At 47.5% G+C, this 286,833-nt stretch overlaps 5 protein-coding genes and 1 pseudogene across 10 annotated transcripts; 3 read left to right on the plus strand and 3 right to left on the minus strand.

Annotated features, from left to right (window-relative positions):
* Positions 1 to 33,156: 33,156 nt before the first annotated feature.
* On the minus strand, positions 33,157 to 33,937 carry LOC104846370 (sterile alpha motif domain-containing protein 1-like). Its single transcript, XM_010595338.1, has 2 exons — positions 33,505 to 33,937; positions 33,157 to 33,398 (listed from the first exon to the last, which is right to left on the minus strand). Exons 1-2 carry the CDS (start codon positions 33,935 to 33,937, stop codon positions 33,157 to 33,159), a joined length of 675 nt encoding a protein of 224 aa, XP_010593640.1.
* Positions 33,938 to 34,459: 522 nt separating this feature from the next.
* On the plus strand, positions 34,460 to 209,303 carry MAN1C1 (mannosidase alpha class 1C member 1). 3 transcript variants are annotated; one of them, XM_064281496.1, is made up of 12 exons: positions 34,460 to 35,254; positions 102,814 to 102,910; positions 161,275 to 161,390; positions 164,390 to 164,470; positions 173,689 to 173,783; positions 182,447 to 182,573; positions 186,308 to 186,401; positions 196,591 to 196,706; positions 202,210 to 202,429; positions 203,495 to 203,667; positions 204,913 to 205,043; positions 206,110 to 209,303. In XM_064281496.1, exons 1-12 carry the CDS (start codon positions 34,715 to 34,717, stop codon positions 206,234 to 206,236), a joined length of 1,917 nt encoding a protein of 638 aa, XP_064137566.1. In that variant the 5' UTR covers positions 34,460 to 34,714; the 3' UTR covers positions 206,237 to 209,303. The 3 variants fall into 3 exon arrangements, with proteins under 3 accessions (XP_064137566.1, XP_064137567.1, XP_003415448.1); XM_003415400.4 differs by having other exon boundaries at positions 34,462 to 35,254; positions 204,928 to 205,043; positions 206,110 to 209,301; XM_064281497.1 differs by lacking the exon at positions 203,495 to 203,667 and having other exon boundaries at positions 34,461 to 35,254; positions 204,928 to 205,043; positions 206,110 to 206,238.
* Positions 45,275 to 46,432, minus strand: LOC100671866 (adenosine 5'-monophosphoramidase HINT2-like; annotated as a pseudogene).
* A 22,160-nt stretch (positions 209,304 to 231,463) lies between the features above and the next one.
* On the plus strand, positions 231,464 to 249,531 carry SELENON (selenoprotein N). Of its 2 annotated transcripts, XM_064281498.1 has the most exons (12): positions 231,464 to 231,655; positions 232,594 to 232,711; positions 236,413 to 236,546; positions 239,477 to 239,689; positions 239,895 to 240,019; positions 240,586 to 240,723; positions 242,942 to 243,023; positions 243,421 to 243,609; positions 243,899 to 244,004; positions 245,008 to 245,120; positions 245,212 to 245,313; positions 247,098 to 249,531. In XM_064281498.1, exons 1-12 carry the CDS (start codon positions 231,464 to 231,466, stop codon positions 247,266 to 247,268), a joined length of 1,683 nt encoding a protein of 560 aa, XP_064137568.1. In that variant the 3' UTR covers positions 247,269 to 249,531. The 2 variants fall into 2 exon arrangements, with proteins under 2 accessions (XP_064137568.1, XP_064137569.1); XM_064281499.1 differs by lacking the exons at positions 231,464 to 231,655; positions 232,594 to 232,711 and adding an exon at positions 232,740 to 234,025.
* Positions 249,532 to 252,252: 2,721 nt separating this feature from the next.
* MTFR1L (mitochondrial fission regulator 1 like) lies at positions 252,253 to 264,673 on the plus strand. Of its 3 annotated transcripts, none has more exons than XM_003415401.4 (7): positions 252,253 to 252,359; positions 255,374 to 255,514; positions 256,010 to 256,114; positions 258,927 to 259,036; positions 259,301 to 259,512; positions 260,713 to 261,034; positions 263,664 to 264,673. In XM_003415401.4, the coding sequence occupies exons 2-7, from the start codon at positions 255,500 to 255,502 to the stop codon at positions 263,767 to 263,769; spliced, it is 870 nt and encodes a 289-aa protein (XP_003415449.1). In that variant the 5' UTR covers positions 252,253 to 252,359; positions 255,374 to 255,499; the 3' UTR covers positions 263,770 to 264,673. The 3 variants fall into 3 exon arrangements, with proteins under 3 accessions (XP_003415449.1, XP_010593398.1, XP_023410149.1); XM_010595096.3 differs by having other exon boundaries at positions 260,749 to 261,034; XM_023554381.2 differs by lacking the exon at positions 252,253 to 252,359 and adding an exon at positions 252,376 to 252,393.
* Positions 264,674 to 265,412: 739 nt separating this feature from the next.
* AUNIP (aurora kinase A and ninein interacting protein) lies at positions 265,413 to 273,241 on the minus strand. Its single transcript, XM_023554380.2, has 2 exons — positions 272,753 to 273,241; positions 265,413 to 267,254 (listed from the first exon to the last, which is right to left on the minus strand). The coding sequence occupies exons 1-2, from the start codon at positions 272,865 to 272,867 to the stop codon at positions 266,398 to 266,400; spliced, it is 972 nt and encodes a 323-aa protein (XP_023410148.1). The 5' UTR covers positions 272,868 to 273,241; the 3' UTR covers positions 265,413 to 266,397.
* Between the last annotated feature and the right edge of the window lie 13,592 nt (positions 273,242 to 286,833).

A 286,833-nucleotide genomic window follows, 5' to 3' on the forward strand; every position in this document is an offset into this window, starting at 1 on the left:
GGACTTGGAGTGGTGTGTGTGTGTGTGTGTGTGTGTGTGTGTGTGTGTGTGTGTGTGTGTTGGGGGTGGGGTGGCTGACTCCAGCATCTTTGGGGTACATATCCTGGTGCTGGGATACCTTTCCCCTCCATTTTTTAATAACAGCTTTATTGAGATATAATTCACATCTCATATAATTTACCAATTTGAGGTGTACAGTTGAGTGGTTTTTAGTATATTCATAGAGTTGTGCAACCATCACCACAATCAATTTTAAAACATTTTCATCACTCTTCCCCAGCCCCCATGCCCGTTAGTCACTTCGCCTCGTCCACCCTCCACCCTGTTGTTGTTGTTGTTAGCTGCCATTGAGTCAATTCCGACTCATGGCCATCCCATGTGTTACAGAGTAGAACTGCTTCATAGGGTTTTCTTGACTAAACTGTTAAGGGAAGCAGATCACCATGCCTTTTCTTCCATAGTACTGCTAGGTAGATTGAAACCACCAACCTGTAGAGTAGCAGCTGAGTGCAAACCATTTGTGCCATCCAGGGATCTCCCTCCATCCTAGGCAACCACTAATGTACTTTCTCTCTATAGATTTCCCTGTATGGACCAAAACCCAACCCTTTGCCATTGAGTCGATTCTAACTCACAGTGACCCTACAGGACAGAGTAGGACTGCCCCATAGGGTTTCCAAGGAGTGACTGGTGGATTTGAACTAGTGACCTTTTGTTTAGCAGCCAAGCTCTTAACCACTGTGCCACCAGGGCTCCCCTGTATGGACATTTCTTATAAATGGAATCATATAACATGTGGCCTTTTGACTGGCTTCTTTCAGTGAGCATCCTGTTTCCAAGGATCATGCCTGTTAAGGCAGGTATCAGGACTTCGTTGCTCCCCTCCGTCTTTAAGCTCTAGCTTCTCTGGTTGGGGGCTGAGGGAATAGAGGCTTGTAGGCAGCATCTCCATTCTTACTGTTCCTCTCTGGGTTACTCCTGCCGGCTGCCAATGCCCTCAGCACGGCAGGTGTCCCAACGCTGGTTCTCTGCTGGGTGTGTGTGTGCTCTTTGGGGTCTTGCGGGTTCCCTGATGTGGGTGATGTGGCTCCTCTGTAACCTCTTCCACCTCCCCACCAGCCCTGCCCAGAGCAATCTGCCCACGTTGTTTCTGTTGCTGGGCCCCCTTGGGTGGCAGGTGCCTTCTTGGGTGAGTACCAGAAGTTGGGTGGATACCGGAAAATACGAAGTAACACACAACAATGGCAGGCCTGAGGCTGCTTACTGCCGGCCCCCTCCCACCTGCCATCTCTTTCCACTTCTCTCCTCCTCCCCTTGCAGGAGCCCAAGTCCCCGGGAGGGAAATGCCAGCCTGGACTCCTAGCAGAGTGCCCCTCACACCCAGCATATAACAAGGGGTCTCTGGGGGAAAAGGGGGGATGAAATCCACCTTCCAAATGAAACTGAACAGGGACTCCTGTCTGACCCAATTCTTCTGGAAGAATCACTGTGGTTGGGCCAGCGAGTGAGCCCTAAAGGGAGTATCTGCCCCAGCTGCTGGAGCTTCTCTTCAGAATGTGAGATGTTCTGCTTTCTTGACCTCCACTTTGCACCCAGTTGTCAAATCTGGGGCCCTTGGAGAAGATCCTCCCAATATCCCGTGACACGTACAGTCTTGACAAGCTGTACAAGGGGAAGTGTAGAGAGTGTCCTGACCTTATCTGGGCTTGTCTTGAGGAAGCGACTTTTAAAGGGAAGACCAGTCCATGAGAACAGCATGTCCTGAGGTCCTGAAGCAGGAAGGAGTTGGCATGTTGGCAACACAGAGGGGCGGGTGTGTTAGTGACAGTGAGAGTGAGGGGCGGGTGGTAGGAGATGAGGCTGGGCTGCTGCCAGGCCTGCAACTGTGACAGCAGCACCAACGTTTGTAGATAATTTACCCTTTACAGCACTTCTTCTCCGATACAGATAGTCCCCGACTTACAACAGGGTTCCGTTCCCACGACAAAATTCGGTTCTGGCATAAATCGAATACCTCTTTTTTTTTTTTTTTTTTTTAGTTTTCATTATTATTGCCGTTTATTATCAGTATTTTTATAAAGCTGGTCTTTGAACACCTGAGAGTGAACATCTGAGAATGGTTACACTAGCAAATTACATGGTGCAAAATGGTATGTAGTTGTTGTTGTTGTTAGGTGCCATTGAGTCGGTTCCAACTCATAGTGACCCTATGTACAGCAGAATGAAACACTGCCAGGTACTGTGCCATCCTCACAGTCGTTGCTATGCTTGAGCCCATCGTTGCAGCCACTGTGTCAATCCATCTCATTGAGGGTCTTCCTGTTTTTGCTGACCCTCTACTTTACCAAGCATGATGTCCTTCTCCAGGGACTGATCCTTCCTGACAACATGTCCAAAGTATGTGAGACACAGTCTCGCCATCTTTGCATCTAAGGAGCATTTTGGGTCTACTTCTTCCAAGACAGATTTGTTCATTCTTTTGGTAGTTCATTCATATTCAATATTCTTTGCCAACACCATAATTCAAAGGCATCAGTTTGTCTTTGGTCTTCCTTTATTCATTGTCCAGCTTTCACATGCATATGAGGTGATTGAAAACACCAAGGCTTGGGTCAGAGGCACCTTAGTCTTCAAGATGACAGCTCTGCTTTTTAACACTTGAAAGAGTCTTTTGCAGCAGATTTGCCCAATGCAATGTGTCATTTGATTTCATGACTGCTGCTTTCATGGGCGTTGATTGTGGATCCAAGTAAAATGAAATCCTTGACAACTTCAATCTTTTCTCCATTTATCATGATGTTGCTTATTGGTCCACTTGTGAGGATTTTTGTTTTCTTTATGTTGAGATGTAATCCATATTGAAGGCTGTAGTCTTTGATCTTCATCAGTAAGTGCTTCAAGCTGTCCTCACTTTCAGAAAGCAAGGTTGTGGTATCTGCATAACCCAGGTTGTTAATGAATCTCCCTCCAATCCTGATGCTGTGTTCTTTTTCATGTAGTCCAACTTCTCAGATTATTTGCTTAGCATACAGATTGAACAAGTATGGTGAAAGGATACAACCCTGATGCACACGTGTCCTGACTTTAAACCACTCAATATCCCCTTGTTCTGTCCTTCTTCCTAGTCTGTCTTAGTCTGGAAGCTCAGCTGAAACCTATCCACCACGGGTGACTCTGCTGGTATTTGAATACTGGTGGCATTCAGTATTCAAATACCCCAGCATCCCCCACAGTATGACAAAGTGACAGACACGTAGGGGTTGTATGTAGTATATATTAGTAATGATACAATATTAAAAAAAAAAAAAGTGATAAATGGGGTTTGTTGTAACTTGAATATGTCATAAGTCAGGGACTACCTCACAAAAGCGGAAGTGACTCTGATTATCCCCCTTTTGTAGATGGAGGTTTCTATTTTGCTCAGAGAGATGAGGTGACTTGCCTGAGGCCACACAACAGTTTGCAGGAAAGGTGGGATTTGAACTTGGGCCTGTCTGGCTCTGGAACTGGAGCCTTCGCCAGGCCATGACAGGTATGGCTTCCGGGCCCATTTGACTCTGCTGGGCTCCATGATCCCAGAAGGACCAAGAGGGGGCCTATCCTGCCCCCTACCCACCCCTTTTTCTCTTCTACTCCCTGCGTGGGGGTGGGGGTTGTGCAGGGTGTAGTCAGCCTTGGAAACAAAGGAGAGCTGATGGGCAAGAGAAGGAGGGGCTTTGGAGTCAGCAGGCCTGGGTTCTAGACCCCACTCTGGCCCCCTCTGTCCTGCCAAGCTGTGTGACTGTAGGTTATTCTCTTCCCTTTCTGGTTGCCAGTTTCCTCATTTGTCAAATATCCATCCCTTTTAACTTATTTTATTCCAATTTTACAGATGGCCCAGAGACAGGAAGCAAGGCAGTGGTGCCCAGGCCCCTGGCACCTAGCCCAGGGCTCTTTCCACCTGGCCATCATTCTCCCAGGGACCCAGGCAGTGCCCAGGGGACCAGTGGTGGGCAGCGTGGGTAGTTGTTGCTGAGACTCAGGTTTCTGATGACTGTTGTTACCAGGGCTCTCACGACAGGCAGGGTGCAGGGGCTGCAGCCTGAGCCACCCTCCCTGCCGGCACTCATCTCTGGGCTGCCTGGGAGCTGCTCTGATTTCCCTGGAGCCCCACCTGATCTGGGCAGACTGCTCCCTGCAGACACCAGACGCCAACACTGCCACAGCATTCCCAAGGGCCTTATACCCTGAGCCCTGCTTCCCTTACACTGTGTGGGTGTGGGTGTGCTGGGCAAAGGAGGGGGGAGGGAGGGGGTTGAGTTAGGGGACCTGGAGCACAACTCCACAGTCGGGGTCTTGCTGGGTCTGGAGAGTGGGGTGTGTCTCTCTGTCCTCACTGAGCGCTGCCCCACTGCCACCCTTGGCTCTGCTCAGACCCCAGGACTGAGGGGCTGAGAGCCCAGAGCTCTGATGATCCTCAATCCAGTCATGAGTGTAGGTTCACATCCCAGGGCCCCAGCCCAAGGCTGAACCCGGGTTCTGGTTCGAGGCTGAGACTCAAACCAGGCCCTTGGCTGAGCTTTGATCCAGCACCATGCTAAGCCCTAATTATAGTCCCCAAGTGAGCCCTCATGCTTGTTCTCTGCTGAGCTTACCTCCAGTTCCAGGCTGGGTCTGGCCCTGGTTCCAGGCTGAGACCTGACCTAGTTCCAGGCTGAGTTCTGACTCTGATTCTAGGCTGAGCCCTGATACAAGTTTCAGGCTGAGCCTTGACTATACACTGAGGCCTAAACCTGGCCCTCAACTAACCCTCGACTGGCCAGAGATTTAGTTGTGATCTAGATTCAACTTCTGTTCTGACCTGAGTCTCCTGGCTGAACCCTGACCCTGGCCACAGTCCGATCCCTAATTTCCCAACAAACCTAACCCTTGAACCTCAAACCTAACCCAAATGGGAACCCAGGACCCCTTTGAACGTCAGCCTGTGTGCCGGAACTAGAAGGAATATTAGTGTTTCATTGGGCAGAGTTGCAGAAACTGTACGCACAAAGGCACGGAGGGGGAAAGTGGAAAATGAAAATGGCCAGTCGTCCCCCAAAAGAGGAGAGTCACCAGGGCCTGGAATCCAAATTGCGAGTGGGTTATGGTGGGAGCATTTTGAATTCAGAGTCTGCAGCTGTGGCTCAAATCTCAGCCTCATCATTTATTGATAATCTTACTGTGGATGAGTCAGTTGGCCTGACTGAGGTTCAGTTCCCTCAGTTAAAATGGACCCACCCTGCTTTCGTCTTGGATTGTATCAGCTCCTTGAAAGTACTGTTTTCTACCTTGCCTTTAGGTCAGTAAGCACTATCTTGTCTTGACCACCCCGCATTCGCAAGATGAAATGTCCCTTCCTCTAGGAAGTCTTTGCAAAGCTCCCTCTTGTGGACATAAAATTGGCCGCCCAGATGCCCCTTTGGTGGAAGACTGACCTCTGGGAGTGCTGTCGGCAGGCAGCCTTCAGTCTCCAGCCATCACCCTGTTCAGGGCCACCTTTATACCCTCGGGGTGAGGGCATAAAGACCCAGCCATCTCCGACCAACTTAGGACAACTCAGAAAGGCTGTACTAGCCCCAGAGCTCCCCACAGGACCAGCTGAGGATGTCACTGGGCCCGTATCACAGCTCAGTTCCCCCTTCCCCATTCCCTAGCTTTCTGCCCTTTCTTTGACAGGTGTTAATCCAAGGATAACCAGTTGCCATGGAGTTGGTTCTGACTCATGGTGACCCCATGTGTATTCGAGTAGAACTGTGTTCCATAAGGTTTTCAATGGCTGATTTTTCAAAAGTAGATCACGAGGCCTTTCTTCTGAAGCTCCTCTGGATGGCCTTGAACCTCTACTTTTTGGTTAGAAGCCAAGCGTGTTAACTGTTTATACCAGCCAGAGACTCCTGATCTGCGGATACTCCCTCATAAATACCCTGGCACCAATGGTTAAGCACTCAACTGCTAAGCAAAAGTAGATTGAGCCTACCCAGAGGCACCTCCGAAGACAGGCCTGACAATCTGCTTCTGAAAGGTCACAGTCTTGAAAGTCCTATGGAGTGGTCCTACTCTGCACACGTGGGGTCGCCTTGAGTCAGAATCGCCTCAACAGCAACTGACAGCAACAACATGCTGACCTCCTTTTCAGATTCTGCTTCTAGAGACCCTAGCCTGTGACACCCTCTGGCCAAGTTCAAAGTTACTCCCATGGCACGTGGCCATCTCCTTTGTAATACTCATAATAACTTAGGGTATTTGCTTGTTTCTTGTCTACTTTCGCTAGAATTGTCATGCTAGGGGGACATATATAGGCACGCAGCACTAGCATCTCTCAGTGCAAATAGGGTTTACTGGGAGAAAACTTAGAGGCAGAGAAGTAGCAGAGTGTCCACAGCCCCTGAACTCTCATCATCCGCAGTGTGCAATCTGCGTGTACACAGCCAGTGTTCCCAGCAGAGAGAGGCCTGGAGCTGCCAGCAGGATGGACTTGCAGCAGTCGCCAGGATAAAGGACCCTGCCCCATTCCGCTAGCCTAAGGGGAGGGAGGGAACGTGCAGTTGCTCTCAGTAGCAAGAAATATATTGGGATGTCCAGGAATGTCCAACACGGGGGAGTACATGTGCCGAGGCCCAGGTCTGCACGCCCAGGACTCTGCAAGAACTTGGAGAGTCTCAGCGCAGCGAGAACTCTGATATCCACCATGGCAGACATCCTTTGTCCCTCCGCTGACTGGCCCAGTCCAGCTGAGCCAGCTGTCTGCTAAGCTACCAAGTGCGGGAAGAAGGCGAGTCTCCAGGCCCTCCAGATTTCCCTCTCATCCAGAATGTATGCTTCATGAGGGCAGGGCTCAGTCTGTCTTGTTTCCCTGCTCAGTGAATATTATGTGTGCTGTGGATAGAGGCCAGATCAGAGGTAAGGGATGAAAAAGCATCATGCAAGGCAAAGGATAACTGGGGAGACATGCTTCTTCTAGAAGTTATTCCTTAGGAAAGGGGAAAAAAAGGAGTCTATTAATAGACCCAGTTAATAAACATCAGCCAAGGTAAATGTTAACAGGAAGGACCTAGGCAAACATTGGCGGTCTCTCAGGCAGGGCTCAGGGAAGCTGGTGCGCGACTGGAGAAGGCAGCCTCCCCTTGTCTGCTCAGAGCACATTCTCAGTCCAAAGGGAGCCTCCTCCCTGAACCCCAACTCACTCTACTCCAGCTACTCCGGCACCCTAAAAAATCCCAAAACCAAACCAGTTACTGTCGAGTGGATTCCAACTCATATCGACCCCATATGTTACAGAGTAGAACTGCGCTCCATAGAGTTTTCAGTGGCTGATTTTTCGGAAGTAGGTCGCTGGGACTTTTTTCTCAGGCACCTCTGGCTGGACTTGAACTGCCAACCTTTCAGTTAGCAGCCGAGAGGGTTAACCGTTTACACCACCCAGCTACTTCTCTTTGGCCTCCTAGGGGTTGTGTAAACCTGCCAAGTTTGTCAGGGTCTTCATCCTTGCTATTCCTGTAATCTAGAACCCTCTTCTCACTTCGTTCAGGTCTCTGTACAAATGTCATCTTCTCAGAGAGGGCTTTTCTGACGCTCAACCTGAAATAGCAGCCACTGGCCCCCATTGCCACCCATCTTTTTCTCCTCCAGCGCAAGGTCATCATGAGTTAGAGCCAACTCAAAGACAAGTAGCAACAACAACACTATTTTTAAAAGCAAACATGTCACTTTGATGACTAAGGTGAGCCTGATCTGATCGCCTTTTCAATTGCCTCATATGCATGCGAAAGCTGGGCAGGGAAAAGGAAGACAGAAGAATTGATGCATTCAACCTGTGGTGTTGGAAAAGAATACTGAACATACCATGGACTGCCAGAAGAATAAACAGACCGGTCTTAGAAAAAATACAACTGGAATGCTCGTTAGAAGGAAGAATGGTGAAATTTGGTCTTGTGTACTTAGAACAGGTCATCAGGAAAGACCCTTGTTATTGTTGTTAGGTGCTGTCGGGTTGGCCCCAACTCCTAGCGACCCTATGCACAACAGAATAAAACACTGCCCAGTCCTGTGCCATCCTTACAATCGTTGTTATGCTTGAGTCCATCATTGCGGCCACTGTGTCAGTCTACCTTGTTGAGGGTCTTCCTCTTTTCCGCTGACCCTGTACTTTATCAAGCAGAATGTCCTTTTCCAGGGACCGATTCCTCCTGGCAACATGTCCAAAGTATGTAAGACGCAGTCTTGCCATCCTTGCTTCTAAGGAGCATTCTGGTTGTACTTCCTCCAAGACAGATTTATTCACTCTTTTGGCGGTCCATGGTATGTTCAATATTCTTCGCCAACACCACAGTTCAAAGGCGTCAATTCTTCTTCGGTCTTCCTTATTCATTGTCCAGCTTTCACATGCATATGATGCAATTGAAAATACCATGGCTTGGGTTAGATGCGCCCTAGTCTTCAAAGTGACATCTTTGCAGGAAAGACTGGTCACTAGAAAAGGACATCATGGTTGGTAGAGGGTCAGTGAAAATGAGGGTAACCCTCAGTGAGGTGGATTGACACAATAGTCACAACAGATTCAAACAGACCAACAATTATGAAGACGGTGCAGAACCAGGCAATGTTTCTTTCTGTTATACAGAAGGCTGACGTGAGTTGGAGCTCACTCCACAGCAACTAACGGCAACAACAGCAACCCTGTTTTAATTTCTGGAAATGATTTATCACAACCTGAGATTGTATATATAATATATATGCATTTTTCTAATCTATGAATTTTCCTTTATTCAACTCCAGTACTTGAGGGCTTTCTTTACCAAGGAATAAAAAAGTTTCAACTGTTAAAAATACAAAGCAAGGGCCAAGTAAACCAGGGAATACATCAGCCTGAGACCAGAAGAGCTAGATGGTGCCCAGCTACAACCTATGACTGACTGCCCTGACAGGGAACACAACAGAGAACCCCTGAGGAAGCAGAGAGCAGTGGGATGCAGACCTCAAATTCTTGTAAAAAGACCAGACTTAATGGTCTGACTGAGACTAGAAGAATCCCGGCGGTCATGGTCCCCAGACCTTCTGTTAGCGCAAGACAGGAACCATTCCCAAAGCCGGCTTTTCAGACAGGGATTGGACTGGACTATGAGATAGAAAATGATACTGGTGAAGGGTGAGCTTATTGGCTCAAGTAGACACATGAGACTATGTGGGCAGCTGCTGTCTGGATGGGAGATGAGAAGGCAGAGGGGGTCAGAAGTTGGCCGAATGGACGCGAAAATAGAGAGTGGAGAGAAGGAGTGTGCTGTCTCATTAGGGAGAGAGCAACTGGAAATATAGCAAGGTGTATATAAATTTTTGTATGAGAGACTGACTTGATTTGTAAACTTTAGCTTAAAGCTCAATAAAAATTTAAAAAAAGAAAAAAAAAAAAAAACAAAGCAAGCCTCCATCAGACTGAGTTCATCACAACTAGGTGGTGCCCGACTACCACCACAGACTGCTCAGACAGGGATCACAATAGATCCTGAACAGAGTTGCAGAAAAATGTAGAACAAAATTCTAACTCACACAAAAAAAATAAAAGACCCGACTTAGTGGTCTGACAGAGAGTATGGCTCTTAGACACCCTTTTAGCTCAGTACTGAAGTCACTTCTGAGGTTCACTCTTCAGCCAAAGATTAGACAGGACCATAAAGCAAAATGAGACTAAATGGGCACACCAGCCCAGAGGCAAGGACGAGAAGGCAGGAGGGGACAGGAAAGCTGGTAAAGGGGAACCCGAGGTCGAGAATGGGAGAGTATTGATGTGCCGTGGGGTTGGCAAGCAATGTCACAAAACAATATGTGTATTAATTGTTTAATGAGAAAATAATTTGCTCTGTGAACATTCATCTAAAGTACAATTGAAAAAAAAAAAAGATTCCCCAAGAGCCTGGAGAATACTGGACTGAGGCACTAAAAAAATAAAATAAAATAAAGATAGAAAGCAGTTTTATTTTCATGCAACACAATTTCCCTCCTGCTATCTTATAAGGCTATCTTATAGTCTGTGGATGTTAAATTATAGACTGCAATTTAATTTTATGACTTTGAGGGTTCTTTACATTTTAGGGTTGTTGGGACATCATTTTGGGTAACCTGGTGGGGGGGCTCTACACAAAGGCATTTACATTCGGAAAAAGAATTGGTCTACAAATTAAAATAAAATAAAAAGCCACTCAAATTACGTGCACATCTTGTGACCTCAATTTGACAAAATAGAAGCGGTCAGTGGTCCCTCCATCTGCAGATGCAGTTTTGAATCATATTTACCAGTGACTCACTCTGTCATGCCTTGTTTTATCCTACCTAGTATTCATTTAAGTTAATTTCATTTTTTTTCTTTTGGACCAGAATCTTTGACTTCTTTTTTCCTCAATATTAACTAAATCTATATGCTTCTCTGCCCCCCCCTTTTAATTGTAAAATACATTGTTGTTGTTAGTTGCTGTCAAGTTGGCTCCAACTCATGGTGACCCCATTTATAACAGAACGAAACATTACCTGATCTTGTACCATCTTCTTGATCTTTGATATGGTTGAGCTCATTGTTAGGACTATTGTGTCAGTCCATCTCAATGAGGGTTTCCCTCGTTTTTGCTGACCCTCTACATTATCAAACACGATGTCCTTTTCTAGTGATTGGTCTTTCCTGATGATGTGGCCAAAGTAAGCAAGATGAAGTTTTACCATTCTTGCTTCTAAGGAGCATTCTGGTTGTATTTCTTCTGATTGATTTGTTCATTCTTCTGGCAGTCCATGCTATATTTAATATTCTTGGCCAATGCCACAGTTCATGTTGGAAACAAAAAAGAAGGATCAGTATTTGGAAAACACAACCTTGGTGATAGAAATGATGCCAGGGATTCCACGGTAGAATTCTGAAAGACCAATGATTTATTCATTGGAAACACTTTTTTAACAACAGAAATGACCACACATGGACCTTGCCAGATGGATTACATAAGAATCAAATTGACTACATCTACAGAAAAAGGTGATGAGGAAGTTCAATATCATCAGTCAAGACAAAACCAGGGGCCAACTGTGGAACAGACTATCAATTGCTCATGTACAAATTCAAATTGAAGATGAAGAAAATTAAAGCAAGTCCACGCAAGCCAATGTACAACCTTGAATATATCCCATCTGAATTCAGAGACCATCCGAAGAATAGATTTGATGTGCTGAACACTAATGACTGGAGATCAGAAGAGTTGTGGTATGTCATCAAGGACATCATATATGAAGAAAGTGAAAGGTCATTAAAAAGATAGCAAAGAAGGAAAATACCAAAATGGGTATCAAAAAGAAACTCTGAAACTTGCCCTTAAGTGCAGAGTAGCTACTGTAAACCAAAGAAATGAAGTAAAAGAGCTGAACAGACGATTCCAAAGGGCAGCTCAAGAAGACAAGGTAAAGTATTACAATGAAATGTGCAAAGTAAAATATATACAACATAAAATTTTCCATTCTAACCATTTTTAAGTGTACAGGTAGTCTCCTACTTACAACAGGATTCCACTCCAACGACTCTGTCCTAAGTTGATTCTGATGTGACCCAAATATGTCATTTTTTTTAGTTTTCATTATTATTGCCTTTTATTATCAGTACCTTTATAAATCTGATCTTTATTTGTCTTTGGGGGTTGGAAACATTACATACAAATTTACAGATATATATAAAGTACATTAAAAATACATATGTCCATAAAAAGTGGACAATGTTGGTGTTTTGTCAGTTGTGGTAATAACCCCACCTGTGAAAGGTTCTGGATCATCTGGATTATTCCTGGGAAAGTCAGAAAATTAGACAGTTGCCTGTATGGTCCTTTTATGCACGGTAACATTGAATGTAGTACATATTACTAACAATGAGGTATACAAAAGCAAAAACAAAAACAAAAAAACACCAGAGGGTCGTAAGTGGTGCTGTTCGTTGTAACTTGAATATGTTGTAAATGGGGGACTACCTGCACAATCCTCTGGCATTAATCACACTCACAATGTTATGCAACCCTCGCCACTGTTTGTCTCCATAACTTTTTCATCACCTCAAATAGAAACTCTGTACCCATTAAGCAATAATTCCCCATTTCCACTCCCCCCAGCCCATGGTAACCACTAATCTACTTTTTGTTTCTACGCCTTTGTCTGTTCTATAGACTTCATATAAATGGGGTCATTTAATATTTGTGCTGTTAGATCTGGCTTTTTTCACACAGCGTAATGTTTTCAAGGTTCATCCAAGTCATAGCATGTATCAGAACTTTATTTCTTAATATTCCATTGTATGGATATACCACATTTTGTTTATCCATTCATCTGTTGATGGACACTTGGGTTGTTCCCACCTTTTCCCTATTGTGAATAATGCTGCAATGAATACTGGTATACAAATATCTGTTTTAGTCCTTGCTTTCAAATCTTTGGGGTATATACCTAGGAGTGGAATTGCTGATTCATACAGTAATTTTCTGTTTAACTTTTTGAGGGACTGCCAAACTTTTCCTCAGCGGCTGTACCATGTTACATCTCCATCAGCAGTGGATGAGGGCTCCAGTTTCTCCACAACCTCGCCAACACTTGTTATTTTCCTTTTTTTAAATAATCGCCGTCCTAATGGATATAAAGTGGTATCTCACTGTGGTTATATATGTATTTTCATTTTATTACTTTTTGTCTGCCTCCCCTTCTAGGATGAAGATAGGGACTTTTTCTGTCCCGTTTACTGTTATTTCCCCAGCACCTAGAACAGTGTCTGGAATGTAAGCAGACATTCAGTAAAACTGTGCCAAATGAATAAGTGAGGGCTGAGCTGGACAGAGGCCCTTCCTCAACAAGGCCCCCTCTAGTAGACAATGCAGGCAGGTAAGTGAGCAGTGATGTGAGGGAGGCATGCAGGACACTCTGGAAACCTGAGGAAAGGCATATAACCCTGCCTGGGATGGGGGGAGAGGATTGAGGGAAGGCTACCTGGAGGAGGCCACATCTAAACAAAGATCTGAGGAAAACCAAACCCACTGCTGTGGAGTGGATTCCAACTCATAGACTGAGTAGGAATTCTCCAAGTAAAGAGGGAGCAGGAGAGAATTCCGGGCAGAGATGTACAGATGCAAAGATCTGAAGGCAAGAAAGATCCTGGGAAGTTGGTAGAACATAAAGAAGTTTTGTATGACTTGATCAGAGTGGGGAGGAGGGAAGGGGCATGGAGGCGTCTGGACTACTTGGCTTAGCAGGGGTTGGCTCATGAAGGATCAGGAGTGGACGTGAAGCTAGCAGTGACATGACATACCCACTGCCGTCAAGTGGATTCCGACTCATAGCAACCCTGTAGGACAGAATAGAACTACCCCATAGGGTTTCCAAGGCTGTAATCTTCACGGGAGCAGGCTGCAACATCTTTCTTCCTCAGAGCGGGCTGGTGGGTTGAAACTGCCGACCTTTCAGTTAGCAACTAAACACTTTAACCACTGCACCACCAGGGCTTCTAGGGCAGTGACATGAGCAGAGCATATTTCTTCTGCATGCTGGTATAAGTTTGCTGTGAGTTGAAATTGACTCGATGGCAATGGGTTTTGGCTTCTTCTTTTTTTTTTTTTTTGTATTTTCTAAAGGAACCCTGGTGGTGCAATGGTTAAAGTGATAAACTGCTAACCAAAACGTTGGCGGTTCGAAACCACCAGTGGCTCCGAGGGAGAAGGATGTGGCAGTCTGCTTCCATAGAGATTTACTGCCTTGGAAACCCTATGGGGTTGCTATGAGTCGGAACTGACTCTACGGCAGTGGGATTGGTTTTTTGGGTGGGTGTTTTCTAAACATTCAGTCTTCAGGAATTATGTCATATCCTGTTGTGTTAGTCATCTAGTGCTTCTATAACAGAAATACCACAAGTGGATGGTTTTAACAAAGAGAAATTTATTTCTTCACAGTAAAGTAGGGTAAAAGTCCAAATTCAGGTTGTCAGCTCCAGGGGAAGGCTTTTTCTCTCTGTCAGCCTTCTCATCAATCTTCCTCCGGATTAGGAGCTTCTTTGTGCAGGAACCCTGGGTCCAAAGGATGCGCTCAGCTCCTGGTGCTGCTTTCTTGGTGGTATGAGGTCCCCCAGCTCTCTGCTTGCTTCCCTTTCCTTTTATCTCTTGAGAGATAAAAGGTGGTGCAGGCCACACCCCAGGGAAATTGCCTTTACCTTGGATCAGGGAGGTGACTTGAGTAAGGATGTTGTTACAATCCCATCCTAATTCTCTCAACATAAAATTACAATCACAAAATGGAGGACAACCACACATAGCCTAACCAAGTTGATACATACACTTTTGGGGGGACATAATTCAATCCATGATACCTGTCCTCTCTTGTCCCAGTGATAAATACCATTCACTCAATATTTTACTTTTAACTGACTCACTTGACTTAAATAAGTTCACTTAAAAGGGAAACTCTTCATATCACTATCCTACTTTGTGTCACGTACACAAGATAGCAGTAAAACTAAACCTAGCAAAAACAAAATAATGCTATAGTCCATCTGGATTCGTACCTGCCTAAGGCTCTGAGTGCAAAGTTTACTATCTCTTTTTAAAAAGGGAGATTAACAAGTGACAGAGAGGTGTAGAACATAAGACAGCACCAAATGGGACTTTCCCTTGACATAATCATCAGAAAGATTGAAAGAGGATTCTCAAGGGAATATCTTTCTTGTTATATGATTCGATGTTACTTAAAGCTGTGTCTGGATTCCTTCTAAGATTATTTAAGTAACTGCATAAAATAATCTTATATATCACCAGTGGTATAATTTCCACATGTTGGGAAACTCACTCTAAATCTTCCAGGTGTCTTTGACTGAATGGAAGTAGAATATGGAAAAGGGAGGCTAGATGGCCAAAAAAAAAAACCAAAACAAGCAAATTAATTTTACATCAGGGATTTTATCCTCTCAGTCCCCTTACATTGTAAAGCCTACTCATCAGCTCATCCACCCATCCAACCCTCTGGGCATCCACCTGCCCGCTCATATGCCCAGCCACCTTTTTGTTCGTCTGCCTTCCCGTCTGAAAATCCATTTACTTCCTCACTTGCTGAACTGTCTGCCCATCTACCCAAACATCTGCCAGCCCATCAAATATATATCTATCCCCTCCACCCACATATTCTTTTGAACATTCCATTCATTCCATTTATCCACCCACCCACCCATCCACCCATCCATCCATCCACCCACCCACCCACCCATCCATCCTTCCATCCTTCCTTCCATCCATCCAACCCATCCATCCATCCATCTACCCATCCATCCCACATATGTCCTGACCCCTAGTTCTCCTCTTCTTGCTAAAACAGAAACCATGGCTGTGACCTCTTTAACTGAATTCTGTCTTGGGGCTTGTTGCCTCTTACAAGCTTTAGTCCTGTTGGGCTGCCTTTGGGTTCTCCCTGAATGAAATCTCTGAAAATCTCATTCTTGCTGTCCCTCCCATTACCCTTCCTCACCATGGGTCTTAACCTTGCCAGGGCAGAGCCCTAGATCGTCAGAGCTGGAAGAGACTACAGAGACCACCATGCCCAAAGGTTTCATTTTATAGACAGAAAAATTGAAGCCCAGAGTGGGCAAGGCACTTCAGCGAGGTCGCAGGGCGAGCCATTTGCAATATTGGAAGCCTTTTCTTTCCCAGGCTAAATCTCTCATCCATCCACTATTCATGGATCTCTAAAATGGTAGGGTTCGAAGCAGCCTTGGACATCATCTCATTGAGTAGTTTTCCACTGGGATCCTTGGGACCAGGGGCCTCTGGAGTGCGAGTGGTCTAGTCTGAGTCCTACATACCTATTCAGCCAGAGCATAGGTACCATATAAAATTTGTTTGAACAGAGGGTTTTGCTGCTACAAAAAGTGTTTAAACACTTTGTCCTCATCCAGTGCCTCATTTTATAAACAGGGATGTATGTGTGCTCAGAGAGGAGAAGGTTCTTGTCCAAGGTCACACAGCAGGTAAGTGGCAGAGCTAGGCTGCAAACCCAGGTTTCCTGGTCTTGTCTTTTTTCTTTGCTGAGCATCTGCTGGCTTCAGAGGGACTGAGTTGGGGTGGGCAGGCAAGAGGGAGTGCTGTTCTTCCATGCCAGTGATTCCCAGACCTAGCTTGGGGAGGGCAGGAGATTCCATTTGTTGGTTATGAACAGAGTCCATCAGAAAGGAGATATTACATTAAAAACACATCAGATGTGGTCCTCTGGGTTTCTGGGCTCCCTTCACAGGGTACTGGCTGCTGCGGGGAGGCAGGCAGGGGCAAAATTTAAACCCCAAGTTCCTCTTTTATGATGGCTCCCTCTCCTTAAATAGCTTTCTTTTGCCTTACAACATTCTGCCTGTTAAAGTTATGAGAACTCAGCACATATGTTCACTCTGATCATGGGTTTTGCCACCAAAGTTGGTAATCCTGGTTGGGAAAGACAGGAGATACGTTTCCTCCCCTGACACACAGTGTAAATTGTTAAACAGTACAAACTGCTTTCCGCTCCTTGAGTGGAGGGCAGCAGTATCGGGGCTCTGTGGACTCCTCTAGCTAGTATTTGAAACTCAGCCTATCAATGCTCTCTGTGAGACAGGCCAACCTCCACAGCATCCACCCTGTACTGAGACCTCCCACCTGCACCTCCTCCACTCCCAGAGTTTTCTGGGCTCTTTCACCTTTGCTGAGCTGCCATCCCTGTTTATTTGCAGGACAGCTTTATGCCCTGCCCTTGGCCTTTTAACACAGGTGAACTCACCTTTGCATAACATAATGTGGCTGTGGCTCCAGAGCCAAGCTGCTTGTGTTCAAGTCCCAGCTGCATTGCTTACTGGCCCTATAATCTTGGACAAATTATATAACCTCTCTGGGCCTCCATTTCCTGATCTGTAAAATGGAGATATTAGGAGTCTCTAGGCGGCATAAACAGTTAAGGACCTGGCTACTAACAAAAAAAATTGGTAGTTCAAATCCACCCTGAGGCACCTTGGAAGAAAGGCCTGGCAATCTACTTCTGAAAGATAACAGCCATTGAAAACCCTATGGAGTGCAGTTGTACTCTGTACACATGGGGTAACCATGAGTCGGAATTGACTCGATGGCAACTGGTTTGGTTTTTGGAGAATGGAGATATAAAATAATAGGAAGATGAGAGAAGATTTCCCTGAGGAAGTGACACGTGCTGGGATCTGAAGGAAGAATTTCCCACCCCAGATGTGTTGAGTCAGAATCTACACTTTAACGAAATCCCCAGGTGATTCTTAAATAAGAGTCAGTATATCTGGGGTGGAAACAGGGAGCCCTGATGGTGCAGTGGTTAAAGTGCTTGGCTGCTTGAACCCACCACTTGCTCCACAGGAGAAAGATGTGGCAGTCTACTTCCGTAAAGATTACAGCCTTGGAAACCCTACGGGGCAGTGCTATGCTGTCCCATAGGGTCACCATGAGTAGCGGAATTGACTCTACGGCAGTGGGTTTGGTTTTGGGTGGAAAGGCAAGTTCTCAGCAGAGGGTTGAACCGGAACCAACTGTTTCCAAGCCCTAGAAGGAAGAGGAAGAAGAGGAGAGGGAAGAGGACTGCAGAAAAAAGGGAACAGCAGGTGCACAGGCCCTGCAGCAGGAGGAAGCAGAACAATTACTAGGGATGGAAAGGCCCAGGACTGCGAAGATACTGAAGCTTGGCTCACTCAGCATCCTTTCTAACCCCTTTGTAGTGTGTCAGCCTGTACTACAGAGACTAGGAAGCTGGACTTTTCTGAAGGCAGGCTAAGCTCTGATTTAGGCTCTAGCAGCCACAGGCACTGTGGATTTTAACAGTGTGAGGCAGAGGCCATGCTTCTCTGGTTTGCGGCAAGTGGAGTTATGGGGGTATCTGTTTCTGCAGCATTGTAGCAGAGGCCTCGGTGTCCAGACCCGAGTTTTGCAACTGTAGGGGAAGGGCTCGGAGGACTCATTCTGCTGGCACAGCCAGGGCAGAGAGATCTGTCCCTGGAGCCAGGAGCAGTGATGGTGGCATCCTGATTCTCCAGCTTCTTGACCATGACAGAGGCTGAAGCTCCCATGGCAGGCCCATTCTGCAGTGTTACTCTGGGAATTGTTTCTGGAAGCTCAGCCTGGAGTCAGCTCCTCCAGTCCTCCCACTGGTGTGGTAAGCACCCCTTTCCCTGTATTAAATTCCTTTCTGCTTATATGAGCTGGGGTGGTTTCTGTGGTCCAAAACTCTGACTGACTGTGGTGGGTTAACCCAACCTGACCCAACCCACTGACATTGAGTCAATTCCAACTCATGGTGACCCCACATGTTACAGAGTAGAACTGCTCCATAGGATTTTCTTGGCTATAATTCTTATGGAAACAGATCACCAGGCCTTTCTTCCATGGTGCTGCTGGATGGGTTCAAACTGCCAACCTTTAGGTTAGTAGTTGAGCACAAATTATTTGTATCACCCCGGTACCAAGAGAGCCGCAAATTCATTATCATTCTCCTTATAGAGAAATGGAGTATATTTCTCCTTTCCTTCAATCTGGGCTGTCCCTATGATTTCTCAACCTAAAGAAAGTGGCGGAAATGATGCTGTAATAATTCTAGGCACAGTCAGCATCAACACTGGACACATCAGCCATCTTGGAACCCCAGACCAGTCAAGCCTCCAGAGGACTACAGTCCTAGCCAACATCGCATAGAACAGAAGAACCACTCAGCTGAGCCTGGCCAGTCCCCAGAATCATGAGAGGCAATGTAACAGTTGTTGTTTTAAGGCACTATATTTTGGTTTAATTGTTATGTGGCATTAGATAACCAAAAGGATGACTGATACAAGGCAGAGGGAGTAAGAGGATATGAGATGAAGCTGGAGAAGTTAGCAGGGGCAGACCATATAGAACCTGGTAGGCCATGGTTAGGAGTTTGGTTGTTATCCGAAGAGCAGTCGAAAGCTGTGCAAAGGTTTTAAGTAGGAAGATGACATGATTCCATTTACCTCTTATATCTGCCTGCTGAGTGCAGAACAGACTGGAGGGGAGCCAGAGAGATGGGCCAACCTGTTCAGGCAAGAGATGAGGGTGGCTTGGGATAGGGAATCCAACCTTAGTGGTATAGTGGTTAAGAGCTACAGCTGCTGACTAAAAGGTTGGCAGTTCGAATTCACCAGGGACTCCTTGGAAGCCCTATGGGACAGTTCTACTCTGTCCTGTAGAGTTGCTATGAGTTGAAATCAACTTGACTGCAAACGGTTTAGTTTAGTTTTGGTTTTTGGAATAGGAGGGTGGTGGTTGAGAGGGAACAAAGTGGATGGATCTGAGATATTTAGGAGATAAAATGATAATACTGGGTGGTGGCTGGGGGACTACAGGCTCTCTGTGTGGACCCTACCTGACTAGTTCTTTCCACTCTCTTGTGTTTATAGCTGTGTTATTCCAATCTCTGCCTCCATCCTCACATGGGCTTCCTTTCTGTGTGTCTCTGTGTGTTCTCCAGTCACTGGTATCTGTGACTGTTAATGTTATGTGTCACCCTGGCTAGGCTGATTCTCAGTGGTTTGGCAGATACTGGACTGGTTGCTCTTCCATAATGTGATATAATGTAATCATTTTTCATGATGAAATCTGATGTGATCAGCCAATCAGTCAGAAGGGGAGTTTCCTTGGGGGTGTGGCCTGCCTCTTGTATATAAAGGGATGTTCTAGCAAAGTTCGTTCTCTCTTGACCCTGCACTCCTCTCATCACCTGACCTGCGGTTCCTGGGATGTAAGCCTGCAGAAGTCTCCAGCCTGCTGCCTGACTAGAAGATTTAGAATTCACCTGCCCCTGCAATCCCATGAGCCAGTATAGATCTCCAGCCTGCCACCTGACCTACGGATTTGGGACTTGCCAGCCCCCACGATTGCGTGAGCCATTTCCTTGAAGTAAACATCTCTATCTCTGTCTGTAGATATATCTATAAGTCTCGCTGGTTTTGCTCCTCCAGAGAACCCAGCCACCCCTTGTCTGTCAATTTATCATACTGTGGTGACTTACATGTTACTGTGATGCTAGAAGCTATGCTACTGTTATTTCAAATACCAGTAGGGTCACCCATGGTAGACAGGTTTCAGTGGAGCTTCCAGATTAAGACAGACTAGGAAGAAGGAGCTGGTGATGTACTTCCGGAAAAAAAAAATGGCCAGTGAAGATCTTATCGGGAGCAGTGAAACATTGTCTGATATGGTGTTGGAAGATGAGACCCTCAGGTTGGAAGGCACTCAAAATAGGACTGAGGAAGAGCTCTCTCCTCAAAGTAGGGTCAGCCTTAATGACATAGATGGAGTAAAGCTTTAGGGACCTTCATTTGATTTCATTTTACTTGGATCCACAATCAACGCAGCAGTTGAGAAATCAAATGATGTACACAGTGGCGGTAATGATAGACTCAAATATAGCAACGATTGTGAGGATGGCACAGGACTGGGCAGTGTTTCATTCTGTTGTACATCATGTTGCTATGAGTTGGAACCAATTCGATAGCACGTAACACCAACGACAGCAGAGAGCCCAGACTAAGGCAGTACCATTACTCAGAGTGCTTTGTACCACTACAGAGGCACACAGTGGAAAAAGCAAGGGCTTAGGTGTTACAAACATTTGGGTGTGAATCCTAGATCCACCGCCTACCTGTTGTGTTACCTTGGGCAAGTCATCTAACCTCTCAGAACCTCAGCTTTCCTCTTCACTCAAATGAGTGACAATAGGAAGAATGATCGTTGTTAATTTTATTGGTTTCTAGAACCAAGCCTGACACACAGTAGGTACTACTCAGTAAATACTGGCTGAATGAATGGATTGAATAGACTGGGATTGATGAGACGTAAGGAGAAAAATGCTTTATTTTTCTCCTCCACCTGCAAACTTTTTCTGCCAAGGGCAGGTTTCCCTTCCTTGCCTCTTGATGGTATAATTCAGGCAGACCCGTGACTTTCTAGTCCCTTTTGGTCAAAATAATACTTTCATTTGGTAATTAAAACTGACTTTCAGGAACTAGAAAGTCTACTCAGACCCGTGAAAGGTAGAACTTTAATTTCACATCCAGTTCAAGGCTCGAGCAAATCCCTCCTTCAGTGAGTGCCTGGTATGTGCCAGAGCCAGTGCTGGGGGCAGATAGGGGTACCAGATAAAATAGAGGAAGTCCAGTTAAATCTGAATTTCAGATACATGATGAAAAATTCACTAGTATATGTATGTCCCAAATATTTTATGGGCCATACACATAGCAGAAATTATTTGTTTATCTGGAATTCAAATTTAACTGGGCTTCCCACATTTTTCTTTGGTAAATCTGGTGACCTTAGGGACAGAGGACACGACAACTAAACTGACTTGGCCCTTGTCCTATGGGAGTTTGAGCCTTAGAGTCCTTTCCCTCTGCCTCTGCCAAAGGCATTTGACTCCAGGTGGGCAAACAGGTCCAGAATATCTGTTCCCCTGTTTTCCCCTTAGTGCAATTGACAGGTAAGATTTTCACCATTATAGCTACAGAGCCCTGATAGCACAGTGTTTAAGACCAATGGCTGCTAACTGAAAGGTCAGCAGTTCAAATTCACCAGCTGATCCTTGGAAACCCTATGGGGCAGTTCTACTCTGTCCTTATAGGATCAACGTGAGTCAGAATCAACTAAATGGCAGTGTGTATAGATAGCTACAGTCGTTTGGTCTTTGGAAGCTTGTTTCTTTTCAGATGATTGGGAAGTGCTTTTGCCTCTGGGAGGGTGAAACTACATCAGCTGGGACTTTATATGACAGCCAGGTGGGGGCAGGAGTTTCTGAGAAGAGGATTCAGTTTTGATTTCCTAGAAATGGGTGCCGTGCTGCCCAGGAGTGGGGGGAGTGGCCTGACAGAGGAGTAGGGGGGGTCCAAACTGGGGATCCTGGGCCTGGCTACCAGCTGAGTAGGACACTCGCTGTATGTCCCTGTCCCAAGCATGGGATGAAGAGGAAGGAACTGGAGCAGGGGCCTGGAGGAGGCCATTGTCCACCTGGGGGAAGAATGGGGGCCTCAGAGACAGCTGGGGATGGGGAGATGGGCAGAGGCAGGCTAAACGGTGAGGATTTGGAGAGAAGCCCCTTCTCAGACCTTAGAGTCCAACTCTGCGTTAGTTCCCGAGGGCTTCTGAGTGGATAGTAAGCAAAGCCAATTTTTCTGACACGAGTTAGGAGGGTGTGACAAATCTCCACTTTCCATTTTTCTGTTCGGTTCTGACACCAGCTGCTCACCCTTCTGCCTTTGACTCTAACCACCAGGAGCCGGGGCAGAGCTCAGAAGTTAAAGGACACAGACCTCCAAATCGCCAAGATGGCACAAGACTTTAGATGCCAGCTGCAAGACTGGTAGTCCCCAGGGCTCCCCTGACTTCTGACCTGCTGGCTATAAATTTGGGGGTTCCCTCTACCCCCTCAGGATGCCAGCTGTAAGCTCTGGGGTTCCCAGTCCATCTCACTTCTGACCTGCTTGCTGGCTTCCATGACTCCCTCAGATTTGGTAGTTTGCTGGAACAACTCACAGAACCCACAGCTTTATTGTAGCAAAAGGGATACTAATAAGACACGTAGGATGAGGCCAGGAAGGGTTCCCATCACAGACCTTCAGTGTCCTGGGAGATGTCCTACCCTCCCACCGCATCCATGTCTTTCACCAACCAGGAAGCCCATGGAGACCGAGCATCGAGAGCTTTCACTGGAGGTCTCCTTACATAATACCAACTCCAGCCTCTCTTCCCTGAGGTCAGTTGCTATCACGAAGTGCTCACAGGTATTACATAATGCGTCTTTTTGGACTGGACAGCCCTCACCCCAGAATCACCTCATCACCTCACCTAACCTGTTAGTTATTTGTAGTCTGGAGTCCTTATTGAAGACACCTAAATTCGATAAGTTCTTTTTTTTTTTTTTTTAAGATTATCTCTCAGGGACTGAGGACAAAGACCAAATTCTTTGAGTAAAGTTAATGTTAACCCCACAGCTCCCATAACAAATGACCTTGGGTAGCTTAAAATAACAGAATTTATTCACTCACATTTCTGGAGGCTAGAAGTCCAAAATCAAGGTATGGGCAGTGCCACACGCCTTCTGAAGGCTCTAGGGAAGGATCCTGTCTCTCCTCCTCCTCGCTTCTGGTGGCTCTCAGCAATCCTTGGAGTTCCTTGGTTTATAGCTACATTATGCCAGTCCCTGTCTCTGCTTCATATGGCCACCTTCTCTCTGTGCCTGTGTGCCCTCCCGTCACTGGGTTTAAGCCCACCCACATCCAGCATGACCTCATTTTAACTTAACTAATTATATCTGCAAAGACCCTTGTATTAGTCATCTAGTAAAGCTATAAACAGAAATATCACAAGTGGATGGCTTCAACAAACAGAAGTTTATTCTCTCACAGTCTAGGAGGCTAGAAGTCTGAATTCAGGGTGCCAGCTCCAGAGGAAGGCTTTCTCTCTCTGTCAGCTCTGGAGAAAGGTCCTTGTCATCAGTCTTCCCCTGGTCCAGGAGCTTCTCAGTGCAGGGACCCCAGGTTCAAAAGATGCACTATTCTCTCTGGCCCTTGGTGGGATGAGGTCCCCATGTCTCTTTTATATCTCAAAAGAGATTGATTTAAGACACAACCTAATCTTGTAGATTGAGTCCTGCCTCATTAACATAACTGTGGCTAATCCCGTCTCATTAACATCATACAGGCAGGATGTACAACATGTAGAAATATCACATCAGATGACAAAGTGGTAGGCAGTCACACAATACTGGGGATCATGGCCTAGCAAAGGCGACACACGTTTTTGGACGACACAATTAATCCATAACAACCCTGTTTCCAAATAAGGTCATATTCTGCGGCTCCAGTAAGACATGAATTTGGGGGGAACACAATTCACCCACTACACCATCTTAAAGGGGGCAGATAGAACACATGTCCTGGGTGAGACAGCCCCCAGACCTCCCCACCCAGACCCCCTTTGCTGATCATCTCTAACTCAGCATGGCAGGTTGCCCTTTCTTCTGGGCCTGGCAGAGTCTCACCTCCTAGGAGAGCCTACTTCTGCTGTGTTTCTGTGTCATCTCCTCACTCCCACCCCACACACCTGTGGCCCATCAAAGTGCCCAGCACAGAGCAGGCTGCATGTACCCACGGAGGAGCCAGCCTCTCTCACACCTGTCCTTCAGATCCTGGCCAGTGTTTTCCACCCAAAACAGGAACTGGATTCAGAGAAAGCCAAGGAAGAGGAGGGAACCGCTCCGCTGTGTGTAGCTCCATCTCACCTTGGCCTCTGTAGATAATTCCTGTTAGCAATTCCTGAGCCTTTTGGGGGTTCTGCAGTATAAATCAGGCTCCTCTCAGCTTTCTTCCCCATTGGCAGTTTAAGATTTGGGGTTCTTGGTTCCACTAAGTCAGTAACTATATTTTGATCTGCTTTTCTGCTTTCTGGAAACCCTGGTGGCATAGTGGTTAAGTGCTACGGCTGCTAACCAAAGGGTTGGCAGTTCAAATCCGCCAGGCCGTCCTCCGAAACTCTATGGGGCAGTTCGACTCTGTCCTATAGGGTCGCTATGAGTTGGAATCAACGCAACAGCACTGGGTTTGGTTTAGTTTTGGTTTTCTGCTTTCTAAATTTTCTTAATGTCATCTTCTCTTCTATGCTCGTTATATTTGCGGTTTTATGCCTTTAAAAAAGTCTCTTTTGTGTTAGTGAAGCTTCCGGAGGAGCAGAGCTCTACGTGTGTGCTCAGTGTCTTACTTAACCAGACATTATAGTCTAATTTAATCTTTACAATAATACCCCAAACCTGTTGCCATCAAGTTGATTCCGACTCATAGCAACCCTACAGGACAGAGTAGAACTGCCCCATAGGGTTTCCAAGGAGTGATTGGTGGATTTGAACTGCTGGTGACCTTTTGGTTAGCAGCCAAGAACTCAACCACTGTGCCACCAGGGCTCCTCAACAATACCAAGAGGTAGGTATTATTATCCTCATTTCCCAAATAAGGAAGCTGGGGCTCAGAAAGAATATCCACAGAACCAGTAAGTGGCAAGACCTAGCACCACCCAGCCCTCTGTCTCCAGCACTCTTCACAACTTTACGTGGCCCTCCTGGTAGTGCTTGGAAAAGGCTGTGCCCCTCACCTCCGTGAGACTTGGTGTCTTATGTGTACAACCTCAGTTTGCCAGAAGGATGCCTTGGGTGATCACCCCTTGGCCCTCTCTCCATCTGAATTTATCCCTTGACTGCCCATTCTGTCAAAAATGAGGCATTATGAGGATGATAATTTGTTTGTCAAATGCAATTGGCGAGTAGAAACTACCTAAATGCCCAGTGATAGGGGATTGGATAAATAAATTACGATATACCCATTCAAAAAAATACTGATCAGCTGTTCCAACTGATAAAGTTGAAGAATATTGAATTTCATGGGAAAATGCCCCTGAGGTATTGGTAAATTAAAGGAGCAGATTTCCTAAACAGTAGGCACAGTATAATCCCATTTTAATAATAACATGCACATAAGCCAGTTGCCATGGAGTCGATTCCAACTTATGGTGCCCCCATGTGTGTCAGAGTGGAATTGTACTCCATAGAGTTTTCAATGGCTGATTTTTTGGAAGTAGATCTCCAGGCCTTTCTTCCAAGGTGCCTCTGGTTGGACTCGAATGGTCAACCTATTAGTTAGCAGCTGAGTGCCCTAACCCTTTGTACCACCCAGGGACTCCAACACACGCATATATAATAGCAAATTAATTAAAATGTACCTGCAACTCCTGATCCTGGATGTACAGGCCCTAAGCTCACATTCAAAGTCAAAGGGAATTCGATCTACCCCAGGGGAATGAGATCAAGCTCTAACGCCTTAGTCTCCCCCGCCAACCCCCCACCCCAGTCCCTAATAATCATGAAGCCCACAGTTTATATTCTCTGGAGAAGAAAGTCCATCATGTGCCTCCCCCGACCCTACCGTAGTCTGGAGACTCTGCTCCTGGAACGCTGTGGGTGCCAAGTACATTTCAAATAGAGTTTCTCTTTACTTTCTATCTGAGTCTCTTGAAAGTCCGATTTCTCTTGTCTTTGGGGGAGGGCGGGGTGAGTGGATTTTCGCTGTTATTAGGTGCCATCTAGTCGATTTTCAACTCACAGCGACCTCACGTGACACCAGGGATGCCTAGAACATAGTAGATGCTTTATACACCCTTGTTGAATGAATGAATGAGTTCATGTAAGCTCTTCCCTACGAGCCTATGAAGGCAAATGCTCTCCTGCTCTGACCTTCCAAGCCACGTTCTGTCACTGCCATTACAAGATGGAGAACAGTTGATTCTGAACAACACAGAGGGCTCTGAGCCTGACCAAATGGGCTCAAGTCCCCCTCTCTATCACTTCCCAACTTATGACATTGAGCAAGTTCCTTAACATCTCTGTGCTTCAGTTTCCACTTCTGTAAAATGTCAGTAATAATAGTACCTGTCTCATGGGGTGTCTGCGAGGACCAAATAAGTTAGCTTCTATGTTATTATGATACATAGTACAGGTTTCCCTTGCTATCCGAAAGTAGCGTGTTCCTACGAAACCTTTCATAAGCTGAAATGGTATAAAGCAAGAAGCAATTACCATTAATTTATATGGGAAATTTTTTTGAGCATTCCCAGACAAAAAAAATAACCTACCAAATAACACATAAAACCTAAAATAGCAGTAACATAGTAAAAGCAGGAATGATATGATGCTCACAGACAGTTCAAAGCTATGGCGGCTTGATGCTGAGATGTTGAGCATAGTTCCTGGGGACGGAGCTTGGTGACACTACTCTTGCTGCTTGGGGTGCATGCTGCCTCTTTAAAACTCTTTCATGACCCTAATATTTTTGCTTTAAATTTTTGGTTGATAAAACGTTTTTTCATTAATTGAATGCAGGCTGAATCATTGAGTGTCTAAATTGAGTTTGTCCCTCTGGACTCTGTGCAGCGGGGGCATAGGATTGGTGGGACACATATGTAACTATGGACTCTGGGATAGGATTAGTGGGATGCATATGTCCCTGTGGACTCTGTGGGATTGGGTTGGCGGGATGCATATGTCCCTATGGCCTCTGGGACACACCTTTCCCTGTGGATTTGGTTTGAGGATTGTTGGGACACACATGTCCCCACAGGATGCACCACCTCATACAATACCTGTAACAAGGGTAATTTTTGGCACACTCCCATTTCTTCCGTTTCAAACAGTGATAGAGGTCTTCTCCAGACAGCAGCATGTACTGTCAGTAGGAAAGTAACTTCCCAGTGAACCCCAGAGGGAGAAGATCTATCTGAGAGCTGTATGCCCCTTGGGTCAAGAGAGCTTAATAGCTTGCTGCAAAACCAAAGCTGAACGCTATTTTCACCTTTTTTTTTTTTTTTTTGTAAAAGTGAGACTCCTCTTTGGGTTTCTTTCAGTTAGTGAAAAAAGGTATTAATGTAGGTCTTTCACCATACTTAATGGTCTGACTGAGACTAGAGGAATCCTGGCGGTCATGGTCCCCAAACCTTCTGTTGACCCAGGACAGGAACCATTCCCGAAGATAACTCATCAGACATGGAAGGGACTGGACAGTGGGTGGGAGAGAGACGCTGATGAAGAGTGAGCTAATTATATCAGGTGGACACTTGAGACTGTGTTGGCATCTCCTGTCTGGAGGGGGGATGGGAGCATAGAGAGAGTTGGAAGCTGGCAAAATTGTCATGAAAGGAGAGACTGGAAGGGCTGACTCATTAGGGGGAGAGCAAGTGGGAGTATGGAGTGAGGTGTATATAAACTTATATGTGACAGTTTGACTTGATTTATAAACGTTCACTTGAAGCTCAATAAAAGTTAATAAAAAAAATGTAGGTCTTTCATAAAACTGAAGTGGCATAAAGCGAACTTTTGAAAAACGGGGAATACCTATAACTACTCGATTAATCTTTATTGTTGTTAGCTGCAGTCAAGTCAGCCCCTAGCTCATGGTAACCCCATGTACAGCAGAACAAAAGGCTGCCCGGTCCTGCGCCATCCGCATGATCAGTTTTGGATCGGACTGTTGTGATCCACAGGGTTTCTATTGGCTGGTCTTTTTTTTCTCAGGAGTAGATCGTCAGGCCTTTCTTGCTGGTCCGTCTTAGTCTGTAGGCTCCTCTGAAACCTGTTCAGCATCATAGCAACATGCAGTCCTCCACTGATGGAGAAGTGGTAGCAGTGCATGAGGTGCATTGGTCAGGAATCGAACCTGGGTCTCCCTGCTGGAAGGCAAGGATTCTACCACAATTAACCTTAGTTATTTTTCCCTCTGTGGCTTTGAACAAATGACGTCAACCACCCCGACCTTCAGTTTTCCCATCTGTTAAATTGGAATCTCAAGCCCTCCTCAGAGAGAGTGGTGGGGAAGGTTGGCTAGGATGTGAGTGAAGCGTTGAGCAAAGTGCCTGATGCCTGGCGGTTCCCTTCCTGATGGGCTGAACCAGTCCATGTTGCCTTTTAGACAAGAAGCTCCCTGAAGGTGGGCTCCATGCAGGGGCGGATTACCCAATAAGCAAGGTGAGGCCAAGTAAGGCCATGCTTACCTCGCTTATTAGGTAATCCACCCCTGGCTCCATACCTGCCTCATTCACTGCTGTACCCCAGCCCTTCCATGCATGTTCAATAAATGATTCTTTACTGAATGAGTCAATGAGGACAGGGACCGTGCTTTACTCATCTTTGTGTCCAGTCGAAGACTAGTGTAGTAATCCCAAAAAATGTTTACTGGCAGAATTGTTTTTTTTTAAATGGCTGGGTCATTCCCAGTTCCACATAAGTTTCTAAGTTAAACTGAGAAAGATAATTATTAACTTATCCCAAATCAATCTGAGCCTTAGTATTCTTATCTGTAAGATGGGGCTATTAATAATATCTACCTCATCGTATTGTACTGAAAAATAAATGAGACAATGTTTTTGGCACACGCAAGCAAAAGGTCATTAAAAAGACAGGAAAGAAAGAAAAGATCTAAGTGGATGTCAGAAGAGACTCTGAAACTTGCTCTTGAATGTAGAGTAGCTAAGGTGAATGGAAGAAATGATGAAGTAAAAGAGCTGAACAGATTTCGAAGGGTGGCTCGAGAAGACAAAATAATGTATTATAATGAAATAAACAAAGACCTGAAGTTAGGAAACCAAAAGGGAAGAATATGTTTGATATTTCTCAAGCTGAAAGAACTAAAGAAAAAATTCAAGCCTCAAGTTGCAATATTGAAGGATTCTAGGGGGCTAAATATTGAACAATGCAGGAAGCATCAGAAGAAGATGGAAGGAATAGAGTTACAGTACCAAAAATAAGTGATTGACATTCACCCATTTCAAGAGGTTTATGATCAAGAACCAACGACATTGAAGGAAGAATTCCAAGCTGCACTGAAGGCACTGGCGAAAAATAAGGCCCCAGGAATGGAGAGAGTACCAACTGAGATGTTTCAACAAACAGATGCAGCACTGGGAGCACTTACTTGTCTATGCCAAGAAATGTGGAAAACAGCTACCTGGCCAAATGACTGGAAGAGATCAATATTTGTGCCCATTCCAAAGAAAGGTGATCCAACGGAATGTGGAAATTATTGAACAGTATCCCACATAAGCAAAATTTTGCTGAAGATAATTCAAAAATAGCTTCAGCAGCACATAGTCAGGGAACTGCCAGAAATTCAAGCTAGATTCAGAAGCAGAGGTGAAACAAGGGGTTTCATTGCTGATGTCAGATGGATCTTGTCTGAAAGCAGAGAATATCAGAAAAAATGTTTACCTGTGTTTTGTTGACTATGCAAAGGCATTTGACTGTGTGAATCATAAGAAATTATGGGTAATATTTTGAAGAATAGGAATTCCAGAACACTTAGTTATACTCATATGGAACCCGCATATAGACCAAAACGCAGTCATTCAAACAGAACAAGGAGATACTGCGTGGTTTAAAATCAGGAAAGGTGTGTGTCAGGGTTGTATCCTTTCACCATAGTTATTCAATCTGTATGCTGAGCAAAGAATCCGAGAAGCTGGACTGTATGAAGAAGAACGTGCCATCAGGATTGGAGGAAGATTCATTAACAACCCGGGATGTACAGAGGACACGCCTTGCTTGCTGAAAGTGAGGAGGACTTGAAGCACTTACTGATAAAGACCAAAGACCACAGCCTTCAGTATGGATTGTACTCAGCATAAAGAAAACAAAAATCCTCGCAACTGGACCAATAAGCAACATCATGATAAAGAGAGAAAAGATTGAAGTTGTCAAGGATTTCGTTTTATTTGGATCCACAATCAATGCCCATGGAAGCAGCAGTCAAGAAATCAAAAGACACATTGCTTTGGGCAAATCTGCTGCAAAGGACCTCTTTAAAGTGTGGAAGACTAAGGCGCGCCTGACCCCAGAATTGGTATTTTCAGCCACCTCATATGCATGTGAAAGCTGGACAATGAATAAAGATGACCAAAGAAGAATTGAAGAATTATGGTGTTGGTGAAGAACATTAATATACCATGGACTGCCAGAAAAAGGAGCAAATTGTCTTGGAAAAAGTACAGCCAGAATGCTCTTTAGAAGCAAGGATAGTGAGACTCCATCTTACGTACTTTGGATATGTTATCAGGAGAGACCAGTCCCTGGAGAAGGACATCATGTTTGGTAAGGCAGAGGGTCAGCGAAGAAGAGGAAGACCCTCAGTGAGATGGACTGGCACAGTAGCTGCACCAGTGGACTCAAACGTTAATGATTGTGAGGATGGCACAGGACCGGGCAATGTTTTGTTCTGTTGTACGTAGGGTCACTATGAGTCGGAACCCACTCAGAGGCACCTAACAACAATAACAACCTCATCGTTTTGTACTGAAAAATAAATGAGGCAATGTTTTTGGCACATAGAAAAAATGTTAGGTCATTATTGTTCCCTTCCCAGACCCTCAGTTTCTTCATCTGTGAAATGGGCATCCTCTCACTCATTTATGCATTCATTTACTCAACAAACACAATGCCTGGGTGCAAGGCTTTGTGGTTAAGACCTAGGGCAATTAAAGAGTTGATTAAGCCACGTCCCTGCCATGAGGAACTGTCTGCTCTTAGACAGCACGTTAATAGTAAAAATCCAGCAGAAGAAGAGCCACAGAATGTGTGAGGTCTATGGGGGTCCTGAGGTGTGACGGTGAGGAGCTCTCCTAGGGTTTCTGTGAGCTCGCTAGGGAGGTTGTAAAAGGTTATATGGTATCACCAATTCTGTGTAATCACATTCACCAACACTACATCAGTTTGAAATAAAGTTGCTCCCTGTGGGCTCTGGTTTTTATAGTCGGGGCCTGTGAAATGCATGTCAGTTCTGCTGCAGCCAGACTTTCTACCCTGGCTCACCAAGCATGCCAGAGACTGGCTGGAGTGTTGGAATCATGGTGCTAATCCAGTTCAGATAGGCATTTTGTCCTGAGACCCAGCCTTGCCTTCCTCCCCTTCTCCTGGGTCTTCCATTCCCAGGGGACTAAACAGTGATTCCCTTACAGTCTCAATGTAGAATAACATGGACAGTGCCTCCAATGAATGGTAGGTCCCTGCCTAGTTTCCAAACACAAGCCTGCTCCTTCCCCAGGTGGGAACCAATGAAGAAACACTTGGGCATTGGGGGACTCAGGAGAGGCCAGGTCTCTGGGCTCCTGCATCCGAGTGGGTCACATGCTTTTCTCTGATGTTCACAGTTGGCTCCAGGGAAATGACTCCTGCCAACCAAACTCATGAGAGACTGAAACTCCTGCCTTAGAACTTTTCATTTAAATTGGGTGTATTTATGGGATTTAAAGAGAACCCTGGTGAAACAGTGATTAAGAGCTTGGCTGCTAAATAAAAAGGTCAGCAGTTCGAATCTACTGGCCATTCATTGGAAGCCCTATGGGGCAGTTCTACTCTGTCCTGTAGGGTCTCAATGAGTCTGAATTGACTCAACAGCAATAGGGTATTCATATCCAGTGAGTAAGGTATTTACACCTAGTGCAGTCTTTTGCCTTTTGTTTTTAATTGAAAGAAATTTACAGGCCAGGGCTATTTAAATACCAGGGGAGGGTCTGCTATCAGTGCTCTGGCCAGGGAAGGAGGGCAGCCTGAGTCCCAGTGGCCCATCTGCAGTAGGCCTCAGGGAAGAATCAAGATTTACGAGGTGAGAGCCTGGCTGGGCCGCTTCTTCTGTCGGGAAAGGGCTCCCTGCAGTATCTTCTGTCTCCTCAACGCTGCATTTCATTTTAAATTGCAGCTGAAAGCAGATATTTTCCCTCATGCCTATTACACCTCTTAATTTGTCTCTCCCTCTGCTGTTATTTGTCTCTATAAAGTATTTTGCATGAAAGACCCACACAGCACAATGTTGCTTTGCCCTGGGATAGGTTTAACAGGATGAGAAGACGCCGGGAGGCTTAGGTTCAACGAGGAAGGTGTGGGGGCCTTGGGTGGAGACACACGTGTCCGAGAACATATACCTGCCAGTGTGTACATGTGTATGCTTTGGATGGTATCTGTTGTCTGACAGTGTCTGTGGGTATGTGTGTGCACATGTCAGTATTTGTACACATATATATACGTGTCTGTATATTTCTGTATAATCACTTCGGTATCCATACCTGAAGTATTTTTGTGCAAGCACAGAGCCTCACACCACTTTGTGTGCATGTCTACCTATGCACAGGAGTACAAGCATGCACACAGGCATGGAGGCGCATAAGCGCCAGGTGATGTGTGCGTTCCTCCGTGCCCACGCCCAAGGTTCCCTCTCTCTCCTTGCCCTCTCAAGGCTGGGGTTACCCTGTCCCTGCCCCCGTCCCCCAGCTGCCCTGGCCCATTTTGGGGTTATGGGAAACGGAAGGCAGAGCACTGGTCTGCGGGAGACCATGGAAACACTGTCTTAGCCCGGCCCAGCGGCGGCCACAGCTCCCTGGCTTGGCTCCAGCCACACCCCTCCCTCACGGTCCCCTATAGAAGCCCCCTCCCACCCCCGTGGCTCCCACGGAAGCTCTGGAGACCCCTGGACAGCCCCCAGGAGCGCGGCCCACAGCTATCTATACCGGGCAGGCCCTGAAGGGGTAAGAGAGGTCACCCAACGATTGGCAGAGACCTCCTGGCGAGCCCTGTCCCCTGCCCCCTCTGAGTGACCAACAAGCAGAGCTGGGCAGGCGGTGGTGGGAGGGGGGTCTTGGTCGCTCCCAGTCCAGCGAACGCGGGGCAGTAACCAATGGGCGACTGCGGCCCAACGGGGATCCCTTGTAGGCAGCCAATGACCTCGCTCCGCTCTCCCCCCCCACCCTCGCCAGCCCCGCGCAGCTGGACCATTGGTGCTGGTGGAATGGGGGGGAGTGTGCGCAGCGCTGGCCCTTTGGGGTGGGGCGTGGCTTGAAGTGCCGTCCCCCCTCCCCACCCTCGCTCATCCTCCGCACCCCCTACCCTCCCGCACGAGGCCATTGGCCTGGCTGCGGCGCCGCGGGGTGGGCGTGGCCGGAGGGCGTGGCCCGGTGGGAGGCGGGGCCGTCCGAGCTGTCGCAGTGATAGCCCGAGCGGGCGGCCGCGGCGGAGGCGTCCAGGCGGGTGTGCGCGCGTGTGGGGCGCAGGCTCGGCGGCGGCGGCGGCGGCTCAGCCTGCAGCGGCGGCGGCGGCCCGTCTGGAGTGGCCGTTGCGAGGGGGCCAGCTGCGGCGGGGGAGGCGCAGTCCGGGCTGCGCGCTCCGCAGAGCCGGCGGGGGCCGGGAACAGGTGATCCCAGCGGGAGCCCCGAGCCCCGCCGAGTTGGCGGGGCGGCAGCCGGCGCTCCCGGGCGCAGCTGCCGCCGTCAGCCGCGGCTCGAAGCGGACGGCGTCCGGCTCCGGACTTGGGCTCGGGCATCCCTCAGCTCCGGGGGGGCCCGGCAAGCCCCCTGCCCCGCGGGCTCGGCAGCGCCTGCTCCCGCTCCCCGGCGCCCGCCCCGCGCCGGAGCAAAGTTGTGGAGCAAACGGGTCCCGATAGCCGAGCCCGGGCGCTGTCGCGACCCGGCCGGGGCGGCGCGCTCTCGGAGCGGGGGGACACGCTAGCCCCGCCACCGCCTGGCCCCGAGCCGGCCTCCTCTGGAAACTGCTTCTGAGGCTGAAACTTTGGAAGCCGCCGAGCGCGGGAGGGAGGCCGAGGGGCTGAGGACAGCTCGGCGCGGGGGACTAGGACACTGCCCGGCCCGGGCCTGCGGGCGCCCCTCCGCGCCGACAGCCTGGGCGCTGCGGACGGCATGTGACGGCCCCGGCGGTGGCCGCAGCGCGGGAAGGCGCGGGCCTCGCAGGCCGGCCGTGTGGGGAGGGGCTGCGCGGCGGCCGGCAGAGAGGCTGCAGCGCGCGGCCGGCCGTTGCGGGCCCGGGCCCCGAGCCGTGCCGCCCGGCTCGCCCGGGCCCCGCTGAGGCCGCTGCGCCCCTGCCTCTTCGCAGGAGGACTCGTTGCAAACTCCGGGAACTTCGGGGGGCAGTCCGAGAAGCGGCGAAACTCTCCGGCTTGGCAGCTCTGCTCGCGGGCCCCCACCCCGGGCGGCGCCCCCCAGCGCCCTCCACTCGCCCAGCCTCTGCTTGCACGTGCCTGAGCTCTGAGGACCACAGAGGCCCTGGACGGAGCTGACTGCCTTCAGGCCCGTGCCAGGCCACGATGCTCATGAGGAAAGTGCCCGGCTTCGTCCCAGCCTCTTCGTGGGGGCTGCGGCTGCCGCAGAAGTTCCTTTTCCTTCTCTTCCTTTCTGGCCTGGTCACCCTGTGCTTCGGGGCCCTTTTCCTGCTGCCCCATTCCTCTCGCCTCAAGCGCCTCTTCTTGGCCCCGCGGACGAAGCAGCCCGGCCTGGAGGTGGTGCCTGATGTCGCTGGCCACCCTCCGGTCCAAGAGCAGGAGCCGCCTCCCAACCCGGCCCCTGCCGCGCCGGCCGCGGGAGAGGACGACCCCAGCAACCGTGCCAATCAACTCCGCAGGAATGGGTGGCCGCGGCGCACCCGCCCCACCAGGCCCCGGGAGGAGGCCACAGCGGCTCGGGGCAACAGCATCGCAGCCCTCAGGCCCCGGGAGAGGAGCGTCCCGTTTAGCTTTGACTTCAATGCTTTCCAGAGTCGTCTCCACCACCCGGTGCTGGGGACGAGACCCGACGAAAGTAAGGAGCACCAGAGCCGAGTGCATGCCCAGAAGGAGAAAATTAAGGAGGTAAGGATACCCCCTCCAAAAACAAACCAAAAAAAAAAAAAAAAAAACCCTCCAAAACCCATAACACCGACAACAAAAACTAACCCCTTGTGTTTCCACCCATTTCTACCGGCCCTAGTCATACCTGGACCCTGGTCCACCCTAGCCCTCCAGGCACAGTCTACACGCTCTTTCTTTTCCCAAACTTTGCACCTTCTCATCTTCCCTGTGCACTTTCTCAGCACCCAGTTCAGTTAATCATCCCCAGTCCTGACCATGGCAGCCCAGACCCTGGACCAGCTTCCCTCTACGCCCTGACTCTGGTCTTTCCTGCCCAGTCCCCAGCTCCCTGGTGGGCTCCAGTCTCCATTCCTTTTTGTCCTGGAGGTCCTGGTGAGACTGGAGTTCTGGTCCCTTAATCCGCACCATCTCTACTTGCATTTGTATACTGGGAGTCACTGGCCACATTCCTTCTCACTGCTTGTCCTTGTGTCCTAACTCCTGAAACCCCTTAGGACCTGCTACCTAGAAACCCAGGGTTTGGGGGGTATTTGGTGTCCTGCAAGTATTTTGTCATCTAGCCGGCAACCTACACACCAGAGGATATTGTGCATTCTTGCTGTTTCTATTAAGGTTTGGAACACTTGTACATAATTGCATGTGATGCAGGAAGCAGTGATCAATAAAGCGGTGGTAAAGAACACTGGTGGCGCAGTGGTTAAAGTACTTGGCTGCTAACCAGAAGGTCAGCAGTTCAAACCCACCAGCCGCTCCACAGGAGAAAGACATGGCAGTCTGCTTCCATAAAGATTTACAGCCTTAGAAACCCTATGGGGCAGTTCTACTCTGTCCTATAGGGTCACTATGAGTCAGAAATGACTCAACGGCAGTGGGTTTGGTGTTTTGGTTTAATGTTACAGAAGCTCTGAGGTTATTGGGTTAATGAAGCAGGCCTTGGGCTTGTTCCCTGTAGCGACTGGACCAGGGAGGGGTTTAGAAGAATGACTTTGAGTCTGAGTCTTAGTTTAAGAAAACGGAAACAAAGGCATCCTAGCCATGGCTTGAAGACCATTGCCAGGTCGCCACCGGTGACTAAATATTCTGCCTGACCACTGTGAGAGCTGCCTGTGTGAGGTTTGTGCCTAGCAATGCAGAGGGGGCTGCAGTGACACCCCCAGGCCACAAGGGGGCTGTGGGCAAGCAGTGGGCTGGGGTCTCCTCCCTAGAAAAGAGATGAGGCTCCCCCTTCTCCACAGACCCAGAAAGGGCTGGTTCTGTCTGTACTTCTTGGTTTACTGAAAAGGAGTCAGCAGATCTGCCTTGATTTCTAGGGAGAACAGCAGCAAGGGTTAGGACCCACCCTGCCAAGACCTTCTTGGAGCTGGTGTAGAATTTGGCTGTCCCTTTTTCCTTGTCCAGGCTGTGTTCCAGGACATGGCCTCTACTTCTTATTTCTGCTGTTACTGAGCCCTTCTGTGCTAAGCCCTGTTTAGAGACTCTTAACTAGCGATCACAGGGCAAGTCAAGAAGGAAGTCACAAAGAAGCCGAGTCCTTCTTATCCGTGTGTGTCTGTGTGTGTGAGCACGCAAGTGTACATGTTCTCAGGTTCCAGATTCTTGTTGAAATCTCAGAGGTTAATTGAAGGCTGAAACTTGCAATAGCTAGGGGGAGGGGACCTGTTTTCCCCTTTCTGTTAAGGAACTTTGTTATTTAATACTCATCTGGACCACCTGCAGCTCCCCTTCTCAAAGCCACCTTGAGCACAGTAGCCCATTCAGCCATTCTGGACCTCCTAGGAGGGCAGTAACTCTCACTGAAATTACATATAAATTATATGCATCGGTTTTTCATGGGCTGTCCGGAGCTGCCATCAGATATTCAGGAGGATCTCTGGAAGGCTTAAGAATTAGCTCCTGTCCTCCTCAGAAGAGGTGCCTTGTGACCCGTTTCTGAAAGCCTTGGGCTGGAAGCAGTGGCAGGGAGGGTGGACTGGCTACTAGGAACTTGGCTTTGCCCATCTGTGTAAGGACAACCTCCTTTGCCAGCAGAGGCTGCAGGTGGTGACTTGCAGCAGTGGCTGGGGGTTGGTGAGTGGTATGGAGGCTCAGTGCTTTGCAGGAGACTCTGCTTAACATGGCCGGTGGAGGTCTATGTTGGTTGCCAGGTGTCTGGATCTTTCTAACTGGCGTTCCCTTGTACCTATGTTAGTAGATAGAAGCATTCTTTTATACATCTGCAGTTGGTGTTCAGTGTCTGAAGCCCCCACCTGGAAGACCGTTGTTGTTGTCGTTAGCTGCAGTCAGGTCAGCCCCTAACTTGCAGCAACCCCATGCATAGCGGAATGAAATGCTAACTGGTCTTGCACCACCCTCACGATTGGTTGCGGAGAGTACCCTTTTGATCCATAGGATTTTCAATGACTAATTTTCAGAAGCAGATCACCGGACCTTTCTTCCTAGTCTGCTGAAACCTGCTCAGCCTCGTAGCAATACACAAGCCTCCAGTGACAGATGGGTGGTAGCCGAACATGAGGTACAGTGGCCAGGAATCGAACCCAGGTCTCCCACATGGAAGGTGAGAATTCTACCAGTGAACCCTCACTGTCCCTGATTTTAAGCTCTTTAGAATGGAGGGGTGCTGGGACATATACACTATTGTGTTTTAAAGCTTCTCATCTCCTTAGACTTCTTGAGCTTGACCTTCTCCCAGATAACGTGAAAAATGTGGGGCAGATTTTTTAGTTTAGCCGTTAATGCAGAGTTACCTTCCCGGGTGGCCCACCTGATGAGGAATGCCCCGACTGCTGCTGGAGGATGTTGTTCCGTTCTTCTCATGTAAACTCCTATCTGTGTCCTGCCCAGGAGTGGAACGTTTTAGAGTGGTGCCTGTTTTCACAAAAATGACTGTTGTTTTCCTCTCTGGTTTATTTCCAGACGTGGATTGATTAGGCCCAGGGAGCAGAGGGGAGTTAACATCAGATAAAACAGGCCCAGCACTTGTAAGATGAGGTTTTTAAAGTGAAAGTAAACATCAAGAGAGAATCAGAGAGGGTGATAAATGAGAGTGTATGAAGACTGGACACTCGGGCTCTAGGTCAGCGAAGTATGTTTATGAACATTCTAGTTTGAGAGATGGACATGGCACAAGACCTGTGCTGATAAGATGGGCTGGAGGGGTGTGTTCTGGGTGTACGCGTATCAGGAAACAATCTAGAACCAACTTTTTCTCCTCACTTCAGGACTTTGGAACCTTGGAGGAGGCAGTGTGTTAGAAAGCGGAGACCCAGAACATGAGTGCAAATCTCCGCTCAGCCATCAACTGGCTGACTGTAGACAGCCACTTCCTCTCCCTCCTGGACCCTCATTTTTTTCTTCTGAAAAATGAGATGAAGGAGGGAGAGAATAGAGTAGGGGCTATGGCCAGGTTTTAGAACTCAGCAGCTTCATGACCTGAGAGGCTTTTAAAAGTTGCAGTAATTTTCCAATTGCAGGTCTGCTTTGAAGGGAGCAGGGAGGTGGCACCCACGGGTAAAATCTTTTATGCCTGGGTAGCAGGCATCTGGAAGTTGGTGGCACAGTGGTTAAGAGCTTGGCTGCTAATCAAAAGGTCAGCAGTTCAAATCCACCAGCCACTCCTTGGAAACCCTATGGGGCAGCTCTACTCTGTCCTATAGGTTTGATAGCATTGGGTTTGGGTATTTTTGGAGGTTGCCCTGTGACTTGGCAGGAAGGGCCCAGCTCTTGCCCTCTGTGCCTGCTGCCTTAAGCCTCCAGGATATCGCTGGTTATGATATGTGACCATGTCTGAATAAGTCATCTTGGCAAATGATCTTTGCTCTCCATTAATGGCCTGGTTCGTTAGTCAAGTGTGGTTTCTCTGTATGTCTGATTTATTGTCGCTGGTGCCAGGGACAGGTATGAAAATTAAAAGGTGTTGTGTTCCTTGTAGCATGTGAATCTGAGCCGGTGAGTTGTTCAGGATAATTAATATTAGGAACACCTCAGATTTAAGTAGATTTCAATAGCTCTGTTCGAGTTGCAAATCCTTTGAAGAGCTTTCTTCTACCCTGTCCTTCAGCTTCTTTGCTTCAGTTTCCCTCTTGCCCTGCTCTACAATACCTTTCATGTAAATGGGAAGACAAACCTATCATGACTGTACAGGTTCTTTGGGAGACCTTTATATCCTAAGCCCAGCCACAAACCTCATTCTTCTTCCTTAGAACTGAGTGCTGCAGGTAGGGAGAAGCTTGGAACTTGTCCCCACCCGGGGATACAACTTAGCCCCCACACAGTTGGTTGGGCTTCTCTGTTTTCATCTTGAGTTGTACCATCATTTGGGGGAATTACGGTAGGTATTTTATAGGCATTCCAGGAGCAATTGCTTTTCAGGCCTCACGTTCTTAACTCTATCTTTAATGTTAGGGCTAGAAACAAATAGAACGATGACTTTTAAAAGTCAGCTGCTTATTTCACAGTAAAGTTAGCAGGGGGGCAAGAATATAGATTCCCTGGCAGTTTCTAGAGGACTGATTTACACCTGAGCAAGAGAAATGCCTTTTCTCTAGCTTTCCCCGAAGACTGATCCATTACTCTACCAAAAATAAATATTGTGATATATATCAAGCATACTTTGCTCAAAGAGACTTACATCTTTTCTCTTATTGAAAAAAATAAATCAGGCTAACGGGTTGTAAAGCCCTGTGCAGGGAACCTGTTCGGTAATCTTGGTGGGTGCCCAGTCTCATGGGTATGGACTCTGGCTTGGGGAAGGTTCTGGCTTCTGCATCCTAAGTGGAGTCTGTTTGGGGAGGTGTTGGGAGCTTTCAGAAATTCTCCCGTCCTGCCTTGCTTTTGTTGGCCTGGGAATGATGGACACAGGATTCAGGAGAGTGCCTTCGGTGAGTTCATGCATATTTATTACTTTACTTTAAAACAGGGCTACACGTGGAGCAGGGATGAGTATCCTGAACCAAGGATAAATAACCAATTATTATGATTCCAGTTCTGTGCACCTGTGATCTAGAAACACCAGACTCATCTAAACAATAAGCCCTGGTTGTTGATTTCCCACCACCCTGAGATCAAAGCCTGAAGTACAGGTGTTTGTATAATTTTGGAAAAAGATACAGCAGACTTTGTTAACCCTGTTTTTCCATGCCAGATGATGGTAAGAAACCATATTGGAGATCCCTCAAGGAATTCTGAAGACTCAGGGATAGAAGTCTAGATAGTTCCCTCTCTCCTTCCTTCCTTCATTGCCCCCTACACTCCCTCCCACTCAGGGGGGCTGGCCCATAGCCAAGGGCTATGCATCCCAGAGTTGATGCAGCCAAGATTGCTGTAGGTCAGACCTGCTTTGGTGTCTCCACACCCAAAGACAAGAGGAGGGCCAAGGCCACAGTCACAGTGTGTGGTCTCAGTGTGGTGGCCCAGTCAAAGGCGTGTTCTCCCTTAATAGGACTGGATTCTGAGATTTGGGGTGATAGCTCCCCAGGTTAGGTAGGCGGAGTTGCAACAGCTCTTACTCTCACAGGGGCTGAGTTTGTCTCTTAGCTTTGGATCTTCATTAATTAAAGGCAGTTGTCCATTTATCTCAGTGCAGTACCTTTAGTGGTAACCTTTACAGAAGAAACTTTGGCATATCGATTAGCACGCTCTTTAATAGATGAGTAATAGTTGTGCTTTTATGTGGACGTTCAGAGTCAGCTGCTCCACAGGTGAGTCTTCTAGGCAAACAGTTTTCGCCTAATAGCACCTGTTTTCAGTGGCTGAATAATGTGAGATTTTGCCCTCTCCCCCTACCGCTGGCTCCTTCTCTCTCTTTTTTTTTTAATTGTGGTTTAAATGAAAGTTTACAATTCAAATCAGTTTCTCATACAAAAACTTACACACACATTGTTATATGACCCTAGTTTCTCTCTCTACAATGTGACAGCACACTCCTTCTCTCTACCCTGTATTTCCAGTGTCCATTCAACCAGCTCCTGTTCCCCTCTGCCTTCTCATCTCACCTCCAGACAGGAGATGCCCACATAGTCTCATGTGTCTACTTGAGCTAAGAAGCACACTCCTTAACAGTATCATTTTATGTCTTATAGTCCAGCTTAATCTTTGTCTGAAGAGTTGGCTTTGGGAATAGTTTTAGTTTGGGACTAACAAAGAGTCCGGGGGCCATGATTTCCAGTCTCAGTCAGACCATTAAGTCTGGTCTTTGTACTAGAATTTGAGGTCTGCACCCCACTTTTCTCCTGCACCATCAGGGATTCTCTGTTTATTCCTTGTCAGGGCAGTCATTGGTGGTAGCCAGGCACCATCTAGTTCTTCTGGTCTCAGGCTGATGGAGTCTCTGGTTTATGTGGACTTTTCTTTCTCTTGGGCTCATATTTTCCTTGTATCTTTGGTGTTCTTCATTCTCCTTTGCTCCAGGTGGGTTGAGACCAACTGATGCATCTTAGATGGCCACGTACTTGCTAGCTTTTAAGACCCCAGATGCCCCTGGCTCCTTCTTAAGCATCATTTGTTGTCATATGCCATGGAGCTGATTTTGACTCAAAACCTGTTGCCACTGAGTCTATTCTGACTCATAGCGGCCCTATAGAACAGGATAGAACTGCCTTATAGGGTTTCCAAGGCTCTAATCTTTATGGCCCCCATGCGTCTATCAGTTTGTCATACTGTGGGGGCTCGTATGTTGCTATGATGCTGGAAGCTATGCCACCAGTATTCAGATACCAACAGGGTCACCCATGGTGGACAGGTTTCAGCTGAGCTTCCAGACAAGACAGTCTAGGAAGAAAAGACTCGGCAGTCTACTTATGAAAAGAATTAGCCAGCAAAAACCTTATGAATCGCAGCAGAACACTGTCTGATATAGTGCTGGAAAATGAGCCTCCCAGGTTGGAAGACACTCAAAAGACGACTGGGAGAGAGCTGCCTCCTCAAAGTAGAATCGACCTTAATGATGTGGATGGAGGCAAGCTTTTGGGACCTTCATTTGCTGATGCGGCAAGACTCAAAATGAGAAGAAACAGCTGCAAACAGCCGTTAATAATTGGAACCTAGAATGTATGAAGTATGAATCTAGGAAAATTGGAAATCATAAAAAATGAAATGTAACACGTAAACATTGATATCCTAGGCATTAGTGAGCTAAAATGGACTGGTATTCACCACTTTGAATCAGACAATCATATTGTCTGCTATGCTGGGAATGACAACTTGAAGAGGAATGGTATTGCATTCATCAACAAAAAGAACATTTCAAGATCTATCCTGAAGTACAGTGCTGTCAGTGATAGGATAATATCCGTACACCTATAAGGAAGACCAGTTAATACAACTATGATGCAAATTTACACACCAGCCACTAAGGCCAAAGATGAAGAAATTGATTTTTACCAGCATCTGCAGTCTGGAATTGATCAAACATGCAATCAGGATGCATTGATAATTACCGATGATTGGAATGTGAAAGTTGGAAAGAAAGAAGAAGGGTCGGTAGTTGGAAAATATGGTCTTGGTGATAGAAATCATGTCGGAGATCGCACGATAGAATTTTGCAAGCCCAACAACTTCTTCATTGCAAATACCTTTTTTCACCAGCATAAACGGTGACTACACAATGGACCTTCCCAGATGGAATACAAAGGAATCAAATCGACTACATCTGTGGACAGAGACGATGGAAAAGCTCAATATCATCAGTCAGGACAAGGCCAGGGGCTGACTGTGGAACAGACCATCAGTTGCTCATATGAAAGGTTGTAGAAACTGAAGAAATCTAGAACAAGTCCACAAGAGCCAAAGTAGGACCTTGAGTATATCCCACCTGAATTTAGAGGCCGTCTCAAAAATAGATTTGACGCCTTGAACACCAGTGACCGAAGACCAGAAGAGTTGTGGAATGACATCAAGGACATCGTGCATGAAAAAAGCAAGAGGTCACTAAAAAGACAAGGAAGAAAGAAAAGACCAAAATGGATGTCAGAAGAGACTCTGAAACTTGCTCTTAAACACTGACCAGTGAAAGCAAAGAGAAGAAGTAATGAAATAAAGAAGATTTCAAAGGATGGCCTGAGAAGACAAAATATTATAATGACATGTGCAAAGAGCTGGAGACAGAAAACCAAAAGGGAAGAGCACGCTGTGCATTTCTCAGGCTAAAAGAACTGAAGAAAAAATTCAAGCCTGAAGTTGTAATAGTGAAGGATTCTATGGGGAAAATATTAAATGACGCAGGAAGCATCAAAAGAAGGTGGAAGGGAATACACAGAGTTATTATACAAAAAAGACTTGGTGGAGATTCAGCCATTTCAAGAGGTAGCATATGATCAGGAACTGATGGTACTGAAGGAAGAATCCCAGGCTGCACTGAAGGTATTGGTGAGAAACAAGGCTCTGGGAATTGATGGAATATCAACTGAGATGTTTCAACAAACGGATACAGTGCTGGAAGTGCTCACTTGTCTAAGCCCAGAAATTTGGAAGACAGCTACCTGGCCAACCGAGTGGAAGAGATTCACATTTATGCCTATTCCCAAGAAAGACGATCCAACCGAATGCGGAAATTATCAAGCAATATCATTAATGTCACACTCAAGCAAATTTTTGCTGAGGATCATTCAAAAGCGGCTGCAGCAATATATCAACAGAGAGCTGCCAGAAATTCAGGCCGGATTCAGAAGAGGATGTAGAACCAGGGATATCATTGCTGATGTCAGATGGATCCTGGCTGAAAGCAGAGAATACCAGAAAGATGTTTACCTGTGTTTTATTGATTATGCAAAGGCATTCGACTGTGTGGATCATAACAAATTATGAATAACACTGGGAAGGATGGGAATTCCAGAACACTTAACTGTGCTCATGAGGGAACTGTACATACATGAAGAAGCAGTTGTTCCTACAGAACAAGGGGATACTGCATGGTTTAAAGTCAGGAAAAGTGTGAGTCAGGGTTGTGTTCTTTCACCATACCTATTCAGTCTGTATGCTGAGCAAATAATACAAGAAGCTGGACTATATGAAGAAGAGTGGGCATCAGGACTGGAGGAAGACTCATTAACAACCTGCGTTATGCAGATGACACAACTTCGCTTGCTGAAAGTGAGGAGGATTTGAAGCACTCACTGATGAAGATCAAAGACTACAGCCTTCCGTATGGATTACACCTCAACAGAAGAAAAACAAAAATCCTCACAACTGGACCAATAAGCAACATCATGATAAATGGAGAAAGGATTGAAGTTGTCAAGGATTTCATTTTACTTGGATCCACAATCAACAGCCATGGAAGCAGCAGTCAAGAAATCAAAAGACACATTGCATTGGGCAAATCTGCTGCAAAGGACCCCTTTTAAGTGTTGAAAAGTGAAGAAGTCACCTTGAAGACTACAGTGCACCTGACCCAAGCCATGGTGTTTTCAATCTCCCCATATGCATGCGAAGCCGGACAATGAATGAGGAAGGCCGAAGAATTGACACCTTTGAATTGTGATGTTGGCAAAGAATATTGAATATACCATGGACTGCCAAAAGAACAAGCAAATCTGCCTTGGAAGAAGTACAACCACAATGCTCCTTAGAAGCAGGAATGACGAGACTGCATCTTACATACTTGGGATATATTGTCAGGAGGGATCAGTCCCTGGAGGAGGACATTATGCTTGGTAAAGTACAGGGTCAGGGGAAAAGAGGAAGACCCTCAACAAGATGAATTGGCACAGTGGCTGCAACAGTGGGCTCAAGCATAACAATGATTGTGAGCATGGCACAGGACCAGGCAGTGTTTCATTCTGTGGTGCATAGGGTCACTATGAGTTGGAATTGAGTCGTCCATCGTCGGCACCTAACAACAACAAGGATGCATAAAGCTGCTGTGAACATCTTATATATACATGTTTGTTTAGGCATATGTTTTCATTTCTTTTGTGTAAATACCTAGGAGTAGATAGAATCGCTGGCTCATAGCATAGGCATGTGTTTAACTTTATAAGAAACTGCACACACTTTTCCCAAGTAGTTAGAACATATATTCCTATTAGCAATGTGTGAGAGTTCCATGTCCTTGACAACTCTTGCTATTTGTCAAGCTTTTGCGTTTTAGCCATTCTGTGCAGTGTGTAGTAATATATCATTGTGGTTTTAATTTGTATTTCTCTGTCAACTAATGATATTGAGCATCTTTCTTGTGCTTGTTTACCATTTGTATATCTTCTTTTGAAATGTCTGTTCAAATCTTTTGTCCTCCCCTTTTTAAAATTGGGCTGTTTATTGTCATCCTGTTGAATTGTAGGAATCATCATATATTCTGGATATAAGTTTTATCAGAGATATATATCTATATCTATCTCAAATACTTGCCCCCAGTCCGTGGCTTGCCTTTTCAATTTCTTACTGGTGTTGTTTAAAGAGAAGTTTTTAATTTTTATGAAGTTCAGTGCATCAGTATTTTCTTTTGTGGTTAGTACTTTCTGTGTCCATTCTAAAATATCTTTGCCTGCCCCCCATGATCATGAAGATAGTTTCCTTTTTATTTTTATTTTATTGCTTTTCAAAGCTGTAGGAGAGGTTTACTGACATCACAGGGTCCTTTTTCCTCTTCCCCATCCAAACATTCAGGCCTGACATCCTTGGTCAGTGGTTTCAACCTGGAGGCCACAGGAGCTGTTGGCCCCCAAGTATGCGAATGTACAGGTAATATACAGATTGTGCTTCCAGCTTCCCATCATTGATCACAAGGCAGTATCCATCTGCCAGGCCCTCATCCTGTGCTATTTTCTTGGCCACAAGGAGGAGGTATCCTAGAAGCTGCTGATCTTCCTCTTCAGACTGGCTAATCCAAGGAATGGGTTTCTTAGGAATAACCAGGATGTGCACAGGAGCCTGAGGGGCCACATCATGGAACACAAGACACTGATGGTCCTCATATAGAATGTCACCTGGGAGGCTTCAGTCTAGGATTCGGGAGAAGATGGTTGGGGCTGCTCCCCCAGGGGCTGCCTGCTGAGCCTTGGCCACTTCATTCCCATCAGTCACACCTGCACCTCCTCAGACCTGCACCCCCCGCGACCCGCCATCTGCCACAATCCTGCCCGGGGCACGCAGCCCCGCAGCCAGCACAGTGGCCACCGCCATCTTCCCCCAGCCACTGCGGGAACTTTTGGATAATTTCCTTTTTAATTTCAGAAGATCTATAGTTTTAGTTTTTACGTTTAAATCTATCATCTACTTCAAATTAATTTTTATGTATGATGTGAGGTAAGGAGCGAGGTTCATTATTTTCCACATCTATATCCAATTGCTTACCACTACTTGTTCAATAGATTTTCCTTTCCCTCACTGAATTGCTTTGATGCTTTTGTCAAATTAATTGACCATATATATGTGGTTCTATTTCTGGACCCTATTCTGTTCTATAGATTTATCCTTATGCTAATGCCACACTGTCTTGATTACTGTATCTTTATAATACGTCTTGAAAACAGGGTGATTCCTTCATCTTTGAAACTATTTTTCAAAATCGCTTTGGCTATCATAGGTCCTTTGTGTTGGTCTGTGTTTGAGGTCAATCTTGTCAGTTTCTATAAAAAATCCTACTGTGATTTTTTTTTGATTTGCCTTAATCTATAAATCAAATTGAAGAGAATTGACATTTTAACGATTTTGAGTCTTTCAGTCTACGTATGCGGTATCTCACTCCATTTATTTTTTAATTTCTCCTGACCGTGTTTTAGAGTTTTTGATGCAGAGGGCTTGAACACCTTTTATTAAATATATCTCTAACTATGTTTTTATGCTGTCATAATGGCATTATTTAAATTTTTATTTTCCAGTTGTTGTTAGTACATAGAAATGCAGTAGATTTTTGCATATTGACTCTATACCAAGTGGCCTTGTCAAATTCATTTATTATATTTTTTGTAAACTAGTTAGGATCCAGTATGTATATAATCATGTTGTCTAGAAATAAAGACAGCTTTACTTTTTCCTTTCTAATTGGTATGCCTTTTATTTCTTTTTCCTGTTTCATGACACTGGCTAGGACTTCCAGTACCCTGTTGAGTAGAAGCAGAGAGATCTGACATATTTGCGTTGTTTCTGATCTCAAGTGAAAAGTATTCAGCCTTTCACCATTAAGTATGATCTTAGCTGTAGGGTTTTTGTAAATGCCTTTTATTATTGACGAAGTTCCCATCTTTTCATAATCTGCTGAGAGTTTTTATTGGGAATGGGATTGGATTTTGTCAAATGCTTTTTCTGTGTCTATGGAGATAATCATATGGTTTTCCTCTTTAATTCTGTTAATGTGGTAAATCATATTTATTTTTTTAAGGTAAATCAAATGTGCATTTGATTTGCTAATATTGTGTTAAGAATTTTCGTGTCTATATTCATGAGAGATACTGTCCTGTAGTTTTTTTTTTGTGTGTGTGTGTGTGTGTGTGTGTGTGTGTGTGTGTGTGTGTGTGGAACCGTCGTCTGGTTTTTGGTATCAGGGTTATGCTGGTCTCATAAAATGAGCTGAAAAAGTTCCCTTTTCTATTTTCTGAGAGTTTATGTGACACTGATATTGTCTCTTTCTTAAATGTTTAATAGAATCCTATGTCTCTAGGTAGAGAGGATATTTTTTGTGTATGAGTTTTAAATTAAGAATTCAATTACCCTAACAGGTACGGAGCCCTGGTGGCATAGTGGTAAAGAGCTTGGCTGCTAATCCAAAGGTCAGCAGTTTGAATCCACTGACCACTCTTTGGAAACTTTATGGGGCAGTTCTACTCTGTTCTATAGGATCACTGTGAGTCAGAATTGACGCCATGGCAGTATTTTTTTTTTTTAGTCATATGACCTTTGTCCTTGATTCCTGAGAGATGAATCTAAACCATTGGAATTTTCTTGGTAATTAAAGTGACTTTGTTCTCTCAACTTCTAGAACACACCTGGGGGGTTATGGTAATGGGTAGAAGCTGGCCTGGCCAAAAAGACCACCATGTGGCCTGATATCAGCCAGGGCTTCAAACCAGTTAGTCTCAGTTCAAACCTTTGCCGAGAATTTGCATTTCCACTCCCGATATACTGAATCAGAATCTATATTTTAATAAGATGTCCAGGTGATTCTTATGTACGCACAAGAGTTCTTGTAGACCCCCAAGTGATTCTTATGTACACATAAGAATTCTGATGGATCCCCAGGCGATTCTTATGTACGCATAAGTATTCTAATAGATTCCAAATGATTCATATGTACACATGAGAATTCTTACAGATCCCCAGGCAATTCTTTTGTATGCATTAGAATTCTTATAGATCCCAGATGATTCTTATGTACACATAAAAATTCTTACAAATCCTCAGGTGATTCTCATATATGCATAAGAATATCACCTGGGTATCTTGTTAAAATGTAGATTCTGATCCAGTATATATGGGGCAGAAATGCAAATTCTCAGCAGAGGTTTGAACCAGAACAAATTGGTTCAAAGCCCTAATATCAGGTGACCTCAGGGAAGGGAAGAAGGTTGATCTAATCAATCAACTATGTAATGAAACCAATAAGGCTGTGTTGATGCACGTGGGAGGGTAGTGTGCCATTTGGCACATGGGAGCTCCATGCTGGGAACCCTCCTAGACCCCATCCTATGCATTTCTTCATTTGTATCCTTTTTTTCCTACAATAAGCCTGTAATTGTACATATTGCACCTTCTGTGAGTTTTGTGAGTTGTTCCAGCGAATTATCAAACCAAAAGGAGTAGGGGGAGCCAGCAGATCAGAAGTGAGGGAGTCAAGGGGAACTCTTGAACTTGTGACTGACATCCTAAAGGAATAGAAGGAAACCCCAAATTTGTAGCCAGCAGGTCAAAAGTGAGGGTGTCCTGTGGACTTCCAAACTTGTGGCTGTCATCTGCCTATTTGGCAGTGTGAAGGACAGTGACTTTTTAACTTGAAATCTGACCTAGCTCTCGGTGCTAGGGTCAGAGAAGTGCCGCACGGGAAGCTGGTGTCAGAGCTGAACAGAGAAGTAAAAAATGGAGATTTGTTATATCCTCATAGTTGAGAACAGAATAGCAGGACTCTGAGATTTCCACATGATGCACCTATCTTCAAGTTCACTCATCTTTTCTTCTTTAGTGTCTGTCTTAGGCTGCGTTCTCTAGAGAAGCAAAACCAATGAAGAATATACATACATATATATACACACACGTATGTATGTGTGTGTATATATGTGTGTGTGTATATATGTGTACACACACATACATATGTATATATAGAGAGAGAAAGATTTATTTCAAGGAAATGGCTCATGTGGTTGCAGAGTCTGGCAGTTCCTAAGTCTGTGGGTCAGGCATCAGGCTAGAGGCTTCTTCTGACTCATGTAGCTGATGAACCCAAGATCGGCAGGTCAGAGGGCAGGCTGCTGGCTCACAGGCTGCAGATGCTGACAGATCCCAAGATCAACAGGCAATATGGCAGGCTGCTGGTTCAAGTCCTAAGAACCAAAGGTCGGATGATAACAAGCTGGATGCAGGATTCAGAGCGAGCAAAAGCCAGCAAGTTTTGCCAGAACATCCATATATATTGGATGTAGGCCACACCTCTGAGGACACTCCTCTTACAATTGATTGTCTGATCACATCATGGAGGTGATTACATTATATCACAAACTGGAGGATAGCTGCATCATTCCATAACTGCCAAACTACATCATCACATAACTGCCAAACTATATTATTATATAACTGCCAAACCACTGAGAATCATGGCCCAACCAAGTTGACATACAACCTTAACCATCACAGTGTCCAATATAATGTTAAGCCCGACCAGTGATTTTTTTAATTTCATGTATTTTTTTTTTTTTATCTCTAGAATTTAGACCTTTTAAATTGTTATTGTTTCTCTGGTATTTCCCATCTATTTGCTTGTTTTCATCTTTTCCTTCTCCTAAAACCCTTATAGTAGTTTTTAAAAAGTCTTTGTTTGCTATTTCCAACGTCTGTGTCATCATTGGGTCTGTCTGTATTGACTTTTTTCTCCTGATTGTGTTGTCGTTGTTGTTAGGTGCCGTAAAGTCTGTTCCAATTCATAGTCACCCTGTGTACAACAGAACAAAACACTGCCCAGTCCTGCTCCATCCTCATGATCATTGTTATGCTTGAGCCCATTGTTGCAGCCACTTTTCTCAACCCATCTTGTTGAGGGTCTTCCTCTTTTTCACTGACCCTCTACCTTACCAAGCATGATGACCTTCTCCCAGGACTGGTCCTTCCTGCTAACATGTCCAAAGTATGTAAGGCAAAGTCTCGCCATCCTCCCTTCTAAGGAGCGTTCTCGCTGTACTTCTTCCAGGACAGATTTGTTTGTTCTTCTGGTTATGGGTCACAATTTCTTATGCTGAACATTATAGATCCTGCTTTTTCGAGATACGGGATTCATTTGCTTTGTCTATTAGGCTGTTAGCTGTGGCTTCTTATAGCTTTCAGGATACCTGTGTCTGGCTGCTTTATTCTCCAGTTGTCATATCTTGCTCTTTTCTAACTTGCAGTTGGTTAGGAAACCATTTAATCTAGCTTGTTAACATTATATGTAAATGACAAAGAAGCAGCTTCGAATAGGTCTCTAAAGACTCCTGAATCAAATACATGAACTTTAATGTACAGATTTTAGCTTAGTTTAGCTATTTAAAGACTCTTACTTATTTTTTGTAATTGGCATTGGATGAGTAAAACGTAACTATGTTGAAACAGTGTCGAGGATAGAGAAAACATTTCTCAAAAGGGCTCCTAATTTCTGATTGATATCATCTTAAATTATTTGTGCATTGTTGCTCACCTGCTTTTAGGTATTAGAGGAAGGAACCTTTCTTGGTATTTGTGATGTTCCAGCAGCCTCTATTAGAGCTACTTTCCTCTCAGGATTTTATAATCTGTCAAATATTTCCTCTTGGCTCTTTACCTTAAGTCTAATGACTACTTTTTAAAACTTGCTTTGTAAATCCCCACATTAAGAAAGAATGAAGTGCTTATGTAGGCCAGATTGCTGAATTACTGATAATCTAAACCAAACCTGTTGCCACTGAGTCAATTCTGACTCACAGCAACCCTATAGGACAGAAAAGAACTGTCCCATTGGGTTTCCAAGGCTGTAATCTTTACAGAAGCAAACTGCTGCATCTTTCTTCCATGGAGCGGCTGGCGGGTTTATACTCAGACCTTTTAGTTAGCAGCCAAGTGCTTTCACCACTGCGCCACCAGGGCTCCCTTTACTGATCATAAAAGGGGGAAAAAAAAAACCAAACCCATTGCCACTGAGGTGATCCCAACTCATAGTGATCCGGTAGGACGGAGTAGAACTGCCCCATAGAGTTTCCAAGGAGCAGCTGGTGGATTTGAACTGCTGACCTTTATAGCAGCCGTAGCCCTTAACCACTGCGCCACCAGGGCTCCTTGCTGATCATAGGGAGGCTTAATATACATGACTGAAGGAATCTCCAAGGTGCATTCTGTGAGATGTAATCTCTTATCTCCCCTCATTCGGGGAAGCTGGAAGTGAAGTAAATGTTGTATCTCTTTGTAATGGCTGTCTTTAGTTTCATTTGTCTCCTTTTGGGTGGTGGAGGCTGTTGAATAAAATCTTATTTAAGACCCCTCCCTCCCACTCCCACCCCTGGAATGAGCTCTTCAGAAGTTAAACCTAAACTTTGCCAAGTAGATGCTGATCTCAAGGGAAGACATCCCAGCACCTTTTTTGTTTTTCTGCACTTGTGTTCTTGACCTAAATCAGCAAATCTTCCTCCTTTTCAACTCTCCCAGAAGCCATTCTCCGCCTCTGTCACATACCTTGCAGAGCTCTGGAGTAGTCTTGGTTTTTAATTATAAGACTCAGTGGAGAAAGAAGGCTTTAGTTTCTTGTTTTTAGAACTGGACCTTTTAGAAAACAGCCTATAAAAAATATAATCAATTTTGCTACTTCGGAGTATAAAGAAACCTTTTATAGAGAAAGCTTCGTGTTTTGGCAGAAAAAGAGCAGCTCAGTCTAGAGACTTCTAGCAGTCGTGATGCAGGCCTTCTTGGGTGTATAATTATGTGAGGGGTAGAGACCTCCCTGATCCATTCTCCCAGGTGGTCTTGCGTAGTAGCCTCCCTAGAAGCATGCAGGAATGTCTGTGTCTGATTATTGATCCTTGAGTAGCTACAGATGGTACCAGAGTGGCGTCAGTCCAGGTGGGGCTAAGGCAGACAAACAGCATTAGACATTTCCTGTGATTAGGCGCTGTATTGGATTAAAGTGTAATAAGATTTTCTCTGGTCTGAGTAAAGTGCTCTTAAACTTGGCACCAGTGGGAGCAGGACTCCAGCTTGTCAGCCCTGTAATTTGAAGTCTACTCGCTTGTTAGAAAAGGAGTTTCTGGCTCTCTGGCCTCTGTATCACCCGTTGTTGCTTGTTTTTTAAAATAATTTTATTGTGGTAAGATATATATTGGAAACCCTGGTGGCATACTGGTTAAGTGCTATGGCTAACCAAAGGGTCGGCAGTTCGAATCCAACAGGTGCTCCTTGGAAACTCTATGGGGCAGTTCTACTCTGTCCTATAGTGTCGCTATGAGTTGGAATCGACTCAACGGCACTGGGTTTGGTTTTTTGATTGGTTTAAGATATGTATAACAAAAAAATTGCCATTTTAATCATCATTAAGGGTACAATTCAGTGACATTAAATATATTTGCCATATTGTGCAACCCTTACCACTATCTATGGCTGAAAGTTTTTCATCACCCGTGAAAGAAACTCGGTGCCCCATAAGCCATAACTCCCCATTTCTTTCTCTTATCCGCCCTTGGTAGCCACTGTTTAAATTTTGTCTCTAGGCGTTTGCCTATTTTGGATATTTCATGTAAGTGGGATCATATAATATTTGTCTTTTTGTGTCTGACTTATTTCACTTGTTAGCTGCTGTCGAATTAGCCCCGTGACTTATGGTGACCCCGTGCATGATGGGATCAGACCATTGTGATCCATAGGGCTTTCATTGGCTGATTTTTTTGTGAGTAGATTGACAGACCTTTCTTCCTATTCTGCTTTAGCTGAAAGCTCAACTGAAATTTGTTCAGCATCATAACAACACACGAGCCTCCACTGACAGGTGGCTGTGCTGAGGGGCACTGGCTGGGAACTGAACCCCTGGGTCTCCTGCGTGGGAGGGGAGAACTCTACCACTGAACCACCACTGCTCTCGTTATTTCACCTAGTGTAATGTTTGGAAGGTTCCTTCATGTCCTACCATGATCAGAACTTCATTTCTCTTTATGGTTGACTAGTATTCCTTTGTATGGATTCACCATACTTTGTTAATCCATTCATTTGCTGACACTTGGATTGTTTCCACCTTTTAGCTACTGGGAGTAATTCTGCAATGAACATGAGTGTGCAAGTATGTCTGAGTCCTTGCGTGCAAGTCTTTTGGGTACATACCAGGGTGGACTTGCTGGTTACATGGTAGTTGTATGTTTAACTTACTGAGGAACCACAGACTGTTTTCCACAGCAGCCGCACCGATTTACTTTCCTGCCACCAATGGATGAGTGTTCCAATTTCTCCACATCCTTGCCAACACTCATTATTTTCCATGCGCCCCCCTGCCCCAACGATAATAGCCTTCCTAGTGGGTGTGAATCGCCTGTTGTTTTTTAAATGTAAGAGTTTCCAAGGAGTCTGCTTTGAAGGAGGGTGGAGTGGGGCTCAGTTGGGCCAATGCCTGTACCCTTCGGTACAGATCAGATTAAAAATTCCTTGTGCATATGGCATTCTTAGTAGAGCCCTAGCACCCCGTTAGTAGTTTAGCTGATCCCCACAATAGCCTTGCAGTGCACAGGGCATGGGCTATAGTCCCATTTTATAGATGAGAGAATGAAGACCCTGAAAAGAGAAGTGACCTACTCACAATCCCTCCCTGGTGGCTCAGTGGTTAAGAGTCCCTTCAAAAGGTCAGCGATTCAAATCCACCAGCCACTCCTTGGAAACCCTATAGGACAGTTCTACTCCGTCCTGTAGGGTCTCTATGAGTTGGAATCAACTCGACAGCAATGGACTTAAAGCTCCTCTTGACTTCTAGGTGGAAGTTCTTTCTGTTATATTATCTGAAGGCTGAGAGGTGATAATTTAGGAGAAGCCTTTTCACCTTGGGATGGAATAAAGTGGAAATTGTCATAGTCTTGGTAGGTGTTCAAAAGAGCTGGTCTTGTGAATCTTTAGAACGGGTTTCTAACCTTTCTTGCAGTCTGCAATCGCCTGGGGCATCTTAGTAAATACTGATGCCTGAGTTCCTCCTCCAGAGATTCTGATTTAATTGGTCTGCGGTCCAGCCTGGGTGAGGGGATTTTTAAACACTTCCCGGGTGGTTCTGATGTGCAGCCATGCTTTAGGACTTACCGTGGTTGTATTGCCTTTCTGGCTATATTTCCCTTTTGCCCACTTCCTCTAAATTATCTTTTCTGCTTATTAGGACCTAGACTATGCTTGGCTGCTAACTGAAAGTTCAGCCATTCGAACCCACCAGCCGCTCTGTGGGAAAAAGATGTGGTAGTCTGCCTCTGCAGCGATTGTTGTTGTTGTTGTTAGGTGCCGTCCAGTCGGTTCCGACTCATATCGACCCTGTGCACAACAGAACGAAACACTGCCCAGTCCTGCACCATCCTTACAATCGTTGTTATGCTTGAGCTCATTGTTGAAGCCACCGTGTCAGTCCACCTCGTTGAGGGTCTTCCTCTTTTCCGCTGACCCTGTACTCTGCCAAGCATGATGTCCTTCTCCAGGGATTGATCCCTTCTGACAACACGTCCAAAGTATGTAAGACGCAGTCTCGCCATCCTTGCCTCTAAGGAGCATTCTGGCCGCACTTCTTCCAAGACAGATTTGTTCATTCTTTTGGCGGTCCATGGTATGTTCAATATTCTTCGCCAACACCACAATTCAAAGGTGTCAACTCTTCTTCGGTCTTCCTTATTCATTGTCCAGCTTTCACATACATATAATGCGATTGAAAATACCATGGCTTGGGTCAGGCGCACCTTAGTCTTCAGGGTGACATCTTTGCTCTTCAACACTTTAAAGAGGTCCTTTGCAGCAGATTTGCCCAATGCAATGTGTCTTTTGATTTCCTGACTGCTGCTTCCATGGCTGCTGATTGTGGATCCAAGTAAAATGAAATCCTTGACAACTTCAATCCTTTCTCCATTTATCATGATGTTGCTTATTGATCCAGTTGTGAGAATTTTTGTTTTCTTTATGTTGAGGTGTAATCCATACGGAAGGCTGTAGTCTTTGATCTTCATCAGTGAGTGCTTCAAATCCTCTTCACTTTCAGCAAGCGAAGTTGTGTCATCTGCATAACGCAGGTTGTTAATGAGTCTTCCTCCAGTCCTGATGCCCCATTCTTCTTCATATGGTCCAGCTTCTCGTATTATTTGCTCAGCATACAGATTGAATAGGTATGGTGAAAGGATACAACCCTGACACACACCTTTCCTGACTTTAAACCGATCAGTATCCCCTTGTTCTGTAGGAAAAACTGCCTCTTGATATAAGTAGTTTCCTCATGAGCACAGTTAAGTGTTCTGGAATTCCCATTCTTCGCAGTGTTATCCATAGTTTGTTATGATCCACACAGTTGAATGCCTTTGCATGGTCAATGAAACACAGGTAAACATCCTTCTGGTATTCTCTGCTTTCAGCCAGGATCCATCTGACATCAGCAGTGATATCCCTGGTTCCACGTCCTCTTCTGAAACTGGCCTGAATTTCTGGCAGTTCCCTGTCGATAGACTGCTGCAGCCGTTTTTGAATGATCTTCAGCAAAATTTTGCTTGCGTGTGATATTAATGATATTGTTCTATAATTTCCACATTCGGTTGGATCATCTTTCTTGGGAATAGGCATAAATATGGATCTCTTCCAGTGAGTTGGCCAGGAAGCTGTCTCCATATTTCTTGGCCTAGACGAGTGAGCACCTCCAGTGCTGCATCTATTTGTTGAAACATCTCAACTGATATTCCATCAATTCCTGGAGCCTTGTTTTTCACCAATGCTTTCAGAGCAGCTTGGACTTCTTCCTTCAGTACCATCGGTTCCTGATCATATGCTACCTCTTGAAATGGTTGAACATCGACTAATTCTTTTTAGTATAATGACTCTGTGTATTCTTTCCATCTTCTTTTGATGCTTTCTGCGTCGTTTAATATTTTCCCCATGGAATCCTTCACTATTGCAACTTGAGGCTTGAGTTTTTTCTTCAGTTCTTTCAGCTTGAGAAACGCCGAGTGTGTTCTTCCCTTTTGGTTTTCTATCTCCAGCTTTTTGCACATGTCATTATAATACTTCTTTGTCTTCTCGAGAGGCCCTTTGAAATGTTCTCTTCCGTTCTTTTACTTCATCAAGTCTTCCTTTTGCTTTAGCTGCTCGTCGCTAAAGAGCAAGTTTCAGAGTCTTCTCTGACATCCGTCTTGGTCTTTTCTTTCTCTTCTGTCTTTTCAGGGACCTTTTGCTTTCTTCATGGATGGATGATGTCCTTGATGTCATTCCACAACTCGTCTGGTCTTCGGTCACTAGTATTCAATGCGTCAAATCTATTCTTCAGATGGTCTCTAAATTCAGGTGGGATATACTCAAGGTCGTATTTTGGCTCTCGTGGACTTGCTCTGATTTTCTTCAGTTTCAGCTTGAACTTGAATATGAACAATTGATGGTCTGTTCCACAGACGGCACCGGTCTTGTTCTGACTGATGTTATTGAGCTTTTCCACTGTCTCTTTCCACAGATGTAGTCAATTTGATTTCTGTGTGTTCCATCTGGCGAGGTTCATGAATATAGTTGCTGTTTACATTGGTGAAAGAAGGTATTTGCAATGAAGAAGTCGTTGGTCTTGCAAAATTCTATCATTCGATCTCTGGCATTGTTTCTATTACCAAGGCCATATTTTCCAATTACTGATCCTTCTTTGTTTCCAACTTTCTCATTCCAATCACCAGTAATTATCAATGCATCTTGATTGCATGTTCGATCAATTTCAGACTGCAGCAGCTGATAAAAATCTTCTATTTGTTCATCTTTGGCCCTAGTGGTTGGCGCGTAGCTTTGAATAATAGTTGTATTAACTGGTCTTCCTTGTAGTCATATGGATATTATCCTATCACTGACAGCGTTGTACTTCAGGATAGATCTTGAAACGTTCTTTTTGATGATGAATGCAACACCATTCCTCTTTGAGTTGTCATTCCCAGCATAGTAGACTATATGATTGTCTGATTCAAAATGGCCAATACTAGTCCATTTTAGCTCACTAATGCCTAGGATATCGATGTTTATGTGTTCCATTTCATTTTTGATGATTTCCAATTTTCCTAGATTCATACTTCCTACATTCCAGATTGTAATTATTAATGGATGTTTGCAGCTGTTTCTTTTCATTTTGAGTCATGCCACATCAGCAAATGAAGGTCCCGAAAGCTTTACTCCGTCCACATCATTAAGGTCGACTCTACTTTAAGGAGGCAGCTCTTCCCCAGTCATCTTTTGAGTGCCTTCCAACCTGGGGGGCTCATCTTCCAGCACTATATCAGACAATGTTCCACTGCTATTCATAAGGTTTTCACTGGCTAATGCTTTTCAGAAGTAGACTGCTGGGTCCTTCTTCCTAGTCTGTCTTAGTCTGGAAGCTCAGCTGAAATCTGTCCTCCATGGGTGACCCTGCTGGTATCTGAATACCGGTGGCATAGCTTCCAGCATTACAGCAACACACAAGCTCCCAGAGTACGAAAAACTGACAGACACATGGGGGCTGTAAAGATTACACCCTTGGAAGCCCTATGGTTCTCTGTCCTACAGGGTTGTTATGAGTCAGAATGGACTTGACAGCAATGATTTAGACCAGGATTGGATTAAAAGGCGGGGGGTGGGGGGTTGCCAAAAAGACTCAACTGAAACTAAGTTTTCCAGACTTCCAGTTAACATTATCAAGAGAAGCCATGAATATATTAAAACTTTAAGAAAAATATTGAAAACACGGTAATCTATTGATCCTCAGTTACACAAAATGTACTGAAGGGAAGGACGCAAAGGTGAATCTCCAGCTCTACGGAATTTTGTAGAGTAATATTGTTACGTGCCTGAGCCACTTCCTACCACATTCAGATGCATTACCTGTTTACCTGTTGTCATCAAATCGATTCTGACTCATAGGGACCCTACAGGACAGAGTAGAGCCTGCCCCATAGGGTTTCCAAGGAGCAGCTGGTGGACCTGAACTGTTGATCTTTTTGGTTAACAGCCAAATGCTTAATCACTGCACCACCAGGGCCCCATTCAGATTCATAGAGGCAGAGATCCATTGGCTAGCTGCATAAATATTTGCCTGTCCCACCTAAATCTTTTTTGGGGGAAGCAGGCAGGACATAAATGTCTGAAATGAAAATATTTGGTGGTCCAGAAGTAGATTTCTGAAAAGACCTTCAGACTCTCTCCTGTGGGTGTCCCTGCTGCTTTCCTGTTAACCTTTTCATGTTGTTGCTTGGGCCTTACACAGACCCTGGGGGTCAGCAGAACAGGTTGTTATCTGTAAAATCAAGTAACGGGCCTTCAGACTCCACAGCAGCAGGGTTCTGTTATTTCCCATCATGCCAAGTTCTGGATATGATTCACCCTGGAAATTGCTGTCTTGGGTTGGTCAAATTATATCTACCCAGGCCACCTGTGGTGGTGGCTGCAGGGGGTGAGACTATGCCATAAATTAGTGCAGGTGTCCCCCAAATAGCTTTGATTCTATGCAAGAAACCTGGGAATCCTCAACCTTTGCCAAGTGGCAATCTTTCTTTTGACTTGTCCCAATGATTTCTAACAAATTCTTTGGTTGATATGGCATATAAAACTCACCTGTTTGTCCCAAACTGGTTTCATTTAAGCTTCAAGGAGTGAGTGTTTAGCCTAGGCACAGCAATGGAGAGGCAGACTTCAGAGGAGAAATTTCCTTCTCCTGTTAAATCTCACATTAAACTGTGCTTACTCAGAGCCCTTGGCTGTAGGAAGCAGTGCCGAGGATGGAGCTTGGCAGATGGCTGTGGCTGTGGTTTCCTGGAGGCCTTTGTGGGGAGACGACTGTTTGTATATTGGTTTTCATTTATGTATTGGTCTTATTTTCATCTTCTTGAGGTACCCAGATGCTATGGTGATAGATTGATTGGAAACGACTCATTTGTCAGGGTTCCGTGGGGGATGTAGGTTTCCTTCTCGTGTGCAGTGGAGTCTAAAATATTTAATTAGATGCTGAGGCATTTCTGCTTGGGTCCATCTCTGCCAGTTCTCCCAGCTGGATGCCATTCCTTAGGTTGGTGGGTTTTCTGGGCTTGGCCTCCTCTTCCTCATTTTGCCTGGATGCAATACTCAGTCCCACCTCCTTCTAGCTGCTGTTTTTTCCCTGTCGTTTTTGTTCTAGAAACTGCCTTTATGTGGTTGCTGGAATTTGCAGAGCTCATTCGTGTTGGAAATCTAGTTGTCAAACAAGTCCAAACCAGACTTTATGAAATAATGTAGTTGAACTGATAGACAGTGGGAGGAATATTAACTACCTGCTGCTTATCTGTTTTGTTCAGTTCAACTTTTTCAGGGAGCTTACTTTGATCTTACTGGGAGCCAGGTAATGCCCTGGATGCTGAGGATGTAAAAATGGCACTTCCACCCTCAACAGGTAAAACATCTCCTTAGGGTGATATGGACATGCACACAATCATAGCACCATGGAGGTGCCCAAATAAAGGTGGGAACAAAGGACTGGTGAGTCACCTCAACGTGATGTTGGCTATGGGTTTGGAGGAAAGGATAGCATTATAGGCAAATGTGGACAATACCTGGGGTAGTGGGTTTGAGGCATAGCAAGAAGCTACATGGGCTGGATCTTGGGAGGTGTTCTAGGGGTGGACGTGGGAGGTGAAGTCTGGGATGGTAAAGGTTTCTACATGGGGTAGAGGATGACATCAGGAAGTGGAGGCAGGGAGAAATCCTGGGAAGGGGAGATAAGTTTAATTCTAGACATGTTAAAATAAATTGTGAAATCTAATGGGTGGTTGGGAGTTGGGTTTAGAAGTGGCGGGGGTGATGATACGGGTTTTGAATTCGTCATGTGTGCCGGGGAGAGGTTTCAGTGCAGTGCTATTTGAGGAAAAGTTGGATGGAAAAGCAGAGGGGTCAGAGCCCTAGGGAGCAGCGACATTTTAAAGAAGAACCAGAGATTTGGAAAGAAGGCAGAGTCAGGTGGCAGATGGGCTGAGAGAGTCATCTCACTGACTGGTTCTGCCACAGCTGGTCGTCCACAGAGCCCTAGGAGCCTCTCTTGTCCTCAGGCCAGGGTTCCAACTAAGTGTCCTCTCTGAGGTGCCTGCCCTTGGCTGCACCTTCTCTTTACCCCTCCCCCAGTTTACCGAGGACTGTTTTCACTGGCCACAGACCCCTAAGCTTTCCTTCCTTGCCAGCATCGAGTATTAGAAAGTCTGTCTGTCCCCTTCATTTTCTGATGGTGTGTCAGGACTCACCATTGGACATTTGCCAAGTACCCTGAGCTATCTGCTTTTAGACATCCAGTTGAGAGCCCAAGACCTCAGCTAAGGAGGGCTATGTGACCCTTCTTCTGGCCTATTGCTGAGCGAGCCCAGCTGTTATCACTTCCTCTTTATCCCAGCAGAACACTCCAGCCACTTGTGGAAATGGCATATGTGTGTCTCTCGCCTGGCTATACATGAGAGGTTCTCAGACCAGCTCCTTAGCATCAGAGGAAGAGAAGACCATGCATGGTGGGAGCAGGCTTGTTTTAATCTTCACCGCTGTTGAGGAAAGGACAAAATTGTGTAGAGTTGTAGAAGTGCATTTTATCTTATCCCAATGACCACAGGCAGGAACTTCTTTCTTAGTTTGTGCCTGGAACCCTCCACTTGAAATGTAGTCTCTCTTAAAACCAAGCCCCTGACCATTGAAGGGAGAGCCATTCGGCAAAGTCCCTGCTGAAACTGCCACCCAAGGAATGTCTAAGTGACATTCCCACGTTGGCCACACTTCCAGATTTTCTACTGGTACCACCTCTAACTGCACCGCTAACGCAAAGGCCACCCTGTTTCCTGGCTCCAGCTCAGTGTGAAAATGGTCTCCTCAACTGGGCTCTATGTCTAGAAGAAATCCTGAAAGGTCTGGTACCAAAGCAGCCCCTGTCACGTGGTCACTAGGTAACCTTAGCTTTTTCTGCCTTGACCAAAGTATCCTGACTTTTCCTGTAGCAGCCTGGGCATCTCGAAGTCTGAGTACGTAGGTCTGCTCGTCTCCACAGGGCAACAGGCGTGATGAAGCCCACCAGTTGCTATGGAGTCAGTTCTGACTCATGGCAACCCCCTGTGTGTCAGAGTAGAGCAGTGTTCCATAGGGTTTTCAATGGCTGATTTTTCAGAAGTAGGTTGCCAGGCCTTTCTTCCAAGGTGCCTCTGGGTGGGCTGGGACCACCATCCTTTTGGTTAGCAGCTGAGTGCATTAAGCATTTGCACCACTCAGGTCTCTGTGGCAGAATGAGAGGTGTGGGTCACTGTGTTTTCAGTAGCCATTCTTGGTAGCGCAGCCTCCTCAGAAAGGTGCTGAAAGCTAAAACGAGTTCTTATTCCTTGATCCATGCCTGTCCTCACAGGGTTTATGCTGGCCCAAGGCCTGTGGCCATCTAGCCAGTTACACTGGAAAGTGTCCGAGTTCCTGGCTCCATGTGCATGTGCGGTGCTGCCCACCCACTGGCCCTGGTTGCTTACAGCCAGCACTCCCTCACCACAGCCCTGGAACCTTAAGACTCAAAAGTCTCGCTTCAGAAAAGGCCACCAAGGTTTCTGGGTAGCACTAAGGAACTGAGAGACTGTTGTGTGAGGTGGTGACTTTTTTTGTGTGGTAAAATACACAAACTAGCATTTTGATGTGTAAAATTCATAGTTTTTAGTATATTCACAGAACTGTGTACCTATCACTGCTCTCTAGTTCCAGAGCTTTTTCATCTCCCTGAGCAGAAGCCTCATACCTGTGTTAAGCAGTCACTTCTTATTCCTGCCTCCCCCAGCCCCTGGCAACCACTAGTCTACTTTCCATCTTTATGGATTTGCTTCTCCTGGATATTTTATATAAATGGAATTGTACAATATGTGGCCTTTTATGCCTGGCTTCTTGCACTTGTCATAATGTTTTCAAGGCTCATCCATGTTATAGCATGTGTCAGTACTTGGTTTCTTTTTATGGCTGTATAATATTCCACTGCATGGATAGACCACGTTTTATTTAGTCATTCATCTGGTGACGGACATTTGGATTGTTTCCACCTTCTGGCTATTGTGAATAATGCTACTATGAACATTCATGTGCAAGTTTTTGCCTGGACATGTGTTTTTCAGGTCTTTTAGACATACACTTAGGAGTGAAATTCTTGCGTCATAGGGGTATCCTATGTTTAACTTTTTGAGGAACCACCAAATTCTTTCCCACAACCGCTATACCATTTTACATTCCCACCAGCAGTTTATGAGGAGAGTGGTCACTTTTTGAAGCCAAATGTACCAGCCCCTCTGACATAAACCAAAATGTTACCTGGGAGTGAGCTTCGTGCAGGGTGGGTAGGACCAGTGGCATCAGGAGTTGGGGGGAGGGGCAGCAGGACCTGGGGAGCTTAGATGGAGTTCATGAGGGCAGGTGAGCAGTTCGTGGCCCAGTATCCAGAGGTGGTTGAGCCCTCTCCAGTGTGGTGGGAGTATGTGATAGGTGGGCTGTGGAAGGGCTGCGTGGTGGGCTTGGGAGGCAGATCCAGGTGGTGCCTGTGGGCATGAGGTGTTAGACCCTAGCCTGGGATTGTGGCAGAGTGTGGCCTCTGTACCTCAACCCCCCAAAGGAAGATAGGGTTATAAATCAGAATAAGGATGCAGGCCCAAGCTCAGCCAGCAGATTAGGCAAATGCGCAGGAAGAGGAAGGAACCGCTGTGGTGGGGGCGGAGGGGGAATACTTCACTGGATATTCTAGATGTCTTAACTCTAACCAATGCCCGTCTCCTGATGTCAAGGCCACTGATTGCTTCCTCCCTGGGCTTAGGTTCTGAAGACAGCATGTGAGGTGAAAATCTCTCATTGCCAGACCCAGACCCTTGGAAGCTCAGAAGCCAAGATTTAGCCTCTTTATTTACATTTCAGTGGTGCCTTCACTTTCCTTGGGGCAGTGGAGACCAAGCTGTAGTTTGAGTGGGGAAGGAGTAATAGGGACAATAAAGAGATTTGGGGAGGTGGGCAACTATAAGTGAATTAAATGTGTGTGTAAAATGACTGCACAGGTTTTCTGGTTGCTAGGCTGACTGGGGAAACCCTGGTGGCGTAGTGGTTCAGTGCTATGGTTGCTAACCAAAGGATCAGCAGTTTGAATCCGCCAGGCGCTCCTTGGAAACTCTATGGGGCAGTTCTACTCTGTCCTATAGGGTCTCTATGAGTCGGAATCGACTCGATGGCACTGGGTTTGGTTTTTTTTTTTTTGGTTAGGCTGACTGGCTGAGGACCTGGGGTGGGCGTGGGAGGACCTGAAAGCCTGACATCAGAGCCTCTGAGACAGGGGCAGTGCTGCAGGGCCGTCTTCTCACCACTGTTGTTCCAGCTTCTAGAGATGTAAAGTCAGCGCACATAAACCTGCAGCTCCAACTCGGCAAGCAGTGTTGGGGTGGCAGCTGTCATTGTACTCCAGCTCTGGAAGCCCGGCCTACCTCTGGCAGAAGCCTCCTTTGGGGTTCAAGGGCCAAGTTCAAGGGCCACATTATGGACTGTGTTATGGTTTAATGGTGATGCCTCTCCTGTCACTGCCTTCTTGAAGCATCGGCAGTCAGGAAGTACATTCCCAGTTTACAGATTGAGGTTTAGAAAGAGTGGCTTCAAGGTTCCATGATTAGGAAGAGAGAACCAGGACACAGATCTGGGACTTCTGGCTCCAGACAGACCCAGCATTCTTTTGATTGCATTCCACTTCTTCTGGGAAAGCTCTCTGATATTGGCGCTGGCATTTTCCTACGTTCTCTTTGTTAACGCAGGTGATAGCATTAGGATCGTGCGGTGCAGAGAACCTGGGGAAGGATCAGGATCATGTCTGATCCTTTGGCTGGAAGCTTCCTCTCTTCCCAGACTCCCATCAGATGTGAGATGGGTCTGTTCTCCTGGCTCTGCCCAAGCTATTTTGGCCCCTGGCTATGCCCCTGTATGTCTGTGTCCTTTCTGGGCAGCAGCCTCCCAAAGAGGCACCCTTCACCTGAAGTCGACTGAGGTTTTCGAGTCGAACCTCAATTCTGATGAGGCACAGTTAGCATTCCCTGCTTCCGCCCCGGCTTTCAGCAAATGGTAAACTCTACTTGAGGGCAACATTCAATTATGAAAATCCATTTCTCTTGCCACATTCAAAAAGTCTCCTAATGTGCCTTTGTGCACACACAAATTTAGTGACACATCACTAAGTGTGTATGTGGTTGCCATGGCAATGTCTCCCTTCTAACATGGCATTCCAAGAGCAAAGAGAAGGGAAGTTTTCTTTGTAAAGAGAAGCAGAGCAGAACTTGGCTAATTGTCATCACACTAATCCCCAAACTGTCATTCTTCCCTGACTACCTGTCTCCTACTTCCTGTCAAAGACTTAGCAGTGGAAGCCAAATCAGCACGCACGACTGGGTCTGTTATATTTCCTTAGGAATTCCACAAGCATTGTTCTTAACCCTTAAGCCAGGCACATATCAGGAAGGACCCCAGGACTTCTTGATTAGAGTTTTCACTAAGAAGCTTAGGAAGTGTTCCTTCCTAGACTGCCGAGCACTTGCCAGTAGTGAGCATTCCAGTCTGAGAAGAACTCTAGGCATCAGTGTCTTTGCAGAAAGCACAGGTTGAGTAGGCCTTCTAAAGATGCTTTGCATTTTCCACCAGAGACCGTGAGCTGCAATTTTTGTCTTTGCGGCAAGTATGTGATATGATGGCATACAAAGTGTGCTAATATTTAGGCACTTTTTGAATGTCAGAAATCTCAAATATTTTCCTAGTAGTGGTGTGAATTAGAAGCCCCTGGATGGTGCAAATGTTAATGCGCTCCGCTGCTAACTGAAAGGTTAGAGGTTCGAGTCTACCCAGAGGTGCCTCAGAAGAAAGGCCTGGAAATCTACTTCTTCAAAATCAGCCATTGAAAACCCTGTGGAGCTCAGTTCTACTCTGACATACGTGGGGTTGCCATGAGTTAGAACCGACTAGATGGCACCTGGTAGTGGTGGTGGTGATGGTGTGAATTAATCCCCGGAGTGTGGACAAAGATGAAGAAGGACCCCAGAGACTTAAGTTTGGTTGAATGATTTCTAGACTTCCTGGCTCAGCTTTGACTGAACTTCACCGTTGCCCTGTTTTTACCTCTGTGCTCCTGATTTTCTTGACTGAGCTCTCTGTGGGTAAAGAAGTTTTTGTATTTCTAGACTTTAACCAGCAACATCTGCGGGGATCCTAGGTCCCTATTGGTTGATCCTTTGACTAGTTCACTGGGCTACGCTGGCTTCCCCTGGTTTGGGGGCTGAGTTGTTGTTGTTGTTAGCTGCCTAGTAGTCAGTCCCTGACTCATGGTGACCCCATGCTAATGGGGTCAGACTGTTATGATCCATAGGATTTTCTTGGCTGATTTTTGGAAGTAAATTGCCAGGTCTTTCTTTCTAATCTCTCTTAGTCTGGATGCTCTGCTGAACCCTGTTTAGCATCATAGCAACACAGGGGCCCCACTGATGGGTGGGTGGTTGCTGTGTGTAAGGTGCATTGGCCTAGAGTCAAACCTGGATCTTCTGCATGGTAGGCAAGAATTCTGACTATTCTTAATGGTTCTGAAATTCTTCAGGCTGATGGGTCTTTTGCTACCATGATTCGCCAGTGGCAAGCTCAGAAGCTGATGCCTTAGTGTCTTCCATGAATATCTGCCCTAGGAATTGAATTGTCATTTCCATCCTTGGTTACATGGCCAGCGAGGTGGGGCGCTCGGCCTGTGAGGTTTTCGGGTCAGGTTCATAATCAAGAGATGGTTTCAGAGGCCAGCTTTCTCACACATGTGTTCTTGTTTTTGGCATTTAATACACATGTGCCTTCTGAGCTGGAGATCCCAGAATACTGGACTATCTGCCTCTCAGACCTCTTGGTTTCTGGAGTTCTGATGGCCTGCTTGCGGCTGCTCCCTGCTGTCCTGCATCTGATGGAAGCATCTTGTTCCTGTCGGGTGTCACAGCATGAGCCCCTGAGGTTGAGAGTATTCCAACCTTGCTGCTTTTAATGGGGAAAGCTCTAGGATACTCCATCTTGTTCATGGATGCACTCGCTCCCATGAAGACCTTTAGCCACTGGCTGTGTGGAGATGTCACATTGATGGGGCAGAACCAGCATCGATTCTCAAAGCAAGAGGTATAAATGGTGGACACCACCATGCACACAAATCTGCGTCCCCATGGGGGCCTCTGGGTCTTCACTAACCATGGCCTGAGTTGGGCCTATTCTGCCACAATCAAGGTGTTCCCAAATCCTTGTTATCTTCTTGCTCCTGTAAATGAGGCCCTCAACGTTCTTTTTTTTTTTTTTTAATATTTTATTTTTGATTGCTATATGCACAACCAAACATACATCCATTCAGAATTTCTACATGAACAGCTCGGTGGCATTGGTTACATACTTCACATTGTGTCACCATTCTCATTCTCTACCCATATTGTTTCATCACCATTAATCTAGGCTCTCTGCCCCTTAAAGTTCTCATCTGTGCTTTAGTTTGACTGTCATCAGATTATGCTCATCTAGATAATTCTTTTTAAGAGTGCTATACTCAAGGCAAGGAGCCCTTGTGGCACAGTGGTTGAAGCACTCGATTGCTAACCAGAAGGTCGGTAATTAGAACCTACCAGCCGCTCCATGGAAGAAAGATGTGGCAGTCTGCTTCCTGACTGACCTGTGGGTTTGCTGTGAGTCACAATCCGTTTGAGGGCAGTGGGCTTCATGCTCAAGGCAAACATTTTTTTACTAACTGGGCTAAACTGTTGTTTAGTTTTACAATGGCTTCATGGGATAGATTCGATTCAAGCTTTAAAGGTTATTTTCGGGCATTAGTTTTGGGGTTCACCTAGTCTCAATGGATCCAGTAAGTCTGGTTTCCATATGAGTTCAAAGTTCTGCTCCACGCTTTTCCTCCTTTTGATCAGGATCTAGCTGTTGGGCCCTTGATCAAATGTTCAGTAATGGTAGCTGAGCACCATCCATTTCTTCTGGTCTCGTGGTAATGGAGGCAGTAGTTTATGGAGACAGTTAAACGTGCAGTCTGTTTCCTTCTCTGATTCCTGGGTCTCCTTCCTCTGCTGTTCCTGGTGAATAGAGACCAGTTGTGCCCTCCACTGTTATTTCTTAGCCAATATTTCTTTCTCCTGCCTTCAAGGGATTGATGAGCATGCGCCTGGCTGTGGGTAAGTTTGACCAAGAGCTGAGATGATCCAACCAGCTCCTCTGGAGGGAGTTTGGACCTTTCATTGCCAAATCAGTGCCTAGCACTTGCCCTGCCAAGCCCTCCAGGAGACCCGTCGGCCTCTGCCAGATGACTGACCACCTGTCCAAACCACTTGTGTGTAGTGTTTGCTTCTGAGGTTGGTCTGAGCTTATTTTAGGGCATGTGTTGGGAGTACATGACCCTCCCCCAAAGAGAATGGGTCAGACATCACCCGCTCAATTCTGTTGCCTCTCTGTGTCCTAATTAAATCTCCTCCTCTGGCAAGGGATGGGGTTTTAACAATAGAAAAACCCTTTTTGGGAAGAGGTAAAGCTCACCTTTGACATATCATGTTTTGAATTCTTTCTTTGTGCCTTTTGTTGTTGTTGTTGTTGTTAGTTGCCTTTGAGTCAATTCTGACTCCTGGACATCCAATGTGTGCAGGGTAGAACTTGCTCCATAGGATTGTCAAGGCTGTGACCTTTCAGAGACAGATCACCAGGCCCGTCTTCCAAAGCACCTCTGAGTGGGTTCAAACCACCAACCTTTTGGCTAGTAGTCAAGCACTTAACCATTTGCACCAACCAGGGACTCCTCCTGCCTTTTTAGATTCCGATAAATCTACCAAATTTAGATGTATAAATGGCTGTTAGGAGAGCTGGCTGCCCCTTTTTGCTCTTAGCTTGTACAAGGAAATATCTATTTAGTCCTTATAGAAAGAAAATAAAGGAGACTTGGTTGTCTCCCTAATCCATAAACCCTATAATTCTTACCTGGAAAATCTGGGTCTCCTATTTCAAATTGGTTTTAATGGCAAAGGCTAACGGAGGCTTTATTACTCTTATCCCAGCTTATTTTTAAACTTATTTTTTACCTGTTTATTTAGTAAATAAGAACCCCTCAAAGGAGACCTGGAAGGGATTAGCCTGGGAGAAAGAGAGAAGAGTAAATCACCATACAAAGACTTGGGCCCAAAGGGAAGTGTAGCTTGGCCCTGGGGACAGATTTCCACCTGGTGGAGTCCCAGAATGGGGCTCACCCGACTAACGGAGCAGAAATTCTAGAAATCAATAGATGTTGAGAACCAGAAGAGACAGCTGCTGCTGAGTTGTGGAGGACCAGTTGGAAATCCTCTCCCATCCTCTCTTCTGTCCAGAGGGAAAGTGGGCAGACTGGCTCTCGCTAGATACTTAGGATGGTAGCCAGGCTCAGCTGCCCAGAAAGACAGTCTGAGAGGTCAGAGGGATCTGTTCTTCCAGGCCTGAGCCCTGGGTTTGCTTGGCTCCTCATCTGTGTTTCCTGGGGCCTGGGCTCTGTCATTGTCCTTGGTAAGCAGCTCTCCCAGAAGATGGGAAGAGCAGCCCACACCCGTGACTGTGGACCAAGACTTCTCAAGGAAGTGTCCAACCCTTCCTTGGTCTGCGGGGCTATGACCCGAGGGGAAAATCCACTTCTTAAAGTAATATGCTGTCTGCAGGGAGAGACTCATGATGTGCTGCTCTGCCCTTGTCCCTGAACAGGTTGCACAGAATGAATGAGCTCATTCTTTTAACTCCAGACTAATCCTTCTAGAAGGAGCCCCGGTGACTCAGTGGTAAGCGCTCAGCTGCTAACCAAAAGGTCGGCGGTTTGAACCCACCAGCTGCTCCATGGGAGAAAGATGCGGCAGTCTGCTTCCATAAAGTTTACAGCTTTGGAAACCCTATGGGGCAGCTCTGTTTTGTCAACTATGAGTGAGAATCGACTCCACGGCAATGGTTTAATCCTTCTGGCCTCTTAGAGGGCATTCTAATCCCCACCCTGGTTGTGCCCTGAGGTCAGATATCAGAAAGAAAGGTGTTCCCCACAGGGAAAATCTGTGTTTGAGGGTTACACCGGTTTATTTCAGGTGCTTTCTCAGACTGCTGGGGGTGAGATTTAAAAAAGTGACAAAGTCCTGTTCATTCTGAGGCATGTCAGCAACACGCTAAGATGGGTAGAATCAAGTGTCTGTTGAATAGCCTGCTTCAGTGCTGTACTTGGTCATGATGGAGGAAGGAAGACCCTGCTGCCTGCTTGCCCTGACCCAGGGCTGGCTTGAGCAGGGATTGCTGAGTCGTTTGGGAAGCGTGCAGGCCCATCCTGTTTCCCAGCAAGGGCAGTCCAACGCCAGATGCTTTATTTTCATGGCAGCTTCTGACTCCTAAAAGTCTGACCAGCTGACCCCAAGGCTTCCGGGCACTTGCCCAGGACACTTGCAAGATACTCTTCTCCCAGGGTTCTAAGCTGAAGAGCCTTCACCCTGTGACCCATGGCTCCACGGCCCGTCTGGTCGCCTGCAGAGGGCTTCCTGACTACAGGTCCAGGCAGCGCAAGGGACTCCTGCTGTAGGACCTGCTGCTGTCTTCCCGGTTACTGTTGGGAAACAAATGGCTTCTTTAAATGACACTGGGACTCTTGCGAGTACTACTTGCAGCCAAGGAATTCTGCTCCATGTGGTGGAGTCGCGCTCTCCTGTGAAGTGAGACTGCTAATGTGTTCCAGCTGGCGTCAGCTGTTCCCACCGTACAGGCTGGAAGGCCCCCAGCACCCACTCAGGCATGGGGCAGAGTCGCTGGCAGCACTTGGCACATGGCTGTTTAGCAAAGACCGCAGCCTGCTGCCTGCCTCATGCATGCCGTCTTTTTTCTGCCTCGGTGGGTCGGGCAAGCCTGGGCCAAAGCCTCATGGGCCACAGTCAAGTGGTTGCTTCCTCCTGAAGCTTCGGTGCCCTCTGGCCAACATGCAGGGTGAATGACAGACCTTGAGCGAGTTCCTTGACCACTGCCTCAGTTTCCTTTTCTGAACAATGGATGATAATGGCAGCAGCCTTGGAGTTATTGGGAGGATTAACAGACAGTGTGCATAAAGTACTTAACAGAGTACCTGGCACACCAAAAAGATTTTAAAAACCTGTTGCCATCGAGTCGATTCTGACTCATGGCACCCCCATGTGTCACAGCATAGAGCTGCTCAATAGAGTTTTTTGTTTTTGTTTTTAATTTTGTTATTGAGAATACACACAGCAGAACATACTGATTCAACCGTTTCTACATGTCCAATTCATCGACATTGATTACCTTCTTGGAGTTGCGCACCTATTCTCACCCTCCTTTTCTGGATTGTTCCTCCCCATTTGAAAAAAAAATTTCTTTCTTTTTTTTTTTTTTATTAACATAAACTCACTGCCTCCTAAGGTTCCTATCTAATCTTTCAAGTTGCTGTTGTCACTTTGATCCCATATAGATAGTTCTTAAAAGAGTGTAATGTTCAAGGCAGACAGTTTTTACTAGTTAAGCTAAACTAGAGTTTGGTTTTAAAAAGATTTCAGGGGATATTTTTGGTTTAAGTTTAAAGATTATCTCAGGCGATAGTTTCAGGGGTTCATCCAGCCTCTATGGCTCCAGAAAGTCTGGATTGCATTAGAATTTGAAATTCTGTTCTGCATTTTTCCCCTTTTGATCAGGATTCTTCTATAGAATCTTTGATCAAAATATTCAGTAATGGTAGACCAGTTTTTCTGGTCTCATGGCAATGGTGACAATTATTCATGGAGGCAATTAGCCTAACATTCCACATCCTCCTCCTTTTCCCGACTCCCCTTCTTCCTTTGCTGCTTCAGACAAATAGACACCAATTGTTGTGCCTTGAATGGCCGCTTGCAAGCTTTTAAGACTCCAGGCACTATGCAATGAACTAGGAGGTAGAACAAAAGCACTAAACACGTTATTAGGCCAATTAACTGGGATGTTCCATGAAACCATAACCCTAAACCCCAAACCAAGGAACCAAATCTCATGAAGTTTTTGGTTTTACATAATCAGCCTCAGCAGCTACTCTTTTTGTTGTAAATTCATCTATCACACAACTTGCCAATTCAACTTTTTACAAGTGTACAACGTATTGACATCGGTTACATTAATCAGCTGTGCAACCCTACTCTTTATCAATTAGATTTTTCTATCACCGTTAACCTCCTCCCTTCCACCCCTGGTAACCACTAATAAGCTTTGGCCTCAAGACATTTCTTTTCTCTTTTTATATTAACGAGGTCATACAGTATTTGTCTTTTTGTAATTGACTTATTTTACTCAGCATAATGTCTTCAAGATCCATCCATATTGTGTAGTGTGTATCAAGACTTCGTTTCTTCTACTGGCTGAGTAGTATTCCATTGTATGTATGTACCACATTTTGTTTATCCATTCATCTGCAGATGGACGTTTAGGTTGTTTCTACTTTTTGGCTATTGTGAATAGTGTTGCAGTGAACATTGGTGTGCAAGTCTCTGCTTTCAAGTTTTGTGGGTATATACCTAGGAGTTGAATTGCTGGGTCAAATAGTAGTTCTGTTTTTAGTATTTTGAGGAACTGCCAAGCTGTTTTCCACAATGGCTGTGCCATTTTGCATTCCCACCAGCATTGAATAAGGACTCCAGCTTCCCCACGTCCTCGCCAACATTTGTTATTTTCTGTTTTTTTTTTTTAACCTTAGCCATCCTAGTGGAACTGAAATGGTCCCTCACTGAGGTTTTGGTTTGCGTCTCTCGATGACTAATGACATTGAACATGTTTTCATATGTTTGGTGGCCATTTGAATATCCTCTTTGGTGAAAAGTCTACTCAAGTCATTTGTCCATTTTATGATTGGGTTGTCTTTTTGCTGTTAAGTTGTTGAAGTTTTATATACATTGTGGTTTGTAGATTCTTATTGGATATATGATTTCCGAAGATATTCTCCCAGTTGGTAGCCTGTCTTTTTACTTTTTTGGTAAAATCTTTTGATGAATGAAAGCTTTTCATTTTTGTGAGATCTCATTTATTTTGTCTTTTGCTGTTTGTGCTTTTATTATTAGATTAGGTAATCCACTGTTAAAAGTTAGGCCTGACAGCATTGCCCCAGCAGTTTCTTCTAAGAATTTTATGGTTTTAGATTGCACATTTAGGTCCTTAATCCATTTTGAATTCATTTTTGTGTATGGATCCTGTTCCATTTTTCTTCATGTGGAAATCCAGTTTTCCCAGTACCATTTATTGAAGAGACTCTTGTTTCCCCATCAAATGGTCTTAGCACCTTTATAAAAAATCAGTTGACCATAGATGTGGCTCCAGAGGATTTTCTTGGCTGTAACCTTTACGGAAGCAGATTTCCAGGGCTTTCTTCCATGGGGCTGCTGAGTGGGTTTGAACCGCTACCTTTTGGATAGTAGCCAAGAGCAAACTGTTTGCGCCACCCAGGGACCTGCCTGGCACGTAATAGGCATTCCATAAATATTGGCTGCTATTGTCACTCTTCTGCTGAGACTGAAAATTTCCCAATGCTGCTGGTCATGGCCCAGCTCTCTAAGCAGCCTTTATAGGAAGCCATCTTTCTGTGTTGTCCTGTGACTACTTGTCTGCCCCTAGTTCAGATTCCTTCTAATTGAGTGTCCTGTCTCCTGCCTGGATGTGGTCCCCTGGCTTCTCAGGTCAGGAGCTCCATGGACTCCCTGGTTTTCCTGGACCCTCTTGGGCCCAGCAGGTGTCATTGTCCTGGGCTGAGGGGCCATGCCAGGGAGGGTCTTGGTCTTAAGCTACTTTCCCCAGAGCCGGGCTGCTGTGGCTTGGCCTCAGCTTCCCCTCAAGTCTAGCTCCTCAGCGATGCTTGCCGAGTGGCCCAGCTCTTTCCTAGGGCAGGGATGAGGCACATTTGGGAGGACAGTGCAGGGGCCTGCACTCTGCAACTTGCCATCCATCTCTTCCAGTGGTTCTGAACAGGGGTGATTTCCACCCTGGGGACATTTGCCAATATCTGGAGGCATTTCTGGTTGTCACAACTGGAGGTGCTACTGGCAACTAGAGGCCAGGGATGCTGCTGAATATCCAATAATGCAAAGAATAATCTGGCCCCAAATGTCAATAGTGCTGAGGTTAAGAAACTTTAATCTAGTCCCAGCTGGACAGGAAGGCTAGTTTGGGGACTCCAGGGCTAAAGGAGCAGCATCATCCAGATAAATCAGCCTGAGTCCTTCATCCCTTCTGTCCCCCAGCCCAAGAACCCAGATTCCCTTGTGTCTCGCTGATGTGCTGTGAAACTGTGGACAAATAAGTTAACCCCTCTGAGCCTTAGTTTAAGGAGCCCTGGTGGCCCAAATGGTTAAATGCTTGTTTGCTATCTGAAAGGTTGGCAGTCCAAACCCACCCAGTGGCTGTGTGGGAGAAAGACCTGGCAATCAGCTTCCATAAAGATTACAACCAAAAACCCCTATGGAGCAGTTCTACTCTGTCACATGGGTCACTATGAGTCAGAATCGACTCAGCGGCACCTAACAACAACAACCTTAGTTTTAATTTCTTACACACAGGTATGGATTATCCAGTAGGCAAGGTATACATGGTGCTTACCTTGCTTACCAAATCACCTGTAGTGAGCAATTTCACATTTTTTCACATAAGGATCCTGTTTCTAGGTATGGCTGGCATCTCTCTCTCTCTACCAATCTCACAGCACCTTCCTAGAGAATCAAAGCTGCCTTTCAAATTCCTAATCCCTGACAGGGATGAATTATCCAGTAAGCAAGGTAAGCACGGGCTTAACTGTGTTTACTTACTAATCTGTGGTGACCAATTCCACATGGGTTTCACCACGTCTTTTTGTGAGCACGGGCTTACTTGTGCTTGCTTAATAATCTGTAGTGACCAATTTCACACGAGCTGCACTATGTGCATGTGAAATTGGTCACCAGAGATTAGTTAAGTAAGCGTAAGTAAGTCCGTGCTTACTTTGTTTACTGGGTAGTCTACCTCTGTTTGTACACAATGCCGGAGGTTGTCTTTCCAGATGAGAATCTATCAAAGACTACAAGTCTCATGTAGAGATTGTTGTTTTAAGGGACCCCAGGCTATTGGCCTGATTCATGAGGCCCCTGACTTCTTCCTGAGGGTAATGTTTTGTAAAAGGAAGCAGTTCAGACGTTTATTTTTCTTAGGGCTGTTGAGCTGATGCTGTTGAGCTGGTCCCAGGCTCTGAGTTGAGGAAACTCTATCCCTGGGGTTGAGCAGGTACTAGCCTCCCCAGCCCTGAACTCTCCAAAGACCCACAACTTACTGGTTACTGAATTGGTTTTTCTCTTCTCAAATAATTGTTCCTTCTTTATGCTTAGCAAGCTTTTGTTTTAATCTGTGTGTGGCCACATTGGGGAGCCTGACTTTCTGCTCATGTTTAGGCTGTAAATTTCCCATGGTTTCAAAGTGCTATGGAGTTCACTGGAACACAGGCTGTCCTGATAATTGAAGCAGCTTAAAACAAAGCAAGACCTTACTGGTTTGAAATAAACCATCTTGCAGGCTAGGCTATTTTTAAAGAAGCAAAAACAAAACTTAGAGCACGTCTCCAATTGAAAGCTCCAACCTACTCCATCCCCAGATGTCATGGTAGAGTAAGGAATTATTTTGCTATGCAATCTTGGGCAAGTCCTTCAACTTCTTCAGGTCCGAGTCTCATCTATAAACACAGGGACAAAACTAGACCTCCCAGCCCCCTTCCTGCGGCAGCCACTCGCTCAGCTCCTTGGGTTCCTTGGGAACTTAGAGAGGCCACCTGCTGCCCAAGACTGTTCTTCCAGGGTTAAAATTGCCCCTTCTGAAAGATGTGGGCGAGCTGAAGAAATGACCCTCTCTTCTCGCCTCCATAATTACAATTCTCAGATGCCCTCAAAATACCAAATGACTAGTTTAGTTACATAGAACTGGCGGCACTTGTAGTTTAAATCTCTTTCCTTGGCTTCAACGTGGAGTGAGCCCAGTCTGACAAATACAAATGGAGACTGTTCTATGGTTCTTTCTCCAGCCCTTGGGGGTATGAGCCGATCGATGTGTGGGCCGGTTAGAAGGTGGCGTTTCCTCCCACAGCCCTCCTCAACTCCTGGCTCCTCTCTTGTCTATTATCTGCCTCGAATCACGGTACTGACTTCCAAGACTATTGGATGAAATTTCTTCCTTTTAAAAACCCTCCAGGAAAACGCCAGTTTTCCCTCAGGGACTTGTTCAGGAGTTAATAGGACAGTGTAAAGAAATTCATTCTTGCCCGAAACCTCAATTTCTCCTCCTGCAGTTTGACTTAAAGGAAAAAAAAAAATCTTGTTCTTGAGACTGATAGTGTGAAATAGCACCTCCGGGGGCCAGGGGTGGGGAAGCCAGCCCAGGCCTGGTTCGGGGAATCTCAGGAGCTGCTTCCTCTTCTCTCGGAGTCTCCAGAAGGACTGTCTACAAAGCCAGTGTGGGTCTCGGGTTGGGATTAGCAGTCGTTTTAAAACATATCGTTTCACAATACAGCTAAAGGTAAGTTTGGCACCCTCACCAAGGCTGGCAGTGTGCCACTTTTAGTGGTGCTTTGCCCTGACGTTAACTGAAGTGCTTTCCTCAACTTTATAGGGTCCTCCTCATGTTTGAGGCAACAAGCCTGAGTGTGAAATTCCTTCTGGGCCGTCTACCTTCTGCACTTAATTCCACGTGTGTCTCAGCTGTACATCAGGCTGTGTTTATGGCTGCTTAATTGAAGTGGTTCATTGGAAAGTGCTGTTAGAAGTAGAATGAAAGGAGAAGATACTTGTTTAGTCATGCCCAAGCTGGCATCCTGCTATCTGTTCAGGTTTGCTGGTCAGGGAGGAGACAAAGAAGATAAAGAGGGAAATTGAGAGAACAGCCTGAGTCTTAACCAGGCTGAGGAATGGCCAGGTGCCTGGGCTGAGGAGGGAAAAAGGATCACCGCTCAGCCTTCCCGTGAGAGCTTGTCAAGGCCATGCTATCCTCACCTAGCTGTGTAGTTCTAGGTCCTGAAAACCCTCCTCTAGGAGTAAAGATCCTTGGCATGGTCAGGCATACCAGATCGTGAGGATGGTGCCGGACTGGGCAACGTTTTGTTCTGTTGTACACAGAATGCCCGTGAGTTAGAGCCCTCTCCATGGCAACAAACAACGGGAGTGAAAGAACTTGCAAACTGAGAAAATCTGGTTTCAACCCGTGTCTGTCTTGGTGCTTTATCTTCAGAGGTTGGAGAAAAGGAGGGGAAAGGGTTTTAAGGACAGCCTGGCCAGGGTTGGGGTGGGCGTGGGTGAGGCGCTTCAAGTACAGAACAAAGCGGTGAAGCAAGGCCCTGAGGCGCAAAGTGGTGGCGCCTTCCTTCTTCCAGTCAGAGGTGCTTACCTTCTAGTGAATCATCCATATATATAGCAATTTATGCTCCTCATTATTCTTCAGCAGGAAATAATTTCCTACTTTTCTGTCACTTTAAGACTAAAGGGCCTTATACTCCCTGTGCTGAGAATATAGTAGCTGTTTGTACTTCAGTTCTATTTATGTCCTGGTTGGGGGCTTGGGTCCTGCCCTTTGACAAACACACAAAAAAGAGATTGATACAGCAAGAGCCACAGAACAATGAGAAGGCAGGACCGGTGAGCCAGTAACCTTGCGTTATGCCCTGTCACCCACACGGCTTTGGCCTCAGTAAGTTATCACTGGCCACAGCTGCCTTTGTATGTTATCCTCACTAGAATAAAAACCCGATATAGCTCTTGCAGGGCAAATCAGCCGCCCTGCAGTGTGGTCAGGGGGAATGAGCTCTAGGCCGCGGCCTACCTCTACATGAAAGGAAGCCATGACCACAGCCAAGCCTGACCCCCACTGGCTGGACTCCTGTCCACTTCCAGGGCTCACTCACTTAAGGAGCACTTATGGCCCCTGTTGTGATCCCCAGGCCTTGAAGACAAGACGACATTCTTTGCTCTCTAATAAGAGCACCAGGTTACACTCTGGGTAACCAGCAGATGTTGATAAGCCAAAACCAAAACTTAATGGCCACTACTAGGGGGTGGGCTGTCCCAAAGGTTATTAATCTTCACGGTGGTTCTAGGAGGCAAGATTGCTCCCCTTGTTTTACAGTGGAGGAAGCTGAGGCTCAGAGATATTAAGCAACATCCCCAGAGGCACACAGCTATAAAGTGGCAGAGCAGGATGTGACTTTAAAAGGGGACCCTCGGTTTCCCCAGGCTTCCTTTGATCATTAGATGCACAAGTACAGACTCTAAAGGCTGGCATGAACAGGGAGGGGGCTTGAGGCTTTGTGGGAAGTGAAGGGGGTGTTCTCCAAGATTTGCAGGGGCATTGAATGACCCTGAGGATGGTTCCTCCCATCCGCTCAGCCCATTACATCTTACATAGATAGCCCTTTCTCATTCACTCCTTTGATCTTAAAGAGAGCACCTCAGAAGTTGCCTTCTTGCCTCAAGAAACCAATTTACTCTGTAAACCTTTATATAAAGCGTATTGAAAAAATAGTTGCCCTCTTTCCAGATGAGAAAACTGAAGCTCAGAGAGAGTCCCTTATTTAAGGTGGTATAGCACTTGACTTCGAAGCCCTGGTGGTGCAGTGGTTAATGTGGTTAGCAGTTCAAACCCACCAGCCTCAATCCATGAGAGAGAAGACCTGGCAATCTGCTCCTGTGAAGAGTACAGCTTAGGTAACCCTATGGGGGCAGACTGCTCTGTCCTGTAGGGTCGTCATCAGTCAGCATTGACTCGACAGCACACAACAACAGTGCTCAACTATCAGTCAAAAGTTTGGCTGTTCGAACCCACCAAGAAGTGCCTTGAAAGACAAGCTTGGTGATCTTCTTCTGAAAGGTCACAACCTCGAAACTCCTATGGAGCAGTTCTACTCTGCACACGTGGGGTTGCTGTGAGTTGGAATCGACTCGACAGCAACTAACAAGAACAACAGCAAAGCAAACAGTTGAGGGGACGTTGGTGGTTCAGTGGTAGAATTCCTGCTCTCCAGGTGGGAGACCGGGCTTTGATTCCCAGCCGTGAGCCTCAAGCACCGCCACCACCTGTCTGTCAGTGAATGGAGGCTTATGTGTTGCTATGATGCTAAGCAGGTTTCAGCAGAGCTTCCAGACTAAAAAAGACCAGGAAGAAAGGCCTTGTGATCTGCTCCCAAAAAGTCAGCCAGTGAAACTGCTATGCATCACAACGGTCTGATCCACCACCAATCGGGACGGTGCAGGACCAGGCAGAGTTTTGTTCTGTCGTGCATGGGGTCACTATGAGTCGGGGCCAACTCAATGGGAGCTGACAGTAACAAGCAAAAAGTAGAGCCCGTGGGACTTTGGGTCCTGAGGCACGCACTCTCTATTTTCTGCAACCCCCCGCCCACTATCCCTGTTTGTCCTACGTCTCCTAAGTGCCAGCTGCACTGTCACTTGAGATGGGCTCCGGTTGTGGCCTGGGACAGCCAAGGTTCATTCAGCCCATTACCTACTTCCCTTCTCTGGCCCACTGAGCCCCTCCACCCTCACACCACCCTCCCCCACCCCATGCCTCTCAGCTCCACTCATTTCTCTAGCTCACTCCAGTCCCTATGCATCCCTGCAAATTTTGAATCTACACGCGTAGTAAAGAAGCTGAGAGAGTATGTCCTGCTTTCTTGTGTTATCTACAGCATGTATTGCTCAGTCCTGGCCAGCAGCCTAACCAGCAGCCTCATCAGCAGTGCTGGCCCTATCTGACTCTTCCCTGTGTGCCCCCATATTGCTCCTGAGCCCTGAGCCCCAGGGGAGAAACATTAGGAAGAGCTGGACGCCATTGCAGTGCTCCTGGCACTCATTCCCAGCGCCTGATTGAAGGACCTGAACTGCGAAGTCAAGCACGTGCCTCAGATGTTCCCTAATTTAGACCCAGCTGGGACTCGGATGCGGAGCCTCTGAATCTATGGTGGGTGGGGTTGGTTTGTCTTGTTGCTGAGACAGTACTGTTGGCAGCCTTCAAAGTCAGCGCTCTCTTGTTCTCCTAGATCTCTTCTTCACTTCTAGTACTACTTTCATAGCACCCCTGGCACCCTCCTCCCTCCCTCCCTCCCTCCCTCCCCTCAGACCTGAATTGCCTCTCACCCATGTGACCTGCCTGAACCTCTGGGTTGGCTCTCAGGCCACAACTTTCGAGATTATGTGCTTTATTACCTACAAAGCAGGCTGCTGGCTACTCTCTCTCAAGCCCTCCATGAGAGAGCACCATTCCCTCCAGAGAACAAACGGAGCACACCTCCCCAGTTCTTGCCACAAACATGGGACGGGGATGGAGTATGACCTTTAGAAACCCTAAATCCAAGAGAGATTATGGAACCCAAAGTGTAATTCAAAAGAATTTTGTTAAATTAATTTTTATTGTGCTTTAAGTGAAAGTTTACAAATCAAGTCAGTCTCTCATACAAAAATTTATATACACCTTGCTATACACTCCTAATTGCTCTCCCCCTAATGAGACAGCACACTCCTTCCCTCCATTCTCTCTCCTCGCGACCATTCGGACAGCTTCTGGCCCCATCTCCCCTCTCATCTCCCCTCCAGACAGGAGATGCCAGCATAGTCTCATGTGTCCACTTGATCCAATAAGCTCTTTCTTCACCAGTATCATTTTCCATCCCATATTCTACTCCAATCCCTGTCTGAAGAGTTGGCTTTGGGAATGGTTCCTGTCTTAGGCTAACAGAAGGTCTGGGGACCATGACCTATGGGGTCCTTCTGGTCTCAGCCTGACCATTAAGTCTGGTCTTTTTTCAAGAAGTTGGGGTCTGCGTCCCACTGCTCTCCTGCTCCCTCAGAGGTTCTCTGTTGTGTTCCCTGTCACGGCAGTCATAGGTTGTGGCCGGGCACCGTCTAGTTCTTCTGGTCTCAGGCTAATATAGTCTCTGCTTTATGTGGTCTTTTCTGTTTTTTTCGTCTCATAATTACCTTGTGTCCTTGGTGTTCTTCATTCTTCCTTGCTCCAGGTAGGTTGAGACCAATTGATGCATCTTAGATGGCTGCTTGCTAGCGTTTAAGACCTTGGATGCCACTCTCCAAAGTGGTATGCAGAATGTTTTCTTAATAGATTTTATTATGCCAGTTGACTTAGATGCCCCCTGAAACCATGGTCCCTAAACTCCTGCCTGTGCTACACTGGTCTTCGAAGTGTTCAGTTTATTCAGGAAACTTCTTTGCTTTTGGTTTAGTACAGTTGTTGTTGACTTCTCCTGTATTGTGTGTTGTCTTTCCCTTCACCTAAAATCAAACTTACCTACTATCTAATTAGTGAAAACCCATCTCCGTCCCTTCCTCCCTCTCCCCTCTCATAACCATCAAAGAATATTTTCTTCTCTGTTTAAACTCTTTCTCCAGTTCTTATAATTGTGGTCTTATACAATACTTGTCCTTTTGCAATTCACTAATTTCACTCAGCATAATGCCTTCCAGATTTCTCCATGCTATGTAATGTTTCATGGATTCGTCATTCTTCTTTATCGATGCATAGTATTCCATTGTGTGACTATACCATAGTTTATTTATCCATTCATCCATTGATGGACACATTGGTTGCTTCCATCTTTTTGCTATTGTAAACAGTACTGCAATGAACATGGGTGTCCATATATCCGTTCGTGTAAAGGCTCTTATTTCTCTAGGATATATTCCAAGGAGTGGGATTGCTGGATCGTATGGTAGTTCTATTTCTAGCTTTTAAGGAAGCGCCAAATCGATTTCCAAAGTGGTTGTACCATTTAATGTTCCCACCAGCAGTGTATAAGTGTTCCAGTCTCTCCACAACCTCTCTAACATTTATTACAAAAGAATTTTTTTTTTTTTAAATGTCAGAAGTTAAATGTTGTACATGTATTGGTACAGTTCCTTTATAGGTTTTCTAACTGCAAAGTTCTGGGTAAGTTTGTTGAAGCTGAACCTCCTATGATACTGCTTTGCTGGTGCCTAAAAGAAGACTTGGTCTGCCTGGTGGACACATGTGTACCCAGTGTTGGGTTAAAGCTGACTCCTGAGAGCCAGTTGTTAAATTTTCAGAAAGTGTATAAGCTGATCGTTAAACACATAAATTGTATTAAAAATAAAGGTAGCAAATACTCAAAACTTAATGGCTTCCTAATTATTTATTTATCAATGCTCTTGAGGTTATGTCTATCATATCTCTGTATACTGGTGTGCTACTTTGTGTCTCTTCCCAACTTCTTGTTCAGTGCCATCATGTTGGAAGCTTGAAATTGGCCATGATAGGAATACTTACACCACAGAAATTTGGAAACACTATAAATCAGGACTTGTTGTTTTGATGCTGGTCTAGAGTTAGGACAGTGATGGAGAAAGTATTAATAATACAGGTTAAACTTAAAATGTGTCATTGTGAATAGTACAAAAATTGAAAACAAAAACGAAAAAAATAAGCTTTCTTCCAGTATTCAGTTCAGCAAAGAAGTTGCTCATGTCATTGACAAATAAGTGAAATTCCGATAAGTTTTTGCTATTTTGTGTTCATCTTCCTTGTTAAGGTAAATGAAAATATCACCCAACGTTCATGTTGGAACCACTGGGTGCAGCTTTGCTACGTGGCCCATTTACCACCTCCATGGCTTTGCTTCTGGCTGTTTTCTTTGACTGGCATGCTCAAGCCCCCTTTCATTCACTGATTCATTTAACAAATAAGTATTGAGTGTGCAGTATGTGCCAGGCACCAGGGACGCAGCAGTGGACAAACCAGACAGAACTTCTGTTCCAGTGGAGGGACACGGACAATAAACAAAATAAATATGTTGACTCCATAGAATGCATTTTCAAATTCTTGCTCTGCATCAAGGTACACATGACCCCCTCTCTGTGTCTTGGTCTCACCGACGGCGGATGAGCTCTGCCTCCAACATGGTCGCATCTTTGAACGGAACTCTGATGGGGACGAGCCTCAGCTCTCCCAGTGGACTCACCTCCAGGGCAGGGTCTTAGCAGTTCATGTGTGAATGGCTTGGAACTGCAATGCCTAGGACTGAATACTGTAGTGGCATTATGCAAGAGGGCTGGCAAGATCATTTTCTTTAGAGTTTGTGAAAGCGGGTGGGGGGGCGGGGCTCCTCCCAATCTAATGATTTGTTAGATGTTCTCTCTGTGGTTGACAGAGCTCTAAGATAAGCCCACCTGAGGGGGCTGAAGAATATTTAATAAAAGAAATATCAAAAGGTAGCCTGCTCATTCACTCGTTTATTTGTTCAGCAAATACGAGTGCCTGCCCAGCGCCAGGTGCCATGTGTGAGCTCTGTGAGCTGCAAAGCCGAATGATCCACGGTCTCTCCTCTTGAGAAATTTCCAGACATGTGGGCCATTTTACAATCCAGGTTGCTGGCCAGGGAACGCACCAGTCAGAACTCTCCAGAAGTTCCCCGCACCCAATCTCTGGAATCATCAGGCCCCTTCCATCATCCAGTCTCCTTTTTCTCTGTTCTCCCTACTTAGCGGTGATCTCACTTTGTAATTGCACATCTGTGTGAGTGTTTGATGTCTGTCTCTCTCACAAGAACATCTGCTCCAGGAGGGCAAGGATGCATGTCTGTCTTACTCACAGGCCCTGGCACAAGTAGGCACTCAGGAAAAACCTGTTGAATGAAGGAAGGAAGGAATGAACATCGAGGAGGGGAGACTGGTATTGGACTAGAGGCCTCAGAGAGCACCCTGGAGCTGGAAGGGTGAAGCCTTCATTCTCTGGCATCAGGCAGTTGAAGCCACACTCCTTGGCATTTGTCAAAGTACACCCTAAACATCACCCCCTTGCAAAGCTTTTTCTTACCCCTTTTTCTGTGGACAAATCTCTGTAACAAAACAGAGCAATTCGCATTATAGCTTTTGTTTGGTTCTTAACCTTTTTTTGGGTCACAGACCCTTATGCTAATCTGATAAAAACTCTAAGGCTTCCTCCCCAGAATAATGCTCATGGCACATGCACAGACATACAAATAAACACACACACACTTTTTACATCGAGTTTCAAGGGGTTCATAGGTTCCCTGATCCATAAACAAGTCAAAAACCCTGCTTTAAAAATTGTGATCTCGACTGCAGACATGCATCGTGTTCTCTGTAACCCCAATACCCATCATGATTCTTGGCACTTAGGCAGCACTTAATATGGAATATTAGATGGATGAATGGAAGGATGGATGGGTGGATGGATGTGTAAAAAAGTGTCCTGATTCACTGTGACCTGTATAGAGTTCGGAGCCCTGGTGGCACGGTGATTAAGCATTCTGCTGCTAACTAAAAGGTCAGCAGTTCAAATTCACCAGCCACTTCTAAGAAACCGTATAGGGCAGTTCTACTCTGTCCTCTAGGGTCACTATGAGTAGGAATTGACTCAACAGCAACAGGTTTGGTTTAGTTTTTATATAGAGTTGAGCTAATAATTCCATCAAAGTCATAGGTGGAAAAGGGGTTGTCTTGAGCAGAGAATAGTAGCATTCTTTTTACCATTGGTCTGTCCTGGCCCTAGGAGTGTGATTCTGCCCACACGTGGGAGGCCCACCAATCCCATAAGAGCATTTTACAAATAAAATACAAGTGTATGGCATTTGACACATTGTTTGATAATGGGACAGAATATTTGAAATTGAGCCTCTCTCAGAAAATCAGGGACTACAGCATTTTAAAGGACCATAATTTAGTCCTGAGGTTGTTTGAGTTGTTCTTGGAGCTTCTTTTAACTCCCAGATGGGGATGATCAGGGACTGGACTGCACTTCCCATAGAGACTAGTTAGTCCTCCAACTTTGGGTAGAAGGGCCTAGCGTGGTAGACCATCTGCCAGTCAACAACTTTCTCCATGGTCACCTGGGTGACTGATCCCTAGTGGGTACTTCCAGATGCTGTCCATCTTCTGCTTCTACCAGTAAACTGCCCCCACAGCCACCACGCACACACACACACAAAGATGGTGAATCCCTGGTCTTCAGTTTTCAACTCTGAAGGCGTTTAAAAAAAAAAAAAATTTTTTTTTTTTTTTGCCTTTATTTTCATCCCTACTTTTCACATTAGGACACTTGGCAATGTTGATTTTCAGACACCAGAATAGTTCAAAACCATGGGGCTAAAAAAGAAATCCAACAAACCCTACAGTATTAGAATTTGCATGGAAAATGCTTGTCAAGGAAATTTATTTTGCGAAATATTTCCTCCTGGGAGAGCTCCCTTTCCTTGTATCCCCATATTGAACATTATTCTCCCGTGCAATCTTGGTAGGCAAAGGTACCATTGGCAGGTAATTTGTCTAGCCAATATCTAATTATGAATTAAAGCCCTTGTTTTTTCTGGCATGTTTTCAGCTCGGCAGCCGATCGGAGACGAAGCTCAGGTTCAGTTTATAGGGCATCTGAAATGTTCTTGGACATACCCGAATGACGAAAGATTTCTTGGCCTTGGCTACAGGCTGGGGAACAGGATTCTGTAAACTCTATTAGCAGACAATGGAAGCGCCTGATGGATGGAGCTGAAATTGCAAAACATTGTTCAATTAAAAGAAAAGGTGAAGACTCATGGGGCAGGGGCTGTGACTCTCACATAAGGAGATACTTATCTCATGGCGATGCACCAGCCGGTGGTAGTTGGCGAATCTGTCACTGTTAGACACACCAGTGTGTATATGTACTGCTCAGTTGTTGACTGGAGGGTTTAATCATCACTTGCGAGAACTTAGTCAAGAAAGCACTGGCCAGGTTAGAGGTATGGCCGCTGACACTGGCAGGTGGTTAATTACAGACTCCCCAGCTCCATGGAAGTGCATGGTCCCCGTGTAGACAAGGGGAGAGCTCCTGACAAAGAAGCAGAGAGCCAACCTTGTCTCTCCATTATTCCCATTTGTGTTGGGTCTATTGTATTTGCAGTAATCGTTAATTATAAAAGCTGTTACTGTGGAATGGATTATCAATATTATTCATTTCTGTATTGTTGCCTGGTAACATCCCTTTGTGCCCAAGACACGCATGTTTCTGTAGTTACGGGTTGAAGAAGTGAAACCTTTCTCAGCCATTTTGCCATCACGATATCATCAAAAGCTATTTTGAGAGAGATGAGAACCAAGCCTGTGGGGTGAAAAATGGACTACAGTGTGACGACAGCCTGAGTTTTTGAAAAGGCTTAATTTTAACCAGAATAGTTCTTCATGATGCTATGTTCCCCAGCAGCAAGACAGAAAAATGCTTCTAAACAGTTAACTGCATTCTGCTGTCCTCTTCTGGAAAACTTTCTGTCCCATTACAGACCGATCTCTACTGTGGAACCCATTTTACACATCCCCAGGGACTGCAAGAGAGGCGAGCAGTTGTGAACCTTTCGGTTTTTGACAATTTCCAACCTAAGAAATGATCACTGATGGAGAAAATAGGGCATTAGATATTGCAGGTAGGGTCTGTTTGTCCCCCTGTGAAGTCAGGTTATCTCCATCACCCTGCTGGTTTTGAAAATGCCCCGTTAGTGGAGGCAATGCTGGCAGAGCTATCACCAGAAGTACTCAAAATCATTCTCTTTAAAGGTCATACTGGTGGAATTTTCAGATAATACTTGGCATTGCTTTTTTCTTTTTTTTAAGTGGGGAAGCAGCTGCTCCAGGCCTGGGAAGAGGTCATCTGTTGGGTTTTAGATTTCCAGTTATGGCTGCAACCCCACAAAAGTGGTTATCGTGTAGAGATAATTACATTCCATATTGTTCATTCGAAACTCTCGAGATGGACTGATTGGCATATTTAAATCTCATCTCCTAGGCATTTGCTAATTATCATAGCCTGGTTGGGGGAGAAAACAAAAAAACCTAATCAAATAGCTGTTTAGAGATGCTTTGCATGTTAAAAATGTGCTGGGTTTGTAGGAAAAGAAGAAATGTGCCACCCATTCTCCTCTGGTTCTCTTCCTGACCTCAAGAGAGTTTAAACTTTCAATGGTTTAAATAGCCATAGCTAATCACTCATGAAACATTTTTGTATTTAAATTCTCCCTTTTTGCATCCTTTCCATCCCTGACCCCCTTTCTTCATCCTCTGAGCAAAGCATTCTCACTCAGTGACTCCACATGCAGGAGGGACCATTGAATTCTAGCTAGTGAGGCTCATCCTTTCAAGTGGTACCAGCCAGGCCTGGAGTCAAATCTGAGAGCAAAGGGCTGCTCACAGCTTTCTCAGGTTCATAAATGGAACATCAGGTCCAGAGTGAAAGTGAGAGGCATTTCTTCTTTGCCCCCCCAAAAAAAAAAAAGGCAGCTTCTCAGGTCAGCAGGTTGAGTGGCATCTACCCTCCTTAGAAAAGGCACCCGAGACTTGGTGTTATTTTGTTAGCAACAGCTGGAGGAGACCCCTACCCCCAGCCCCCACAACTGTTTGCTGAGCCGACATCTTTCTACGCAATGGATTTCCAGCCACTGTGCCTAGAATTGGGAAAACAGGATGGTTTCCTCCTTAATACAGAATATACAGTTTGTCGGTGACAGAAATCTCACCGAGGCCTTTCTTTTATAGGGAGTGTCTGGAAGGGCCTGTCTTTGAGATTTATGAAAGAGCCCCAGTGAGCCCCCGTTACCTACGAAAGCAGGTACAGGGAAGAGGAATTTTGTGAAAGTTTGGTCAAATCACCTGTCATCATAGGCCATTAGCTCATTTGTCTCCCTTCTGTGAAAGGGCCTGCTTTGCCCACTCTGCAGGAGCTGCCATCTTCCTACTGCACTTTCACAAGCCCCGGCAGGAAGCCCCAGATCTGGAGGCAGCTTAGGAAGGAGAAAACCCAGGTCCTGTTAGAAGCCAGAGCAGTAGAGCTGGGGAAGGTATATCCAGCTTTTTGGGAGCAGGACGCATGCATCTGAGGGAGGTGGGAGAAGAAAGCTAAAAATCAAGCCAGCTAAAAATCAAGCAAGCTGAAGGCCGGCAAGAGCTTTGACTCTGACAATTTAAACAATTCAAAAATTTGTGAGACGTGAAGATCTGAGTTTTCTCTCACCCTCCTTGCCTGTCTCATTCGTTCATCAAGATTAGAGCCTTTTGGGTTTTCATAGTTAAATATTCTTTACTATTCTGTTTCAGGGTTTTGAAATCAAATTGCTTGATGTTTGACTCCGTCCTGTGTGATTAGGTTACCTTTTATAATACGGCTGCAGTAATCTTCAACTCAACACTGTCAAGGAAAATGTCCTAAGTGTCCCATGAAAGTCAGCCTTGTAGGGGTAAGAAAACACCAACCACCCCTTAGTATGAATCTAGACGTGCCACTGCACACCATCCATCATCACAGACCTAGAAAAGTGAAAGGAAAACCTACACTGAGCTGTCTGATTAATGCAAACTCAAGGAGGGCTTATGGGATGGCAGCTACTTGGTTTCGTAGGATGAATGAGCTCTAAGACCTGAGTCATTTCCTGTGGTATTTGTAAGACTGGGCAGCTCTGTTTACTCCTTGGGAATGCTCTCTCCTGTTGTGAATGGGGAACCTTATCAGTGGGTTTTGCAAGCCTTTCTAGCCCAAAGAAGAAAACAGGTACTTTGGATTCTTTTAAGGACTGACAGGGCCTGGGAGGAATAAGGAGAAAAGTCAAATGCGTCTGTTGGGCTATAAATGGGAATAAGGAGGAGTATTTTTTTCAGATACTAATTAAGGTCTCAGCTCAGTTATCATCTTGGAGAAGTTCCTTGACCACCCCTGCCCCTTACCTTGTTTGATTTTTCTTCATATTGCTTGTCACCATTCAGAAGTACCCTGCTTGCTTATTTGTTTTCTTGTTATTGCCTGTCTCCCCACACTAGGCTGTATAAGCTGTGAAGGCAGGCATCTTGCCAGTCTATGTACCAGAACCCTGCTCAATACAAATTTTCTGAATGGATGTCGGGGTTGAGGGGTGATGTCAAGGGAAAAACAAGAAGAGGCAAAGGTTGGAGGCAGACAGACCTAGGTTTGGCTGTGTGCCCTTGGACTAATGATTGAACCTCAATTTTCTTGACTATAAAATGGGCATATACGTATTTCCGAGAAAAACGTTGGGGAATTCAAAGACATAACCAACCCCCAAACCAAAGGCACTGCTGTCAAGGTGATTCCGACTTATAGCAACTCCATAGGGCTTCCAAGGCTGTAAATCTCTATGGAAGCAGACTGCCACATCTTTCTCCTGAGGAGCCGCTGGTGGTTTCAAACCGCCGACCTTTCGGTTAGAAGCCCAGCACTTAACCGCTGCATCACCATGGCTCCTGTAATGACAAAGCACATGCTAATATCTGGCACAGGGTGTGGTATGTGCAGGTGCTCAATAACACCTCAGTAAATACCGTTTCCCTCTCCAGGCCTTGGTTGCAACAGTTTACAGGACAAGAATGTTCAGTGGTTCTCAGGTCTCCTTCCTGAGTCTAGGGATGGAATCTCCAAGGAGAATCCTACTGATGCTCTTTTGGCTCTGAGGAGAACCCCCGGAAAGTGAGGATGGTTCCATGTGGATAAATTAGAAATGGGCCCACAGGATGCTATACCCAAAGCTGGCTCCTCTAGGGATGGCAACACAGGCTAGGAAACCAGACTCCTTCCCTTCTGGAGCCTGCTTGTTCTCATCACCTGCGAGGGTTCCCCTGTGACCCCAGGAGGCCCTGAGACAGGCCAGACAGGCCCCTTGCTGACACAGAGATGCCACTGAGCAACGTTTAGAAAGTGAGTATCAAGGCTGGAGTTTCAGATTTCAGATAGCATCACCTCCCTGGGAAACTGGGCACTAGGAGATTACTTCTCTCAGAGCTCTAGTCCACTCAATTTGTTATTTTCCTTGTTTTTACTTAAACCTGTCTTTGCTCCTTCCTTCCTTCCATCCTCCTGTCCATCCTTCCTTCCCCCCTCCTCTCTTCCTCTCTCTCTCCCCTCTTCTCCCCTCCCTCCCTCGCTACATCCCTCCTTTCTTCCTTTCTATTCTTAACATTTGGGCAAAAGAACTGGTTCTGCCTCTTTTACATTTCCAGGGGCTCCAGGCTCAGCTGGAGTATTTTTAAAGCAGGTCATCTCTTCCTTCTTCAGGGAGCAGGAATTTGGACATTTCTCGTTTTTCAAAGAGAAGCAGACCTCAGGAAGGGCTGATCAGCCAGGCACCAGGCGGCAGCCAGTCCTGCTTTGATTCTCCGTGTGCCATGTGTGGTCCAGAGATGCTAGGTCTATGTTTTGTTCATTCATTCATTAGACAGCAAGCAGCCTGGTGAGATGGAAGGGGACAAAGGCTTTTGAATTGGCCGGACCTGGGCTTCAAACACTGGCTCTGCCACTTGCCAGCTGCACAGCCACAGATGTGTTGTGGGAAAAGCAGACACCAAGCCTTACCTTGGAGGGTTGGTGGGTGGGAAGCACTTGCTATATGGTTCAGAGTGCAGCTGCCCCAGTTCTCCTCTTACATCCCTTTTCTGGCTCTGCCATGTTTGTTTTATGTCCTTGGACAAGTTAGTCATTTAAACCTCTAGGACTCAATTACTCAATAGCTTCATCTATAAAATAGAGATAATAATGGCAACCCACCTTGCAGGGCTGGTCTAAGGGCTCAGCACATAGTAAGTGCCTGGTAGATGTCCATGAGATTAGATAACGTGCTGTACTGAGTTCCTCTGGTTGGCCAGACTCTGTGGGTTGGAGATGTGGAGGTGAATAGGTCCTAGTGCTCAAGGGGCAGGAAAAACAGATGTGAAATAAATCATTACCCTGCAGAGGTGTTAAATCCAGAATGCTGATACCCAGGTTCTGGAATATCAGAATTTCTCGTGCAGAAAAGGGCTGTGGTGGAGTGGAAAGCTCATTCGAGACTCGGTGGGTTGGTTTGTTCATTCAGTTTTTCACTGGCAAGTGCAGAGTCCCTGAGACGGTGTATTAGTTTCCTATTACTGCTGTAACAAATCACCATAGGCTTAGTGACTTCACACAACGAAAATTTATTATCTTTCAGTTCTGGAGGTCACATGTCTAGAATGGATTTGCAGGGTTGTGTTTCTTTCTGGAGGCTCTAGGGGCTGCCTGCATTCCTTGGCTCATGGCCCCCTTCTAACTTCAAAGCCAGCAATGGCCAGTGGAGTCATTCTCACATCTCATCGCTGTGGTACTGACTCTCCTGCCTCCCTGTCTCACGTACAAGCACCCTCGTGATTTCGTTGGGGCCCACGCGGATAACCCGGGATAATCTCCACATCTCAAGATCAGCTGATTAGCAACCTGAATTCCTCCTTTCCATGCAACCTAATGTATTCCCAGGGTCCAGGGATTACGACATCATGGACGGTGGCGGGGGTTATCCTGCCTGCCACAGGTGGGAAGGGGCTGGGTGTGTTTGAGGTGATATCTGAAGGCACTGTGACTGGAGTGTGGGGAGCAGGGCAAAGGGGCGTGGGGAGAGGTCAGAGAAGCAGGCCTTTCAGGCATGGTGTGATGGGAGCTTTGGAGGGCCTTACACAGAGGAATGGCATGAGGTGTTTTTTAAGGACTCTCCCTGGTGGTTGTGAGGAGAAGGGATGGAGGTGAGGTGGAGCGAGAGAAGAAGCAGGGAGACCAGCTAGGAGATCACTGCTGAGGTTCAAATGAGAGGCAATGGTGGGAGGGAGGCAGTGAGGGGATGGATCAGAGATACATGTCAGAGTGTAGCCAGCAGACTTCCTGGTGAGTTGATGTGAGGTGTGGTGCAAAGGAGACTCAAGGGAGACTCCAGGGTTTCCGGCTTCAGTAACCAGGGGATGGTGGTGCTGTTTCCTGACGTGTGGAAGACATGGGGAATGTGAAACCCAGGGCGGGAGTCAGGAGTGCTGATGTTTGCTGGGAGTTCCTTGTATGCCAGGCGCCGTGCTGAGCCCCTTAACATTGTAATTAATCCTTAATCCTTACCACATCCATTCGAGGTGGGTTCTGTCACCGATGCGTTCTCTGAGAGGCAGTGGAGCACTGTGGCCAAAAGCATAGACTGCCTGGGTTCAGACCCCAGCTGTGCCTCTTACTCCAGCAAGTGCCTCATTTTCCTTATCTGAGAGTGGAAGTAATGATATACTAAAAAGATTAGTGTGGAGATGAAGTAAGTTCATGCATATGTAAAGTACCAGTGACTCATGGAAAACTTTGAATAAGTGTAATATAATAGTATTATTTTTAAACAGATGAGAAAAATTGAGGCATAGAGAAGTTAACGATCTTGTTCAAGGACACACAGTGGGTACAGCTGGGATTTAAAGCCAAGCTCTTGGATACTATGCCTTATGCCCTCAAGAGCACCTCTCAGCGCTGTGCTGAAGACTGAACGTGGCTTAGTACGACGCATGGCACATGGCATATGTTGTAGAAACATATGTATGTGTGTGTGAGGTAGTTTCTTTATCTGCAAAATGAAGGTGATGGCCCCCACCCTGCCTAACTCATAAGTGGCCATAGGCTCAAACATGGGAGGCAAAACTCCTGGAGATTGTGAAGCTGCCTGCACATAGGCTGCTTTTGTACGGAACTCCTTGGAAAGGGCCTTATTCAACAATTTCCCCCCCGGGGAATGTTACTTGCAGATAATCTGACATCCGTCTTTGCCTCCCCTACTTTCTTTCCCCTCTTGCTTCTTAGCACGTAGTCTGTCATAGAGCAGAGGAGCAGGGAGGACATTTCATTTTGCAGTCAGGAAACCAATCTAAATGCACTAGCAGAGCTCAGATTTGCTCCTGGGTTCCGTGACACTATCCAGCCAGCATCTTTTCTCTGTCTGGAGACTCTTCACCAAGATCACAAAGATGTCTCACCTGGAAAATGCGTCACACGCCTGTGGCCTCCAAGTTGGAGCTGTTCTCTCGTTGGGGCATTCATTAAATCCTCATGGAGTAAAATAAGCCACTGGGTGGCGGGTAGCTCTGTCCTAGGTACCCCCTTTTCCATGGTCCTTACAAGCTGAGCAACCACGGGGGCTCCCCGTGTGTGGTGACCATCATTGGACATATATCAGCATATGTTTATGGAGGGACTCAGTGCCAGGCACTCTGCTGGGTGCTGGGGAGCTATAGTGAGCCAAGGGAGCCTCGTGGAGCTACATACTGGGGGCAGGGGCAGGGGCAGGGGCAGGGGCAGGAATAGATACTAATTAATCACACAATTAGTGTAAAATTACCACTTTAATAACCCTCTATAAGAGGGGGATTCACCCAGATCGGGGAGGCCAGGGGAGGCTTCTCTAGGAAGTGGCAACTAAGCTGACATCTGGAAGATGAGTGGAACTCACTAGGCAAAAAGGGGAAAGGAGGAGTGTGTTGAAGAGAGGAGATACCTTGTGAAAAGGCCCTGTGGCAGGAGGAATCACAGGTCTTTGAGGAGCTGAGAAAGAAAGGTAGTATGGCTGGGGCAGAGACGGGGACGAAAAGCTGAGGCTGGAGGCCTGGGATTCTGCAGGGCTTGATAGGCGACATCAAGAAGTTTGATCTTTATACCTGATTGAAGTGTTTAAGTGTGTGTCTGTATCAGGGTTGCAGAGAGATATGAATAAATTTGCCTTTCAAATATCTCGCACTGTGTTGGCAGCAGTGTGGAGAACAGTTGGAATGAGGCCAGAGAGCCCTCTTATATAGCGGTAGGGAGGCTGCTGTAGGGGCCTCAGAAGCGGAGAGAGGTTTGGATTGGGGTGGTACTCATGGGGGTGGTGGGGTGAGAGAAGTGGTTGGAGAGGTACTTGGTGGGTAAATTAATAGGGTAGCACTCATCCTCTGTCTGCCTTTTATTAAGCACATATTATGTACCAGCCGCTGTGCTAAACAGTTGACGTTATTTACTCTTAGGGTTATTCTAAATATTCTTGTCCTTCTTTTAACAGATGAGGAAACCGAGACTCTAAGGAAGCTGGGTCTTGGTAATCTCAGGCCCTCTGTAGCTGGTCTAGAGCACCAGAGTTGAGAGTGTGAGCCCTGGACACAGACCAACCCATGCTGCTCAAGGCTTGGTCCCAGGACCAGCAGCTGGGCATGCCCTGGGAGTGTTTTAGAAATGCAGCATCTTGGGCCCCACCCCAGAGCAGCTACAGCGGGGCTGCGATTACCAAGACTGCTCAAATCCGAGTCCCAAGGGCAGGGCATGGGGGAACCCTATGGACCTCAGATGGATAGAAAATCATATAACGTTTTTGATTCCCTACCTTTGTCTTTCAGTAGCTCAAGCAGGACCCCCAAGTCCAGCCAAATCCCAGCCGTGCCCAGCTTCTGAAGTATAAACCAGGGGTTACGTGTGTTCACTTTGGGTTACACTGGGAGGTGGGGGTGCCTCGAGAAATCTAACATGGATAGTTTTCACGGACCAAGCTGTCAGCAGTTTCCCAGGGCTGTGCTGAAGGCGAAGAAAAAGCAGCCTATGGTTCTAATCTCTGTGAGGTCACTAGATCCTGGGATCATTAGAGACTAAATCCTCTCCTGATCAGCCGCTGCAAATGGGGCCTCCCGGAGTTCCTGTTGGGAGACACCAACAAGTCTTTTACCTCATGGTGTGAGCACTTGTCCTTAAACACTAGGAAAATCCATTTTCCTTCTCGGCAGCTCTGAGAAGGTCCTGGGTCATTGCCAGACCTGGTCCTGTCTGTCTCTGTGGGTTTTTTTTTAATTATAAAAAGCGGGGGGATGTCTTCCGGTTGAGGTACTTCCTTCCTTCCCACTTGCCTTCAAAGATTTTCCGATGTGAACTTTATGTTAGTTTTCCACTCTTGGGGCAGCCCGTCCGTGCTCCCATTTCCTCCCCTCCTCGAATACATCCTTTCTCTCTTGGCTGCACATTATCTGGGGCTCCTCAGCTCAGGGTGGTGGTGGGGGGGCTCTGTGCCTGGGTGACACCATGGAATTCTGGTCTCTTCTCTGCAGAATTCTTGGGCTCTCAGACAGGTTGAGAAACTTGAAATCATAACAAATCTGCCTCGAACTAGTAAATATTATGCATTTTAAGATTTTGTGTTGTTGTACATTGTTCAGGTGGACAAGAGCATCTTTTGTTTGAGAAAGAACTGAAGAGATGTCTTAGAATCCAGTTCCGGCTGCCCCACCTGTGTGTCTCCATCATTGCAGCCTTTTCTGCCTTTGAAGGGCTCAGGTGAAGGGAAGCTTTGTGGTCTATTGTTAGGTGCTCTTTGAACCTATAAAAGTCACAGACTGCTGGGAGGGAGGGGGCTTCCAGAGACATCCAGAGCACCCTCTGTCTCTAGCATGGGCGCACACACACACACACACACACACACACACGTCTGTTGTGTATTCCTAGAGCCCAGTGGAAGCAGAGTATGATTTCTCTTGGTATTTAGTTCTTATGTTTCTTGATTCTTGCAGCCATGCTCTCATGGCTGCCCTATATTTCTCTTGCTGTAGCTCAGGCTGCCCCTGCCCCAGTCACTTGCTTTAGCATCCTGCCCTGTGTTCTCGAAGACTAGATCACCCCTGTGCTATTAACTTCTGTGTCCTGGCCGTGGCAAATCACTTCCCTCTGTGGGCCTCACACAGGGCCTCACACAGTTCTTGTAAAATGCGCCTCCCTGGAAACCCTATAGGGTCACTATGAGTTGGAAGTGACTCCACGGCAAAAGGTTTGGTTTTGGTCTGGCCCTAAATTTCCATTTGACCTGGTGTTCTGGCTCTGGGCTTCTATTTATGTTGTTTCTGATGCCGAATGGCCCTCTCTAAGGTTCCCAGGTGTAAAGCCCTTCTTCTCTTTGATCAAAACCCAGCTCAGTCACATCCACCCAGCGGCCGACCACCCAGCGGCCGACCACCCAGTGGCCAACCACCCAAGTGCTCTCTGAATTCCCTTTTGATTTAGGGGTAGCGTCATATCATTTCTTCTTTTTGTTTTCATCTTAACAGCCTTTATTTTTTAATTTACAAATACTTCTAGGTATTTATTGTAAAAAGCTGTAAAAAATTGAGAAAATATAGATCAGCAATAAAATAAAAATCATTAAACTTCTCATTATCTCACATACCCACTGTCAGTATATTCCTGTATTTCCTTCCAGTCGTTTTTCTTACCATTCATACCCAGCCCAGTGAGTTTCATACTATATAATTTGGAATCTTGTTTTTCCACTTAATATTATATAATGAGTATTTTTACATATCTTTAAACATTTGAAAACATAGTGTTTTTTTTTTACTGTATTTTTTAGAGCTGAGTTTTTTGTTTACAGAGAAATTGTGCAGAAAGTACAGAAAGTTCCCCTCCACGCACACACCATTTTCCCTGTTATTGACATCTTCTGTTGCTATGGGACATTCATTACAATTGATGAGCCAGTATTGATACATCATTATCAGCTAAAGTCCATGGTTTACATTAGTGTTCACTGCTTGTGTAGTGCAGTCCTGCGGGCTTTAACAAACGCATCATGTCATGTGTCCACCATTTCAGTATCCTACAGAATAGTTTCACTGCCCTAAAGATGCCCTGGACTTCACCTGTTCATCCCCCCTCCCTCCCTGGGACTGATCTTTTTATTGTCTCTTTAAAAAGCAGTTGCTGTGGAGTTTATTGCTACTCATGGCAACCCCCCGTGTGTCAGAGTACAGCTGTGCCCCACAGGGTTTACAATGGCAGATTTTTCTGGAAGTGGATCACCAGGCCTTTCCTCCTGAAAACATGGTTTTTAATATCTGTTTAATATTTCACATCTCATACTTTATTTAGCCCTTGCATAGTTATTTCTAAAGGGGAGTGTTTATCCAGCCAAGTCCACTGAACTACCCAAACCAGATGAGATCAAGTATGCGAAGAGCTCCGCAAATCTAAGCAACGAGCATTCGTTATGTTAGTTTTCTCTCCCCAAATTAACTACCTTATGGTATGGTCACAAAAGGGTTATACTACTTTCCTATTCAACAGGTTTTGCACAGTGTTGGTCAGAACAAGCTGTCTGGGTTTAATCTTTAAAAGGGCATGTGGATATTGATAACTTTTAAATTCTGTCTTAGCAACTTCTTAGAGATTCAAGCCTAAGGAAATTATTTGAGACATAGAAAAAGGAGTGTACACAAAGATGTTCATCATGGCATTATTTACAAGAGTCCCAAACTAGAAATCACTTAAAATGTCCAATTATATGGGAGAAGGATTAAGTAAATGATGATGAGTATGGTTGCTGGGTTATTTACAAAGCCTTTGTCATGAAATGTAAAGTGTTAATATTAAAATCACTGGAAAAAGCAAAGATACGTGGATGGAAAAAGTGGAAAGAAAGATGGCCAAATGAGAACAGTGGTTAGGTGACTGTTTTTCTTCTCTCTGTCTGCTTTTCTATAATGAACACATATACCTTTTATACTATATATATATATATATATATATATACACATATATATTTTAGTGTATAGAACCATATTTTTTAAAAGATCTGGAAGGATATATACAGAAGATGGAAGTAGAGGGTACAGAACAGAGCTCAAGTGAAAGGAATGACCTAGAGGTGGGAGAAGAGAGAGTGGGAGGCTGAAGCCTGGATTGAGTTGAAACTTCTGGAAAATGCTCAGGACCACAAAAGGGGTCTTTTAATTTATTTTTGGAGCAAAAAGAACAGAATAGAGATGAGCACCTCATTTAAGCATGGTGATATAATAGGGAGTTGCTAGTTCCCAAGTGGCTTGCTTAGCTCAATCCTCAGACCAGAGTGGGCAGGACAAGTTTGCTGAGGGGCATGGAAGGCCCAGCAAGGCCCGTGAGGAACTGTGGGTAAGGAGAACTGCAAGAGACTGGCAAGGGGCACATTCTGTTGTGATATATAAAAAGTGGGAGAAAATAAAATTCTGGAATGTATAGACTTGCGTAAAAATGACTTCTACAACCTCCAGCAAAATTCTCTAATTTTTTAAAATTATTTTCAGACTTACAGAAAAGTTGCAAAAATCAACCAGAGATTTCACATTTACCCTTTACCCAGATTCTGCAAATGTTAATATTTTACTAAGTTTGTTCTTTTCCCTCCCTCCCTCCCTTCCTCTGTACTACCTTCCTCTCTGCTCTCTCTCTACAGATAGACACACAATTACTGTTTTCTGAACCATTTGAGAGTAAGTTCCAAACATCATGCCCTTTACCCTTAAATACTTCATTGTGTATGTCCAAAAAGATAATGACATGTTTCTGCATAACCACAGTAAAACCATCAAAATCAGGAAACCAACACTGATATAATTCTACTATCTGATGCCTGTAACCCACTTAGATTTCGCCACTTGTCTCCAGTGTCCTTTAGAATAATAATAATATTGGTCGTTGTCACTTCAGCTCCAGGATCCATCCACATGATTACATGTTGCATTTAATGGCTGTGTCTCCTTTGTCTCCTTCAGTCTAGAACAGTTCCTCAGTCTTTCCTTTCCGGTCATGACCTTGGTGTTTTTGAAGAGTATGGGCTGTTTAACGTCGTAGGTTTGTCCCTCAATTTGGGTTTGGTAACTCCATGTTTAACTTTTTTTTTTTTTGACCAAACTGTTTTCTAAAGCAGCTACACTGTTTTACATCCTCACCAGCAATGTATGAGGATTCCGTATTTCCCCACACCTTCACCAACACAACACTCCATCTTTTTGATTACAGCCATCCTAGTGGGACTGACAGGTTTAAGTAAGTGAGTTGCAGGCATTTAGTACAACAAGTGATGATCCCTAGGAGCCAAAATAGGCTCTCTATGAACAAATCATGCCAGTCTACCGTCTTATTTTCCTTAAAAAGCAAACAAATGAACAACTTTTCCTCTTCTAGGGCCGAGTGTTTTTGTACTTTGGCCCCGTATTTCACAATATTGTTGTGGACAGAAAGTGGAATTACAGGGGTTGTGCTGATTACGTAGTAGATTCCCCATTTGCTGATGAATGACACTCAAAAGTAGCACTAGACCCAGCCAGGAGAGAAACCACTAATGATATTTCCCTGACTCTGTCCCCAGCCTGGCTCCTTAGAGTTTCTGTCAAAAATTTGGGGGAGGCTGCAGATTACCCAAAGCCAACAGGCATGTAACTAATACAACCTGGTTCCAGAAAGATCCCAATGGCATGGAATGGTAGGCAGAGTCCGTGGAGATGCAGTTACTGCGGACAAATGGCGAGTCCACACCTCCAGGATCTGGTCCAGATATAACCGTGGAGCATTTACGCTTTGGATTCTGCTCATTACTAGAAGTGTGGCCAACATAACAAACAGACAACAAAGTCTCAGGGCTCCCTGGAAAGTAAAGACCCTGGTCTAATGGGTCTCCAGTTTCAGAGGGACACTGCATGAGAGCAGGGAATTCAGAGCTGTGCCATAGAGCAAGTGTCAAAGGAGCTGGCATTTCAGCTGGGAAAGAGGCAGCCTAAGGAGACATGAGAGCTAGCTCCCGTGGCTGAAGGTCTGTGGTATGGACACAGGATGAGCTGTCTTCCCTATGGCCCAGAGGGGGAAATAGATTTTGACCGATTAAGGAAGAACTTTGTGAAACTCCTCATTTGGAATGGGCTGCCTGGTAAGGTGGTGAGCATCCCATCACTGGGGGTGTTGAAAGAGAGACTGTTTGATCATTTATTATGGAACTTGCTGTCCATTGGGCAGGAGGTGGTCTGAATGACCTTTGAGGTCTAATTGCTGCCTAAGTGTGCTGTCCATCTCTAAAGCCAAATTCAGGGGTCATCCAAGGCACATATCACCAGTTCCAGAGGGTTTGTGTAAAGATTAGCCTTTCTATGAGTCCTCCTCTTCTTGTAACCCATCAGGACACTTGGGTCCACATGAAGGTCTCCTTGAGACAAACACTGGCCCTCTTCTGAGCACGTCTCTTGCTCAGCAGCTCATTCTCTATGACCCATTTGACTATCACTGTGTGTGGTCTAAGTCAGGTCTTCTAGCTGATGTTAAACTCCTCAAGATCAGAGCCGATTTTCCTGTGTGTTCTTTCATTCATTCAGCAAATATTTAATGAGCACCTACTATGTGCTGGTCCCTGAATGAGAGTGGGGAGCAGGGGACTGACAAAATAGTTACAAGTACAAACATTTGACTATAGGACGCTGTGGGGCCAGGCAGCAGGACTGTGGGGTGGGAGTGGGCTGACTTAGGTGTACTGGAGAGCTGGCCTCCCTGCAAACGTGCCCTTTCACCTGGGACCTGGAGGGAGATGAGCAGTGGCAGTAAGGACAGGGGTGGCCAGGACAGCGCTCCCACCATGGGTGCAGCCCACACACAGGACAGGAAACCTGGTGGGGACTTTTTTAGAATACCTTGTTAGCTATCATCTAGTCAATTCCGACTCATAGCCACCACATTTGTTATGGAGTAGAACTGCCCTGTAGGGTTTTCTAGGCTGTAATCTTTAAGGAAGCAGATAACCAGGCTTATTCTTTATAGAATCAGATCCATGGTGCTGTTGGGTGGGTTTGAACCATCAATCTTTCAGTTACCATCAGAGTGCAAACCATTTGTGCCACCCAAAGGCCTTAGGGTGTATTAGGAAGAGAAATAAGGATTGCCTGGTTGGGGGTCTTTCTTCGTCCCCTGATCATCTAGTGCCTTCACGGATTCAGCATGACCTGAGGAGGTGGCAGGTGTGTGTCTGAGGGTCTGTGTGTGTGTGCGTGCACGCGCGCACGTTCACATGGGTGTGATGGACAGGCAGCTCTGCTTGCCTTCTGAATTCAGTTCCAAGCAATGCGGGGATCATTTGCACCTTCATCCCCCTCCGTCGTTGTGGATGCCTGTGAGAACGGGCCACACTCCAAACATCTCCACATCCCTGCAGTGATGTGCAGATACCTATGATTCTCTTAATTACGCCTGTACGCCCACTTCTCGCTGTCTTTTAAGCAGGAGGAGTTTTGAGGGTAAGGCACAGTCCTCCCCCTGCAGACCCCCACTCCTTCTCCCCCAACTGCCACTTATGCTTTAACAGCCCCCTCCTGCTCGCCCACCCAGCCACCTCCCCCACCTCACACTGACTCAATGGAGGGAGCCCCCCAGAAAAGAGAGATGGAGGGAGGAGGCCAGTCCCCCTCAAGCACTCATACCCAGCAATTACTTCCCGTTATTGCCAATTCAAGATAAGTAGAAAATAACAGAGGAATGGAACCAGGACTCGAAGACCGTGCCAAGTGGTTGGCATGCGTTACCATGACATTTGCATGTGTGTCATATGAGGAGCTCCACGTCCTGCCAGCCATGGGGGTGGGCTCTGCTGGCGTGGGCGCCGAGAGACCTGGATTCCAGCCCTGGCTGGCTGTGCCACCCAGGCCCCTCTCCGTCTCGGAGTTTCACCACCTATAAGATACAAGGTGTACTAGATCGTTCTGCCATTTCATGGAGAGTCCAGGCCACAGACCTGCCCTGTCGCCCTCCGGCTCTGTGCACTTGGGCAGCAGCAGCAAGCACAGCTGTAGTTACTGTCCAGATGTGCCTGAAAGAGGTGGCTTGTAAGCCTTGGCGGCAGAAGCAGCAGAGCATGGGGATGTCCTAGGAAGAGGGCTGCTGAGGCAGAAACATGTTCTGGGAGAGAGAAGGGCAAAAGGGTGTGGGACAGTGTCTGGAAGTGAGGTGAGAAATAGAAATACACATGTCATAGATCGCTGGTTCTCACATGTGGCCCACCGACCAGCAGCATCACGTGGAGATGTTAGAAAGACAAATTCTCAGGCCCCACCTCCAACCTGCTGGATTGGAAACTCAGGAGTGGGGCCCTGCAATCCGTTTAACAAGCCCTCCAGGTGATTCAGATGCAAGCTAAAGACCGAGAAACTAATCGAATGGATGGAAGGAGGGGTGGCTAGATGAGGCATGGGGGACCAGATGGGAACTTTGAAGACTGAAACGGGAAGAGAACTAGCATTGGTTGAGCACCTGTTGTGCAGGCAGAAACGGCTTTTCCAGCTATGTATTTTTCCATTTAATCCTTGCAGCATTGTGGCAAAGCAGCTCTTGTCATCCCCATCTCACAGATGGGGCAGCTGACGCTCAGAGACATTTCATCAATTGCCGAAGTCACAGAGCTAGTGGCAGAGGGGCAGAGACGGAATCAGAACCCAGGCCTTTCTGGCCCGGTAGCCCAAGTTCTTTTACCAACACCAGGCTACCTCCCCACCCGCCTGTGCTCCAGCTGTGCCTCCACTGCCTATGTCTGATTCCCTCCTCTGCTTCACCAGTCCCTCCAGAGCTCTGCTCTGCTGCCCTCCACCTGCAGCCAGCCATTCAAAGGCAAGAAGTGAGCACCAGAAAGGCAAAGAAGGGAGACCTAGGGGGACAGGGCAGGGGGCGGGGGGACTGCCATCCTGCATCTCCGTCAGCCTGCAGTGCTGAGTGCAGCCAGGGGAGCACGGTGCCGGTGTGATGCTCCTGAGGGGCTGAGACATGATTGCTTTTATGTAATAACTCACACACAGGCTGGGGGGCAAAATCGACAACTATTCACTGAAGCCTACCTGTGCCAAGCCTGTGCTGGGTGCCATGGGGTAAACCGAGGCAAGGCAAGTGCAGTTTTCAGCCTCAAGGAACTTATGGTCCACAGCCAGGGAAACAAAAAATAACACTACTAGCTAGGGTACTAGGGAGCCTGTCGGCCAAGACAGGTCAAGCCAAATGTTCGCAGAGTTCAAAAGGAGTCATGCAGTGGCTCTAGGGGCCAGAGCCAGGCTTTGAGGACAGACCTAAGGCTTTAGAGCCAGAGGCCATGGGCTCCATTTCCAGCACTTCCACTTACTCGCTGGGTAGCCTTCATGTCTTTGACCTGTTTCCTTATCTATAAAATGGAGTTCACGATATCTAGCTCACGGGGTTGTTGTGTTAGATTAAGTAAGATAATACGATCAGCACTCACTCAGAGATTATTAGTTTCCTTCCTTTCAGAGGATTACTTTAGGCCAGAGCAAAACAGAGAGGCTTCATGGAAGAGGTGGTTTTTCCATTTTGGCATTGAAGGATGGATAGAATTTGTTTTACTTCGTGCTTTTTTGTGTGTGTCTTCTCTGAGAAGTCTATGGATAGACTTTGGACATGTGGAGTTGTCCAAGGAGAATGACCTTCCAGGCAGCTATGAATAAAATTATGGCAAGAGGAAGTTGCCTTCCTCAATCTGGAAAATGTAGAAGATTATTTCTTAAATGTGGTTTAAGATCCAGTTGCAAAGGGCAAAGCCAGGTGGTAGATCCACACTGTTAGGGACTGTCACACTAAGGTTCTCTATATTCTACTTTTTCTTGCAGATGATGCAGTTTGCCTGGCAAAGCTACAAGCATTACGCAATGGGGAAAAATGAGCTCCGTCCACTAACAAAAGACGGCTATGAGGGAAACATGTTTGGTGAGTTGACTTAAACCAGTTTGGTGTAGGGGAAACCCGCTGCCCCCCTGGTGGCCAAGTGGAACTCTATTTTCAGCTTTTCACCTCCTAAGTTGTGTCCCTATTTCTCCAGACCTGGGGGCTGTTCAGGCTTCTGAGCCTTCTTGGATTGGGAGGGAACCCATATGCTTCTGTCTAACCTTGCAGACTTGTTTGCATACACTCATCATTTATTTTTTATAGCAAGGAAACTTGCAAATGTGAGTAGGGACAGTGAGGAATGGAGATTTGTTTCCATGGAGAAGGTTTGGAGCTGGAAGGACATAGAAGGCTGAGTTTCAGTCCAGTCCTCCCAAGCATGGCTGTAAAATGGTCTTGGGTGTTTTCATGGAGAAACCGAACCCATATGCGGTAGGGTTGGATGCGCCTGCTGCCTTTTGAGTCTCCGGGGCAGGGCTCTCCCATGCTGACTGGGTGGACAAATAGAGCTGCTGTGCCTTAGGGGTAGCAGTACAGTGCTGCTGGTTCTTGGCAGCTTGTTGCGTTTTATTTGCAGCCTCACTCACAGATGCCTTTGCTTTTTTCCAGCCATTGGGTCCTTCTAACCTAGAGCCTTGATAGCTTCTCAGGCAGAGAGACTGCAAGGTGCCATAGTGTGGGCATGGTCTCAGATTTCAGATTTAACACGAATCAAGTTGCCAGCTCTCCTCTCTGCAGGCCTTTCATGTGAGAAGATGCTAGAGATAGCCTGGCATCCTTCGTCCCTGGGAGACAGGTGCTGTCTGGAGCTGGAGGTGGGAAATTCATTACTTGTGTTCCCTACTCCTTGGAGATACAAACTTCTGAAGTCTGAAACCAAAGAAGAAGCCGGAGATGGAAATTCCCAGAGAAGTCTTAAAGAAACATTTACAAGGGATAACCTCTACCTACTGTATTTTTACTCAGATAACGTGAGACTTCTACATTTGTTTGCCAACTGCTTCCCCCGCCACACACACCCCAGGTATTTTTGTAAGCATGCTATGCTAATTTTTTTTTTTTTACAGCAACTTGTAAAACAATTAGCATAGCGCTTAGAAAAATAGCTGGTTGGAAAACAAATATAGGCGTGCACTATTTGCATAAAAATATGGTATATGTCCCCATCTGAAGTGTTTATGAGAGAGGTGGCACAGGACCCACCTTCTTCCTTCTAACCAGTCAGCATCGCAACCTCTCCCCTTGGGGGTACTTGTGGATTTTGGTAATTTTATTTTCTGACCATCGTAGGTATGTAGGAGGAAAAGGGAGGTATCAAAAAGTAACCCATTGCCGTCAAGTCGACTCATAGCAACCGTATAGGACAGAGTAGAACTGCCCCATAGGATTTCCAAGGAGCAGCTAGTGGATTCAACCTTTTGGTTAGCAGCCGAGCTCTTAACCACTGTGCCACCAGGGCTCCAAAAAGAGTAATGAAGGGGAAAAAACTCGTTCTGCCATACAGATGCAGCCTTTACTGGCATGGTGGCTCATTTCCTTCCAGTCTTTTCTCCTGTGTATTTATTTTTCCCTTATACACAATTTTGTGTCCTTTCTTTTTGGCTTAATGTTACGTCGGGAATGTCTTCCTAAGTCATTTAAATTTTTTTCATAAAGAATTTTTTAATGGTGGCAGTTTTTATATGGATGTGCCATAATTTACTTAACCATACCACTCATGTTGAACATTTAGGTTGTTTCTGATTTGTAGCTATTAAAAATAAGGCAGCAATTACCATTTCTGTATATAAATTTTTATCTCAGGATAGATTCCTGGAGAGGAATTACTGAGTCAGATGGGAGGAGGTATGGCGCTTTCCTTTTTTTTTTTTTTTTGATTGCAGTAGTTATTTATTGCACTCAAGTTTATTTATTTATTTACCACTCAAGTTAATTTCTCATACAAAAATTTATACACATATTGTTATGTGACCCTAGTTGCAATCCCTGTAATGTGACACCATGCTCCCCCTTTCCACCCCAGGTTTCCCATGTCCATTCACCCAGCTCCTATCCCTTTCTGCCTTCTCATCCTGTCTCTGGACAGGAGCTGCCCATTTAGTTTCTTGTATCTACTTGACCTAAGAAACACACTCTTCACAAGTATCATTTTATGTCTTATACTCCAGTCTAATCTTTGCCTGAAGAGTTGGCTTCGGGAATGGTTTTAGTTCTGGGTTAACAGAGAGTCTGGAGGCCATGTCTTCTGGGGTTCCTCTAGTCTCAGTCAGACCATTAAGTCTAATCTTTTTATGTGAATTTGAGTTCTGCACCCTGCTTTTCTCCTGTGCCATTAGGGACTCTCTATTGTGTTCCATGTCAGGGCGGTCACTGGTGGTATTTAGTTCTGGTCAGGATGGCTTTTTCTTTAACCTCAGATATGAAATGTGTAGGTTCAAGTTTAAGAGACTGGCTGCCTTACCTGCCTAGAAAACAGGCCTTTTCCCAATGTCTCATGTTAGCCCTGGGGAAAGATTGCTGGCATGGATCTCGTTGCACTACTAGTATAAATCACGGACATGATCAAGAGTGCTTCTCTACTCGCAGCAGTTTTGCAGATATTCCAGGAATTGGTGAGAAGGGGAGAGGTTGGGTACTGAAGCTGCACAGCGTGGGCATAACTATTGCTCAGACCATCCACAGGGTTAGAGGGAGTATCCATGGGGAGGGACTGGCTTAAACCAAGTTCCATTCTGTAAAATTCCTGAGGACCTGGGATTTAAATTGCAGCCCTCCAGCTCCTTTCCAATCACCTAGTGCGACAGAGAGTGGGCAGTCCAGAATGCCACAAAGAACCCGGACCTTGAGTCAAGGACCTAATTGCAAGTACTTGCTCTGCCCTGCACTATCTGTGTGACCAAGTCCAAGTCATCTAACCTCTCTGGGCCCCTATTGCTGGGGCTGCTATGAGTATATGAATGAGAGTGCGTATGAATATGTGCAGAGGACATGTAAGTGGGTTATGATTTCTATTGTAAGAAATGAGGTGGGCAGCTGCCCAGGTAAGCCCGCTGGGGGCTCTGAGGTCCTCTACCTGGTCCCCTGGTTTGTCTGTCTCCCAAGAGTGGCCTTGGCAGGACCTTGGGTGCCCCCTCACCCAGTGCCTACAGCCCTACTGGCTACGAGGCACAGAGCTTCCTTCTGCAGCCAGCAGACCAGCCCCAGTGAGCTGCTGGCTCCTGGAAAACGAGGATGTGCAAGGACCCATGCACCTGGCAGGAGAGCCATACTTGATTCACTTACTCTTTCATTTGACAAATGCTTGTTGGGTACCAAGCCCGGTGTTAGCTGCTGGGGATACAGGGATAAATGTGGCACAGTGAAAGCCCCCCCAGCTCTGATGGGACATACAGTATCAGCTGTTCCCAGGGGCCTCTTGGGGGCCTGTCTAGGTGCTCTCAGGGAGACAGACAAGTAGAAGATGATCACAACCAATGATGATCCTTTGCTGACTTGAGACTCTGTTTTCCTGGAGCCCAACAGACCTGGGTTCAAATTTTGACCTTGCTACTTCCTGGCTGTGTGACCTTGGGCAAGTCATTTCTCTCTGAGCCTGAGTTTTTCTGTAAAGTGGAGCTAATGATAACATAACGCCCCCAGCCCAGGGCCTGCCAGACATATCACCAGTTACCGTCAAGTCAGTTCCTACTCATGGCGACACCACGTGTGTCAGAGAAGAACTCTGCTTCATAGGTTGTCAATGGCTGATCTTTGGAAGTAGATCACCAGGCCCTTCTGCCGTGGCACCTCTGGGTGAACTCAAGCCTCCAACCTTTTGGTTGTCAGCTGTGCATGTTAACCATTTGCACCACCCAGGGACTCCTGCCCCACACATAGAACTTGCTTAATGCATGGTAGCTGTGATCATTGTTACCACAAATGTGTCTTATTTAGGGGCATTCTAAGAATCTGAGAGAAGTTCTAGTTGGGGGTAGACCATGATGGCTTTGAAGCTAGACTATGCCCAAAGACACCAAAACCAAACCAAACGCCTTGCTGTTGAGTCCACTCCAACTCATGGCAACCCCATGCGGTACAGAGTAGAACTGCTCCATAAAGTTTTGGCTCTCATCTTTATGGAAGCAGTTTTCCAGGAGTTCCTTCCGCAGAGCAGCTGGGTAGGTTTAAACCACTATCCTTTAGATTAGCAACAGATTGCAAACCTCTTATGCTGACCAGGCACCTTCCCAAAGATAGAAGGAGATGAATTGGCCTGAATTAAGCAGCCTGTCACACCACCACTTCCTCTTTTGGACGTGCTCAGATGGCTCAGGTACGCCATCCCTGATCTCTGGCCACTGCTGTCATCAATGAGCTCCCTGTAGGCTGAGCCCATGCACACCGAGGGCACCTCGTGTGAGGTCAGATGGCAGGTGGTGCCTGCTCCCCCCCACCCCCTCCCTGGGCTAGTGGGCCATATAGAGAGGCTCTGAGCAGTCTCTGTGCATCCAGGTGCGCAGTTTGGACGTGGGCGATTGCAGCCTTCTCCTGGGGGAGGGCGCGTGTGGTGAAGGGTTACTGAGTTCACGCTGGCCTTGCTTTGCTGAGATTTACAGGAGCCAGCAGTGAGACGATTGGATGCCGAGCCTGGCCTCCCTGTGCAGCGTAGGCCGAATTGAATCCCCTCCTTTAGCCACCCACATGCCCCTTCCTGCCTCTGTGCTTGCTTTGAGGCAAGACCTCTGAGTGAGGCATCTCACAAGACAGTTTTTGTGTCCTAAACGGTTCAGTTTCAAAGTGGCTTCCTTTTTGCAAACATCATCTGGCCGAGCAGGTCCTGTGAGAAAGCCCTCCCAAGACCCCAGCAGCTGCCAGCAAAGATGACACAGCCTGCTCCTCACCTCGGGGCCCAGGCCAAGGCAGCATCTGCCCCTTCCCCCTCCTCTGAGAGGTGGCCAGATGGGACAGTTAGTGTCCAGCTGGGTGGCAGAAAGAGCATGGACTTTGGGTCCAAACAGGCCTGGATGGAACCTCTGCGCTGCAACTTAGCAGCTGTATGGCCACAGGCTGTGGGTGGAGCGGGGCAGAGACACTGACCTGTGGTTCTGGCCAGTGTGACAATTAGAAAGGAGACATGCAGAGGGCCTTGCCATGCCCGGCATAGAGCAGGCCTTCATTAGGGTGCTGTGATCACCGTTAGAAGTCTCCAGGAGTGAGCTTGCCATTTGAAGAATGCATGCAGGGAGGAATCAGCTGGAAAGTGGCTGCCAGCAATGCTGCAAAGCACAGTGGTCCAGCACACAGAGGCCCAGATTCTTCTAGGATTGGGGGAATGTGGATTTGGGGGCCAGATGGCTGGATTTTTTTTTTTAATACAAAATATATTTTATTTATTTTTATTGTACTTTAGATGAAGGTTTACAGAGTAAACTAGTTTCTCATTGAACAGGTAGTACACATAATATTTTATGACATTGGTTAACAACCCCACGACATGTCAACATTCTCCCTTCTCTACCTGGGGTTCCTTATTACCAGCTTTCCTGTCCCCTCCTGCCTTCTAGTCCCTGCCCCTGGGCTAGTGTGCCCCTTTAGTCTCATTTTGTTTTATGGGCCTGTCTAACCTTTGGCTGAAGGGAGAACCTCAGGAGTGACCTCATTACTGACCTAAAAGAGTGTCCAGGGGCTGTACTCTCAGGGTTTCCCCAGTCTCTGTCAGGCCATCAAGTCTGGACTTTCTTTTTCAGTTAGAATTTTGTTCTACATTTTTCTCCAGCTCTGTCTGGGACCCTCTATTGTGATCCCTGTCAGGGCAGTCAGTGGTGGTAGCTGGGCACCATCTAGTTGTACTGGACTCGGTCTGGTGGAGGCCGTGGTAGATGTGGTACATTAGTCCTTTGGACTAATCTTTCCCTCGTATCTAGTTTTCTTCATTCTTCCTTGCTCCAAAGGGGCGAGACCAGTAGAGTATCCTATATAGCTGCTCACAGGCTTTAAAGACCCCAGACGCTACTCACCAAAGTAGAATGTAGAACATTTTCTTTATAAACTGTGTTATGCCAGTTGAGCTAGATGTTCCCTGACACCATGGTCCCCACAGCCCTTAGATGGTTGGATTTGCATGCTGCTCTGCACTTACTAGCTATGTGACCTTGGGCAGTTTCCCCATCTATAAAACGGGGTCAATAACACTCCCTACTTCTCAGGATTATTGTGAGAACTAAATGAGTTAATACATGCAAAGTGTGTATATCCGTGCCTGGCAAACAGAAAGCATTCTTCAGGTGGCAACTGCCATGAGGATGACGGAAGGCTTCCAGCACAGGATGTGTTTCTCCTATTTTCACGGGGGTGTGCCCCAGTCCCCTGGACCCAAGGGCCCATGTGAGGGCTCCAAGGCTTTCCATGCCTTGATCCCTCCTGCCCTGCTGCCCCCAGGCTTCAGATGCTCATGGCAGAAATCTCAGAGAAGGGGGCTGTCCACCCAAAGCAACCCATTGGTAGGCAGTGTACCCCTCACCCTTACGCTGAGGTTTTTAACAAGGAAGAGGCTGGGGAAGGTTAGGGTTCAAGGCCTTGGAGTAAACTAGCCTCCTGCCAGCATGAGTCTTTCTGGCTGTCCAGTGCTGCTGAGCAGTAAGTGACACCTCATGCCCAGTGTCAGCTGCCAACCTTGAAGCACTTAACGGACATTAATCCTCCCAACTTGTCAGCGCCATCTGTGAGATCCTTGGAGCTGGGGAATTTGGCACAGGGCACAGAGTCTTCAGATGTTGCCACTGGAGAGGCCCTTTGAAGGCAAATCTGACCCCCCTCTCGTTTTAGAATTGGGGACACGGAGGCCCAGAGAGGGGAAGGGACTTGCCCGAGGTGCCCCGGCGTGTTGATTGTAGGTCTGGGACTTGAACTCTGGTGGCCCAAGTCCTAATCCACCACCCACCCTGAGATTAGCTGAATTGTTTGAAGCTGATTTGTTGAAACACAGGCCATAGTTATGGCCAGATCACCACCAGTAGCTAGAAATTCTCAGGAGCAAACCATCTCTCAGGGGGTGTATGATTTGGGAGCAAGACCTCACCCACTTCCTGCATACGCATCATGCCAGCCACTGTAGCTGCCTTCTCGCACGTCCTTTTCACACCCCCATGAGATGTAAGTTATCTTATTCCCATTTCACAGATGAGGAAACTAAGACTTGGCGAGGTTAGGGATTTGCTCTGTTGCACAGTTAGCAACAGAGGCTGAACTCCAGGTCTGTCGGAGTCTAAAACCCAAGCCATAAAACACCATGCTGCCCTGTCCCTCGGTGACCACATACGATAGCTGCAGAGAAGGGACTGGGGCAGAGGGGTGGTCTCGGGGATGATGGAGTTGCATCTTCCATCCCACTGCCCCCATGGGAAGCCAGGCAAGACATGTGCTTCATGGCCAGGGTCATTATCACTCGACAATGTGTTGGATGTCAGGTGAGTATAGAGGGCTCAGACAACAGACTCAGATTTTCCTCTTATCTCTTATCTTTTATCCCTGCCCAATAACCTAAAAATACCTAATTGCAAAAGATATCCTCAACCATAAGTATGAGAGGAGTTTGAATCTCAGCTCCACCACTTACTAGTCATATAACCTTGGGTAAGTTTTCTAACCTCTCTGTACCTCAGTTTCTCCATCTGTACAATGGGGATAATACCTACTTGACCCAACAGTTGTGAGGATTAAATAAATTTGACGTGTGTAAGACACCTGGTATGGTAATTGCTCGTATGTATTCATTAAATGTAAGCTGCTGCTGCTGCTTTTATTATCATATTTGTTATAAAATAGTTATAAGCATGATTATATTCCGAAGAAAGCCTGGCACGTAACAGGCTCTCAATAAACATTGCAGACTGAATGAATTGCCTACCATAGTTTGTGCTTGCTCTGTTTTCCCTTCTGTCCTCCATCCTGGTTTTTGGCTTGGGGAGGGCTGAGTCCTCTGCTGTTGTGCTCTGTTCCGGTCATCTTCTCTGGCTGCAGTGACCTTCTCCTCTGTCGCAGACTGCACCTAGAATCAGCAAACTGACCCTGTGAAAGCTGCAGTCCCACTTAGTCAGCACAGCTGACTCTCAGGCATCTTTACCGTAGAGGATGGAGGTGCTTGCGTGGCCAAAAGCAATGGCCCCCTGTCCAAGCTGGCCCCAGGATGACCGTGAGAGCCCCAAATTGGATTCTACCTCAGCCTCCAGAATCCCCGCTAGAACTGCCAACCAAATCCCCATTTCTAGGGATGATTTATGGCCTTGGGTGAGTTAAGAGGCAAAATGAACACAGCATGATTTTCAGATCACAGGCTGGGAATGTTCGGCCTTGGCAGAGAGAAAAATCATCTTTGCCTTGTAAACCAAGCAAATATGATGTTGAAGAGGGAATAAATCCAGGTCCCAAGATGTCATTTTTACAATTGCTTTTTGGCATGTGACTTCGTAGTGCTGTCTGCAAAATGTTCACGCTCTCCTACACACATACACATATGCACGCGTGCACACACGTACGCATGCCCGCCAGTCCTACTGGATCTTTTTGTGGGGGTGAGAATTACTCCACCAGAGTGGCTGCCTTGGGAACTGCATACTTTGCCAGCTAGATAATTTATGAAAACCACCTGCTTCCCGAGTTTTCCACCCATCTCCGTGTCATTTACTCTGAGTTTGTTTCTGGGAGGCAGTAGTTTTGACTTCAGAGATAGACCTGAGTTCAAATCCCATCCCCACCATTTACCAGCTGAGTGAAACTGGACAAGTCACAAACTTCTCTGAATCTCAGTCTCCTCACCTATAAAATGGGGATGTAAAGTAGCATCGTACAGTGCCTGGCACATAGTAAGCCCTCACAAACAGGGCTTCCCAGTCCCTTTCCCTTCACCCCTCTTGGTGGGTAACTGAGTACTTTGACTCAGCTACCCAAAGATACCATATTCACTCTCATGGGTTTTGGTGTTTTGATTTTATTTTTTTCTTCAAAAAAAAAAAAAAAATCCACGTTTCTTGGAAAATCAATGTCAGGATGTATTGCTCACTGATTTTGGCAGGCCAGCAGGCACACATTCATGACCCAGGCTTTGAGTTTGTTTTGAGAAGGAGCTGTCATCAGCCTTGGAAGTAGTGATGTTGCAATTCCTTGGATAGAATGGGTCAGGCTTAAGGGCATCGAGCAAACCTTCCTGGTAGTCACATGTTTTGGGAGGCCAGAGGCTGGAAAAGTGCAGAGAAAACGGATTAGACGCTCCGGTCACTGCTGGATGGAGGAGCATTTAGCACAAGAAGGGTAACTGGATGGAAACGTGAGCCCCACACGTGTGAAGGACAGGCAGAGCCGCAGCGGCTGGGCAGATGCTGTGGCCCCCGGGGTGGTCTCCCTGTGGCCTCAATTGACGAATCCACAGTTTCTCGCCACCTTCTGACGACCAAAAAGTCCTCTTGGGTCACAGCGGGTGATTGTGAAAAGAAATCAGTCGGCTTTAAATTAGCCTGCTGGGTTTTCACACTCCCAAGCTGCTGACAGACCAGTCTCCACATGGTGCCCTGCCCCCTCCTCCCTCAAAGATTTTTCCAAGCAGTTTCTAATTAAGATGCATTTTGGCTGTTTTCTTGTTCTTTTTAAAAGGCTTCCCACCAGCACAGACCATAATTTATTTCTCTAGAAAATATAGTAGCAGGTTGTTGTAAGAAGAAAACCCAAGGCTAGGCGCCTTGGGTTCTCATCCCGGCTCTGGCGCCAACAGCCATGTGAGCTGGCATCCTCCTCTGGCATCGTCTTTTCACCAGAACAAAGAGGCTTGCGTTCCAGGCCCTCCACCATCCTCTCTGCCCAAGGTTCTGAGATTCCCAGTTGGCTACTAGGTTGATTTCTTTCTTTTTTTTTTCCCTTTTCTGAGAGGGTATTTGGGCTATTTTGCTGGCTTCCTTGGAGTCTGAAATTTTAGCAACAAGTCTTTTTCCTGTAAGGAGAGGAGTGAGTCAGAGTGTCTATTTGCTGGAGATTTATAAGATGATTCATATTGAAACTGACATTCCTTCCCGGTGGCGGTGTGTTCCCGCCCACTTTCCGAAGACCTTTCCTTCCTTGGAAACAAGGCTGAGCCCATAGCAGACAACCAGCCTCCTTTTCTTCTTACCGCTTGATGTCAAACACTTGCTAAGTTGCCCAGTAAACTCCGAGACAAACAGGTATGTGAATTCACAGAATTTCAGAATGTCAGAGCCAGTTGGATTCTCTTAAAACGTCTGGTCCAGTGCCTGAAGATAGGAAGACAGGCTCAGAGAGGGGGAGGGACTTGCCTGAGTCCTCACAGCCAGGATGTGAACCCTGGTCTTCTGCCTTGAAGGTCTTTGAGCGGTGCAAACAGCTTGTGCTCACCTGCTCACCTAAAGGTTGGGGGTTCGAACCCACCCAGTGGCACTGAGAAAGAAAAGGGCTGGTAAGCTACTTCCGTAAAGATTACAGCCAAGAAAACCCGATAGAAAAGTTCTGCTCTGTAACACATGGGGCTGCCATGAGTCGAAATCAATTCAATGACAACAGGTTCTTCTACTTTGAACCCCTACTCTTTTTTCTCCTTTCAATTGCTTTTTTAACATGAGGTATAACTTATTAGAAAAAAAAAATAACTTATTACATACAGTAAAATGCACAAATCTTAAGTGTACAGCTCAATGACTATAACATATGGATACACCCATACAACCACCACCCAGATCAAGATAGGAAGTATTTCCATTACCACAGAAGGTTCCCTCATGGCCACCCTAGTCAGTAGTCCTAAGGGTTGCAACTATTCCATCTTCTATCACCTTAGGTTAGTTTTGTCTGTTTTAAAATTTTATATCATACTAATAATATGTATGTATATATATACTCGTATGGTTTGCTTTTTTCACTCATAACTGTATCTGTCAGATTCATGAAGAGTTCATTCTTTTGCAACGCTGCATGGTAGACCAGTGAATGAATGTAACAAAATTTATCCACCCATTTGTTTCATTGCTGAAAATTTTTGTTTCCAGTCTTTTGGTAATTATGAAGAGAGCTCCTATGAACACTTTCGTTTTGTTTTGTTTACGGTGGTTTTTAGCATATTCACAGACTTTTGCAACCATTGCCAAAATCAATTTTAGAACATCTTCATCATCCCAAAAGGAAACCCTGTACCCACTAGCAGCTATTCCCCGTTTCTCCCCAACTTTTCCTCCCACCAAACCTTAGGCAACCGCTAATCTACATCCTGTCTCTATGGGTTTGCCTACTCTGACATTTCGTATAAATGGAATCGTATAATATGTGGTCTTTTGTGACTGGTTTTGTTCACTTAGCATAATGTTTTCAAGGCTCATCCGGGTTGGGGCATATAAAACAAAACAAAAAATTATTCTTCTTTTTTCCTGAATAACAGTCTTCCACATTTTGTTTATCCATTCGTCAGTTGATGGACATTTGAATTGTTTTCCCATTTTGGCTATTATGAATAATGCTGCCATGACCATTCATGTACAAGGTTTTGTGTGGACATAGGTTTTCATTTCTCTTGGGTATATGCCTAGGAGTGGAATTGCTGGATCATATGGTAACTCTATGTTTAACCTTTTGAGGAACTGCCAGACTGTTTTCCAAAGTGGCCATACCATTTTACATTCCCACTAGCAGTGTATGAGAGTTATGTGAACACTTTTGCATGTTTTTTCATGGACATAAGCAATCACCTATGGTGGGATATATACCCAACATTTGAATTGCTGGGTCATACCATATGTTAAGCTTTAGTTGGATCCTGCCAGTTTTCCTAAGTGGTTAAACCAACGGATGCTTCCACCAGCAATGTATGAGAGTTCTATTCGCTCCATTATCCTCACCAGTGCTTGCTATGATCAGTATATTTAATTTTAGCCTCCTGCTGTATGCTGCCTCCCTCCTAATCAAGCCTTCTGTGTTCAAAGCCCCAGCTTCCTGGGCCTGTGCTCCCTGGAGCTGCCCTGCACTGTCCATTCAGCTCTGGTACTGGAGAGGCCCCTGCTCTTCCTGTCTTAGCATAGGGGTGAATTGGAACTCCCAGGCCTGGCTGCCTCAGGTGCTCTTTGCAGCAGAGGGAACAGTCAGCAAAGGGTTCCTTAACCTCTCCGTCCACATGCTGTCTCCCTGATAACTTTGGGATGGCCTCCCTGCCTCCCAGCCCACCCCAGCTGTGATGTGACAGGCCCAAGATGGCATGAATTAGAACTTCTCCAGCTTGGTTGTGGTGCTCAGAAAGGGGTATTAATGGAGTAAGTGTTGGCCTTGGACTCAGGAGATTTGAGTTCTTCAAATCCTGGCTCCACCACTAACTTACTAGGCAGGGGTCACATTTCTGTTTGGGCCTCAGTTTTCTCTCCTGTGGAATGGGAATGATGACACCCATCTCACAGGTTTGTTGTTGGGATTACAGGAGACCATTCCTTCACCTGTTCAGTGATTATTCAGTGCCTATGGTGTGCCAGGCACTGTTCTAGGCACAGAGGAAGCAGCAGGGAACAAGATAGATGCCCTTATGGGCCACTTAAGGCATATGAGATATAAGATTACAAGGACACCTTAACTCATTCCTGGAGGGATGAGGCTTCAAAAGCCTTTCCTGGGGGAGATGGCTCCTACACTGAGACCTGAGCATGAGTGAAGAAGCATGAGACAGGGGCCACTGGCATAAAATAGAGCCCACTGGAAGTCCTACAGGGGAGATTGAGCGAGATCATGGCCCCCAGGGTATCTGAAAGATGGCCAGTATGGCTGGAGTGGGTAGGTCGTGGCAAAAGACCTGTGAGCCGTGCCTGGCGTATAGTCAGCGTCTTCTGAATGCAGCTATTTCCTCCCCACCCCAGACCCCAAGAGCCCAGGAGACCTGGCTTCTGATTGTATCTCAGCTACCAGTCTCTTCTGTGACCCAGACAAGGCCTGCTCCCTTTCTGGCTTCTGGTTCCCTACCATACAGTGTGGGCATCTAGCACATGGACACCCATGTTCCTTCTAGGTCCTAAAATAGTAGGTGATAGCGCCACACTTGGGTATATTTTACCCTGGCTGATGAGAGCCTGGTGCAGCTCAATGGGCAGGGGGGTCAGTGGTGGAGGCAGAGGTGCTGCACTGGTCATGGGGCAGAGCAAGGATTGCTCTCTGGGAGCCGGGGGTGGGGGCTTCACTTTCCACCCTCCACTCAGGGCCTCCGAGGCAAGCAGATCGTTTCTCCCTCCCCAGACAGCTGCTCTCCCAAGCATAAATGGCCGGCCTGAGAACCACACAGGGATCAACAGAAATTGTGGAAAAATTCTGAAAAGAGAGCCTGGAGGAGGACAAAGAGACCCGGAAGTATGTTGTCAGCACAATTTGGTGCTAATACTCAAGTTTGTTTTTCTTTTCATCAAGTCTGAAAGGCGATTTGAAATCCACTGCCCTTGTTTCTTTTAATGACTGGATAAAGCACAATTGTATTTTCTCCCTCAGTAACTTTGAATTCTGGGAATAGACCACGTGGAGATTATTGCTGTTGTCTAATCCCGCCAATGGCCACGCAAACGATTAGGACAGGAAGAAGGGAGCGGCCATGCTGGAGCCTCTGCCTGCTTCTTACTCCCAGCAGGCAGGGCGAAGCTCCCCAAATAATACTGTTCTCAAAATAGCAGCTACCCAGAAATGCATCTGCGTATTGTTTTGCAACAAGTAACAGCGCGTGGGGATGGAAAAGTTTCAGTTATTTCTTAAGTTTTCATTCAATTCAGCAACTTTTTGTTAAGTACCTATTATGGAGCCCTGGTAGCACAGTGGTTAAGAGCTTGGCTGCTAACCAAAAGGTTGGTAGTTCAAATCCACCAGCTGCTCCTTGGAAACCCAATGGGACTATTCCACTCTGTCCTATAGGGTTGCTATGAGTCAGAATTGACTCAATGACAATGAGTTTGGTTTTTGGTTTGGTTTATTATGTGCCAAGCTCTGAGCTGGGTCTGGTGTGGGGAAGAGGGTGCAAACACCAGCAAGATACAATGAGCACGTCGGAGATAAGACAAATAACATTTATCTGTGCTATCAGGCAGAGTATGTGCCTAAGAAACTCATCTGCAAGAGAGAATGTAAGCATCTTAAGAGAGATATCAATCAAGTTCCTTCAGACTATTTAATATTTTTTCGTATAAAGTTTCTCCATGTTTCATTGCTGGGGAATTACAAAGATGGCGGCATTTGATAGGCGTCGTAAGGAGGGGACAGATTCTTGGTGTCAGGGTATCTTGGTTGGTAGATTTTGACATCAATGAATTCTATGTTACAGGCGGAGGAAGAGTACAGGCCACCTTACCCAAAAACCTGTTGCTGTTGAGTTGATTCCGACTCATAGCCACCCTATAGGACAGAGTAGAACTGCCTCATAGAGTTTCCAAGGAGTGTCTGGTGTATTTGAACTGCCAGCCTTTTCGTTAGCAGCCATAGCTCTTAACCACTACTCCACCAGGGTTTCCCAGGCCACCTTGGGAGGTGGAAAACTGGAGGTGTAGAGGGAGGGGGAGGGGAGTAATGGATTCGGGGCTGGGCAATACCAAGTAAAGTCCCTAGGTGGCGTGAACAGTTAAGCACTCAATTACTAGCCAAAGGTTGGTGGTTCAAACCCACCCAGAGGTGCACTGGAAGAAAGGCTTAGTGATCTGCTTCAGAAAGGCACAGCCTTGAACACTCTGTGGTTCTGCTGTATCTACACGGGGTTGCCATGAGTCAGAATCAACTCCAGGACATGTCAGGACAACATTCCAAGTAGAGGAACTCCCACTAAATCTCTCTGATGGTGGGGACTCAGGGTGCGGTTAGGGCTGCACCATGCACAGGAGAGACAGAATTTGGGACGTGGGGGCAAGGGAAGAGAGGAGACGATGTCAGAGAGGGTAGTGGTGCTGCAGATGGGGGGGGGGTGCACGTTTGGAGGGAAGAGGCCGTGTCTGGGCGTCCGGCACCCAGCCAGGCACTTCCCCAGGCGCTGCTGTGCAGGACTGGCGTCTCCATTAGGCACAGTAGGCACTGTACCTAGGGCCCATGAAGTTGATTAAGTTTTAATTTCTTTTAAAATCAGAAGGAAAAAATGAATATAATAATGATGAATACATAATAATGAATCCAGCCTGGCTTTTATTTGTCTTTTTACCAATGTGGTTATAAAAGATCATTTTTTATATTTTTTACAGAGGAAGGGGTAGATGAGAGCAACATTACCAGGGCCCACGTAAGTCATGATGCAGCCCTGCCCCTCGTCCTTGTCTTCCTCGCCAGTTCAGGGGCCTGGAAGCCCACATCTGCCCAGACTCGATGGAAGGATCCCCCTCCTTCTCACTGCTGTCACAAAAGCTGGCAAATAAACCCACTCACGACTGGGATTCTTTGTCTCTACTAGTGTCGGATGGGAAGGGCATAGCCGCAGTTGCAGGCACCTTTGCGTGAGATTTCATGTATTCCTTACGGTAACTCTTTGAGATAGGTGTCATTAGGATGTGGAAACTGAGACTCTGAGAGAAAGAACTTGCCCAAAGCTGTGGACCTGGGAGAGGAGCGGAGCAACAATTCAAATCCAGGCCTGTCTGCCCTCAAAGCTCACCTCCCCATTTTCTCTGCCTTGGGAACTGAGACCTCCCCAAGGACCAGGACGTCCCGTTTAACCTGCCGTGTGTACCCTTCAATATGGCATCAGGCCCAGAGATAATGGCGAATGGCCCAGAAGTGTTTGTGTGTGTGTGAGGCTCTCTGTTGACAGTGCTCGCCCATCGCGTCCCTCTTCTCCGCATTTAGGCTTTAAAAGTAAAGCCGGAATAATTCATTATTTTCCCCAAACCAAGGATGGTGAAACCCCAAGCACCCCAGACCAGGCTGTTGCAAACGGAACTCACCACAGTCTAAGGAGGATGGCATCACTGGTGGGCTTCTTTTTTGTTTTATTTTTAATTTGATTGTGATAAAATACATATGATGTCAAATTTGTCGTTTTAACCATTTTTAAATGTACAATCCAGTGGCATTAATTCTATTGACAATGTTGTGCAACCATCACCTCCATCTATTTCCAAAAGTTTCATCAGCCCAGATGGAAACTCTGTTCCCACTGAGCAATGAACCTCCGCTTCCCCTTTCCCTGCCCCTAATAACCTCTTATCGACTTTCTGTCTCTATGAGTTTGCCTATTTTAGATTATATTTGTCCTTTTGTGTCTGGTTCACTTAGCTTGATGATTTCAAGGTTCATCCATGTCTAGCATCTATCAGAACTTCATTCCTTTTATGACTGAATAGTATTCCATCGTGTGTATATACCACATTTTATCCACTCATCTGTCAATGGACACCTGAGTGCTTTCCACCTTTTGGCTATTGTAAACAGTGCTGCTATGAACACTGGTATACAAGTATCTGTTTGAGTTCCTGCTTTCTAGTCTGTGGGGTATATACCTAAGATTGGGATGGCTGGGTCATGTGGTAAACCTTTTGTAGAAGAGCCAAACAGTTTCGCACAGTGGCTGCACCATTTTATATTCCCACCAGCAACGCATAGGGGTTCCAGTTTCTCCAGATCTTTGCCAATACTTGTTATTTTCCTTTTTTTTTTGATAATAGCCATGCTAGTGGAGGTGAAAGAGAATCTCACTGTGGTTTTGGTTTGCATTTCCCTCCTGGCTAAGGGTGTTGGATATTTCTTTATGTGCTTGTTGGCCATTTATAGATCTCCCTTGGAGACATGTTTATTTAAGCCCTTAGCCCTTTTTTAAGTTGTGTTGTTTTTCTTTTTATTGCTGAGTTGTAGGAGTTCTGTATATTGATGAGGCTTCTTGAGAGGAGTTCTGAGCGGGTAGGGGTAGACTGGAAAAGTCAGACTCCCCTTCCAATTTCTTGCCCAAATTGAACAGCAACATTTTTATTTCCACTGGCTGTATAGTTTCATCAGAAGAGCCTTGGATTCCCAGAGCAGGAAACACACCCAAATTCAGATATAGGTGCAAAATCCCTCAGCAAGTGCCAGAGTCATGCTCTCTGGGCTCCCCCAGGCTGGGAGGGTCAGGGCTGTGACTCTACCTCCTCCAGACAGCAAAGCTGGACAGTGGCACAAGGACAATTCCTCAGAAATCATCCTAGAGTCTACAGCTCAACCCACTGACTCAGGAGGAAGCAAAAGCCCTGAGGGTAGATCCTAATATTTTGAGGCAGTTAAACCAACTGATTAGGAGCACAGGCTTTGGCACCAGGTGGTCTGGGTTCGCATTCCCTGGCTGTGTTACCTTGGGGAAGTTGATTAACCTCTCTGTGCCTCAGTGTCCTCTCCTGGAATAATAGTGCCTACCACATAGGGTGGTTGTGACAACTCAATTAGTTGATTCAAGTGAAGGGCTTTGACTAGAGCTTGAGATGTAGTAGGTGGTCAGTAAATGGCAGCTGCTGTTAGTACCATTATTATTATTCCCATCTTTATCATTATTGTTGCCAAAGCTGCCCAGACAAGCAAGTGGGTTGGGTCCTGTCACACTCTGCCAGTGGCTGCTTCATGACCTTGGACAGCTTGCTTCCCCTGCCGCCTGTCCCCAGGACTCAGTCTTGGTACCCATGAAACGAGCAGTTTGGACCAATTTGTGGCTCTTAACCAGGGAAGAGCATCAGAATCACCTGCAGGGCTTTTTCAAACATGAACTCTAGATTCTGTCCCCAGAAATTCTGATTCACTGGGTCTAGAGCTGGACCCAGGGACCTGTATTACAAACAAAACAAAAACTCCACTGGTGTTGCTGATGTACAACCCAGGTGAGGGACCACATGATCTTCTTGGTCCATGAATCCTGAAGCTGCCGGTCCCTCTCCTAGCCAGTGCCCCATTAGCCTAGGTGGTACCATTGGTAAGGGGGACCCCCACCTCCCTGTGGGTGCTGAGCCTGCCACTTTCAGCCACTCAGACTGGTGAAGGTCCTGCTTTTTGGGGTGTGGCAGGCCACCAGCTCAGCAGGAACTGAGAGGTGGACCCCTCGTGTCTTCTTCGGGGTCTTCATTCAGCAGGTGTTTGATGAGTACATACCCGTAAAGGGTAGGCAGAGCATTTGTGAAAAGGAGGTGCTTTCAGACCTTTTGATACTTGGAGGCTAATCCTACCTTAGGGTAATGTAGGCTATTCCCAGTATAAGTTTGCAGTCTCTGAAGCCTGATTGAGAAGGGGTGTGGGGAGTGTTGATACATGTCAGCCTCCCATCTTCCTGTATAACCACCAAAAGAATCTTGAATGCCTTTGATAAGAAAAGCCTCCAAGGGATTTTATTATTATCACAAATGGCCCACTCTTTTGTCACTGGTGGGGCCTTTCTTCCCACCTCCCCCTGGCAACTTCATCCCATCACCCAGCCCATCAGCAGACCCCTGCCTGCCACTCTGACCTGGTTCCTCAGCCCTTCCTCCATTTCTCCACTCCTCTCCCCTGACCAGCAGAAAGCGGCCAGGAAAGCAGGAGGCCATGGTGTTTGTGACTCACTCCCTTTATCTCTCCCAAGGCTGTGTGGCAGCACTGCCACTCTCCATACACCCATCCCCTTCATCTCCCCTTCTCCCTCTCCTCCCCGCTGTTTTCCTTGCCTGATACCAGTGAGGCACACTGGATTTGTGTTTCTCTCTGTGAAGAACAAGCTCTGCAGCAAAAACTGCTTCCTGAAGGCAGGTGCTGTGGCTGACGCACCATTACAGCCCCCGTGCCAACACTGACGAGCACAGATGCTGAGAGTGGACTGTGGGGCAGGAATCCATCTCCCGTCATGGGACCTGGTCCTGGGGCAGTGGGGCTCCATGGCCCCCAATGTGTGGAGAAGAGGAAGCAGGAGCGACATTCAGGTGGCCAAGACAGCACCACATCACCACTCTTCACGAGCTGGTGAAAGCATCTAAATAGTTATCATAGTTTACACATTTAACCACTTCAATTTGGCATATGTCTTGAGGTGCTGGGTAAGCATCTTGTCAACTTCAACACAGCTGACAAAATTATGACATGAAGGACATATAGACTTGGCAGTTTTCCCCGACCCGCAGCTGATCCTGTTAAAATGTCTCTCCTCTTTCCAGAGAGCTGATGTGTGCCCCAAATCTTCTTATCTCAGTGGGAACGGTCTCCTTGCAAGGGAAAACAGAAATTCGTTTTCATCCTGATACTCGGATTTACTGTTATCCAGGAGGAAGGTGCATTTCATTACTGGTTTGTCACTGATTTTCATGATCAGCTTCCCGTGGAATGGAACGATGGAGAAGGATGAATAAGGACAGCTGGAGACACTTTGGTTTCTAAGCTACTCTCCCCAGACACCAAACCTTTAAATATGTGGGATTTTTCCTCTTCTCCAGACTGCAGTTCTTCATGCTTCCTCTCAGGCAGGAAGCGGTGAAGTTTGAAGCAAGTCCCTTTATCCCTGTCAGAATTATTTGAGTGTGAAAGTCCTTTTCTACCTTTAAAATTATTCTATCCATTTTTTCCTTTTTCTTTCTTTAAATGATAAAAGGAACACATGCCCATTGTAAAGAAATTAAAAATTACCAATAAGAACTAGAAATCTCACCACCCAGACGCGGACCATAGTTTCATGTATCTCTCCAGACATGTCTCCTTGCCAGAGACTAGATATAAATTTGTGTTTTTGCATAAATACATTCACATGATAAATATCTGCTTTTTTCACTGAACAGTATATTGTGATCACCTTTTCAAGCCTTTAAACACTAAAACCCAGTGCCCTCAAGTCGATTCCAACTTATAGCTAGCTACTCTATAGGACAGAGTAGAACTGCCGCATAGGGTTTCCAAGGATGTAATCTTTACAGAGGCAGACTGCCACATCTTTCTCCCGAGGAACAGCAGGTGGGTTCAAATTGCCGACCTTCAGTTAGCAGCCAGTTAGCACTGCATCACCAGGGCTTCTTCTTTAAATACTGTTGTTGCTGTTGTTGTTGTTGTTGTTAGGTGCAGTCGAGATGGTTCCAATTCACAGCAACCCTGTGTGCAGCAGAACGAAACACTGCCGGGTTCTGTGCCATCCTCACAATCACTAGTATGTTCGATCGAGCCCATTGTTGCAGCCACTGTGTCAATCCATCTCATTGAGGGTCTTCCTCTTTTTCACTGACCCTCTGCTTTACCAAGCATGATGTCCTTCTCCAGGGACATGGAGAAAGTATGTGAGACAAAGTCTCACCATTCTCCCTTCTGAGGAACATTCTGGCTGTACTTCTTCCGAGACAGATTTGTTTGTTCTTTTGGCAGTCCATGATATATTCAGTATTCCTCACCAAAACCTTCATTCAAAGACGTCAATTCTTCTTCGGTCCTCCTTATTCATTGTCCAGCTTTCACATGCACATAAGACAATTGAAAATACCATGGCTGGGGTCAGGGGCACCTTAGCCTTCAAAGTGACATCTTTGCTTTTTAACATTTTTTTGTTGTTGTTGTTCCAAACACCCCCATTTCTCAAGGCATTTGAAAATTTTTCCTTTTTCTATTGCACTTTAGATAAAGGTTTACAGAACAAACTAGTTTCTCATTAAACAATTAGTACACATATTGTTTTATGACATTGGTTAACAACCCCACAACATGTCAACACTTTCCCTTCTCAGCCTTGGGTTCCCTATTGCCAGCTTTCCTGTCCCCTCCTGCCTTCTAGTCCTTGCCCCAGGGCTGGTGTGCCCTTGTAGTCTTGTTTTGTTTTATGGGTCTGTCCAATTTTTGGCTGAAGGGCAAGCTTCAGGAGTGACTTCATTACTGAGCCAAAGCGTGTCTGGGGGCCATGCTATCAGGGTTTCTCCAGTCTCTGTCAGGCCAGCAAGTCTGGTCTTTCTTTTTGAGTTAGAATTTTGTTCTACATTTTTCTCCAGCTCCGCCTGGGATCCTCTTTTGTGATCCCTGTCAGGGCAGTCAGTGGTGGTATCCCGGCACCATCTAGCTGTACAGGACTCAGTCTGGTAGAGGCCATGGTAGATGTGGTCCATTAGTCCTTTGAACTAATCTTTCCCTTATGTCTATAGTTTTCTGCATTCTTCCTTGCACCCGAAAGGGAGAGACCAGTGTCGTATCCTAGATGGCCACTCACAGGCTTTGAAGACCCCAGACGCTACTCACCAGAGTAGAATGTGGAATGTTTTCTTTATAAGCTATGTTATACCAGTTGAGCTAGATGTTCTCCAAGACCATGGTCCCCATAGCCCTCAGCCCAGCAATTCAGTCTCTCAGAGAGTTTGAATGTTCTATGGAGCTTACATGACCTTGCCTTGTACAAGTTGTGCTGGGTTCCCCAGTATTGGGTACTGTCTTACCCTTCACCAAAGTTAACCCCTTTTCTATTGCCTATTTAGTGTTTTTCCATCCCCACCCCCCACTCATAACCATCCAAGATGGTTTCTTTTTGTCTGTAAACCTTTTCGTGAGTTTTTACAGTATACTTTTTAACACTTCAAAGAGGTCTTTTGCAGCAGATTTGCCTAACGCAATGTGTCTTTTGATTTCTTGACTGCTGCTTCCATGGGTGTTGATTGTGGATCCAAGTAAAATGAAATCCTTGACAACTTCAATCTTTTCTCTGTTTATCATGATGTTGCTTATTGGTTCAGGTGTGAGGATTTTTGTTTTCTTTGTGTTGAGGTGCAATCCATGCTGAAGGCTGTGGTCTTTGATCTTCATCAGTAAGCGCTTCAAGTCCTCTTCACTTTCAGCAAGCAAGGTGTGTCATCTGTACATCCCAGGTTGTTAATGAGTCTTCCTCCAATCCTGATGCCCCGTTCTTCATACAGTCCAGTTTCTCAGATTATTTGCTCAGCATACAAATTGAATAGGTATGGTAAAAGGATACAACCCTGACACACACCCTTTCTGACCTTAAACCACTCAGTATCCACTCGTTCTGTCCGAACAACTGCCTCTTGGTCTGTGTGCGGGTTCCTCATAAGCACAATTAAGAGTTCTGGAATTCCTGTTCTTCACAATGTTATGCAGAATCTGTTATGATCCACACAGTCGAATGCCTTTGCATAGTCAATAAAACTCAGGTAAACATCTTTCTGGTATTCTCTGCTTTCAGCCAAGATTCATATGACATCAGCAATGATATCCCTCATTCCACATCCTTTTCTGAATCCAGCTTGAATTTCTGGCAATTCCCTGTTGATGTACTGCTGTAACCATTTTTGAATTATCTTCAGCAAAATTTTACTTGTGTGTGATATTAATGATCTTGTTTGATAACTTCCACATTCTGTTGGATCACCTTTCTTTGGAATGGACACATATATGGATCTCTTCCAGTCAGTTGGCCCAGTAGCTGTCTTTCATATGTCTTGGTATAGGCAAGTGAAGGCTTCTGGCATTGCTTCCATTTATTGAAGCATCTCAAGTGCTATTCTGTCAATTCCTGGAGCCTTGTTTTTCACCAGTGCATTCAGTGCAGCTTGGACCTCTTCCTTCAATACCATCAGGTCTTGATCATATGCTACCTCCTGCAATGGCTGAATGTTGACCAGTTCTTTTCGGTACAGTGACTCTGTATATTCCTTCCATTTTCTTTTGATGCTTCCTATGTCATTCAACATTTTGCCCATGAAATCCTTCAATATTGCAACTCGAAGTTTGAATTTTTTCTTCAGTTCTTTCAGCTTGAGAAATGCTGTGTGTATTCTTCCCTTTTGGTTTTCTAACTCCAAGTCTTTACACATTTCATTATAATATTTTACTTTGTCTTCTCAAGCCACCCTTGAAATCTTCTGTTTAACTCTTTTACTTCATCATTTCTTCCTTTCACTTTAGCTACTCTACATTCAAGAGCAAGTTTCAGAGCCTCTTTTGACATCCATTTTGGTCTTTTTTTCTTTCCTGTCTTTTTAGCAACCTTTTACGTTCTTCATGTATGATAGCCTTGGTGTCATCCCACATCTCATCTGGTCTTTGGTCATTAGTGTTCAATGTGTCAGATCTGTTCTTGAGATGGTCTTCAAATTCAGGTGGAATATACTCAAGATCATACTTTAGCTCTTATGGACTTGTTTAAGTTTTCTTCAGCTGCAACTTGCACTTGCATATGAGCAATGGATGGTCTGTTCCACCGTCAGTCCCTGGTCTTATTTTGGCTAATGATATTGAGAATCTCCATCGTCTCTTTCCACAGGTATAGTGAATTAGATTCCTGTGTATTCCATCTGGCAAGGTCCACAGGTGTAGTCACTGTTTATTTTGTTGAAAAAAGCTATTTGCAATGAATAAGTCTTTGGTCTTGCATAATTCTCTCTTACACTCTCCAGCCTTATTTCTATCACCAAGACCACATTTTCTAACTACTGAGCCTTCTTCTTTGTTTCCAACTTCTGCATTCCAATCACCAGTAATTATCAGTGTATCTTGATTGCATGTTTGATCAATTTCAGACTGCAGAAGTTGGTAAAGATCTTGAATTTCTTCTTCTTTGGCATTAGTAATTGGTGTGTAAATTTGAATAGTAGTCGTATGAACTGGTCTTCCTTGTAGGCATATAGATACTATCTTATCACTGACAGTGCTGTACTTCAGGATACTTCTTGAAATGTTCCTTTTGACAATGAATGCAATGCCATTCCTCTGCAATTTGTCATTCCCGGCATAGTAGACCATATGATTGTCCAATTCAAAATGGCCTATAATAGTCCATTTCAGCTCCCTAATGCCTAGGATATTGATGTTTGTGTGTTCCATTTTATTTTAGACAATTTCTAATTTTCCTACAGTCATACTTTGTATATTCTGTGTTCTGATTATTAATGGATATTTACAGATATTTCTTCTCATTTTGAGTCGTGCCACCTCAGCAAATGAAGGTCCCAAAAGCTTGACTCCATCCATGTCATACGATTGACTCTACTTTGAGGAGGCAGCTCTTCCCCAGTTGTATTTTGAGTGACTTCCAACCTGAGAGTCTCATCTTCTGGCACCATATCAGACAGTGTTCCGCTGCTATTCATAAGGTTTTCACTGGCCAGTTTTTTTACAAGTAGGTCACCAGGTCCTTCTTCCTAGTCTGTCTTAGTCTGGAAGCTCCACTGAAACCTGTCCACCATGGGTGACCCTGGTGGTATTTGAAATACAGGTGACATAGCTTCTAGCATCACAGCAACATGAAAGCCATCACAGTATGACAAACTGACAGACAAGTGGTGGCTTTAAACATGTTTAATGGATGCATAATATTCTATTATATGGACTATCTATCTAATATTGTTTTCACTCCATCCCAATTTCAGACATTTAGATTCTGATTTTATGCCATCATAAGCAATAGTGAAGTGCTTCCTAATTTAGTTCACTAATTTTTTTGTATGGAGTCCACGGGCGGACCACATGGTTAATGTGCTCAGCTGCTAACCGAAAGGTTAGAAGTTCAAGTCTACTCAGAGGCACCTTGGAAGAAAGGCCTGGTGATCTACTTCAGAAAAATCGACCAGTGAAAATTCTATGGAGCACAGTTCTACTGTGACACACATGGGGTTGCCATGAGTCAGAACTGACTTGACAGTAACTGGTATGGTATATGGCATATAATCTTTGCATATTTGTCCTAATGTTTTCTTAGGATAAATTTTTAGAACAGGACTAGCTAACATTTTCAAGCATTCACCACATGCCACTCTGCTAACTGCTTTATGTGTGTTATCTATTCAATCTTCTAGCCAATTCAACACAGAAATATCTACATTTTGCAGATGAGAAAAGTGAGGCACAGAGGGGTTGTGTACCTTGGCCATGGTCACACAGCTGGCAAATTGCAGAGGCAGAATTCAAACCCAAGCTTTTTGGCCCCAGAGGCTCCTGATACAAAAGACTAAATGGGGTATGAGGATGCCTGTTGGCCACTTCCTCTCCTCCAGCTCTTGGCTCTGTGACCAATTTGCCTGAGGCCGGGTCCTACCGAGTCCCCTCATGTCCACAAGTACATAAAAGGAAGAGTAAAGGAAGAATCGGTAGTGTTTGTGCCTGAAGAATCAGAAACCATTTTCCCACTGTGACCTAGATGTATATATAGGGATCCTTTCCCATGTTCTCAGTGCCTGGGAGGTGCCTTCTAAGAACCATCTATGGCCGGGAAGATGTGGCCACTGAAGACCCCATCTTAGGGAGTTGTGAGTGTCTGCGTGACTCCCAGGGCTGTCCAGCCTGTGTGCCTGGGCTGAGATAGAGCGTGGCTGAGTAAGCTCTTGGGCTGGGAGAGTCTGTGCTTTTTCTAGACCAGGTTCCTTGCAGGGACAGGGCCCTAGCTGGGGGGAATCCTTGCAGGCCACTCTGGGGAGAGTTAGCATGTACCAGGCAGCCTAGGTGCCTAGGACCACAACAGAGAGGGCACTGGGGAAAGAAGGGTGCTGAGCGAGAGGCAGATTCCAGGACAGGGGCTGTGGGAAATTTGCTTGGTGAGACTGCTGCCAAGACTGGGTGAATCCAAGGCCGGAGTCTTGCAAGTAAGGCCACTTGCTATGCAGAGACTCAGCCATGGGCACTAAGACAGCCTGAGGTTGGTGGCTGGGGAGTGAGACCAGGGCCCTCTTTCATGACCCTCACTGGGCCTGGCTGTTGGTCAGTGGCCCTGCCCTTTGGAGGTAACCAGGGGTCCACCTGTCTTGGACCCTGAACCTTTGCCATGGGGTTGAGGGGAGGGGACAGTCCCACCCCATCCATGGGGGACATAGACAGAACAAGGCAAAGCATCTTTAAGAAGTAGAGCCTCAAGGATTCCCACCTTAGCCACCTTGCAGGGAGAGTGAGGAGACGGAAAGGGGAAGAGTTGCCCCACTCGGCCCAGTTATCCCTTCCTGATTTATCCATAGATTGAGCTTGATGGTTGGGACTCATATTCATTCAACTAATCACGCGAGTTATTTCTGTAATTTAGGTCTTCGAATAAGTGCATTTGGTTGCTGAATATGTGATCAGCCACAGATTTCTCATTCTTTAAAACCCAGAGAGCGGAAATGCCAACATATAAAGCCATCAGCACAACGGCAGAGATTTCCCAAGCACTAAAATCAGACCTTTCAAAGCACTGGGCCCTGGACCTCTGGTCACTCTGCCACTTGGTCCATCAGTGCTCCATGCAGAGCCCAGGTGGGGGGCTTTATCCTTGACACCCTGGGGATGGCAATCAATAAATAATCTGCTCACATTCTTTTTGCTTACCCAGAGAATTCCAGAGTAACTTGATCAGGAGGAGAAAACGCATTTGAAGGCTTCAAAAGGGCTGAGGCCAACTGGGAAAAGCTACTGGAGGCTTTGAGGTAAAGGTCAGCTGCCGCTCTGGCTGCCCTGAGCTTTGCTATAACCTGGAATAGGTTAGCATCACCTGCTTAGCATCAGCATCAGAGTCATCACCATCCAGTGAAAAGTCACTGGACAGGATTAATCGTTCATGCGCTCATTTGTTCATTCGACAAACCTTTGTTTGACTCCTGCGGGGCTCCAAGTATTACGTTATAGGTGCTAGAGATTTCAGAGATCAACTGGACCTGGACTCTGCCCTTAAATTCCTCCTAATCTCAGTCCCTGGGTGGCTCAAATGGTTAACGTGCTCAGCTGCTAACTGAAAGGTTGGGAGTTCTGTCCCTGGCAATCTACTGCCCAAAAATCAGCCGTTGAAAACCCTATGGAGCACTTTGACACACATAGGGTCGCCTCGGTGGCTGCTGATTTTCTTAACCTGATTGGAAAGACAGCTGCAAACCATTTAAATGCGGGTGCTGGGAAACAAGTGTGGGGAGTACAAAGAAGAAGACCTCCAGCCCCTGCTCAGCCCCTCACTGTCTGGGCGACTAACTTGGGACAAGTTACTACTTGGCTTCTGTTCCTTGTGTGCGTGGCTGGGGATGGACCATGTCAGAGGTCTCAAACCAGCTATTGAGAAAGAGCTCTTTGCTAATTTCTCTGTGAAGCCAGAACGAGGTTGTTTAGAGTGACGGGTTCATTGGAGAGGGGGAGAAGCATCCCAGGAGCTGATGATAGCTACACCGTGTACCCCATTTGCATTCTTCCTGTTTCCCAGGACCAGTAATACCAACCCGCAGCTCCAAAACCCAGGGGGCGCTTAGGCGAAGGCTTCCATCAGAAATGATAAGTATTTGGGAACAGAATCCAGGAGTGTGGCCTGAGATACTAAGACATGGTGGAGCCATAATTCCAGGCCAGCCTTTATCCTTCCAGACCAGCAATCTCACTTATTTGAATTTTGAACTGAAAACTTTTTTTAAAAATCCTACTCAACATACATAAAGGACTGTCATTTCCTTCCAAGTGGTCCCTTTGAGAGGCTAGTTCATGTTTCCCCCCTCCCACCCCCTACCCTCCCATGCTGCCCAGCCTCAAAGAGCAGCCTCTTGTCTGAAAATGGCCTTCAGGAACCAGTGGCTAAACTGTGCATTGTTATGTTCCACTAATTTGTTGTCATTCATCAGACGGATCCTAATAAACTCTGGCCATTTCTAAATCTAAATCTGCCACTGTGGAGATTCAAGACCTGGGTTTGAATTTTGGTTTGCCATTTATTATTATTACTTTGGGCAAGTCACTCAGCTTCTCAGGATGTTTCCTCATCTGTCAAATGGACATGTAGCATCTCAGCTGATTGTGGTAAGGGTTAAATGAGATAACGTATAAAAGCACCTAACTTGGTGCTGGGGCCCTGCAACACTAATTCCGCCTTTCTCCCTGCTCCCTGTTCCCATCTTGTTTTTGAGGCGACCTGAGATACAGTAGAAAGAGCACTGGATTAATGGTCAGGCAGGAGTCCTGAGTGACCCTAGACAAGTATTTAACCTCTCAGACCTCAGTTTCCTTGTCTATAAAATGGGGAGACAAGTTCCTAACCCTGTCCAGCCTCAAAGGGTTAGAGTTAGAAGGATTAAATGAAAAGAATCAAATGAAAATATTTTTTAAAATACAAAACACCAATGCCAACATGTGATCTTCATACCTGAGGCTGTGGGGAGTTCAATACCAAATCAGTACCAAAGGGCCACTGTCTTAGCAAGTATCTGAGAAAGTCCGCGGTAGATTTTGTTCTCGTTCAGCTCCAGCTGGGGCTTTGACTCCGTGTTTTCCTGAGCTCAGCAGCAAGAGCAAGGAAAATCCACACATCTGCCCGAAAGGAACACAGCTGATGTCCGCTGCCATGGAAGAGCCCAAGACCTGCTGGTCTGCACCGTCTCCCTCAGTCAGCCCCTACCTGTCCCAGGGTACTAAGCAATGGAGGGCTGGAGGGGGCGGAAGGTTATCTTGCCCTCACAAAACAGTACCCCCAAACAGGGAAATACTGTAGGCTTGCATGCTTCCAGGCTGGCAATAGGCTTTACTCCTTGGACAGGTGTGGTTGTCAGTCCATATCCGCGGGAGATGAGGATTGGGTTGCAAGTGACATTTCCTGCTGAAGGAGAGCAGATGCTCAAGGACCTGGGGCAGGCTGTGGAGGAGATGACAAAGGCCAAGCAAGCTGGTTGAGTGTAGAAAAATCCCCATGACCACCTGCTTCTATTACAATCATAACAATAGCAGCTCCAGGCCTCAGGGCTGGAATATTGTAGGTGTTCGTTAAATGTCTATGCAAGCAATGAAAGAGCCCATGGAAGGTAACCAGGGCTTCAAACCGGTTCATTTCAGTTTGAACCCCTGATGACTATTTGCCTTTCCACCCCAGATATACTGAATCAGAGTCTACAATTTAACAAGATCCCCAGGTGATTCTTATGTATAATAAAATTTTGAGAACCACCGCTATACTAGTGGTTCTCAGAATTGGTCCCCAACCAGCAGCCTTAGCATCCCCTGGGAACTTGTTAGAAGTGCAAATTATCAGCAGGGATTTAAATCAGAATGAACCGATTTGAAGCCCTGAAAGTAACAGTGCTGGATCAAACCAGTGCTGTAGAGGCACACAGGTAGTTCTTTTCCACTCTAACTATTCAGCTCCAAAGCCCATGCTCTCAGTCATGGCTGTGTAAGACCTCTTCAGTTATGTTAATCAGTCAGACATATTTGCTGCCCCACCCTCTTGGTTACAGTAAATGTCCTTTCCAGTACAAGGACCCTGGATCTGGGGGTCAGAGGGAGGGAAGGAACAGTGCATGAGAGTTCCAGTTGGCCCACATCCTCACCAACACTTAATATTGTCAGTCTTTGTAATTTTAGCCCTTCTGGTGGGGGAAAACACCATATTCCTTGCTGAACTCCTTGAAATTATTTATTCTTTCAGCATTTTTGTTCATTCCCCACTCAGTACTAAGCACTAGAGAGGACAGAGATGAATAATGATGGTCCGTGCCCCCAAGGGATTCTGCTCTAACCTTGAGCAAATTAATCTCACTGAGCTCCGGTTTCCTCATCCGTAAGATGGGGGTGATACTCAAAGAAGGGTTGTGAAGATTAACTGTGAGGTGTATGTAAAAGGCCTACACAGGCTGTGACTGTTGTTATTTATTCATTTTGCCTGCCTGCTGACAAATGGTAGCAGGCACCAAAGGTTAAGAAAAATTTGTGAGAGAATAACTTAATAAGAGCGAACATTTATTGAATGTATACTGCATGCCAACTGCTATTCTAAGTGCTTTTTATAGATTAATGTTAATATTAAAAATCTTACTGATTCCCATAATTTTTTACAAATTGGGTAAAGGCCATTGTGGTTTGATTTTCATGGCAGAGCACATGGTTACAATTTATAGGAACCCAATGGCTTTCTAGAGGTAGAATTCTAGAACCTCAGAGGTAGCAAGCTGGGGACTACTGAGATGTGTATACTCTGCCTTCTTGTGTCTGTTCGGTGGCCTCCATGTCCCTGCCCCTGAGTTTCATTCAGAACCTGAGGACTGATAATTTAGTAAAGACATATATATTTTTTAAAAATGGATTATTGAAGACAGATCAGTGTTCGGTATAGTTGGAAGGGCCCTGGGTGAGTGGTTCCCATACTGAGATTCTTGTCACTTACAGGTGTGGTTTTAGAGAAAGCTTCTCCTCTCAGGGTTCCCACTTGTTTGGGCTGCTGAATTCAGTGTATCAGTTAGCTATTACTATGTAACAAGTCACCCCAAAGTTTAGTAACTTAAAACAAAAACCATAAGTCTGTAGGTGCTGGGTGAGCTAATGCATGTGCCTACAGTCAGCTGGCAGGATCCCCGGGGCTGGTAAGCCTAAAATGGCCTTGGTTGGATGACTCAGCTCTGCTCCATGTAGGCTCTTCTCTTCTCAGAGGCTAGCCCAGGCTTCCTCTCATGGCAGAGGCAGGGGCCCAAGAGAACAAGTGGAAGCATGCATAGTGTCTTAAGACGTAGGCTTAGAACTGGTACACCGTCACTTCCTCTGCATTCTGTTGGTCCAAGCAAGTTAAAAGCCCAGCCTGGAGACAAGGGATGAGGACATAAACTCCATCTTTTGATGGAGGAGCTGCAAAATCACATTGCCAAACGCATGGATATAGGGAGGGTTGGAGAATCGAAAACATGTTTGCAATCCACCACACTTAGATTTGTTCTCACTCTAAAGTCTCTAAAATCAAATAACTCACTGATCAGTGTGGGAGAAAGCAGTCTCATTCCCATCGTCTTGGACCAAAGCTAGACATGCCTGTCCTGGGTTTGGGAATAAATGAACCAGGTACTCAGTCACTGTTGGTGCTAAGCTCAGCTCCATATTGATCAAATGGACGGAACTAAAGATCATATCTTTTACTTGGCCACTCATTCGGCATTTATTGAGCACCACTGTGTGCCAAGTAGTGAGCTAAGCCCTGTAGAAGCAAACTATACCCTGCTCTCAAGGCACCCTCTTAGGATACCAAAAAAAAAAAGTTGCTGTCAAGTCAGTTCCAACGCGTGGAGACCCCATGTGTTTCAGAGTAGAACTGTGATCCATAGGATTTTCAATGGCTGTAATCTTTCAGAAGGAGGTCACCAAGACTTTCTTCCAAGGTGCTTCTGGGTGGATTTAAACCATCAGTCTTTCCGTTAGTGGTCAAGCGCTTAACCATTTTTACCACCCAGGGACTCCGTTTGAGGATACACAGCTACATAAGTAATTATAATGCAGGGTGCACTGGAGAAGGCCTTCCTGGGTCATGATTTAACAAACACCAGAGGCACTGTTTGGGCCTTCTTCAGCCAGATGCCGAGGCAGATCCGTGGGCCTGTTTTCAGACCACAAGTAAATCAGGAAGGCTCAGGAACCCGACAGTCCCACTTAACTCCATGGCTCTGGACTTTGACAGCCCCATCCAAACCCCTCCGGCACTGGGCAGCCAGGAAATGGAAAACTAGAACAAGGTGTGCAGAGCCAGCGTGTGATTTGATTATGTCTCCGCCGTCTGCCATTTGCTGCAGCAGACCAAGTCCACAGGTTGCTGGTGTGCTTGCAAACGACTGGGACTTTGGAGGGATTTATATAAACCATCGCATTTCCTGCAGCCACTCCTCAAATAGGCACCCAGCTGTCATTTCCCCTTAAATACCACTCATTTTATGAAGGGAAGATAATGTTGGTGGCATTGAAATAGATCACACTTTAAAATGCAGAGTAGCAGAGGGTCCGTTCAAATTATTCTCTTAATAGAGTTCTTCAGAGTGAGGAAGTGAGGAGGGAACATAATCGCGTCTTTTGTCGTTTGGGCAAAATCTGAGGACTGCGATCCATTTGTCTGCAGATGTGTGTCTTCAGTGCAAACTGCAGCAAGCAGTCCATTCCCAGGGTAAAGGGTCCTTCATTAAAGTCGGTCAGTCGTCGCGGGTGGCTGGGAGGTAAGCAATTTGATAGCCCAAACTGATGGAAATTTCTTTGCCTTCGAAAATTAAAAAAAAAGAATATATTTCATAAAATTGCACTTCCTCCTTGATTTGATAATTAGGGAGGAGCTTCATTTATAAGTGAAAATATTCTGGCTCCTATTCGTGAATAAAAACATTTGCAGTCAGGCCTCTGAGAAGCAGACGAATTTCTGCAGCAAGCCCGGTAAAGGCACGCCCTCAAGCACTGATTTTTGTAGCTGAAGAGCGTTATGTGTTTTGCACGAGCTTTTGAAAGCTTAGATAAACGATGTGGCTCAGAAAGCAGATACAAAAAATGAGAGGAAATTAGACTGATCCAAAAGAAGAGAAATGTCCACTAATTCTCAGATTAACATTTTAGACTACTGTGTTTTTATAGGGGAGTTTTCGCAATGCTGATAATACGAGATCGGTTTACAGCGTGTCACATACCAGATAGACTCAATGCGACCTTGTTTGTGTTCGCAGAGTCAGCTACACCAGAAAGAAGTGGAGTTAATGCAACAACCTGGTGATAATCGGGCCTCCACCTGTATTAGGTGGCAGCACTACCCGCAAGATGACACATTTTAAGAGTGACATTGACTCTTGAGATCAACTATGTCAGTTTGCACTTTCTGGGTTGCAAGAGACAAAAGACCCAAGCCCAATTGGTTTAAACCCCAAAGGAGTTTGTTAGATTGCTTGACTGAAAGTCATTAGGAGCGAACTTCAGCCATAGTCTGATCCAGGATGCAAATGAAGTCCCCCGAACTCAATTGCTCCTCCTCTGTCTCTGGTCTCTACTTCCTCTGGTTGGTTCATTCTCTGACTGGTCCTTCCTTCATGGTGGCAAGTTGGCTACAGCAACTTTAGCCTCCATCCACTTCTAAAAGTGTTTTAGTTTTAGCCTTACATTTAGGACCATGCTCCGTTTTTAGTTAATTTTTTTGGTGTGGTGTGAGGTAGGGATCTGACTTCATTCTTTTGCACGTGGATATCCAGTTGTCCCAGCACCGTTTGTTAAAAAAAAGAAAAAAAATTATTTCCCCGATTGAACTGTCTTAGCTTTCTTGTTGAAAAATCAATTAGCCATAAATGTAAGAGTTTATTTCTGTACTCTCAGTTCTGTTCCATTGATTTGTATGTCTACCCTTATGCCAGTACCACACTGTCTTGATGGTTACAACTTTGTGGTAAGTTTTGAAATCAGGAAATTAGAGTCCTTCAATATTCTTCCCCCCCCCCTTTTTTTTTCAAGATTTTTTGCTATTCTGGGTTCCTTGTATTTTCATATGAATTTTAGGATTAATTTTTTAATTTCTGCAAAAAAGCCAGTGGGATTTTGCCAGGGATTACACTGAATTGGTAGATCCGTTTGGGGAGTATTGTCATCTTAACAATATTAAGCCTTCTGATCCATGAATATGGGGTGTCTTTCAACAAATTTAAATCTTTAATTTCTTTCAACAGAAAGTTTTCAGTGTACTCATCTTGCAATTCTTTTGTTAAATTTGTACATAAGTATTTTATTCTTTTTGATGCTATTGTAAATGGAATTTATTAATTTCATTTTCAGAATGTTCATTGATAGCATATAGAAATAGAACTGATTTTTTATATTAATTGTGTATCCTGAAACCTTGTTGAAATTATTTATTAATCCTCATAGTTTTTTAGTATATTCCTTAGCATTTTTTATAGGCAAGATTTATGCCATTTGCAAATAGAGATGGTTTTACTTCTTCCTTTCTGTTTGGATGCCTTTTATTTCTCTTTCTTGCCTAATTGCCCTGTCTAAACCCTCCAGTACAATGTTAAATAGAAGTGATAGCGAGGCATCCTTGTCTTGTTCCTGATCTTGGGGGGAAACCTTTCAGTCTCTCACATCAAGTATGATCTTAGCTGTGAGTCCCTCTTATTTTAGATCCCCATTTGTTGGATCCCTTGTCTTTCTCTTGCTCGGTTTAATTCTATCTGGTAACTTCCTGGAAAAGGGCCCTTGGGGTAAATTATTTGGAAAAAAAAAAAACCAAACCCACTGCCGTCGAGTCAATTCTGACTCATAGAGACCCTATAGGGCAGAGTAGAACTGCCCCATAGAGTTTCCAAGGAGCGCCTGGTGGATTTGAACTGCCAGCCTCTTGTTTAGCAGCCGTAGCACTTAACCACTACGCCACCAGGGTTTACAAATTATTTAAAGCTTTGAAATCTGAAGCCTCTCTCTTCTACTCTCATGCATAATTGACAATTAGGCTGAATGAAGAGTTATAGAATGGAAGTCATTTTCTATCAGAATTTTGAAATTGATCCATTGCTTCTAGCTTCTAACATTCCCAGTGGAAAATTTGACACCATTCTGATATACAATCGTTTGGACGTGAACTGTGTCTTTTCTCTGGGAGCTTGTAGGATCTACTCTTTGTCCTCAGTGCTCTGAAATTTCATGATGATGTGTTTTGGTATGGGTCTGCTTTCATCCATTGTGCTGCGAAATTAGTGGACCTTTTGAGTCTGGAAATTCCTTGTCCTTCTGTTATACTTTCTGGGAAATTTTCTCATGTTTATCTTATAATTCTTCTATTGAGTTTTTTATTTCTGCTGTCAGCCCGTGTATTAATTTCCAAGAGCTCTGTTTTATTTTGTAAATGTTCATTTTTGAGCATCCTCTCCTTGTCTCATGGATGAAACATTTTCTTTTGCTCTCTAAGGTTTTTAGTTCCCTTCTTCCTACAGAACCTGTGTGTCCTCCAGGTTATTTTTCCTCTTTGTTTGTATATACAGATGTATGTCCATCTCTCATGTCGGTTTTTCCTCAAATGTTTGAGGATCCTAGGCTGTGTGCTCATACTAAATGTGGGGCAGAAGAAAGGATGAGTGGATGGTTAATGTGGTGAGTGAGCCCTGTTGACTCCTGCCTCACCGCAGGGTGATCCAATTGGGGGACTCCTGATACATCAGGGTTTTGTTCTGTAGGGCTGGTAAGATTCTGCATAAAAGATGTTTCCACTTTTCTACCCAGAAGGTGGACTCCTGGCTGCAGCTTTGTACGAGCCCAGTGGAGAAGAAGGCTAGGAGACAAAGTGGACAGCCTGAAACCCTTAACTTAACCCCCATGCTCTCCAGATGGTGCCCTCTTCCTCTACCAAGTATCCCACAGTCCAGAGGCCCTCTGTTTTACTGCCTCCCAAGACTCAATCTCCAATTTTTCTGCTGGGATTAGAGGGGGACAATTCATGACTGGGGAGAGATAAGGAGGGAATCTCAGGGTCTTACTGCCTTTTAAACTGACTTTCACTCAATCCCGCTGTTATTCCTCTTCCAGAGATTCCTGATGTTGCCACTAATTCCAGAGCCTTTGGGGATTTTTAGTATAAACCTGAGTGCTTCCGTACTCTCGTCATCATGGTTTAGGATTCTGCTTTCTTTTCTTTGCTAAATCAGTGCTACATGCCTCTTTGCCTCTCAGCTTCCAAAACTTTGTTGCTATTGTCTTCTCCCCTGTTTGCCTTGTGTGGATTGATGCCTTTAAAAAAAAGATTCTCATACTTTTGTTCTGGTGAGGTTTCTGGGAGGAAATAGAGGCTGATGTGTTCGTCCAACTCACCACCTTTAACCGCAATCTCTTGATCTTCTAATTCTTTGGCTCCCTGAGCCTCAGCATCATCATCTATAAAATGGAACAAATGATTCCTGCCCTGACAGCTGCCCGGGAGCCTCTGTGAGAATCAGATGAGTTCTTGTGTAGAGATGCACTGTTCAAACACCAGGGTGTATGACTGTCCATTCTAAGTGACACTTGGGCCCGAAGGTAGAGGATACCTTCTAGAAGCTAGGGCTGGAGAATAGGCCAACTGGGGCTGAGAGATACTGTATCAGTTATCTATTACCACAATAATGCTGCATAACAAACAAACACCAACCTCCCTGGCATACAGTAGACAATATTCATCTAGCTTGGGAGTCTGCAGGGTTCAGCTGATCTGGGCTGGGTCAGCTAGATTTCTTAAATGGGCTCAACCTCATGTCTTGGGGCAGCTGCCTGTTGGCTGACCTAGGAGATCCTTGACTGGGACAGCAGGGGCAACTCAGCTCTGGTCTACCTGTCTCTTAAGGTCAGCAGCTTAGCCCATCAGACATGCTGTCATGGACATGCCAAAGGGGCAAGAGAACAAGTGGAAGCCTATAAATACTTTTCCAAGCCTCTGCTTACATCAGAAACCCTGGTGGCGTGGTGGTTAAGTGCCACGGCTGCTAACCAAAAGGTCGGTACTTCAGATCCACCAGGTGCTCCTTGGAAACTCTATGGGGCAGTTCTACTCTGTCCTATAGGGTTGCTATGAGTCAGAATTATCTCCATGGCAGTGGGTTTTTTTGTTTTTGTTTTTGTTTTTTGCTTACATCACATTTGCTGTCACTAGCTAAAGTTAGCCACATGGCTGAGCCCCGAGTAAGGGGACAGGGTGGAACACCCTACTCAGAGAGGCAAAGAGCATGGGTGCAGGGAGGGGAGAGGAATTGCAGCCATTGGTCAACCCCTCTACCATGGGTGCCCAGGTGTGGCCCTGGGACACGGCACCTTCTGCGCTCAGTTTTTCTCCTGCTAAACCCAGAATACTCTGCCTAAACCAGGAACCGGCCACCCTGATTTGCACTCAGATGAAAGCTGCTCCTTTATTTACCACTCAGAAGAAATGCAGCCCATCTCTAAAACAATCAGAAATGATCTCTTCCATGGAAAAATACACTCTTCAGGCTCAGGCTGGGGCTGCAGATCACGGGCAACCGATTTAATCTGCTTAATTATTTGATTCAATCAGAAGTTGGCGTAATTTTCTTGCTTCTCACCTCTTTTGAATCCATTCTGGAAACTGATTATTCCTTTAACGCCAGTCCAGAGATAAGCGTTTCAATTGGGAAATGTAATTAGCCAAGGAAAATGAATGTGGGAGCTGCCTTTTGTTAAAGCACCATTAAAACCCAACTCTGGTCAACACTGACGTGGTGTGAAGACAAAGGGCTCCTTTTTGCTCCTCTTGTGACTGGAGAGGCAAGGCCCAGCAGGAGATGGGAAAACAGGCATCCTGGGATCTTAGCAGGAGAAGCTCAGTCATTCGGGAGGCATGGCTGGGCTGGATGCTAGAGAAGCAAAGGTGAATGGGACATGTCCCTTGCCCCCAAAGAATTCTCATTTTGGAGGGAGGGACCAACGCATAATTACAAGGGTCAAAGTCTTGTGGAAATACAGAGGAAGGAGCTGCTCCTCAGGGAGCTTGGCAGAGCAGATGACACTGAACTGGGCCAAGAAGGGTGAGCAGGAGTTTACCAGGCAGAGGAGAGCAGGAGGCATTGTGTAGAAGACACAGCATGAGCAAGGGCATGCGGCGTGAGTACCAGCGGATGGGACCATCCTAGGCCTCCCTGAACCGAGGGGTGTAGTGTGTCCTTGGGCCATCCCACCTCACTTTTCAGCTTTTTTCTCCCCCTCCTGATTCTCTCCCTTCACCCCACCTTGCCCTCTAGAAGCAGTTATTAAGTGTTCTCCTAAGTGCTTGTTGTAATGGAAGTGTAAGGCATATGACTTTCGAGCAATACTGAATGATCTGAAAGCTAGCGGACAGATTCAGGTAATTAAGAACCATGGGTGTGCACTCTAGAGCTGCATACTAGGAGTGCAGGGCATTCTGGGTAGAGGGCACAGCCTGGGTGAAGGCTCATTGGTACGGCATGCTAAATACAAACATAACGTTAAGAGGAAAGGTGGGTAATGAGCTGCCCAGGTGGGCAGGGACTAGATCACAAAGGGCTTTCTAGAGGACAATTGGAGACCAGCTCATGGACATTGGCCTCTATGACCGGGGACCACAGACACGGGGCCTCATTCACATTACTCAGCTGCACCTGCCACTTCAGCCTCTCCCCTACAGCTCTTTGCTTTTTCAAAAGCTGTAAGTGCTCAGGGCAGCAACCACTGATTAGCTTGCATCTCTACCTGAGGCCTCTCTGGTCCTGGCCAGGTGCTCCTGCACTGGGGGAGAGGGAGGGAGGACCCCTTGCTGCCAGGGCCAAGGAAAGGTTGAGCCACCACACCTGCACCCACCCGGTTCCTAGTCACCTTAGCCCTCAGCCATCCTTACACGGGGCAATTCAGCCAAGAGCCGCCATGAGCTAACAGAAGCTGCCAGGCCCACTTGAACCCAAGACACCCTTGTCTACCAGACCCTGCCCGTCTGAGTCACACACACAGGTTTTTAGGGGATGGTGACCAGTGTGTGTGCGATTTTATATCCTACTTTTTTGCTTGGTGGAATCTCATAGGCTCTTTCCCTGCCTTCCCCAGGCTGGACCCTTCTCATCTGTGAGGTGGCTGGTATAGGGAGAGAGCATCAGCGCTGCAGGCGTTAAGGCCTTGGTTCTGGCTGACTTGCTGTGTAACCTCAGGCAGTTACTTCATCTCACTGAGCCTCAGTTTTGTCATCTGGAAATGGAGATAACATAACCACCTATACTGTAGAGTTGTTATGAGGATTAAGAATAAAATTCTCAGCCCAGTGTTTGGCATGTGGGATATACTAAACAAATCCCCATATTCTATTAGAACCCACCCAAATTACTGCCTAGTGTATATGCTGGGTGGCCTTGAGCACCTGGCATTTAATCTTCATGAGCTTTAGTTTCCTTCTCTGTAAAATGGGGATAATGGTGCCCCTTAGGGTTGGTATAAATATCCAACAGATTAATTATCATACATAAAAGACTTTGAAAATGGATCATTTTTGTCCTTGTTGTTACTGCGTCTCTGCCTCCCACACAGCCTAGTCCAGGGTGTTGGTGGTTTTTACTCTGTGAGGTGATTGGGAAACTCCCCACAGACTCCCAGCTAGAGCCGGTGACCAGGGAGCAGGAAGGGGTGAGAGACAGCACGGGAGGCGAAGGGCAGTGGGGCCGTGTGCACAGGATGAGGGGCCTCTCCTTGGACTCCAGAGGCCAGGGTGGGGCATTCTCCACCCCCCACCACCAAGCTGTGGCAGAGGGAACCCTCAGCAAAAGGACACATAATGACCAGGTCCTGTTAAAGTTGCCTATGGCCAAATCCATCGCATCACATATCACTCAGCCTTCCTCATGTCTCCCCAACGGAGTCTCAGCATCAGTCCTGGGCTGGGAGTCTGGGAGGCTCAGGCATGGGATACAGGTAAGCCTTGGCTACTGATACAGGCTTCCATCCTGAGTGCCTGCTCTGGCCAGATGGGCAGGCAGGACGCTCACTGTGCAAGGTTCTCGACTTGCCAAAGGTAGTGTGTGCTGTGAGCACAAAGCCTGATCCCAGGAGCTCAGAGCCTGGCCCAAGGAGCTTAGAGCCTGGCCCCAGGAGCATAGACCCTAGGACCCCAGCACAGGAATACACAGGGGCTGTACAGAGACATGACAAGGTTCTGATGATAACAGTCTCCCTCATATGCCTGCAGAATCAAGCATGCATCTTCCTGGCAGGGATTGCAATTTCCTGTTAATGAGTTGTGAGAGGTTGGAACCAGCTATCAAAGGGAGGCTGGGCTGCCTCTTCCCAGGGGAGCCCCCCAGGAGACGGAAGCCAGGCCAAGCCTCCTTCCTCATGGGGCTAAGCTATTTGGGGAGCATCTCTGCCGAGGGACAGAGCTAAGGCCTAGAGGGTCTCCAGTCTGGGTCAGCATCCTCTGGGAGACCTTGAACCCTTGCCTGGAGCTTCTCATGCCCTTGGCTGCACTCTCCCTGCCTCAGCAGCCTCGTGCACTCAGACCAAGTGAGTGACATCGGTGATGAGTGGCATTTCTGTAGTCTTTCCCGGCTTGCAAAACATTGCTTACGTTTGTTGTCTTCTTGAAACCTCACAACATTCTATATGAGAAAAACTGAGGCTCAGAGAAGTGAAATAATGTTCCCAAAGTCATTTCATTTAGTGGATGTGTTATTTCAGGCAATGCTAGCTGCTGTAATGGATAAGCCCTGAGATCTCAGTGAACTGAGACAACAGACATTTATTTCTTGTGTGTGTAAAGTCAAACTGATGGTGTGGGAGCTCTGCTCCTCACAGTCACTCAGGGATCCAGGTTGCTGGAGGCTCCATCATCTTCACACTGTGGCTTCCAAGGTCACCTTGGCCTTGGAGGATCCTGCAGGAGGTTTTGTGGGCCAGGGTTTAGAGTCGTGTAAGTAACCTATGCATGCATTCCATTGACTAGAGCTTGGTTAGACAGCCCCACTTGGAAGCGAGGAGTGCTGGGAAGGGCAGTGGCTGCCTGGGCAGCAGTTTCCTTAGCAGCTCTGTCCTGAGAAAGAGGAGAATAGATTTTGCTGGGCATAGTAGAGGTGTTTTCCTCCAAAAAAGGCTGGAGACCCTGGATGAGGTGGTGAGTGGTCCTGGGGTGGCGTCACTTGTTGCTAGGTGCCGTTGAGTCTGGGGGTCACTTAAGAGTCATCAAGTGCCCACTTTGGACAGAGACCTGAAGGAAGACACAGGATGCAAGTCCTGACCCTGCGAGGGCCCCGACTCTCTGCAGCCTCTGCACTACCCCTCTTTTAGCTTTTAATCCATACAGCTGGTCTTGGGCACAGCCCTAACGACATACCTGTGTGACGCCCCGCTGCACTCGTGGAGTTCAAACCCCTTAGCCTGGCATTCATAGACCTTCACAGAAGGTCTTGCCAGTATTGCCTCCTGCTTGCCAGTGTTGCCTCTTGTCCCGCTCCCCCATACCCTGTGCTCCTGCCTGATCAACCTCTCACCTCAGGGCCTTTGCACGTGCTGGACCCTCTGCCTGGAATCTCCCTCTTCTTCCAACTCTCATCTGCCCTGCAGACTCCTACTCAACCTTCCTGATCCAAATCAAAGGTCATCTATGAGGCCTCCTTCAACGGAGTTAGCTACTCAGCCAGCATCTATTGAGAGCTTACTGTGTACCAGGCATTGTGTTAAATGCTTTATAGAAATTAACTAATTCAAACCTCCCAAGCCTACAAGATGGGCAGCCCATTTTACAGATGGGGGAACCAAGTCTCTGAGAGATAGAGGAACTTGTCTGAGGCCAGACAGCTAGTGAGTGGCAAAGTCAAATTCTAAACCCAGCTCTCTAGGGCACCTAGAAGAACCTTAACCACTGGGTAAACTTCTACCTGTTATTAGCACCTATTACATTACATCATAATTATTCATTTACTCACGAGTTTGTGGTTACTTTGCTTACTCTTCCCAAGAAATCAGCTGCAGATGCCCTGAGGGCAGAGATCACACTCGCTTCATCTTGGAATCTCCCTTGCTACTGTCACCACCACCACCAAAGCCTGGGTGGTGATTGTCCCTCATATAAATCCCTCGGCCCCTGAGAAGCAGACCAGAAATTCCTCCAGTTATCATCTGTCATAATCCCCTTCCTGCTTCTCTGTCAGTTTTTGAAAGTTACCCTGAAACCACTTGAAAATTCTCTGAGCGGCACGGACGGCCTCTTCCTTGCTTGATGAAGTACGATGGCTTTTTAATGATTTGCACCCTCCCTTCTCTGGGTTGACAAAAATGGATTACCATATATCTCTGAAAACTGTGCCTCCAAATCAGATTTTTTTGAGTTTTTTGGTCATCTGTAGAAACCTCAGCTGAGAATGACAAATACTGGGGCATTAATTGTTCGGTCACAAGAGGGTGGGGCCTCCTGGGTTCCGAGAACGGCTCCTGCCGGGAAAGCCTTAAAATGCTCCTGGGGTTCGGTCTTTAAGAAATTGAACTGTGTGTTTTCTCTGAAGTGGAAGAGCTGTCTTCTGGGCCAGGACACGTTTGCTGCATTTTCGAATTGCCTTGGCCCTGAAATCCAAAACGGAGGCAGTTCTCAGCCAGGCAGCATGTTCAGGGCTGTCATGGCAGAGGATGAGGCTGGGGGTGGCTGGGAGAGGATGGGCATGGGCAAGTGGGTGGAGGCCTCTCCCTGCATAGCCCATACACAGACCCACCCGCTTTCACCTCCTGCTTCCTCTTTCTGCTAGACTCCGTGCTGGAAGTTCTGCACGCTTTGCCTCATTGAAGCCTCCCACACCTTCACAAGACCCAAGGCTCAGAGAGGTTAAGTTACTTGGTCCTGGTCACACAGCTGGTGAGCTGCAGAGCCGAGGCTAGACTGTGTTGCCTCTGAAGCCTGTGCTTTGCTCACTCTATCACTGCTGCTTCTAAAAACAAACCAAATGAAAGGCCCCTCACAGGCTCCCCTGCCACCCATCTGCATGTAAAGGAAAAAACCAGGTCACTGCACACCTGTCTGCACCAGCCACTCCAGTAATGTGCATTATCTAACATGACCCCCATTTCACAGATAAGGATGTTGTGGCTCAGGGGGTGAAGCTAATCAGAGGTCACATAGCTAGTAAGTAATAGCTGAGGTAAGATTCGATGTCTACTTGACCCTAAAAAACTGTCTCACCCTTTCTTTGTAGGAAATAAAATCTGCCCTGAGGCCACCTCTCTCAATTCAGTAGTCAGCACTGGTAAATCTGGCAGTGGGAAGGAAGCCTACGTGACTTTCTGGGTAAAACATATATAACTATCTCTTCAGTTAAGGGGCGGGGTGAGATGGGGTGGGGAGGGCTTGTTTTAGATGCTGGAAGAGGCCTATGAACCAAAGAAAGGGAAGGCCCCTGGTCTGTAGAGAAGGAGAATGGATCAGTCCCCTCCTCTTCACTGGATGCTGGGAGTGAAGCAGGTGGGAGCCCCTCAAGGGCCTGATGGACAGAGGGCCACGTGATCCAGCCTCTGCTCTTGCTTACTGGATTCCTTCTCATATATTCAGGTTGATTCAGCACAGGCAATCCCTGGGTTGCTAACGAGACCCGTTCCTAAGTATGTCTTTAAGAATTTGTAGGTAAGTCAGATCAGGTGCATATGGTTCTTATTTAACCTTACTTTAGGTCCCTGGAAACCCTGGTGGTGTAGTGGTTAAGTGCTACAGCTGCTAACCAAAGGGTTGGCAGTTCGAATCCAGCAGGCATTCCTTGGAAACTCTATGGGGCAATTCTACTCCGTCCTATAGGGTCGCTATGAGTTGGAATTGACTCAACGGCACTGGGTTTGGTTTTTTGGTTTGGTTTAGATCCCTAGTATCACAGTAGTGAAGAGCTACAGCTGCTAACCAAAAGGTCAGCAGTTCAAATCCACCAGCCGCTCCTTGGAAACCCTATGCGGCAGTTTTCCACTGTCCTGTAGAGTCTTTATGAGTTAGAACCAACTCGATGACGATAGGTTTGGTTTTTTTTTTTTTTTTTGGTTCAATGCAAGGAAGGAGCCCTGGTGGCACAGTGGTTAAGTGCTTGGCTGCAAACCAAAAGGTTGGCAATTTGAACCCCCAGTGGCTCCACGGGAGAAAGATGTGGCAGTCTGCTTCTGTTACGATTTCCAGCTTTGGAAACCCTATGGGCAATTCTCCTGTGTCCTATAGGGTCTTTATGAGTCAGAATCGATTCGTTAGTAGTGGATTTTCAGGTGTTAGTGCAAGAAAAGGCTTGAAGCCTTTTCAGTGATTTAAAAGCCGCATGTGCAGCAAGCGAAGGTGATTGTGAGGAAGAATTTTTTGCAAGTAGGGGTTGGTTCAGTCATTTCAAAGTGAAGGCAAATTTACATAAAGGGCAAGTACAAGTACAAGTTGTCCATGAGCCATAACCCGGGGACTTACTGTACACATTTACTGAGAACCTAGTGTTTACCCAGTATCGTGCCAGGCTCTTTGATGGTTCCAAAGAAGAACATGGCAGGATCTCTGCCTTCCAGGACTCCCACCTGTCAGGGAGACAGACCAACACAGACATCTTGTGAGTCAGCCTGGGCAGGTGACCAGCAGTGGGACTCAGAATGGCAAAGAGGAAGTGTCACCCCTTCGAGGGGATCTGGAAAGGTGTTGTGGAGGAAGTGGTGCCAGGCTGGGCCATGCATGTGGGTGGGCTCCCGGAGGGGGTACCCAGGGCCTCCAGGGAGAGGAATCCAGATCCTGTCACACGGCTGTGCCTGCTACAGAGGGGGCTTGGCTACAGCCTACGGGTGGAGGTACTGCCAGGCCTCAAGGCAGGGCCCTGAGGAGATGGCCTGGGGTCCTGGAACCATGGGCACTTCCTTGGGACCCTCTTAGACCCTCTGAACCGAGAGGCCCAATTTCTAGAAACTGCACAGGAGCAGGATAACACAGCAATGGAAGGCTTCTCCATTCATCAGCCTTGGGGAATTTGCATGACTTCGCTAAGCCTCACTTTCCCCATCTGTGAGATAGAACAGTAACAGCACCCTCCTCATAGTGTTGCTGCGAGGCAGCCCAGCAGCCGCTGACACACACAGGCCTGGGTGCCCAGTAGCTCTTGTTATCGTCATGCCACGTCAAGGCCTACTGTGGGTGGCTGCTGTGTCCAGTTGTCTTACACACACTACGTGATTTCTAACCCTCAAGACAGTCCTGCAAGGTGAGGATATCATTGCCCCGATTTTACAGATGAGGAAACTGAGGCAGCTAGTAAGTGGTGGATCCAAACTCAGGTCTTTGTGACTCCAGGACACGGCCCTTTCCCTGCAGATCAGCCACCCAGCGACAGAAGGACCCTCCACTGGGGCTCAGCTCCGTACCAGGCTCTCCCAGCACCGCCTGTGCCACCTCTTTATGTTTCTTGTGGTAAATGGGGCCTCTTTGATTTCCTTTCTTTTCCACTTTCCAGTAATCATCATTCATCTTGATATCAGGGCCTCACATCTGTGTCTCTTGGCACCAGTCCACAGGCCATGTTTGCCATCATCAATGCATAGTTCTGTGTGGCCAAGATGTATAGCCAAGATGGCATTGTGACCCTGCCCCGTGGGTCTAGGAGGCCCTGGCACCATCAGAGGGCAGCTGGAGGTTCCCCTGAGGGAGCTGAGGTGAGGCCACGGGCTAATGATGGCCTGAGGTCAGGTGTAATTCTTGTTTCTGGACTGGCAAACAGCTGCCCCCCAGCTGGGGAGCATCTCCAGTTGCCTTCAGGGGTCTCCCGCCAGCCGCCCCATAAGTGACTAATGGGTACTCACCAGCCAGGATGAACAGCCCAGAGTCCCCAGATGGCTCCACGTGGGATCTCCTCTGGATTCCCCTTCCTCCCGGCCACTCTCTACACAGCAGCCGGAGGATCGCTTCAGATCTGGTCCCTAAGCCACCCAAACCCCTTTCCTGTGCCCCAGGGCCCTTGTGTCTGGCCCCCACCCATTCACGTACCTCTGTGTTCCCTCCTTCTCACTACATGTGACCTCCTTTCTGCTCCGCAAACACTGTCAAGACTTGTCCCCCCTTGTTTGCTGTGATTCCGCCTGACATGCCCTCATCCCCACACCCTGCTCCTGAGCATCCTTCCGGCCTCAGGGCCAACACTGCCTCCTCAGAGAGGCCTTCTGCTGCTGGTCCCTCCTTAAGCTCTCCCTTTCCCTTTATCATTCATATTATAATTTGTAACTAGATGTCGCTTGTGTGTGTATTCACAGTTTTTCTACCAGGACTGTTCTGTTCACCAGTGCCAGGCATTTGCTGAGCACTCAAAAAAAAAACTGGGGAGGGGGGGAGATAAATGACTAAATCCTGAGCAAGTGACTTAACGTGCTTTGTTGTGAGGTGTGAAAAAGAAGATGTATGTAATAAAACAGTGCACAGTCCCAAATTCTCATAAAAAGATCAGACTTAATGGTCTGACTGAGACTAGAAGAATCCCGGCGGTCATAGTCCCCAAAACTTCTGTTGGCCCAGGACAGGAACCATTCCCAAAGACAACTCATCAGACATGGAAGGGACTGGACAATGGGTTGGAGAGAGATGCTGATGAGGAGTGAGCTACTTGTATCAGGTGGACACTTGAGACTGTGATGGCATCTCCTGTCTGGAGGGGAGATGGGAGGGTAGAAAGGGTTAGAAACTGGCCAAACCGTCAAGAAAGGAGAGACTGGAAGGAGGGAGCGGGCTGACTCAGGGGGAGAGTAAATGGGAGTATGGAGTACGGTGTATATAAGCTTATATGTGACAGACTGACTTGATTGGTAAACTTTCACTTAAAGCACACTAAAAATTATTAAAAAAAAAAAAAAAAAAAAAGACTTACTGGTCTGACAGAGACTGGAGAAGCCCTGAGAATATGGCTCCCAGACACCCTTTTAACTAAGAACTGAAGTCACTTCCGAAGTTCACCCTTCAGTCAAAGATTAGACAGGTCTATGAAACAAGCAATAACACACGTGAGGAACGTGCTTGGTAGTTCAGTCATGTATATGAGACTAAATGGACATACCTGCCCAAAAGCAAAGACAAGAAGGCAGGAAGGGATAGGAAGACTGGATGAATGGAAACAGGGAGCTCTGGGTGGAGAAGGGGACAGTGTTAACACATCATGGGGTTGGCAATGAATGTCACAGAGCTATTTGTGCATTAATTGTTGAATGAGAAACTAATTTACTCTGTAAGCTTCCACCTAAAACACAATAAAAAGAAAAAAAATTAAAAAAAAAAAAAACAGTGCGCAGTGCTTGGTTAATGCTAACTGCAATTATTTTATTAGCCGCTGGTGAGGAAGGGGTTGGTGATTGGCATTTAGAAGAATTCTACACTGCACCAGCAAACCTCACAGGGTCTGCCATGGACCAGGATCTCGGAGCACCCTGGAGTTGGTCTCTGGCTCTGAGAATCTCACACCATCTGAGAATTGCCTCTGCCGAGGGGAGAACCCTTTCTCCTGAGGATGACTGCACTGCTTGTCAGGGATGCTCCTCCGCAGGGAGGCCCGTGAAGGGAGGTGTCCAGTCCTTCATTCAGCAGATCCAGGTGATGCCTTGGCTCTGCAGGGCCTGTGTTGGCTTGGATTGCCCAGGCCTAGATTCAGCCCTGAAGATACTCACTGCCTAGGCTGGACCTGAGAAAAGGACACGTGTTAACAACACGTTTGAAAATAATTTCTTTGATAAAAGAGTTCAGAGGAGAGAAACATAGGTCCAGATGGGGCAATCAGGGGTGTCTTCATGAAAGAAGGAGCATTTTATCTGGGACTTAAAGTAGACATTGAATTGAGACATATGCGGAGATACTTTGGGTTGGAGGAAGGCACTGCAAGCAGAGGGAAAAGTGAGTGAAGCGCTGGAAGCTAAAAAGAGTGGGCCACATGGAATCAATAGCTAGTGCGGGGAGCACGTGAGGACTGTTAGGAAATAGGGCTAGAAGGGCATTGTATCCGTCAGCTATTTCCATCAAAACACTGTGTAACAGATTACTCCACAGTGTGTGGCTACAGCAATGTTTGTTCCTCATTCATGTGGCTGCAGACAGCCTGGGGTTTGGTTGATCTAGGCTCCCCTCAGCTGGGTTCAGGTCTGCTTCATGCATCTCTCATCCTTCTTGGATCAGTGGCTATTTGAGGCGGGTTCTACTCATGGTGAAAGGCAGGAGGGCAAGAGGGCAAGCCCAGCCATGCCCACGTATTTTAAACCTCTGCCCCAGTTTTGTCCACTAATCCCACTGGTCAAAGGAAGTCTCATGGCTAAGCCTAAAGTCAAGGTCCTCACCATCATAAGGCCAAAGCAAGCTGCATGGACAAGCCCAAGGATAATGAGGCAGGAATGTCCTTCCTTCCCATCGAGGTGGCAGGAGGCAATGAAATATGGAGTCCAGAGTATGGAGGACTCTGGTTCTGACCTCAGGAGCTGCCCAGAGCTGCAGCTGGGCTTAGGTGTTTCTTGGGATGAGCAGCCAAGGGCTCCAGCTTCTGCCATTCTCCCCATTGTGGCAAGAAGCGTGCTGTGATCATAGAGTTTTCAAAAGCGCCATTGTCACTACCTTCCTCAGGGCTCATGCCCCCTGCCTGCCTGACACGAAGGCAGTGCCATCCTTTCCTGCTGGGCCAAGTGTCTGCTAGCTTTTCCAGTCTCGGGTATGGCCTACTCTACTGGAACTGAGCCTTAAAATAACAGCCCCATATGTTAGGTGCCTGCTGTGTGCTGGGCATTGCACAAGAGCTCTTTGTATATGTTCATCTGAACTCACCACAAACCAAACCAATTACTGTCGAGTCGATTCCAACTCATAGAGACCCCATGTGTGCAGAGTAGATCTGTGCTCCATAAGGCTTTCATGGCTGAGACCTTTTGGAAGACCTTTTGGAAGCAAATCACCAGACCTTTCTTCCGAGGCACTCATTTGTGCCATCCAGGGACTCACCACAACCACCCTAAAAGGGAAGTCCCATTTTCCAATTTTACTGAGGCTCAGAGAGGTCAAGTCAATTGCCTAAGATTGCACAGCTAGGAAGGGACACAGGTGGGCTTAGAACCAGGGTCTGTTTTGTTCCAGAATTTGTGCTATTCCCCCCACCAAGGCTGTCATGCATGAAGCCCACAAGGTCGTGTGGTCTGGAAGGTAGTTTCTGGTTACAGCTCTGTCCCTAAGCTGCTGTGTGACTTTGGAGATATCATTGCAGCATTCTGGGCTCCAGTTTCTCCTTCTGCCCTTTTCTTCTCTCGATGACGTTCTAGGATGAAAGCCGCTCAGAGCTTGCTCTACAGCACTTAAGAGGGAATTCTTAAAGACAGTACCCTCAGCTCTTATTTAAAAACAAACAAACAAAACATTAACATGTTTTTAAATATACCATTGTTTTCCAGTGAGGAGCCCAGTCAAGTATTGCGCAATGAACTGTGTCCGGGCATTTGTCGCAGTGAACCACATCCCGTGGGCGGCCACAGCAAACATTCTCCAGCTGGCCATGGCAGCAGACGGAGGCATCTGTTTGGGAAGGGTGGAGGAAACCATTAGTTCCGCCACGGCTCCAGTGTCTGCAGCTGCCCATCTTGTCCCTCCAACAGGGCTTTCCTTGGATAGGTGGCCACTGCTGTGTGTGGTGTGTTCGGCCTCGTAAAGCATTTGGTCATCCCCGAGAAAGCGCTGTCAGCATTTCCACTAGCTGTTCATTCATTCAACAGCCACATGTTCTCGCCTCTGCTGTGCCTGGCCTGGGGAGGGATGCTGGGGCCACTGGGAGAGTTGGATCCAGCCACCGCCCTAGGACCCACAGACATGTGAGCAAAGCTGTGCAACATGGGGCAAGAGGGGCTGGGATGGAGGCATGTGAGCATAGGGGACGGGCATAAAAGGAGGGAGTGGTCAGCTCTGCTCAGAGGCTCAGGGATATCTTGGCAGAAGACTTAATGCTTGAGCTGGGGCCAGGAAGATGAGTGGGTGTTTCCCAAGCCAACTCTGAAAAGGAAGGCATGCCCCAGCAGAGAGGCCACACGTCAGCAAACACTCCAGGGCATTTTGGGAGCCACAAGTGGTTTGATGTGGGTAGAGCATCTCATACAAAGAGAAGCAGTACAGAGGTAGAGCTGGAGAGGTTGCCAAGGGCTGGATCATAGGGGCCTTGGCAGCTGTGACCGGGAGTTTGAACTTGGAGAACAGAAGAGCATGGAAGGCTTTTAAACAAGGCAGTGTTTTAAACACGGTCGGATCTGATCATCTTTTATTATTCAGCCTCTATTAAATGAGAACTCTGTTGGGTTCCAAGAATAGTTCCTAAAAAAAATACCCTTAGTCTTCCAGAGGCTTCGAGAAACCCCTAGAAACACTCAGTTTCTGAACACAACTTTATGTGACCAGGAAATAGCTGTCACGGGAAGATCCAAAGAAAATATCCCAGCTGGAGAAAGAAAAAATCCAGACCAGATAGAAACAGAGATGTCTCAATCCCTTAAAGGATTTTATGCAACCAGAAGATCTTCCCATATAAGACGATGTGGTTTTAAACAATATACTTTGGAGCAAGTAGAGATGTCATTTTAATTAATCTTCTAGAAACCCATGAGGGAGAATGTTCCAGTTACCACTACTGCATAACAAATTACTCCAAAACTTAGTGGCCTAAAACAATTCTTTATTATGCTCCTAGATCAGTGGGTCAGGAATTCAGAGCGAACACAGTGGGAACAGTTTGTCTCTGTAGCACAGTGGTTGGGCTCTCAGCTGGGAACGCTTGAAGGCTGAGAATGGCTGCTGGCTGGGATCATCTGAAAGCTTTTTCATTCGCATGTCTAGAATTGGGGCTGGCATTCAGCAAACCTACACGTGGCCTCTCCATGTGTTTTCTCCTTGTGGGTACTTTGGGCTTCCTCACAGTATGGCAGCTGGTTCCAAGAGCAAGCGTTCCAAGAGGCAGAAAGTAGACGGTGCCAATTTCTTAAGGTCTGGGCTTGGACACTAGCACGTCACCCCTTCTGCTTTATTGTGTTGGTCCAGGTAGTCACGAAGGCCCCCCCCAGGTCAAGGGGAGGAGTCGCGGGGGAGCGTCAGTGTCACAAGCAGAGCGTCATTCTTCTCGTGGGATGGGATATGCTATGGCAGCCATCTTTGGAAAATACAATCTGTCACACAGAGCCAGGTTGGTTTCTTTGGAAACTGAGAAAAACTTTTGTGTTGTTTCTTTACAGATTAAGAAAAGTCTCTGTGGATTATATCATCAAATTAAATGCAACCATTAGTGAATGGCTCTGGGGACACTGCGGTAATAGGCTAGGCCTTGGTGGTTTTTTTTTCCTTCTAAATGTTCTTCCTGGTGCTTGTGTTGCCCAGCCTGACCCATTTCTCTTGTATATTTTTTGTATCGCATAAAAACCTCATCATCGTTAACATGACAGAGTCAGTAGAGTGGTTACAAACAACAGTCCAGGAGCACAGGGCTGTTCCTGGCCAGGCAGCCGCTGAGGGAGGAGGTAATGGGGACCTGGTGTCTGTCCCCTTTTGTAGAGACTGACACACACACAACAAATAGCGTTTTGCAGGGCAATGGCTCAGGTGCAGTCAGTCAGCGTGGCTGATCTGGCCACAGCTTGGTGGAGGGTTTGCTTTGTCTTCTGGCACCAGCCCCTAGCATAGGCAGTTAACCTTGCCCTGAACATGCTTTTGCCTGCAGAGGTAATGTGTTCAACTGGACACATTCATCTTGAGCTCCATCAGGCACTGAGCTACGTGAATGAGCCAAAGCCCCTTTGGAAGCCCTCTCCACCCAGTGGGAAGGAGCCCTTTATCCCCAAATACTCAGAGGCCCCTGCGATGAACTGGGCAGTGTGCTGGGCGTGGGATACAGCAGTGAACAAGATAGGCTCCTCCCCTCCAGTAGCTTACACCCTATTGGGAAAGACAGATAGCAAGCAAGCAAGCAAGCAAGTCACTGTATCATGTCCCCTAGTGATAAAGAAAAAATAAAGCAGAATAAGGGAATGGCTATGGGGGTATCTCAGTTATCTAGCACTGCTATAACAGAAATACCACAAGTGGATGGCTTTAACAAACGGAAGTTTATTCTCTCACAATCCAGTAGCCTAGAAGTCTGAATTCAGGGCGCCAGCTCCAGGGAAAGGCTTTCTTTCTCTGTGGGCTCTGGAGGAAGGTCCTTGTCAACAATCTTCCCCTCATCTAGGAGCTTCTCTGTGCAGGAGAGTCCAAAGGACGTGTTCTGCTCCCAGCACTGCTTTCTTGGTGGTATGAGGTCCCCCCTGTCTCTCTGCTTGCTTCTGTTTTATATCTCAAAAGACATTGACTTAAGACACAACCTAATCTTGTAGGTTGAGCCCTAACTCGTTAACATAATAACTGCCGCTAATCCTGCCTCACTAACATCAGAGGTAGGATTTACAACACAGAGAAAAATCACATCAGATGACAAAATGGTGGACAGTCACACAATACTGGGAAACATGGCCTAGCCAAGTTGTTACACATTTTTGGGGGGCACAGGTCAGTCCATAATCGGGAAGGTGCAATTTTAGCAGAGCGATCTGAAGTGCCAAAGCCTAAGCAGGGAGCCGGCTTGAAGGGTTCAAGGAGCAGCGAGCGGTTGGAGTGGAGGAAGTGAGGCAGGGTTCGGGGGGAATGGGAGAAGGGGCAGAGAGGAAGCCAGGGGGTCTTGTCAGTGACTGTGAGGACTTCACCTTTTCAATGGGAGTCACACGGGAGTCATGCAGATTTTGGAGCAGAGGAGTGGCATGACCTAACTTGCATTCTTAAAGGACCCCTCTGGCTGCTATGTTGAGGACAGACTGGGGAGGGCAAAGAGGGTAGAAGCCAAGGGGGCAGGTAGGAGGCCCTTGTAACACTCCAAGAGAGAGAGGAAGGCGACTGGACCAAAGGAGGTGATGTGACATGGGCAGAGTCTGGGAATCTTGTGAAGGTGGAGTCAATAGGATTTGCTGTAGAACTGGATGTAGGAGTGGGAGGCAGGACTGAATCAAGGGCTTGGGGCCATAGCCACTGGGAGGAGGGAGTCAGCATTTATCAAGAGGGGAAGACTGTGGAACAGGTTTGGAGGGAGTAGTAGGATTTGCTTTTACCACTTACTGTCAAGTCCGTTTCAGCTCATGCAAGTTAAGCATGAGATGCCTGTGGGACTTCCAAGTGGAAATGTGAGGAGGGAGTTGGACATGTGAGTCTGGGGCTCAGGGGCAAAGTTCAGGCTGAAAACTTAAATGTGGGGATCATCAGAATGTGGATGGGGTTTAAAGCTGTGAGATCAGATGGAATCACTAAGAAAAAGAATGAGGACGGAGAAGAAAAGAAGTTCAGAGGCTGAGCTCTGGGGTACCCCAGTCTTTAGAGGTTGGGGAAATGAGGAGAAACCAGCAAAGGAGACTGGGAAGAAGGAATCACAGGGTTAGAAGGAGGAGCAAGATGAACGGTGGCATCCTGAACGCCAGGATCTAGCACAGAGCAACTGTGATGCCAGGGACGGACCAGGATCTAGCATGGAACAACCATGCTAGATCCTGGTCCATCCTAGCATGGAGCAATCATGATGCCAGGGATGGACCAAGATCCAGCATGGTGCAACCATGATGCCAGGGACAAACCAGGATCCACCACAGAGCAACCATGATGCCACGGATGGACCAAGATCCAGCACGGAGCAACTATGATGCCAGGAACAGACCAGGATCCACCACAGAGCAACCATGATGCCGGGGATGGACCAGAATCCAGCACAGAGCAACCATGATGCCAGGGATGGACCAGAATCCAGCACAGAGCAACCATGATGCCAGGGACAGACCAAGATCCACCACAGAGCAACCATGATGCCAGGGACAGACCAAGATCCACCACAGAGCAACCATGATGCCAGGAACAGACCAGGATCCACCACAGAGCAACTACGATGCCAGGGATGGACCAGCCTGGCTTCCTGCCTTCGTGCGGCAGCCATGTCTTCAATATGGGGACAACTCTGAGTAGGCTGGATCCCCTTCTATTATGGAGGGAACAGGGACAAGTAAATTGATGACCCCCTTATAGTGATAACGAGGGAGGCGGCTTTCCACTGGAGATGGAGGTGCGCACAGTGCAGACATGCAAGGGCTCCAAGCAGGAGGCATCAGGCTGGACACCTAAGGGTGAGACTTCATGCAGACTGTGGGGTGCAGATCAGCGTGGCTTCCTAGGGGAGGGAGCATGTGAGATGGGCTGTAGATGTCCACTGACGCAGGTAGAATCGGTTGGGGGGAGAGCAATTCCCAACACAGTTTGATGAAGTTGAAAAAGTGGGGTGTGTGAGGAGGCCGCAGGGAATAGCAAGTGGCCCATTTGGGTTGGGGGAACCTGGCCATTGGGGTTCGTTGTAGACAAGGCTGAGAAGTTTGGGGTGGGGGCAGGATAGGCAGTGGGCAACCCTTGTCCTCAAGGAGCTCCCCGTCTAGTGAGAGAGTGAGACAAAGCCCCACAGTGCAGGAGGAGCGATGGGTGCCTGAGCGAGAGGCCCAAGAAAGTGCTGTGGGCACCTTTTGGGCAGGGGGAGGTTACTTACAGCTGGTGGAATCAGGGAAGGCTGCCAGTGGGAAGTGGACCTTGAAGAATGTGTAGACTTGGAACATGCTGAGAGGCGGGCTTGGCAGAGGAGACCACATGTTCAGAAGCATGGAGGCAGGGGAGTACAACATGTGTCAGGCAGCAGAGCTTGATGGGAGATGAGATTAACAATCTCCTTCGGGACAGACCCAAAAGGCTTCACAAGCCTTATTGCACGGGTACTGGGGAGCCATTGTAGGTTCCCGAGCTGGGAAGGGACATAGTTGAAGCTGGTTCTAGGAAGACAGGTCAGGCAACAGTGTACAGGGTGAATCAGAGGAGAAGGGGTCCTGGAGGCAGTAAGACCCTTTTGGAGTCAGATGCATGTTAGGTCAGGATATTGATGGCCTTAGCGACAGATAGGACCCATGTGTCATTTTCTTTGAAGTTGGGCCAAGAGTTGCATAAGCTGCAGCCTCATGCCCGCACTGCCTAAGAGCAATATCACAGGCCTTGCTGACCTTCAGGAGCACCACAAGACCTTACCAGCCCAGAGGCCTTAGCAGAGCGACCAGTCAGGGGTGATGAGGGCCACACATTCCCGCTTCTTTTTATTGGGCTGAGTTCACATGTGTCAACTTCTTTCCATCCACTGCTCCATTCAGTCCTCCCAGCAGCCTAATGAGATAGGTCTTACTGTTATCCCCATCTTACAGATGAGGAAAATGAGGCTCAAGAGGCAAAGTGACTCACCCCAGCACACAACTGAAAAGGGAGCTAAGATTCAAACCCACATCTCCCTGCCACCAAAGCCAGTCGAAGAGCAGAACAGCAGGATGGAGCGACCATTACCCCTCAAAGGGAAGGAGCAAGAGAGCCTCCCATACCTCATCCCCCTCTCCCCACTCCCTGGCCAGACCAGTGTCTCTAGGTGAGCTAAGAGACCCCAGACATAAGAACAGGAAACTGATTTATCAAGTACTTACTCTGTGCCAGGCACATACAGATGCATTTATGCCAGGCAGGTGTACAATGTATTTACCATAGCTCAGAGGTCTTAACTTCATTTTACAGATGAGGACTTTGAAACTTAGGCATATGGGTTGCTGGCCCAAGCTGGGATTTGAACCTGGGGCGGTCTGATTCCAGGGCCTGCCCTGGCAAGAAGGGAGTCCTTGTGAACAGGGAGGGTACAGGTGGGAGCTGGGATAGAGCCAACCTGGAACCCGCCCCAGGCCCAGGGAGGCTTCCAAGCTGGCCGCCTGACTTTTTGTGCCCTGTTGGCTCTTTGCATATGAATGGTGGGCCTGTTTCCTGTGAAGTCATGTGTCTTCTCCCCTGGGGAGCAGCCCTGGGGAGCTGCAGGTGCTGATAGAGTTGAATTCAGGATAGGACCTTCTCTCCTGCCTAGCCTGGCCACAGGGTGACTTGTGGCCTGAAATGAAAGGCTTTCCAATAAGTGCCTTGCTGGACTGCAGCCCAGCTGTGTGGTAGGTGGGGGCCAGGGTGGGAGATCAACTGAGAGAAGGATTCAGGAACCTGAGAACAAGGGCAGGCAAATCTCTTAGCCATCTCAGCAGCGAGCCCAATTGGGAGCATTTGGGAAGGAGAATGTCCCCAGGGTTGTCACAGGGCAGAGCGGGTCACAAGGAGCCCTGGTTGCCTGCCTGGCCCAGCCAAGGTCCTTGGGCCTCTAGGCTCATGCTTGGCGCGGGGGAAGGAGGACCTGTGGGGTGAAAACACCAGGCTGCCCAGGACAGGGTGCAGAAACCAGATATTCTGGGGCACCTCACCCCTGGCCTTAAAGAATTCTCAGCTCTTCGAGCTGTAACTGATCGTAGTGGCCTCCTGCCCGCTGCAGGTTGTGAGATGGGATGGGTTAGCAATCAGATCTGAAACTGTTTGCATGGAGAATTGAGAGGCCACGCTGGGCGGTGGAAGCACTGCATGAGCCGGAGCCCGCTGCTCCTTCCTTCTCTGTCTAATCTTGGATGTACCCTATCCCCTCTCGGGGGTCCTCATCTGTGAAATGAAGGGCTTGGGTAGAGGGATTTTGAAAATCCCTCCAGCCCCTTAAAGAATCAGGACTGAGGCCCTGTGAGGGAACAGGAGTGACCCCAGCTTCGGAGCCAGGAGTGTGGACACCAGGCCCCATGCTCTGTGGCCTGAGCACCTCAACAGGGTGAGAAAGTGCCTATGAACCACACTCTAGCCCTGGATGCCTACGGGGGAAGCAGCCCCAGATAAACCCAAAAAGAATCAACTCTGTTTACTTTAGGATGTGTTTTCATACCAGTCCTTGAGTGTGGGAGGGATTCATATTCTGGAAATTCACTTCAACCCAAATACAAAAGCTATCCCAGGACCTGTGACTCAGAATTGGGGAGGCACTCCTTTTCCCCAGCATTCCTCTTCCTCCACTCTCCACTGCAAACCTTCCCTCTGGAGATGGATTCTTTAACTGCCAGCCTTATCTTTCTCCCTCCTGGTACCTCTCTCTCCCACCCATTCTATCCTGGCTGGGCCCTTCAAACCGGTTCTACCTAGCTTAGTCATGGCCAAGGAAGCGAATGCAGAACAGACCATAGTTTTTTAAATCTGGGGGAACTGGACGATAAACAGAATGGGAAAAATTATAGGTCGAAGCCCTGCTAGAGACTTAACCTCCCTTTTAGAAAATGAAAGCAGTGTACACGTTGCATAGCAACCAAATCTCTTGCCCATCGGATTTTGAGCAGAGCAGAAACAGTTGTGCCCTGCTCAAAGATGGCCGCCCACTGTGCCGCTTTGAATGTGTGTCACTCTCCACAATCCTGTCGATAGTCCAGTCTCCTGAGTCAGGCTCCTAAAAGGGCTCACTACGTGTCATCTGAGTCTCCCATTCCAGGGCTTCAACTCATAATTTTTCCCATTCCAGTTATGGTCCTGGTTTACCCAGATTTTAAAAATTCAGGTCTCTTCCAGTTTCACTTTGTCGGCCATGACTGAACCAGTTCGAACCAGTTCGAAGGCCTGACTTTATCAGACCTTGCCTGGCCTAGAGAGGTGGTTAAGTGTTTGAGTTTCAGAAGGATCTCTGCCTGCAAATTCAACACAAGTGAGCAGTTAGGGAAGCACTAATTAAGATTAGATGCTAACCCTGAATGTTGAAGGTGCCCCACAAAGCCAGTGCTTTACGCTCAAGTGGGCCTTAGCACCTGTCAGAGAACTGGTGAGAAGAGTTTCCTCTAGGGGAGGACGGGGTTATGATTCTTAATGCTTCAAGCCCTCTGCAAAAAGGACACTGAAGACACAATGACTCCTCTTGGGGCCTACACTCTGGTCCCTAAAGGAAATTGTTGCTCCCGGCAATAATTCTGTAGTTGTAAGGAATTGTTGGGAGGCAGCCATCTCTTCCAGGGAGCCCTCTGGTTGGTACCAGGCACATCTCTCCTTTCCCTCCTCCTTTCCAGTCCCCTGCACGCCAGGCCCTGATTGTGCCACATGCCCAGCGTGTGTTGTGGAAGGTGGTCGTTCTGCGCGGTTACCTCAGCCTTCACTCCCCTGACTAGATTCTGAGACCCAACAGTGGTAGCCAGTCCTCTCAGCTCACGCTGTGTATACTCACCGTCCCGGAGCAAGCCTGGCCAGGAAGTCTTGGGTTTGTGCGTTTGTTGGGTTTCTTTCCTCTAACTTTCTTTTTCTTCTTCCTCCCCCTCCAAAAAAAAAAAAAAAAAACAGGAATGCGTTTCTGATCATAAACATAATCCGGGAGTTGAAGAAGTCAGAAAGCACCTATAATCTCAGCACTCAGAGATAACTACTGGGTCACATTCTCCCAGGCTTAGTTCTGTACACACACAATTTGTTTTACAACAAAGAGATTAGACTGTGCTTTTTTTGCAATCTTCTTTTTTTTTTTTTTAACTTAGCAGATCCCATAGATAGCCCTCCAAGTAAATAAACACAGGCCTGCATCCCCCACGTGGATGACTACATAGCGTCTCATTTTGTTTGAGCCATAATTTATATAACTAATCCCCTATTAAGGAGCCCTGGTGGTGCAGTAGGAGCCCTGGTGGTGCAGTGGTTAAGTGCTCTGCTAACTGAAAGCTTGGCTGTTTGAAAGCTGCTAACTGAAAGCTTGGCTGTTGAACCCACCAACTGCTCCACGAGAGAAAGATGTGGCAGTCTGCTTACATAAAGATTGTAGCCTTGGAAACCCTATGGGCAGTTCTGCTCTGTCCTATAGGGTCGCTATGAGTTGGAATACACTTGACGGCAACAGGTGGGTTTTTCCCCCATTGTTATGGTACTGCAGTAAATATCCTCCTGGCTAACTATTTATGAACTTTTTTTTTGTTAGAATAAAGTAGAGAGTGGAATTGAAAAGTCAGAGGACTTATATGTTTTTAAAGATTTTTATAGGCCAAATGCCAGGTCACTCCCCGACCCTAGCATCACGGGAGGGTGGTGAGCACCTGACTAGCCTTGGTAGTTGACTAGCTGACTGGTACAAGAGTGGATCAAGGTCTGGGAAATGGCTCAGCCTGTGAACACGGCCTCTCCTGCCTGCTCTTTGCCACCCTGAGGAGGAAGCAGCCCATGCAGAGGATGCCGGGTCTTGGTGGCACTGGGGCACCCCTGGACTCATGCCTCGTGCCCGGGGCCAGCCGTTGCCCTAGAGCCTACCCAGGCATTTAGAATGGGTCCTGGGGATTGTGGCTTGTTTAGTGGGGATGGAGTGGATAAGAACGACCCTGGGTCACGCCTTCGGTTTTCTGTCTTGCAGGAGGGCTCAGTGGGGTGACGATCATTGATTCCCTTGACACCCTCTACCTCATGGAGCTGAAGGAGGAGTTCCAGGAAGCCAAGGCCTGGGTTGAAGAGAGTTTCCACCTGAACGTGGTGAGTCACAGGCCCCGGGGCTCCACCCTCATCCCTGAGGCCCAGATACTGCACAGCAGAGCAATCCCTGAACAGGGCTTCAGTGCTCTCAGTGTCGCATCCCCTCCTCTAAGACCAGCCTCAGACATCACCCTCCCACAACCCCCCACCACCCTGGCTGGGCCCAGAGTATTGACCAGCCTGGCCACCTTCCCTGGAAGGGAGGACAGCCATGACCTTCTTCCCAGGGTCTCAGTCGTCATTCCTCTTAGGCTTATTGCTCACACCCAGGAAGTAGGACAGAATCGATCCCATGGAACAGCAGCTGCAGGGGAAATGGCTTTGCGGACAGGAGAAGCCGGCTCATCTCCCTGGAGCTGCTCCAGCACTCTGCACAGCTCTCTTGAGATGGGGACAAGGGCACGCCTGGTTAGAGGCCTGTGGTCAGGCTTGGGATCCCCTTGGTTTTCATCCTTGTGGGCATCCCGAGTCAGGGACAGGGGCCTTGCAGAGGGGATGGTAATATGTCTTGATGTCACAAAAGCCCTGAATGCCAGACCTCACCCCCACTGATCGATCCTGGAGGTCTCAGCTCACCACAGGGGAGTGAGAAGTGGAGACAGATGACAGGGGGCAGGAGGTCACGATAAACACACCACAGGGCTCTGTCCAGGCTCCACCAGCGACAAGCCCTGAGGGAACGGGTCTGGGCTTGGTTCCTGTGGCTTGTACAAAAGTGAGGCCTATACCTCTTAGAGAGGCCAATTTGCCGGCACAGAGCCAGGCAGAGAAACACAGGGGGCGGTCTGGAAGAGCAACAGTGCAAGAGCGTTTCCCTGGAAGGCAGGAGACCCTGAGTCCTGGCTGTTCTGCACCCTTTAGAAAAGTCATTTTAAATTCCTGAGCTTTAGTTGCCTCAACTATAAGATGACAACAATGTTATTATTGTCGTTAGGTGTTGTTAGGTGCCATCAAGTTTATTCTGACTCATAGCCACTCTATAGTACAGAGTAGAACTGCCCCATAGTGTTTTCTAGGCTGTAATCTTTATAGGAGCAGATCACCAGGTCTTTTCTCCCACAGAGCTGCTGGGTGGGTTTGAACCTCCAACTTTTCGGTTAGCAGCTGACCAACTGCTTCACTTTGCACCACCAGGCTCCTCACAACAACAATAATGCCTAATTTACAGGCTTGTTGTGAGGATTAAACACAATGAGGGCTGTAAAAAGCATTTCATAACACTATAAAATCTAATACATATGTAAAATGGTATCATCCTAGTCATCCTGGTTAGTGTGGTTATTTCCATGCTTGCTGTGACTTCTGATAGTCTGTGTGAGGTGAGGAAGTTCAGAATCCGCCCATTACCTACTCAGTCGAATTGGAGAAGGCAGAGGAAGGAGAAGGAAGGGGAATATCTCCACAGGCCACCCTGTCCCCTCTGCAGACATGGCTTCTCTGGATGGAGAGGAGGTGTGAGGTGGTGGCAGAGCCAGGGGAGCCTGGGGACATTCAGGCAGGCTGGGGCAGGCTAGGGAGTGTCCTTGGAACAAGGCAAGATGGGGGCCAAACCACCTCTCTGAACTTTAGCTTTCTCATCAGACAAATGGGGAAGAGGGCACCTGTCACGCTGACACGCCTGAGCATGGTGAGGTTAAGAGCAAGTGGCTTCAAAAGGGCTTTGTCAATGATGCACATAGATGAAATATCTAGAATAGGCAGGTGTAAAGAGACCACAAGGAGCCCTGTTGGCACAGTGAATAGGGTCGCTGTGAGTTGGAATCCACTTGACAGCACACAACAGCAATATAAGGACCAAAGTTTATTAGTGGTTACCAGGGATTGGCAGGAGGGAGGGGAAAAGGGAACACTGAGTTTCTGTTAAGGGCGATGGAAAAATTTGGAAACAGATACGGGTGATGGCTAAACACCATGATGAATGTAATTAACGTCACTGAATTGTACATGCGAAGATTGTTCAATTGGCCGATGTTTTGCTACCTATGTTTTTACCACAATAAGAAAACAAGTACTTTGTCAGTGGAAAAGTTCTCCCAGGTAAAGGGACTGATATTGTTGTTATCAATAATAAAAGACCATGATGTAGGAGGCATTCACGGGGAGCACCTAGGGAAGTGAGGTAATGACAGGCCCCATATATTAAGGCCACACTAGGCACTGGGCTGCATTTTACATGCCTTTCTCCCCCTCACGTCCACCTGGTGGGAAGCCTTGTCATTCACATCTACAGAGGGAAGAAACTCTGGCAGGAAAAGGCATCCTGCTCGAAGTCCCAAAGCTGAGTTAGTGGCTCAGGTGGGATTTCAACCCAGATCTGGGCCTCAGCAAGATGCCCCGACACCCATGATTTGCAGTCCAGACTTAGGAAAGAAAATAAAGATGATTAAGGCAAGCGTGGGTGTGCCCCGAGGGCTATAGCACTGAGGGCCTGAGAAATTGCTGACTATGGTACAAGTGTCTGCCCGGCGCCGCTCCCCTCTTAGCCTGGGCCCTGCCCTGTGGGCCCCGGAGCCACCTCTGAGAACCCTCCCCATGCCCTGTGACCCCCAGGAAGGGATGCCCTGTCCTCCTGTGAAGCTGGGGGCCTCCCTGGGATGGGGACGTAGCCGGAGTAGAGGAGAACTGCCTCCTGTCAGGGTACAAGCTTCTGCCTGCAGCTCCCACACAGGTTCCTGAGCGCCTCTGAGCAGAGCCAGCACACATTTGTTCCAATGGCCTCCGGCAAGGGCTGGGGAAGGAAGGAAGCCAAGCCGGTGTTTATTCCAAATGCTGTAAATGTGCATTTGCGCCTGCCAGGCAGGTACTGATCCCTCTCACCTTTTGGTGTGAAAACTATCTGACCACTGAGGGATGCTCTGGAGCTGGGCACAGGTGTGGCCAGATGGACAGGGTATGGGATGAGGTGATCTGGTTCCAGGGGCCTGGCTGCCTTTGGGAGCCCTGCAGGCCTCTCATGAGTGTCCGCACTGTCCTCCCTTCTTCCTTCCTCTGTCCTACAGAGCGGGGAGGCATCCTTGTTTGAGGTGAACATCCGCTACATCGGAGGACTCCTCTCAGCCTTCTACCTGACCGGAGAAGAGGTGAGTAGACCCTCATGACCACAGGGTTACAACTCCTGGACTGTCCAGACTGGAAAGGGCTTTGGAGGTCATCCAGTCTCAGACCCTCATTTCACCGCCGAGAAAACAGCAGTTCAAGGGGGCAGGAGATTTGCCCAGCTACTGTGTCCCACCCAGATTTCTCAAGGGCCTGTTTTCCACCTGAAGATGCTTCCTGCTTTCTCTCTGATGCCTTGGTTCTGCTGCCCAGTGAGCAGACTATCTTCACCAAAACCAAACCAAACCCGCCACCCTCAAGTTGGTTCCGACTCATAGCGACCCAACAGGACAGAGTAGAACTGCCCCATAGGGTTTCCAATCTTCACAGAAGCAGACTGGCACAACTTTCTCCCACAGAGCGGCTGGTGGATTCAAACTGCTGACCTTCTGGTTAGCAGCTGAGCACGTAACCACTGCACCACTAGGGCTCTTTCTGTCTCCCTCAGTAGGTAGTAAATCCTCTGAGGACAGTACTGTATCCACTTGCCCTCCACTCAGCCCCTCACACAGCACCCAGCAAACGTCTGGGCTCAGTCGTGCTTGTGGAGTAACTGGGTGGTTTTCGCAATTGTTCACTCTGGGACTGATGAAGCCAAGATCATTATTTCACCATTTCCATCCCCTGGGGCCCCTCAGCTTTGTCCTACCACAGCCATCCCTTGGTCTACCCCTCTTCCTGCCTCTCCACCAGCCAGACCCCAGCTCCAGGTCTTGAGGGGCAAAACATCTGAGAGACAGAAGACCTGAGCAGTAGTAGGGTGGCTCTGTACATTGTAAGTATGAGGCCTCAGCCCCAGGTGAGCTGTGTTGGCTTCCAGGAGGAGGGTGTGGAGTGTGATGAGAAGGCAGAGCCCTGGGCCTGGAGTCAGAAAGCCTGATTTTGTTCCTCAGGCCACAAGCACCTGCCTTGCCACCTTGTTGGAGTCCCTTCACGCATCCCTGGGCCTCACTTCTTCCCCAACATGTTGTTGTTAGTTATCGTTGAGTTGGCTCCAACTAACAGCACTGCCACGTACAACAGAAAGAAATGTTGCTGGTCCTGTGCCCTCTTCATGATCATTGTTATGCTCAAGTCCATTATTGCGACCATTTTGAGTGCCTTCCAAGCTAGGGGCTTATCTTCCAACACTATATCAGAAAACATTCTGTCGTGATCCATAGGGTTTTCACTGGCTAATTTTTGGAAGTAAAAAAGGCAGCCTTTCTTCCTAGTCTTAGTCTGGAAGCTCTGGTGAAACCTGTCCACTATGGGTGACCCTGCTGGTATTTGAAATACCAGTGGCATAGCTGCCAGTATCATAACAACATGCAAGCCACCACAGTACAACAAACTGAGAGACGGGTGGTGGTCCCCAACATGGTGGTGGTCTTAATACCTCCTCAGGTCAAAGAGCTGCTGTGAAATGGGATTGGAGGAAGGGGTTTGACCCAGTCTAAACACTGTAAAACCCACAGAGCATCTCCATCCCCTCCTTGTAAGTCCATAAAAGCATAGCTGAGTACCTGGTGATAAGGTTGTCTGAGTCCCCAAAACCTGGTCGTTGGTCATTTCTACACCCTGTTACTCTGAGGTTCCTCCCTGCTCAGCATGACTCTTCTACCTCGGCCCTTTCTTTCCCTGCACTTCCCTCCCAGTCCTGTATAAATACCCAGAGCCAAATCATTATGTCTGCCCCCTATGGAGGAGCCAGGAGGTGAGGAAGGCAAGTCACAGGAAGATCCCTCCTCACCTCCACCACTGCTCTTTGAGAAAGTCATTTCCACTTCCCTTTAACTGTAAAGACGGTGCAGGGTGAAGTCGAGGGTTTAGAGGCAACAGGCATGTGCTTTATCTCTCCAATAGCTTCAGGCTTCTCTCCATCAAGCATAATCTCCTCAGCAGAGATTACTGCTTGTACCAATTTGTCCAGAAATAATCGTAGATGGGAACCCTCGGCTTTGAGCCACCCAGAGCCTGAATTTCATTTGAAAACTTCAGGACAGGAAAATGACAGATCGAGCAGAAAAAAAGGCATCCATGTTCTTCCCTGGCGTTTGCCCAGCCTCCAGCTAGTGGTTGTAGGTGGCTGTAGGTGGGATGCAGGGGCAGGGGAGGGAGGGATGCAGCTCCTAGCTCCCAGGGGTTGGTTTGAGGACCAGCAATTCAGGAATTCAGAGACAAGATGGCATCTTGTCTCTGAGGGTGTCTGTGGCTCTGAGAACTTGCTTTGAGGCCTCAATTTCCTAGAAGAGACCATCAACCTGACTTCTCAAGATGAAGACCAGACAGTGGCATGGGGACAGGTGCACTTGTGACTGGAGAAACAGATCAGAGAGCTCAAGGAGACGCCGAAGTGGTGGCTCCAAGTCCCCGGACTGGCAGGCTTGTGAGGTCACCAGAGCAGGCCCTGTCTTCCAGCCACCCCATCCTGACATCATATCTGGCATTTCTACCTGCCAGATACCATGCTGTGTGCTGTATGCACGTGTCGTGTTTGATTCTCGCAACAGCCCCACGCCCTGAATCTTATCACTAGTTTGCAGATGAGAAAACTGAGACTTGGAGAGAAGTAACTCGCTCGGGGCTGCACAGTCTCCGTGGGCTGCACTGGAATTTGCATTGCAGGATTATGACTCCCGACCCTATGGCCTTTCCACCTCATGCCTGGTTGTTGCCCTGGTTCAGCCTGGCCCCTTGTTACTGCTTGTTACCAGGGCTGGGCCACACTGGATTCAGGCCTCCCTTCTCTCTTCAAGTAGGTGCTTGTTGAGTGGGTCTTTCCATTCTTCAAATTTCCCACAAATATTCATGGAGTGAACTTTGAAGGGTGCTCTGTGCCCCTTCCTGGACTGAGGCCCTTCTTTGCTTCAGAAGGAACCTTCAGGAGAGTCACCCTGGGTAGACCAGTCTTACCGAGACTCAACTCCCATGAGAATAACAAGCATAACCACATGGCATTGCACAGCACTTCAGAGTTTATAAAGCGCATTCACTTGTATCCATCCTCTCATTTGATTTCCACAAAAGTCCTGTGAAGCAGCCAGGGCAAATGTCACTGTTCTACCGTGCAGATGAGGAAACCAAGGCTCAGAGGCAGCGCATGGTGTACCCAAGATCACACAGCTGCTACGTGGGAGGACCCAGGCCTCAGCTCTGGCTCCCAGCACAGTGCCCTTTCCGCTTCACAGAACAGAATTCTTGCTTGTTTCTCTCACCCCATTCTGGAACCACGGCCACTGCCCACTGCTTGCCGATAGCTATCTAATGCCATCTCTCTCCATGTTGGAGAGGCAGCTTGGTGTTCTAAAAAAGAACCACTTATTAGCTCCATGACCTTGGACAAGCCACTTCTCTGAGACTCAGTTTTCTCATCCTCAAAATGGGTCAACAACTTCCCTACAAGGCTGGCGCAAGGATGGAAGATCACGTAGATAAGGCACCCGGCTACACCTAGATATGACCAAGATGAACAGTGTGCCTCTATTCCCAGGGCACTAGTCCTGTCCGCGCATGCTCACCCAGCATCCTCCCAGAGGTGGCTGAGACCCTGCCATGCCAGCCTAGAGCAGTGCCTTCTCTGGGGCTTTCCAGGGACAGGAACTGGTTGGCTGGCAGAGAGGAGAAATTAAGTGGAGTTAGCTCAGAGTCCTCAGGGCAGGAGAGCGACTGAGAGCTGCCTAAGAGAACCACGCCCACCACTCAGAGTTCTCAAAGCCACAATTCAGTTTAAAGTACCAGCAACGGGTGGTTTGGGGTTTAACACCCCACCCCCAACCCCCACCCCCGCATTTCCTGCACAGCTGCCTCAGCGTGTTTTAATTGCACCCGCTGCTCAAAAAACAAACAAACCAAACCCAGTGCCGCCAACTCACAGTGACCCTGTAGGACAGAGTAGGACTGCCCCATAGAGTTTCCGAGGAGCGCCTGGCGGATTCAAACTGCCGACCCTTTGGTTAGCAGCTGTAGCACTTAACCACTACACCACCAGGGTTTCCACCCGCGGCTCAGAGAACTCAAAAAGACTGTTTTGAATCAGCTTCAGGAGGTCAGCAAACCAGGCCACCCTGACACTCCAGATGTGACAAGAAACATGTCTCCCACCTGAAGTGGTTGCTTAGGGCTGGCTCTCATCTTCTGAAAAAACAAAAAACATTTATTGTGGGCCTCTTTCTATTATAAAAATAGCACAGAAAATAGCAATAAGCCAAAAGAAAAAAATAAAAATCATCCATGAGCCCATGGTGTATCTCCTTCCCATCCTTTCCTCATGCATGCGTATGTGAATGTGTGTGTGCATGTGTGTGTGTGTGTGGAGAGAGAAAGATACACACACATATACATACATACATACATAAAAAAAAAACATATATGCTGTTGTTAGGTGCCGTCAAGTCAGTTCCAACTCATAGGGGCCCTATATACAACAGAGCAAAACCCCGCCGGGTCCTGCACCATCCTCTCAATCGTTTTTATGCTTGAGCCCATTGTTGCATCCACTGTGTCAATCCATCTCTTTGAAGGTCTTCCTCTTTTTCACTGACCCTCTACCAAGCATGATCCTTCTCCAGAGACTGATCCCTCCTGATAACATGTTTGGTTTTCTAACTCCGGGTCTTTGCACATTTCATTATAATACTTTACCTTGTCTTCTCTAGCTACCCTTTGAAATCTTCTGACTAGGAATAAAGACCTGGCGGTCTACTTCTGAAAAAATTGGATAGTGAAAAGCTTATAAATAGCAGTGGAACATTGTCTGATACAGTGCCAAAAGATGAGCCCCTCAGGTTGGAAGGCACTCAAAATACAGCTGGGAAAAAGCTGCCTCCTCAAAGTAGAGCCGACCTTAATGATGTGGATGGAGTCAAGCTTTCCGGACCTTAATTTGCAGATGTGGCATGACTTAAAATGAGAAGAAATAGCTGCAAACATCCATTAATAATTGGAACGTGAAATGTACTTAATATGAATCTAGGAAAAATTGGAAGTCATCAAAAGTGAAATGAAATGCATGAAGATTGATATCTTAGGCATTAGTGAGCAGAAATGGACTTGTATTGGCCATTTGGAATCGGACAATCATATGGTCTGTTATGCCAGGAATGACAAACTGAAGAGGAATTGCATCGCATTCATCATCAAAAAAAACACATCAAGATCTATCCTGGAGTATAACATTGCCAGTGATAGGATAATATCTATAAGCCTACAAGGAAGACCAGTTAATATGACTGTTATTCAGATTTACACACCAATCACTAAGGCCAAAGATGAAGAAATGGAAGATCTTTACCAACTTTTGCAGTCTGAAATTGATTGAACATTCAGTCAAGATGCACTGATAATTACTGGTGATAGGAATAAGAAAGTTGGAAACAAGAAAGGATCGGTAGTTGGAAAATATGGCCTTGGTGATAGAAACAACGCCGAAGGTCACATGATAGAATTTTGCAAGACCAGTGACTTCATCATTGCAGATACCTTTTTCAACAACATGAATGGCTGACTGCGGAACAGATCATCAATTGTTCATAAATAAGTTCCAGTTGAAGCTGAAGAAAATTAAAACAAGTCCACAGAAGCTAAAATATGATCTTGAGAATATCCTACCTAAATTTAGAGACCATCTCAAGAATAGATTTGACGCACTGAACATTAATGTCCAAAGTCCAGACAAGTTGTGGGATGACATCAAGGACATGATACGTGAAGAAGTTGAAAGGTCATTAAAGAGGCAGGAAAGAAAGAAAAGACCCAAAATGGATGTCAGAAGAGACTCTGAAACTTGTTCTCGAATGCAGAACAGCTAAATCGAATAGAATGATGACATGAAAGAGCTGAACAGAATTCAAAGGGTGGCTCGAGAAGACAAAGTAAAGTATTATGATGACATGTGCAAAGACCTGGAGTTAAAAAACCAAAAGGGAAGAACACCCTCAACATTTCTCAAGCTGAAAGAGCTGAAGAAAAAATTCAAGCCATGAGTTACAATATCGAAGAATGCTATGGGCAAAATATTGAACAACAGGACACATCAAAAGAAGATGGAAGGAATACACAGAGTCACTGTACCAAAAAGAATTGGTCGACATTCAGCCATTTCAGGAGGTAACATATGATCAAGAACCTGTTGTATTGAAAGAAGAAGTCCAAGCTGCACTGAAGGTATTGGCGAAAAACAAGTCTCCAGGAATTGATGGAATACCAATGGAGATGTTTCCACAAGGCAATGCAGTGCTGGAAGTGCTCACTCGTCTACGCCAAGACATTTGAAAGACAGCTACCTGGCCAACTGACTGGAAGAGATCCATATTTGTGCCCATTCCAAAGAAAAGTAATCCAGCAGAATACGGAAATTATCAAACAATATCATTAATATCGGGAGCCTTGGTGGCACAGTCGTTAAACAATTGGCTGCTAACCGAAAGATCGGCAGTTCAAATCCACCAGCCACTCCTTGGAAACCTTATGGGGTAATTCTACTCTGTCCTGTAAGGTTGCTATGAGTCGTAATCCACTCGACAGAATGGGTTTGGAGTTTTTTTAATCATTAATATCACATGCAAGTAAAATTTTGCTGAAAATGATTCAAAAGTGGTTGCAGCAATACATCAACAGGGAACTGCCAGAAATTCAAGCCAGGTTCAGAAGAGGATGTGGAATGAGGCATATCATTGTTGATGTCAGATGGACCTTGGCTGAAAGCAGAGACTACCAGAAAGATGTTTACCTGTGTTTTATTGACTATGCAAAGCCATTCAACTGTGTGGATCATAACAAATTATGAATAACATTGGAAAGAATGGGAATTCCAGAACACTTAATTGTGCTCATGTGGAACCTGTATATAGACAAAGAAGCAGTCATTTGACTAGAACAAGGAGATACTGCGTGGTTTAAATCAGGAAAGGGGTGTGTCAGGGTTGTATGCTCTCACCATACTTATTCGGTCTGTATGATGAGCAAATATTCTGAGGAGCTGGACTATGTGAAGAAGAATGGGGTATCTGGATTGGAGGAAAACTCATCAACAACCTGGAATGTGCAGATGACACAACCTCGTTTGCTCAAAATCAAGAGGGCTTGAAGCATTTACAGACGAAGATCAGACTATAATCTTTAGTATAGACTGTATCTCAACATAAAAAAGAAAACAAAAATCCTCACAACTGGACCAATAAGCAGCATCATGTTAAACAGAGAAAACATTAATGTTATCAAGGATTTCATTTCACACAATCAATACCCACAGAAGCAGCAGTGAAGAAATCAAATGATGTATTGCATTGGGAAAATCTGTTGTAACTTTAACACTTTAAGTGTTAAAAAGCAACGATGTCACACTGAAGACTGTCTTAGTCATCTAGTGCTTCTATAACAGAAATACCACAAGTGGATGGCTTTAACAAAGGGAAGTTTATTTTTTCACGGTGAAGTAGGCTAAAAGTCCAAATTCAGGGTGTCAGCTCCAAGGGAAGGCTTTCTCTCTCTGTCGGCCTTCTCATTCAATCTTCCCCCAGACTAGAAGCTTCTCTGCGCAGGATCCTGAGTCCAAAGGACGAGCTCTGCTACCAGTGCTGCTTTCTTGGTGGTACAAGGTCCCCTGTCTCTGTGCTCACTTCTTTCTTTCATATCTCAAGAGATTGCCTCAAGACACAATCCAATCTTGTAGGTTGAGTCCTGCCTCACTAACACAACTGCAGCCCATCCTCCCTCATTAACATCATAGAGGCAGGATTTACAACATACAGGAAAATCACACAATACCAGGAATCATGGCCCAGCCCAACTGATACACACGTTTTCAGGGGACATAATTCAATCCTTGACAAGGACTAAGGTGTGCCTAACCCAAGCCATGGTATTTTTCAATTGCCTCAAATACATGCGAAAGCTGGCCAATGAATAAGGAAGACCGAAGAAGAATTGATGCCTTTGAATTATGGTGTTGGTGAAGAATATTGAATATACCGTGGACTACAGAAGAACGAACAAACCTGTCTTGGAAGAAGTACAGCCAGAACACTCATTAGAAGGGAGGATGGCGAGACTTCATCTCACGTACTTTGGACGTATTATCAAAGGACATCATCCTTGGTAAAGTAAAAGTTGGCGAAAATGAAGAAGACCTTCAACAAAATGGATTGACACAGTGGCTACAACAACGGGCTCAAACATAACAATGATTGTGAGGATGGTGCAGGACAGGGCAGTGTTTCGTTCCCTTGCACGTAGAGTTGCTATGAGTCGGAACTGACTTGACGGTACCTAACAACGACGACAACAACAGAATAAATAGACATAAAATTAAATCTTTATTGTTTCCTTAGAATAAATTCCTAGGAGGGAAACTGCTGAATGAGAAGGTCACAGGCCCTTTTGAATTAATCAGACATCTCAGATGCACAGTTTAGGGGGTCACAGGCTCACCAGGATCCCTAAGACCTGGAACCTCTTTATGGTGCCCTTGGTATGCTGTGGGTGGTTTGGGATAAGTCATTCACCCTGCCTTCATACCCCATCTGTAAAATGGGAACAGTGGGCAGAATAAGAATGTCAAAGTGGAAAGACCCTTGGAAACATCAAGCCCTTCCCCTTGTTTTACATTTGGAGAAACCAGCACCCAAAGGGAGGCCATGGTCTGCAGAAAAGTACATAGAAGTCAATTTGGGTGGCAAGAACTAGAACCCAGAGTCTTGGCTCCCAGTCCAGTGCTCTTTACACTCTGCTCAAATGGCACCACTCTTTTCCCTTACACTCAGCCAGTGACATCATGGTCCCAGTGGTGTGGGCAGGCACCAACCATTGGTAAGCCCACCCCCTCTGGGCCACGCCGTCATCTGGATTTAGAGGTGTCCCTGCTGCCCTGACTGGTTTTTCCCTCAGCTTCCTAATGATCACGCTAAGCACAATCATCATCGTTAAGTAGCATCACAGTATTACCTGATTCCCATTTCTCCCAACAGCCTCTGAGGAAGGCAATGTTAGCCTCATTTTATGGACAAAGAAACCTGGGGTCAGAGAGAAGTGACTCACCTAAGGCCACACAATCAGTAGTTCAGGGAGCCATGTTCACATCCAGGCCTGTCTGACTGTCAAGCCTAATGCAGAACTACCTCCTACCCATGATCCTGGGAGTGTGCTCATTTATCCTGCCGGCAGCAGCATTTTGGAGTGGCCCATCCCATCCGATTCACAGTGCCCTGCGAACCTTCCTTTACAGGTGTTCCGAATAAAGGCCATCAAGCTGGGACAGAAACTCCTGCCTGCCTTCAACACTCCCACGGGAATCCCAAAGGGCGTTGTGAACTTCAAAAGGTAGGGTGCTGTCTTCTTTCCTGTCTGCAGCTTCAACGGCTTCTATGCCCACCATCTGCACATCTGTCTGGGTGGGGGGCTTAGGGAGGAGGCTCTGGGGACAGTTAGGCAGTCAAATCTGGTTCTTCTCAGGGTTAAGGCCACACAAGGCCTGGTCTTCCTGGGTTGGGAGGGGGAAGTTGCCCCTCCCCAGACGTCTCACAGCACTGTATTGACTCACAGCCCACCGGTTTCTCCAGCCACCCTCCCTCCCAGCCAGGGTGCAGGAGCCAGTAGGCACATCACATTCTCCATCCACGAGGAGGGCCCCGAAACTGCTGGGTGAACTCAGGAACCCTGGTCTGAGGCAGGACCTACTTCTGCTCCTGACCCCACACCCAGCCCCCAGAAGTAACTCAGTGTCAGAGCCCAGAGGGACTTCTGTGGACCTGATGCTCAGGCTCCTGCCAGGAAAACCCTAGCCAAGGCCACATAAACCAGAAACTGACCATCCCAGAACAAGAACCCAGGCCTCTGACTCTCTTTTTAATAATATTATTCATTGGAATGTCCTTCTCTATAGAAATAATAAATTCCCATTACTGATAATGTGAATTATACCAAAAATTTTAAATAAGACCCCAAAAATCATGTGTGGTTCTACTAGCCAAAGAAACCATCAGTAATATTTCTTTCTTGCAGCTGAGTTTTAAAACATTCCTTTTTTATTGGCCGCTTCCATCATTTCCCCCTCCTAATCTGTCACTGATGGCTCAGTGGTTAAGAGCTCAGGCCACTAACAAAAAACGTCAGCAGTTCAAATCCACCAGCTGTTCGTTGCAAACTCTACGGGGGCAGTTCTACTCGGTCCAATAGGGTCACTATGAGTCGGAATCGACTCAATGGCAACTGGTTTTTTTTTTAAAATCTGTCACTAGTCCCTAGGTGATAAAAACAGTTCATGTACCCAGCTGCTAACTGAAAGGTTGAAGGTTCAAGTCCACCCAGAGCCACCTTGGAGGAAAGGCCTGGCGATCTGCTTCCGGAAAATCAACCACCGAAAACCCCATGGAGCACAGTTCTACTCTGACACACAATGGGCTGCCATGAGTCATAGTTAACTTGGTGGCAGCTGCAAAGAAAGAAAACAAACCTGTTACTTAATTCAGTATCTGAACTACAGCCTTTCTGGGCTGTCACTAAGTCACAGAATGCATGAGTGGAAGGGCCTTTGGTCACACAGCTGAAGAAGTATGGAGCCATGAGGGCAACTCGTCCAGCTCCAGAGCCTCCAGGACTCTGTCCTGTTCCTCCGACTGCCTTCCACGCTCGGGGTGGGAGTGTAAATGTATCCCCTCATTTTCCAGATGGAGCAACTGAGTCCCAGAGAGGGGAGGGACAGAGTCAAAGTCCAGTGAACTAAGGGCCAAGCCAGCTTTAAGATCCATTTTTAGAATGAAGGTCTTGCTCCTGAGATCCCAAAAGTGTCCCACACCAATTCCCCACTGGCTTTCCTTGCCTTATTCTGCCCCTTCCCCCGGTTGCCCTCTCTCATATTCCCTGGCCATCAAAGCACAGCTCAGAGTCACCTTTTCCATTACAATCAGAGGCTTCTTCCCCTCTTCTGACCTCCCAGTCACTTTATCAGCTTCCTTCAGGGCCCTGGCCACACTCATCCCTTACCGGCCAATTCTTTGCTCCTTTGACAAATGAATTCATTGGACACCTACCCCATACTAGGCACTGTGTGCAAGGTAGAAGATTAAGACCAATAACAACAATGACGACTACTCCTACCGCTTACAGAGCAGTCGCCACACACCTCGCATTGTGTTAAGAGTTTCTGTACAGTACCTCACCGAACATCCTCTTCACAACAATCCTTTGAGCGTAGGTATGGAATCCTGGGTGGCACAAACAGTTAAGTGCTCGACTACTCATCAAAAGGCAGTTCAGACCCACCCAGAGGCACCTCCGAAGAAATACCTGGCGATCTCCTTCCAAAAGTTCACAGCCTTGGAATCCCTGTGGAGCACAGTTCTACTGTGCACACCTGGGGTTGCCCTGCCTTGGAATCCCTGTGGAGCACAGTTCTACTGTGCACACCTGGGGTTGCCCTGCCTTGGAATCCCTGTGGAGCACAGTTCTACTGTGCACACCTGGGGTTGCCCTGCCTTGGAATCCCTGTGGAGCACAGTTCTACTGTGCACACCTGGGGTTGCCATAAGTTGGAATCCCTGCGGAGCACAGTTGTACTGTGCACACCTGGGGTTGCCATGAGTTGGAATCAACCCGGTGGCAACGATTTGTTTTTTTGGTTTATTTTTATTATCCTCAGTACTTAAAGAGAGACCTAGAGAGATGAAGTACCTTACCAAAGGTCTTAAAGTTAAGAGGTAATGGAGTCAGGACCTGAGCCCATTTTTAACTGACTAGAACTGCATTCTGAGCGCCTGCCTGGCTCTCCCCCAGGTGTGAACCCTGGTCCCTAGGTGCCCTAGCTGGCCCTGGAGCTGCATGCCCCTGGGAAACACAGGAGAAGACACACCATCCTCAGGTATCCAGGGAGCCCTCTAGAGCCGTCCTGAGGCCTCCGAGAACTCAAGCCTGAGAGGCAGACTGTAATACTCCAGCTCACTGGACTTGGTTCTCCCTTCTGCACAGGTGATCTCTTATCTCAGGACTCTAACCAGCAAGAGTTTCAGGCAGCCTCCTGGAAGGGAAAGAGGTCACTGGAGATGAGGTGGGCCCTAGGCTCTGGCTGGAGTGCCTGTAGCTCCCTCTGTCCTGAGGAAGCTTACCCTCTATGCCAACCTCAGTGGCTTCACCACCACCACCCCAACCTTGGTGTGCCCTGTGTCTCCACCCACAGCCCTGCTCTGTCTGTCTGAAAGCCTTCCAGGATCCTTACTTACAAATCCCTCAGGAGGCCAGGGAGGGTCCCTCCAGAGGCAATAGAATCCCATTCTTGGGGCCACTTGGATCTCCCCTCGAATTCCTTTTCCATAAACGCTGATCCTGGAACAACATGGCCAGCTCTCGAGGTAGCCAAGAAACATCACCCTGTTCTTTCTGGCTCCTTCTCCCAGGTCCACCTTCTGGGGCCTCATTGCTCAGGATTGGGAATAGGGCCTTAGCAGGGTGTCCTCCCTCTTCTGTGCCGTGGCTCTGCCCCCCCGCCAAGTCCCCAAACCACAAGTTGGGCAGACTTTGCCATCTGCCTCACTACAACGTCACTCATAGCACAGGCCGACCCAACACAGACCCTGACATTTCTGATCAAGAATGTGTATGTATTTTTAGGCTCTGCATGCTGTCAGTGTGGGTACGTAAGTATGTACATGCATATTTCCTGGCAACACTTCCCTTTCGTTTTCTGGGTGAGAGAGGCTGTTGCTAAAAATGCCTCCCGGTTCCACCCGGGAGAACGTCAGGCCTGTGTATGTTCTGTGTGGCTCTGACTTTGCCATCTGGAGAGGGCTTGCACCTGGGAGCCGGCCACAGCCTGCTGTTCCTGTTCCCTGAAATGAAGCGCTAGAGCTTAGACCCCAGCAGGATGGACAGGTGACCTCCCCTGCCCCCGTGAGGGGAGGTGGTCCCCACATGAATGTAAGCTGCCCCTTTTCCCTGATGGGGAGGGGTGTGATGGAGTCTGTGCCCGGGAGGCCACAGGGGGACAGCCCGGGACCTGTGACCTGCAGGGACCACTGGACCGTCTGGGAGAGGGACAGTGGTCAATCCAGGGATCTCTGCCGCTGAATCAGCCTCTCTCACTTTCACACAGTCTCATACTTACGAAAACAAACGCATTAACCTCACCTGTTGTGTTAGGAATGCAAAATGATACAGTTGCTGTGGAAAACAATATGGTGGTTCCTCAAAAAGTTAAACATAGAATTACCGTAACCCCCCCCCTAAAAAATAAACCCATTGCCATCGAGTCGATTCCAACTCATAGTGACCTTATAGGACAGAGCATAACTGCCCTGTAGGGTCTCCAAGGACCAGCTGGTTGATTGGAACTGCACACCTTTTGGTTAGCAGCTGTAGCACTTAACCACTATGCCACCAGGTTTTCCAGAATTACCATATGAACCAGCAATTCCACTCCAAAAGAATTGAAAGCAGGAACGCAAAGAGACACTTGTACACCAGTATGCATTGCAGCCCTACTCCAATAGCCAGAAGGTGGGAACAGCCGAAATGTCTGTCAGTGGCTGAGTGGATAAACACAAGACTGTAGATACGTACAATGGGATATTACTCAGCCACAAAGAGAAACGAAGTCCTGATACATGCTAGGACATGGATGAACCTTGACAACGTTATGTGGGTGAAATCAGTCAGACACAAAAGGAAAATATTCTATGATCCCCCTGAATGTGAAATAGGCATATACAGAGAGACCAAAGTTTATTAGTGGTTACCAGGGGTGGGAGGGAGGGGAGGTGGCATCATGGCTTAGGGGCCAGTGAGTTTCTGTTACTGGTGGTGGAATAATTTGGAAAAGGGTTATGGTGGTGGTTGGTCGACACGATGGACACGATCGATGTCATTGACTTGTACGTGTAAAGACTGTTGAATTAGCAAATGTTTTGTAATGTATATCTTTTACCACCAAAAAACTGACAAAACGAAATAACCCGTATACCCTCTCCTGCCACCCACACAAACCATAAACGCTCAGATACACAAGCTTGCCTTTGTCTCACACACTCACTTACACATTCACAAACAAACATGCACTTACCATATTCTCTCATGGATTCTCTTTTTTCAACTCACAACCTTATGAGGCAGGTACATTGGGGGCCCCATTTTACCAGTGAAGAAACAGAGGCTCAGAGAGGTGAGGTAACTTGCCCAAGGTCATGCAGTCAGGAAGTAAAGTTAGAATTAGAATCCAGTTCTGTCTGGCTCCAAAGTTAACAAGTATGCCATACACATGAGTGCACGTACACACAGACACTTCAGCCAGGTTGGTGGGTGCGGGGGTCTATTGTGGAGGGGAGAAACCACCAGCAGGCCCACTTGCAGGCTTAAAAAGGCACCCAGAGTTGGGAGGCGAGGGCAGAGCTTTCCATTAACCCATTGGCTCAGCGGGTTCACCAGAGGACCCCATGGTCTCTGGGACTCTGCCCAGAGCAGATGCACCTGGGGGCAGGTGCCAGCGGGGCGCAATAACAGAACCTAGGATTTGGCCTTGGATTCAGCTCTACCTCCTACTCTCTGTGTGACCTTGGAATAGCATTTCCCCCTCTCTGAACCTATGAAGTAAGGATCAAGGTGTCTACCTCTGAAGTAGGCTGTGAAGGTGAAATAAGACACCATCGCCGCTGCCTGGCACATAGGAGGAATTCAATAGCAGCAGTAACAAACAGCAGTGTAATGTACATGTACTTAATGGTAAGAAGGACAACAATCACAGGCCTCATTTACTTGTGGGCACCATCACTTAATGGGTGAGGAAACCGAGGTCTAGGAAAGTTAACCAACCACCTGACACCACACAGCGGGGAGCCGGTAGGAAAGACAGGACAGTGCCACCAAGTCACCTGCCCACCTCTGCCCCTGCTGGCTCCGCCTGTCAGTCTGGGCAGCTCCACTACAGGAAGCCTACTGGGGAGGGCGTGGGTGGGAGAGAGGAAGGAGAGGCCCAGGGGAAATGAAAACAAAAGATGGCTAGGCTGGCAGCTGTGGGTTTCCTTTTTTTTTTTTTTCACCTTCCTTCAGAGGGCAGGACGCATCAATTATTCAGGAAACCCTCTGTGGGTACCTGGGCTCCCACTGAGATCACAGACTGCAGAGACAAGTCTCCTCAGCCTAGGGAGGAGGGACAGAGAGGGGACAGCTTTCCCTTCCCTCTGGTGAGTGTGGGAGGGTCTGGGTGGGAGAAATGCCACGGCCTCTGGGCCAAGCTGACTCTGCCAACGCCACACACCAGTACTGTGACCTTGAACAATTCATTTCCTCCCTGAGCCTCAGTTTCCCCCTTTGCATATTGGGATTAATGATGCTTTACCTTCTGGGCTTTAAATGAAGTAATGATGCAAGCTGCTTGCCCCCGTATCTGGCGTATTGTACAGGCTCAATTGAATGAACGCCATTTTGTTTATTATTATGCAGAAGCCCTTGCCCTGTCATCCCATCCTTCCCCACCTGCTCTCTGCCCTCAGGTCAGGGAAATTCCCAGGGAAGTAGAGAAAGGATGAAGGAGGCAGGGTTTGTCGCTAAGTTTGTTCAGGTCACCTGCCCCCAAAGATTTCAAAACCCACTTCCTCCATCTGGTTCAGGAGCTGTGTCGGGGGACAGCCCCAGCAAGGAAAGACCCTCACTGTGCATCCTGGCAGATAATCCGAAGAACTGACACGTAACCTTTTCCAGATTCATGCGCTCAGGGAAACTTACTGACACGGGCAAGTGGCTGCTCTCCAGTGGCAGCCGGCTGGAGTTTTTCCGCAACCACCTAGCATGGGACACAAGTCTATATACCATTGCAGCTGTGACCAAGGCTCATTGTTTTTCCCCCACATCCTTGGGAAGTCAGTGTTCCCAGAGACTTCACATCTAGGCCCAGATGTTTTCCTTCTTGTTGCTAAGGCATTCTTCGGCCTTGGCCGCTGGCCCAGTCATGCCACTCCCGGCCTCGTACCTTAGCCCAAGTCTATCCCGGATTCATCCCCAGTATGCTTTGGGAAGAGCAAAGCTGATTCTATTAGGGAGGGGATGCATATAGCTGAATAGCATTACCCTACAAGCTGGGAGACTGATAGGCTTCCCCACTCTCCTGGAAGCCACGTCCAGGCCTGAAAATGGAGTTTAGAGAGGAGAGGGACAGCCTCAGGGGAGCTCCCAGCCCCACCCCAGGAAAAGCAGGACCCCTCAGGCAGCAGTGACCTCCCAGACCCACCCTCCCACCCCCAAGCCTGCCTACCTAGGTCCTGTCCCTGAGAGATAGAGGGACAGACAGGCGCCAGTTCCCAGCAGCCCCAGGGCAGAGCCAGCCCCCTTCCCCTGCCCCACACAAACTGCACCTTGGAGCCCTTACAAATGGAAGAGGCTCATTCCATCCTGCCCTCTCCCCACCTCCATCCCCCACAATTTTCCTGCAGAAACCTGTCGCCCTGGTTGTCCTAAGCCTCCCACAGGAAACATACAATACACATGAGGAAACTGAGGCACAGGGAGGTTAAGCAGCTTCCCTTAATCCTCACAAAGGCCCTAGGAATGAAGACTGGGAGATGTTACCCTGACCCCATTCTACGGGTGTTGAAACTAAGGTGCACAAAGAGGAAGTGGTTTATGCAATCCTCTCAGCCAGCAGCCACTTGAACCTGTGCCTTCTGGCTCCAGATCCCAGGGAGATTTTAAGGGAGACGACCTGGGAGGATAGTGCTCTTGCTTATTGTTATATATTTAATAGGAAAGCAGGCTAAAGGATAAATAAGAGAGGTAGGCTGTGCTGTGGTTAGGTCAAGTGCTAGCATCAGAGCCGGCTCTGGGTCCCAGCTGCTCCACTTATTATTATCCTACTCAGGCAGGTGGCTTACATGTTCCATTCCTCATTTCCCTTATCTGTAAAAAGGGCAGGTGTGAGGGTTAAATGAGATCCTGCCCCAGTGCTCTTACTCCTGGAACGCTCCCGGTAAATGGCAGTGGTTGCCAGCCCTCTGCAGCCAGGTTGCAGGGCCCTACTGGTGATACCTAATACTTTTGTCCAAGGTGTTCTTGGGAAGCAGGTGGTCAACGCGTAGGACACCTCTGCTCCTAGGGCCCCTGCTTCTTTCACCCCTAACCAAGGGCCTCCCCAGGCCACACCAGGAATGCCAGCAGGCAGGTGTAGGTTCTGCAAAAGTCAAGGCCAGGGCTTTTGCTGCGTCCTTGGGCAGCACTGCCGGCTCCCACAGCCCACGAGAGGGCAAGGGCTAGGCAGGTCCCCATCCCAGGTGCTGACTACCTTTTGACCCGCCCCCATTGGAACCTGAGCCACAGCCCTGTTTACCTCTGTATACAGAGTCACTGATAGGGAGCAATCAGGGCTTTCAGCCAGAGCATGTCCACAGAGAGTTTTGTGGGGTCTTCGTGGCCCTTGACAACATTACTGGTAATCACCTGTAAGTCCAGCATCATTTGTTGCCAGTTTTTGGCCAAAAAGGCAGCTCTGCCCCCAAGTTTTGACAGGAACTGCCTGGTGGTAGAAGGAGCACTGGTGGCAAAATGGTTAAGTGCTCACCTGCTTACCAAAAGGTCAGCAGTTCAAACCCACCAGCTACTCCATGGGAGAGAGATGTGGGAGTATGCTTCCATAAAGATTTATAGCCTTGGTGACCCTATGGGGCAGTTCTACTCTGTCCTATCAGGTCGTTACAAGTCAGAATCGATTTGACAGCAGTGGTGGGCCTGATGATAGAAACAAAGACCACTGCAAGTCAGACAGGCCTGGGTTCAAGTGCCCTTCAGCAGGTCATTCCACCTCACTAGCCTCAATATCCTCATCAGGAAAATGGGGCTATTGATACTACTGACCCTACAGAGAGGATTACCTGAGGTTATATGGCGTAAGCACCTAGTATGGTGCCTGGCACACAGTAGGTGCTCTCCCACTAAGTAGCTGTTACTCTCAGCAGAGGCAGGCTGTGAGCCAGGCCAGCAGGGGGTGACAGCAGCTGCATCTGTCTTTTCAGCGGCTCCAACGGAAGCTGGGGCTGGGCGACGGCAGGGAGCAGTAGCATCCTGGCCGAGTTTGGATCCCTGCATTTGGAGTTCTTACACCTCACCGAGCTCTCTGGCGACCAGGTCTTCGCAGAAAAGGCAAGTCTCCCCTGCTGCTCCCTAAGGCGGCGCCCTCTCTCTCCCTCCCTCGAGCAGGACAAGCACTGAGCTGGCGGGTGGGGAACCCAGGAGCCCCTGAGCCACCGCTACTGTAGTTAATAGTAATTTGCAGGAGATCTCACTGTACCTGATGTGAGGTGGCCGGGAAGGTGGGCCCAGGGAGTAATCAGAATTCTCTCCAGGACAGGGAAGAAGCAACTCTGCCAGGGAGAAAGTTTTCACTGACATGTGTCAGCTCGGTGGGAACCACACGTGTGAAATCCAAAGAAACCGGAACAACTAAAATCTAGGCACCATCTCACCTTGGCAGGAACTGGCCACCCAGTGCAAAAAGTCCCCTTTCCAGGGACATTTAACTTTTTCATGTGTGGTCTGCCTGCCTGTTCCTTCCAGATGCCAGTCTGGCTCATGCTGTCGGCAGGCTGGCAGGGAGCTCCCTCAAAAGTAGGTGAACAGTCTGCTCCTTCTCACTGTGATGGGTGGGGCTGCCTGCAGCCGTGTTGTCTGAGACCGCGTGGGGTAATGAGAGGTGGATCCAAGCTGCCATCCAATCCTGACACCCACCTGGACCTGGCCCTTCTGTAAACCCTCCAGGAGGGCAGAGCCTCAGCCTTTCAGCCTGTGGCGGTCCCCACTGTCAGCAAGTGTCTCCTTAGGTCTACCCCTAAGCCAAAGAAGGGACAGTTGCACACACGGACCCTCAGAGTGGCACTCAGGCTCCGTCAGCAGCTGTCCCTTCCCAAGTCCTGCCGAGGGCAGAGGGAGTCCTGGCCCCCACTCCCAAAGCACCGCCCCCTTCCCTGGAGTGTTACCCTTTTAGAATGGGAAGGGAGCCGGGAGATCCTAGGTTCCCACCTCTATCCAGTTGTTCCCCAGAATCCAACTAGCTGCAAAGCATGAGCTGGCATAGCTGTTAGAAAGATCTCTGGGCCCAGGAATTCCCAGACCTGGGACTCTGAATTTTTAATAAGCATCGAAGTGCTTTTTGACTCCAGGTTTGAGACTACTGCTTACCCAGTATAGGAATCCACCCAAGTTTTCTTTCTAGATCACTCCATTTGACATGGAAGTCATTCCCACCCTCAAATAGTCCATTGTACTGTCAGACCTTCCTTCCTTCAGAAACCTTTTCCTTATATTGATGGGACTCTGCCTTCCTGCGACATCCCACCTTGAAAGCTCACGGAATATATTTAATTCTCCCTCCCAGTGTCTTATTTTCTGACCTCTCCCCACCCCCACCCCCTGCCTCCAAGCCCCTCCCTTCCCATCCCCCAGCCTCCCAACTTCCATTGCTCTTGAGACAAACTCCTCTGGGAAGATTCTGACCAGCTCAGAATGGAGTGGGGTGAGGAAGTCACTCTAGTCCCTGGTTGGCCTGGAAATAATAGCAACCACTGCCTGTACACCTACTATGTGCTGGGTGCCTTATATCTCTAAATGCTCCCAACAACCCTATGAGGTGGGTCTTCCTGTTACCCCCATCTTAAAGAGGAGGAAACTAAGACGCATGAAGGTTAAATAACTTACCCTGGGTCATCCAGCTGGTAAATGCTAAAGTCAGGATTCAAGTACAGGGCTGTTGGCTCTGAAGCCTCTGCTTTCCCAACCAGATTAGTCTTGCCACAGAGAAGTTTCTCGTGAGTCCGTCCACCTCTCTGTCTCTCTCTGTCTATATGTTTACATTCTCCAGCTATTTTCATCCCCCAATCATGCTTCCCACAGAGGCGATTATTGGCAGTCAACAAATTGGCCCAAATTCTAGAAGCTCCTGCACCCTCCGGGGGAGCTCATTTAGCCTGCTTCACTGCTCACCACCAGGACAGCCGAGAATAACTCAGGTACAAGCACATTCCTGTCCCCCATAATGGACTCCGTTAATATAAATGGATATGAAACCTGATGTGGCAAAGCAAAGTGCTGTCCCCTGGAAAGAAAGGGCCGACAGTTAAAAGGCTGCCTCCCCCTGCTCCTCGCCTTGTAGATAAATCTATTAGCGTGATGCAGTACTAGCCCGAGGACCTGTCTTCCCAGTGCATTCACTAGGGAGCAGATGCCTATGGGTAAAGCCTACGGAATGTGCTTCCTGTCCTTCAGTGCCCCAAAAGTTGCAAGTCCAGCCTTTCTGCTCTGGCCAGGGCAGCCTCTGGCTACATGTTGCTGCATGGTCACCGCCCTGATCCGTGTTGGACCAGGGCAGCTCCAGGTGGTGCAGCGAACGCAGTCAGCGTGATCAGACAGACCTGACTCACGTCCTGGCTCTGCTGCTTGTCAACCGGGTTTCTCATCTGAGATGATAGTGCCTTATAGGTTGTAATGAGGCTTGGAGATAACGTGTATAAAGGGTCTGCCTCAGAGAACTGTGCTAACAGCTGTTATTGTTGTATTATCCGTATTACTAAGACCTGAGATGCCTATTCAGGCATGAGGGCGTTCAGGACCCCAGGCCTTTCCTCAGAATGGTTCCTACGGTGTCAGGTAAAATGACATGTTACTGGTCAGCAGTTAGAACCCACCAGCGGCTCCACAGGAGAAAAGACCTGACGAGTCTGCTCTTGTAAAAGTTACAGCCTAGGAAACCCTATGGGGCAGTTCTACTGTCATAGGAGGGTCACTAAGAGTTGGAATCAACTTGATGGCACGTGGTAACAACAAAGTTGAACCATATGAAATTGCCAGGACAGTTGGCCCTTGGTATCCATGGGTTCCATATCCACAGATTCAACCAACCACGCGTCGAAAACATTTGGGGAAAAAAAACATTTCCAAAAAGCAAAACTGGAATTTGCCGCACACTGAGCACTATACTGAATGCACTCCAATGAAGTGATGTGTAGGCACACCCTGCTGTAGCCTCCTGCCATTTCACAGATCCTCAGTCTCTCTCCGGCACTCTTTGTTGGAACATTGTTCACCTCCCGTCTTGTCCTTATTCCCTAAGCAATGCAGTATAACAACTATTCATTTAGAATCTGCATTGTATTAGGTATTATAAGTAATCTACCTAACCTGTTGTCATCGAGTCGATTCCGACTTATAGCGACCCTATATGACAGAGTAGAACTGCCTCATAGGGTTTCCAAGGAGTGCCTGGTGGATTTGAACTGCCAACCTTTTGGTTAGCAGCCGTAGCTCTTAACCACTACGCCACCAGGGTTTCCATAAGTAAGCTAGAGATGATTTAAAGTATACTGGAGGATGTGCGGAGGTTATATGCAAATACTATGCCATTCTATATAATGGACTTGAGCATCCACAGATTGTTATCTGAGGGGGGTCCTGGAACCAATCCCCTGTGCATACCGAGGGATGATTGTATTTGACCATTTTTGGCCTATTTTAAAAAGGCAGTTTTACCTTAACACTTACAAAGGAGCTACTGTCACTTATATGAACCCCTCTCAAAAAAAAAGGACCCATCCCCCAAAGTGATATCCAATAAGGAAGAGGTGCAGGCAGGGGGCTGGCAGGCAGTGGGCCCGGGCGAGGATTGGCAGGTCCAACACAGCGCAGTGGAGAGGTGCCAGGTCAGGCCTCAACAATGCCATGTCCTGCACGTGGGCACCAGGGCAAGCCTGTCTCACCGCCTCTGGGCACAGAGCCTGCTGCTCATTCCACCTGGTAGGAATTGATTTCCTCTGAGTCTAAACCAACTCTTCTCAGCGTCTGGGACTCGGTCAGCGAAGGTGCATCTGGTGTCCATCTCTCGGCAGGTCAGGAACATACGCAAGGTCCTCCAGAAGATCGATAAGCCCTTCGGCCTCTACCCCAACTTCCTCAGCCCAGTGAGCGGGAACTGGGTGCAACGTGAGTATAAATGCGCTGCCCCTCACTGTCTTTGTACCCGCACAGGCTGTGTCCACCTGACGCCTACCGAGGTGCCCTGGGTCCCAGATCAATGCGTTTTTCAGAGTTGCATTCCAATGAGGTATTCACTCCATGCTACCGGATACCACCTGTCTTGCTAAACCTTATGGGGGTTTTTAATGGTTGTGATCACTCCCTATTGTGGTTGATGTGATGGCTGCCGTTTATTAATAAACACGCCCTGTGCACCGCCTCACACAGGCTGCCTCGCGCCTTCCATCAATGCTACAGCCTTCAATCCTGGTGGTGCCCACTGAAGCCACCTTCATTATCCCCCAAACCTTTGGGAATGTTCCAGAATAGAACTGTCCACTCCAGAAATGGTTCCAAAAGAGACCATGCAATCTCTCCCAGCCCCTTCAATCTGGTTCTCCCACTTCCAGCCTTAATTTAAAAAACAAAAAAAAAGTTTAAGAGGGTTTAACTGGTGTCTCAGTGGTTAACAGCTTAGCTGCTAATGAAAAGGCCACCAGCCACTCCTTGGAAACCCTGTGGGGCAGTTCTGCTGTCCCATAGGGTCCCTATGAGTTGGAATCATCTTGATGGCAACGGGTTTATTTTAGTTTTTTGGGGTATCTGTGAAAATGGTTTGAGGAAAGTATCTGACCTCCTCTAAGTTCAGACAGGGAAAGGAGATCAACAGCCCAAAACTGATTCCCATGAGGTAGAGGTCAGACATGCCTCCTCTGTCCGCCATTGTTACTAATTCTGACACCAACTGTCCCTCACACAGCACTCTCTGCTTCTCTGCTGGGTTCAATAATTCATTGCAAAGGCCACACAACTCACAGACCGTACTCACAACTGTTAGGGAAGTAGCAAATACAATTCACGCTCAAGAACACACAGGATACAGTTCTTTCATCAGGATAGCCTCTCCCCAGCTGTGCTTGCGGGCATGCCTCTCCCTGACCCTCAGTCTCTACCCAGAGGCCCTCTTCATGGGCCAGGAAGCCCACTGAGCCATCTCCTGCTGCCGGGTCTCTCCTCCTGGTCTCTCCTTCCTTGGTGGTGGTGGGCTCCTCCTTTCTGCTCTGGAATTGACTCTCTTTTAAGGCAAAACTGACCAGTCCCCTTGGTAGACCACAATTACTCTATCACACAATCACCTGGGTGGGAATTACAAGACCATGGCTAGAAAAGCCACGCACAAAAGTAATTAATCACACCACAGTATCTTAAGCTAGGAGTCCCTGGGTGGTGCCAACGGTTAACACACTCAGCTACTAACAGGAAGATTGGAGGTTCAAGTCTACCCAGAGGCCCCTTGGAAGAAAGGCCTGGGGATCTACCTTGGAAAAATTAGCCATTGCAAACCCTATAGAGCACAGCTCTACTCTGATACACATGGGGTCGCCATGAGAAGCCGTAAGTTGCCATGGTAACTGGTTTTTATCTTAAACCTACAAGAGTCAGCCCCAGGATTTCCTGTTCTCTGTTCAGAGGCTTATTTCTCAACCACGTGGTTGTCACTCATCTTTGGAGAATCATTCACAAGCTCTGCCCCACCTACTGAAACAGAATCAGGGTGTAGGGGCACTCAGCCACGACAGCACTAGAAAGTCTCCCAGGTTCCTGGGATCGGCACCCCCGTTGAGAAGCCTGGCTCCAGGAGAAATAGGTAGCCCCTCTAGCCTTGCCCACCTGACAAAGCCCTCATCACGTGGTCATGGTCAGCAGGAGTTGATGGTGGCAGATGCCACGGACCCTGCCTCTAGGGACTTCCCAAAACCTCCCCAGAGCCCCACTACCTCCACTGCCTCTGCCCAAACAAAGACCCCTCTCCCTTTCCCCACCTCCAGTTCCAGGTGTTGTGGCAGAAGCAAGGGCTCACTTTATGTCTTTGAGCCTTGATTTTCTCTTCTGCAAAATGGGAATAACTGTGCTTATATTTCACAGCTCGAGGCCACCCTGGAAAAGCTATTGGGTGCCGTGGTGGCAAATGGCAGGGATGCTGTCCCCGTAGTCCTGTGGCTGAGCTGAGACCCAGGAGCCCACCCTGACCCAGGGGGTTTGGAAACAAGGCTGCTGCGTTTTGCCCCAGGCATCACTGCACAGAGCTGGGGCCAGAGGGACTCCTGAACTAGAGTGGAGATGATCACCGTGGGTTTGCTGCATCTGCCCTGTGTGGTCCCCAGCAGACGGTGCATGACTATCACAGTGTCTATGATATGTGAGGCTCCAAGGGGCGAACCACGTTCTCGGGCGGGGGCAGGGGCTCCTGCCATTACAGTGCCTTTCATTTGTGTGTGCACTCATGTAATCACCAACGGCTCTGAGTGTGCGGAGCACAAACATATGCAGAGCCCTGAGACAGGCCTGGGATGAGGGGCTGACCCGCCTGGACAGGAATCCCTGGGGTTCCAGTCAAACACAGACCACCCGCCCCTCCAGCCCCTCCCCAGACCCACTGAGTCAGAATCTTGGAGCTGGGGCAGGGAGATAGGGGTCTGTGATGCTGATACCCGATTCTGAGATTCAAGAGTTCAGGAGGTGGCACCAGGGAGAGCCACCTCGGCCTCCCATCAGAGCTGCTGCCGGAGACTTCTTGGGACTCTTGAAAACAGCACATAATATTTCACATGCTTGTTCCCCTCCAAGGGAAGTTAGGAGGATCCAAGGCCATTTTTGCTGACTCTGAATGCTGTCACTGGGCCGCGTAGATAAGTCTGTGTTCCCAGAGCTGACTGTGGGGCCAGCATCACACTTTTAAGTTAAAATGTGTCCAGCTTTCAGTTCACAAAACAATGCACGGCTTTTAGTGCCCAGGCCACCCTGTGAGGTGGGGTGTGAGTCCCACCTTTTAGATAAAGAAATTGAGACTCACAGTAACTTGCCCAAGGTGACACAGAAAGTAAGGGATGGAGGCAGGATGCAATCCTGGGTCTCCAATGCCAGATTGTCCACCCCTCCGCTAGATCTCATAGCACAGCACAGCACTAGGCTTGTACAAAGTAAGACCTTGTTTCTGCCCCAGTGCATCTGTGGTCATGTAGTTGGGGAATCAGGGTACCAATAATAAAATCATAATAATGATTAGCATTTATTGAGCATTACTGTGTGCACCATGAGTTAGAATCGACTCGACGGCAATGGGTTTGGTTTTCGGTTTGGTTTACTGTGTGCCAAGGACAGTACTAAGAACTTTACTTATGCAAGTGCTTTACATGAGGTCATCTAATCCTCACAACAACCGTGTGAGGCAGGTACTATTATTACCTCCAGTGTTCAGATGAAGCCAGGGATAGATTACCCAGTACGCAAGATACGCATATGTGTACTTAGGCTTAGTTACTAATCTGTAGTGGACAATATCACCTGTTTGTCACCACGTCAAACTGTGGTAAAACCCATGTGAAATTGTGCGCTACAGATTAGCAAATAAACACAAGTAAGCCCTTGCATACCTTGCTTAATGTAAGCCCATGCATACCTAGTTTACTGGTTAATCCACCCCTGGATGAAGTAATTAGGAAACAGAGAGGTTAAGAACCTTAAGCAAGGTTTCACAGCTAGAGGGTGGCACTGGTATTTAAACCCTGGTGTGCTTGCTCTGGAATCTCTGGGTGGTGCATAGGGTTAACAAGCTTGGCTGCTAATGAAAAGGTTGGTGGTCTGAGTCCACCCCGTGGTGCCTCGGAAGAAAGCCCTAGCAACCTACTTCTGGAAAATCAGCCGGTAAAAACCCTAAGGAACACAGTTCTTTGACACACATGGGGTCCTCAGGAGTCAGAACCAACTCGACAGCAACTGGGTTACTGGTGCTTGCTCTAGACCTCCAGCTTTTGGCCCTACAGTGCACAGCCTGAAGAGAACAAAAACCGCTGTACCGCATGGAACAGCCCAGAAGCCACTGAGAGCCCTGTGATCACCAGGGTGGGATCCAAAAGGCAGTTGAGTGGAGAATAGTGGGAGGGGGCACTCCAGGTAGAAGGCAGAGCCCCAGAGAAGGAACCTGGCGCCCTCAGGATGCACATGAGCCCCTCGGGCAGGCGTGCACACCAACATAGGCCTGACCAGTTAAAGACAGGGCAACCATAGCAGCACCTCAGGGCAGCACGGAGTGGCTTCCCTCATGGGTGACAGTTCCTTAGATCAGGGCCCTAGTGGGTTTTGTGCCCTGCTGTATCCTCAGGTCCAAATAGTACCCAGCATGCAACAAGTATCTGCTGAGTTAATCAGTTTATTAATCAATGTGATGGAAACCCAAGCTGTAATCCTGGTTCCAGCACTAACTGGCCAAGCCACTTAAATACTCCAAGACTCAATTTCTCTACCTGGAAAATGGGAATAATGACACCCTTCTTCCTGAGCTCCAAGTGGTGGAAAGGCCCTAAGCAGTACTGAGTGTGGTCCAGGTGTCAGACTTTATTTGAAGAAGTGTGCAAAGTGGAAGAAACCCCTCCAGAGTAGTCCTGACTATCTTACTATGTATCTCTGCAAAAGAGGTGATGTGGGGGCGACAGGGCAACACGTCACCTCCAAGTCTCTAGAAAACCACTTGAAGAAGAGACTGAGATGTGTTCCTTGGCACCACGCAGAGGGTATATGAGTGATGGTCAGAAGCCGCAGGGAACAGCATGCAGTTCAGTCTTCCAAAGACGGTAAGGGCTGTCCCAGCGGGAATGAGCTCACCCTGTAAGTAAGCCAGCAGGGCCTGGAGGACAGTGGCCAGCAGAGGTACTGCAGAGGAGCAGCAGAGGCCTGTCCTTCCCAACTCCAGGCATCTATCATCTTGTAGGCCCAGGAGACACAGAAAATACCACCCAGGAATTTTCCCCCACTGTGACCTCATTCCCCAGTAGCCTCCTGCAAAAACCACCTATAGAAATGCAAAGTATTTTTAACCAAAACACATTGCCAAATGCAGAAATTCAAGGAGAAAATGAAAGTTTGGATTACAGATTATGGCCACGGGAGAAGACAGTCTAATAACCGTTACTGCTCTTAATTGTAAGACCTGACTGGGTAAAGAGAGAAACTACTTTGCTGGCCTTAGCTGCTCCAGGACAATTCAGTAAGACCCATAAAAAGAAGTGACAGGAGTGTGGCTTCCCAGCCTAAACAGTTACCTTGGCAACTTATAGGGGAGCCCCCACTGAGAAGCATCATTTTCTTTTCAGGCTGCCCCAGGGGAGGCAGGTGTGGGCAAAGTTGATCACATACGGAAAATGGCTTCGTATTAATAAAATACGAATCTGAGGACTGCTAAAGAGCACAGGGGAGGTGATAAGCCCTTGCCCATCTCAGTGCCTGCCTTCCTCCTCCTAGCTTTGGCATTTGGGGTCATCCCAGGATGTCTGTGGGTTTGGTGGGTGGTGTTTTGTTTGGGTGCATGTGTATTTTTTCAGCAGATGATAACTTTACCACCTTGCACAAACTAACTGTGTTCACATTTTTTTTCTCTCCTTGAGTCCTCTGCACAGGCCTGTAGGCAGGACAGGCAAGGACTGTTTAACTCATTTGCAGCCACGGAAATTGCAGCTTAGAGAGGTGAAGTAAGAAAGAGGGCTGCCTCCCAGGTATCTGTGCCTCTCCTCTTGCCTGCTGCCCACTCCTCCTTGGACCTGAGCTGAGCCAAGACCCTCCCTGCCTCAGGGATAAACCCACCAGCCTCCTATGGCCCCCAAGCAGATGAGAACAGCCCTAACAGAGCCACTTAGAGCTCAGAGTACAGCCGAGGAGGGTCACCAGCCACTCCAGGTGGCCTCTGGAGTAATGTGTCCTCCTGTCCATGGCCTGAATGCACACTTTTTTCAGTGGGAAGGAAGGGGCAAGTCCAGATTCTCCCTGGCCAGCAGAGACATGTCAGCTCCAGCCTGCAGCTTCCCCCAGCTTCATGCTGCCTCCCTGCCAACCAATTCCCAGGCTTGTAGCTCAGCCTCCTGCTGCCAAGTGTGCTGAGATGGTAGACAAGGTCAGGAATCAGCAACACCCATCTCTCCTCTAAGGCTTATAGATACCAACTAGTGCTCCCCTTCTTACATTTTACAGATGGGGAGACTGAGGCCTAGAAAGGGCAATGGCTTCCCCAGAGCTATGGGCAGGTCCACATCTTCTAACTCTACTCCTGTGCTTCTCCCACCGTGCCACACACACTAGAATTTACACCTCTGAGTGAGAGTTGTCCTTTTCAGTTGAGTCCCCCTGGGAGACTATATGCATATCCCAAAGAAGTGTCCTGTCTCAAACCTTCACGGGACTCCTGGCTTCCCTCTTCTGCACATCCCTGCCAGATAAAGCCCTAGACCAAGTCACACACGCATTCTGTGGTCACATGGTGAAATCCAAACTCCTTAGCTTAGCATTTGAGGCCCACCCATCTTAGTTTCTTGGTGCCACTGTAACAGAAATACCACGAGTGGGTGGCTTTAAAGAACAGAAATTTTCTCACAGTTTCGGAGGCTAGCAGTCCAAATTCAGGGCACCAGCTCTAGGGGAAGGCTCTGTCTTGGATCTGGGGTAAGTTCCTTGTGGTGCGATTACTTTTGTGTGGCCTTTCTAGCCATGGTCTTGTAACTCCCACGCAAGGAATTGGGTAAGACTGTGTGATAGGATAATTGTGGCCCACCAGGGGGATTGGTCAGTTTTGCCTTAAAAGAGAGCCAATTCCAGAGCTGAGAGGAGGAGCCTACCACCACCAAGGAAGAAGAACAGCCAGAAGCTAGGACAGCACATTGAGATCCTTGAGCTGAGAAGCTCCTGGAAGCAAGAGACAGAGAGAGAGAGAAACCTGTATCTCTGAAGGTGGTGAGAAGTGGTGGCAGGAAAGACACAGCAGCAGGAGACAGTGCAGTGGGCTTCCCAGCCCACAGAGAGAGAAAGCTGAGTGCCTTTGGGCAGAGTCCCAGGGCCAGGGAGAGGCGTGCGTGCAGGCACAGTTGGGAAGAGCTGTCTGATGGAGGAACTGTATCCTGAGTGTTCCTGAGCCTGAATTGTAACTGTTACTTCCCTAATAAACCCATAATTGTGAGTATTGTCTGTGAGTTCTGTGTGGCCATTGCAGTGAATCATCGAACCCAACAGAGAAGTAGAGAGTACCGTGGGCAGGATGGTTGGTGTCAGAATTAGTAAAAATGGCGGAGAGAGGAGGCCTGTCTGACCTCTGCCTCATAAGAATCATCTTTGGGCTGTTGATCTTGGTTCTCCTTCCCCCTTGTGGGGTTGGAGGAGGTCAGACACTTTCCCCAAGTTGTTTTTACAGTCCTCGTCTCAGCTTCTATAACCCCACTGTCCATCGGTTTCTTGGCAATCTTCACATGGCATCTATCTTCCCCTAGTTCTTGCTTTTTTTTTTCCCCCTCTGTGTCTCTGCTGCTCTTTTTATACCTCATAGGTGATTAGGTTTAGGACATACCCTACACTGATATCGCCTCTTTAACATAACAACGGAAACCCTACACTCATATGGGATTACATCTACAGGTATAAGGGTTAAGATTCCAACCACAGTTGGGGAGGCAGTACACAATTCAGTCCGAATACCACCTTCCATTCATTCATTCAGCACTGGGTGTCCTCTGTGTGCGGACCATAGAGGTGTTGGATGTGGAGGAGGAATTGTGCTCGGTCTCTCCCCTTAAGGAGCCCAGTCTAGCAGGGAGGCAGACCCCCACCCTGATGCTTTGAGCACAACATCCAGAGCCTAGCTCACAGCAGTGTTGAAAAGCACTGAGCCACCTGTTCATGTGCCGTATTTTTACTGAATCCTCAGGGTAACTCTGTGGGGAGGGATTGTGAGTAGGCCTGTGAGAACACTGTGGAGGCATGTAACCAAGACCCAGGGTGAGGAAAGCCTTTCTGAGGAGGGGTGCTCTGAGTGGGTGAAGAATTGTCAGCTGTGCGAGGAGGGGGTCAGGCTTTCCAGGTGGAGGGGTCAGCACAGGCAAACCACAGAGGTGAGAAATAGTGAGGTGAGTGGAGGGAGCCAGGAGTGTTTGGGATGGCCGGAGAATAAAGTGAGAGGAGGCAAGGCGGGAGATGAGTCTGGAGAGGTTGGTGGCCTCAGCTGCCATGCCTGTGAGCCAGAGCCCCTTTTGGGCAGGTGGGGGCTGTGGAAGGGCTTTAAGTAGAGGCTGACCCAGTTTGACCTTCAGCCTTCCCCCACCCTCACCCCCTGCACTGGCCTCCTGTTCCAGCCATGGACACGCCATTTGCCCAACTGTGCCCTCCACCTGGGGATAAGGATGGAGGGAACACTGTGCAGAAACACTTCTTCACTCAACACTCTTGAAAGGCACCCAGCGCAGTGCCCAGCACACGGCAGACCCTCCCCCTGGGCTAGCTGTCCTTTTCTGTCTCTTCACCTTCATGAAGTTCAGCTGTCAGCTCCCGCCCTGAGCCCTCCTGGTCCTCCCCAAAGCTGCTGCTTTATTGTGTGCAGCCCAGTTTTTACAAGTGCATGTCCCATTCCTGAACCCTCGCTGGGTCAGAATTTGTATGTATAGGGCTAGAGGGGGATGGAGGACTGATCCACTGTGCAGTGAGCCTCTTCTCGGCCCCCTTTCCAGGCTCCCCATCTGTCATTACCTCTGTCTTTTGGTCCCTCTCCACACTTGTCCTTTCCTTCTCTGTGCATCTTTATTTTCACTCTCTGCTTGACCGAATAAAAGCTGCAGAAAGTGTGGGCTCCACCATTCACCATCTGCATGGCTTTGGATAACCGATTTAGGCCCACTCTCAGTTTTCCTATCTGAGAAATGGGGTTGATAATGCTTACCTTGCAGGAGAAGATTAAGTTCTAAACAATACAGTAAAGCTCCTGGCCCACGGTAGACAATAAATGGTAGCTGTTGACATTTTTTCTCTTCCCCGTGTACTTTCCCCTCTCTCCTCTCTTTCTACACCCTTTTTCTCAAGACTTTCCTGTCCCTTACCCCTCCCCGCTGCTTCAGCCCACCCCACTTCCCTTCCTCTCTCTGCCTGTCTGCTTAAGTGAATCATAACATGGAAATGAAGTGTGTTCTTTGTGATATCCGTTAAGTACTTTTATGTTTCCTGTTGTTAATTTGTGTGTGTGTGTGTGTGCTCATTAGGTGAAAGTTTACAGAGCAAATTAGATTCCCATTCAATAGTTTTGTACATAAAGTCTTTCATGGCCTTGGTTTCATTCCCCACAATGTGTCAGCACTCTCCCCATTTCCACGCTGGGTTCCCCTATTCCTTTCATCCTGATTTTCTACCCCTTCCTGCCTTCTCATCTTTGCTTTTGGGCAGATATTGCCCTTTTGATAGGATGTAATTTATCGTTCCAAGAAGCAGGTCCCTCTCGGGCGTTATTGTTTATTTTATGGGCTTGTTTATTGTTTGGCTGGAAGGTTGTCTCCAGGAATGGCTTCAGTTCCAGGTCAGAAGGGTTCCTGTTGTTAATTTTTAAAGCCTGTGAGTGAAATAATTTCGGTGTCTTGCTTCTGTGGTCAAGTGTCCTCAGGCAACCCATCTTTCTCCTGGGACAGCATGCCTCACAGGAGAGAGGTCCTCATCCAGCCATAACCTCAACAGGGCAACTCAGGGCAGCCACAGGCTGGTCCATGGTCACATGGGCTGGGCGCCAGCAGGGGAGAGAGTGTGCATCTTCAAACCTGTTATTTCTCTCTCCCTGATCCTTTGAACTCCATTTATCCCAATTTGCTAAATTTAAACTTCGTTTTTCCAGAGTGGCTTTGCACTCGAGGGTCTGATCAACTAAATTAAGGTTCTCCTTCCTACTTTCCGTGGCCTTTTATGCCCAGCATTAATTATTGCTCTGTTTGTCACCGGGTAATAAAAACCTCTGAACTCCCTGCCACCAGATTAAGTTTTTAAAGAAATGCAACTCATTTACAGTTAATAACCAGGAGCCCTGCCAGGGGCCTGCTAAAGTGATGTGATTTATAGCCTTGGATGAGCCCGTGCACTTTCCGAGGGCTGATCTCCTCAGACGGCCCCGGCTTTCTCCTTTGCCGTTGTCCACAGTCCTCCAAGTTGAGTCGCAGGCTGTGTCTTCCTCTCAGCTGCCACCAGGTTTCCGTACTGCTGATTGAAATGCTGGCTCCCGCCGCCCCACACCACACTGGGGCCACCTTGTTCACCTGCCTCAGTGGTTGCAGATGGAGATGATGCTCTTGTCTTGTCCTCTTTCCCCTCACAGACCACGTCTCGGTTGGAGGACTCGGGGACAGTTTTTATGAATATTTGATCAAATCATGGTTGATGTCGGCCAAGACAGATATGGAGGCTAAAAATATGTACTATGAAGCACTGGAGGTAAGACAGGCTCTTGGTTCTTTGTGGGCGGTTGGCCATTAGCCACCAGCTCTCTTGGCAGCCTGCTGGGGGGCAGTGCTGAGCGGCAGCAGGGACCAGATGGTCCAGGGCTTACCCACCCTTCCCCAGGGTAACTGGCCAGGACCATGGCAAGACAGACCCCACCTGAGCCAGTCGCTTGACACCCTGTCTCATGACTTCTCTGGGCAACCCTCAAATTAGGGCTGTGTTGGCATTCTCGGTTTACAGATGCAAAACCCAGGCTTAGGGAGCTGGAGTGATTTCTCTGAGGTCTCAGTGTAGGTGACAGCCAGTGTGATTCAGAAACCATGGTCCAGTAATCCACTCTCCCCACCAGTGTTTATGTTCAGTTCGTGGTTCAGAGCCCAGAACGCAGCCAGATCCAGGGGAGGCTGCCCCAGGGAGACCCTCAGCCACCTTCCTGTTGAACCAGAGTCTCATCATTAGCATGTCCCTGCTGGGAGGGGCCTCCCTCAGTGGAACATCCAGCTCTGCTCCTCTTTCCCAGGATGAAGACCAAGGCCCAGAGAAGGGAAGGCACTTGCCCAAGGCCACACAGCACAGAGCTGGCACAGGAGCCAGGTCTCCCACACCAGCCCCAGAGCTATTCCCACTGCCCTGTACCACTGCTGGTCTGTTTGGTGGATTCATCCACAGGGCGTGGGATGAATGAGGAACAAGAGGCAGAGCTTAGTCCCTCCAGAGAGGGGGAGACTCTGGGGCAGAAGGGGAGATTATGGACTCCCATCAACAGACACCTTTGAACCCCACTAAGGAAAAGGTACTGGGCAGCCCCTGTAGTATGCCGGACACGTGTATGGTTACTTTGCTGCTCCAGGCCTCAGTTTCCCCATAAAGTAAGTTGAGCAGGTTGGATCTACTCTGCCACCTCCTTGATGTAAACTACCTACTTTTTGTCCTCTAAACTGGACTCCAGCTTTCCCCCTGCCTCCTCCACTCAGTCCATTCTACACACACAGGCAGAGGAGCTGAAAATGCATGGCCTTCCCTTCACTGACTTCCCTTAGCACTTGGAATAAACCACACTCCTCTCCTTTACTGACTGGGTCCCACATGATCTGGGCCCTGCAGGTCACCAGGACCTCCTTTCCTCTTTCCTCTCTGCTCTCTTGGCTCTAGTCACAGGACTTCCTGCTCCTCCTCAGACATACCAGCCCCATTCCCACCTCAGGGCCTTTGCACTTGCTGTCCCCCTGTCCCTCAAATGTCATTAAAATGGCTGGGCCCCATGTGTCAGTCAACTCTCAGCTCTAATGTAGCCTTCCTCAGGCATTCTCCATTGTGTACCTCAGGCTTATTCTCTTCCTTACCTTCATCAGTATTTAAAACTATCATAGGCATGTACTTACTTGTTTGTCTGTCCTCCCCAGATAGAATACGAGCTACATAGGAGCCAGAGTCTTGTCTGGTCACACCCCTGTACACCCTGCTCCTAAAACAGGGCCTGGCACGTAGTAGGTGCACCATAACTATTTTATGAATGAATAATGGATGAATGTGAAAGGATGGAAGGAGAGATGGATGGACGGACGGACGGACGGACAGACGGACAGAGCAATGGACAAGATGCAAGCAGCTGGCTGGGTGGGTAGACGGATGGATGATCTCTAACTACCCTCTGATCCCACGAATCTGGCCAGGAATGGTAGTGCTTGCCTTGACATTGAAACAGGCCTTCAGAGCCATGAACCCTTTAAACTGTGGACTGGGTGCTGAATTTTCTCTCTTTGGTTCCTCAGCAACCAGCACCTCAGTCATGAAGCACCTACTGGGACTCCAGTCCCAGCTCCGCCTGAGTCTAAGCTCCACCCCAACCTGGGCTTTAACTGGGGGAGACCGTGGCCTCCGACCCCTGGGTTAGGGCTCCATCACTGGCCAGGACATGCTGGCAAGAGGGGGAGTCTCTGCAGTTCCTTGCAAAACCAACATGAAGTTAACGAACAGCCCGTTTTGCTCCCCTCAGGGCATACTGTAGTTGAGGCTTCAAGGCAAGAAATGGCCATGAATTATTTAAGCACACTGGGAGTCTTACAGAAGCACTTGACTGAACAGGATGGAACTTGGCTTTGCTCCCTGCATTTGATCTCCCCAGTGAAGAGTCTGGAGCCTCTCTGACCCCAGTAAAAACTGGGCCTCTGACAAGTTTGGGGCTTTGAAGATTGTTCTGGGAGCTGAAAGATCCCCTTGCCCAGGCCCACCTCTGACCAATTACATCAGAGCCTCAGGGGTGGGGGCCAGGCATCAGCACTGTAAATATCCCAAGGTGATTCCAGTGTGCAGCTAGGCTGGGAACCAGCTTTTAAAACTCCCTGTGCCCAAGTCCCACGCCAGGCCAGTTAAACCAGAATCAGCCCTTTCTGAAAGCCCCCACAGTGATTCGGATGTGCAGCCAGAGTTGGAAACCACCGGGTTAGACGAATGTCCAGCAGACGTAGACAGGTCCCTGAGCGTCACAGAGAGGCAATGAGAATAACAGCGAGAGCTGCTATCACTGCAGGCCTCCTCTAAGTATCTGGTCATATTTAGTCTCCACAACTTTGCGAAAGCAGGTATTATTCCCATCTCACGGATGCTGAAACTGAGGCTCAGAAAGGCCCATGGTAACAGCAACAAGTGTCAGAGCCAGGACACAAACCTGGATCTGACTGACTCCCAATTCAGTGCTCCTGCCTCCACATACAGGCTGTCAGATCACAGAAGAACCTGGTTCACCTCAAAACCTCTCTCGTGCTCAGATGAGGGTTCTCCCCAGAAGGAAAAGGGAGGAACATCCATTGAGCATCTATCAGGCGCTGAGTTAGAGTGTGACTATTCTGTCCTTTAATCCTCAGTACCATCGCAGGAATTATTATCCCCACTTTTTAGATGAGGAAGATAAGCCTTCAGAAAAGTAGAATAACTTGCTCAAATTGCAGAGCTGGGATTCAAACTCAGGTCTCTGACTCCCCACCCAGCTCTGTGCACTGTCTCTTGCTGTGATTTAAGCCTCTCACCACTTGGTTGCCAACCTGTGCTGTTTTGCTCAGGGTTTTAGAAGGCCTTGTTTCTTTTCTTTTGCATCTGCCTTCTCTCAATTTTATCCTCAAAGAGAGACTGGCCTATAATTTCCTCTTTTCCGCAATTAGTTTGGAGTTAACCCCAAATGAAAATTGTTCTAAGTTCTATGGGAAATGGTCTGGAGGGTGCAGATTTCCTGCTTCAGCGAGGGGCATCCTGGGATCTCTCCCTTCGCTCCCCAATGTCTATGTTCTCTCCCAAATGTTGACACCTGGTAACTCTGAGCCAGGTGTCAGAGCCTGGACTCACCCTGACACGGCTCTGTGCACCTGTAGGCCCAGCGATGAACAGCAGCTGCCTTTGACCCAGCTTTCCCAGGAGCTAGGGCTGGCTCCAAAGTAGACCCCAGCCGGGTGGCCAGCCATCCCCCGAGTGCTCGTCCCCATTTGGAGCAGGTGCCCTGGCACATCCCATCATCAGCGCTTCCCCATCTGCTGGCCCACCAGCCCTGGATGCTTACAGAAGAGGGAAAAGGAGGACACAGAGCAAGGGGCGAATATTGTTTGAGCACCTTCATTACACCAGGCATGGTGGCTTCTGCCCTCAGAGTCCTGGCAGAAAGACATTGACAGAAACATACCCAGATGTGTATACACAAAGCGGGAGGGGGCGGCATGCAGAAAAGCGACAAGCTGTGATAAAGAGAGGAGCAGGGCCGGCCTCTCCAAGGCGGTGGCACTCCAGAGGAGGCCCGAGGCCCGGTGTGAGGTGGCAGGCAGTCAGGGTGGACAGGAAGGTGGGGGACAGGGAGAAAACAACATAAGTATCACATTTATAGAGACCATTTTTCTATCTCAGTCTCTCAATTTGTTTCATTCAAAATGCTGATCACAAATTATAGTGCTTACAAGTTGAGTTTGCTGGGAGGTTAGTCTGCTGTCTCTGAACTCAGGGGTGGCCCCCTGAGCATGGCCGGTTGCTCTTTGGTACAGCTGCACCCCAGCGCCTCGTACAGAGCTGGCACTGAGGAGACGCTCATGAAATATTAGACAGAACGGGGTGGCCGGGGCGGGGTAATGCCTGAATGAAAAGAAGCCAATGGGGCTGGGCAGGGGCATGAGGGGTGGGGGACAGGCAGGAGAGGAGTCGTAATAGCCAGTGTTTAGGGAGGACTCTCTCTGTGCTGGGAAATATGCAAAGCTCTGTAGACATATCCCATTTAATCCTCATGATCCTGTGAAGTAGATAACGCTCTTATCCCCATTTTACACACGAGGAAACTGAGGCCCAGAGAACATATAACCTGCCCAGTGCCACACAGCTTGGAACTGGTGGAGGTGGGATTTGAACCCAGGGAGTCTGCCCCCAGGAGCCGTGTTTACAGCACTGGGTTGAACCTCAGGGTATAGATCAAAGTCTTAGAGGCCCTGCAGACTTTACCCCAAAGGGTACTTGGAAACTGCTCAACGGTTTTAAGCAGGCACAAGAAACTATCTGATGTGTGGTTTACAGAGTACAGAGATGCCCCTTGAGAACAGATTGGAGGGGCAAGAGTGGAAGCAGAGGCCTGTGAGGGTCCCAGAAGGTCACCAACCAGCGGACCAGGACCCTCAGTCCATCCCAGAGCCTGGCCTGAAGGCTGTGTGCGTGGCTGCCACCGTCACATCCTATCTCCGGGCCTCCTGTCTCCAGGGGATGGGTAACGCAATGGTCTGTCAGCTACATAACCCCCAGAATCCAGGGGCCTGTACCAACAGCGTCACCTCCCACAGAGCAGGGAAGGGAACTCAAAGCCACTTCCCATCAAAGCAGAGCAGCCATCAGGTATGGAAGCAGCAGTGCTCTGGGCACACAGGGGTCCTGGTCCTAGTCCTGGCCTGGCTGGGTGACCTGGGACAAGTTTATAAGTGGTACTAGGATCCATCTGCCCGACTTGTTGAGAGCATGAAATGAGGAGGCGAGTGATAAAGTACCTGTGGAAAGCAGCTCTACATGCTTTGTGGGTCCTTTTAGAAAATCCCACAATGTACATGGACCCTCTCTTCAGAAAAATGCACATACACGAAACTGTTACATACAGCTTTTGGGCTTTCTAGACCTCCTGAAGCCCATTCACAGGCCAACTGGACTTCAGGTGAATGACCCCTGGCAGAGGTCGTAATGGAGGTGGAGGGTCATTTTAAAAGACTGAAGTCCCTGAATGTGTAAGAGAATGACCCCTGGGAGCACCCAGCAGGCCCCAGGCCTCACTCGGCAAGCGCCAGGACCCCCCACCAGCCTGTCAGGAGTGCCGCCAGCAGTGCCTGGGACGCCTGGGCTGGAGGGCCTGGCAGAGCTTCAGGCTGGGGGGCTCAGCAGAGCTGCGTTGGCTGCTGTCTCCACCGTACTCACTTGCACCCTCTACCCCTCCCTTCTCTGTCCTCTCCTGTGCCTTCTCCCTGTTCAATTCCCACCCCACTCCCAGGCAATAGAGACCTACTTGCTGAATGTCTCTCCCGGGGGGCTGACCTACATTGCTGAGTGGCGAGGGGGGATTCTGGACCATAAGATGGGGCACCTGGCCTGTTTCTCGGGGGGCATGATCGCCCTCGGTGCTGAAGATGCCAAGGAAGAAAAGAGGGCCCACTACCGAGAACTTGCAGCCCAGATCACCAAGACGTGCCACGAATCGTACGCCCGCTCAGGTAACCCTGCCAAGGGAAGGGGCAGCAGGAGAGACTAAGGCTAGCCACCAGGAAGAACTGGAAAGACCAGCAGAGCAGCAGTGAGTGAAGGGAGCTCCCACTGGAAGTTATGTAGCTTGAGCGATGGACATGCTTTCTATGCACTGAGGTTGTAGCCTACACTGAAGGGGAAGTAATGATGCTGTATTGAGCACTGCATGTGGGGGTATGCTGTAACACGCTTGACGCACATCCGCACTGAATCTCAACACGGACGAGGAAACTGAGGCTCAGACATGACTTGGCCAAGGTCCTACATGAGGGGCACAGAGTGGAGGGTCCTCCGGTTCCTGAGGCAGAAATGTTGGCTTCCTGAACCAACATTTGCAAATTCCTTCACCCCGTCCCGTAGTCCTAGACATGCCTGGCCTTTCCCCACCAGCACCTCTCCATCTAATGGATCTCACCACCCCCTGGCACCCCACTGTTCAGCCCTTTGACCCAAGACCACCAAACACTTGAGAGCTACTCCACCATCCCGACCCAGCACTCATGGCAGAACTGCCGATGCTAGAGTCAAAGGTCACGTTACAGAGCATGAACTCAACTCCTCATTCTACACATGGGGAAACTGAGTCAGCCCAGAGATGGGGAGTAACTTGGCCAAAGTCACACTGCATGTGAGTAGCTAAGCTTGGACTAGAACCCGGGTCTTCTGATGCCCTATCCCACCTTGCATGCTGCCTCTCAAAACAGCATCTCTGAGAAAAATCCCTGGCTCCCTGGTTAACATCTCGCAGAGCTAATGTCTCAAAATACGCAGTTGGGGAACACTGCCTGAATGTTTCTCTTCCCAGACTGTGGAATGTTGTGGTTCATTTGAATTCTCAGAGTCCAAAACTGCAAACTGCTTGAGGCTTCAAGGGTCTTGCTTTGGCCAGGCTAGGCCGAGAGGGAAGCTGACCCTGTACCAGTCCATCACTAACCATTACCCCAGGCAAGGGCTTCTACACATGGGGCAGCAGGATCCTGAAAAGCAGGAAATGAGAGGTCTGACCTAGGCCCTCTGGTTGGACATTCCTGCAGATACCAAGCTCGGGCCCGAGGCCTTCTGGTTTAACTCCGGCCGAGAGGCAGTGGCCACTCAGCTGAGTGAGAGCTACTATATCCTGCGGCCTGAGGTGGTGGAGAGCTACATGTACCTGTGGCGGCAGACCCACAACCCCATCTACAGGGAGTGGGGCTGGGAAGTGGTGATGGTGAGTGAGACCAGGGGGTGGGTGACAGGGAAGCGGGCACCCCCAAGAATTCACAGGTGGGGTCCAAAACCCCCTAGCTCAGGCATCAAGCAGAGGGTCAAGCTAGGTTGACATCTGGATGAGGTTCAAAGTGCAGAGGGTCAAGGTTGTGTTTGCAGAGCCAAGAGCCCTGAGCTGGGCAGAGGATGTGGTGGGACCCAGCAGGTCAGAAACTTGTGAAGAGAGTCCTGGTTGCTGCCCTAGTCAACCTTGAGGGCCCACAGCCTTTGGAGGGGCCAACAGGAACTGGCTGCAGGGCCAACAGTTTACTTCTCTCCTCTTCCCAAAGCCAACTCAGACCCAGGTACCCCCTACCCTCTCTGGGCCCTGCCCCCCAGTCTCTCTTTCACTAGTCCTCTTGGTACACCCTCAGACCCCAAACTCCTAGCTGGAACTCTCCTGGCCGTCTTTGGCTAGATGTCAAAGGCAGCTGTGGATATTCCAGAAGGTCCCTCGGTGGATGCTTAGCCACAGCCATCCTCCCCAGCTTCTTGTCCCAACTCTCTGATGACCACACCACCAGCTCTAGGAGGCACGGGCCACCCTGGGTAGAGGCCACACTCAGTGTCATGCTCAGGCAGGGCACAGGGGTGCCTGCTCGGGTTGGTCCCTGTGACCAACAAAGCACCTGCATTAGCCTGAGTCTACCTACTTCTCCGAGGCCCTGGTTCTTGACCTTCCAAAGGCAAGTGTTTTGTGCCCCTGGTACCATCCCACAATGTGTAAAAATTGCATATATATACAAAGTATGCTTATATACAAAAATGCAGACAGCCTGGTGTCCCACCTCCCTCTGGCTCAGGGACCATGTCTCTACAGAGAAGCCTGGTGGTGTCCAGGGTCCATTCTCCAAGCCCCACCTTATGAACACGACCAATGGCCTTCCTTTATCTCCTTCCACCATTATGGGTGCATTTGTCAGAATAGTTTAGTTTCCCTGAAAGGCAAAGAGAAGTACTCTCTAAGTTCAAACCGGGTACAGAGCTCAGGGCAGGCAGCCCATGGGGACTGAGTTCTCAGGGGGAGGCAGAGGGAGTGTGGTCCCTCTAGGACAGGGGGACAGGAGCAGAGCAGCCGAAACCTGAAAGAATAATTTGGCCTCCAGCTTCCACAAATGCCAGGGACCCCATTCACGGGGATAAGGGGGCCTGGCTGTCCACAAGCTCCAGCCCTCTGGCAGCCCTGCCCCTCCCCACACTATGGCAGCCTTCCTTTCCCCAGGCCTTGGAGAAATACTGTCGGACGGAAGGAGGCTTCTCTGGGATCCAAGATGTCTACAGCAGCATCCCCAGCCACGACAACAAGCAGCAGAGTTTCTTTCTAGCGGAGACACTGAAGTGAGCAGGGGCCCGATCCTTGGTTTTTCCAGGGGAGGACATGGGCTTTTCTTAAGGACAGAGGGGCGGGGGGTAGGAGGGTAGCCTCCGTCTCTCCTCACCAGCAGTTAGGTTCTGCAGCCACAGGACTGGGCAAGCAGGAACGAGGGGTCGAGGACCACAGCGCTACATCCCCAAGTGAGCCTCGAGCCCAGGACAGTTTCTCTCCTTAAGAGTGTGAGTCCAGGGACCAGGGGACAGGGTCAGCATCCAGCCCCCTGAGTATTAGCAGTATGATGTTTAGAACTCAAGTTCTTTAAACTGTTTGTTCAGGTTCCTTCAGCTTTCTGAAACCTTGTCCTCATTCATAAAATGAGAATAGTCGTAATGATGAAGGTGAAGTCCCTGATAAGGACATTCTGAGAATTCAGTGAGATAGTGCACCTGCCTGGCACGCTGTTAACTTCTCCTCCTCTGCAGCGTTGCTGCTGGGCCACTCCATCTCATTTTTTTTTTTTTTTTCGGTAGAAGCTGGCCATCTCTTTTCCATGCGGTTCCCAAAAACAAGTCCTTTGTGTTGTAACCCTTTAGGATGGATTGGAATGGTCCAGTTCCCTCCAGCAGAAAATTCCCATGCCCTTGGAAGCTGTTTTGTTTAGTGCTCTCAACATACATTCAAGTGAAGAGTCTCCTCAGGAGATGTGTAAGGGAGAAGTACACGAGTTTGGACTAGTGCAGCACTCGGCCGCTCTTAGAAAGAAAGGAGAATCTAGGCAGTAAGAGGTCCCAGCAGGGCTCATATACAGGGCAAGGTAGGCAAAGTACCTGAGTGAAGCTGACAGGTGTGCTGTCAGGGGACAGAGTCAGGATTAAACCAGGTCTGACTGACCCCAAAGCTCAGTGCTTTCCTTGGCGTCCACAGCCTCCTCCCCTGGGACCAGCCCTCCAAGCAGTTTTGGGTCTGGACCTCCCTGTGCCCTCGGCCCCAGCCCATTGCAGAGGTCTCTAAGGTTGCTTCCCAGCGTACCCAGCCTTCACCAGGCACTGACAGCTGTGTCTTGCTTCCCTGCTCTGCCCTGGGGCACAGGTATCTCTATCTTCTGTTCTCTGAAGATGACGTGCTCTCCCAGGAAGACTGGGTGTTCAACACGGAGGCCCACCCACTCCCGGTAAACCACTCGGACAGCTCGGGCAGGGCCAGGGGCAGACACTGACTCCACCTCTCCGCAGCTCCTGGGGCCGCCACAGACATGTCTTACATTTTCGGGATTTGGGACTGTTCTCAAAGGAGTTGGGAACGTAGGCCCCCTCTCGGGCAGACCCCAGGCAGATCTGCCGGACAAGCAACTTCTTTTCCTCTATGAGGAGACAAGGACTTGCAGATGCAGTTACGTCAGACAGGGGCCACCCTACAGCAGGCCCCAGACATTCCTTTCTACGGAGAATTTCTATGAAACCCACTCACTTGCCATTCCAGGGCCAAAGGACCAGAGGTTTGCATACCGACCCCATGTATTAACTCCAGTTCCTTTCGTTTTGTTCAGCTTGATTTTGCCTTTTCTGTATAGTTGGGTTTTACCATAATTACATAGTTTTCAAAACCATGTGCTTTCTAAAATGGTGGCTTCCTGATCAACAAAATCTTAGTGTTTGCACACACACACAAACCTGGGCCCCATTTTCTATACTTTAAATGCCTTTTGCCAGCATTTACTATATTTTCAATTATGTGTCATTTACCTTTTCATTTCAGGAGGGGTTCCACTTTGACTTCGGTCTAAGTGTTACGAATCACTAGTATTATTTTCATTATCGTAATGGAAAAATCTGTGAACTAGAATAAAAGAGTTTATTGAATAAGAAACCCAGTTAAGTTCTTTGTACATCAGTAACTCCTGGGAAAATCCAGCAATGTTATCATCAGAGAGAATTACCAACAAGCAGTTGCTGTAAAGGGTAATTCAGTAAACGAGGAATCGGTGACCCCAACTTCTGTTTCCTTCCCCTTAAATTGGTCCTAATATATTCAGGAGGTGTGATGCCAGTCCTTTAAACGGAGCTGATATTTATACTCAGGTTGAGGCTTGGAAGGAGCCCTGGTGGTGCAGTGGTTAAAGCGTTTAGCTGCTAACCAAAATGTTGGCCGTTCAAACCCACCAGCTGCTCCGCAGGAAAAAAATGTGGCAGTCTGCTTCCGTAAAGATTTATAGCCTTGGAAAACCCTATGGGGCAGCTCTACTCTGTCCTATAGGGTCACTGTGATTGGAATTGACTCATCAGCAGCGGGTTTGGTTGGTGGGTTTAGGCTTGGAAGAGCCCCAGAGAAGGGCAGCAACTTGCCTGAAGTCACGCAGCTAGTAAAAGACAGAGATGAGCCTGGCCCCTGGGTTTCTTGACTCCCCTGTTCATCTGGTCAGTCATTCAGCAGATACTTGGGGAGTGCCTGCAATGGACCAGACATCGGCTAGATGCCAGGGACACAGCTGTGAGCAGGACAGTCATAACCCTGACCTGAGGGAGCATTCAGTCAAGAGACAGTGATAGACTGTAAATTGACAGATAAGCAAATAACTGCAGGTGGCATGAAATGCAACAGAAGAAATAATCAGGACCTACCTTTAGGGGGTCATGGAGGGCCACTCTGGGCAGGTGACCATCACACCAAGACCTAGGAGATCAGCAGGAGCAGCGGGAAGAGTATCCTGCAGATGGACCAGCACCCACACGTCCCAGCTCCGTTTCCACTCTCCTCAGTGACCATTACCTGTGTCCCCTGGGAGGAGGTGTCAAATGCTGAAGCCGCGCTCTGCAAAGCAAGGGGTTCAGGTCCCAACACTGAGTGAGGGTTTTTTCTCCCATCACCCCAACACCCTTCGCAGCCAGTCCAAGCAACTGCCGCTTCATCTGGGTTCTAGCAGTCAAACTGAGTAGCCCCTGGGGTGTCAGGGCTCTGGGCCAGGTGACCTGGCTTTAAATCCCACAGTGTGAGCCTGAGCAGGTTGTCTCGTTTCTCTGGGCTCCTCTTTTCCATAAAGCAGAGGGAAGAACCCCCACCTACAAGGTCGCTATGAGAATGGTGGGGTGACACTGGTGCAGGGGGTATGGGAAGGGTTTCATCCTTTTTCTGGAGATGCAGATGCTCCCAGCATCCTCTTGAGCAGAAGCCAGAGCTACAGGTGCGCAGCCTCTGGAGCAGAAATCCTGGAGTTTGGTTAACAAGTTCGGCAGATCACTTCTACTCTTGACAAGCATCAAGAAGTATGGCTCCAGCAACCCACCTGTGCCCCTTAGAAACAAAACAAAACAGGAAAACTCTTCCACTACACAAACACTGTAGAAAGATTAGGAAATAAAGGTAAACAGAAAGAAAAATCATTCACCATCCTACCTTCCAGAATGAATACTGCTGTATTTTCTTCTAGACCTTTTTCTACAAACATAGAATATGTATTTTGCAAACGTGATGTCATATTATGCATACTGTTTTATTATTTGCTTTTGTATTTAACTGTATATCATGAACATCTTCCCATGTCAACAAATATACATTCTCTCATCACCATCCCTGGTGGTGTGGAACTCCATTGGGTGCTATATCAGACTTTATCCATCTAAGTCCTAATACTGGGCATCTGGGTTTGTGTCAGTTTGGATTCCTGGTTAAAATTAATACAAAGCAACTCTGGCTAACTTAAGCAAAATGCTTGAGTTTTGGGGTGCCACATGGAATCTCAGGAAAGAGTGAATAGCCAGATCTCAAGAATGACCAGAATGAGGATATGGCTGGGGATCCAGGTTGCCAGAACCAGGTGGCAGCCCCCTCACACAGCACCATCAGGATGGGTAAGCAAAATATTTCCAGAACCTACTGTCTCTCCCTTCAAGGAAGTGAGCTTCAAATTGGCCCAGCCCTGGTCATGGGCCCACCCCGGGTCACAGGCCCACCCCGGGTCACAGGCCTACCCCTAGTCAAGGAGAAAACGGTAGACCCATCCAGACCCCATGCAATGGACAAGGGACAATTTCCCGGGGAAAACTGAGGTTTGTTACCAAAATAAGGGGATCTGCATGCTGGATAGACAAAAACAGCAAGACCCTTTGCAGGTTTTGCTTTGATTTTTTTCAGCATTACAAGGAGAGGTATGAGGAGCCATACTTGACCAGCCATCTTTTCACCCTCGCGCAGTTATTTCCTGACAATCACCTCCTAGAACGCCTGTCTCTTTGGCCTCAGCACCACTTTGCAGTTCCCCAAGGCTCCCCCTCTGGGCCTGTGTCCCTGTCCCCCTTTCCTCTCCCAGTGTTCTTGTCCTCTGCTTTATTGCTGGAAGCAAGTTGTAAAAACAAAGGGTTTAAAATTCATCTTCCAGGAGGGCCCTTGCGGGTGGAGAAAAGAACATCTTTCTGGCAACTTAACTCCATACCAGGGATAAAAATAAGTAAGACCCAAGGTAGGCCGAGAGGAAAGGAGGAATTAAGGCCTGAGTCATCCTCCCTGAAAGTAGGAGGGCGCCTAGCAACCGGAAGAATCCACGCAGCCAGACCTGTCTCCAAAGCATCCCAGCCTCCCCAGTGGGGCCAGCTCCATGATCCGAGTCTCACTGGAAGCCTCATCTTCACCCTTTCTGAGGACACAACCACTCTTGCACCTGTTTTCGTCATAAATAGGCTTGATGCTGATTCCTTTCCAGAAAGCCTCATTAACACCTGGTTCCAGGCACTGAATGGAGTCCCTGGGTGGTAAAAACGGTTAAGTGCTGGACTACTAGCCCAAGCCGAAGGGCTGGCAGTTCAAACCCACCCAGAGGCACCTCAGGAGGCAGGCCTGGCAATCTGCTTCTGAAAGGTCACAGCCTTGAAAACCCTACTCTGCACACGTGGGCTTGCCATGAGTCGGAATGGACTCAACAAAAACCACCAGGGACTGAGGCCTGCGGAGCCACACAGCCCTGGGAAAGCGGAGGGACGCAGCCCTCTTCCCAGACTGGCTTTGTGCATCAGGTTGTGTCTTCGCATTTGCAAAGGTCAGAACCCAAATGCATTGGGAAGAAAAGCAAAACTCAAAAATCTCAATTAAAGGCGACATCCCTCAAATCCAAGCGGTGGGTCTCAGTCTGTTCCCTTTGCTTTGGCGGGGTGACCCCACTGTGGTTTGAGAGGGTGCTGGAGATGAGGAGTGGGCCGGCTCCCCACAGCTTCCCCCTGGGTCTGTCCTTGGGAATAAATATGTTTCCTGATCCCGTGGCCCAGGGTCTCAGCCCCCTGTGACTAATGCTTAGTCACACACCACTGGGGGGCGGGGGGGATTGGTGCTATTTTTTTGTACCTAAAAATATTTGGTTTCCTATATTTGGGGCATTATTTTGATCCAGCTCAGCCTATTGCTTAAGTCAGAGCTTCTCCAACTTGAACATGCACACGAATCACCTGGGGACCTTGTTAAAACGCAGGCTCATATTCAGTAGATCTGGAGTGCAGCCAGAGATCCTGGGTTTCTAACGAGCTCCTGGGAGAGGCTGATGCCGCCGGACCTTGCGCTGCACTTTGAACAGCAAGGCCTTGGTTAATGGCCAGCCCTTTGGGGTCGGTCTTCTATTTCCGTCCCTGGAGTGGCGGCTGCTCCAGAGTGGAGTAGACGGGCTCAGGTGTTGGGATGACAGCTTCAGGTACCTTGGCTGCAGAGGGACCTATCTCGAATCAAGTCCGTCTGTCACCTGGGCAGCGGATCCCTCTCCTCCAAGACAGTCAGGGGTTTGACAAGGCAGGAGCAGCTTGCTGGTGGCTCAGAACAGTGCTATCTAGTGGAACTTCCTGGGATGATGGAAACGTTCTACGTATGCACTGTCAAGAAGGCAGCCACTAGCTATTACCGCAAATCGCGGATTCGAGCCACCTGCTGCAAAGTCAATACTGAGACAGGAGCAGGTAAGTAGTAAGAGGGCTTTATTGAATACCGGTATTCAAGAGATAGAGGGGGTTAAAATTTCTCCCAAATTCTGCCTACCCTAAAGGGTTGATGAGAGGGTTTTATATGGGGAAGATCAGGGTTATCTAATGTTTTAAGCACGTAGTCCGCATATGGTCTTATACGTCACAAAACAATTATAAAAAAACTTTATTAAACTAAAGACATGACTGTCAGACATCCGGACTCTAATCAGTATATTTGTAACAGGCTGAAAAACTCACAAAAGAATCTCTCGGCTAGTGGAACTGTTTTGTCAAGTCTACTGTGGCTGAGATAGGGAGTAAGAAAGAAAGTTGTAGATTAAAAATGTCAGAGAGCCTTCCTGTCTGTTTTGTAGGCTAAGGCCATTTCTCAAGAGAACAAAAAAAGAAGAAAGACCAAGGCCACGGGAGCTGAGATAGCTCCACACCCCTTTGGAAGAGACTGGTGCAGCTGGTGCAATAAAAAAATGTTTAGAAATTACTTAGAGCATCTTTTATTGCGTTAGTCATGTCGAGCTCTCAATCACCTATTTCGAATAGGGGAAAACATGTTATAAGGTATTAGGGTGTGTGTTACGTTTTAAGAGTGGCACAGGCGATATTTTGAACAGAGCCTGCACCGTTTTCCAAGGCCTATAGGTTAATCACAGCTTCTACAGCTATTCTAAAACAAGTGAGAAAATATATTCTCTTTAATATCAAAACACTAAAGAAAATGCATTTTCGCTACTTCACTAGCCACACATGGCTGTCGAGCACCTGAAATGAAGTACGACCAAGAAACTAAACTTTTTATTTTATTTCATTTTAATTTAAATAGCCAATGGATGAATCTTGAAAATATTATTATGGTGAGCAAATTAAGTCAGTCATAAAAAGACAAATACTATAATGATCTCACTTGAAATAAACAAATATATAAAAACCAAAGATTATATACGTGGTTACCGGGGTGAAAGGGGTTGAGAGGAAGAGGGAAAGGGGGAGTTTTTGTCCGGAGGGCACTGAGTTTATGTTAATGGTGGTGGAATATTTTAGAAAAGGATAGCAATAATGGTGGCACAAGGAGCCCTGGTGGTACAGTGGTTAAGTGCTCAACTGCTAACTGAAATGCTGGCAGTTAGAACCCACCAGATGCTCTGTGGGAGAAAGATGTGGCGATCTGCGTCCGTAAATATTACAGCCTAGGACTTTTTTTTTAGGAAACCCTATAGGGCCGTTCTGCTGTCCTGTAGGGTGGCCGTGAGTCAGAATTGACTCGACGACAAAAGGCTAATGGTAGCCCAAGATGAAAAATATAATTAACGTCACTGAATTGTAAACATGGAAGTTGAGGTGGTGGGGAATGTTCTGGTGTATATTTTCACCACAATTAAAAAAAATTTTTTTTAAGTGATTTAAATAGCTGTATGTGGTTAGTAGACAGCCATTTTGGACAGTGCAGGCAAAGGAATGTAGAAAGCAAGCCCACTGCTCACTCCCCCCATCCCCCTAGGACCCTGTACCACCACCTGCATCTTTACAAAAAGAATCTTAGCACAAAACATATTGTTTGGGGACTTGAGGATTCCCTTGAACGCAGCTGGTTATTTTAATACTTGTTCCAGCATCTGTGATCTTTGCAAACCCTTCCGGTTTGTATTGTTTGTCCCATTCACGGTTTATTCGCAAATTGGCCTGCACTGGCCGAAGCTGGAGGTAGACAGGCAGAGTGGCATGACGGGACGGGACCATCCCAGACTTTGAAACCAGACAGCCTGGTTTCAGCTCCTCCCTGCCCTTTCCCCAGGCTGTGTGACCTTGAGCAAGCCCCTTAAACTCTCTGAGCCTCTGCTTCTCCCTCCGTGTAATGGGAGGGTTGTTTCAAGGATCAGTCAAGCTCCCAGGTGTAGGAACTCAATCATAGCAGCAATGATTGTTATTGCTGTTACGTGATCACTCTTTGTAAACTATAAAACCCGGCATAAATGGGAGGAAAAACACTACCGTCAAAAATTCTTCATTTTAAACAAAATGCTCGGAAACTTTCAGGAAACGGCATCAACCAGGCCCAGGAGACGGGCCAAACTCTCAAAGCAATAAATCTGAACATTTTCTGCTTTTCGCACTGAGCAAGCATTTTTGTGTTAGCCCTGAAACTACGGAAAGTAGGAAATTGCAACAAAGATTCCTTGACTGTCCAAGGGCTTCCAGGGGCTGGCCTGGTCGTAGGGGTGCTGGACAGGGGTTGAGGGCCAGAGACAATGGTGAGTGCTTTAGGGAGAGGGTGACTGGCCAGGAATCTGGGAGGGAAGTACCTCGGCTTTGGAGCCCCCGTCAAATCCTTCCTACAACTTTGGAAGGGAGGCAGGGCAGGCCAGTGTGGCACCCCCATTTTACAGAGGAGGACACCAAGGCCCAAAGAGGCTTGCCCAGGTGAAACAGCTATTCCCTGGCCTCTAGGCAGCCTCCAGGGAACCCCACAGCGGCCCCCCTGCCTTTCCCCACACCCTTCATCTCCCCTGCCTTAACTTAAAGGACCCCAAATCTAGGGTGACCTTCATCCTGGTTCGCTCATGACAGTTTTGTTTTTAACCTGTTGTTCCAGCAAAATAGTAGTGCCTCTTCACTCTCAAAAATGTTACAATTTGGGCAATAAATTATATGGGCCAGCTGTACCAAGACTCACTTTCACAGATAGGTGAAAACAGTGATAACTGAGACAATTCTCCCAGAAGCCTTCCGTGCTCTGGGGAATGGCAAAACATGTAAATAAACCAGAGATTCTCTTCCTTTGGAAACCAAACGGAAAACTCCTCATGTTCTCACACACTTCCATGCCTTTCCACACCCTGTGCCCCCTGCATGGACTGTTCTTTGCCTGCCCCCCACCCCCCAGATATGCCTACTAAACTCTTCTTCATTCCTCAAAACTGCCCTCAACGTCACCTCCTCCAGGAAGCCTTCCCTGACTCCCCTGCCAACCACCACTCCTTTGGAAGGCCCCAGGACCTGGGGTGAGAAGTTCTGCTTAGGATCAGTGGTTCTCAGAAGGTAAAAACTGGACCAGCAGCATCAGCACCACCTGGGAACTTGTTAGAAATGCACGTTCTCAGGCCCCACCACGGGCCAGCTGACTCGGAAGCTGGGGGGGCAGGTGGGGAGGGAGTCTGTTTAACAAGCGCTTCAGGTGACTGTCACCCACACTGAGGGGTGAGAACTGCTGTGCTGAATTCTCTCCAAGGCCACCACAAGGGCTGGAGCAATTGAGTCCTGTTCCCACCTCCCATGACTCCAGCCACAAGCCACGGGGGCTCCTCAGAATTTCTGCAAGAAGAGAACTGCCCATCTTTGAACTACAGGAATACCTCTCCTCCAAATCTCCCCTCAAAAAACAGAATCATAAAATTCACAAAGAAATCTCCTTGGCCGTAAAAACCGAGGTCAAAGAAACTGAAGTCCAGACTTGTCCTTCTGCCATTTTTGTTCTGCTCAGTCTTGGCCAGAGGGGCTCTTCGGATGTCGTCAGGTCTCCTTAAATGCCGAGGTTCCTGCAGCCCCGGCTGCCTTCCGGCCGTCTCCTGCAGCACTGGATGTGGCCTCTTCACCTTCTCCAATGTCCAAGTGTCTCCACGTCCTGCTTTTCCAGAGTTGGACTGATAGGACATGAAGAATCCCAGTACCAGCCCGAGGGTAGAAAGTATAAGCCAAGCCCAGCCTCTCTGGCTTCTCAGCAAAATGACACCCCCAGAGCCCAGATAATCCAGGCCCACAATGCCTTCACCATCCAGAATGTGAACAGAATGGAGAAAGGAGAAGACGCAGCCTCAGCCACCTCAGGATGTCAGGGGTGTACGTCACGTAGCATCCAAAGGACCACTTCTTCAAGCCTGGAGGGAAATCCCCCTACATGGTGGGCCTCCTTGCAAAGAGTGTGAGTGGCATTAGGGATACTCCTAACTTTTTGCAAAGTTTAGAAAATGTCAGTAGTGGCAGTCCCAGGCCTCAGGACTGCATGGGCCACCTTCTCCTTCAGGCACTGACCCCACACACTGGCAATGCCTAGGGCCCATCTGCACCTGGGTCCTGACACCCTGGTGCTGACTGCAGTGTGGGCTCCGTCTGAGGTCACAGCCTCCACCCCTATCACAAGCTAGGGCCCCACATTTATCACAGACACATTCCTTGCTAGGCCATCAGTTTCTTTTCTCTCTGCATTGCTCTATCCAGCAAGTTCTTGAGGCCGAGGTCTGGGGCTCATTGATTCTGCCCCGGCCGTTGTTCTGGAATCCTCCAGCGTTCGTAATTCAAGTAGTTATTGAGCATCTCATCTAGGCTGGGCAGTGGACAAGGTGCTGAAACTAAAACTGTGAACAACACGGACAAAGTTTCTGCTCCCCTGAGGCTTCCAGGGTAGTGACAGGGAGGGAGGCCAGGGACAGGAGTGCAAACATATCAGCAAGATGAGTGTGGACAGAGGGGAGAGTCATGGAGGCCATGGAGAGGGGACAGATGAGAGTAGCCAGGGGATGACACTGGAGGTAGGGCAGTCAGGGCAGCCCCCAGGAGCTGACATCTCTGATAGACGTGGGGAGAACATTCCAGGCAGAGGGAACAGTGAGTGCGAGCCTCAGAGGTAGGAAAGGACTGGTATGTCTGAGGAAGAGGAAGGAGGCGGGCAGTAATCGAAGACTGAAGGGAATCAGGAGCTCCATCCTGTGGGGCCTCATGAGCTATGGAAAGAGTTTAATTCTAATCCTGGAGCAGCAAGAAGTTATTGTTTTTGGGTGCTGTTGAGTTAATTCTCATAGCAACCCCATGTGACAGAGTAGAACTGCTCCCATTGGGTTTTCTAGGCTGTAATCTTAGCTGCTGGGTGGGTTCAAACCACCAACCTTTCAGTTAGAAGCAGAGCACTTAACCAATGTGCCACCAGGGCTTCAGCAAGAAGGTAGGTAGGGTTTTAAGCAGGGGCAGGAGTTGACCTGCTTCTCACTTCTGAACGTTAGCTCTGACTTCTCAGTGGAGAACCTAGAAATTCTTGTTCCTCCTTGCTTTTGCATCTGTCTCGGTGGAAAACCGCCCTCAGATTCCTAATCAGAAGCTTCTGAAGCCTGTGCCCTCTGGAGGGGAGAGAGGACCAAGTACCTTGGGCCGTCTGTTCTTCCAACACTGCCTCCTGGTGGCTTTTGTTCTTTCCGGCCTTCAGGAGCCCGTGAGACATCAAACGCACCTGAAACATTTCTTCTGCCCCTTCTTCCCGGTATCCGGTATCCGGGAATTCAGCCTCCAGCATCTGCTTCCCTTGGTTTTAGCCTACTTCCTTCAAGCGGATCTGGCTGACCTTTTTAAAAAAAATTGAAGCTGCTTCCTAAAATGGCTCACATGTGCAGAACCAAGGCTGTTTGTGGGTCTAAAGCCTTGTTTTCTTTTCCCTTTAGAACCTACTGGATTTGTGGGAAGTGTGATGTCAGTGAGTTCTGGGTCAGTTAAAAGCAAATATGCTCAAACATATTCTGTCCACCTTCACCACTACCCCTGTGGAAACGGCCTCCCACCGGCCCAGTGTCCTACACAGGCCTGAATTCCACCCACCGTCCACAGTAGGTGCCTTCAGCTTGTCTCATCCTCCATGTACTCCCTCAGGGTCCTCACTCCATACATTCCTCAGGGCTTTTCCCTCTGGCACTCAGGCCCCACCTACAGTAACCATGTGGCCTCCACACCATCCCTGTCCAAAGTTCACCTGGTCACCAAGAGGACCACCCCTGCAGCCCTGACTGCTTCCCCCCATAGCAGCTGTAAGGGAGTATCTCGGACCCCAGCCCTGGGGACAAACAGCTGACCTGCTCTTGCCTCTCCCTCTGTTAAATCTCTCTGGGCACCTGGATCCCTCTAGCTGACAAACAATTAAAATATCTCAGTCGCTTAATCCCATCTATGGGAGCAGTCAGGAACTCACCTGCCTCTTCCTTTATCTTTGTCTCTACACACTCAGCCTCTCTGTTAAGGAAATCCCTCCCTTCCTGCTCAATCAGCATGTCAGCCTGTCTTCTTCCATTTTACTTTCATTTTTCCATGCTCCAATTTTTTAAACCAATCCTGTTTCTCCTTAATTTTACATATATATATATATATATATATATATATGGCTATAACCAAACCTATTGCTGTTGAGTCGATTCCAACTCATAGCAACCCTATAGGACAGAGTAGAACTGCCCCATAGGGTTTCCAAGGAGCAGCTGGTGGATTTGAACTGCCAAGCTTTTGGTGAACAGCCAAGCTCTGGACCATTGCACCACCAGGGCTCCAATATATATATATACATACACACATATACATTATTGTGGCAAATTATTGTGGTAAAATATGCTTAATATAAAATTTACCATTTTAACCATTTTTGACTGTACAATTCAGTGGTGTTAAGTACATTAACAATATTGTGTAGCCATTGCTACTATCTATTTCTAGAGTTTTTTTATCATTTCAAAAAGAAACTCTATACCCATTGAACAATAACTCCCCATTACCCCCTCCCTCCAGTCCTTTCTAACCTCCATCCTGCTTTCTGTCTCCATGCATTTGCCTATTCTAGATACCTCATATAAATGTGTCTGGCTTATTTACCTTAGCATAATGTTTTCGGAACTTCATTCCTTTTTTTTTTTTTTTTTTATTAACTTTTATTAAACTTCAAGTGAACATTTACAAATCCAATCAGTCTGTCACATATAAGTTTACATACATCTTACTCCCTACTCCCACCTGCTATTCCCCTATTGAGTCAGCCCTTTCAGTCTCTCCTTTCGTGACAATTTTGCCAGCTTCCCTCTCTCTCTATCCTCCCATCCCCCCTCCAGACAAGAGCTGCCAACACACTCTCAAGTGTCCACCTGATATAATTAGCTCACTCTTCATCAGCATCTCTCTCCCACCCACTGACCAGTCCCTTTCATGTCTGATGAGTTGTCTTCGGGGATGGTTCCTGTCCTGTGTCAACTGAAGGTCTGGGGAGCATGGCCGCCGGGATTCCTCTAGTCTCAGTCAGACCATCAAGTATGGTCTTTTTATGAGAATTTGGGGTCTGCATCCCACTGATCTCCTGTTCCCTCAGGAGTTCTCTGTTGTGCTCCCTGCCAGGGCAGTCATCGATTGTGGCCGGGCACCAACTAATTCTTCTGGTCTCAGGGTGATGTAGGTCTCTGGTTCATGTGGCCCTTTCTGTCTCTTGGGCTCCTAGTTGTTGTGTGACCTTAGTGTTCTTCATTTTCCTTTGCTCCAGATGGGTTGAGACCAATTGATGCATCTTAGATGGCCGCTTGTTAGCCTTTAAGACCCCAGACGCCACATTTCAAAGTGGGATGCAGAATGTTTTCATAATAGAATTATTTTGCCAATTGACATAGAAGTCCCCTCAAACCATTTTCCGCAGACCCCCGCCCCTGCTCCGCTGACCTTTGAAGCATTCATTTTATTCCGGAAACTTCTTTGCTTTTGGTCCAGTCCAATTGAGCTGACCTTCCATGTATTGAGTGTTGTCTTTCCCTTCACCCAAAGCAGTTCTTATCTACTGATTAATCAATAAAAAACCCCCTCCCTCCCTCCCTCCCTCCCCACTTCGTAACCACAACAGTATGTGTTCTTCTCAGTTTTTACTATTTCTCAAGATCTTATAATAGTGGTCTTATACAATATTTGTCCTTTTGCCTCTGACTGATTTCGCTCAGCATAATGCCTTCCAGGTTCCTCCATGTTATGAAATGTTTCACAGATTCGTCATTGTTCTTTATCGATGCGTAGTATTCCATTGTGTGAATATACCATAATTTATTTACCCATTCATCCGTAGATGGACACCTTGGTTGCTTCCATCTTTTTGCTATTGTAAACAGAGCTGCAATAAACATGGGTGTGCATATATCTGTTTGTGTGAAGGCTCTCGTATCTCTAGGGTATATTCCGAGGAGTGGGATTTCTGGGTTGTATGGTAGTTCTATTTCTAACTGTTTAAGATAACGCCAGATAGATTTCCAAAGTGGTTGTACCATTTTACATTCCCACCAGCAGTGAATAAGAGTTCCAATCTCTCCGCAGCCTCTCCAACATTTATTATTTCATGTTTTTTGGATTAATGCCAGCCTTGTTGGTGTGAGATGGAATCTCATCGTAGTTTTAATTTGCATTTCTCTAATGGCTAATGATCGAGAGCATTTTCTCATGTATCTTTTGGCTGCCTGAATATCTTCTTTAGTGAAACGTGTGTTCATATCCTTTGCCCACTTCTTGATTGGGTTGTTTGTCTTTTTGTGGTTGAGTTTTGACAGAATCATGTAGATTTTAGAGATCAGGCTCTGGTCGGAGATGTCATAGCTGAAAATTCTTTCCCAGTCTGTAGGTGGTCTTTTTACTCTTTTGGTGAAGTCTTTAGATGAGCATAGATGTTTGATTTTTCGGAGCTCCCAGTTATCGGGTTTCTCTTCATCATTTTTGGTAATGTTTTGTATTCTGTTTATGCCTTGTATTAGGGCTCCTAGGGTTGTCCCTATTTTTTCTTCCATGATCTTTATCGTTTTAGTCTTTATGTTTAGGTCTTTGATCCACTTAGAGTTAGTTTTTGTGCATGGAGTGAGGTATGGGTCCTGTTTCATTCTTTTGCAAATGGATATCCAGTTATGCCAGCACCATTTGTTAAAAAGACTATCTTTTCCCCAATTTACTGACACTGGTCCTTTGTCAAATATCAGCTGCTCATACGTGGATGGATTTATATCTGGGTTCTCAATTCTGTTCCATTGGTCTATGTGCCTGTTGTTGTACCAGTACCAGGCTGTTTTGACTACTGTGGCTGTATAATAGCTTCTGAAATCAGGTAGAGTGAGGCCTCCCACTTTCTTCTTCTTTTTCAGTAATGCTTTGCTTATCCGGGGGTTCTGTCCCTTCCATATGAAATTGGTGATTTGTTTCTCTATCACCTTAAAATATGACATTGGAATTTGGATCGGAAGTGCGTTATATGTATAGATGGCTTTTGGTAGAATAGACATTTTTACTATGTTAAGTCTTCCTATCCATGAGCAAGGTATGTTTTTCCACTTAAGTATGTCCTTTTGAATTTCTTGTAGTAGAGCTTTGTAGTTTTCTTTGTATAGGTCTTTTACATCCTTGGTAAGATTTATTCCTAAGTATTTTATCTTCTTGGGGGCTACTGTGAATGGTATTGATTTGGTTATTTCCTCTTCGATGTTCTTTTTGTTGATGTAGAGGAATCCAAGTGATTTTTGTATGTTTATTTTATAACCTGAGACTCTGCCAAACTCTTCTATTAGTTTCGGTCGTTTTCTGGAGGATTCCTTAGGGTTTTCTGTGTATAAGATCGTGTCATCTGCAAATAGAGATAATTTTACTTCCTCCTTGCCCATCCGGATGACTTTTATTTCTTTGTCTAGCCTAATTGCCCTGGCTAGGACTTCTAGCACGATGTTGAATAAGAGCGGTGATAAAGTGCATCCTTGTCTGGTTCCCGTTCTCAAGGGAAATGCTTTCAGGTTCTCTGCATTTAGAGTGATATTGGCTGTTGGCTTTGCATAGATGCCCTTTATTATGTTGAGGAATTTTCCTTCAATTCCTATTTTGGTGAGAGTTTTTATCATGAATGGGTGTTGGACTTTGTCAAATGCCTTTTTCTGCATCAATTGATAAGATCATGTGGTTTTTGTTTTTTGTTTTATTTATGTGATGGATTACATTAATGGTTTTTCTGATATTAAACCAGCCTTGCATACCTGGTATAAATCCCACTTGATCATGGTGAATTGTTTTTTTGATGTGTTGTTGGATTCTATTGGCTAGAATTTTGTTGAGGATTTTTGCATCTATGTTCATGAGGGATATAGGTCTGTAATTTTCTTTTTTTGTAATGTCTTTACCTGGTTTTGGTATCAGGGAGATGGTGGCTTCATAGAATGAGTTGGGTAGTATTCCGTCCTTTTCTATGCTTTGAAATACCTTCAGTAGTAGTGGTGTTAACTCTTCTGTGAAAGTTTGGTAGAACTCTGCAGTGAAGCCGTCCGGGCCAGGGCTTTTTTTTGTTGGAAGTTTTTTGATTACCTTTTCAATCTCTTTTTTTGTTATGGGTCTATTTAGTTGTTCTACTTCTGAATGCGTTAGTGTAGGTAGGTAGTGTTTTTCCAAGAATTCATCCATTTCTTCTAGGTTTTCAAATTTGTTAGAGTACAATTTTTCGTAGTAATCTGAAATGATTCTTTTAATTTCATTTGGTTCTGTTGTGATGTGGTTCTTCTCGTTTCTTATTTGGGTTATTTGTTTCCTTTCCTGTATTTCTTTAGTCAGTCTAGCCAATGGTTTATCAATTTTGTTCATTTTTTCAAAGAACCAGCTTTTGGCTTTGTTAATTCTTTCAATTGTTTTTCTGTTTTCTAATTCATTTAGTTCAGCTCTAATTTTTATTATTTGTTTTCTTCTGGTGCCTGATGGGTTCTTTTGTTGCTCACTTTCTATTTGTTCAAGTTGTAGGGACAGTTCTCTGCTTTTGGCTCTTTCTTCTTTTTGTATGTGTGCATTTATTGATATAACTTGGCCTCTGAGCACTGCTTTTGCTGTGTCCCAGAGGTTTTGATAGGAAGTGTTTTCATTCTCGTTGCATTCTATGAATTTCCTTATTCCCTCCTTGATGTCTTCTATAACCCAGTCTTTTTTCAGGAGGGTATTGTTCAGTTTCCAAGTATTTGATTTCTTTTCCCTAGTTTTTCTGTTATTGATTTCTAGTTTTATTGCCTTGTGGTCTGAGAAGATGCTTTGTAATATTTCGATGTTTTGGACTCTGCAAAGGTTTGTTTTATGACCTAATATGTGGTCTATTCTAGAGAATGTTTCATGTGCGCTAGAAAAAAAAGTATACTTTGCAGCAGTTGGGTGGAGAGTTCTGTAAAAGTCAATGAGGTCAAGTTGGTTGATTGTTGTAAGTAGGTCTTCCGTGTCTCTATTGAGCTTCTTACTGGATGTTCTGTCCTTCTCCGATAGTGGTGTGTTGAAGTCTCCTACTATAATTGTGGAGGTGTCTATCTCACTTTTCAATTCTGTTAAAATTTGATTTATGTATCTTGCAGCCCTGTCATTGGGTGTGTAAATATTTAATATGGTTATGTCTTCCTGATCAATTGTCCCTTTTATCATTATATAGTGTCCTTCTTTATCCTTTGTGGTGGATTTAAGTCTAAAGTCTATTCTGTCAGAAATTAATATTCCTACTCCTCTTCTTTTTTGCTTATTGTTTGCTTGATATATTTTTTTCCATCCTTTGAGTTTTAGTTTGTTTGTGTCTCGAAGTCTAAGGTGTGTCTCTTGTAGGCAGCATATAGATGGATCGTGTTTCTTTATCCAGTCCGTGACTCTCTGTCTCTTTATTGGTGCATTTAGTCCATTTACATTCAGCGTAATTATAGACAAATAAGTTTTTAGTGTTGTCATTTTGATGCCTTTTCATGTGTGTTGTTGGCAATTTCATTTTTCCACATACTTTTTTGTGCTGAGACGTTTTTCTTAGTAAATTGTGAGACCCTCATTTTCATAGTGTTTGACTTTATGTTAGTTGAGTCGTTACGTTTTTCTTGAGTTATGGAGTTGTTATACCTTTTTGTGGTTACCTTATTATTTACCCCTATTTTTCTAAGTAAAAACCTAACTTGTATCGTTCTATGTCGCCTTGTATCACTCTCCATCTGGCAGTTCAATGCCTCCTGTATTTAGTCCCTCTTTTTGATTATTGTGATCTTTTACCTATTGACTTCCATGATTCCCTGTTATGTGTATTGTTATTTTTTTTTAATTAATCTTAATTTGTTTGTTTTTGTGATTTCCCTATTTGAGTTGATATCAGGACATTCTGTTTTGTGAACTTGTATTGTGCTGGTATCTGATATTATTGGTTTTCTGACCAAACAATATCCTTTAGTATTTCTTGTAGCTTTGGTTTGGTTTTTGCAAATTCTCTAAACTTGTGTTTATCTGTAAATATCTTAATTTCGCCTTCATATTTCAGAGAGAGTTTTGCTGGATATATGATCCTTGGCTGGCAGTTTTTCTCCTTCAGTGCTCTGTATATGTTGTCCCATTCCCTTCTTGCCTCCATGGTTTCTGCTGAGTAGTCTGAACTTATTGATTCTCCCTTGAAGGAAACCTTTCTTTTCTCCCTGGCTGCTTTTAAAATTTTCTGTTTATCTTTGGTTTTGGCGAGTTTGATGATAATATGTCTTGGTGTTTTTCTTTTTGGATCAATCTTAAATGGGGTTCGATGAGCATCTTGGATAGATATCCTTTCATCTTTCATGATGTCAGGGAAGTTTTGTGTCAGGAGTTCTTCAACTATTTTCTCTGTGTTTTCTGTCCCCCCTCCCTGTTCTGGGACTCCAATCACCTGCAAGTTATCCTTCTTGATAGAGTCCCACATGATTCTTAGGGTTTCTTCATTTTTTTTAATTATTTTATCTGATTTTTTTTCAACTATGTTGGTGTTGATTCCCTGGTCCTCCAGATGTCCCAGTCTGCATTCTAATTGCTCGAGTCTGCTCCTCTGACTTCCTGTTGCGTTGTCTAATTCTGTAATTTTATTGTTAATCTTTTGGATTTCTACATGCTGTCTCTCTATGGATTCTTGCAACTTATTAATTTTTCCACTATGTTCTTGAATAATCTTTTTGAGTTCTTCTACTGTTTTATCAGTGTGTTCCTTGGCTTTTTCTGCAGTTTGCCTTATTTTGTTTGTGATGTCTTGAAGCATTCTGTAAATTAGTTTTTTATATTCTGTATCTGATAATTCCAGGATTGTATCTTCATTTGGGAACGATTTTGATTCTTTTGTTTGGGGGGTTGGAGAAGCTGTCATGGTCTGCTTCTTTATGTGGTTTGATATGGACTGCTGTCTCCGAGCCATCACTGGGAAACTAGTTTTTCCAGAAAATCCGCTGACTGGTACGCTGGCTCCAGGCTCTGAAAACAATCGCTGCCTCTCCGTATTTGTTCGTTCTCCATCTCTAAATCTGTGTTTGTTGTTCAGGGTTCGTAGATTGTTATGTATGTGATCGATTCACTTGTTTTTTCCAAGTTTTTGTTGCAAGAGGGATCCGCGGTAGCGTCCACCTAGTCCGCCATCTTGGCCCCGCCTCCACTTCATTCCTTTTTACGGCTGTATAATATCCCACTGTGTGTATACATCACATTTTGTTTCTCCCTGGGTTTTTAAGTGAACATTTTTTTAACATTTTGACTGAGGTGTAACGACGCAGTAGTCACATGCACAAAGTGCACTAATCTTTACTGTACAGCTCCAGGAATTTTGACCTATGTATACACTCGTGGGAGCCCAGGTGGCACAGTGGTTAAGAGCTCAGCTGCTAACCAAAAGGTTGGCAGTTCAAATCCACCAGCCACTCCTTGGAAACTCCATAGGGCAGTTCTACTCTGTCTTATAAGGTTGCTATGAGTCAGAATTGACTCGATGACAACAGGTTTTTTTTTTTTGGATATACTTGTGGGAGCCCTGGTGACGCGGTGGTTAAGAGCTTCGCTACTAACCAAAAGGTCAGCAATTAGAATCCACCAGCCACTCCTTGGAAATCCTATGGGGCAGTTCTACTCTGTCCTAAAGGGTCACTATGAGTCGGAATCGACTCAATGGCAATGGCTTTTGTATATACCCATGAAGGAGCCCTGGTGGTGCAACAGTCCAGTGCTCAGCTGCTAACTGAAAGGTTGGCGGTTCCAACCCACCCAGCTGCTCTTCAGGAGAAAGACCCAGTGATCTGCTCTTATAAAGATTATAGCCTAGAAAACCCTCCGTTACATGGGGTTGCTGAGTCGAGATTCATTCAACAGCATCAAATAACAACAACATACACCCATGTAACCACCTCCACGATCAAGATAGATAACATTTCCAGCACCCAGAAAGCTCCCTCCTGCTGCGTCTAGTCAGTACCCCACCCCCATACTGAACCCTGTACTGACCTCTATCATCCTCAACTAATTTCAGGCACACAACTTTTTTTTTTAATATTTAATTTTATTTTTGGTGAAAATACACACAGCAAACCCTGCTCCCATTCCACAGTTTCTAGACATAATGATCAGTGACATTGGTTACATTCTTCACATTGTGTCAGCATTCTCGTTATTTCTGTTCTAGTTGTTCCACTTCCATTTACTTCAACTTCCTGGCCTTCAACCTTCTCATCTGTGCTTTAAGATAGCTGTTGACCCTTTGGCTTATAGAGATATATTTTTCTTACGTAAAGAACACAATACTCAAGGGTGACAATCTTTACTCTTTGAGCTACACTCTTACTTAGTTTAAAGATGACTTCAGGGGGTTATTTCAATCAAAGTTTGATAAGCAACTCAGAGCCATTTAGGCACAAAACGTTTTGATTCCCTTCTTTGTCTTTGGATTAGAAAAATTCCACTGAGTTTTCTCTGTCTCAGTCCAAGATAACAACTTATCTCCTATATAATAAGGGTCCTCATCCTTCTTGTTGGTCATCACAAAACCCAATCCTACCTAAATGCGGTTAAAACCTTGTATCAGAGTTTATGAAATAAAAAATCTCAGGGGCTGTCTGAAATGTTCCCTCCCTTATTAGGGTGGCTGACTCTTCTCGGTTTGCCCGGGACTTTCCGGGTTTTAGCACTGAATATCCCTCATCCTAGGAACTGAGGTCTTCATCAGACTGGAGTGGTTGATCACCCTATTCCCACCTTGACCTAAGACACACTTCAAAATAGATGTGAACAGCAGCCTGCCTGCACCTCACACTAACCTTTAAAAAGACCCCTAAGAGTCGTACTCATTTTCTGTAGCTTCTGTGGAACTCAGCTGTCTTTGCAATTGAAAACTTCAGCCTCCCTTCCTGAATGAGCAACAGGGGAAGGGTGGGGGAAGATCTCATAACGCAAAAGTTCTTTTGGATTTAGGTATTTGGTGCTCAGCATTCCAAAAAACTCATCCAGGGAAACGCCAGTTAGCAATTGCTCCAGCCCAGTAATTCTCAATGCATCAGAATCACCTAGGAAACTTGCAAAAAGGGCCCCCTCCCAGACCTACCAGGAGTGGGGCTAGGTAATCGGTCCCTATCCAAAGGCCCCAGGTGACTCTAGTGGGCAGTCAGGCTAGATAATCGAGGACCTCTGCACCACGAAGCTGATTATAAAGCTGTCCTTTTGGGCAGAGTTCCCAGAGGCCTTTTCTGACCCCAGGAAACAAATCTCTCTCCTCGCCTGGACAGCATGAGAGTTTAGCTAAGCCTGTCGTGATCCCTAAAATTAATCTAGTTTCTGGCTAATCACAGCCCCCAGCCCTGTGCCTGTGAGTCCAGCCAAAGGCACTTAACATTCCAAGCTCAGCCATCTCTGTGGCCCGCCGCACATCAGTTGCTGTGGCCCACACAGGCCAAAGGCTAAATTTCTTCTCTCTCCTTCGATGATCTCATTGAATCCCATGGCATTAAATGTCATTTAGAGGCTGATGACTTCCAAATTTACAGCTCATGCCCCACCTTCCCTCTAGCTCATAGCTCCAGACTCATTCACATAGCTGCCTCAGTGTGAAGAATCTGTAGCTTTGAGCTAGAGGGAAGGTGCCTCACCTCCACGGGCACGTCCCCACGTGGGCAGCTCAGGGGTTTCTCATCTTGGCTGAGACTGAACCGAGGTTTCCCCCCAGGCACCACCATCTACCTGAGCTCAAGCCAAGAGTGGATGGTTGTCTTTCCTCTAGCTGTCCACCTCTAGCCCGGCCTTTCTGCCCCCACAAAATGCCTACCAAATCTCATCCTCTCTCCAGCTTGTCAACGTCCCCCCTAGCCCAGGCCCCTGTCACCTTTTGCCTGGCAGACTGCAGTAGCTTCCTGTCTCCTGCCTCCTAGTCTTGCTCCCTTCAGCCTACTATTCTCCACCCAGAAACCAGAGGCTCAAAAAAAAAAAAAAAAAAACTTTATAATTCACATGCAATATAATTTAAGTGTACATGCCAATGGTTTTTAGTATATTTACAGAGCTGTGCAACATCACTATAATCTAGTTTTAGAACATTTTCATCACCCCAAAAAGAAACCTTAATTCGGCAAAGTTGCAGGGTACATGATCAACACACAGAAATTAAATGTGCTTCTATACACCAGCAATGAACAATCTGAAAAGGAAATTAAGAAAACATTCCATTTACAATAGTATCTAAAAGAATAAAATACCTAGGAATAAATTTAACTAAGGAGGCGAAAGAGTTGTACACTGAAAACTATAAAACATTACTGAAAGAAATTAAAGGAGAACTAAATAAGTAGAAAGACATCCTGTGTTCAGGGATTGGAACACTTAATATTGTTAGGATGTCAATACTAGATGAAGCAATCTACAGATTCAATACAATCCCTATCAAAATTCTAACAGCCTTTTTTGAATAAATGGAAAAGCCTGTCCTCAAATTCATATGAAATTGTAAGGGGCCTGAACAGCCAAAACAATCCTGAAAAGCAAGATAAAGTAGGACTCACACTTTCTGCTTTGAAAACTTACTACAAAGCCGTTGTTGTTAGGTGCCATTGAGTCCATTCCAAATCATAGCAACCCTATGTAGAACGAAATGCCGCCCGGTCCTTCATCATCTTCGCAATCATTGCTATGTTTGAGCTCATTGTTGCAACCACTGTGTCAATCCATCTCTTGAAGGGTCTTCCTCTTTTTGGCTGACCCTCTCACTACAAAGCTACAGTAATCAAAACAGTGTGGTATGGTATAAAAACAGACATGTAGAAAATGGCATGGAATTGAGAGTCCAGAAATAAACCCGTACTTCTACGGTCAATTGATTTTCAACAAGGGTGTTAAGTCCATCCAATGGGGAAAGAAGAATCTCTTCAATAAATGGTGCTGGGACAACTGGATTCATGCAAAAGAATGGAGTTGGATCCATACCTCACACCATATATGAAAATTACCTAAAAATGGATCAATGACCTAAATATAAGAGCTAAAACTATAAAACTCTTGGGGGAAAACATAAAGGTAAATCCTCAGGACCTTGTTTTTGGCAATGGATTTGTAGATATGAGTCCAAGATCATGAGCAACAAGAGAAAAAATAGATAACTTAAACTTCAAAATTAAAAACTTTATTAACTGTATCTTTATAGAGTTAGGCCAGGGTTCAAGGCAATGACCCTGCACCTAAAGTTGCTGCTCCAAAATCAGGCTCTCCGCCATATCATCAGTCACAGAAATGCCTCCTCTTTTAGTGGGGGGATGGAGTGGGGCTGAAGTATTTGAACCTGCTGTGCAGTGAGGCAAGCGGGAGAATCAAAACTCCACCTCCAAGCAGAAGAAAGGACTTAGCCGGGAGGAACAGGACCCTCCCTCAGCAGTCTGCAGGGTGCCTGGGTGACTGAATGTCACTCTCCTCTGATGACTCTGCGTTATCTTGAGGAGAAAGTGCAAACTCTTCGCAAGCTGGTCAATGCAACTTTTCCTGCCTTCTCTCCCTTCATACTCCCCCATGGACCCTCTGCTCTAATTCTCTAATCTATGTCCTTGCGTGCTGCTTCATGCTGCTGTGCCTCTGCAGCTGCTCTTCTCCCTCCACACCCACCCCCCAGCATGCTGTTCCTTCTCTGGGACACTCTTCTGAAATGGTCTAGAATGCCCTCCCCTGATTACTCTGGGGACCTCCTGAGCTCCAGGCCCAGCTGGATCTCCTCTGTGGAGCCTCTTCTGACCCGTCCTGGCAGTTAGTGGTGCCCTCCTCTGTGGTTACCCCTCCCTCAGAGTGCTGACCTTGATGGGTCATAATATCCATTGACTTGTCTAGAAGAGTTCACTGGTGGCTCCCCAATGCCCACAGCAGAGCATAATGGACCCACAATAAGTATTTGTTGACTAGGTGAATGAGCGATTTCCCTGCTTACCTGTGAGATCCTCAAGAACATGGCCAACAGGTTGCTCTTGGTGTATACTAGTTTCCATTGTTGCTTATTCCCAAACACCACCCTTGCTCACTTGGGGCCTAGAAACAAGGTGCCGGACAGATCCTGCAGGGTGGCTCTTGGCCAGAACTGCCCCACTGGCCCAATCTCACAAGGCCCTGCCCTGCTTGGTCCCTTGGTTTGGAGACAAGCCCACCTGAGAAGGGTGCCCACCAGCAGGAGACCCAGCCCTGCTCCACTGTCAATGCCCAGAGCTGACACATCTCCAAGCCAGTCCCCAAAATTGATCCTTTGTCCAGAGGCTTGCTGACCTGAGCCAAGCTGTGTAAACCCCCCTCTGCACCTCCCCTGGGCTTTGAGAGCCCCCCACAATCCCTAACAACCCATTTCTCCACCCTGGGCAGCAGAGACCAGTGGAGTGTCTGTGTCTTTAACAAATAGCAAGTGTAATAAATAACAGTAATCTGGCACAGAAAACTTCCCTCTTTTATTTTCCAGGGGCCTTGGCTCATCGATCTTCCCCTCCTAACCTGTTTTGTGCTCTGTTAGCTTTGCTTCCTGATGGAACGGAATTTGGTTTTCTAATAGCATCTGTCGTATGCAGGGTGTCCCCAAACATTAGTGATAATGAGTTGGAAGTGGCACAGTTGGAAGCCTTCGGAAGCCAACACCAGATGTCAGGCCCTCAGTGGGTCCCTCCGAAAACACAGGGCCAGAATGCTGTGCAAGGACTGGGTGCAGAGCCCACAACTCTGGGTCCCTAGGAAGCATTCATTCAGCAGACACTGTGTGGGCACTGGGGAGACAAGTCCCTGCCCGCATGGCACGATCATGCCTGGTTACAAAAGGAGAGAAGTGGTGGCAGAGGCGAGGCCCCCACTCAGTAGGCTGCACCATCCCCTGGAAGGCCTGGGAGGCAGGATGGCAAGGGACTTGCACTCAGGTAGTCCTGGGTGCCAGAGCTCAGGCTCCTTAGTTAAAAAAGTAACACAAATAATCCTTACCTGCCTTAGCGACTGTAGAACAAACTGAGATAGTGTGGTAAATCACTCAGTACCACCTCTAGCACATAGTAGGTGCTCAATATCTATTAGATTCTCTCAGATTTCCCAGGCTGGCTGGGGTGCCGGGACTGGGGATTGATCTGTGGTCTCCCAGGGTGGCACTGCTTGCTCCTCTGAGCTGAGGGTTCATATCCGGAGGCTTCTGCAGCTGCTGCCTTCTCCTGGGAGAGTGTAGACAGAGCCATCCCCTCAGGGTTCCTTGGGGCCTTGTTATAATGGAAGAGAGTCCTAGCCCAAACCAAAGGCTCCTGGGGACTTGACAGACATGAGAATATTTCCCCTGAATGCCACCAGCCTCCTTTCTCAAGGCCTCCTTGAAGCAGGTGAAGTGCTGTTCTGCGGAATATCATTCTGTCGCCATATGCCAGGTCCAGTGGAGGGGAGGGTGGCTGGAGGCTCAGAGGCGAGCCTGGCCACACACTGAGGAGCAGCCAGCAGCACCAACCCTTCGTTTCCTCCTCACCATAACCTCAGGAGAGGGCCCCTCCTGATTCCTCCTCATGGGTGAGGAAATTCGGGCCTGGGGGTGCGGAGGCTTTGGTGCTGCACCACCTGTGTGGCCTTGAACTAGAAAGCTGCTGTCACTGGCCAATCTTCGGAGGCAGGCTTCCAGTTGAACTGTGAAGGGAATGGGGCTGGACTTTTAATGTTTTTCCCTAGATGACTAAAGAAATTTTAGAAAACAGGTGGAGGGTGGCGGTGCCCACCAGGTGCTGGAGAGCAGGGAGTGGCAACCTCTGGCCTTCATCACACCTGCCCAGAGACGGGAGTGAGGAGGTGTCTCATCACAACCGCCACCAACCCCACCAACCTGGCCCCCGACCCCCGCCCCTCACTACCCCCAATCAAGCTTCAGAGTGTGCAGGATTCTCCCCACCCTCCAGCCCTAGCCCCAGTTCCCAGCCTGGAATCGCTCTCTCAGCCTCCAGCAGAGATGGGAAGCGGATACAGGAAAGAGGCACAGAGAAGGCAGGAAGGGATTGGTCTGTGAGAGCTAGGAGTGACTGCAGGGTCCTGGCATCCCCTTACGGAGGCTCACTGTGCATCAGGGTGCAGCGCCAGGCCCAGAGCGCCACCATAACCAAGGCCGACCCGCCTGCCCTGGCCTCCGGAAGAGGACCCTGTGGGCAGCAAGGGACGGCCACAGAGTCCTGGCATTCCTATATTGTCTTTACTGACTTGCTCAGCACCAATTGAGTGCCCACTGTGTGCCAAAGTGCTGCACCAGGTGCTGGGGGTGGTGCCTTGATGCCCAGACGGACAGGAACCCCTATCCCAGCCCTTCGGCCCGGCCTCGGCCCGCACAGCCCCCTGCGCCGCCCCGGGCTGCGATGCCGCCCCGCCCCGGCTGCCCAGGCCCGGCCCGCAGGGACCTCCGGGCCCGCCCCCGGCCCCGCCCGCGCCGGCCGGTTAGTCCGCGCCTCCGGCCGCCGAGGAGCCGCCGCGGAGCCGCCGCCATGGGCCGGGCCCGGCCGGGCGTGCGCGAGCCGCCCAGCCTCGGCCCCGCCGCGCCGCCGCCGCCGCCCGAGCCGCCAGGCCGCCGCGCCCGTGGCCTGGCGCTGCTCGGAGCCTTGATCGCTGCAGCCGCCGCCGCCGCCGTCGCCCGGGCCTACGTCCGCCACGCAGAGGCCCAGGCGGCCGCGCGGCAGGTCCGGCGCGCGCTCGGAGCCGGTCGGAGCGCGGGGGTGGCGGGGGGGCGGGCGTGGGGACGGGATGGAAGGTTCGGCCACCTCCTTGCAGAGGGACCAGGAACTGGGGATAGATAGGGTGGGGGTCGGGACAAGAGACAGGGATGGAAGATCCGGCCAGGGGCTCAGAGGGGGACAGGGTGAGTGGGCGGAGGGGAGGCGGCCAGGGGAGGATGGAAGGTTGACCTGGAGGAGGACTTTCTGAGGATGGGAAGGTGGCCGGTGAGTGAAGGAGTAGGAGAGAGCATTCCTATGGGTTGGGGCAAGTCAGGGGCTCCAGCTGTGCCTCTTCCAGGGGATAGGTAGGCCCTGGAGGGGGATGTGAACAGGAAGGGGCAAGGAGGACCAGGACTGACTTGGGATGGGATGACAGAGTTGGAAAGACGAAGGGAGGAAGGTGACAGGACTGGCCCTGTGTGAGGCCTGGAGGGGCCAGCCCAGAGGCCTGACTTGGACAGTGGACAGCAGCTGAAGGCACAGAGTGAAGTTGGGACCTGGGGAGTCTGGAAGGGGTACTAGGGAGCTGGGGGCAGCGGGGAGGGGCACAGGAGAGGACCATGGGGGAGAGAACAGGGTGATGCAGGGATGACTTGGCTGGAAGGAGAACTGGGGAAGATGGGACAAACCAGGAGGGGACACTTAGAGAATGGACAGTGGATGAAGGCCTAAAGTGAAGCAGGGACCAGGAGGGACTGGCGGGGAGGGGGCTGGGAGGACTCAGGGCAGTTCAGAGATGACATTTGGACAGACGGACTAAGAGGTATTGAGAGACCTCAGAAAGATGATTGGGAGGGGCCCCACCATCAACTCTCCCCTGGGGTAGGAAGCAACCACCCATTTGGGGTCAAGGAGACTTGGCCATCCAACTGGTGCTCAGGCTTGCCCTTCCTCCCAAGCAGGAATCCGCGCTGAAGGCCCTGGGGACAGAAGGCCTCTTTCTCTTCTCCTCCCTGGACACTGACCAGGATATGTACATCAGCCCCGAGGAGTTCAAACCCATCGCTGAGAAGCTGACAGGTACCAGGAGAGGCTGGGAAAGAGGGAGCCCAAGGCACTGCCCTCAGCCTCTTGGCAGCTGTGTCTTCACAGCCAAGGAGAAGCAGCAGCCTAGAGTAGGAGGAAGATTGTGGGCTTTGGTGGCTCTGGGTTCTGCCACTTTCTAGCTGGGAGCTTGGACAATCCACTTCAGCCTCCCTGAACCCGTTTTCCTCCCATGTGAAGAGAATGCCAGTTCACATTCCTTGGCCACCTCTTTGGTGGCAGACATCATCTGAAGCACGTTAGGTGTATTACCTCTTTAATCTCCACAATAGCCCTGGGAGATGGACACTATCATGCCCCCCATGGTTATAGTTGAGGAGACTGAGGCACGGGAAATTAACCAGCTGGCCCAAGCTAGAAAGGTATAGAACCAGGATTAGAACTGGAGCCACCGGGCTCCAGGATCCTACACCAGCTCGCAGCTTTGAGAATTAAGCACCTGGCTGCTAACCGAAAGACTGATGATTCAAACCCACCCAACAGTTCTGTGGGAGAAAGACCTGGCCATCTGCCTCTGTGAAGATTCCAAAAAAAAAAAACCAAACCCATTGCCATCAAGTCAATTCTGACTCATAGCGACCTACAGGACAGAGTAGAACTGCCCCACAAGGTTTCCAAGGAGCGCCTGGTGGATTTGAACTGCCAACCTTTTGGTTAGCAGCTGTAGCACTTAACCACTATGCCACCAGGGTTAACCTAGAAAACCCTGTGGGGCAGGTCTACCCTGTCATGTGGGACTGCTGTGAGTCAGAATCAACTCAGCAGCTCACAACAACAATTACTGTGTTATTACTAGGTAATAAACTCTGCTTGGGTGCCATCAGATTCCCGTTCCATTCTTGCTATGCATTTTTGCCTAGATGTAATCAGTGATTTTTTTTTTTCCCAAAGACCAGGGGCTGAGACATTCGAATGAATTATAACTTTTCTCACTGCGCCAACCCCCCCTCCCCATAACTCGGTCTCCATTTGCCTGTAACTTCCTGTGACATCCCTTAAGCTGATGAGCTGGGATGCCTACTTGTCACCCAAACTGCCTGGTGCAGGTACATCAGATGGGAAACACAAAAACAAGAGACACCAGCTGCTCTCAGCCACATAAAAGTCAAAGCCGTGATAGACTTTCTGTGTTTCAGGGCATGTGTCCGGTAGGTCAGCTGCCTGCTGGCCTGGTGACCTGTTGTCATTGCCAGAGGGGGAACATCAGGTGGAAAACGCTAATTAGCTGGAGCGGATGTGTGTCAGTGGCTCTCCGTGGCAGTCAGTTCTATCTTGAAAGCAGACAGGCAGGTAAACAGGTCATCCCCTTGTGGATCTGCTTTTCCTTCTAAGTGTTATTTTGCATACACTTCTCTGAGCGTCCACACAGGCTACTTCCTTGTCCTTTTTTGTGGCAGGAGAGCAAGAGCGTCCTCATAGTTGACATATTGGCAAAGCTTGCTAGGCTTGGGGATGCTTTTAATTTTTTTCTCAGAAATCCTGGGAGAATAATCTCTCCCTCCATTACCTCCAAGGCCACTGTGAGTGCAAAAAAGGACCAAGTGCTGGGAAATCAAAAGGCTAAAAAAAAACTCTAATCCTAGCACGAAATAGAGGCCAGTTGGTGGAATTATGAGTTTTTAATTTTCTGCATTACACAGTACTTTAAAATTTTTATAAATTGTCTACAATGAGCAAATATTACATATAAATCAGGAAATAACATTTTTATTAAAAAACCAAAGGACTGTAAAATGCTGGGTATCATTATTAATAATTATCTGTGGTAACAATAAAATAATTGAATATGCAAAGCAGACTAATCACCTTGGATTTCCTTATTGCTCCCTTCCTCTGAGGTTTCTGAGTTGCTATTTCAGGAAGTTTCGCTGCATTGACTTACAAATGCAGAGCTAACAGTGATTCTTTAGAACGGGGATTTGCATCAGGAACCACTAGGGAGCGCTAATTAAAAAGTACAGTGTCCTCATTCTAGGCCCTGAAGGTTCTGATTCCGCAGTCGGAGGTGGAATCTGGATGCCTGTAATTTAAAAGGGCTTTCTGGGTGATTCTGGTGACTCCTGGTTAAGAACTGCTTTTAATGCATTCATTCAGCCAGTCAGTCAGTCAATCAACAAACACCGAGTATTGTCTCTGTATCATAAACGGTGCTAGGCCCTGGGAGAGCAAACATGACAAGACTTACCTCTGCTTTATTCCGTCATATGCATCCAGGGGCCCCACACTTTTGAACTGGCTTCTTCTCTCCCTTAAGCCTTCATAGTCATTCCCTCCACACTTGGCAGATCGCTGAGCAAGAAGGGATCTGAGAAATCAAATTCAACCACTGTCAGTCCAGCCCCTCCTTGTACAGATGGGAACGGTGCAGCCCATGGTCCCCCAGAAAATCAGAGAGAAGCAGGGCTCCTCATTCCAGAACCAGCGCTCTTTCTCTGCGGCCAGAGATAGCCTGAATCTGTCTTTTGTTTTCATTTATGACTTTGATTCCCTTGACTGAGTTCTCTCCGAGCGACCATTGGTTTTTTCACCAGGTCCCCATGACAGGGACAGGAATGGTAGTATTGTCTCCACATTTTTCATGTACAAAAGGCAGAGAGGCTAAATGATTTGTCCCAGTTGTTATTGTCAGTTGTCGTCGATTCCAACTCATGGTGACCCCATGTGTGCAGAGTAGAACCGTGCCCCACAGGGTTTTCAAGGCTGTGACCTTTTAGAAGCAGATTTCCAGGCCTGTCTTCCCAGACTCCTCTGGGTTGGTTTGAACCACCAATCTTTCAGCTAGTAGTCAAGCACTTAACTGTTTGCGCCACCCAGCGAACTCTGGCTTGTCCCAAAGAGCCCAGGAAATGGAGCCAACCTTAACTAGGGGCTGAACAGATGATGCCTGCCCCAGTGTGTTCTCAGCTCCATGCTGCAGAAAGTGGCTTCTCTCTGTGGTGCTAGGGATTCCAGCAGCTGGAAACAACAGCTGCCTGCCTGGGTGCCCACTTTCATGTGCCCAGCACTTCTTTATGACAGACTCGGTTTGGAGAACAAAGGACATGGGGACAATTGGTAATAGCCATTCTGCAGCCAGCCTGGCCTGGTAGGAAGAACCCAGGTTGGAGACAGAAGAATTAGGTATGAGCCCCAGCTCTGTGATGCCCCACCTTGGTTAATAGTAAGACAGCTAAAGGTTATTATGGGTTTACTCTGTACAGGCCCAGAGCTAAGCACTTTACACAGATTATCTTATTTAATCCATGTAACAAGCCACTGGCCAACACTCACACAGCCAGTGAGTGGTGGGGCTGGGTTCTGAATCCAGGTCAGTCTGACTCAGAGCCTGTGAGAACATAGGACTTGAGAGCTTATCTTCCCGCAGAAGAGGGTCGTGGTTGAGTGTGGGTTTGAATCCTTACTCATCCACTACCTAGCTGTGTAACTTTGGGGAAGTCACTTCACCTCTCTGAGCCTCCACTTTCTCCTTTGGGAACCAGAGTTGGCCATAATATTATCTCCCTCACAGGGCTATTGTGAAATTAAAATGTGGTAAATATTGTGTGTTATTTTGGTGCTTGTTAATTCCACCCCCTGCCAACCCTGGCACCCTTAATCACTAGGCCAGTGTGGGCACCCAGAGAGAAGCGAGGCCCTGCAGCCTGAGTACAGGGCCTTCAGCGATCTGTGTCTCTTAGGGTCAACTCCTGCGACCAGCTATGAGGACGAGGACCTGCCCCCTGACCCCAGTGAGGAGACGCTGACCATAGAGGCCCGATTCCAGCCTCTGCTCCCAGAGACCATGACCAAGAGCAAAGATGGGTTCCTGGGGGTGAGTTGGGGGTGGGCAGGACAAGGCCCCATGGGCGGGGCACAGACAGCAGCCTGGATCATTGGATCACTCACCTCCTGCACTCAGTCTGTCCGTTGTTCCTTCCCTCCTTCCTTCCTTCAGCTGCCCATTGAGTGCCCACTGTGCCCAGCCTGGGGGTTAGAAGTAGGGCGATGTTGTCCTTGCCCCCCAGCACAAACTCTAGCGGGAGAGGCAGGAGAGAAGCAGGAGCTCCTAACCTGGGCAAGTAGGGGAAGCTGGGATGATGTCCTGGAGGGAGTGACAAGTGACAGAGACTAAAAGATGAGCAGGGCTTAGCCTGGTGACAGCAGGGAAGGAATAGCTAGTGCAGGGGCTACGTCACAGGTTATAATGATGACTTGCTGCAAGTCTCTGTCCCCGCAGGCCATGAGTTTCTTGGCGACAAGGCCCATGTCTCACTCGTCAGTGCACCCCAGCCACTAGCCCAAGGCCTAGCCCCTGCTCTGCTGTGCTCAGATGATCTAAGTCTGAGAGTCAGCCCCTGGCAGGGGGCTGAAGGGTGGGAGGGCTTCCGAGAAGGCAGCCCCCTCTACTCACTCTTCCCACGGGAGGTAGACCATTGGATCTTTACCAGCCTTCCCCTTCGCACGGCCCTTGGACAAGGTGTCATACCTGTCCCAGGCCCTGAGCATCCCAGCCCTCCTGCCTTTCTTCCAACTGTGAGCCTTCTCATATGCCACTCCATCCCTTTGCCTAGTGCATACCTACTCAGCCTTTATATCAGCTGACGTGGCTTCATCATGAACACAGGCCAGAAGGCAGAAAGTGCCAGGCCTGGTCAGGCGAGGACTGGACTCAGGGCACGTGGGGCACGTGTGGGGGCATCCTGACAAGCAGGGCTGGAAGGGAAGTTGCCTGACTACAAAGGGCCTTGGTTGCTGGGCTTGGGGCTTGGTTCTGTAGAGCAAGAGCCATGGCTGATTCTGAAGTAAGAGAGTTCCCTCATCAGACCTGTGCTTCCCAGGCTGGTGGCTGGCACGGGGGGTGGGATGCTGGGGAGAGGCGGGAGGCAAAGGAGTCCAGAGCCAGGAAGGCCAGTTCCTGGGTGCGGGGGAGGAGGTAGGAGGCTTGGGGGTGGCAGCAGTGATGGAGCAGAAGGGCAGAGGGATGATGGGAAATGAAAGGGTGGGGTGGGGTGGGGTGGGGCAGGGCTACTGATGGAAAGTGGTGGGAGGAGTTGGGGTAACTCCTGGGCATCTGACTGATAACCAGAGGGGAGTGGGTCTGGTGGCAAGAGAATGAGATCAGCTTGGACGTGTTGAAGTTGAGGTACCTGGGGGACATCCAGGTGGAGGGTCCAGCAAGTGGTTTGAAACACAGGTTTGATCTTGCACAGAAAGATCTGGGGGTGGCCATGGGTTGGGTGGTGATGGGTTTGGGTGGATTTGGGGGTGATGGGCCCAGAACAGTGGTTAAAGTATGGGAGCAGATGAGTCACCCACAGAGCAGTGAGCGGGGGCTGGGGGGGGTGGTGGGAGTTAGGGCAGGTACCTCGGGCGCACCTGCCTTTATGTGGGGAGACAACAGGAGCAGAGCTACACAGAGCCTGGCTCCCTTCTCCAGCAGCTCCCTGCATAGGGTGGCCAGCTGTAAACAGGGTCCAGCAAGCGAGCGAGTGAGGGGCTGGCGGGTAGGTGGGCAGGCAGGCGCGCAGCGTGGCCCTGCACAACCAGCCCTGCTCTGAGAACCTGCTTGTTAAATCCCTCGCAGTGGGAGCTCGTGGCTCTTCCTTCCTGCTGCCTCCCACTTCCCACTGAGCCTGGGGCCGCAGCTGCTATGGAGGTGGGGAGGGCTGGGAAGCCTGCTGCTGCCAGGCTCCCTGGCTCCCTGCCAGCCCCCTGGGGCTCCCTGGGGCTGCTCCCTTGAGTGGGCAAGGTACTCACTGCCTGGTGGCTGATACCTTGTGAGGGACCACCTCCTACCTGCACCCCAGAACAGCAGGGAGTGGCTTCTGAGGGTAGAGCTTTTACAGAAGGGCCCTGCTCGCTCCAGGGTCGTGCCTCTGCCCAGGCTGAGGTGTGGGCAGCCCTATCAGTTTCCAGTGCTCATTATCTCCTGCCCGTTGATTCATCAGACAGAACAGGTGGGCTACTGATGAGGAAAAGGGCTTCGGGAGGCCTCTTGCCACGAGTGCACAGCCAGTGTGCAGCAGGCAGCCCTGGAAGTGGGGGTCCTCTCCAGAGTGGCCTTCCCCTTCCTCTGTGGTCTCACCCTGCTCTTGACCCTAGAGATTTCACCCCTTCCTCATCAAACTTAGCTCCAGATCCAAACTCTGACTTCCTCAGTAGGACTGTCAGCCTCCAGGGAGGGATTAAGAGCAGAATTCTAGGCTGGGGGTAGGGGAGAAGAAGCCAAGCAGGGCTGTGGCACAAGGGCTTGGTCTTTGTCCTTGGGCTTGTGCAGAGGAGTGGGAGCAGGAACACGTACGGCCTGGGAGCCCTCTGACTGGGAAGTAGCAGAAGCAGTCAGAGGGCTGGGGCAGGGGAGAGGGACATGAGCCTGGGCTCTGGCAAGATAACGCCAAGGATGTGTCCCTCGGGCTTCCTTTCTTCCCTGGGCTCATGGGCTGGCTCAGGGTTTGAACAAGACTCCACCCACTCACGGGCCACATCACCACCAGCTGCCATAGAGTCAACATCGACTCATTGGGACCCCATGTGTGTCAGAGTAGAACTGTGCTGCATAAGGTTTTCAATGGCTGATATTTTGGAAGTAGATCATCAGGCCTTTCTTCCAAGGTACCTCTGGGCGGAGTCGAACCACCAACCTTTTGGTTAGCAGCCGAGGACGTTAACTCTTCACACCACCCGGGGGCTCCTACTCATGGACCAGGGGACCCCAAAGTCATGGTTGCCAGTGTCGTAAACTTTGGCTTTCCCCTGCCCCAGGTTTCCCACCTGGCCCTGTCCGGCCTCCGTAACTGGACCACCGCAGCCTTGCCAAGTGCAGTGTTTGCTGCCCGCCACTTCCGGCCCTTCCTCCCCCCTCAGGGCCAGGTTGGGCTGGGCGAGCCCTGGTGGATCATCCCCAGCGAGCTGAGCATCTTCACCGGCTACTTGTCCAACAACCGCTTCTACCCACCACCACCCAAGGGCAAGGAGGTGAGGGCAGCCTGTGGTGAGACCTGGGGCCCCTCTGCCCCTGCCCAAGTCCAACCAGGGGCCCCCTCCCCGGCTGCACCTGGAGCCCCAGCATAAGCCCTGCCTCCTCCCTGGCCCCACCCCAGCAGGCCCCTGGGTCTCTCTCCTCCTGGGTCTCTCCTTTCCTGGGCCAGCAGGCCAGCCTGGTCTCCACCCTCTCTGCCAGGTCATCATCCACCGGCTCCTGAGCATGTTCCACCCTCGGCCTTTTGTGAAGACCCGCTTCGCCCCCCAGGGTGCTGTCGCCTGCCTGACAGCCATTAGCGACTTCTACTACACAGTGACGTTCCGGTGAGTGGTCCTCACAGCCCCCCATCCTTGCCTCTCACCTGGGCCTGGGACTCCAGGGCACCAGGGGAACCTCAGGAAGGGAACGGCACTGGGAGGGGCCAGACTCGAAGCCCCGAGCTTCACCACTTAGCACCCCGTGGTCTTGGGCGAGCACCTTTGGCTCTCTGAACCTCAGTTTCCTCCTAGGGCATGTGAGGGTTCAGTGAGAGGAGGCGTGAAAGGTGCTTAGCCCAGGCCTCATGGCCATGATTGTGTCACCAGCACAGAAGGGGGGTGAACGATACCTGCGATACCAGGTCACACACATACTAGAGAGGCTGTGGGAGCCCAGAGAAGGGTCAAGGCATGGCTTCTGGAGAAGGCAGCCTGCAGGCTGGGCCTTGAAGGATGGGCAGCATTGGAGGGTTTGGTCCCCTCTCCCTGCTCCACACACCCTCCTTTCTCCCCCTCTCCCGACCTGATAGTCTGGCCTCCTTCGCCAGGTTCCCAGCCTTTGAGGGAGGAAGTGGGAGGGTTGAGTCTGGCTCAGCAGGGGATCTGCTCACAGCTGGGCGCTTTCCCCACAGGATCCATGCGGAGTTCCAGCTCAGCGAGCCACCGGACTTCCCCTTCTGGTTTTCCCCTGGCCAGTTCACCGGGCACATCATTCTCTCCAAAGACTCCACCCATGTCCGCGACTTCCGACTCTTTGTGCCCAACCACAGGTAGGCGCCCTGGCCCAGCCCTGGCACCCTGCTTTAATCTGCCCCCCTTCCTCAGTTCCAGGAGCTCAGAAGCAAGGGGTCCCCAGAGGGCCCTGCAGTTGGAGGCTGTTCCTTTGTTCCCTAGAGCCACCCTTCTTGGAAGTGACCTGGACCCCCTCTTGGAGGGCCCACAGCTGTTGCTCCCCACCCAGAGGCAGCAGAAGTAATCATTCCATCATCAGTTCCTCAGGCGCTGTGTGGACCAGGTCCTCTACTCTGCCTAGAACCCAGTGCAGCTACAAAGAGACCCTTCCTGAAGCTGATGCCTCCCTGCCCTCATACTGCTGACAGGCAGACCTCAAAAACACCCATAACCACAGCCTGCTCTCACTACCCTAGGGGAAGCCAGCATATGGGCAGGGACCTGGCTGGTTGGGACCCAAGAAGACTTCCCAGAGGAAGCGACATCTGAGCAGAGACCTGGGGGATGAGGAAGGTTAGCTATACAAAGGTGCTACCCTCAGCCTTCAGGTGCTACCACAGAGCCTCAAAGGGGCTTCTGGGATGAGTCATACCAGCCTCCTGCCTGCCTTCATGGCCTGCTCAGGGTCAGTCACCTGTTGGGGGAGCAGGGAACCCAGAAAACCTAGTTTCAGGTTTTCTAGATTCCTCCCCAACAACAAATGGCCACATATTGAGCCTGAGTGGCTTAGCGCACTCCTTGGAAACTCTGTGTGGCAGTTCTGTTCTGTCCTATAGGGCCGCTGTGAGTCGCAATCGACTCAACGGCAGTGGGTTTGGTTTTTTTTTTTTGGCTTAGTGCAGGGGCTGGACCTGGGCTGGGAGCCAGAGGCCCATAGTTAAGCCTTGGGCTTGGCACCAGTGGGGTCTGTGGCTGTGAGCAAGATCCTGGCCCTCTCCAGGTCTGTCTCCTCATCTGCCAGATGGGGGGCTGACTCCTGGCCTATCTCACCTACAGGATAGCCTAGAGGGGACAGCTGCGCCAGGCCAGTGGTGTCACGAGAGAGGTGCAGGGATGCGGACAGCACTGAGTGACACTGCCAGATGGGGTGATACCAAAATCAGGGGGTGACACCAAAATGACTGTCGATAAAATTTTTGTGCAGTGTTTCAGTAGAAATTTGTTATTTTTTATAAAAATATCCCTGTAGTTATAAGAACAAAAAATTTTTTCCTAAGGCCAGCTTACATGTGACAATATACTTACAAGGTTAAAACTCTATGCTTATTTACCTTTTGAACCCTCTAATAAGTCTGGTCAGAGCTGTTATTATTACCCAATTACAATGACACTTCGAATCACGTGGTTTTGTCTGCCTCATGCTATAAGCATGTGCTGTTGTTTTCGTTGCTGCTGGGGTTTTTACAGTTGTTGATTTTGTCAAATTTTCTGGTGTTTTAGCTACAATACTGTGGTAATTAGCATGGGGGGGGGTGATACCAACCCTAGTGATGCCACTGCCCCCAAGGAGCAGGCGTGGCTTCCTCTCCCTCCCTGAGAAGGCAGGGCAGGGGCATCCTGGGCCAAGGGGGAAGTCCAGCTCCACTCCTCCTCCCTCCTTTGTGTGCCTTGGGGCCCAGCCCAGGGCTGAGGATGAGGCTGGCCACCAGGCACATCTGCCTCCAACCCAGCATTATTGAGATGGGCCAGAGGGGAAGGTGTCCTGGACTGGATGAGATGGAAGGAGAGAGGGGCAAATGAGCAGCTCTAAGACCAGCTGCCATGGACCCATGTCTTAGGACCAGGCAGTAGGGACTCCCAGCTCACCTCGCCCAAGGTGACGTTGATCGGTTGTCAGTCCTGGAGCTCCCCCATGTGGTAGATCTGTAGATTGCATGTGATTAGAACAGGTTTCCTGCAGTCTGGAGGAGGCCAGCACAGGAAGGACAGTGCCTCAACAAGGCGTTCACCATGTCTGCCTCAAAGGGTCATGGGTGACACATGACACGTGATGTTAAAGTCCTCTGAACTGTAAAAGTGGAGGGTGATGTTGGGGTACCCTTAGGGAGAGGCAGTCTGAGGAGAGGGAGGGGCCCTGGCTCTGCAGCTGGAATACCCCTTACTGAGCCTCAGTGTCCTCATCTGTAAAGTGAGGACAAGAATTGTATCGAGACTTCAGCCTGTTGTGCACACTCAGTGAGATGAAGCCTAGTACCTGGTTAATGGCTTTTGATGACATTCTGCTCTCGCCACCCCCCTCTCTCATCCATGTCCCAGGTCTCTGAACGTGGACATGGAGTGGCTGTATGGGGCCAGTGAGAGCAGCAATATGGAAGTGGACATTGGCTACATACCCCAGGTGAGCGTACAGGTGGTCCCTGGCCAGGCAGGAAGATGGGCCTCAACTACAGGGCCCTGCCGCAGGGCCACTCAGCTTCCTGTAGCAGAGCCCAGCTGGCTAGGAACTCAGGACAGCCCAAGGTGGAGGACACAGCCCCTGGATTTCTGGAAGCCATATGTTCCTACACACAGTGCCCAGGGTCTGACTGGGGCCTCAGGAAGCAACCAACAATAGAAGGAGCCCTGACTGGGCACTCTGGCTCTGTCCCTGACTCACTGCATAACCCTGACCAAGGCCTTGCCCTTCCCTGGGCCTCAGTCTCCCCATCTCTACAATGGGCAAGGGTCTCTCAGGGCCCCCTTGAGTATTCTCACCCAGCTTTGAGACATCCCTCACCCACTGACCTCTGGCGCAGATGGAGCTAGAGGCCACGGGCCCCTCAGTGCCCTCCGTGATCCTGGATGAGGATGGCAATGTGATCGACAGCCGCCTGCCCTCAGGGGAGCCCCTCCAGTTTGTCTTTGAAGAGATCAAATGGCAGCAGGAGCTGAGCTGGGAGGAGGCTGCCCGGCGCCTGGAAGTGACCATGTACCCCTTCAAGAAGGTGAGGCTGGGCAGGCGGGTGGGCAGGGGTGACGACAGCCACTGGTGGGGGGCGTGCTGGGGTCAGGGTCTATGGTGCTGAGGCTGGGATTTTGGGGGCATCAGGTGGGTACAGGGATGCTGGAATACGTGAGCAGCTTGCTGCTGAGGGCATCTCCTGACAGGGCCCAGCCTCGTGCCAGGGAAGCCCTCCCCCATTCCCTGCCACACACACACATACACTACATACTCAGAGCCCCTGAATGGGACCTGGACCCAGACAGCTTTTCTCTTTCTCGGCTTGGCCCCAGGTCAGCTACCTGCCATTCACTGAGGCCTTCGACCGAGCCAAGGCTGAAAACAAGCTGGTGCACTCGATCCTGCTGTGGGGGGCCCTGGATGACCAGTCCTGCTGAGGTGAGGGAGGCCAACAAGTTCCAAGAAGGGGTGGGGAGGAGACTTCACACTTTTGGGGTATAAGAGGTGCCAAGCAATGGGGGATTCGGGATTACATATACAGGGTCGGGGGAGGATTGAGGGGTTTCTGTGCTGGATGCATAGAAAGACCCCTGACAGACTGAGTTCAAGTCCCAGCTCAGCCATTTCCACTACCCCTCACTACTCCTGAAAAAACTGAGGGTCAGTTTTTTCAGCAGTACAAAGCAGGTAACATACCTACCCTCACTGTGAGAACAGTTATGAAAGTGCCCTGTACTCTGTAAAGTGGTATCCATGCGTAGGAGAGAAAATAACCTCCGAGGCTGGCCTTGCATTCAGCCAAGGCCTGCTAAGTGCAAAGTTCTCTGGGTACCCAGCAGTGGGTACAGGATGGCCTTACCCAGTCACTCATCAAACACATTCTGGACACCTGCTGTGCCCAGCCCCAGGCTAGGTGCTAGAGTGCTGCTGCCAGGAAGTCAGAAGAAACCCCTGCCCTCAGGAGTGTACAGTGTAGTGCAGAAGCCAGGCACTGAGTAATGACAAGTGCGTTGAGTGTTACGCAAGGCGAGGTCCAGGTAGCCACGAGAGTGTTACTGGGGGCAATCAGGGAAGACATTTAAATTGAGACTTTGAAGGATGAGTAGGAGTTTGTCAAGTGACAGGAGGAAGAGTGTTTCAGATGATGGGAACAGTCTGTGCAAAGGCCCTGGGGCACAGAGTTCCATGGATTTAAAAAGCTGTCACTGTCTATAAGTCCCTGAGCCGGGTGAACCCCATACCCCAAATCTCAACCTAGGACATCCATATGTTATTGTTGTTCATCACGGCTACCACTTATTCAGCACCTACTATGTGGCAGGCTGCAGAGACCAATCTACAGCCCAGGAGGTTTATCCAAAGCAAAATTGTTGCTGACTGAAAACCCCAGTAAGACATTTGGGACACCTCACCTTTCTTGCCTTGGCCTCTCCCTGAACAGGTTCAGGGCGGACTCTCCGGGAGACTGTCCTGGAGAGTTCGCCCATCCTCGCCCTCCTCAATGAGAGCTTTATCAGCACCTGGTCCCTAGTGAAGGAGCTTGAGGACCTGCAGGTGAGTGGGCAGGTGGGTAGGGTCCCTGCGAGAGCCCATAGGACAATGGTGGGGGTTGAGGTGTCAGGACCATGCCCAACTGTCCCCACAGAACAGCCAGGAGAACCCATCCCACAAGAAGCTAGCTGGCCTGCACCTGGAGAAGTACAGTTTCCCGGTGGAGATGATGATCTGCCTGCCCAATGGCACCGTGGTAGGCAACCCCACCAGCCCAGCCCAGCTCGGGCCAGGTGCCGGGGGCAGAGGGAGCAGCAAGCGGCACGGTTCACAGACTTTGTCAAGCTTTGGGCTGGCTCTACCTCTTCTTGGCTACAAAACCTTGAGCTAATCTCTTAACCGATTTGGGCCTCGCTTATCCCCATCTATAGGGTAGGAATTATAATGCCCACTTTGCCTGCCTCGTACAGGTGTTTGGAAGCTCCCATCAGCACTTTGAAGACCACGTAGCAATGGGCACAGTTAATACGTTCCCGTGTGGAACAGACAGGTTCAGTGGATAGAAACTGGAAGGGAAGGCTCACCTCAGACCATTGCAGTCAGCCCTGAGGTGAAAGGAGCAGGGAGGAGATAGGCAGAGGATTCCAGGGGCCATCCTGGGAGAGGACCATAGCCCGAGCCAAGGCTCAAGACCCTATGTCTCCTCAGGGCCCCTTACTCAGCGCTCATTACGTCATGTCATCGGCTCCTCACCACAACTTTGAGAAAGATGACCATGAATGCCGGTTTTACAAACAAGGCAACTCAGGCTCAAAAAGTACAGAGACTTGGCTAAAGTTGTACCACGTTAAAAAGGGCAGCAGGCCTGTGAGGCTCAGGATCTCCTGCTCTTCTGGTTGAAGCTGCCCCTGATCCTTTAAGCCCCAAGCCAACCATGGGTTGGTTAGTGTGGGACTAAGGGCTGTAGGGGTGGTGGCCAGGTTCCCCAGGACCTCAGGGCAGGGAGCAGTGTAGGAGCAAGAGCTGGGGCTGGCTGGGGAGATGTGCTCAGCGAGTGCTTGTTGGAGAGGAGGCACCAGCCAGGAGGCTTCTGCTGTCCCAGGCTCAGGGTAAGGAGTGCAACCCGGGAGGAAGGGCCCGAGGGAGAGCCAGCCAGCTGCCCATGCGCACTGACAGCTGCCACGGTGGGACCAGGACAGGGCCCTGGGGCCAGGGAGATGAGCAGACAGGGTTGGGCCATGAGAACCCCATCTATCATGCTTTCTTTCAGTCGTTGTTTATATTATTTGCTTGCTCACTCGTTGACTCATGTGTCCATTTCCTGGGCACCTACTCTGTGCCAGGCCTCTGCAAAAAGATAAAGACATGGCCCTGCCCTTCAGGAGCTCACTGGCTAGAGCAGTAGATGGGGAAGCAGGCCCTTCAAGTGTCGGGGGCATTTTGAGGGAAGTGAGTATGGAGTTCAGGAGTCAGAAGAACAGAGGAGAGAGGAGTCAGTTGTTTTTTTTTTTTTTTTTGGTGGGGGAAGGTAGCAAGGAGTCAGGAGACCTGTGGCACAATGGTTAGGTGCTCAGCTACCAATAGAAAGGTTGGTGGTTCAGACCCACGCAGTGGCTCTCTGAAAGCCCTGGTGATTTGTTTTTGTAAAGATTACAGCCTAGGAATTCCTATGGGGCTGTTCTACCTTGTCATATGGGGTTGCTGTGAGTCGGAATGGACTCAATAGCACCTAATAGCACCAAAGCGAGGAGTAGCAGAAAAGATGGCATTACAAGACGCCAGGTTTCCACCTGGTGGGTGGGTGTGGAAGAGCTCTGGTCAGAAAGCCCTGAGCAAGCAGCCGGAAGACAACAGCCTGCCTTTAGGTGGGATTCGGGAAGGGCTTGTAGCTACGGCTGCTTATCTGTGATCTCGCAGCAAGGAAAGTCGGGGCCTGTGAGGGGCCCCTTCTTCCAAGAGAGCATGCGTGGGCGGGCAGAGGAGGGGCCCAGTGAGCTGGGGTGGCCCCTCCCCTGCTCTCCTGACCCACCCTCCTCCCAGGTTCACCACATCAACGCCAACTACTTCCTGGACATCACCTCCATGAAGCCCGAGGATGTCGAGAGCAACGTCTTCAGCTTCTCATCCAGCTTTGAAGACCCGTCCACAGCCACCTACATGCAGTTCCTGAGGGAAGGGCTCCGACGAGGCCTGCCCCTCCTCCAGCCCTAGTGTGCCCACCAGGCCAGTGGGAGCCAGGCTGCCTGGGGGATCTGGAAAGAAGGACCTCCAGCCCTGACAGACAGGCCTCTAGCCCCTCCCACCCCAGAGCCAGAGTGGTCCTTGGCACATTTGACTTTAGACACTCCCACTCCCAGCTCACTCTTAGGCAGCCTTGTGGGGTCTGAGGTCAACTAAGGGTGGCCATCCCAGCTTTGCCCAATGACAGTGAGCAGACAAGGGGTACCTGGGCTGGCTGGTAGGGTAAGACTCCGGCTTGGGCTGCCACTCTCTCCCCTTCCCTACCCATCTGGCCCTGGACCTCACCACTCAGTCATACAGTCCAGGCCCTTGTGGGGTGAAGAGTAAGGAAGAGTGAATTCTAGGGAGAGTGGGCCGCCCCTCTGTCCTTACTTTCACCCCCTGCCCAAAAGAAGCATTAAGAAATCGGGGCCCAGGGGAGCCAGGCTGCCAAGGAACAACTCCTGTTTGTCTGGTGCCTTCCTTCCTGGCCATACCCTGGCTGCCCTCCTGGTCCCAATGTCCCCAGCCTTCTGGAGCCCCTGGGTAAAACTAGGGTCACTCCCACCCTTCAGAAGTTATATGGTACCGCCTGCTGTTCCCCAAGTTTGGGACTTGCCACTTCATCTGACCTAATGATGGGACCCCAGAACCTTATCTCATGACCTAAGGGAGGCCAGCTGCCTGGGGAAGTTTACTGTAAAGTAGGCTTCTGCCCTTAGCAAGGGGAACGAGCATGGGGCCCCTGAGGCCCAGGGCTAAGGCACCCCCACCACCTACTCCAGCACAGTCACAGAAAGACTGCTGGAGCCAGCGTCCCTCAAAATGCCTCCTGCCCCTCAACTTCATAGAAGTGCAGTCCAGCCAAAGGACTCTGCTTCCCCTAGAGCCGGTGCTGTCCCGTCCATCCAGGGCTGCCCCCCAGCGTGTCCGCCAGTGACTCTTCTTGTGGCAGTCCATGTCCTGAGCCACTGACCACAGCCAGTCTTTTTTATATATGCCGAAAATGTTTCTATGTGAACTTTCTCACAGTTAGTATGTATTTTTGATAACCCCAGTGCTGAGGAGAAAGAAGGAAGTGATGGTTTCCCCAAGCAACTGCCCCATGACAGCTGGGTCTGAAATCCTAGATGGACCCAGTTTGATGTCTTTGCAGTAGCACCTCTGGGAAGAAACCTCTCTTCCGTCTCGTCTTCCGGCTTTTTAAAACATTCCTCAGAGGATCAGTGCATACTCAGACCTCTCCTTGTCCTCCACTCAGGCCCACAAGGGGCCTCTGGGCTTTTATGGGGACCTTGGGGCCAGGCCACACCCCCAGCCCTCAGGCCAGGGGCTCGCTCTTAAACCTGGCAGAGGAAGAACAGACATTTCATCTCTGATATGCCAAGTTCCCGTTTGCCCTCGAAGTGTCCACATTGAGGCTTCCTTACAGCTAGTGTTGGTCTCAACTGTGTATCAAATGAAAATGTAGCCAGTCATCAGGAGCCTTCTCTATCCAAGGCACTTTGCTGAGATTACATGTATTTCTCATTTCATCCTCCCAGCAAACCTGCAAGGTGGATGTGACTTGTTCCCATTTTGTAGATGAAGAAACTGAGGCTCAGGGAAGTGAAGTGACTTGCACAAGATTACTTAGAGTGTTAGATTCAAAGTCACATGTGACTCCAAAGCCTGTATCTTGTTTTGGGGGTGTTTTGTGCTGCATCCCCACCTCTCCCCCCTGCCTGTTTTCACTGAGGTGGAATGGAAAGTCTTTCAAGCCAAAATGTCTCAGTCCCCTCTGATCTCAGATTAAATGAGGCAGGAGCCAGCAAGCTCAGCCAGGCTTTGCGTCCTGGGAGGCAGTGCTATCTGGGCCCCTTACAGGGAGGGAGGGCAGCTTCACCTATCTCAGTGGCTCCACCATCTCATTAGAGGTGGGTGACAGTAGCCCATCCAATGAGCCACCTAATGTCATCAGAGGGACCACCCAGCATCAGCAGAGACTCAGTCTCCCCACCTCAGCAAGCCCTCACCATCATGCTGCTCCAGCAGGGCCGAGTCCACACGGAGTGACCCTTGTCCCATGGCCTCCAGGCCTGCCCTGCTTTCCCGTGAAGGCATTGATTTATTAGGCTTTGTGCCTCCTCAACGGATGCCTCCATCTGTCCCCTGCTATGCCTTGAGGCACATGGTAGGTGAGGGCCTCCAACTGCCCTCTTGTGGTCCCTCTGCTGTCCCCAACATGTTGTATAATAAAATTGGAGAGACTGTGGTGGTTCTGAGTGCTTTTCCTTTGAGCAAGGTGTTCATTCTGCCCTTCCATGGTCGGACTCCCCTGTTGAGCTTGGCTTGGCACATGGAGTCACTTGTCTAAAATAAGTTTGTGATGGTACAAAGATGGCATCTCACGGACTAACTACAGCCAGTGGATAGTGGCTGCCTGGTGCTCTGTGTTGAGAAAGATTCTGAAGTCAAACCCAGTGTCTCAGGGTGGGTTCCCTGGGAACAGATCCTGAGACAGGCATTAGGGTACATGGGATTTTTTGAGTGAGTGCACTTCAGAAAAAACCTATGAAAGGAGTGAAGCTGTGTAGGGAAGGGAAAAATGCTGAGCAGCAGTAGAGTCTCAAACCTAGCCCCGGCCTAATTTGCAGGGAAAGGGCCCCAGAGCATACACCACACCGCAGCTGAGGCATTGAGCCAGCCTTTTGTCCCTGTATCAGTCATTGGCTTCAGAGTAGAGTAACTTCCCAGGCTACGGGGGCTCTATCCTCCTTCCAGCCAAGGGCAATTTTCTTGAGAAAAATCCGGTTCAGCTGGGAAATGGGTTCGCTGGCTGGGTAAAGGCATCTGGCGGGGGCGTGGGAGGGGCCCAGAACAGCATCTACCACACCCAGGCTAGAGTGCTAGGGTGGGTTTGCAATATCCATGGCCCAGGAGTGGGGAAGCAACTTTTGTGGGGGTGTGTGTGTTTTAGGTGAAAGTTTACAGCTCAAGTTAATTTCTCATTCAAAAATTTATATATTATTTTGTGACATCGGTTGCAATCCCCAAAATGTGACAACACAGTCCCTCTTTCCACCTCTTTCCCTGTGTCCATTCCATCAGTTCCTGCCCCTTCTTGCCTTCTCATCCTGCTGTTGGACAGGAGCTGCCCATTTGGGCTCATATATCTGAATGAACTAAGAAACATGTTCCTCATGTGTATTTTTGTTTGTTTTATAGTCCTGTCTCATCTTTGTCTGAAGAGTGGGCTTCGGGAATGGTTTCAGTTATGGGTTAACAGCGTTCAGGGACCATAGTTTCAGAGGTTCCTTCAGTCTCTGTCAGACCATTAAATCTGATCTTTTTACACGAGTTTGAATTCTATTCTACATTTTTCTCCTCATCTGTCCAGGCCTCTCTGTTGTGTTCCCTGTCAGGGCAGTCATTGGTGGTAGCTGGGCACCATCTACTTCTTCTGGTTTCTGGCTGGTGGAGTCTCTGGTCCATTTGGTCCTTTAGTCCTTTGGGCTAGTATTTTCCTTATGTCTTTGTTTTCTTCATTCTCCTTTGGGGAGCAACAATTAATCCAACAAATATGCCATTCTGGAAGTCAACTTTTGTCCTTTGAAACATGGTAGGGATCAGGTGGGACAATCTCTGAGGTGTCTGGCCAGGAGCAGCTACATTATTTGTAAGGCCCAGTGCAAAATAAGAGTCCAGTGCAAAATTAAAATGTGGGTCCCTTGTTAAAAAATTAATAATTTCAAGCTGGTGATAGCAGAGCATTAAACTAACCATGAGGTCTTTCTGAGCATGGGCCTTTATATGACCGCATAGGTTGTTGGTCCAAAAAGCTGACCCCGTTCCTAGCAGATTGGGATTGCTGGCTTTGGGACCAAGGAGCCAGGCATCGCCCTGTGCTGAGGACAGAGGAGATCAGACCATGAGGGTTCAGGCACAAAGAGGGACTGGGTTACTGAGCACGGAAGGAATGTGGGGGCCCCTCTGAATCTATTTCCCAATACCTATGGTGTCTTTACATCTATCTACCCATAAAAAAAAAAAAAAAAATTTTTTTTTTTTCACCCATACCATCAACAAATTCTCACTGAGGCCTGCCCTGAGTCAATGGGGATATAGCCGGACCTTGAATGTGTATAAGGAGCCCTGGTGGCACCGTGGCTAAGCTGACCATCAACAAGTTCTCACTGAGGCCTGCCCTGGGTCGATGAAGATATAGCTGGGCCTTGTAGGCACAATGGTAAAGAACTACTAAACAAAATGTCGGCAGTTCGACTCCACCAGCCGCTTCCTGAAAACCCTATGGGACAGTTCTACCGTTGTGTACGGTCGCTATGAGTCGGAATCGACTCCCAACAACGGGTCAACGTGAGAGAGAGAGAGAAATACATAAAGGCTAAAAATAGAAGAAAGCGACAAGCACTGGAGAGCAGGAGTCAGAGGAACGACAGGCTCATTTCAGCCGGCGAGAAAGTCTTTGTGAAGGAGGCACTGACATGGACCAGAGTGGAGGGTAGGGGATGTACAGCGGGAGACAGACGAGGAAAAGAAGGGAAAGCGGAAAGACAGGACTTGAATGGGAAGCATGAACTGTGAAGGGGCTAGATGAGGCGCGGCAAGCACCAGCCCCAGAGGGCCGTGAACGCCGGGTGAAGATTTTTCAGTTTGCAGTAGGGGTGGGGCACCAAACGCTTAGGAGTCGGAGCAGCGACAGACCCCTCGGCTTCCAAGCTTTCAGACGCCGTATCCGGACTAAACTTGGAGAGAAGCAAAGAGGCGGAAACCAGCGGGGTGATGCAGCCAATCAGATCTCGGGCTCTCCAAACGCAGCGAGCGTTCGCCCTGTGCTCAGAGCCGCAGGTGGGGCTTGGCCTCGAAGGGGCGTGTCTCCCCTCCAGATCGGCACGTGCCACTGCCTCCAGCCCGGGCCACGCAGAGGCAGCGCTCGCCCTGCCCCAGGGGTGGGCCCGCCACTGAGGGCGCGCGAGGACGCGGCGCGATGCGCAGCCGCAGAGGATCGCTTCCGGGGGGGGCGGGTCAGCGGAAGTGAGGGCGGCGAGGCTGGCTACCCGCTGTGGTAGGAGGGGCCGTGAGGTAAGTCCTGGAGCCGGGATTAAGGTGAGAAAAGGTGCGTGTGCCACTCCAGAAGCGAGAATGCAGGCTTCTGGGCGGGCCAGATACTGCCAGACGCTGTGCGGAGCCTGTGACTCCTGTTCCCGTGCTAGTTCTCGCGGGAGCCGGTGTTGGCCGCCGCATTTGGCAGGAGGGGAAACTGAGTCCCCGAGGGGTAGTTGTTGCCCCGAGTCACCCAGCAAACGGTGGCCGGGCTAGACCAAGTGCCTTCCCCTTTCGGCCGCGCTCCCAGACGGGCGGCGGCTCCTCAGCCATCTCCTCGCCCCTCCTGAGACCCGGCCCCGGCTCAGAGTCCTCGGGCCTGGGGGTCCAGGGGCCGCCTGGGCAGGCGGCGAAAGTTTGGCCGACCTTGGCTCTGGTCGGGTCGAGCTGTCGCGGAGGAGGAGAGGCTTGTTTCCCCTGCCACCGCAGCGGTTTCCCCTGCCAGCGCAGCTCCTTGAGGCCCTCGCGGGGTGACTGTCGGCGCAGGTCGCCAGTCGCTGGTCCGCTCAGCAAAGTTTCACTGAGCACAGCGGCGCCCGGGACCCAAGGGTGATGAGACAGGCCCAGCTCTGGCGGAGCGCCCAGTCTCCTTAGGGAGACTATGTGTAAACAGAATGACAACAACCTCATAAGGGGCTCTGGGAGCGCAGAAGTGGTGAGAACCAACCACTGGCCAGCGAACTGCGGGAAGATTTCGCTGAGACCGTGACACTTGCGTGTAGGGTTTTGAAGGCTAAGTTAGTGTTCTCCTTCATTGATTCATTTCTTAATTCCACAAATGTTTATTAAGGGCTTACTGTGTCCTGTGTACTAGGCAGGTGTGTTGTGGGCTGGGGAAATCCCTTCCCTTCTGACAAGCAGCAGTTACCTGATACTATTGCGAGAGGATTCAGAAGAAAGGTAGGGTGCTGTGGGATGAACAGTAAAGGACCTGACCCTGTCGCGGCAGGGGAAATGATGCTTGAACTGAACTCTGAACAGTGAATAAGAATGAAGTCTGGTGAAAGGGGTGCTGATGTTTCTTCAGTTAGAGGGAGCAGTGTAGACAAAGCCTCAGAGGTGGCATTCCTGGCCACTGAAAGAAGGCCAATATGGCCGGAGGCAGAGGGAAAGCAGGACATGTGGCTGGTTAAGTGTGCAGGGTCAAATTGTAGGAGGCTGTGTAGGCTCCAGTGAGTTTGGTCTAAGAAGGGGGAGACCTTGCATGTCATGTTGAGGAATCTAGGTCTTATCCCATTGTCTCTAGCAAGCCAGTAGAGGGTTTTGAACACAGGAATAATATGATCAGCGTGTGTTTCAAAAAGATTCCTCAGCCTGTGGTGTGAGTGTTAGGCCCAGCTGAGTCTTTGGAGGTAAGATCAGGGGGGAAGTGGTTGTAATGAGTAAAGCGAGAAGCAGAGAGAAGTACTGTACTTGGAGATTTCTGCAGGCACTGACATCAGCACAGAGCCTGACACAAAGAGAAACTTTGATAAAAGGCTAGAACAGAAGGGAGAATACCGAGCCTCTGTAGGAGGCGGTAAGATCTGGACCGGTCTTAGGTTTTTGCTACTAGCACGACCACTGAGTGACCTTAGACAAGTCCCTTCTACTTTCCAGTTTCTTTTCCCCATCTACATCATAAAGTGCATATCTCTTCTCTCAGGGGTGGGAGAGACCATCTGAGGGAGGGTTCCAAAAAGCTGTCCAGTCCGTCCCTTCTTCACAGTTTGTCCATGGCTCACTAGCGACTTCTCACTCAGCCATTCCTGGCCCTCATGACCTGACCCTCAGTCTGTCTTTGCAGCCTTACCATCCTCTGTTTCTCTCTACATATCCTTCACCTTCCTGTCCTGGACCTTTGCACTTGCTGCTGTTTTTCTGTCCTTCCTAACCCGCTGAACTCACCATGGGGCTTTGGGGCCATAGGACTGAACTTACCTAGCCACCTGCCTAGCCTGCCTCTCTTAAAAAAAAAAAATTGCTGTCAGTTGATTTCAACTCACGGTGACCCTGTGTGTGCAGAGTAGAACTGCACTCCACAGGGTTTTCAAGGCTGTGAACTTTCAGAAGCAGATCACCAGGCCTTTCTTCCAGGGTGCCTCTGGATGGGTTCAAACCTCCATTAGGTAGTGTTATTCAGCCTTAGTTAGAGTTATGTACTCAGGTTCTTTCTCCCTGCTAGACTGTTGAGTTCCTTGAGGGCATGGCTATATCTTAGGATTCCATAGCCCCAACAGTGCCCGCACAGGGCCTGGTATCATTGGTGTTTGGTGAACAAGGGAATGAATGAGCTCATTGATTACATCTGCTCAGCACGAAGGACAGCTGTGAAGAGGCCAGTCAGTAGTGACCCCAACCATCTGTGCTATGTTTTAACTGTTCATTAAGCACTTTAAAATTGCCTGTTTCACTGATTGACCCTCAAGGTAACCTGGCGTAGTAGTCTTACCCACTTTTTACAGATGGAAAAGCCAGTGTTCAGAAAGGTTAAATGGCTTGCCTAAGGCTACAAAGCTAGTAGGTGGCTGGGCCAGGATAAAAATGTTTGGCTCTTCTCCATGTAGCCCAGTAGACTGAGTCTGCCAAGAGCTGGCTGTTAACTTTCTTGTTCTCCATCTTGCCTTTCCCCATTGTGGGGCCCTAGCGGTGTTAGGCTTGGTGGCAAGGGCAGGGCTCTTTCATCCTTCAAGAGTGAATGCTGGGCTTCAATGGTACCTACAGTTTGGCTTTTCCATGAACGTGTAGCTACCAAAGGATTCTACTTACATCCAGTCTTGCCTCAGGAAACCTAAGGGTCCAAGAAGTCTCCCAGGGTTGGCCAAGCTCACCCAGCAAGTCTGGAACAAAACCTTTAAGAAGCCATTATTGGGCAAGGACATCTTGGACTGGTTTTCTCTGTGAAACATCAGAAAAGCTCTGTTGCTTTGCTGTTAGTCATAACTCTGGAGGACTTGGTTTAGTGGGGCTTGTGTCCTGGCCATCAAGTATCCACTCTGGGGGTTGTTGCACAGGACGGGAAGTGTGTTCCTCAAGATGGCCTGATATGAAGGAGCCCCGCCTCCTACCTCCCCGATCCTCCAGAGCTGCCCTGTGGTTGCCTTGTCCTTCAAGTGCAGGAGCCGGTTGAAACATCAGGGATGGAAGCCAGTGTGGTAAGCAGCATCCACAGAGGGGTGGTGTGGTGGGGAACGCTGAGCACTGGGCCTGCTGAAGTACTGTTCCAGGCTCTGAGACTCTCGGCTTATCCCTTCCTTTCCCCTGGAGGCCTGGAATTAGAGACAAGCCACCTCTCCATCCCCTCCCCCAGGCATAGCCAACTGTGTTCTTGGGGCCAGTCAGGAGTCAGTCCTGCCTTTCTGTACAGAGGGAGGGGAGGGAAGCCTGGATGCCCCCTACACCCAGCTAATGTTTCACCCCTCCACTGGATCCTCTCAATGCCTGGGGCTGAGGAGGACACAGCTCTTAGGTGGCTGGCCAAGGCGAGGTTGGGAACAGGGAAACTTGCCCTCATAAATGACACTTGAGCTACCCCTGGACCGGGGTGCTCTGTCCTTGGGATTGAGGAATTCATTCCCCCCAAGGGCAGGGACAGTCGTTGGAGTCTCTTAGTCTGAGGTTGTGGCCGTCTCTTTCCCTCTCTATTCTAGACCATCCCAATCTGGCAAAATAAGCCACATGGGGCTGCTCGCAGTGTAGTGAGAAGAATCGGGACCAACCTGCCCCTGAAGCCATGTCCCCGGGCATCCTTTGAGGTGAGTACGCTAGAAGGAAGGGCAGGAAGAGTAGAGGCTGAGAGTATGGGAAGACAGTGCTGCTCTTGTGCCCAGACCACTCGGCATTGCCAAGGCAGGTTGCTTTCCAGATCGTTGTGTCATTTTGTCAATAAACATTTACGAAGTGTTTATAATGGATCCTGGTCAGTGCAGCTTCCTAATCGCACACAAACCTCTGACCACAACAGTCAGACGTCCATTTGGCCCATAAATTAATAATCATGTCTCTGTTGCTTCTGCTAACTGATTCTGACTTCATCAGCCTCCAGAGATCGAGTTTATCACAGCAGACCGCAAGGCCCTGGATCACATCTTTAGACCAGTTAGGTATGTCTGTGTACTGAGGTTTTTGCCTGCAACCTTAGCATGTCCCCACATGGGACACTGAGTGATGTATATAACTCTGAGTTGAGCTCTGGTTTTCTTTACCAACTCTAAGGCTAGGACACTTAGCCACCTATTTTCAGTGTTTCCCTAAGGCCATTACCCCCATCCGCCTCTTTCTGCTAAGTCTGGCCACTCCTTAGCTCTGTGTCTGGGGGGCCTTTAGCACTACTCTGTAGCAGAGATTCCTGCCTGGTCCCCATCTCTGAGAACCCTTTGCAATGGAAAACTACCATTTTTTAGGCCCAGCTCCCTCCCTCTTGGAAGTAATGGTTAAGTACCAGCTCCAGACTAGATGCTTACGGTGTGTGGGTCTGAGGAGCTGGGACACAAAAGAAATCCTTCTGATTTCTGCCTGCACAGAGGAGACAGCAATATATGCATGAAGGCACATGGGCCCAGGTGAAAACAAATGAAAGAGCTGAGTTTATATATCAGGTGCTGAACTGTGAAGTTTACATAGGAGCTGGAGTGAGAAGTAGTGTCAACGTTGGTATTAGAATCAGGAACGGGGTTGGAAATTAGTGTGTGCGTGTTGTTAGGAAGGGAGTGTCCCATGACCCAGATTGCCAGTCATCTAGGATTGCCTGAAGGGGTAGGCACGATGTGGTCCTAGCTATACCAGAAGCAAAGGGAAGGAAGGCCAGCTGGTGAATGGGACTGACTTCGTGGAGGGTGCCCCACAGTTGGCTACCTCTCCAGTCCTTTGGCCAGATGCTCCTGGTCAGAGACCATCCAGGGCACAGGGTCCCACAGAACAGGAGCATGTGTGAGTTGTGTTAGTAACACTAGCTAACATTTACAGAGTACATACTATGTGCCAGGCACTGTGTGCCAAGTACCTTATATGCACCAACTCATTTAACTGCCCAGCATAAAGGAGCACTCAGAACTAATCCAGGAAAGCAAGTGGAGGCTTCCCTAAATGGCCCATCTTAGCAGCACCTCTTGGATCTGTGGGCATCCTCTGTGTGACCTTGGAGTGTCACTTAACTCCTGGGAGTCTGTTTAAAAGCTAGAGGTATCAATCCCTGATCTACCTACCAAACAATTCAGAGCAAAAACATCTGGATTTAACTTGTGTGTAGGTGTGCTTTTGAGAAATTATTCCAGATTTCTATTATAAATTATTAAATATTTAAGGGAATCTTATAATTTTCTTTTATATTATATAGATATTAAATTATGGAAAGTAAAAAAGGAGAAAGGAAAATAAATTACCTATAATCACACAGTCATGACATAATTTTGTAGGTCCTTACCATTTTTTTCTAGATACAGCCTTTTTACTTTGCTGTCATCATAGTCAGCACGTGATTGAATCCTCCAGACTTATTTAACATAGTGTTAATTAGTCTCTCTGTTCTGTCCTAGTTCATTTGGTTGAGGGGCTATTTTAAGGAATCTTGTTATGCTTCTGGAAACCCTGGTGGCATAGTGGTTAAGAGCTACAGCTGCTAACCAAAAGGTCGGCAGTTCAGATCTACCTGGTGCTCTTTGGAAACGGTATGGGGCAGTTCTGCTCTGTCCTGTAGGGTCACTGAGTCAGAATCAACTTGACAGCAACAGGTTTTTTGGTTTACTATGGTTCTTTGTTTAATTCATCATTTCTTTTTATTTAAATCTAGATAATCAAATTATCAACCTTGTTTAAAACAACACTGCTATAACAATATAAATCCCAATTTATAAAGGGGTTGCAAAGATTTAGCCTGGGAGAAATTTCCTGGTGATGTAACAGGTTGTTGATGACCTTGCACTTGTATTCTTGCAACCAGCAGACAAGACGGTCTTGGACAGTGGCCATTTCTGTCAAGAGGTAACTCAGGCCAGACATGCTAAAGACCCTTTTGCTGTAGGCCAGCGTCAGGAAACTTTTTCTCTAAAGGGCCAGATAGTAAACACAGGCCATACAGTCAGTTCAACTTGAAAGCAGCCATGGACATTACATAAACCAGTGGGCGCGGCTGTTTCCCAGTAAAACTTTTTATATAAAAACAGGCACCAATGCCTGCTCTAGGCCACCATGTTTTGGTTGGATGATAACAGCAGCCTGATAGCTGGTCTCTTCCACCTTCCCGTCCATGTTCCACGCAGCAGCCAGAGTAATCTTCCTAATCCTCAAACTTGATCCTTAACTACTTGAAAGCCTCCAATGGCTTGTCATTGGTCTTAGCATCAAAGCTCCTGATTTACTCTCTAGCCTCTCTGTTCCAGCCATGCTGAACTGTCTGTAATCCCATGAACTCTCTTGCTTCTGGCCTCTTACCCAATCTGTTCCCAATCAGGAACACTCTTCCCTTTTAGGACAGCCCCTTGACACATCTTATGTGTTTTGCACAGTCCTCTCTGCATGTCTCGTCACAGGGTCAGTAAATGTTTGCTGATGAATTTTGCCTCCCCATAGGCCCTACCCAATATCTCTGACCTGTGTCTGAGGGATGCGCCCCCGGTTCCTACCCTGGCTGACATCGCTTGGATTGCTGCAGATGAAGAGGAGACCTATGCCCGGGTCAGGTAGCTGAGGCAGTAGCCAGTCTGCCAAGGGATGGGAAGCATCTTCCCAGACAAAACAGCAGGCAGCAGAGAGAGTTCTCGTGAGAGATGAGAGCCCAGGGCAGTAGGAGTGAGAGCTGTTGCCGTTCTGCAGTCACAGTGCCAGGACTCAAGAGAGGGTGCAGAGCTGGGCTGTGTTACTCTTGTAAGAAAGGGTGGAGTAATTTGAGTAGGAGTTCAGTGGCTAGCTGTCTCTGACTGAAAACTTGCCTTTACCTGGTCCAGGAGCGATACACGCCCCCTGAGGCACACCTGGAAGCCCAGCCCTCTGATTGTTATGCAGCGCAATGCCTCAGTGCCCAACCTGCGTGGGTCCGAGCAGAGACTCCTGGCCCTGAAGAAGCCAGGCCTGCCAGCCCTAAGTCGCACCACAGAACTGCAAGATGAGCTGAGCCACCTGCGCAGCCAGATTGCCAAGATCGTGGCAGCTGATTCAGGTAGGAGCCCCTGAGAAGGGCCAGAGTATAGCAGGCTGTCGCTTTTACCACAGGGTTTTGGGCAGAGTAAGGGTAAGGAAAATGGTGGTCCCTGGTTGCCCTCAGGCCAAGCTGGCCTGTGGTATCCCTTGGATGTTTTCCACCATTTTCAGCTGGTTTCGTTAGGAGCAAAATCACTGACCCTCTAACCCCAGGCAGACTGATACCTTGGTTACAAAAACCAGCATCCCTTTCTAAGTGCCTTTAAGATCACATCTTCCATGAACCCTCAGTGGCTTTCCTTTTCAGTATAAGAAATAAGCATTCCCCCTCCCTACCACTGAGAGATGTGTCCCATTTAGGCACCTGTTTTCTGTTTCTTTGTCCTCTTAACCAGAGACCACCATTCTGTGTGTAGTTAGGGCAGAACCACTGGACATGGATGGGAGTCTGCCTTGACTACACTGCACACCAACAGGTGGACTGCTGCCGAGATGCCCAGGGGGTTTATCTTCATATTCCTCCCATCGTCTTATTTTTGTTTTTTTGATCCTCATTGACTAGTAGCTCTTGAACCTTATCAGTTGGTAGAGTACATGGAAATCATGGTGTTCTCTGAAATCATCATGTATTTAATTCCCTTGTGTGGAAGCTTTATTAAGGAATTGTCACTGAATTTTCCACTTGTATTTCTTGGCTACTTCCTTGTTTTGTCATCCAAGAGACAAGCAGAAACAGTTTTTGAAAAAACTTAAAAATTGAGGAAATATTCTCCATTAAAATTTGGGAAACTAGGAAGATCATTACCATTCTTTTTTTTCTGCAGACCACTTCTTCCAGCTCAGCAGAATTCAGAGGGACACACAGTCAACAGCACTAACCCTGTTATAATGGAGAAAAAAATAAACTCAGGCCTTGATTTTGTTACTCTTGCTTCAGTCTGAGACAGTGTTGTCACTCCAGTGACTGCGGGGCTTTGGGGTCTTTCTGCCCTTCCTAAACGTTGGAAGAGCCTGTTGCTGTCTACATCTTCCTGAGACCCTGAGTAGGGAGGGTGCTGAAGGGAGCATCTGCTAGCTCCAGACATCATCCTGGGAGTTCCCAGGATGTCATGGTATCAGCCCAGGAAATGAATGTTCAGTAGGCAGTGATGTGGAAAGAAGATAGTGCTGTTATGTTCTGGCCCCAATGTCCATCCATGCCTGTTGTTTTCTCTTTCAGCTTCGGCTTCATTAACGCCAGATTTCTTATCTCCAGGAAGTTCAAATGTCTCTTCTCCCTTACCTTGTTTTGGATCCTCATTCCACTCTACAACTTCCTTTGTCATTAGTGACATCACTGAGGAGACTGAGGTAGAGGTCCCTGAGCTTCCATCAGTCCCCCTGCTTTGTTCTGCCAGCCTTGAGTGTTGCAAACCAGAAAACAAAGCCACCTGCAGCTCATCTGAAGAGGATGACTGCATCTCTCTGTCCAAGGCCAGCAGCTTTGCGGACATGATGGGTATCCTGAAGGACTTTCACCGGATGAAACAGAACCAAGATCTGTAAGTATTATTTGAGAATCTTGGTGGTGTGTTTACTGTTTGTTGTCCATAGCCAGTGAGCTAACAGAATGTGAAAGCTTTGTGCACAGTATCTAGGACATGGTATGGCCTTAGTAGTAGCCATCTATTAATTGTTCACAAAGCTTGCTGACTACCGTGCCTGCTAGTACCTGGGTCCCACCTTGAGGACAGAGCAACACTTTACATTCGTCAGATTATGTCCCCAACCCAGTAACTCTCTATGAAGCTTCTATGACTTTGCCTTGGTCAAGTCGTGTTGACTTCCCCAGTATTGTGTACTCTTACTCTTCACCAGTTACCACTTATCTATTGTCTAGTTAGTGTTTTGCCCTTCTCAACCCCTCCACTCCCTCGTAATGATCAAAGATTGATTCTTGCTGCATGTAAACCTTTTCATGGGTTTTTACAGTAGTGGTCTCATACGGTATTTGTCCTTTTGCAACTGACTTAATTTCACTCAGCATAATGCCCTCCAGATTCATCCATGTTGTAAGATATTTCATAGATACATCATTGTTCTTCGTTGTTGGGTAATATTCCATTGTATGCATATACTAGTTTACCCATTGATCTGTTGGTGGGCACTTAGGTTGTTTCCGTCTTTTTGCTATTGTGACTAATACTTGTGAACATGGGTGTGCTTGTGTATTCGTGTGACGGCTCTTATTTCTCTAGGATATATTCCTACGAGTGGAATTGTTGGATTGTATAGTATTCTATTTCTACCTTTTTAAGGAAGCACATACCGTTTTCTGAAACGGTTGCACCATTTTGCATTCCCCCCAGTGGTGCGTAAGTGTTCTAGTCTTCCCGCAGCCTCTCCGGCATGTTATTGTTTTTTTTTATTATTATTGTTAGTGCCAGTAATGTCAGAGTGAGATGGTATCTCACTGTAGTTTTGATTTGCATTTCTCTAATGGCTTAATGATCAGGAGCATTTCCTCATGTCGATTAGCCGCCTGAATGTCTTCTTTGGTGAAGTGTCTGTTCATATCCTTGGCCCATTTTTTAACTGGATTATTTGCCTTTTTGTTGTAGAGGTGCTCTAGGTGTTTCTGACAGTGTGAGGGATTTTGGGAACTGCATACCTTGAGAAACTCATCCAGTAGAGAAGCCCTAGAGCCCCGACCTGAGGGAGTCTCTCCTAGGGTGGTCTGTGCTCCTGCACGGGCTCATCAGCGAACTTGTTTAAATGCAGGTTCCTGGCATTTTTGTTCTTATGTTTGAGATCCTGACCTTGAAGGCCAGAGCCCAGGGTGCGCAGCTACATTTGTTAACACAGATTTTAAAAAGCTGTTGTGGGAGCATGGCAGTAAGGGCTCTCTCTTGAGTTGATGAAGTTCCTTGTGCAAGGAGTGCTTTGTGTCTCCTGGGCCCCATTTCCCTCTGAAAACCAAACAAGGCTAAGTGATTCCCCCATTGCTTCCTTTAGGGAAGTAAAATTTTTAAAAATATTTTATTAATTTTTAGGGTAAGTTTACACAACAAAACAGGTTCCCATTCTACAATTTCTGTACATAACGTTCAGGAACACTGGTTGCACATTCATCACATTGGGCCAGCATTCTCATTACTTCCGTTCTAGTGTTCCACTTAGGGAAGTCATTTTACTTTCCTTTTCTGGCCCTAGCCAGGTTGGTCGTACTGACCCATAGTTCTTTGTCTTTCCCATCCCAAATTCTGCTGCTGCTGTTTCTGGGCTCCCTGAGTCTTTTTCTTCTGGTCACAATATTTTATGGATCAACTCTCAGACTTTGTCGTACTGGCCTCGTGCACCAAATTAGATCCAAGACCCTCATTGCCAAGTCTCTCCTTCCCCTGGTGTCCTGGAATCTTTTCTGTCTTGTTAGTACAAGAAGCTGGGTTGGTGAGGGAGAATGGGAAAGAAGCCCAGTCTCAGCAGAGGTTCAGAAATGTGACAGACTAAAGGCAGATCCTCTCATTTTTGCTTTCAAGCTTTAATAACCAATCTTGACTCTGATGCCTAGTTTAATGGCCAATAAAACGTCTTCATAATGATCTGTTTAAGTTCGCTAGAATTTCAGTTGTTTTCCGGGTATCTGGATATATTGGGTAATTTAAACCTACCTCAGTCTGGATCTCTCATTAAGAAAAAACAAAAACAACTCTACTACCTTGTTGAGGAGACAAGGTAACAGGAAATCATCAGCAAACCTTTTCCCCAAAAAGGTAATAAGGGTCAGAATGGCCAGGAATCATCGCTTAACTTTCTCTGCTGGCTCTCTGGAGAAATGCTACTAAGATACAGCCAGAAGATGGAGCAGAGGCTTAGCCACCAGAGGCCAACTGTGACAGGTTGATGGCCCTTTATTTTGCCCACATTTTAGAGTCATTTCAGGAGATAGTAAACCATTCTAGTTAAGAGCATGAGATTTGGAACCAGCTACCTTGGTTTTAACTTCTCGATTCACCACTTAGTGAATTGGACAGATTGAATAAATTTTCTGTGCTTCAGTTTCCTCATCTGTAAAAAGCGACTGTAATAGCCTCTACCTCATGTGACTGTTAAGGATTAAACAAGATAATGTATGTGAATACTGTCCAGGACTAACTACTCAATAAATACGAGCTGTTATTGGGTCTCCAGGAGCCGCAGTTTATTGAAGGAGGAAGACCCTGCCGTCCTTATCTCTGAAGTCCTAAGGAGGAAGTTTGCTCTGAAGGAAGAAGATATCACTAGAAAAGGAAACTGACAGTACCCAGCTCTGCAAACTCAGTCTCAGGCTCCTGGAGGTCCTTCAGTAGCTGCCTTCCTCACCGCAGATGTTTCTGCCTCCCAATTAGAAATGTGCAGCCATCTTGCCAACAGGCTAGAGCATGGACTGAGAGAGGAGCTACATGTCTCCCACACTTCAAACCTTAGCAGAAGCTAAGGCCTGTGTTTTGAGCTGAGACATTTGTTACAGGTAATTGTGGAGGGTGGAGTGTCTCAGTTTAAAGGGTGAGATAGAAGTTGCTGGTTTTTCTTTGCCCCTATATGAAAATAGGTCCTAAATGGATGACTGACTTCACTGCATTAGACCCCATAACTGGTCTCACAGGACACTTTGTGCCCAGCTGTCACTCACTCTCAGCTGCTTTCTTTCAGCAGAGCAGGGCTGAGGGGAAGAGGCTGTAAACGTTTATGTACATGTCCACAGGGCAGGGAGAATCTCACGCTGCTCCATTGTAAACCTACACCAATGCCTGGCAATCACCCTCTGCCCTTCCCTGTCCAATACCTAGATACAGGGGTCAGGCGGCTGGACCAGCTGACACTGGGCTGCTGCTGGGAGGCCTGGGCTGTTTTTTTCTTACACATTTTGTAATACTGTACAACCACATATACCGCCCTGGGGCCTCATCAGATCTACTGTTGTTTGAACTTTCTCTTCCTCGGACTTTTCGTTTAAGCCCAGTAGGAAAGAGTAATGAGGAGGGGAAGGAGTGCACCACCCTTCTTCTAGGCCCCTGACTGCTCCTTTGGGCTGGGCCAAGGTTTGTACCTACCACACCACTGCATGACTCAGATGCCCTCAGGTCCCTTTCTCTGCGGTATGTATACTCTGTGTTCGGGCTGAAGCACTACTTGACATTAAAGGATTTGGAGAGATTGTATTTGCCTGGTCCATCTGAGTTGTGATTACCCAGTATCCCTCAAGATTATAGTATTCCTGTTAATTTGAAGGTACATGAACCTTCTTAAACAGGCTCCTGGCTTCCCCTCTTATAAGGTCCTGCCCTTTAGAAGACTTCCCTAGTGAGCTTCATTCATCTCCCTTTCTGTAACAAAATAATTGTGCCCTTTGCAGGGCTTCAGGCCAAATTGTTCAGGTTCGAACCCCTGCTGGCAGTTTGCATTTCTGACAAGTTCCCAGGTGATGCTAATGCTACTGGTTAGGTACCAATTTTGAGAACCACTAGTAGAGCACGGTTCTCTAAATTTATACATAAGAATCACCTGGAGATCTTGTTAAACTGTAGTCTGTCTGATTCAGTATATCTGGAGCAGAAATACAAATTCTTAACAGGAGTTCAAACCGGTTCAAAGTCCTGGCCCTACGCTCTTAAAAGCAGTTCCATCTTATTAACTTTGCAGGCTTTCCCTTAAGCCTTTTAGATATCACTCCTGCATTATGGGAAACTGCCACCTGGTGGATGATGTCTTGAGTACAACACAGGTCAAATTAGACTCGTTTTCTCATCTGCCCCGTGGAAATGACAGCATATGTATACTATTAAAAAGTCACTTGTTCAAAAAAAAAAAAATTGGTAATGTTTTAATTACCATCACCCTGCTTTATAGACAGTCATTTACTTAAGATTGAAAGTTTTACAAAGAGGGTTTCCTCTCACCTTGTGAAAGAAAATAGTATAGTCACATCTAGACTAGTATATAGCTAAGGCTTTTTTTTTGGAGCCCTGGTAGCACAGTGGCTAAAGTTCTTGGCTGCTAACCAGAAGGTCAGCAGGTTAAACCCACCAGCTGCTCCACGGAGAAAGATTTGGCTGCCTGCTTCCATAAAGATGTACAATCTTGGAAACCCTATGGGGCAGTTCTACTCTTGTCCTCTAGGGTCACCATGAGTCGGAATCAACCTTGACCATAAGGGGTTTGGTTTGCATTAAGGCTTTAGGGAGAATGATTTAAATATCAAGTATAAAAAAAAAAAACCAAACCCACTGCTGTCGAGTTGATTCCGACTCATAGTGACCCTACGGGACAGAGTAGAACTGCCCCATAGAGTTTCCAAGGAGCGCCTGGCAGATTCAAACTGCCGGCCTTTTGGTTAGCAGCCGTAGCACTTAACCACTACACCACCAGGGTTTCCAATATCAAGTATATAAACTTAAAATGCTATAAAGTTACCACAAAAATAACATAAAACTCCCACCAGCCTACCTTTTTCTGTCCTCACCTCCACAGGCAGATTTGCCTTATCACTCAAAAAGTTGTCAAAAATAATGGTCCCAAGCGTAGGTTTAGTGGGTAAGATTATAGCCAGCGAGTAAAAGAACATAATGATAAGCAGGATCCCAGTCAGGCATCTGGAAGGGGAGGCTCATAAGAGGCTCTTCAGTGCAGGGACAAGAACCTACCTGCCTCCTCAGTGCTCATCATAGACTTGTTCAGGGCACTTACTAGCCACCACCTTCCTCAGGAAAAGGTACCAATGCCAATCACAGTGTCTCAGATGGCACCACCTGCTTTATTTACACAAAGAAAATGCTCAATAATGACAACAGTTTCATCCTGTGCCCCACCCCCCCCACCCCCAAAAAAGATCAGTTTTACATATCTCCATTTCAAGGCGCTCTTACAACCAAATCTTCAAAGGCATTCAAAATTGGTGCCTGATAACTTGATTACCTTCAGAGTCCTGGGTAAAGAGCCAATTAGCCTGCAGATTTAACTGAGCGGGCCCATCCTGGCACCAAGCCTGAGGGCTGTTAGGAGCCTGCTGTAAACCCTGATTCTGGTCGTTGGTGACATCTCGGAAAGGAGCTCTAGGGTTGTGGGCAATGACCCGCTGGCCCTGAGAATCGGCACTGAAAAGCTGACTCCAGGAGTCCTTGTCTCTCCTTTCACTGTCCCAGGAAAACAGAGATACGGGACAGGGGCTTTGCTTTGCTGACACTGTGTTTTCTCCGCTCCGGGAATCCCTGTAAGGCTGAGTGTGAGGGGCCCGCCTGTTCTCTTTGGCAGATACCTTGCTTTCCAATTTAGTCCTGTCCAAGGGCTGATGGCATTTGCCCCCATGCAGTTTCACATCTCTCTCAATGTCCTGATACTTATTTTTCTTAGATCTCTGAAGCCCTTCCCTATTCCCAGAAGAATCTTCCTCTCCCTTGTCCTCCTTTTGGTCCGGCAAACAAGAACTTTCCCAGTCCTGGGTGAAGGAAAAAGCCAGTGAGGCTTTTCTCTCTCCAGCACAGACTGGAGTGTCAGGCAAAGACAGCGCAGTCAAAACTGGGGTTTCCAGTCTGGGGGAACCAGAAGTCTCCTGGTGGGACTGAGGACAAAATCCAGTGTCCTGGATGTCTGCAGGGGTTGAAGTGGCTAAAGGGGCTGCCATACAATCATCATGCAAGCCGTGGAGAAAATGCTCCAGCTGGGTTGCATCTTTCTTAGACTCTTTGTCGGTCTGACTTTCTCTGTGAGAGGAAATGCTTGTCTGATTACCATCACTGGTCTTTCCTAGAAAAAGAAAAGTGAACAACTTTTTAAAAATATTTAATAAAGTATTTAAAGTAACAATCATAAACCCATTGCATGTTTAAAAGTGAACAACTATTCTACAGGAAAATTCAGTTGGCTTTTTCTGAAATCAGTATCGGTTACTACTACGTAGTGTTGAGGTCTTGTTTAGACTCTTCAAATAACTTCCTAGTGGATCTTACTGTTTTCAATCTCTCTATTCCCTCCCAATTTCCCGACTCAAATATTTGGATGCTTCCTTTGCTTAATGAAGTCAAACATGGATTACAATCAGACTACATCCTACCTTCCCAGCTGAATTTCCACATGTGGGTTTGTTTAATATAGGGCACCATTAGTTTTTCTTTTGTTTTTTATTTAATGTGACTTTTGCTGAATAGTGGTCCTGGCCAAGTATATACTCCTGGCTGTTGTCCTGTGAGCATACTCAACACACAGTATTATTTTAAGGTCCCAAAGATCACATTAACTCTGAGAAACCTTCTGGTGACAACATAGGCTCCCCACACCCCAAACGTTTCATGGGAAAAGCAGTAAAGACACAGAAAGTTAAGTCAGCTAGTACCAAAAAAACCAAACCCACTGCTGACAAGTTGATTCCAACTCATGGTCACCCTATACAACAGAGTAGAACTGTCCCATAGGGTTTCCAAGGCTTTAAATCTTCATGGAAGCAGACTGCCACATCTTTCTCCCTCGGTGAACTCAAACCACCGACCTTTTGATTAGCAGCTGAGGACTTATCCAAGTCAGACAGATGTTGTTAGGTGCCGTCGAGTCGGTTCTGACTCATAGTGACTCTATGCACAACAGAATGAAACACTGCCCACTGCCCTGTCCTGAGCCATCCTTAAAATCGTTGTTATGCTCGAGCTCATTGTTGCAGCCACTCTGTCAATCCACCTCCTTGAGGGTCGTCCTCTTTTCCGCTGACCCTGTACTTTGCCAAGCATGATGTCCTTCTCCAGGGACTCATCCCTCCTGACAACATGTCCAAAATATGTAAGATGCAGTCTCGCCATCCTTGCCTCTAAGGAGCACTCTGGCCACACTTCTTCCAAGACAGATTTGTTCGTTCTCTTGGCAGTCCATGGTATATTCAGTATTCTTTGCCAGCACCACAATTCAACGGCGTCAACTCTTCTTCGGTCTTCCTTATTCATTGTCCAGCTTTCACATGCATATGATGCGATTGAAAATACCATGTTTTGGGTCAGGCGAACCTTAGTTTTCAAGGTGACATCTTTGCTCTTCAACACTTTAAAGAGGTCCTTTGCAGCAGATTTACCCAATGCAATGTGTCTTTTGATTTCTTGACTGCTGCTTCCATGGCTTTTGACTAGATCCAAGTAAAATGAAACCCTTGACAACTTCAGTCTTTTCTCCATTTATCATGATGTTGTTCATTGGTCCAGTTGTGAGGATTTTTGTTTATGTTGAGGTGCAGTCCATACTGAAGGCTGTGGTCTTTGATCTTCATTAGTAAGTGCTTCAAGTCCTCTTCACTTTCAGCAAGCAAGGTTGTCATCTGCATAATGCAGGTTGTTAATGAGCTTTCCTCCAATCCTGATGACCCGTTCTTCTTCATATAGTCCAGCTTCTCAGATTATTTGTTCAGCATACAGATTAAATAGGTATGGTAAAAGAATACAACCCTGATGCACACCTTTCTTGACTTTAAACTAATTAGTATCCCCTTGTTCTGTCTGAACAACTGCCTCTTGATCTATGTAAAGGTTCCTCAAGAGCACAATTAAGTGTTCTGGAATTCCCATTCTTCGCAGTGTTATAAATAATTTGTTAATGATCCACAGAGTCGAATGCCTTTGCATAGTCAGTAAAACACAGGTAGATATCCTTCTGGTATTCTCTGCTTTCAGCCAAGATCCATCTGACATCAGCAATGACATCCCCGGTTCCATGTCCTCTTCTGAAACCAGCCTGAATTTCTGGCAGTTCCCTGTCGATATACTGCTGCAGCCGTTTTTGAATGATCTTCAGCAAAATTTTGCTTGCGTGTGATATTGATATTGTTCTATAATTTCCACATTTGGTTGGATCACCTTTCTTGGAATTAGGCATAAATATGGATTTCTTCCAGTCAGTTGGCCAGGAAGCTGTCTTCCATATTTCTTGGCATAGACAAGTGAGCACCTCCAGCGTTGCATCTGTTTGTCGAAACATCTCAACTGATATTCCATCAATTCCTGGAGCCTTGTTTTTCGCCAGTGCCTTCAGAGCAGCTTGGACTTCTTCCTTCAGTACCATCAGTTCCTGATCATATGCCACCTCTTGAAATGGCTGAATATCGATTAATTCTTTTTGGTATGACTATGTATTCCTTCCATCTTCTTTTGATGCTTCCTGCGTCGTTTAATATTTTCCCCATGGAATCCTTCACTATTGCAACTCGAGGCTTGAATTTTTTCTTCAGTTCATTCAGCTTGAGAAATGCCGAGCGTGTTCTTCCCTTTTGGTTTTCCATCTCCAGCTCTTTGCACGTCGTTATAATACTTTATTCTTCTCGAGCCGCCTGTTGAAATCTTCTCTTCAGTTCTCTTACTTCATCAATTCTTCCTTTTGCTTTAGCTGCTTGATGCTCAAGAGCAAGTTGCAGAGTCTCCTCTGACATCCATCTTGGTCTTTTCTTTCTTTCCTGTCTTTTCAGTGACCTCTTGCTTTCTTCATGGATGATGTCCTTGATGTCATTCCACAACTCTTCTGGTCTTCAGTCACTAGTGTTCAATGCGTCAAATCTATTCTTCAGATGGTCTCTAAATTCAGGTGGGATATACTCAAGGTCATACTTTGGCTCTCGTGGACTTGCTCTGAGTTTCTTCAGTTTCAGCTTGAACTTGCATATGAGCAATTGATGGTCTATTCCACAGTCGGCCCCTGGCCTTGTTCTGACGGATGATACTGAGTTTTTCCATCATCTCTTTCCACAGATGTAGTCAATTTGATTTCTGTGTGTTCCAACTGGTGAGGTCCATGTGTATAATAGTCGCCGTTTATGTTGGTGAAAGAAGGTATTTGCAATGAAGAAGTTGTTGGTCTTGCAAAATTCTATCATTCGATCTCTGGCATTGTTTCTGTCACCAAGGCCATATTTTCCAACTACTCATCCTCCTTTGTTTCCAAATTTCGCATTCCAATCACCAGTAATTATCAATGCATCTTGATTGTATGTTCAATCAATTTCAGTCTGCAGCAGCTGATAAAAATCTTCTATTTCTTCATCTTTGGCCTTAGTGGTTGGTGCGTAAATTTGAATAATAGTCGTATTAACTGGTCTTCCTTGTAGGCATATGGATATTATCCTATCACTGACAGCGTTGTACTTCAGGATAGATCTTGAAATGTTCTTTTTGACGATGAATGCAACACCATTCCTCTTCGAGGTGTCATTCCCAGCATAGTAGACTATATGATTGTCCGATTCAAAATGGCCAGTAGCAGTCCATTTCAGCTCACTAATGCCTAGGGTATCGATGTTTATGTGTTCCATTTCATTTTTGATGATTTCCAATTTTCCTAGATTCATACTTCGTACATTCCAGGTTCTGATTATTAATGGATGTTTGCAGCTGTTTCTTCTCATTTTGAGTCATGCCACATCAGCAAATGAAGGTCCCGAAAGCTTTATTCCATCCACGTCATTAAGGTTGACTCTACTTTGAGGAGGCAGCTCTTCCCCAGTCATCTTTTGCGTGCTTTCCATCCTGGGGGGCTCATCTTATAGCACTTTATCAGACAGTGTTCCGCTGCTATTCATAAGGTTTTCACTGGCTAATGCTTTTCAGAAGTAGACTGCCGGGTCCTTCTTCCTAGCCTGTCTCCGTCTGGACGCTCAGCTGAAACCTGTCCTCCATGGGTGACCCTGCTGGTATCTGAATACCGGTGGCATAGCTTCCAGCATCACGGCAACATGCAAGCCCCCACAGTACGACAAACTGACAGATGTGGGGGAGTCAGCCAGTAGGAAGGACAATAATAAAAAGCAACTACTATTGTCCATCCTGTCCATTTTATCACTTGCAGATTGGATCCTATCTCCCTTAAGATAAGGGTGAATGACACAGAATTTCCACTCTCTCCAAATTATACAAAATCTAGTTTCGAAATTCCGATAGTTCGTTTTCTTAGATCCATGGGCTTGATGACTGATTTCCTCTTTCCTTCTCCAATAAGAATTTATAATGCAGAAACTTGTGAAAGCATTTTCAACTTTGCCTAAGAATTCAATATAGACTATAAACTATACCAGAGTTTTTTTTTTTTATTAACTTTTATTGAGCTTCAAGTGAATGTTTACAAATCAAGTCAGACTGTCACATGTAAGTTTATATACACCTTACTCCGTACTCCCACTTGCTCTCCCCCTAATGAGTCAGCCCTTCCAGTCTCTCCTTTCGTGACAATTTTGCCAGCTTCCAACTCTCTCTATCCTCCCATCCCCCCTCCAGACAGGAGATGCCAACACAGTCTCAAGTGTCCACCTGATATAATTAGCTCACTCTTCATCAGCATCTCTCTCCTACCCACTGTCCAGTCCGTTTCATGTCTGAAGAGTTGTCTTCGGGAATGGTTCCTGTCCTGTGCCAACAGAAGGTTTGGGGACCATGACTGCCGGGATTCCTCTAGTCTCAGTCAGACCATTAAGTATGGTCTTTTTGTGAGAATTTGGGGTCTGCATCCCACTGGTCTCCTGCTCCCTCAGGGGTTCTCTGTTGTGCTCCCTGTCAGGGCAGTCATCAATTGTGGCCGGGCTATACCAGAGTTTTGAGATGGAAAAGGGTTAGGAAAAAATCTGTCCTTGATACTTAAACCAAAAAGGCATTTAGGTTTTTGTTTGAGGAAAGACGAGTGCATTTTGAGGGTTTATGCCAAGCAGTTCTGGGAATCAGACCAAGAGCTGAAGCACTACTCCCAACTCCCTCCAACTGGCAGGAACCCTGCCCTGTAAGCCCCAGCCTGCTGTGAGGTAGTTGCTTCCATGAAGAGGGACATGCAAGCAAAAGACTGCCAAAGGATGATGAGACACAAGCCAACTTTACATCAGCCTTTCTAAGAAAACAGCATCTTTAAACTTTGACTGACGTGAGAAGTATCATACAGAAATGTCAGTTCTCAATTAGCCTTATAAAGACTACTCATTGTGGCCAGTCCACAAGACATACCAGACTACAGCAGGTCAGCTCCCCTACTCACCCAACCTCAAGTACAGCTGTCCCCTCTGCTCTATCAGGGAATACAGATATTAGTATCAGATTGAGCAGAATAGAATCAGAGAGAGATGTTTATAAAAGCATGTATATATTGCTTTTTAGAAGGGAGTGATTTCTTGTGTTTTATATAGCCTCTCCCAGTAGGTCAGCAAAGTGGTTATCACCACTTGTCACAAATGTTCCAACATGGAAAAAAACACTCCTTTTTGCTTTATGGATAATGATGTGTTCCCAGTCGGGTCACCGTACCTGGCCGCAAGGTGAAGAAGGAAGCGATGCTGGTCTGCCGGATGCCTGCAGGTGGAGTACTTCTTTGAGTAAAAGAAATCTTAGCCTTCCTCTCTCCTGGAAAGAGTGTTAGCATTTTGATGCCAGATTTGATTAGATACGTCTGAGAAGGGGGAGAAAAAGAACAGAACCAATTGATATCAAAACAGCAGCTAGACAGGAGAGATTCAGTAAGTACCTGTGACCCTCCTGGAACCACACTGGGCCCTCTAGGCTCCACTCATATCCTATCCTCTAGGTAGTCTGCTAGACACCACCTTCCACCATTTCCTGCCATACACACGGTGTTTGTTTTTCTCAGGAATCACATCCTCCAACTATAGCCCCATTTTTTTGCTTCCCCGTGCAAGTCAGTCAGACTGACTAAACAGGATTTGTTAAAAGATAACATTCAGTAAACTCTTTCCATCATATTTAAAGATAATTAGTGATTCCAGATAAGCAGCAGTTTTCAAATAGTCACACAGTGGTTAAGCCATATAGCTTGGGTTCAAATCAGTCCCAATTCTGCCATTACTACCTAGCCGCGTGACTCTCTGCAAACGGCATAATCTCTCTGTGTCTCATTCTCATGTAAAATGGGACAATAATAGTACTCATTCTCATGTAAAATGGGACAATAATAGTACTTATCCCACAGGCCAGAGCCCTGGTGGCACAGTGGTTGAGAGCTGGGCTGCTGGCCAAAAGGTCGGCAGTTCAAACGCACCAGCCACTGCTTGGAAACCCTATGGGGCAGTACAGCTCTGTCCTATAGGGTCATTATGAGTCGGAATAAGACTCAACGGCAACAGGTTTTTTTTAATCCCACAGGGCAGTAATGAGAATTTAGTGAATTCACATAAAAGGTGTTTATAGTACCTGGGTAGTAAGACAGCATTCAGTAAGAGGCAGCGCTATGAGACAGCTCCAATCTCATCGCACCTTCATCTCAGGCCCCTTTAAACTTTATGGTGTGGAACTGGAAGGTGGATGGGAAAGGTTTGGGAAGTGGGTTTTGTCAACTAACTATAATCTCACCCTTATTTAGTGTGCTTTGTTTTTACTTCCACTTGTTTGTTATGGAATGCCTGAGTGGTAGGGAGTCATTGTTAGGTGCCATCGAGTCAATTTCGATTTACAGTGATGGCCATGGGACAGAATAGAACTGCCCCATGGGATTTTCTTGGCTGGCACCTAACAACAACAGTCTTTACAGATGCAGATGGCCAGCTCTATCTCCCACTGAGTGGGTTCAAACTTCCAACCTTTTGGTTAGTAGCTGAGTCCTTAAACCGTTTGTGCCACCAGGGCTCCCTGAGAAGTAGGGAGAGTAGGATTAAATTCAGTTTATAGAAGTGAAAAGCTGTGACCATCAAAGAAGAAATGGGATTTGCCAAAATTCATGCAGAAAGTTGGAGGTAAGCCTAAAACTTGAACTCAAATTATTAATTCTAACTCAAAGTTGACCTCATTTCATGTTTATATTTGGAAACTAAATTGCACATCGAGTAGTTTAAAGAAGAAATAAATCATGAATGAAAAATGCATACACTTCAGCTTGTAGTAGTACAGAACTTAACTTTCCACCGTGAACAACCAGAAAACCAAACAAGATATATGAAACCACTTGTTTTAGATCATGGACAACAGGTAGTACAGGACTTCGATGCCTGAGGGAAGGGAAACAATTGAGGTGAGCTCTGCAATCTTTCTAGCGTCCTGCCTGGAAGCATTTTCCAGACTGCAACGCATAAAGGAGGTACCCGGCCAGGCAGAGCACTGCAGTCCTGAGGAGTTCAGGAGACTAGACTGGAGATTGGGAAGCTGAGGTGGCAGAATGCACAGGAGCAGAGAAAGACTTCCAGAAATCTTCATGGGGATCCCTTCCGTCCACATCTGAATACTAAGCTACACATGTTAGGTGAAACTCCATGAGGCCAGGCAAAGAAATGCTGGGGAACTAACTGCAAGCTGAACAACTCCCAAAGCTCACACAAGGCTGGGAGACATCCAAGTTCCCCCTACTAGTCAGAGAAGAGAAACTAACATCCTTGAACACCAGGGGCATTTAGTAAAGCTCTGAAAAGGATCACCTGTTAGTAGTAGAGCTAAACTAACCCTAGAACAAAAGTTATTCTAAATCTGCCCTAACAGAGCTTTAAAAGGAAGCCTTGAAAGTATCAAGCTGATTAGCAAGTAATTACCTGCCAAAGCAAATTTCAATACTCTTTTTAAAGACAACAAAATGCAACAACAAGGTAGAATTCATAATGTCTACCATCCAGTAAAAAACTACTAGACAGGAAAATATGATCCATAATCAAGGGAAAAAAATCAGTTAATAGAAACAGACCAAGCAATGATGACAGAACTAGCAAAGACTTTTAAAAAGCTACCATAAATACACTCAAAGATTTAAAGAAAAATATAAACAGAAATGAAAGATGAAAAATTCACTACATAGACTTAACAGATTAGGGACTAAAGAAGACAATACAAACTATCCAAAATGAAGCAGAGAGAGAATAAAGACAGAAAAAGGGTAAACAGCCTCAATGATCTGAGGTATATCAAGCATACTAACGTATACGCAATTAGTGTCCCAAAAACCAAATTTAAAGTGGATAGCAGAACGTGAGAAGAAAATACAGATGAAAAAAATGGTCAAAATTTTTCCAGATTTGATAAAAATCAAACAACTGCAGCAAGACTGTCTTTTTCAAAGATGCCCAATAAAAGATCTCCCTTCCCAGATATTCTTCTTATGTGACTTTGACACTCCTCTCATCAAGTGGCAGGGTCCACATTCCCTTACTTTGAACTTGGGAAGAACTTTGTGACTGCCTTGATCAACAGATTATGATAGAAGTAACATTACATGACTTCTGAAACAAGGGCATAAAAATGTCATGCACCTCCCCCCTTGCTCTCTCGGGATGATGTAAAAATGTCATGTCGGGGGCATCCGCTGACCTTCTCTAACTTCACAAGAGGGAAACAGAACCAAAATCAACAGCCCCAAGGCTGATTCCTATGAAGAGGCGGTCAGACATGCCTCCTCTCTCTCCTTTTTCCCAGTTGTGACACCAATCATCCCTTCCCCGGCACTCTGTACTTCTCTGCTGGATTCAGTAATTCATTGCAATGGCCACACAGAACTCACAGACCATACTCACAGTTATGGGGTTTATTCCAAAAAAAAAAAAAACAAACAAACCCAGTGCCATCAAGTTGATTCCGACTCATAGCAACCCTATAGGACAGAGTAGAAGTGCCCCATAGAGTTTCCAAGGAATGCCTGGCAGATTCAAACTGCCGACCCTTTGGTTAGCAGCCGTAGCACTTAACCACTACGCCACCAGGGTTTCCATGGGGTTTATTAGGGAAGTAAAAGTTTACAGTTCAGATTGAGGATCACTCAGGATACAGTTCTTCGGTCAGGACAGCCTCTTCTCAGCCATGCCCAAAGGCAGGTCTTTCTCTGGTCATCAGCCCCTCAGCCTGGCTTCTGCCCTACTCGGGCAAGTATTACAAAGCTCTTTTAGCTCTGCCAGTAAGTACCCTGAGGCATCCCACTCTGCCAGCAAGGCTCCTGCCTGAAGGCACTCAGATTTCTTGGCCCCTGGGCCGGGAAAGCCCACCACTCCATCTCCTGCCTCTGTTGTGGCCGTTTCTCTGCTGCCACTTCTCACCATCTTTGGTAATACAACTCTCTCTGTCTCGCAGTCTCCTGGTTCCACAAGCTGCTTAGGGCAGGGGTCCCAGGTCCAAAGGACACACTCCACTTCTGGTTCTTCTTTCTTGGTGATGGTGAGATCCCTCCCCTCCCACTTTTGAGATGGCTCATTTTAAGCCTAGCAGGATGGCAAAACTGGCCACTCCCCTTCATAGGGTTCCATACACTTTATTTGCATGGTCCCACCCCCACAAACCACCCCACACCTTCCAGTTTGTCTTACTGTGGTGGCTTGCATGTTGCAATGATGCTGGAAGATATGCCACTGGTATTTCAAATACCAGCAGGGTCACCCATGGTGAACAGGGTTCAGTGGAGCTTCCAGACTAAGACTGGGATCAAAGACAAGACGGTGTGTTGTTGTTATGTGCTGTTGAGTCAGTTCCAACTCATAGCAACCTTATGTACAGAACGAAACACTGCCCGGTCCTGCACCATTGTTACAATCGTTGTTTTGCTTGAGCCCGTTACTGCAGCCACTGTAACAATCCACTTCGTTGAGGGTCTTCCTCTTTTCCACTAACCCTGTACGTTACCAAGCACAATGTCCTTCTCCGGGGACTGATTCCTCCTGAAAACATGTCCAAGGCATGTAAGATGCAGTCCCGCCATCCCTGCTTCTAGGGAGCATTCTGGTTGTACTTCTTCTAAGACATATTTGTTTCTTCTTTTGCCAGTCCATGGTATATTCAATATTCTTCGCCAGCACCACAATTCAGAAGCATCAATTCTTCTTCTGTCTTCCTTACTCATTGTCCACCTTTCACATGCATATGATGCAATTGAAAATACCATGGCTTGGGTCAGGCGCACTTTAGTCTTCAAGTGACATCTTTGCTTTTCAACACTTTAAAGAGGTCTTTTGCAGCAGATTTGCCCAATGAAATGTGTCTTTTGATTTCTTGACTGCTGCTTCCAAGACTGTTGACTGTGGATCCAAGTGAAATGAAATCCTTGACAACTTCAGTCTTTTCTCCATTTATCATGATATGGCTTGTTTGTCCAGTTGTTAGGATTTTTGTTTTCTTTATGTTGAGGTGTAATCCATACTGAAGGCTGTGGTCCTTGATCTTCATCAGTAAGTGCTTCAAGTCTTCTTCACTTTCGGCGAGCAAGGTTGTGTCATCTGCATATAGCAGGTGCTTAAAGAGTCTTCCTCCAATCATAGTGCCCTGTTCTTCTTCATATAGTCCAGCTTCAGCTTCTCGGATTATTTGCTCAGCATACAGGTTGAATAAATATGGTGAAAGAATACAGCCCTGATGCACACCTTTCCTGATTTCAAACCACGAAGTATCCCCTTGTTCTGTTTGAACAACTGCCTCTTGGTCCACGTACAGGTTCCTCATGAGCACAATTAAGTGTTCTGGAATTCCCATTCTTTGCAATGTTATCCATATCTTGTTATGATCCACACAGTCGAATGCCTTTGTATAGTCAATAAAACAGGTAAACATCCTTCTGGTATTCTCTGCTTTCAGCCGGGGGCCATCTGACATCAGCAATGATATCCCTGGTTCCACGTCCTCTTCTGAATCCGGCCTGAATTTCTGGCAGTTCCCTGTTGATAGACTGCTGCAGCCACTTCTGAATGACCTTCAGCAAAATTTTGCTTGTGTGTGATATTAATGATATTTTTCGATAATTTCCGCATTCGGTTGGATCACCTTTCCTGGGAATAGGCATAAATATGGATCTCTTCCAGTCGGTTGCCCAGGTAGCTGTTTTCCAAATTTCTTGGCATAGACAAGTAAGCACTTCCAGTGCTGCATCTGTTTGTTGAAACATCTCAATTGATATTCCATCAATTCCTGGAGCCTTGTTTTTCCCCAGTGCCTTCATTGCATCTTGGACTTCCTCCATCAGTACCATCGGTTCCTGATCATATGCTACCTCTTGAAATGGTTGAACGTCGACTAATTCTTTTTGGTATAATGACTCTGTGTATTTCTTCCAGTGTACGTCTGAAAAAACTGGCCAGTGAAAACCTTATGAATAGCAGTGGAACACTGTCTGATACAGTGCCGGAAGATGAGCTCCTCACCTTGGAAGGCACTCTGGAGAAGAGCTGCCTCCTCAAGGTAGAGTCGATTTTAATGACGAAGATGGAGTATAGCTTTTGAGACCTTCATTTGCTAATGTGACATGATGCAAAATGAGAAGAAACAGCTACAAACATCCATTAATAATCAGAACATGGAATGTATAAAGTATGACTCTAGGAAAATTGGAAGTCATCAGAAAAGAAATGGAACACATAAACATCAATATCCTATGCATTAGTGAACTGAAACGGACTGGTATTGACCATTTTGATTCAGACAATCATATGGTCTACTATGTATGAAATGACAAATGGAAGAGGAATGCCATCACATTCATCATCAAAATGAGCATTTCAAGATCTATCCTGAAGTACAAAGCTGTCAGTGATAGGATAATATCCATACGACCACAGGAAGACCAGTTAATAGGACTATTATTCAAATTTATGCACTGTCTTAGTCATCTAGTGCTGCTGTAACAGAAATACCACAAGTGGATGGCTTTAACAAACAAGTATATTCTCTCACAGTCTAGTATGCTAGAAGCCCAAATTCAGGGCGTTAGCTCCAGGGGAAGGCTTTCTCTGTCGGCTGTGGAAGAAAGTCCTTGTCATCAATCTACCTCTGGATTAGAAGCTTCTCTGCACAGGAACCCTGGGTCCAAAATACTCGCTCTGCTCCCGGCGCTGCTTTCTTGGTGGTATGAGGTACCCCCCCAACCCGCTCGCTTCCCTTTCATCTCTTGTAAGATAAAAGGTAGTGCAGGCTGCACCTCAGGGAAACTCCCCTTACACTGGATCAGGGATGTGACCTTAGTAAGGGTGTTAAAATCGTACCCTAATCCTCTTTAACATAATCTAATCTTGCCTCAATAACTATTGGCAGAGATTAGGATCTACAACACATAGGAGAATTACAATCACAAAATGGAGGACAACCACAGAATACTGGGAATCATGGCCTAACCAAACTGCCACATATTTTGGGGGGGACACAATTCAATCCATGACATGCACCAACTACTAATGCCAATGAAGAGGAAACTGAAGATTTTTACCAACTTCTGTAGTCTGAAACTGATCAAACATGCAATCAAGGTGCATTGATAATTACAGGTGATTGGAATGTGAAAGTTGGAAACAAAGAAGGATCTGTAGTTGGAAAATATGGCCATGGTGATAGAAATGACGGTAGGGATGACACGATAGAATTTTGCAAGACCAACAACTTATTCACTGCAAATATCTTTTTTCAACAACATACAGCGACTATACATGTGGACCTCACCAGGTGGAAAACACGGGAATCAAATCAATTACATCTGTGGAAAGAGACGATACAAAAGCTCAATATCATCAGTCAGAACAAGGCCAGGGGTCAAATGCAAAACAGACCATCAGTTGCTCATAACCAAATTCAAGTTAAAGCTGAAAAAAATTAAATCCACAAGAACCAAAGTATGACCTTGAGTATATTCCACCTGAATTTAGAGACCATTTCAAGAACAGATTTGACACACTGAACACTAAGGACCAAAGACCAGAAGAGTTGTGGGATGACATCAAGGACATCAAACATGAAGAAGGCAAAAGGTCATTAAAAAGGCAGGAAAGAAAGACCAAAATGGATGTGAGAAGAGACTCTGAAACTTGCTCTTCAATGTAGAGCAGCTAAAGTGAATGGAAGAAATGACGAAGTAAAACAGAAGATTTCAAGGGCGCTCAAGAAGACAAAGTAAACAATGAAATGTACAAAAACATGGAGTTAGAAAACCAAAACGGAAGAACACACTAGGCATTTCTCAAGTTGAAAGAAATGAAGAGAAAATTCAAGCCTTGAGTTATAATTTTAAAGGAGTCTATGATGTTTTAGTCATTTAGTGCTGCTGTAACAGAAATACCACAAGTGGGTGACTTTTGTTAGAGAAATTTATTCTCCCACACTCTGGTACATTACAAGTCCAAAGTCAGTGTGTCAGATCCAGGGGAAGGCTTTCTTTCTCTCTTTGTCCACTCTGGAGGAAGGTCCTTGTCCTTAATCTTCCCATGGTTGAGGACCTTCTCAGGCATAGGGACCCCAGGTCCAAAGGATGTGATCTGCTCCTGGCACTGCTTTCCTGGTGGTATGTGGTCCCCACTCTCCGCTAGCTTCCCTTTCCTTTTATCTCTTGAGAGATGAAAGGTGGTGCAGGCCACACCCAGGGAAACTCCCTTTACACTGGATCAGGGAGGTGACCTAAGTAAGGGTGGTGTTACAAACCCACCCTAATACCCTTAACATAAAATTACAATCACAAAATGGAGGACAGCCACACAATACTGGGAATCATGGCCTAACCAAGTTGACACATTTATTGGGGGACACAATTCAATCCATAACATATGGGCAAGATATTGAACGACACAGGAAGCATCAAAAGAAGATGGGAGGAATACAGAGTCACTACCAAAAAGAGTTGGTCAATGTTCAGTCATTTCAGGAGGAAGCATATGATCAAGAACCGATGGTTCTGAAAGAAGTCCAAGCTGCACTGAAGGCACTGGCAAAAAACAAGGCTCCAGGAATTGATGGAATACCAATTGAGGTGTTTCAACAAACTGATACAGAGCTGGAGGTGATCACTCATCTATGCCAAGGAATATGGAAGACAGATACATGGCAACCGACTACAAGAGATCCATATTTGTGCCCATTCCAAAGAAAGATGATCCAACAGAATGCGGAAATTATCAAACAATATCATTAATATCACACACAAGTGAAATTTTGCTGAAAATCGTTCAAAAACGGTTGCAGCAGTACATCAGCAGGGAACTACCAGAAATTCAAGCTGGATTCAGAAGAGGATATTAAATGAGGTATATCACTGCTGATGTTAGATGGATCTTGGCTAAAAACAGAATACCGGAAAGATGTTTACCTGTGTTTTATTGTCTATGCAAAGGCATTCAACTATGTGGATTATAACAAGTTATGGATAACGCTGCAAAGAATGGGAGTTCCAGGAAATTTAATCATGCTCATGCGGAACCTGTACACAGACCAAGAGGTAGTCATTCAAAGAGAACAAGGGTATTGTCATGGATTGAATTGTGTCCCCCCAAAATGTGTGTCAACTTGCCTAGCCTATGATTTTGAGTGCTGAGTGACTTTGCACAGGAGGCTTCCTGGTGGAGTAGCGTGTCTCCAAACACTTATAGGTGGAGCTAGGCTTGCCGACCCATAGGAGCAAGAGAGCTGAGTGCCTTCTGGCCAAAGTTTACTGGCAAAGTAGAGTCCCTCCTGGCACTTATCGGTGGAGCTAACGAGCTTTGGAACACTTGCCCCAGTAGGGCAGAAGCAGGCAGTGAGGCCCGAGGGGCAGAGAAGCCAAGGAACCAGGATGCAGAAGCTGAACAGACAAGGAACATAGGAAGCAGAGCTGTCTCACTCTCAAAGGATGGAGTTACCACTCAGATGGATTAGGAGAATGTGGCCGTCCAAAGCCAAGGGAACAGAGTTACCCTTCCAATGGGCCTGGAAGGCAGAGCTGATGCTCAGGGTTGAGGGGCCTCCACTCAGAATCCGGAAAGTGGCCAACACCCAGAGTCTGGAGGGCAGGGCCATTGCCTAAGTGGCCTCAGAGAACAGAGGATTATTTTCAAGCCTTGAGGGCTAATGTAATATGTTCTGCTGACTTGCTTGGTGCCTGTTGTCCCTTCTTTTCCTCCAGTTTCTCCCATTTGTAGTGGAAATGTCTAGCTTGTGCCTGTTCCACCATTGGGCTTTGGAAGCAGGTAACTTGCATTTTCAGTTTCACAGATGAAGAGAAATTTTTGGATTTTGGACTTGGAGGTAATTTAAGACTTTTGCTATGATATGATAGGGTGACTATGTTTTACCTGTGGCAAGGACATGAATTTTGGGGGGCCAAAGAATAGAATGTCATGGATTGAATTGTGTCCCCCAAAAATGTGTGTCAAAGTGGCTGGGCCATGATTCTCAGTATTGTGTGACTGTCCACTATTTTGTCATCTGACGTGATTTAGATGTGTTGTAAATTCTACTATTATGATGTTAATGAGGTGGGATTACTGATAGTTATGTTAATGAGGCAGAACTCAACCTAAAAGAGTAGGCTTTGTATTAAATCAGTCTCTTTTGACACATAAGTGATCAGAGAGACATAGGGACCTCATACCACCAAGAAAGTAGTGCCAGGAGCAGAGTGCATCCTTTGTACCCAGGGTCTCTGCACTGAGAATCTCCTAGACGAGTAGAAGACTGATGACAAGGACCTTCCTCCAGAGCTGACAGAGAGAAAGCCTTCCCCGGGAGCTGAGTTTGGACGTCTAACCTCCTGAACTCTGAGACAATAAATTTCTCTGTTAAAGCCGTCCATGTGTGGTATTTCTGTTATAGCTGCACTAGATAACTAAGACAGAGATACTGCATGGTTTAAAATCAGGAAAGGAGTGCACCAGGGTTGTATTCTTTCACCATACTTATTCAATCTGTATGCTGAGCAAATAATCCAAGAAACTGGACTATATGATGAAGAATGAGCACCAGGCTTGGAGGAAGACTCATTAACAACTTGCAATATATGGATGACACAATCTTGCTTGCTTAAAGGGGAGCTGAAGCACTTACTGATGAAGGTCAAAGACTATACAGCCTTCAGTATGGATTACACCTCAACATAAAGAAAACAAAGTCTTCACAACTGGACCAATAAGCAATATTATGATAAATGAAGAAAAGACTGAAGTTGTCAAGGATTTCATTTTACTTGGATCCACAATCAATGCCCATGGAGGCAGCAGTCAAGAAATAAAACGAGGTATTGCACTGGGTAAATCTGCTTCAAAAGACTTCTTTCAAATGTTGAAAATCAAAGATGTCACTTTTTCAGGACTAAGGTGTGCCTGGCTCAAGCCATATTTTTAATCGCCTCATATGCATGTGAAAGCTAGACAATGAATAAGGAAGACTGAAGAAGATTGATGCCTTTGAATTATGGTGTTGGTGAAGAATACTGAATAAGTACCATGAACTGCCAGAAGAACAAACAAATCAGCCTTCGAACAAATACAGCCAGAGTGCTCCTTGGAAGCAAGGAAGGTGAGACTTTGTCTCACATACTTTGGACATGTTATCAGGAGGGACCAGTCCCTAGAGAAGGACATCATCTTGGATAAGGTAGAAAGGGTCAGCAAAAAAGAGGAAGCCCCTCACTGACATGAATTTACACAGTGGCTGCAACAGTGGGCTCGAACATAGCAACAACTGTGAGGATAGTGCAGGACTGGACAATGTTTCATTCTGTTGAACACAGGGTTGCAATGAGTTGGAACCGACTTGATGATATCTAACACCACCACCACCCCACAAGGGTGCTATGCACCTTATATTATTGGCATGCTATCCAATCCCCCTGATGGGCCACAAGCACCTTATTTGCAGGGTACCACCCAATCATTTGGTCAGAGTTAGAAAGACTGTGGTTAGAAGGGTCATATCAAGTAATTCACTGCACCTCAGATGATCATTCTTGGAACCAGGAATTCCAAGCAGGCACATGGTTCTCTAAACTTTGTGGGAGCCACATTCTAGATATATGAAATAATTTGGGTTGTATGTCTACAACCTGATATGGAATATACTCATGAACAAAACAGAGTGCTTCTGCCCTGGTTATATTTATAGCTTAAGAAACAAGAGGTGGGGCCAAGATGGTGGAGTAGTCAGACACTTCCAGTGATCCCTCTTTATGACAGACCCAAAAAAAAAAAAGTGAAACAATTATATATGTGACAAGATAGGAATCCTAAACATCAAAGGCAAAGTTAGAAAATGGACTGAGCAGCCGGGGGAGGGAGACACGGTTCAGAAACCTCAAGGAGTTGCTGGACCTGAATCAGCGGGAACTGGTGCCCCTTGGGCACAATCCCCTGGAGCAATTGCGGAGGGGCTGGCAGTAGCATCCGGGACACGGTTTCCTCAGGGAGAGACCATGAGGTTCACAGTCTACTCACACCTCCAGAATCAGAGAAGAATGGTGCTCTAAGCAAAAGCTAAATACTTGCATTTATTTCACTGCATCCCCAGCCCAAGCCAGCATCAGTGGCTGTCGATTTCCCTGGGCCTGAGATAGGTCCTGTTGTGTGCTCTGAGCCATACTCCTGGCCTTGGAGAAGGAATAAAATTCACAATTGGGGGAAAAGATAATCTGCTGACTCCACTAAGCTGGAGAGCTCAGGACAGAAGTGGCCCCTGTCAAAGCATAAACGGTCTGCGGACTTTGAATACCATTCACCCCTGGATGGACCTGTGTGGGCCCATTTCAGGAGACTAGGCCCTTGCTGGCAGACTACAACTGTTTCAGCTGTGCAGTGGAGAGGTGGGTTTTTGATGTTTGACACCTCTTTGCCTTCTAAACAGGGTCCTCACCTACCCCTATCAGGGGCCTAAGGACTGGTGGCTCCACCCATGTGACCTAGCCACCCAAGACAGGGGTCCAAGAATAAGTGGTACCTCCCAGTCCTTATAACCAAAAGCATTGAGTGCCCATGGTCTGGCTGTAGAACTCATCCACCTGTGCGTTCTAGGGAACAAGGGTGCACTTTCCTCACAGACACTTGGGGGACTGTTGGCAGCCCCCTGCCTTGTTCAGAGTATGATCCCCTGCTGCAACCAGATACCTGTGCCTACACCAATCACCTCTGCCCCTCTAAGACTGTATGACAGAGCCTGTCACTTGATGACCAACTACCTGGACACCTGAGCTGAATCCATACAAGAAAAATGAATGGACTCTTAGGCTCATACACCTGGTAACAGCTCTAGCCATCTGATGACAGGAGATTAGAGCTTCAAAGGCAAAAATAATCAAGTTATATCACTCCAGCAGCCTATCTGGGCATATGAAAACAAAACAAGAAGCAAGGATACAGTAAGCAAACGTAAAATTAATATAGTAACTTACATATGGCTCGGAGACAACAGTCAATATCAAATCACAAAGAAGCAGATCATCATCGCTTCAACAAGCTCACAAAACAAAAAATCAAGGAATCTTACAGACGAAGGTGTCTTCCTGAAATTAACTGATGTAGAATACAAAAGATTAATATACAGAACTCCTCAAGACATCAGGAACAAGACCAGGCGAAATGCTGAAGAAGCCAAGGAACGTACAGATAAGGCCGTTGAAGAAATTAAAAAGGTTATCCAAGAACATAATGAAAAATTTAATAGGCTGCAAGAATCCATAGAGAGACAGCAATCAGAAATTCAGAAGATTAACAATGAAGTTACAGAATTAGACAACTCAGTAGAAGGTCAGAGGGCAGAATCCAGGAAACGGAAGGCAGAATTAGTGAGACAGAAGATAAAACATGTGGCACCAATATATTCAAAGAAAAATCAAATAAAAGAATTTTAAAAAATGAAGAAACCCTAAGAATCACGTGGGACTCTATAAAGAGAAATAACCTATGAATGACTGGAGTACCAGAACAGGGAGGGATAAGAGAAAACACAGAGAGAATTGTTGAAGATTTGTCAGGATAAAACTTCCTTGATTACCATGAAGGATGAGAAGATATCTATCCAAGATGCTCATTCGAACTCCACATAAGGTAGATCTGAAAAGAAAGTCACCAAGACATATTATAATCAAATGTGCCAAAACCAAAGATAAAGAGAGCATTTTAATAGTGGCTAGGGATAGATGAAAAGTCACCTACAAAGGAGAGTCAATAAAAATAAGCTCAGACCACTCAGCAGAAACCATGCAGACAAGAAGGCAATGGGATGACTTATATAAAGCACTGAAGGAAAAAAATTGCCACCCAAGAATCATATATCCAGCAAAACTCTCTCAAATATGAAGGCAAAATTAAGACATTTCCAGATAAACAGAAATTTAGGGAATTTATAAAAACCAAACCAAAACTACAAGAAATACTAAAGGGAGTTCTCCGGTTAGAAAACCAATAATATCAGTTATCAACCCAAGAGTGGAACACAAGACAGAGCAACCAGATGTCAACCCAGATAGGGAAGTCACAAAAATAAATCAATATTAAAAAAACACTCAAAACGGGAACAGCGAAGTCATTATGTAAAAATGACAACATTAGAACAATAAAGAGGGGCTAAAAAATGTAGTCCTAGATCCTTCATATGGAGGGAAGTCAAGGCAATATAAAGCAATGAAAGTTGGGTTTAAACTTAGAAAAACAGGGGTAAGCATTAAGGTAACCACAAAGGAGACTAACAATCCTACTCATCAA

This window comes from Loxodonta africana, chromosome 3, assembly GCF_030014295.1.
Source record: "Loxodonta africana isolate mLoxAfr1 chromosome 3, mLoxAfr1.hap2, whole genome shotgun sequence".
NCBI lineage: Eukaryota > Metazoa > Chordata > Mammalia > Proboscidea > Elephantidae > Loxodonta > Loxodonta africana.

Excerpts from the sequence above, each read along its gene's own strand:
- LOC104846370 (XM_010595338.1), bottom strand. The coding sequence starts at position 33,937 with ATGCCCGAGCCCAAGTCCGGAGCCGGACGCCGTCCGCTTCGAGCCGCG. Across the intron at positions 33,399-33,504 it reads CAATGGCCTCGTGCGGGAGG|CACCAATGGTCCAGCTGCGC; the intron begins GTAGGGGGTGCG and ends CCATTCCACCAG.
- MAN1C1 (XM_064281496.1), top strand. The coding sequence starts at position 34,715 with ATGCTCATGAGGAAAGTGCCCGGCTTCGTCCCAGCCTCTTCGTGGGGG. Across the intron at positions 182,574-186,307 it reads ACCAGGTCTTCGCAGAAAAG|GTCAGGAACATACGCAAGGT; the intron begins GCAAGTCTCCCC and ends ATCTCTCGGCAG. Across the intron at positions 202,430-203,494 it reads CGAATCGTACGCCCGCTCAG|ATACCAAGCTCGGGCCCGAG; the intron begins GTAACCCTGCCA and ends ACATTCCTGCAG.
- MTFR1L (XM_003415401.4), top strand. Across the intron at positions 256,115-258,926 it reads GTCCCCGGGCATCCTTTGAG|GCCCTACCCAATATCTCTGA; the intron begins GTGAGTACGCTA and ends GCCTCCCCATAG. Across the intron at positions 259,037-259,300 it reads GAGACCTATGCCCGGGTCAG|GAGCGATACACGCCCCCTGA; the intron begins GTAGCTGAGGCA and ends TACCTGGTCCAG.
- AUNIP (XM_023554380.2), bottom strand. The coding sequence starts at position 272,867 with ATGCTAACACTCTTTCCAGGAGAGAGGAAGGCTAAGATTTCTTTTACT. Across the intron at positions 267,255-272,752 it reads CTTCTTCACCTTGCGGCCAG|GAAAGACCAGTGATGGTAAT; the intron begins GTACGGTGACCC and ends TTCTTTTTCTAG.